Raw genomic sequence first — 259,622 nt, forward strand, 5'->3', positions numbered from 1 at the left:
TACATTCTTGTGGATTGCATTCGTCTTTCGAAGGATCTCGCCCGCCGTTTTGATCTTGTACTCATCTTTACTACTGATACCATGAACAAGAATCTCTTTAATCTTCAGGGATATTATGTCCCATGTGGGTACCACAAATCTCGTCCGGGTAACCATTATGCAAACCTGCGTTCATTTACCTTAGGCTTACGCCAAGTCTATCGATTGATAAATGAACACGAGATTTGTAGGAAGAGATACCTGGTAAGGAGATGACGTATAAAGCGAGGTGAGAAAGAAGGTGAAAAAGAAGGTGGGAAAGAAGGTGAGAAAGAAGGTGGGAAAGAAGGGGGGAAAGGAACGATATTTGTAGGGGTGGTGGTGGTGAGCGGAAACGCTCACGAGCGCCACCCACCCTAGGTACCTAGTCATTCGGAACAATGTACGTTCGAGCTTGGATGATTGAAGATATCACATTCCCCTCTAGGTTAGCAAAGGGAGTTTATTAATGACATACCTAGGTACCTAGACATCCTCAAAATGTATCTAAAAGGCCTAACGAAGCTGTCATAAGGGAAAAAAGGACAACTACTCCAAATATCAATTTCCTAAACATGGAAAACTTTTTCGTTGACACTCCTACTGTTGCGGTCGTTCCCGTACTACTCTCCGTCATGATGTGTATGCACATATTCGTTCTGTTCCAGGCCAATAGGCATAGGGAGCGGCAACCCACACATGCTGCATATTTACCAATTCCCTCTATACTGGGACTTCTTATTTTTGGGGGGCTATTCCATTATTCAACTACAAGGAAACGGTCATTCGAACATAGCATCGCCCTCGCAATTTCTATGAGCCTCGCTTATGAGGTATGTCGAAATCAAAAATCAGTTAATGAAGCTCTTGAACTAATTAACACACATAAGCGTCTCTGGTGGACTAGAGAATGGGTAGTTCCATCGCCAGCAAGTTTATCATCTTTGATTGCTGTGTTTTTCTTGTTTACTTTTGCGTGTCTTCAATTGAGCGCGGGATTAAACCAAGATATGCCGGTTTTGGTTCCAATTCTACTCAATAGAGACTGGTCATGGGCGGAATGTTTTGTTAGGTGGCATGATTCAGACATAAATACCCCTTTGGTAGACCGCAATAATCGACCTACTGGAAATCGTACGAGGAGAAAAGGGCGGGAAACGGTAATCATACTATCCGTCAATACCTTTTGTATGGTTACAATGTTCGGGTTCTGCGTTTCGAAGCAGAGTCTGTTGCCAACGGTTGGGGTGCGATTCTCGTTACCTATTCTATATTTTTTATGCCTTCCTGGTGAGGTGCTTTCCCTGTTGCGGGCTTCCCCGTGGCGGGTTTCCCTGCAATGGGTTCGAGAACACTGCTGTTCGTTCCGGAGAACGAGAAGCCCAAGAGAGAATTTGATAAACTCGTCACTTGGTATCCCAATTCCGTAAATGACTGTTGTTAGTGTGGGATCTAAGCTGAGTGGGTTGGAACAGGGGCGGCGTCGGCGTCATAAGGGGTGATCGGCTGGGTACTTGAGCAAATATTCAGGTAGGGTAGCATGTCGTATTCTATTTGAGCTGATAGTTGGATTTGTTTGGTGCCGGTAGAATACAATATTGAAGAACTATTCGTCAGAAGTCTGGTCGATTGGACTGTACATTGAGACATATGCCCATCTCTTGACAAAATAAACAACGAGAGTCTTTCTGTACCTATGTATACCTACCTCAACCGTAGCTAGTTAGGTTAGAGCTCCTTGCTAGTTGTTACCTATACTACATAGTCTGCCTCGTGACACTATCTAAAAAAAGCCTTGGAGCCAAATCATCGTTGAACACACGTAGACACTTTGATAGTGAAACAGTCTAGTACACAAATATGTGTGATGCTTTATTAATATGAGTATCGACATCTTATGGGCACTTGTACCCACGAATTATTAGCAGTTGACCTCAAGAATTCCCAAACACTTTTCAACATGACCTTCACCGGCCAACATCCTGACACACTTGCCTTGGTACCACTTTCTAGTACCGAGGAAAATTTTAATCATTAGAATAGCTGTTGACTTACCTATCACTAGGGAGGTACACCGATGGGAACTCATCCAAAAGTTTGGGAAAAGTTTCAGCGACCCAAGTCCTTCTAGAATCCCAATTGGATGCAAGAAGCAAGTGCGCGGTTTAACTATCGATGAATACTAACGGTAGCAGCCGTCTCTGTCCCCGAGAAGCGAACCTACTTGAGCATTACCCGCGGTCTGATCATACAACCCGCCTTCGCTGGGAGAATGGATGAAGCCCGAATCAATTGCCACTGTTAGTTGACTAGGGAGGAAGGTAGAAAGCTCGCTGATGGGCTGATTCGCCAAGCGTCTTTCCTCTTCCCTATTTCCTCTTTCCCCACTCATGTATGTTTGTGATAATCTACACTGCATACAAAAGGTGGGAAAGAAGGTGGGAAAACACTAGTACCTAATTCCTACCTATGTATGTGCCGAAGAGTCTTCAGCTAGAGAATGAAGATGATGTATCATATTTCCATTCAGAAATGGTCCGTTACTATACCCTTGTAGTAGTCAAGGACTGAAGGTCGGGGTTGACATGGCTGACTTATTACGACATCTTTCATCACACTGGAAGAATATGTACAGCTACTATGGCAAGGACTGGTCGGATCAATATGAATTCTGAGACAATAAGCTAGCTATATGATCCAGTACGCATATTGATTCTAGCCAAGGCAAATCTCGCCTGTGAGGTAAATCACAAGTACCTCATGAAAGAGTATCCCAACTTGAAGGCTATATCACAGATGACAGCTATCTTCTCTCATAATAAACCTAGTAGACGGGTCGGGTCTGTCTTCGAGATTTCAGGTGGTGAGACAAGAATAAGCCCAACCCGATCCGTGATGGCAAACATCCTTGCTCCCGTCGATCTCCTCTTCCTCGTCAAAGCTGCAGCGCAACCCACCAAACACGTAATATATGTACAATCAGGAAACCAACTGCGTAAACAAAAGACACGTTTCTTCATGTAAACCCCTGTCCATATCACGTCTGTAGGCTAAGGGCAAATGAACAATTAAATCGCTCGGAAACAAGTGAAGGAAGAAATGGAAAGCGCGGCAAATCCTCCTTTATGACTTGTCCGAACTATCGCCTTCTACTATTGTAACCTAACAATGTATGAAGCTATTGAAGGAAGATACGGCATGACTTTGTAAAACTGCCGGCATATGGCGTTAGACTCGACGCGTTGATATGCGGATCGGGATTTGATGCTAATCTGTAAAGTCGCCTCAGAGATACCTAGCATAAAACATACCTAGTACCTAGATATTTTACTTATATATATAGATAGCGAGACCAAGGGGAAGAGACAGACGGCGTATGAGTTTTCAGATTTCAGGGCATAAAACTACTTCAAATTCTTACAATGACGTCCAGAACAAAGTTCAACAAATTCGAACTACCTTTTAATAGGATTATAGATTACGACTTAGGCCTCTACGACCAAGAATTCAGGATAGTAGTGAGGAAATTTTTGGAGGCTTCGTATGAACAAGACCATGCTGAATATCGGAGCAGTCAGCTTGCGCAGGCGGCTGAGCAAGCTACTTTCTCAATGAGAGAAGGCTATTTTGTTTCATGCGAGCAACCGCCTGATGACACAAGAAGAAGGATGGACATCAAAATTGAGAGAATGGATCCAGATCAGCATACGATGATTACCACACGTGTCGGAGAAGTGAAGAGGGGTAAAGGTAGTGTTCGGGTCGTTGAAGACCAAGCATTGGATGCTGCAAAGAAGACCATCAGGCACGAGGGCTTACTTGGCACATATGCCGTAACGATCGTAGGAGTTTATTTTCGGGGGTGGCTTGTCGATAGATTGCGCAAGAAACTCGAGCCATTATGTGGACCCGACGACACGGCAGATAAGTCAAACTATTCACCAATAATCGTGTGGGATTGGGTGCTTGGGAGGTTTCGTTGGCATGATGTGTGGGTGAGTGAAGCCGACCTGATCAAGAGTGAATTCCCACGCCTTCAAGCGCCGCCTACTCTACCAAGCCAGGCACTCGATCAAAACGCGATGTCTATCCAATATCCCCAATCTTCCACGGTTCCGTCCCCGGGAGGAGGATATACATATGGTCTTCCAGATGAAATGGATATGGGAGACTATGAGGCCGGGACGTCGATGGCGGAGGGATATGCCAATCCTGGACAGCAGCAAGACGCGATGGATATTCAGGATGACACCATGGTTCAGACCGAAGCAGAATTTCCTGAGCAAAGTACTGGCCCGCCTGCAAACCGCTCGGGAAATCGGTGGAACGGTAAAGCCATGAAAGAGGTAAAGGTGAAAAGGATCACCCATTTGTTACAGGGTGATGAATTTGAGTTTGAAAATCGAAAAGGCACCACGACGAGAGTTCCATTGAGGGACTGGCATGAACACCAAATTGATGGTCATTCTGTAAAGGCGTACGAGACGGACAGTACATTTTATTGGTGTCGGAAGTCAAAATTTCCAAGATAGGTAGATCGGTGCCTAGCTGGACGAACGTGGAAGACGCGGATTTATGTAGTACCGAAGCACAAATACTTCCAACTAGGTACCTACTAGGTAGGAGGTACATACATCCAATGTATGTAGGTCAGGTACATGGAGGGTATCCACTCATTTAGTTACAGTTACATCCGAGGTAGGGGAGAATGCTTGGACCACCATCATCATGGATATCACGTTCATTAGTCAGCCCATTTATCCTTATCTGTGCTAAACCGTGATTGTGTTGAAATAGTCTTGGGCTTGGTGGTTTCAAATCATATTTCCATAACACACCTCAGTCATGATGGCTATCGTTTGTATACCTCCCCGGTGCAGTTTTTGCCGATTTGAATTTTGCATCGGTACGACTATTGTCACGAGTAAGCAATTGCTAGTCTTTCTGATTTCGAGTACTATGTAGCTGACAAACTGCGTTTAGTCCATAAAAATGATACTCTTTCTAGGCAATTTCCGTATGGGACAGACTCCACACATCTATCCATCACTTACACTCAGTGTCATCGCGCATGCAGACATCATGGAGAGAATGGAGGCCTAGCTGTGGCTTGTCATTCCGAGTGCATTAAATTTCTGCCCCATCAGTCGTGGAAATTTTCTCAAGCATTGCTTTATTCATTCGAGCCTCCCTTCTCCCAGGAAAAGCGGCGTGTCGCCTGGCTTCGCTCAAGCCTGATATCAAATTTAAAAATGCCATGTGACTTACCATATGAGATAAAGAGCAACATTGCTCAAAACCTGTTACGCGAATACGCTGTTGTGAAAGCGAGAAGCTGCTGGGTTGATGCTAGGGAATTCCAGAAATCCACCGATCTATGTATTAACCCGTCAAAGACAGTATGGGCTCGGTATATCGAGTTCGAGGGCGTTAAATACATCGCGTCGATAACAAATGAGCCTAGCGATGGTCATGAGACATTATTCAAGCCGAGTTCGTCCTCACGTGTCGATTACGTATATATTTCCGAGGATCATTTAGGCATCAGACAGATGGTGTTCTCCCCTTCTCAAGCTCCAACCGTTCCTCCATTACCGGGTATTTGGTGGAGGATCCTACCGATACCTCCTTCGGGATGCCAGCTTTGCGGCAAAACCGACGTGTGTCTCATCTATTCCGCTCCTGTCCGAAGGTGAACTGATCTTGCCTTAATAGGGAATCAAGCTTCGCAGCCTAGCTAGCACTGGCACGGACGATCTAGCGTCAACTTGCAATATCGCATGGGACATTCCTCCCACCACGCTAGAAGTTATGGCGTATGAGCGTACTCGATGGCTTGCCACGCTACCATATAGGATGGTTGGGTTTTGTGAGGCGCTAGGGCGTATTGACGGTATTAACTCGGCAATGCGGATGCGGATGGCCTCATTTCAATGTAATAGCCCAACAACGACTGGCTATTCGTTTTGCTGGAATGTCTCCCTCAGGTTCGTCCATGCTCACACGGCGGGCGAGGACTTATCGTTTTACGGGTCTATCGATAGACCCTTCGAAGAAAAGAACATATGGTTCTATGTGCCAATGCATCCTAGTGAGTATATTACCCACGTATGGAAGCGCCATCGCCAAAATGAGCGGGAGCTTGCTTTAATTGTAAGTTCGGTGATTATAAACTTTGCCCCTTTACGAGGAATAGGTCTAATTATCCAAAAGATCGAGACAAACGCCGGTCGTAAAGTTGTCGTAGGTCCTCACCTGCGGCCGAACTGGCCTTCGTGTCGTTGGACTCTTCTGAGTACGTTTCAGCCCAATCCTAGTCGAATATTCTTTGAGGACTCCCCTCACGGCATCCGTTGTCTGGCTTTCGAAACCCCTTCACCAAATCAATATAATCGACCTCTCATCCTCCCGTTCCCAATATCTCCTTTCCCGAAATCCACCTCTATCGAGGATTATTTCTATACGTCTGCTGTCCTTGATAATGTTGTTGAGGTCACACCCTGCCGAACAGTGCAGTCCGGCGTATGGGCTATAACGGGTATCCTTTTATCGTATGCCAACGGCTACCAAATCGCCGTGGGGCAGGTTAGGTTGGATCACCTTAGCCCTACCATGAGAGTTCTGCCGTCGCAAAAGATGACTTTTACATTCTCTGCAGTAAATGGCTACCCTTACTTAGCCAGTATACATTCAGCCCCACCAATGTGTAGTGAGACCGACATGGAAATATGTTGGCACGGGTCGTTGGAATGGTGGTTTTCGCGCCGCCAGTGCAAAATTTATCATAATGGGCAGGCAAGTCCGGTGACCAAATTTTAAGTTAGGAGATCCCCCGACGTACGAGCAACATTGAAGCTACAGTACAAAGAAACGGTTTAAGGAAGGCTGTACTTAATTTTAGCTAAGAATGGATCAGATAATTCCCTGAGTCCACGAAGGTTATTGTGTCGTGATGTTTTTTTTCTTTCCTTTGCGAAGTGGTTCGAAAAATTATTCAAATAGGCAGTTCTGAAAACCACTGTTCCTGCACTTGAAAAGTACCTAGTACCTACATATCCATTGCTATTCCTTGATATATCCGACTATCGAGGTCCCCACACGTATATATCCCTGTATCGTAGCTGCCCACGTTGCAGGGGAGACCGGGATGATAGGGTACCGGGCGGGCGATAAGCGTATTAGGTACTAGCCCGTACCTAAGCAGAATGACCGGGGATTTTAAATTGCAACCTCGGTTATCCCCGCTCTTCCATCTTACAACTAACTGCCTTGGTGTTTCATTTTCTCACGTACGTCCGTTGTTTCGAGTACCCGAGTACATGTGCACCTAGGTATCCATTTATACCTCAGCTACGAGTGGGAAACATTGGCACTATGCGGCTGGCCTGTGTCGACGGTGATGGGGAGATTGTAGATTTCGAGAACGCTTTGCAGCAACAACCGTATACTATTCGTGGATTGCTCGCGGATGCACTAGCTCACTGCTACCGCATTCTTCCCGACTCCTTGGAGTTTCTACGAGCCGAAGGGGAGGTCCGTGAAGCGCTCCGAACTTTTCAAGGTGACCAGGATAGATACGCAAGAGGTTACGTTCTTTCGCGGACGCTCGATAGTCGTGCCCAGCAGACACCTAGGGCTGACCTCATCCTGTTGGCGCTTCATCGTGGTGGTCCCCTTGCCTTAGTTGGCATGTTTTACGCTACTATCGACGCACACCGCAAGCCAAGTCACCGCGATACCCTAGACTACCTCCTGAATAGGGCGACTGATGAATCCAAGCTCCAACTGATCATGCGGTCAAGCACCTTTCCATGCAACCCGTCCATAAGCAGTTGGCTTGTCCGCATATTCGAAAGGCTACGACCCAATGCACAGAACTTAGCCTGTATCTTACGATGTCTCGGCACGTCAAACGTACCTCAAGCCCTGTTTCGCCGTCTGTGGATGTCTTCCCTGTCCTGGGGCGCTAACGGGGAACCTGTTGAAAGCAAAGCCCATATGATCAAATCCGTATCTGATGAGCGGAAGTTTACGGACGCTCTCCGTGATCTAGAATATGTTGGATTCATACGAATATCCCCCACCACTATTGACCTTGATATGCGCATTTCCGAATTCCTCCGGTTGGAATTTGAGGACCCCCGTTGGATCGCTGAAGCTGTACGTATCCTGGCGCATGCTTTTCCCAAGCACCGCCCCCTTGAGCCTACAAGGTATGTGCTTAGGCAGTCATAGGTATCATTTGCTTTTATTAATCTCGAATGTACTGACATTCCTTAGTTACATAGAAATGTGCAAAATCTTGCAGCCCCCGCTTGAGACTGTCTTTTCTTACTTGAAGCATGTGCCACTTGGGTCGCTTGCTGTCGAGAGGCAGTGCCTCGAGCAGTTCATCGAGGTATGCCTATCCGCTTCGTATTTCCGGGACAAGCCCTGGAAACTCAAAGCAATCTCTATCGTCATGGAAGCGTCTAGTGTCCTAAAACACTCTTTCTCTGAAAACTCATTTCTAACAGCAGCGATTGATGTAAGAAAGTCATCTCTATCTCTCATCTACCAGGAAAGGAGTCAAAAAGTGAGTCGTATTGTTATACCAACAGTAGATCATCGATCTCGCGCGCTTTCCGCGGATGTAGCTATCTTGAATGCTCGCGAATGCGTCAGTCTCTCTACGCTAGCATCAGCGTTGGAGTATCTTGCAGGTTTTGATCCTTCGTGGCAGGGCTGCGTGTCAACGTTGGGAGCAATACAGGGGAGGGAGGTGATATTAATGCGTGCCAGGATTTTGCGGTTCACAGGTCGTTTCCAAGAAGCTTATGCTCTCATCGAAACCATGCCACCGGATGATCGGACGTTGCCAATTATTGGCGCTCTCCTATGCGAGCTAGGCAGGTGTGATGAAACTATTCGTCTACTAAGCACGCAGGTGACGGGCAGAGGGGGCATTGTTCGAGTCAGGATCGCGTTGGCTCACGCTTATCTGCTAAAATGTATGCAGTGTCATGTCCAAGATCAACCGTTGGATTGGCGCTCGCTGCAAGTCACTCGCACAATGTTCCAGGAGCTACTCAGTGGGTTTAAAGCTGCTTCCTATTTCAGCCGAATGGATCATCTCTCGATCTTGATTGGTATAGCTACAATCCACCACATGGATGGACAGTTAGATTACGCTCTGGAAGGCTGGCAGAAAGCTCTCGCTGCTTCTCAACAATATCTCTCCCCAGGATATACAGATATGATAATTTACTACTCGATGAGTGAGTTGGAGAGCAGGCGGGCAGCTTCTGCTCGATCAGACATGCTTGAAAATCAAGCGAGAGATCTTTTCGCCAGAACGGGACGCCAATATCACTTTGTTGGCCTCGGATCAATGTGGCCAGAAATTATTGGCAAATCATTGGTCGCGCGCGGTCGGCGACCTGTAATTCCTTTAATGATACATCAAACCTAATTCATGTTGGATAGGTATATTATAATTATGATGGAGACATACTACCTGGTCTGGAAAGCCTTTCCGGGTTTCCTTCCGAGTCAATCCCGCAATCTATGCGAACAACAGTCCGTCTTTTTGATCCCGAGTGTAACCACTACGCATGACGGGAATAACCAACTTAGGCGTCAAAGTTGAATACAACTTCACCTTATTTCATAATACCGGATGATAGAGATTAAGTTGGACATTTGCAAGTCAACGAAGGAAATAATATTACCACATAAGTTGAACTATCGTCACACGCGCACCCCGGGTTCGTGCTACCCATTTTTCTATATAAAATCGCTAAAACACAATATTTATGATTAATTTAATAAAATAGCTTGTTATGTGAGCCTTGCCGTCGCCCACTGAACACATTATTTTGTCCTATTGATGCCGGGGCCGAAGTCTAAGAGACGTTTGTCCTTTTCGTGGGAGGATTGTGAGCCGTTTGAGTGGGAGCAAGATTATGCACCTGTAAGTTTTGCTATTCGTCCCTGAGTTCGTCTTCCAATTGGTGCTATTCCCATCCTTGCCGCTGCTACCCATCGTTGATCAGAATCTCTCAAGTAGCCCATCGCATCCCAGAATCATCCACTCACCCAGCCTCTATCCCCACCGCTTAATCGTTCCAGCCCTTCCTCGGGCACCAGCAACCCACAGCCATACTGCAACACTACCGCTCCGAACCGATCACGAGACCTCCTCGTGCGGCCTAACGATATGCCAGCGTAAACCTGAATCCCAGCCGAACTTAAGGAGTGGCAGACTCGAGCGCCAACCAGAGCAAAGATAACCGCAATCCAAACGAAATACGAGGAAAAACCGACACAACAACAGAAAACTTAAGCTTGAAAAAGTCCTGTTCATCGATATGTTTTTCCTTAGCAAGTCTAACGACTCAGGTCACCGTTGGCCAGGAGTACGATAATCAAAAGTCCCCTTCGCAGCCTTGTGCTTCGGCGGAACCTCTGCCACTTGGTGGTGGGATCCGAGCTCCAAAAGTGTGGATTGACACGAACGTAAAGGAGAGAACCGAAACCGGGATGGACAGAAACCAGCTCAGAGCGGGTATTGTAGCATTGCATTCTGTTTTGTTCCCTTTCCTCTACCCTTCCTGTTCCTCCGTTGCCCCTTGAGACACCTCGCCCTCCTTGAGCATCCCTGGCCACCGTTGGTCAGACCTGCCTTGCCTTCGGTGCCCCTGGCTGTCCCTTATCTGCAGGCCAGCCTGCTTATTCCCGGTCTCTTCGGTGTGGCATCCTCGTCATCTGGGCGCGTAAAGTACGGTCAACAACGCCTGATAAGATGGCCCATTAGGTGAGCACAAATCATTGATTGGCAGTCACGTTCCTTCACGTTGTTTTTGCTACCCTTGTAGGCTTTCTTGGCCAAACTCGAATTGGGCCAAGGAGTTCTATGCCGTGGACGCCACCCCCCTTTGCTGGTAACAGCTTGACTTGGAGAAACAGGCCTCAGCGAAGCCAAGCCCCCTGGCTTAAAACAACGAGCTGGCTTGGTAACCAGCTGTAGTGAGCGAATCATGGCTGACGCCGGCGTGCCCGGGGGCTGGTCAGTGGTAGTACACGTCTACCTCGTCGCGCGAAATCAGACGCCAAGCACCGAACGTGACGGAGCTCGAACGGGACCTAGCCCATTCTTTAAATGCTAACTAGCTTTGCCGCCCAGCTCATTCACTTGCGGCGCAGAACGAGAGCAAGATAGCAGAATTTCCTCTTCCCTTGTCCGCTTTACAACGATGGCCACTAGTGCTGGGCAGCAGGAGAATGTCGTCACTGTCAATGACGGTACTGTTCCGGACAAAGTAGACGATGGCGGCTGCCTAGACGGTTTCCGCGTACAGGAAGATATCGCCGCCATCCAGCAGCGCCTGGAAAGTCTAAAGAGAAGGCACAATGAGGATCTCGAGGGGTCCAGCGACGACGAGGGGTCCAAGTCTCAGAAGATGTCGACTCAAGACATGGATGCTTGGCTCGAAAGGCTTAAGGTTATGGAAATGCAATGCCATGATACGAACCATCGCACGAGGGTTGGGGTTGACATGGTTCCTATAGGTTCAATATAAAGGACAACTCGTACCAGATAGTCAAAGAAGACTCTAACAAGCGACGTCAGGCGCAGTCTGCATCTAAGCCCTTCTTCATTCGATCAAGAGCCGGTCCGTTCTCTCTTTTCGCGTCTTTGTTTGTCTGCCGGCTGACCTGACTTCTGGAAACAAGGCCGAGACCACCAGTCTCTCGCGCCACTCATCTTCTTGGACGTGAGGAGCCCAGCTGTGATAGCGGGCGTGGCAGACGCCTTCCGAGACGTTCCCGAGCTCGAAATCAAGCCACACCTGTCAAGAATCTTGGTAACTAAACCCAGACCCTTCCAATCCGCCCCGTCAGCCTCTGCTGGTACTTGTCGGTGCTGGCCCGAGACCGGAAATGACAGTTCGACATGAGAAAACTCTTCCGCCAGATACCGAAGCTAATAGAGTATGCGAAAACGGCCGAGAAAGTTCCGACAAGCCTCAACCTCCTCGTTTATTGGGCCGATATGTACCGCAAGCGGGTCATGCATGACTTTGAAGCACTTGTCGCTCAACGCAAGATTCGTTGGGAATTCCTTTGGCTGCTTTTCGAGCCCGGCACCCCCGTCTACTCCATTTGCACGGCGTTTACGCCAATCTTCGGACGACCTACATCAATTGCGACCCCGACGGCAAGGTCGGCTACTCCAACAAGGTGCTCGACATCTCCTTCTTTTCTGGGGAGAAAGATATCGATGCGCTCGAGGCCTATCCCTTGTCGTACCATCCCGACTCTGACAAGGCCCGTACGGCCGTCATCGATTCAGGACGCAGATTTGCTTCTTTTTGGAAGGACGGGCACGAGTTTTGCCAGAAACAATACCGCGGCAAGGCCTTCTACTTAGCCCGCAATGACTTTATTATTATTGACTTGGACACGATGCCAAACGAGCGGGCTCGGCGCATCGTGATCGACCCGTCCAGTTTCATGAAGTACCGACCTTCGGAATCCATTCCTGACGTGAAGGTCGGTACAGACGACTTGACATGGGAAGGGCTCAGCTATGACAACTATCTAGTTTGCTGTGGGACGACATATGCTTTCCTCGTCACTACCCAGAAATTCGGTACGTGTCCTATCTACTTTTCCTTCCCGTCCCACTCTTCTCGCTAACCAGAACCGTAGCCCATGTTGCCGTCAGCAATATCACCGACATCGAGTGGGACACGGAGGCTTCGCTCGAGAACGACGTCATCATCTCCGAGCAATCAAGAACCTTCATCTCGGCATTCGCAAGAGCTGCCCTCGTGCCGCGAGAGACCGAGCCCACCTCCGTGCTGGCCTCGTATGGCAACGGCCGCACCGTGGTGCTGTAGTAAGCAAAGCCAGCCCAAAAAGACCCCTTTCTTCCCCATTTCGCAGAGGCTAACAGAGAAACTCAAGCGGGCCCAGTGGTGTGGGCAAGACGTCTTCCGCAGTCACGCTGGCGGAGGAACACCGGGTGGTGCTCATCAAGGTAATCGATCCTGTCTTGCCCTGTCTTCTTATATCTATCGTTTCCTTGCTGGCTGCAGCCTGCTAACCCGACGGACGGCCCCCAGTTGGAGCCATCGCTCTACGGCGATCCTGAGGTCCTCAAGAGCTCTGTGCAGAGGCTCTGTTATCTGTCCAGCCGCTGGCGCGTCATCTTCCTCGATTCTATTTATATTGTTTGAGAGTATGTTGAAGGAAAGTTATTCGAGTGCGAACAGGCGGCATAGGTTGTATCCCGGTTTCCGGTGGTAGTGGCTTATCGATAAGCATTCCAGCCAGTCAGAGACCGCGCACCCGGACCTGAGCCACACTAGGTATTGAAATGCACTACTATTGAAACAGTAAATCTCTATAATTAAGATTCACATTACCTACTGTATCCCAATAGTACTGACCTTTCTCACTGCTTTTTGGTTCTCTTCATGCAGGATATAGTTTGTCTACCTAGCCAGAAGGTTACTCCCCCCAACTCTCCATTACATACTCTGCAGGTACCTGGGTAGGTACCTAGGTATTTTCGCATCCAATGTTGGCCATGAGAATAACACCCCCATGGACAAGTCTGTGCCACCTTTGCCAATTTCGAATCTCCCATGATGAGAACACCGTCACTGGTAAATAGCTATGTCTAACATTGAAGCTGCGGCATCTGATACAGCAACAGTAACCGAGGATGGGAAAGTTTCTGAGATATCCCAATATGAAACCGTATCGAGCGAAATACTGCGCGTCGTGTGCCATCCTGAATGTGTTGGAATCGCCGGTCAGGAGCGCTACAAGATCGCTTTGGCGACTTCTTACGCATATGAACCTCCCATGGGGGAAATAAAGCGACGTGTGGCATGGCTTAATTCCGACCTAAGCTCTCGCTTGGTTTTGTTCAAACCCCTCCCACCTGAATTGCACGAAGAGATCGCCAAGCTCCTACTTCGCGAGTATGCAGTGGCGAACGCAGCGAGATACTGGACTCCGCTTCCGCGACAATCTGCTGACATCTGTGTGGATGTTTCAGCGGAAGTGTGGGTTCGTTTTACAGAGTTCGAGGGTATAAAATATATCTCCGACCTAGCCAATAGTCCTAGTCCCGGATACGAGGTGATGTTCGTCCCAGACCTGACGAGGCGAGTCGATTGTATGTACGTGTCCGAGGATCACTTAGGGGTCAGGCAGATTTGCTTCTCTTCCTGTGAGGAAGTTCCTCCTGCCACTCCGTCGTTCGGCGTCTGGTGGACCATCTCACAGACCGCTTCCATAAAACCAAAGGTTCTTGGTAAATTCGACGTGCGTCTCGTTTTGCTTCTCTTCTCTTTGCATTGAGCTAATAACGTATCATGGTCCGCCAGGGTATCAAACTCCGCGACGTCGGCTGGGCCGAACCAGTACACGAGTTGTCCCCTGTCAGTAGATGTATGTGGGAGATTCCTCTCCCCCCGACGACACAGATCAGTTTTTCTACAATAAGGAAGCCCAGCCATGATTTGTTCTATGACCTTTTAAAGCCATTGTGCATCTCCAACAAAGCTAGGTCGAGGATGGCTTTACTTAGGTGTAACGAGTTACACATCACTGGCTACTCGGTCTTCTTAGACGGTAATATCAAGTATATCCACGCTCATATTCATGGAGAGAACCTATCATTCTATGACCATCCACCCTGCGCAGATGGAGTCTGGTTATATATGCCTCTACAACACGGCGAATTTCTCGAGGACATATGGATACGACGCCACAACTTCCTTGATGGGACTGGCTTGGTAGTGAGTGATCCCATATTCCCAATTTATCCTACGTCATCCACCTAACTCCCAGGAAGTTCCGAACCAACAGAGGACGGATCATGACGGCGGGGCCATACCTTCATGTTGGTCATCCAACATATTCTTGGGGACATGTACAAACACTGGAGCATGCACCTAGTCGGTTGTTCTTCCGATATTCTTCTGAGGGTATCTCCGAACTAGGCTTGGAAACATCTCCGCCGATTTTACGTAAGAATGCTGTCGGCCTAATCCCATTCTCACCTCCCCCAAACTCTCTATCATTTACATGTTACTTTTTTTCGAGAGCCTCTTTAGAAGATGTGGTTGAAGTTACGCCGTGTTGTATGAGCAGAGCAGATGTATCGGCCATAATCGGACTTCTATTCCGTTACGCTGATGGTCATCAATGGTCTGTTGGAGAGGTTCGACTTGACCTCCTCCAGGACAGCATTCAAGTCAATTCATCGGAAAAGATGACTCTGGGATTTTCGGCTCCTGACAAATATCCCTACGTAGCTAGCATCCATCATTGTCGTGTGGATAGGGGTCAATCAGATAGGAGTCGGTTAATGCTCCTAGATATTCATTGGACTGGATACTTGGAATGGTGGTTTAACTCTTGGCAGTGCAAAGTATATCACAACGGGCAAGCTAGCCCAGAAACCAGGCATTAGAGGGGTATCTGAACATCGAAGGAGAGCTCGTGGAGACATCTCAAGCTACCTTAACAAGTACGTACCCGATGTGGCGCGAGTTGGTGTCCAGGAAGAGGCGGTTTGTACCTAGTCATTAGATTTGTAAAGAACATACGCGATTTTTTCCGTCTTTAAGATATATCATACCATGTGATAGCTATACTCCGTTGGGGGCTGCCCGGATAACAACGCTCTTTAGATGAAATGTCCGAAAATGTCCACCTAGCATAATTTAAATGAAGTGACATTAGAACGTGGACTTGATCAATTTATACGGAAGTAATTTTTTCAATTATCTGGAACCTACACCACCAGAGATTCAAATGATTATTGGAATATACAATAGTCCCGAGAAATCAGAACCAGGAGACTAGAAGCCAGGATCAAGAAATAGATAGTGATCCTTCGCTACCTACTCATAGTTGCTAGTTAGCCGCAAGGTATGAAGAACGTCATCAAATCACTCGCCTCCGCCTTCTGGTAGACAATATATTGAATTGCGAGAGCGCAAGTAAAAAACGACTAATACATAGGTAGGTACTTATCAAGGGTTCCCTATCCCCTACAGCTGCGATTGTTTTCTTATCCTTGAATGGGCGGCGACGTCCGAGCTGACCCGGCGGCGTCTTGTAGCAAATTACCTTTTTCGCCACTCGGGAAGAGCCATTATCTTCCCGTCATCGCTGTAAGGGCACCTCTTGCGTTTCTTCGGAATCTGGGACCTGTTGACACTATGTACATCGCCGAGATGATGCCATAATTCCTCCTCTGTGAAAAGTGATGCGCTGCATGGTAGAGGACACGGTGTGACGCCTGCCGGCTGGACATTTTTCAGATATTGTGATATGCAGTGGGTGATATGCCTTTCCCAGGCTGGCTGATAGATAAACTGTTGTAACCTCTGAGATGCCGGCAAGTCCTTATTTCCAGGTGGACGGGACAGTATCCGGCACAAGCAGTGGCATACCGGAACACGACCGGATCACACCTAGACGGGGTGCTTTTGCTATCAATATGGCTCTGGAGGTGGCGTTCCCAGGCCTCCTCACCGGTAAACCACTCGCTACAGAGGAAGCAGAAATCGGCGCATCCGTAATCTCTCTTAAGGACGAAGCTCGCTGTTCGTGAGCGGTGGTCCCGGGGGCCTGATGATGAGAGAGCGCCGTTGGGGTTAGCCAAAGACCAACCAGGCTGCCAGGTACAGCTCTCTACTAGGTAGGTAGTTACCTACTAATCCAGGACTATTCCACGACGATTAAGAATAATAGGAGGACTCCGAGCCTCTTTAACCTGCTGTATCGCTGCAGCAGTAACGGGATAACAATCAATTTGCCAGGCCCCTAACTGCGCTAGGAAGCTGTTGCCCGGTCTCGATTTTGATCCATATCATATGGAGGCTACCTGATCGCCGGGTTCGCACAGTTTAGCTATCAGGTAGGTACCCAGCTGATTGCACATAGCTTAGAATGACTACGAGCGACGTAGAGGAAAGCATTCATACCATTATGTAGAAATACCTGACTATCGTGCCACCCGCATATACGCTAACACCGTCTCGTCTGTCACGGTGCAGACCTAAGGGGTAGGGAAATGACGATGTTGTTGCGCGAAGGGCTCTAAACTACTCCTTACTAGGGACGCGGTACCCACCTATACATACATGAAACTCTTCTTCGTCTGCTCCTTGTCTAAGAGCCAGCTATGCGGTCTCTGGCAAGACCGATCTCCGATACCAGACCCCGTGGGAAAGCTCGTGACGATTAAGTAGGTATACATTAGAAGGTGAAGTTACTAAGAGCAGGTAGAGGATAATAAATAGTACATGTATATCCCCCATGATACAGGACGTAAGCTTCCAGCCACCTTATAAATTCCATACAACACACCTGATAGGGATAGGTCAAAGACTTGCCGGGAGTGCGCTCAGGATAAGCCTCTAGATGATCACATTATTCATCTGCCACGACAAGTCTCATGACATGGTTGTGAATCAGTGCTGCATGGTTTCTGAATTGCAACTCATTCTCCAGCACTACTCCTTTTGCTTTGCAGCTAGGGTCGGGACAGGGTACGACGGTTGTGGTGCGTCTTTTGAGATGTCGGTCTTCGCAATTCCACATATTCGGATTCCTCGTAAAGCGATTCGAACAGAAGAAACACTTGTATGGCTTAGACGTAGATAGTTGTTCCACCAGGGATGAATCCATTCCACTCAAGTTGAACATGGGCACTCGTGTTATGCCAACTTCACTACGCGATGTCGTGGGATCTTGAACTATTCCTTGGCTCGAACTCGACTCGCTTGAGCTTATTGGAGTTTGTATCATTGATACATAGCGTGGCTTCGTTTTCATAGTCTGGCTATCCTTCGAATGCTCCAGCGCGACTTTGGATGATTCGGTTGGATTCGCGATCTCCGTCAGCGGCATTCGTAGGACCCCTTGGTTCTGCGAGATACCAGGCTCCCTTGGCTCGATTTTCCAGGCGTAGTTGATCCAAGCATTGATCGCATCGACCTTTCTCTGTACGATCCCAACTTCAGGGAGATCTTCGTCTAAGTCGCCGAGGATTGCAGCCAGGAGATTCCGTTCTGGCAGGCTAAAGATGATCTTCTGCAACCGCTGCTGGGGTTGATGGATGCCACACAACTGTCTGTCCAGCTCTGTGTTATTCCTCTTCCTGAAATAGCTCTTTCGAAGGAGATTTCCCACGTTTCTGCGATGCTTTTGTCTTGCTGTCTTCAGGATTCTCGCTTTCTGCTCGCGCATTTTCCGGTCATCGCCGGTAGCCTTGGTAGACTTTCCATATCGAGCTTGCAGCTCTGCTTCTAGGTCTGACCATTCTCTTTCTAGTTGGCGGGTCGTGCTGTCTGGCCCTATGATGCGCATTTCTTCATCGGACACCCCCATTGGCGCATTCTCATCATATTGCATGCCGAGATGATTGAGTATGTCCAGGTAGGGAGACTCAGTGCCGCGGCCCAAGCCGGCATCCTGAGACATAGCATTCCTCATGGCATTGGCATAGTGCCTCTGATACACAGCGCTATGGGGACGGTGGCGTGCTCCTTGATCCCGAATTGATTCACGGTAGTTCTCTGGTCCCACGTTAGAGGTTGTCGGATTATCGCAGGGGAAACTTACTATCCATGATTTCCAAATTTCCTCGCCGATAAATGTATGATTGAAACCGGTCAGGGAAGCCTGCTGCCTTCCCAAGTTGCTCTGAATTGTCATCAAACCTTTTCGCCTTAAGCGGCTCGTCTGACTTCACAGGGCCCTCAAAAGACTCGACAGTTGCCCGGAAGACAGGTTTGTGCCAAAACTGCTTCTTCCAAGGTATGTGTACGGCGGGCATACCAATCTTAGTATTAAAGTAAGGCTCGGCACGTGTGTCGTAGCCAGCCAAATCGACAACTCCCTCAGATATAGCCTTGGCGAGTAGCTTGGAGATTGGGCAGAGAAGGGGGAGCTTTTCTTCAACGAAAGGGAACCACGTAGGTACCATCTCCTTGTTGTGACCTTTATGGAAACGTAGAAGGATTTGCATCGCAAGACGATCTCGGCTACCATCACGCATCGGGTCGTGCAGGATCCAGAGATCAATGTCTTCCCAGCAAAGAACTTTGCGTTGCGCCTCTGCCCTCTCATCCACCCCGTCACACACCCAGCATTTCTTGATGCGTGGTGAAATGTAGGGGTCTGGTTCGTCCACATCGGTGTAAGCATCGGACTCTTCGTCATATTCCTTGATCTTCGTCTTCTTGTTCGGTGATTGGGCATACACCAACTCGTGCCGACGACAGCCCGTCCACATAAGAAAGTCGCGAATGAGGGAATCATCGAGCCGGTCGAGGCCGATCCTAAAGCTTGTCCTCCAATCTCGGACCCAACGGAAGTACGCGAGATATGTGAATCCGGAGGGATCGAGAACTTTTTTATGCTTCGGCTCTATACGAAGTCCAAATAAACGTGTATGTTCGAGCTTGACCACGGTAAGGAGGTGGTCTCGAAGCCTCTTGTCGAGATCTTTATCCGTGTATTTGCGGTAAATCATGTATAGCTGTCGCAAATATTGTCGAATCGTACTCAGCGCCATGATTCTGGATTTGTCTCTTCTCATCAAATACCGCGCGAATGCTTCAGGGAGACCCCTGTTCTCCCAACTCAGTGTCTTGAGAAGGGCCTTCCACTCGGGTTTGCCCGGCAATGCTTCGCAGAAGGCGATCCATCGTCGTGTACCATCAGCAATATTCACCTTGGTATTGTCAGCACGGTTTGGCGGAAGAGGACGTCTTCCATTGCCTCGGTCCCAGATATTTTGGAGTTCCTCCGACGTAAGTAACGGCTGAGCTCCCTGCCCCTCCCATCCCGCAAGCTCTTCTTGTACTCTTCCTAATAGATCGTAGTCTATTTGGGGGGGACCTCGACGGAGCTCCATGACTGATCTTGGGTGAGTGACACAGCGCGATATGGGTGCTTAAAATGCCAGCTATGCCGTAATTGGCGCTACAAAGATGACACTGTCTGCAGGAATAAAACATGACTCGACTTGGATTTGAAAACTACCTGATTGAAACACGAATGCAGCAGAGAAGCCACGTCTAAATGCATTTTGGTTTTTTCATTCTTCCAGCTTTTTTTGCGTCACGTTCTCTGGACTGTTGGTAGCAGAAGTCCCGGATCCAGTGCTGCGCCGCCCGCTGTGGTGATGCGCATCGCACGTAGTGAATATGTAGAGTAGACTTTAAAAAGTACATATACTCCGCAAAAAAGGTACTTATTATCGGGGGTGTCTTGGGTTCCAAAAATCATGGGCCTGGGATGCCATTTTCAGAAGGCCAAACACCGACACGGGAACTCTGCGTGTAATTATCTTGTTGGTTAAAGAATTTCACCATACTGTCTCTCTCCAGCGGCTCGCTCCATTTTTAAGTCATATGTACCTAGGTATACACGAACGTTGTTTGCATCCGCGAATTTTAGATAGAGCAGCCCTACGAAGGATCTCAGCAATGCAACCTCACCTCGCAGGGATCTAGGGGATCGGGTCTTACCGGTATCATTGTAAATGTATACAGTGACGCTCAAATTAAACAATGTCACAGGGCAATTAGGTAATCCATCCCTATAGGGATTAGCCCTTGATTACCTCAGCTGAGCGTGGGTATATCTAGCACGCCATTCTATAGGAGCAAAGCTCTCTTTTACTTAATAGATCATTCCGCTCACTATGCTAGAGATCTGGCACCCACAGACTGTGTGACAAACAACTACTCGGTCAGAATATTGCCAAGACAATTATCTTCATCTTAGTATTCCCAACTGCCCATAGACAACGACATGATTAGGAACCGAGCACAGGTTTTGGAATAAATACGAACATGTTTGGTATTAGGTAACATGGATAACTAATTCCAGTACTATACTCGATCTCAAAATCCGCATCTGAATGGTAAGTACCTGATAATTCGTATATCATCCAATAACAAGTCCGAGCTCCCTCGCAATAATATCGGCAGCTTTCTCGCCGATCATCAACGCCGTGTTGTTAGGATTCGCGGCGACGTTCTCCGGCGGGATGCTCAAGTCTGCCACCTTAAGTCCCCGCACCCCGTACACGTTGAGGTCTTTATCCACGACGCCCATCTCCTCGCGCGGTGCCATCTTAGCCGTGCCCAGGGAATGCCACGTAGTTTGGATATTCTCGCGAAGATACTGCTCGATGGCCGCGTCGTCTTCGGCCGAGTACTCCAGGTCCTGCATCTCGCAACCTTCAACTGGCGCGCTCCACTCTCTGAGAACACCCGCCTTGGAACCTTCCGGGAACCGGGGGTGACGACCCGGCACCTCGCCCCTATATATGCCTGTCCGCCGCAGAATCTCGCGGCCCTTCTTATACGCCCAGACCTGCTTCTTGAGGTCTATGTCGTTTGCGTCGCCGAAAAATCCGAGGTCGAAGTCTAGAGGGTCCTCGATGTCGGGCCCCGTGATGTGAAGATGCCCGCGCGAGAATGGGTATGCGGTATACGGCGCGAGGGAGATGTACTGTCCAGGATCCACGCCAGAAGTATCACCTAGTATGCTAAGAAAAATTGGGTCAGCGTCATGGACTCATTTCCCGAAAGGTTTGGTACCAACCCAGCACTCACGACCATCAGCATGAGTGGTCTATTAGGGTGGTCCTTGAAGTCCTTTTCCCACATGGCTTGGAACTCAGGTCCCATAGCCGCTACTTCAGCCTCCGTCGGTCGGAGTTTGGAGGAAAGATCTATGAAGTTCCACCTGAGATGTGGATGATTCTGAGCCACGGCATCTTCGTAAGAAAGCCGGCCCGAGATGATAGCATCAGCCGTTTCAATAGGATCCAGAGACGATTCGTATAGGTAAGCTATCAAGTTATGATCTTGATAGTTGTTACCGACGCCTGGGAGCTCTTCGACAATGGGAACCCCAGCACGATCAAGTACATCTTTAGGACCGACCCCAGATCGTTGTAATACGGACGGCGTACCACAAGCACCACATGATACCACAACGAGCTTCCGCGCTCTGACGGTCTGCTTTGGGTGAGGTGTCGCGAAGCTCATCTGGACCTGGAATTTAGGGTTGGGCGTGAACTCGACCCCACAAGCTCGCTTGTCCTCATCGAACAGCACTCGCACTACCTTTGACTCTACCAATACATGCAGGTTAGGGTGCTTCCCATCGCGTAGCTTGGGATGTATATATGCGTGGGCGGTATCTGAGCGTTTGCCTTCGGGGCTCATGTAACGAAGCCAACGCTGGAAGCCGTTGTTGGTATCCAAGTTCTGCAGGTCTGTTATCTCAGGGTACCCGAACTTCTCAGCGGCGCGGAGCCACTCATCTTCTACCCGCTTACTACGAAACGGGCCAGCGGAAACCTGGATTGGACCATCAAAGCCGTGATGTTCCGGGTCCCCTGGACCGTGATAGTTTTCAAACTTCAACGAGGAATGGCATTAGTAGTCCTCTAGGTTCCGTAAGTAGGGAAGCATAACCAATTACCTTTTTTAGATATGGCCATAACTCGTCTGCACTCCAACCAGGAGTTTTCCATGAGTCGTAATCATCGCGTTGAGCTCGCGTGTACCTTGTCAAGAATAGATTTGTTAACCTTGAAATATTGTTTTGACCTCTCTCGGCCTAGATACGTGTGTTCGTCTTACATCATGAAGTTGATAGATGAGCCCCCACCGAGTGTACCTCCCTGGGGGACGATCCTCTCTGCATTACCAGTATACTTAGATTTGGCCGCCTTGTAGAAAATTGTGTTATCAGAGTTTGGCTGGAGGTGTGAGTAGTAGAAACCCGGTGTTGTGATCATGGGATTATTGTAGTTATCTGGCCCGCCCTCGACCACAAGGATTGACAGTTCCGGATCAGCTTCGGCCAGGCGTCCGGCTATAATACACCCAGCGGTTCCCCCTTCATAAGATCACTAATCAATGTATGTTTGATGAAACGAGGTCGCTATTTCTTACCTCCCGCAATAATGACGTCCACCTCCTCAAGATCTGCAGCCAGCTTTTTATATAGGCCCATAATGATTTATGGGAATATCCGAAATGTCATAAGTGATAGAACGTAGGATATTGGATTATGTACACACGGTACATGTATTTGTTTATATACCCGACTCAAATCGCTATGTTCTAGTCGTCCCTTGTAATGTACTACCTATCACGGTGAAAGAAGCCGTATTTCCCCGCATGTATGACAGTGCCTCCCGGTTTGGCGACACAATGGCCATGATTAAGCACCCGTTGGGGTAACATCTTGGCTGAGTGGCGGACTTTTAGTATCATGCATGAGACAGGATGCTAGGCGATCTAATAAAACTAATCTCAATTGGAATGTCAAATACAACTAAACTATAGGTTCTGAAGCATAGGTGAGGCGTAGAACATAGCATTACCGCGGTAGTCATATGATTTTGACATTGTTCTAGGTTTGGCTTGTTGATGACGACTCGATAATTAAGGTAAAAATATGTGAAGCTCTGGGCATACTCCGGTGAGATTTGCCCCGAGACTCAGAGAGGAGTCCAAGTCAGCAGCTCGAATCCAGATATACCGGAAGGAGTTAGCAAAAGGGTCAAAAATCAACCCAGGTAAGCTTATCGACTACCTATACTACCTAGCGAACTGGGGTTTTCTCAGAGTCTCCCGAATCTTCATCGAGAATTGAGGGGAGAATAGTGAGCGCCACTATGCGAGTTATCATGAAAAGGGTATATACCTAACTTACACTAAGCGAGACCTACTATATTTTTGTCGACGGTGTGCTATTAATTAAACTATACTTGTGTAAGTGTGAACAATATAACGGGCTATTGGTTTATATTTTAACATACTGAAACGTCTTAATAATTTGAAAGGTGTTTTAGGTAGACCCGTGCTAGCAAGTTCGTGTTCTAGACTAGGTACTTTCAAATGAAATCTTATTAAAGAACTTCATTTGGTAACAACCATAGGAAGTTATGATAATGGCGATGATGCGCTCCAGCTCATGACTTGTTTTATATGAGATAGGTAATTAGTAATAAGCCATAATGGTGCACACACGTAATCAGAAATAAAAGAAGCGGTGGAATATAGCTCAAAGTCTGTTAATATTTTAATAGGGCAGAAGGCAGTATCCGTAGTAGGTAGTCGTTATATATATGTCCTGTCTCAGAATTTAATAATTTATATGGTGGTTACCTACCTACCTATGTACCTATCTATACACAAGTACGCAGTTAAGAGGTATGTAACACTGTTATTAGTCTTGCCTCACATATGGAATCTTACCTCTTCGCTATTGATTTCTTGGGAAGTACGAAAACGGTGGTACGTATAGCACAACATGAACTATTGGAGGTGGCTCCAAGAACAAAAAGGGTAGAAATGTGCTAGCGTCCAATATAAAGTCTTCTGGGCTACCTGCATGTGCGCCTCGTAGCTGTTCCGTGTCGAACAGCAAGCCACACGTAGTGATCTTACTGCAACAAAGAGGGTGATCTGGCGAGGTGATCAACATGTTCAATCTGGCAAACAGCGCTTGCTGGTCCCCTTTACCAATGTTTTCATTCCTCTCTTCTCATTCGAGGGATTTAAATAGTAGATATCAACGTGCTGCTTTTATTCGTTTCAATGATCGTCAGCTCGGTACGCTTAGTAAGCGTTAGATAAAAAGAGTGGATCTTCCTGGCACTAGGCACAGTACAAGTTAGGTAATAAATATCCTACATACGGCCGTACTTTTTCAGACGCCGTCCTGCTTACCGCATAGAAGTTTTACCATTTCAGGATTAGACAGACGTTAAGTGGGAAGTGATAATAAAAAAGGCGAAAAAGTAATGCATGAACGGGGAGTCGAACCCCGAGCTCAACCTTGGAAGGGTTGAATGTTACCGCTACACCATTCATGCTTCGGGACCATTCATCCCTATTGGATGAAAACCTGCTGCCATTAAACAGTCCTATAGATCCCTCACGCGTTTTCCAACTCTACTTCAGACCACGATTGTATTTGCTTGCAAAGTCGGAAGCGTTCATAATGTAAAGTCCTAGGAATAGGTTGATAAATTATCTCCTCGGAAAAATTATTGTCGAAATCCTGGACACAAATTCTGATGGTCACGTGTTTTCTCTTCCGAACCATCTAAGATTCTCTGAAATCACGTGATACGGCGTGGAACACATTGATAAAAGTACATGTAATACTAGAAACCTCTTCGATCTTTTAATCGCCTGCATTGGTTTTATCTGACAATTATCTCCTGTACCACGATTTTTATTGGACTAGCACTAGGCCAAAATTTCCAAGATCATCTACGATCATCGACGTCAACCTTGTCCTGATCGCTCTTTATTTCTCCTACTTGAAGGGGTAAAGTATCCAGGGCTGTCAGTTTGCTTACCTGGTACCTAGGTAGCCAGATGAAGCCGAGGACCTATACCAGTCCTTGCCCGCATATTATCGACTATATATTAATGATTATTCGTAGAATCCCTCCAATTTTCCAGCCTATCATAAACCCATACCATTTTTACCCATGCCTAGCATCTCACCTTGAGCTCCAACCCAGCCTTATTAAACCTCACGAACGCGAAGCATAAAAACCCGATAAAAGTCATCGAAGCTGCCCACGCTTGCGCACCTGTGAATTTTCCACCGCTGGCAGCCTGGATTGCCCCACCAATAGGTGGTCCGGTCAATGAGGCAAAAGAAGAAATGCTAAAAGCCATCCCCAGCCTCGTTCCAACCGTGTCCAGTCTCTTCGTGATGCTTGCAACCGTCGTTGCCGTGAGACATTGGAAGCTCCCCGAACAGATACCGTAGAAACACGTGAAGACGTACAAGCCTGGTACGCTGTGCACGCCCAACCAGCAAAACGCCACAAGAGCCCACGCGAAGGTCACGGGGAACATGACATTGATTGGTCCGATGCGATCAGCGATGATGGGAGGTATAACTCGGAATACGATTCCGGCTCCGTTGATAAGGATGACCATGATCGAGGCAGCCGAGTACGAGAGGCCCAATGATTCTCTGCCAAAAGATGCGATCTACATTAACAAGTTAGCGAAACCCTTACCGTCCTCGGTACGTTTGGTGCTACTTACATAATAGAAGGTGAAGTAGTTGGACATTGATGTCGCGAATATTCCGCCCACGACTCCCAAATATGGCAACTCGCGAAACGCGGACCAATCGATAATGGGGCCTGATTTCCTAGGCGGTAGGCGTGGGCGCATAAAGGCAAACACGATGGAAAGACATGTTAAGTTGATGAACGCTAGCACTCTCGTAGTCCATGCGAACCCTAATGTGGGGATCAACTGCCTAACAACGACCGGATAGATTATTCCGCCAGCTGAGTTACCCGTCGTCGCAAGCCCGACAGCGAGGCCACGTCTCTCGTTGAAGTAAGTCGCCACGAGGGCGAGAGACGGGGTGAAGAAGATTCCGGCTCCGATTCCCGTCAGGACGCCCTGGGTCAGCATCAGAGACCAGTATTGGTTTGAGATGCTCATCAAGAACATCCCGAGAACTTGAATGACCGCGCCGACCAGAAACGTCGGCAAAAACAGACCGGCGTCGAGCAGACGGCCAGATATGACGCTTATGACCTAATTATAAGGTTAGTAAAACGACTGAGCTATGTTCTATTAATGGAGATGCATACTAGGCAAAACCATATCTGCACAGACCCAATCCAAGATATCGCGGAGGGAGTCTGTGGCAGTACGGATGTGTAGTAGGTCTGAAAGCTACCAAACGAATTTACCCATCCCCATGTGGTGAAGATGACCAGCCAGCCCACTGTTGCGAGTTAGCGAACTTGGTCTCATTGTTTCTCAGAGCGTCTGAGACAGAAGACACTTCATGAGGAATGTTGCGAGGATTGCCTACTTGCGACTTGCGTCCAGGCATTGATACCTCCATCCGGCGGAGGCGGTGGTTCGGGCCATGTCCTGGTGGTGATGCGTGAGGCGACGTGTGCGATGACATTGCTGGTGGTTCTCCTTACTTCCTCTGAGACTGTCGAACGTACGTCTCTTGTGTCGGATCTCTGCGCAATGCCGTCCTCGTCCTTGGTTCCGTTTCGTCGGATAGGGATGTCATCGAAGGAAGAAGCGACGGATCCACCGTCGTCTTCATGGGGTTCGGCCATTGCCGAGCCTTGCTTTTCTTGGAATTGATCACCACGGTCTTGGCTCGCCATGATTGCAATTGTGACCGCCAAAAAGGTATGAAGAAGTTGAGTCGAAAGAAATTAACAAAAATTTAAGTACGATGGCCATTTCAAGCACATTAAAGTTGGAAAATCTCACCATAAGAACGATCAATCACAATAAGCACATGTCACGGTATACTTCGATTTGGCACTCCGCGTTCGGCGCCATTGAAAGGTTATTACCAAAAGAACTTAATAATATAGCCTATAGGGAACCCTTCGGCTCGATACGAACCCACCAACACGCCCCGAGTGCCGCTCCGACTGTTCTCTCAATGTGGAGGAGATGTGGAGCCGACGTGCAGGAATCCGGGGCGACGAAAGCGACCGGAGCGGCTCCAGGCGATCGTCACAGGGGAACCCACAAGTCCGCAACATTCTATTGGATACATGTTATCAATCGGCTGCTTTCCATCTTGATTACCCAGGGACAGAATTTTTCGATATTAGGGGCCATTTGTCTCCTTGCTTCCCAAAGGCCCCCCGACTTTTACTTTGGCACCTTCGATTACAAGATTCCACGTCAATTCCCACATTATGGAATTTTTCCATACTTGTTGATAAGTCTGAAGCCTTCACCGACTTTGGAAACCCAATATTTTTAGTCCGGCATCGCACGTGAATCGCGGTGAAGACGACCGACATCCAGCGGCCGGATCGTGCTGTTAACGGTTGAAGTAGACGTCGTGAATAAATGCCAACTAACCTCGGTCGATGCGGTTGATAGTGGTAACATTGAACACAACTTCGGCGGCATATTATCCTGCGCCATGCAACTCTATCCAACGGCATTCTGCTTAATATCCAATAGGAGGAAGTCCTACTTTTGGAGATGGCATAACAATGTCACTTCAATCTAAACATTTCTTAAACAGGAAGACGGCTTTACACCAATACCATGCGGAGAGCCAATTAGAACTTAAATCAAGTCTCATAAATCAATTTTCATATTAACTTAAGGATATCGCCTAAACAGGGACTCCGATCATCTACCCAACACTAGTTAGCAATTTAGGCCATACATTTGAGAATCATGAAGGGTGTCATGTTTGACTTTATTGAACCCTCGCGCCACTCACTACTAAATTCAAAGAAGATTCATTAGGTCAAGATACTAATAACAGTAGATGAAGCTTAATTACCTAAGATCTAGTATAAGCGAAGGTTTATATATCACACATTCTAACCCCATATTATTTGCTGTAGATGGTGGCGTATGGTTCGAGTGACTTTTTGCGGGTGATATAGGGGATTGTAAGCCCATGGAGAAGGAGGAAAACCCTCGAACTAACAAGATCTCAATAGCGAAGTTGCATAGCTGGAAACTAAACACTGGCGCATTCGGATACTATTTAAACCATAGGATATGGTTAACAGCTTACCGAGCCCAGGAAACCCGGATTCTGACTACCAATACTTCCAAGTTCTGTTGATTATTCAATTGCCCCAGGAAGCGATCAAACGACTGGGAGACGTCGCCTCGATATTTGCAACCATCACTAATTACATGGGAAATCATATTTTCTAAGAACCAATATATATCTAAATTTAGAAGGTATTCGACTCCTGCCTCATCAGATCATCTACTAAAACCATGTATATAGGTAGGTATTCCTTCTATACCTAGGTAACAGTCGATCGATACTGTCAACCAGCGAAATTCTCACGATGATCTATACCCCACCCGTCTCTCACATCGCACAAGAATGCACATGTTTCAGCCGTACTGAAGTCCGATGGAGGCGAGGCGGAACGGACTCAATATCAAGAAGTCGGCGCAGCTGAAAATCGAGAAAAGCAAGATGATAATGGTCCAAACGTCGGGACCGACCCATGCAACGTAACATACCTACCTCTCTGGGTCCATATTGTAGTATTGTATTGGGGTCCATTGCAATGTTCCCGGTGACGGTTTCCAGAGCGTTCAGCACATGACGGCTGGGGCTTGCTTCTGGCAGGTTGGCGGGTATCTCCTTAGTTGATGCAAGACTAATTCTCCACAGTACAGGTAGTGTACATGGTGATAATTGCTTCATGGAGCGACCTCGTGAGCGTTGAGGCTCTTAATACGACTATAAAGTGGATCTAGCACACCAGATTTAAGATGTTAAGAGTGCCGGTAGACCCCGGAGACTGTTCGCAATAACAATTACTAGTTCCGGTGGAGTTGCAGTCTTGTGCCAACTAATGGGATATAGTGCAAATGGCCAGTCGCCCCTTGTTAGAGCCTCTGTCTGCCTACCACGCATCGCCGTCGCTAAAGACAATAATAGAATGAGGGCTAAGCAATTGGTAAGAGATTGTTGAAAGTGGACAATCGGGCATTTGTACATTTCTGGGCAAATCCGATGTCATCAATCCCATCATTTCTACCTTACGCTGTACGCCACGCGTCCAAACGTGGGAAAGGGAAAAAAAAGAAATCCTAAGATTTTCTTCATCGGACCTATATTGCGAAGGTGGTAAGGCGCTTTTTGTAGTCATCACATTAGATCAGCGTGGGGTTGATAGCTATGGTGTTTCTTTTTATAGTCTGCGGCTGAAGTCAGCTCCTTATTCCTTATCAAGCAGCTGTTAAGGAATCCTACCTTGCACTTCTGTCAGCAGAAAAGCTTGCTGCTGCTCGAACCCCTGTACCTACCCAAGCTACAGCCCTAGGGACTGCTAGAGACTTTCGAGTGTTGGCAGGACTTCTGTTTGTGAAACATGCACAAGACAAAATCTATGCTCCCCTTAAGAGTGTCATATAGGGACTTCTGCTAGAATGCACGAGCTGGAATTTTTGTTTGTTGGTTTCTTATCATCCCAGCCTAATATCGATCCGGTTGGTAAGGGTTCGGGGTCGTGTCAGAAACAGTCGTTAGTCCCAAAACCCCTGATGAACGGTTTCGCAAGGTTTCATACCACTATTTCCGGCAAGCCCATTGTGCGCTCCACGCGAGGCTGGGGGAATCGATTCCTAGCTTCTAGCCCCCAAATGTAACCAATTTTTGTAAATGGGACTAAAAGCTCGGGCTCCGCCACGTTCACGCACATATGCAGGGAGCCTCATAAGTCACGGGTGTGTTTCTCCTCCTGGGTGCGCCAACGAAGTTGGGAAGCTGGAGCTTGAAGGAGCCGAATGGTTCGATATAGATATGAGTAGAGGATTTCCCGTGAGAATGTGTACGATTCTTTCTTAAATAATTAGCTAGGTAGACACGAGCTTCGTTACTGCCGCATGTTCAAGATCGTCGGCGATTCAATATCACAAAATGTTTCTCACAAATCCATTCCTCACATTAAGTTGGGCTCTGGCTCTGAGCTCCGTATCGGCAGCCACGCCATCACCAAATCTTGCAGTCGACGTGCGAAATGCCCCGGACTCATCAACCGCAGACACTCTTCTTGCGCTTCGACGCTCTCTTGCAGGTATCAAGAGAGACACGGTATTAAAAAACAGCACGACGCTGGACAAAAGCTGGAATGGCGCAACTTTGCTTAGCATCGCTGCTCAAGACAGCACGAAAAACAATGTATCGCTGAGCGCCGGCGTCGACATCACATGTACGACATGCTACATCAAAGGCAATGCGATAGCGCAGTTCTCAGTCGATGGTAGTTTCAATGCTTCCCAGGCGATCCAAAACTTCACAAGCGAAGTCATGACCGAGGTCCTAAACACTACCGACCAAGTCATCGACTCCATCGAGGACTACTTTCCAACGGTGCTCCACAACCTCGCCAACGGCATAGACCTAAACGACTTCGACTTCCCTCCCATCAACGTCACCTTTGACGTTGACATGCCGGATATCCCTGAATGTCATCTGCAATTCCAATTCGATGACCTAGAGCTGTACCTGCTCATCGACACCGTGCTATCTGCCGGGGCTACTTACAACCTGAACCTGTACTCCTCGAACACGCCCATCGGCATCTCCGCAGGCAATGACTTATTCCTCGGCGTCGTCTTCTCAGTCGACTTGATCCTAAGCGTCAACGCAGAGATCGACATCAGCAGCGGGATCCACATCAAGCTAGACGACGGCGTCGGCCTCGACATGTCCCTATTCGGACGCAACGTCTCCAGCATCACATTGTAAGCAACCATCCCCCCCCCCCCCTCCCCCTTTCTTCCCCATCCACCAGAGCCAAATCCCTGTACCTCGACACGCTAACACCAACTCCCGCGCTCTACAGCAACGGAGCGAACTTCGAATTCCTGCCCGTAACAATCGAAGGCGCAGGCGGCGTCCTCAACGCCGTGCTGCGCCTCGGCGTAAAAGCCGGGTTCGAGCTCTCGACGCCCGGCGTCGCGATCCCGAGCCTATCCTTCTCGACGAAAGCCAGCGCGGGCGTCGGCGTCAGCGTCTGGGCCGACATCGCCGAGTTCGCGACGAACGTGACGGCGGCGCCCGCCGGCTCCGACGACGCCGACGATGGCTGCGCGCTGAGGGTCGAGCAGACGTACCAGTTCGGGCTGGGCGCCGCGGCGGGCGCCACGCTCGCGATCGGCGCTGAGACCTGGGGCCCGAGCCCGAATACGAATATTCCGATTTTCTATACGACGATCGCGGATGTGTGCGCCGTCCAAGGTAAGACTACGACGACGACGACGGTTAGCGCGGCTACGGCGGGGGTTACTGCTAGGGCTGATGAGGGCTTGACAACTACGACACTTACTTCGGAGGTCACGTTTACGGGGACGGGGTGCCTGACTACCGGGTTGGTTAATTGTCCGGCGTCGTCGCAGACTACGACTAAGGTCACGAGTACCATGACTTACGTCACGTCGGTGGCTTCGGGTGTGGAGGCGACGTTCCCTGCGTCTACGGGAACTGGCGTTGCCACTCCGGTGCCCTTCGGCACCAATAAGAAGTCCATAGATGCTACGACAGGGACTCCCGTATCATACACGCCGCCGCCGCCGACGTCATCGGGGGATTCCACTGTTTCCGCCGAGCACCCGCTTGGCGAGGTCGACGGCGTGGATAAGAGGATCATAATCGGTGTCAGCGTCGGCGTTGGTGTTCCCGTGCTTATCGGAATTGCTGTTGGTATCTTGTAAGTCCCTATCCCCATCACCCCTGATTCGATGAGTTTGCTAACATCCAGCCGTAGTTTCTGCCAGAAGCGCAGGAGATATGCGTCGCTCCCCAAGGGCGATACAGTTTACTTCGGGGCACCCCAGCCATACGGAGGTAGCCAAATGGCAAAGAACAGGATGGTCGCGAACCATTAACCCAAGTACCTTGCGAACTATAGGATCATGTTCAGTTGGGTTACGAAATTTTTAGGGCGTTTTTGGATTTATTTCACGAGTTTTGATATCCAATGATGAATGATGTTTTAGGATCTTTATAGCGTAATTGTATATGTTCATGTTCATCATACTGAGCAGCGAACGTGACTGGGATCAAAATGGTACTTACTACTTTTCCTAGCATTCTGTTGCCCATATCGGCTTGACCCTCCGAAATATCGTCTCGCATCATAACACGCCCTGGAAAAGTGGTAATCCTGGAAAGAATCAATTGGCGACAAGGAGCCTGTCTTCCGGTCGGCTAGTTTGTGAAGGACTGAAACCAGTCTCGAGATCAAGGACTGTGCTTTGGCTGCCAAAATCATCTTGGTCGTGACGTGCTTGTAATTTATAGCGGTGATGCGTGTTCATTACTGGCGTCGAATCGCTACTAAATCTCCGCCGGATAGATCTATGTGCCAACCAGGCTAGCACTGGCCGAATTGAAGGTAGACAGCAACAAACGACCGCGCTTAGCATTTCCACGGCTGACCAAATCATGCCATGAACGAAAGAGACTAAAAATACTATGTTAGTAATTATACAGCTCAGCTTACGTTTAGAAATAGACATACATGAGAAATCTTCGAAATCCAGGTTTAGCATGAAATAGATGCGCATGCTGCTCGCGGCAACGACGAAAGCCCCTAGAGCAAAGACACCGCTGATGGTAAGTTTGCTATGCCAGGGTAGCCGAAGGCGCCATACATCGCGCATAGGGAGACATAGTAAGATGGCATCGGTAAGGATGTTAGAGATGGATATCCCGATGTAAAACCATTTCGAGTCGATGCACTTGGTGGGCACATTGTAGTCTGGCAGAACGGAATCCCAGAATCCTCGGATTGGATTGCAACTGAAGATAGAGACCAACACAACAGCAATACCCCACATAATGACTACAACAGCTAGGACCATGGTGCTGGCGAGCATAAACCGCGTGGGGAACAGCTGTCGATATAATGTAATGATGGATAGCTTGACTAATGTGAAGCTGATGCCGTAAGCCATCTCCCCGAAAAAAACATTGAGTAAGATCTGGCGGACGTCGCCTAATGGGACAGACTCGATATGCAAACCGAGGCCGAACGGAACTGCTCGGCAATATTGATCTCAGGTTAATTTTACCAAACCAGATAGAGGCGCCATGAAAGATGATTGGATAGGGATCTTACCACAAGCTATCATGAGCAGAGCCCCGAGCCACGAGAAGACTAGGCCACCAATAGCAAAGTAGTCAGACACGAGAAGCCTTGAATGTTTGATACGCCGAGATGAAAGACGCATGGCCAACGCGGCGAATGCGAGAATCATACAAGGAATTATGGTGCTGATGATTTGCCGGCGAGCGTCATCAGCCTGGTCGCGGGAGGGAGAGGTTTGAGATGGTTGAGAAGAACTCATTCCTGGTTAATGAATGTATTGAGATTAGGTCTGGTAGAATAAATGCTATATATGATCCGATAGTGAAGATTACCGATCCAAGGCCATCATGTAAACGAGATGGTTATGACTTGATGACCATTGTCTGATCTATAATGAGGCTCTAGCCTGAGCCATCAACCTTTTATTGATGCCATTAGAAGAACTCTTAGGTACTCAAGTACGGGATCGTGGAAGACAGCCTTGCGTTTCACAACAGGATAGAATAAAGTGATAGGCGTGGCCGAGGTGGCTCCGATTTGCTATAGTAAATATCTCCTACTTAATGCTATTAGCATTATACGATCAGATTGGCGCATCATTTAACCGGCAAGACAATATTGACACCAGTAGACCTTATACTGTTGTATTTTTGGGTTACAGGGAAATACATGTGGTACTATGAAGCAGGCTCGTAAGGTAGGCAACCATTCTGGTATACTATCTCAATATGTTGGATGTGGATGATGCGGTTGGATGCATTAGTCATTGGACAGGAACATGCTGGTGGTGCACACTGGAGAGGCGGGGTTAAGGGAGACTTTGTAAACATCGAGGGTGCGAGCTGAAGGGCTGCACTTAGCCGTTGTTGCCTGGGAATGGTCGATGTGCCATACTGGCGAACTTCAGATAGATGTCCTTCCTCATCTTGGATTCGCGATGCCTTTTCTATAGGCATGTAATTGGTCATGCTGTTCATGGAACCTCCTCAAAAAGCTTCGAGGTAGATATATGGAGAAAATAACATGAACTGCTGACTGCTTATATTCTTATACTTATGTCTCCATTGACTTTCTGTAAGCTTATCGTCCTGTATGTTGTGGCTTTGAACCATTTATGTAAGATCTGAGATTCTGATATTCGTTATTCCCCTATTTTGAGATTAGGTGATAATTGCGTTCCATGGTCGACGATCAAATTTTAAGGGACTGGAGAAATGCTTGGGTCTCGGAGCAATTTATGTACGGATTTGATGACATAAAAGCAAATGAGATGAACGAGATAGGCTTTTATTTCGTCGGCTTTACGTATTTTGTGATTGCCCTCCTTTTTCAATTCAGTGTTGAAGAGTTGAAAGTGAAAATGAGTAGCGAATTTCAACCGTTGAAGTCAAAGCAGGTTGTCAAGCCTCATTGAGGGGCACTCCAAGCCACAGTGCTATTTCAACCTGGTCGTGGCTTCAATCTGTCAATGCCTGAATCGGAGCTGACCTTGTGCTACATTAGGTGCCTGGCCTGCTGGCATGAGCCCTGAGCCCTGAGCTTGGGGCAGGCGCATACCGGTGTTCGCCTGACAGGGAGCATGTGCAGCAGGTGGTGGTTTCCCTTGTCGCCGAGACAACTTGGACGATCCACAAAATTTTAACCCGAAAGAGCGCCATTATTCTCTAGTCTCCACGGCTGACCGATACTTTTATCTCCTCCATCTCCATTCCTATCTTACTAGTAATAGAGGGGGTGTAATCAAACATCATTCGATCACCGTTGCTGCATCTGCTGCTCTTGCTAATACGATTTGCTCGATTTGCTCGATAGGAATCCGGACATTCGGATTGCCTTTCTATTGGCAGCTGAATTTTTCGAGACTTTCTTCGAACATCTTTTTGCAAGTCGTGCATAGCATCGGTATTATTAGCAACTATCAACCACCAATAAATCTATCTTCACCTCCGCTTGTTTTTCGCCCACGATGTCCGGCACAATGAGAGGTACGCCAAGTCGCAACCAAAATCGCGGCGGCCGAGATCCATTTGGGGGAGCTGCCAGTCCTGCCAATTCAAACATTCCTAGACCAGTTCTCGACGGTCATGGCCATTCTCACCAACCCTCGCCGAGCGATGCCGCCTCCGGAATTAGCGCAAGTAGACAGAAGCAGAGCAAACGAGATGAGGTATATGGCGCTATGTCTACTATACTACCTACGCTATTGGATGCTGACCTTAGTCGCTAGGCCATCCGAAAGAAACTGGAGAGCGATCTCTCCAAGAAGAAGCACCTCACCGGCCGAGCTCGACATTCGCGCAAAGCCCCACCCGGAACCGTCCTCGCTCTCAAGCCTAGCCCTGCCCTCCAGATCAAGCCGGGCACCACTGTCGCCGAGGCCGCTCAGCTAATGGCAGCCAAGAGGGAGGACTGTGTGCTAGTTACAGATGATGATGACAGAATCGCTGGTATCTTTACGGCGAAAGATCTCGCTTTTCGAGTAGTCGGCACTAACCAGAAGGCCAACAACGTCACTATTGCCGAGATCATGACTACGAACCCCCTTTGCGCCCGCACCGATACGAGCGCCACCGAGGCTCTCGACCTCATGGTTCGCCGAGGGTTTAGACATCTGCCTGTCATGGATGAGAACCAGGACATCTCGGGTATCCTCGATATCACGAAGTGTTTCTACGATGCCATGGAAAAGTTGGAGCGCGCATACGCATCTTCGACAAAGCTCTATGCCGCGTTGGAAGGTGTACAGTCCGAATTAGGTACTAGCCAACCCCAGCAGATCATCCAGTATGTCGAGGCTCTGCGCTCCAAAATGTCCGGGCCAACTCTAGAGAGTGTGCTGAACGGTACACCACCCACAACCGTCAACGTCAGAACCACTGTAAAAGAGGCAGCGACACTGATGAAGGAGAAACGCACCACTGCCGTGTTAGTTCAAGACCAAGGTCAAATTACGGGTATCTTCACGAGCAAGGATGTGGTATTGCGAGTTATCGCACCTGGTCTAGACCCTGCGACCTGCAGCGTCGTTCGCGTCATGACACCGCACCCCGATTTCGCCCCCATGGATATGAGCATCCAAGCTGCTCTCCGAAAGATGCATGGTCAGTCGCTAATCTACCCAATGTCGTAAAAGAAGCAGGGATGTTATTAACTAACATATTGTGCAGATGGTCATTACCTCAACCTCCCGGTTATGAATGACCAGGGTGAAATTGTTGGCATGGTTGACGTGCTTAAGTTGACCTATGCGACACTTGAGCAGATCAACACCATGGGAACGTCAGGTGACAGCGAAGGCCCCGCGTGGAACAAATTCTGGCTGTCTCTTGACAATGAGACTGAGTCGATGGTTTCCGGGGATGGCAGTCATCACCACGGTGGCACTATGGTATCCCGGTCTATATTGTCCCCCGATGCCCAGCGTGAACGTATGAATGACTTGGTAGCGCCCGGTGATAGCGCTTCCCATGTGGGCGCTGAATCATCGCCGGTACACTCCTCGCTTGCCCACCAACAGGCGGGAGATACGCCGTTTGCGTTCAAATTTAAGGCACCAAGTGGTCGTGTCCATCGATTGCAAATCGTCGCGAGCGATGGCATCGAAAATTTTGTTGAGAGCGTGTTAGGTAAGCTCGGCAGCGAAGTGGACGCCATCGGCGGTGCACCAGTAGTAGAAGATGGCAGGCTGAGCTCCGGCGGTTTTGCTATGAGCTACCTAGATGACGAGGGCGACACAGTCAGCATCACGACTGATCAAGATCTCCTGGAAGCGGTTCTGCTCGCGCGACACCATCACCGCGAGAAAGTTGATCTTTTTGTCCATGATCCGGAGAAGCCACCGGTTGCCGCTGCCCCTCAGCACGATAACTTTGCTACCCCGGCTCCAAGCTCGGCTCCCTCCGATGTTCGTCGCAGACGACATACGCACGATGACGATGAGGAGTACGAGAGCGACGAGGACTATGCGTCGGCCAGGCGTCGTAAGAGAAGCAGTGCCTACATCGAGCCCGAACAGGTTATCGCCGGCGTGCCTAACGAGTTACTACTCCCCGGTGCTATCGTCGCTCTAGCAGTGGTCATTGTAGGCGTTTTCACCATCTCGAGGGCAACCAGCCGGTAAGAAGTTTTGACAGTTGGAAGTGGAAGCATGGCTATCGGAGTTTGCGAGTGCAAGGGGGGAACATGGGGGAACAGGAATGCGAGATGGGGATGTAGATACTTGTTCTCAACCCTGATGGTGAAGAATAGATCACTTCGTAATAGCTAACTTATACCTGGCCTATTGAAATTACATTGAGTTTTCTACATTCACTATCTTTGTGAATTTGCACATGCAAAATACGAGTGACACGTCATTGAAGCATTTCGTGCCCACCAAATCAAAGGGGGGAAATCGCACTGCACATAATTACGTACAGAATTAAAGTTAAATCAAATTGTGGGTCGGCGCGGGATTACGTTGTCCCTAACCAGACCCCTGTCAATTGAATCTTGAACCTTGCATCGTTCAATTCAAGAAAAAAGAGTTGCGATATAGCTGAGCGAAACTACACAATACGCTAGCAATCGTCATAACCATGATTATAAGAGACCTGGGCGTTCGTCATGGTAAGCTACATATACTATACTTGATCAGGTACATATGGATGTCAGCTAACAAGACGTATCTAGCCCGCAGGGCATTGGCGACCCCTCTCCGCCAGGCCTGCCTCCGCTGCCTCTCTACGCAGACCCCAACCTCACCACCGACGAGAATCACAGACATATCCGACGCCGACCTCGCCGCGACCGCCGCAGCTCTCGAAACGCCATCGCAACCACAATCGGCATCCCCATCCCCGCAGCAGCACCCCTCCATCTTCACAGCGAACGCCCGCGCCCCCTCGTCGTCGCGGCGGAAGAAGCCGGCGGCCCCGGACACGACGGTGGCGGACTTCCAGCTGAAGACGCACCTGAAGTCGAAGATCGGCCGGCTGGGCGCCCGCGTGCAGCGCACGTACAGGCCGAACGACGTGTTCCGCAACCCGCCGGGCCCGAAGGACGTCACGCTGGAGCTGCTGATGGCGTCGCAGGCGCACATGGGCCACCACGCGTCGCTGTGGAACCCGGCGAACGCGCGGTACATCTTCGGCGTGCGCCAGGGCATCCACGTCATCTCGCTCGAGCAGACGGCGGCGCACCTGCGGCGCGCCGCGCGCGTCGTGGAAGAGGTCGCGTACCGCGGCGGCTTGATCCTGTTCGTTGGTACCCGGGCCGGACAGATGCAGATCGTCACGCAGGCGGCGCGGCTCGCGGGCGCGTGTCACCTGTTCACGAAGTGGACGCCCGGGTCTATTACGAATAGCGAGGTTATTCTTGATGGCATGCCCATGCAGATTCTGGACGAGAATGACGAGCCGGTTGTCGGCTTCGAAAAGCATCTCCAGGACCGCAGGCCGCTGATCCCGGATCTGGTGGTATGTTTGAATCCCATGGAGAATTACACGCTGCTGCACGAGTGCTCGCTGGTCAACGTGCCGACGATTGGTGTCATTGATACGAATGCGGAGCCTACGTGGGTTACGTACGCGATCCCGGCCAATGACGATAGGTATGTTTCTGCCCCTGATTTTTTTATCTAGTATAGGATTTGATATTCTGGGATATTTGAACTATATAAAAGGCTCATGCTAACTGCTCAAATAGTCTGCGGTGTCTGGCTGTCATCGGCAGCGTCCTCGGCAGAGCAGGTGAAATGGGTCAGAAGCGGCGCATGGATGATGCCAAGAAGGGCATCGTAGCGTGGGAGACGCCACTCGACGTTGCCAAGTTTATGCAGGTACAGCGAGCTATTCGGGAGAAGGAGGCCGAAAAGGCCGCTGCTGCGTCGGAAGAGGGCAGATCTGCCCCTTCTTGATCGGACGAGGTTGGATCTAGACTTGGAGGTAGGTAGAAACTACCTAGGCAAACATCAAATAAGGGGGAAGTACGTTGCTTCCCTATCTAAGATTATGTAAGGCTAGCATGAATGCCTTCTGTATAAAATGATCCACCCAATCAATATACTTGTCCGTGAAAGAAGACATGAACATTCCATACATATATTCATTATCTGAAGAATATCTAGTATCGTTGATTCTCTTTAAAGGCTTTGATTAATCCCGATATCCCGAAACCAGACCACGCTGACCAGCTAACCTATCCACCTCATTTTCCATAATGCGAAAAAAAAAAGATCTTGGGTATCCAATGCAAATATTTTTAAACGCGAAGTAGAAATAGGGATATATGTAAAGCGACGAGAACCCCAAGTCGTTACCCGGGCGTGTTGAATACGACGTTGTAGATGCTACTACGCTTGGTCGTACTCGACCCTCTCACCAGGCCCTCCTCGAGGCCAGCTTTACTGCCAGCTCCGCCTTCTTCATCTATCTGCCTGCCGTCGAGGTCGTGATCGTGATCATGTACTACCACGTCGTCGATGTCCATCTCCGAATCGATCAGCATGTCCAAATCGTCTTGGTCGTGGCCAGGCGGGTCGTCGGGGTGTCCGTGTAATGCGTGGTGGCTGTCGCCGTCGACGCTGTCGTCATCGTTGAGCAGAGCTTGGAAGGAGTCGGGTTCGTGGTGCGGGCTTGGGTGGTGAGTCTGGGTTTGTAAGAAGGGCATGGAGGCGTGGAGGGATGCGGGGTGAGGGCTGTAGGGTTCGTGGCCCGATAACGAGGCGTGCGAGGGGTGGGGGCTGGAGTGCGTTACTGTGTCACTGGGGTGAAAGGAGTTGAATGCGTGGGGATGGTGGTGGGTTGGTGGATGGTGTGCGGACTGGGATATTATCTGAGGGTCTATGGGATGGTACATGTCCACGGCTTCGTGCAACGAGGCTAGAGTGGCTGCGGAGTCGTGGTGGAGCTGGTTTTGCATTAAGGGGTGATGGGACGGCAAACTGTTATCTGACGGCGCCTGCATAGTAGGGTTCAACAAGGTCGTAATATCACCAGGATGGGCATATGGATTTGCTGAGCCGACTAAAGAAGGTAGATCATTGTGCGTAGGCGTCTGTAGCTCGGGGACCCTGCCGGTCGCGTCGACGCTTCCGGGTCCAGTCGCTTCGACAGGAGACATTCTCGGCGGCATAGTATTAAGGCCGACAACGGCGCAGTTGGAGTTTACGGTGAGGCGTCGGGAGCTAGTTTGATTCTGAACTGAAGGCGTCTTGCCCGCTTCCTTGCATTGGTCACACGTCCTAATTACATGCGAAACCGTCTCCTTAACGCGACTCCAGTGGTACTTCTCGGCGATCGTAGCCGTGGTCTTGTTGATGCCGGCGTGGCCGCCGGACTCGTGAAGGTGGCGCGAGATGTCCAGTTGGCGGACGGGATCGCTGATAACCTCCTTATCCTTAAGCATTAGGACGTCGTTTTCGAGCAATTTATAGTGCGTCGCGGCGCTCCGGAGCCTGCTTTTTTCGGCGCGGTCAGATCCATTCGGGTAGCGCCCGTATTTGAGGTAGAATTTGATTTTGTCGAAACGCTCTTCACTCACGAGAAGGGGTTCGCCGTTGCCCTCGCCGGCGCCGGGTCCTAGGTCCCGTCCGTAAATGATGGCGTCGATCAGCCGGTCGGGGTATGACTTAAGGCTGCCGCAACCCTTGACACGCCCGATGCGCTTGAAGCCGAGGGCATCCCAGATCTTACACGAAGCCACGTTCGTCTCATACACGAGGTTGAAAACCGAGTACGAGTACCCAAGCTTCGGCGCCCAGTCCAGGTAGCTCTCGCCCATAAGTCGGCCGACACCACGGTTACGGGTGGCTTCGGTGACGAGAAACCCGCCGTTACAGACGTGGCTACTGCGGCCGGGGTAGTTGGGCTTGATATAAAAACTGCCGAGACACTCTCGGGACCAATCCTTGCCCTCAACAACGTCGGCAGCACTCTCGATCTGGCCTAGAAGCATTATCCCGGCGAAATTCTGAAACCAGTACGCGGAGAACTTATCAAGGGGCATAGGATCTATCATAGGGTAGGTATCGCCGCCCTCGATCTCCTTTGCAAATTGGTCGGAGAGGTATGCCAGAAGGGAGACGGGCACTTGATCACGAGAGGCAAAGGGCACGACGGTAGCGATGGTTTGGCGGTCCCTTAAGGTCACCTGACGAGGAAGAACGTTCGGCGGCAGCTCCGGCTTATTTGGGTCCGGAAAAGGGGCCTGTCCGGTGACGCGGTAGATGGTCGGACTGGACGGGTCATCCAGAATTGCCGGCATCTTGCCTCGGAGTGTGACCTGACCTAGACATGTTACCTATCAACAATACGTACTTGATAAACATATCATATAACTCATCCCCTTATCCATATCTTGTCTTGTTCAGTCTTTCCTTTTCTTTTTCCTTTTCATATTGACAAAACACCACCAATTCCATATTTTAATAATCCTATTTTTCTGGCTCGAGGCAGCGAGGTATATAAAGGCAAAGGTCACGGAGTAAGTGATAACACTCTTACCAAATTTAAATAAGTCCGGCAATTGGTCCTTGATGTTGTGTTACCGTCGCCACGAGCTAAATTCCGTTACCCCTCGATTTGTTTTGCTGGAGGGTAGTCAGGGGTCCGGTTGGCGATGATGCGATGATGAACTGTGCGTCGGGAGGGGAAATTCGTAGATGTGAATATTTTAGAACGAGCCGCGAAATACTTACAAGCTACGGTAAAAGTTCGGAGCTAAACTAGTACACCAGATGAGATCTATGGAAGAAGATTACTAAGCGGATAACCCCCTAAGCCCCTTACATCGACTTACATGAGAAGAACATGAACCACCTCATCCTTTCAGATTTATCAAATTCCCATATATTCAGATGCTCAGATCTAATATGATCTAGGATTAAGTATTAACTACCTAGAAAGTACTAGCGTTGATTATTTCACCAATAAAGAATCCCTACGGTCTCAGGTCTCAATTGATACACCGATCAAGCAAGCCTCTCAATTCTACCCATTAATAATTCTTAACGCACATTTTGAATCGCATTTCAGATCCTAACCGCTCGGAAAGACTTTGCGGTGCGGGGTGAAGTTCATTTTAGGTCATGCTCCGTACGACCTCGGTCGGCCCGGTGGTAGGGGTTGGGTAACTCACACCAACACCAATTCGCTGTTGATCATTGAATCCTCCTTGCATGAACCCATACTTTCTTCACGGAGCCGAGTTTCCAAATCGATCCTAGATGCATATCTCCGCCGTGGAGTTCTCCCAATTCGGCCTTAGCTAAGAGTATAAGGTCTCACAGCTTTAGGGATAGATCTACAAAAAACATCATTCTGGTCTCTAGGACAGACATCATCTGGCAGCTTGATCAGCATCTGTATTTCAATCCCGCCATAGTATATACTATGTACAAGTATAGACCGAAGGATCAGAAGGGAGAAACCGACGCCGTTTCATCAGATATCTCTCCCAGTCTCATGTATAACCTAAGAGATTCACAGTCCGTCTTAGGTCACAACGAAGACGGCCATCTCCGAGCCAAAAAAGTACAACGCATCCCATGTCACATCAACACCAGCCGGGTTCGCTCGGTTATCTTCAGTCATCATATTCGTAACATTAAACCATGGTACACATATCCCCCCGTACACCAACCCAGTAACCCCATCCATCCATCCATCCATCCCATATTCCCTATCACGACCACGTAATCTTTTCCAAGTGAACCGTCATCCCTCCCCGGGGCCGCCACGTCACGGCCGGGTTCTGGACAGGCATCGGCGCGTCGCCCAACTGCTCGAGCCGCGGGCTGCGCGAGAAGCGGAAGTTGCGCAGCAGCTCGACCATCATCACCTTGAACGCGAGCAGCGAGTAGCTCTTGCCGATGCATATGCGCGGCCCGTTGCCGAACGTCTGCGTCGCGTACGGCGTCGCCGCGTCGCTCGCTAGCGCGTCCCACCGCTCGGGCACGAACTCCAGGACGTCCGGGCCCCATATCCGGGGTGACCGGTTCGTCACGGGCGGACTGAGCACGAGCTGTGTGCCCTTGGGTAGGAATTGTCCGCAGATGGTGACGTCTTTGACTGCTTCTCTCCAGGTGGCGGGGGCTATGACCGATAGTTTAGTATAAATGGACGGTTACCTAATTCCTTTTACGAAAGAAAGGACAGCTTACCTGGGCTGTATAAGCGTAATACTTCCTGCAGGAAGTTCTTCATATAGGGGAGTTTCTCGATTTCGTTGTAGTTGGGGATCCCAAATGTTCCCAGGTTCTGTATTACCTCGTCTCGTAGTTTATTTTGGATCTCTGGTCGTGTAGCTAAGACAAAGGAAGCCCATGTCAGAGCGCCGGAAGTTGTTTCGTGGCCAGCAGAAAGGAAGTTTTGCAACTGCGAATATTAGTTAACTTTGGTTGGTGGTTATGGCGGCTTATTTATAACTCACATGTCCACGAATATCCGCAATAGTGAGATCCTCCTTCTGTAATTCTCGTTCCTCTATCATGTAGGTCAAAAGGTCTCGTGACTCAGTCCCGCCGACCTTCTCTCGATCGGTTGACTTGAGATCTCGAATTCGTTCTTCGATGCACTGGTTAAGCATGCTATGAACTCCTCGCATCGCTCGCATGAAGCCCCAGTTAGCTTCTAATGGGAGGAATCGGCGAATCGGTATATGGACGTGGATGAAGCTGATTAACGCGCTTAATGGTGGTTGCGAGAGCATGCGGAAGTAGCATTGTAGGAAATCTAGTTTCAACTCCTCTGATCGTAGGTTCTCTAATTCAATGCCTAAGGCCGCAACTCCAATAGCGTCCAAGGTAGCTTTGCTGAATATCTTCTGAACTATTTATTGTTAATTCATTAGTCCGTGATTTCTATTCAATTTGGTTGGATATGCAAACCTTCGAGATTGCCGTTGCCATTCTCCTTCATCTTGCGCTCGATGAATGTTGTCATTTCCTCTGCCTTTTGCTGGAAGACCGGGATGAGCTTCTTCATGTTAGGGACGGAGAAGACATCTTAGTATTTGATATTAGCAAAGAACGTAGTAGATAAGATTAAGATATTCCCATACTCAGAATCATTCTTCGTTGTTTCTTATGTTCATGGCTCTCAGCAAATAGGAGGCCCGTCCCAACGATCTCGCCGAGCAGCCTTTCGAGGAACTTTGGTTTGACGAAGTCATAACACTTGGTCTGCAATATCTGCTTATGAGCCTCGATGGTGTTTATTAGGAGGATTTCTTTGTTGGCGAGAATGGGATAGCGGATGAATGGTGATTCGGGCCATGTCGCGGACCAGCTCATATATTGATCGATCGGAGTCGCGGCTCTATATAGATGTAGAAGTTGACCGATAAAGAAATGGTTATCCTAAGAAATCGTGAGTAGCTGCCACTATACATAAGTTGGTGTGATTAATACCTCTGGGCCGGGGATGTCTTTTAACGGAGAAACGAAATATGGATATATGAAGACGCGGTAGAATTTAATCACCAGCCATTGTACACTGAAGAATACTAGGAATACAAGTGCTTTACTCGTCGATAGATCCGATAATGCTTCGTGGGTTGGACTTAAGGCGGAGGTGATAAGTGTCTCAAGTAAGGCGAGACCAAAGCAAATTTGGAAGTCCATGGCCGTAGTTTCTAGAAGGCTATGTGAAAAGCCGAGTTTAAGATGAAATTGTCCGGGAATTGTTAAAACACTTATGAGATCCCCCCCAGGATATATCTATATCACTAGATATATTTCACTTAAGTACCCTTCCGATCCACCAACCGACGGATACGACCTAGTTGTGCGGGAAGGTCGCGCTACGCGGCTCCAGCTACACGGTTCAAGAGCTGAATACATGTTTTCTCATTGGATCTTTGCGATGCGAAGCATTCTGCGACACTGCGCCGGAACAAGGACCCGGGATCTAAAAAATAAATAAAAAAATCAGCCAAGGGTTTCAACATAAGCAAGACCATGTACGGTCCACAAAACTACGATGCAATTGCATGGAGGATTCATCCTTCTTCAGTTAAGGTTGCAAAGACTTACATACGTACTACCACGTCTGGACGTAATAACGGTGAACTAGCTATACTAGGCAGTTATCCACGGCCGGTAATGGTCGAAATCCTGGTCGGATACTGACCTTTTACATCTGCGTGCGCAATTCGCTGCTGAAGGCATTTGTCAGCCAAGCCACGATGATATCCATTGGAAATCATCACGATTCAACATGGCATTCGTAACGTACGAGACTTTAAAACGCATGAGAGATCTGAGGATTCGGGAAATTATCCTCTCTGACTAGTCCACGTTACCGAGTCGGCGGGTTTCGTAAATCCCCGGTGACCCCAGCGGTCCCAGTCGACCTAGACGTTCTTTGATATTCAAACACCATCAGTTGATTACTAGCGGCAGAAACGACGATAATCAGCCCGAGCTACATCGGTTTCCTAATTGGGGATGATCAACCCCGCAGCCGCACGTCGCCTGAACCGTTCTTTGGCTGTTCTATGGGATGATACACTTCGGGCGGATACACCCGGTGGACCGTGTCCATTCATGCGTGTACCCAGTCAAACGGAGGGCCATATATCGAATGCAGCTATTACTAGCTTTATCCAGGCCCTGGGTTCGAGTGTGACACGTGTAAACCAAGCAAGCTCCCTGTTAACCACCCTTCGAAGGAGCCGGGTTATTGGTCCACTCGAGCTGCCACCCACACCTCGGCTCCGGTGACGATCATGTCGAACAGTGCTCAACCCAGCCTGCCGGGTCGTGAACTCCTCAGCGATTACTTCCGAGGTTTCCGAGACATCCTAAAACCCATCTGCACCCATCGGATTGATATCATATTAAGCTCGATCGGTTTTCTGATGTAAGAATCATTATTGGAGCCTCATTGTCATTGGGTTACACTGCGGAGGCATTGTAGTGGTATATTTATATTTGCTGCTCACCGCTGTTAAACCGAATTCTTCGTGGCCGAACACGTTTTAGAGCCCGAAAATACCTTACGAAGCCGTTCAGAAAACTCACCAGTTCGATGCCCAAAACCCCGAGGTCGGTAGATTTGATTGGTGTTGGGTAATGTCAATCTTTTTGGTTTGTAAATAGTTTAACGTCGCCTTGCAGACCGTTTTTGTGTTATCTACACTAACGATGATGGCACGAAGCAAGAAACGTCTTAGTGCAAGGTTACTTGAAAAGGCACAGTAGACGCGGTTGTGCATAAACTATGATTCGATTGGGCGCCAACATGACGTTCGCTGCGACATTATAGATGAAGACACTTTATTCATATCATTTTCATTGGTCGTCCGTTCAGCTATCTGTGAGCTTCTCCGACTCGTGCATATATTGCAGTTATTCTAGTAGCTGCAGCAGTTACCTAAATGCAATGTGCCTATACTTGCCGACATAGCATGACTCGTGTACCATTCATCACACTTGTTGAATAAGGAAGGTTGAACGGATTTTAATTCGTAAACCGGTACCAACGAGAGAATCCAGGAGATAAGATGAATGGACGAACTAGTGTTCGATCCCTGACTTTGGCAAATCATTTCGATTGGCTTGCATGAACGAAGACTTGAAAAGGATATAGCTCCGCTCTTACCGCAAAGCTGGTATTCAAGAGCTCCTTTGGACTTAAAACCGACACCACGGGGTCAAGGCGGGGACGAAGATGATGTAAAATGAGGAGTAGGTTAGTCACAAGGAATGTCTTCGAGAAGATTGACAATGATACCTAGCAAAGCGACCACGACGAGTACTTTTACTTTGCCACCATGCTAATAACCCGTCCCTTAACAGTGCAATTGTGTTAGTGACCCCTCATAGTATTTACGTGGCTGAGATGATCTACCTGTCTATGTAATCCGGATGGCGAGCTGAGAAAAGGCAAACGAATTCCAATACGATGACTGAAAAAGACCTATGCCGCCACGTGGGGCTGATTTGGTTAGAGGAACGACGATCATGCTACTAAATCGGGCATACCGATATGTCAAAACGCAGAACCGGTCCATTGTTTAGTACATCTTAGAAGTTACTCACCGCTCTACCACCCGACTCTATGGTTTAAGTTGTGGGATTGCTGAGCCTCAAGCAGGGGCCAAAGAAGGAGCTTGGGACACCATGAGGTTCGTGAGAAAGTCATTTACCTAATAACTAGGCAGCTGAGTGACAAGGACTGCAAAGATTAAATGGTCATCGTACATATTCCGGATCTCTTAAGAACCGGTCTCATGGTTCAAAGATCGTCGATTCTATTACCCCTTTTATTTCCCGGTGAATGTCGGTGTTTAATTCTCCATTTAGGGTTCCTTTCCCGCTCCAATAATGGGTATGGAAAAGAGAAGGAAATCGAACAGCGTTTTAAGACTGTTAAGTCTGAACGAAGGGATGAAAATATTGGAGAAAGATGTCATTAATCACGAATGAAATATCATATATCATGGATTGATTTACGATGTCTGGGACTTTTTTCTGACATGAAACTATCTCGTACTTAAGACATAGTTCGTTAACTACTTTTTCTTCTGACTGTATGCCACCTGACGTATAATGGTTCCAAGCTCCTGCATATGAGCCACTCGGACCGCCAACGCCTCCTGTAAGCACGTTAGCTCTCCTGTTCGCATACCATGCCATGTCTCAGCCAAAATCCACACAATAGGCTTTAACATTTGTTATATCCACCTCTCATATTCTTACTAGGTAGTATCTACTTCACAAGTAGGCACCAAACATGTAAATCAGCTTCTCCGAGCCGAGACTCGGGCCGAGACTAGGCCCTACCATATGTGCTTTTGAAATCTATTAGTTCTGTCAAGAGTGAACATGCGCAGTAGCAGTTGGCCAGTCACTACTTGCATACAAAACTACGGCAGCTGTACGAGAACAACTTTAGAGACACGAAGCTTTATGGAGTTTGTTCGTTTATCTTATAAGTATTTACCTGTGTTATTATTACTCACTCAGTTCTCTCTTCTCACGAAACTCATACGAAAAAGGCTTATACACAGGTGATTAGTATCGTTGTCATTTATTAGGTATTTTAAAAAGGCTTTCATAGGTACTTTGCTGTATAAATTTTAATAATGTCTTGAGTTTGTTACCTATCACACGTAAATCTTTTTTTATATAGCGCGGTAGTTATATACCGCCTTTATATTCACAATACTCACAAGAAGAGTTGACCTTTCATACTAATACAGGTATTCGTGATTCCACCATAATAGAATTGAACGAGTTGTTGTGTTGATCTCGGTCAATTTACGACCAAATAGTCGAGTGGTATAACGACCTGGCCTATGTTACTGTCCCTTGAAACCCAACCACTCTACCATTGATGACTCTGTTGATAGAATTCTCGAACGATGACGGGTAACAAAACTGAATGTTGACACTGTGGGTAGCTTAGCAGCGGCGAGACAGATGTCGATGTGTAATAGGGGGCGGCGTGTTGAACATGGGCCTCAAAATCCCACCTAGAGAACGCAATACCTGATTTCCAGAGAGATTTACTGATGATATTCTTGACACATCGAAGAAATGCGCTGTACATGAACGCGCGAGGCATGAGCGAACATGATTTGAACGGCAATAGCACACCAACTTACCTAGAATCCGGGCCTTTCTTGCCGGTTCAAGTGGAACTGTTTGATCCATAGACATTGTCTCGGCAATCCTACATGTTCCCCGATTAGCGGACAATGTCTTTTGGAAACATCCGGTTGTTGCCGCTCAGAATGTTTAAACCGGAAATTGACTAGCCACCGTCGGGGTACGTGTACGCATTGGGCCCCGACCACTAATAGTACAACCACGTGTAAGCGCCGTACATATAACGAAATAAACGAATAACTCGTATGGTATGTCCCCGTAATGCAGGTGAGTTATCACCTTTGCTAGACTACATACCTAGGTAAGTACTTACTAAGGTATCAATAGTGTCTTGTAAGTGGTTGCGTCTTCTGGGGCAAAAAGCTGCTGGGTACGATATGCAAACCTGTTATAACTCACAATAGTCACCTTTCTGCTGGGAGGTAAGTAAGATGATTGGAAGATCTAGTAATGCACTTCGAACAAGTTATAGTCTCGTTCGGCGGGTTGTTCCGTAGGATTCCCTGTACCGGATTGTGGGAAAGAAGTGTGTTGTTGTCTTATGCTACCTAGGCGGATAGCCACTATTGCTAATACGTAAAAGCTAAACGAATGAGTTTACTATTACCTTTTACAATATGTTTGATGTTCATATCCTAAGTGGGTATTTCTTGAGTGTATCTAGTGTGTATGATCTTCTGTCGTTCGGTCTCGAACGATGTAGCAAGGGATTGACTGTCCTTCGACTATAAAATAACGAATACGATTCGATTATTTCGCGTTCATTATATCTAGCAAAACTGCAAGGTCCTCCGGCTAAGTAATATGTAAGGGGCTAGGGTTTGTAGTTAGGAAATGAGATGACTAAGGTTACATAGATAGCCTTCGGGATGAGAGACGAGAAAAAATGGCAGATTAACCCGCTGGGGAGAATGGCCGAAATATTTAATTCTTAGTGGCCGTCATACCTTACTTATATTGAATACCAAATCTTTAATCAGAACGATGACCTGGCTCATCCATACCAGTAAGACAGGGCTCAATCAGATAATAGGGGTAACTCTGAGTGTCCCCCCAACTCCTTACAACAGAACGTAGGTAGTCAAGCCAACACATCACCCAGCAAGTATTCAAAATTAATCGATTTGATTTTTTCCTTTTTTCATGTCATCTATACCTCGCACATTATACCCGACATGTAAGAATCGTGCGTAGCCTTTTAGGTATCATAGGTACATCACCGCGCGCCCTCTCGAATGCAACGTAGCCCCTAATGACCTTATCATATTCATCGCCTTGGCATACCTCTTCCCCGTCCCCTTAATGCCCTCTGGGCCGCTCCCGGCGGCAGCGGTTGACCGGGTGCCTGCGGCTGCGCACTCTCCTCATTGCGGATCGTCTCATCAACGCCTAGGATTAGGCAGCTGGCCTCGGTAGCCGCCTGTATGGCATTAATCTTGACTAGCGCGGGTTCCCAGACGAACCGCTCCATCATATCGGCGACACCCTCGTTGGTGAAGTCGACACCGGCCCAAACACGGCCTCTACGGTGCTCCACACGTAGTCTATTTAAGATGTCGGTAGCATCGAAACCTGCGTTATCGCATAGTTGGCGAGGGATGACCTCGAGGGCTTTGGCGAAGGACTTGATGACCCCCTGCTGCTTGTGCCGGATGTCCTTGTCGGCAAAGCGGTGTAGGTAAGCCGAAATCTCCATCTCGCATGCGCCACCACCACCTACGATCATGTGGTTCTTGATGGCACGCTTGACGATCATGATCGCGTCGTGTAGGGACCGCTCAACTTCGGCGATGAATTGCTCGGCACCACCGCGGAGTACTAGCGTACATGTCTTGGCCTCTGGGCAGTCTTCGAAGAAGTTGAATCGCTCACCACCGATCTGGCGCTCCTCGAAAGAACCACATGTGCCAAGGTGATGAGGCTGAATATCAGAACAAGTAGATTGTATAGTGGCGCCAGTAGCCTGAACGACCCGTTCCATATCTTCAGCCGAGACACGGCCAGCACAGAACACATCGCGATCGGCGAAGTACTGGGTTGCTAGATCTCCAATGGGTAGCTTCGAGAGTACTACCTTAGCGCCCGTCTGGTAAGCGGCCTCGAGCTTCTTGTAGATGATCTGCCACTCGGCATCGACGATCGCCTGGTACTCGGAAACCTGCTCGACGCGAACTTCGGCGTTGTCCTTCTCTGCCTTCAGCTCTAGCTCGACGTTCAGGCAGACGATCTTAGGCTTCTTGAAAGACTTGGGTTGTTGCTCAAAGCCGGCGTATGAGAATGTTTTCTTGAAGGCAACGCCGTTGACGAATAGGGAGTCGGTGAGGGAGCCGCCGGGAATCTTCTTGATACCTATAAGCTTCTCGTTTAAGTCATCTTGATCCAACGATAGGACAGCATCCACGACCACTACAATCCGTTAGCCTCCATCTTAATGATACGTCTGATTCTGAATATGCATACTCTTGGTGAAGAACGGCGTGTCTTTCTTGATCAACTTGCTGGTCATAGCCGTGCCGGCTAGCTTGGTTAGCGTTTCCCGTTTGTTTGCTTCGTCTGTCCTGACGGCGATTTCTTTGATCTTGTTTACCGCCATAGTCGAAGCTTTTCGTAGGCCCTTGATGATGATCTGAGAGCTGACACCTTGCTCGACATGTTCTCGAACCTCCTTGAGTATCTCGCCGGCTAAAACAACGACAGATGTTGTCCCATCTCCAACTTCAGCATCTTGTGATCTTGCAATGTCGACCAGGATTCGGGCGGCGGGGTGTACAATATCGAGTAGCTATAGTCTGGTTAATATAACAATCAAGGAAATTTGGCAGGGATATAGGTCTAACCTTCATTACCGTTGCGCCATCGTTGGTAATCGTCTGTTTTCCGTTCTCATCCACCATTAACAAATCACCACCGTAGGGTCCCAAGGTCGACTTGATGGTCGCCTGAACAGCCAAGCAGGCATTTATATTCGATATAATCTGACCCTTGCCTTGGGAAGTATCGGTTCCTATATGCACAGTCAGCCCAAGAGGGATTCTTAATTTATTAGACTGTGGGGTAGCTTCGTGTGTTCACCTTCTTTCAGGACGATGATGGTGGGGGTCTGGCCTCCGAAAGACATTTTGGCGGTCGGGTCGCGGCAGCGTCTAGACGAAGTATGAAGACGTGTAGTAATACCTGGAGGAAGAGAGGTAGGAGTTGCCCGCCTTAGAAAACGACCGATATTTTGACCTTATTGACTTTGTATCAAGTGGGCGAGCTTTGAATGGTGGAAGCTTCAAAAAATTAATGCAGCCTCGCATGGTGGGTCCTATCGTAAAAGCACAAGCCACTATCAGTTAGCCCCGCATTAGTAATCCCATCACTCCCTTATTCTTTTTGATGCATATTACCAGATGAGCATATATGATAATTAGGGGAATGCTGACGTAATTGGAGAAGATCATTAGATTCTTCGTGTTTTAGATTCCGAATTCTGAACTTAAGAAATACAACTCGATTACTCCCCAGCTTCAACTCCATCTACCGCAGTATCCGAATTTTCACTTTATCATGAGAAAATATCAGAAATGATCTGATTAATATCTATAAGCAGGTTGCCGGAGAATATAATATTGCCCATACAGCACACAGGGGTTTGCACAACTACTAACAGCTGGGCCTCCGTTTTGATATCGGTGCTTCAACCCCACTTAAACACAGATTGAAAAGAAAACGAAACCGTATCCGAATCCCAGGATGTCAATACTGTATATGTACATGTATGCTAGTAGTCACGTCGTTTCCGTTTAGGCCTGTTCTCTTCCACGTCCTCGTTCCACGGCCATAAATCTGACTTTTAGCTCAGGCTTGACCCAGTATCCCCATCCCTTAAGGTTCTTCTCTAGATCGACCCTCTGTCCCGGGATCATCTCCATATCCAACGACCATAGGACTTTCGTCAACACCAGTCTGGCCTGCCACCACGCAACCTCCTTTCCCGAGCACATTCTCGGGCCCTGACTAAACGGCATGTACGCATCTAGCTGGTCGCCAGAGTACCTTTTGTCGTAAAGGCTATGATCAGCAGGCAGCCAGCGCTGAGGCCGATACAGAAGGGGATCCCGGAAGTACGTCGGATTGCGTGCTACGGAGAAGCCGCTAAATTGACATGTAGTGCTACGAGGTATGTAATTACCGTCGACGACCGTGCCCGGGCTGTAGACAGGCATGCCGTTGATGACAGCGCTAGTAGGGAAGAGGCGGAGCGCCTCTTTCATGCAGACATTGAGATACGGCAACTGCTGCGCTGCGCTGGGCGTGATCTCCTCGTAGTTGGTGAAAGCAGCTCTTATCTCCTGCGTGAGGGTCTCGAGGGCCTCGCGGTTGTGCAACAGGTGGAAAAAAGTACCGTAGTACCAGTCCGACGGCGGCAGATACCCGGCAAACATGAGTTGCGTTGAGATCTTGGATAAATGGAGGATCTCGTCCGGATTATCACCCGCATGACCCACGGCGGGTGCAAGCTGGTCAAAATAATCGGCGTGCTCTGTGGCTCCTTGAAGCGACAGTCTCCGGTGCATTTCTTTCAGGCTCGCCTTCCTTAGTTGCATGAGCATGCCGACGAGCGAAACCGGGAAGACGGCAAATCGCAGGAAGCCGAGCCATGGAAACCGTCTCAAGACTTGCGTCATGGTCGCAAACTTGTTGAAACTGAGAACGGCGTTGAGGTAGGCCGAGTTCTTGGCTAGTAGAGCCATGTGGCATTAGTGTGTTAAGCTAGGAGATCGTTCGCGAGAGCGTGGCTCACCCTCTTTCATGCAATCCACCCGGTGACTATATGCCATGTCGGCTGCGATATCCATGGCTAGCCATTGAGTCCAATTTGAGAGACTAATACCACTCTGCGTGTCTCCTATTTCCTTCATTCTATTCACGAAGAGGTCTACATAGTGATGAATCACAGGGTCCGTCTCTCTGATTGCCTTCTGACTGAAGGCCGGAGCTACCTGTTTGGCAATTTGTCGGTGTCTGAGGGGGTCTTGCTGCCAAATGAGCCCGCCGTCATTGTCTTTCGCGAAGTCGTGAATATCTGTCTTGACGAAGGTTTCGAGGCTCTTGTCGTGAGAGGAGTAGATATCTAAGCTCATTCTATTGGCTTCTTGAATACCTAGCTTGCGAGCGAAGGCGGAACGAAGCGGGTCCGAAACTTACCTGCAGCGGCTCGAGGATGACCAAATGCAAGCTCATTCGGTGCAATTCGGACGACGTCGCCTACGGAGCTATCATTGGCACTGGGCGTAAAATCGATGAGGGTGTACATACCATACTGCTTTATTGCGGCTTCGACAGCCCATGGCCATCTCCCAGAAAGCCTCAGTCCTATTAGCAGGAACTACCATGAGTTGCTTGTTCCTCGGAAGCCTTACCAGTGATACGCGTACCAGACATTGGATACGGCTGCGAGTCTGGGGCCGGGAAACTTGGAAAGGGGATGAAAGTACAGAAGGTAAATGCACCGGGCTCCTACGTAAGCTAAGACCTGCAATCAAGACTGTGAGAAATCCAAAGAGCCAGGTGAAGTGGTGTGTTCATACGACGTTAAACACGATGATGCCGATAATGCCGACGTCTTGGCCTTGGGTAGTCTGCAGCGGCAGGCGGGGTACATTGAGGTGGAAGAACATCCTGGTACTTGACGTGAGTAGCAATCAGGGACGACCATACTGGTGGTTAAAGTTGTGAGGAATCTCAAGAACGGGAGGACCGCTTCTAAGAGGCTTTTCTAAGAGGTTTCTGAAAATTGCAGATGAAAATCAGACGGTGGGCGGAGATTTCGTCATTTGTCACACAAAGACCGCCCGTAGCGGCGTAGCGCGCGTTGCACAGAAATTGGGGGCTGAAGCTCACCGATCCTATTGAGCCACCCGCTCGCTGTACCATTTTGGTGGTTGTTTCATTTACCTTGCGATCAGGTTTTCAACTCTCCTATCGCACCAACAGGTTTCATCGAGTAATCTCAACGTCCCTCTGAACATGTATACCGTTCATGGGAAGACCGTTTGCGTCACCCACGGCCAAGTCGATGTTGTCCCCTTGCGTTACTGACCAGACCAGCCCTCGCGCGCTGCCATCACCTTGCTGCAGCCAATACTGTGGATGATCTTGCACAGTCGTATTCACATGAGCTTTCTGCCGCAGGCTCGAAAAACTAACTTTTGACCCCAGGCGCTTCCAAAACCCGGGCGCCGGAAGTATCGGCTTATAGACAGGAGCGCAGCAGCACACTATGCCCACACCCGCCTGGACGTTGGAATACAAGGCCACCATGGTGAATACGTCTCGCCGACCGAGTCAGATTAGCCGATATCCCTCGACTTAGGGTAGGTACATATAGAATTTGGCTAGGCTACAACTTACAGATCGCATCGTCGTTAAATGGTATGCCGATCTTGACAAAGCCGATAACGCCGGCTAGCACGCCCAATCCGAAAAGGACGATGAGTTTCCTTTTAGTAGCACTGGACACCTGAAGAGTTGGGACGACAGCCACGGCGAGTGCGACAAGGAGAAAGTCGCCTAATGAGTTGATTCCCTCCACCACTGCAATCAATGTGCCCTCTTGGATACAGTGGCCGGGGAGCCAGGGGTTCCAGAATTTGTCGAGAGGCTGGCAGTGGAAGCCTAACATAAAGCTGACCACCACAATCCATGCTACGTGGTAGACGATTAAGGCGTTGATGCACCATAAACACTTCGGCCTGACCCAGAAAAGTCGGCGGTATAGGGCTATGATACTGAATTTGGCGAATAGCTGCTGCCATAGGTAGGTCCAGAGCGCTGCATAGATGAGCTGAAGTCAATGATACAAGTCAGCGTTTTTGCTAGAATGTGCCCATGATTGATAGCACGCTAATCGTGTACCTTGCGTACGATGGTGAAGTCTTCTGGTGTGTTGATGAGGACTAACGCATTCCGGCCATTTGCGACCTTAGCATCTTGGATTTGCCATTAGATATTAGTCTCTGATGAGTTGTAATCCGCTGAAATCAATCGTAAGTGGACGTACCGACTAGGTTCACGCTGCCGAACACGAGGTAGATTGCCAACGAGAGTAGGGCAAGCCAGTCCTCGACGTGAGGCTTTCGGCCGGCACGATTGCTAGCCCAGAACCTCAATATGACGGCCAGGATTGATAGTGGAGTAAAAACAACTGCTACAACCAAGTAAGCCCTCTGCTGCTCGTTTTTCAATGCACCGCCAATGCCCATTGTGCGTAATTAACATAGGGGCTTCGAGCTCGCGGTTACTTGCACGTTTGGCAGAAGTTAGAATGTCATGAGAAGTTAGGAAGGAAACAGACGGGAGATGTTTGTCTAAATCGAACAAGGCTCTCCTATTACTAAGGAAGCTAGGTGGATGAGCACATTAAATAGAGAAGGTTGATATACATTTCAGCACGTGTAAACTGCGAAACGTCTTGTCTATTCCAAGCCTGCGAATGAGCGCATCAGGACCGAAGCTGGGCTAGACTGGTGTGGCTACACAACATACCTACCCAGCCAATCTTCTCCAATCGCTCACGAAACAAGGAGAGATATCGATGATGCCGCTCACCTATCCACTATCTATGTGGCCTATATCGGTTAAGTACCTATTCTCCAGTAACCGAAAAGCTTGTGGCACGACAGTCTGCGAGTCCCTAAATTCCATACAACATAAAATGACTATAAGAGAACGTAAAGATACCTGGGGAAACATCCTCGCTGGGACTTTAGAAGGAGCATGTCTCGGCATATTATCGCCACTCTACTGACCACGGTTGACCAAGGAGTTCCTCGAGCGAACGCGGCATCGCTGTTCCACTAGACGAGTCTTCCGACTTTAGCAACTAACGCTCGATTCGGACACATCTTGGGAACCGGTGCTACGGAAGGAAGAAAAGAAAAGAAGGAACGATGACGAGCGCGCGCACGACGAAGATGACGACCTAGTGCTGCAGGAGTTGTAAGTTCTACATCTTCTAGCAAGACAAGCCTCTGGCTGCTCATGGGCTTGATAACCCATTAGTGGTAGAGTTACGTGGGTGACTACGCGCACGTTCGAGTGTCGAACAATGGCTGAGAAGGCCATTGAAAGGTTTCTTTTACTTGTAATCGACGCGAAACGGGATACGGCGGTTTCATTTTACGTACCTAGGTAGGTTTCGAGTTGATAATGAACTCCCATTCTATTTACGACTTCCGGTAGTGATGCTGGTATCGCCGTTTTGAGTGGGATACTGGACATTTGCTGCGATGGTGTTGTTAGGTTCGCCATCGCTCCCCGAGTCTTTTTCATGAGAATTCTGTCTGTTAGTACCTACGATCAGAGTGAAGTTGGGCTGGTCAGTTGCCGATTTGAGGTAAGCGTTGCTCGAAAAACTTCTATGCTTAGAGGGAGGAGACCTAGAATCTGGGACTTCGAGGCCATCATACACTTGCCCTAGAGAAGGGTTGTTCCTTGGTGAGAGCCCGAGTGCTTTCAGGGTATCTCTCCAGACTCGCGGCCATTGACTGTCATCCTCACAAGGATTGCTCAATTCTACTGGCAGTTTCCCCTCTCCAATCTTGTTAAGATGGTACGATCTGTGCGTAGCATTCGAGAAGTCTTCCCAGTTTCACCCTAATTCCCGAGATTTGCGCACGCATCGATGTTCCCCTGAGAGGTGGTACTCGACGCGATTGCATTGGGATCGCTAGAACCTCCGACAAGACGGCCCTGAGAAGGTAAGGTTCAGATCGCGGTAGGCAGCAGGATTAGGTCACTATGCCAATCATGACAATATTCTCCCTTGATGCGTTGGGCCCTGGGAGATGGCATCGTATATGTTGCGGACGGGTCTGGGTTTAACGGAAAATAAAAGAAAATAGATAGAACTAAAGAAGGGCAAGTTGAAATAAAGCAACTGCTACCCACATCGGACCGGGCTGACGCTACGGTACGGTGATATCACCCAGCCTATCCCACCTAAGTACTCCGCAACTGCTCCGAATCTTCCAGATTGTTACCAAAGACCAAGGTGCACAGAATTGTAGTACAATGTACTAATTATACCAACGTCGTCGCATTGTAACAAGAACGCGTCTCTTAAAATTTTAAAATCCCATTAATTGTTGGAACAAGGATTTTTGCGAGTCGCCAAAAAGTCGCTTTTCAACATCGACATCCAATTCTAGCTCCACTGGCCAACCTGTCGGGATTCAATCGGGCTCGCTCCGTTTTCACCAAATCGGATTCGTACTCGACCTTGCACTTACGCGCGAGAACACGTCAAACTTCAACATCTCAAGCATGGAACCTTAGTTCATCTACCGCGGCATTTCGAAAATCTACGAATCAATTTTGACGCATTCCCGTACGAACAAATCAACATCGCAAGCCCATTTATTCGCTCACTCATCCTCGCTTTCCTCCGGTACCTAAACCCGCCGCGGGGCCTGTACCTACCTTTGCTTCTTCCCGTTATTTGTCTTTTTTTTGTCTCGGATAAAAATAAAAAATAAAAAGAAAGAAAAAACCCCCCACCCACTGTCGGGTACCTATCCATCGGTGAATCTACCGCAATGTACGAGTACCTCACGAACCCGGCGCTCATCTACGGCGGCCCGTCGGCGCGCCAGGCGGCGCTGCTGACGAAGCAGCGCGCCCCGCTGATCCTCGTCCACGACGGCGGCGGCACCAACTTCAGCTACCACCTGCTGGACCCCATCGACCGCCCGCTGTGGGGCATCGAGAACGCGCGCCTGCACGACGGCGGCTTCTGGGAGGGCGGCATCCCGCAGATGGCCGCGCACTACGTCGGGCTGCTCACCAAGATTCTGCCCGAGGGCGGCGATATCTTGCTCGGTGGTATGTATCTGTTTTTTTTTCTTTTTTCTTTTCTTACCTAGCTTGTGGACTTGGAGAGATGTGATATGGATGGGAAAGCGAGTGTTAACGAAAAGTCGCAGGCTGGTCTTTGGGCGGCCACCTCTCGCTGGAGATGGCGCATCAGATCGCGCTGGCGGGGCGCAAGAGCAGCAGCAGCGCCAGCAGCAGCGGGACGAGCACCCCTGCCGCGCCCAAGTTCCGGGTCATCGGCATGATCTTCATCGACACGGTGTTCCCTCTGCGCCTGGGCGAGCTGCGGGGTCCGCTACCCAGCGAGCCCGTGTTCCTCACGCCGGAGCAGTCCAAGGCGATGGTGCTGAAGGACAAGGTGGACCTGAACATGACGCACGCGCGCATGATGGTCCAGGAGTGGGAGGTGCCGCGCTGGGAGGGCCTCAAGGTGCCGCCGACGATCCTGATGCGCGCCAAGGAGTTCGTGAGCGACGACCCGACCAAGACTTTCGTCGACTACGTTCGCGAGTACAAGCTTCTGGGCTGGGACGAGTATAACGAGGAGCATGGCAAGTTCATCAAGGATATCGTGGAGGTGGAGGGTCACCATTTCTCCATCTTTCATATCAAGAATGTAAGTTTTGAGCTCGTTGATTTTGAGGAGTAGGGAGCTGGGGTGTGCTGATTTTCTTCGCAGCTGGATAGTATCACGTGTAAAGTCCGCAACGCGGCAGACGAACTTGACCCGCCCGAATTCTGATGGATAGGTGTCGTGTTGGGGTTAACGATGCTATGAATTTGGTTTCGATATGATTGGGCAATGTTTGACGAGGCGTTGATACATACTAAACGAGATTGGCGTTAGGTACTTGGGGATTGTACATTCGTGGATGCTCACTATCCATTTAGACACTAGACCATAGCACTGTCATTGTTGTCATATGTTGAGCTACGTACGTTACCTAGCTCAGCAATACATTTCTTGTCCGGGAAACCCATCACTTTTTACCTACTCTTGGTGCCTAAGTACACGACTATTGCTCCTTCACAAACTCCTTTAGCAAATTCTTAATAGCCAGTTGCCCCTGCTTAAACATCTTCATCCTCGTATTCTCAAACCCGCCCTCCTCAAGCCACGCCTGGCCCGGCCCAACAGCGAATTGATCATCGCCCTTCAGCAGGCCCGCATACATGCCGTCTATATACTGCGCAAGCGGCATGCCGATCTCGCCGCCGTTGACTAGATCCGCCTGGTGTTTCGTATCATGCAGCTCCGTCTGCACCGCCGGCGGGAAGACCTCCACCACTTTCACGCCAGGGTACCCGCCGTCCTCGAGCTGCTGCCTCAGCGTCGTAACGAAGCTATGCAGCGCCGCCTTGCTAGCGCAGTACCCAGGCGCGCGCACCAGCGTCGGCAGCAATCCCAGCGTCGAGCTGACGTACACCAAGCTCGTCGTCTTGCCGCCCCCTTCCTTACTACTACTCAGCTTCTGGAAGTGCGGCAGCAGCGCCGCGGTCAGGTGCACGAAGCTGACGTAGTTGGTCGTCAGCTCCTCGCCGAAGACGCGCAGGTCGGCGCCGCCGGGCCGGTCGAAGAAGAGCGGGCGCTGGATCCCCGCGTTCAGGATCGCCGCGTCGAGGTCCGGGTGCTGGGCGACGAGGTCGGCGGCGAAGGCGGGGATTGACTCGAGCTTGGTGATGTCCAGCGTTGCGGCGGCCGAGCCCGGGTGCTGCGCGACGAAGGCGTCGAGGGCTTCGCGGCGGCGGCCCGTGACGATCACCGATGTGCCTTCGGCGTGCAGGCGTGCGGCGAGGGCTTCACCTATGCCGGATGTGGCGCCGATGATTAGGGCTTTTTTGTAGAGGGGTGCCATTGTGGGATGCTTTTACTATGTGTTTAGGAGAGTGAGTAGTATGGTGACTACGTAACTTAGTAGGTATAAATAGTAAAAATTACTCGGTGCCGTGGTGGTGTTACGTTATCGTATCAATCAGGATCTTCGTCCGCCGTCCTTCGGCTTCGGCACATGGAGATAAAAGATGTCTCATAATATGTAGGGCTATTTATCCCCTCGTTACGTCAAACGGACTTTAGCGTCGGTCTGGCGCATGTCGAAAAAGTAACTTTTGTAGTTGCTCTAAAAGGGAAAAATGTAGGTCCCAATGATATCACCATATCCAAATGTCCATTTTTGCTGATTAGGTATTTATTTATTGGTAATATATAAAAAGAGGCTGTGATAGTGACCTCGCGCGGAGATAACTGTACCAGTAAGCGTAGGTTTTCCAATGGATGTTGTATTGACCATGGACAAGCATGAGCGGCAATCCATTGCCTATTAGATCCAACACCGATGCAAGCTTCGTTTATGATATTATAATGGTTCTGGCTCTGAGACATTTCGGTAGCCTTTCGCAATACTATGGGCAAATGGCACGAATCAACTCGATATATCGCATCTCCTGCTCGAGCAGCGCTGGGGACTAAAATAACATTCCTCCCGCTAATAGCAAACCGAAGTCCGTACTCAAGATACAAGTTTAGTGTGGTGAAGGCATCGTCCCAGACTTGAAATATAATATCCCTATTCGGACGCGTAACTCTCTTCGGCACAAGGCTTCTTTCATGCTCAAGATATGCCCTTGCCCAGGCTCGTACACGAAAAGAGCTAACAATGAGACCTCCAAGATGTCTCGACACTTCCTTCATGTACGAATTGCTCCCGGACCCTGTATTCATTCGTCGGCACAGGCGATGATGTGAACAAGAGCCACGGTTAGCTCTTTGTATTAAGCCGACCGCGACCCGGGAATTTCTGGGACAATAAGACGATGTAATTTGGTAGAAAACCAATCCATGGTCGCGACAGATTCTTCGCGTCCTGCATACAGGATTTGGGTTGTAGGATCAATCGACACATCGCTGACCAGGTAAACAAATCCAAGCAATTACCCTCAACCATGCAACCTGACCGAAGATGATGGTGCGCCGATTGGTACAAGATCGTGGCCGTCTCTAGAGACTTATAAGAGCGTAAACTTTATCTCGTGGAAAGGTTGCAAGAAAATGCTGGCTTCGAATCAGAGCTTGTGGTAGGGTCATCCGTAGGCCTCCCCGTCTCGCGTATGATTCCTGTGATCGAAATTCATGGACAGTAGAAATCGCAATGATGGAGTCTGGGTCGAAGCAGAAAGAGCCACACCTCGCATGCACAATTCGCGCCTTCGCTACCTCCTGTATGATCCATACTCGTTCCCAGTAAGATCTTGTCAGCAGATCATGTAGTCCGTGCAGTGATTTAGCGGGATGGTATGTATGTCTGAAGGCCCTTGCGAATTCGTCGTTTGACATAGAGCTCAGTTTGTCCACATTGCCCAGGTTGATCTCTTGAAGGAATGCGTGGGCATATCGAGTGTCTCGCTCCTCATTTCCCAGCCACACCACCATAGCGACTTGCGCTCTCGAGTAGAGAAGATCTATTAGCCGCACCTGATGGGCTTTTTCGTTGGCATCGTGCTAATTAACACAAACAGCATCTACTCAGACCAGGGACCTTGGCTCGAAGTTCGAGTGACGGAGGGCGGCGGCTAAACTTTCGTGACACACATCGTCTCTCCGTTAACTTTGATAGGTGATCTTTGCATAGCATCACCCCAGCTGTAGGATAGAGCAAGGTACTTCGGAGGCGGATGAGCGAGCATGTCATCACCTCGAACCTCGGGGGCTTGAGGTGGTCAGAGGGAACGTCCAGGATTCGTACGAGTCGTGCCTCGAATCTGGAGGTATCTAGTGCCTGATAGATCATGATGGTTTATAGATATATCGCCCTGCTTGAAGAAATTTCAGTGATAAGCAATCTCCTCACATTCGAAGCGATATCGTGCTAGATAGGGTTTCCAATGATTCTCGTTCGATGCGATACTTCTTAATGACAGTCTCCAGTTGTTCCTGAGAAACAAACGGGAATTCTCCCAGATGCAGTGTATTCGGCTTTCTATCTTTTCTTATCGCCTCATGCTAATACTAGAGAGTGATATAATCGTGTTTGGTGAATCACGAAGTATACGACACTCGAACCATCAAGATTGATGCCAGTCAGAGGCATCCGTACATCGGATCCTTTCGAAACCTGATATGTCCACTCGACGTCAACATAGAATATCGCTAGTTAGAACGAAGAAAAAAGTGAGAGTGATGAAGTCCATGAGTTTACGCGAAACTTGACCTAATTAGAACATTGATTACAATATTCTTACTGTGATTCCGGTTTGAACATCCGATGCCTGTCATGGTCGTTACATGGCGATATAATACCATCACTTAGATATTTCATCCATATTCGATCGTGATGAAAGTTAAGAATGGCTGCGCGCTTGCGCGACGGACGTGACGTTGGCATCAGAAAATTCAGCCATTTTTTCATACCAGACCACATGTATGCGAAGCGATTTCGAGACGAGCATGGTAACTAATTGTCGAATGGCCTTGAAGTTGGTGTGGTGGCCTGTTCGTACATCTATGCCAAAAAAAAATCAGAGCGCCGGAAAATAGTTTTGGCCATTCCTAATCTAGTAGTGGATATGCAGCCACTACTAGTAATTGTTAGATGAGTACATATGGAAGTAATGTAATGGGCTAGCGATTACTTACCTAGCAAATTCGACAGGTAGTACATAAGTTTATATATAGATTTACTTGCATAAGTAAGTACCTGCTGTCACTGGCAGTTGAAAAATCCACTGAGCTTCGGTTGGCTCTTAGATTATGTAAGTAATCAAAATATTTTGAAACCTGAAGCCTACTGAATAGGTAGGTAAGTATGTAGGTAGGTAATAAGTTAAGTCGTATATAACACGTTGGCTTAAAATTTACTTTGACAGCTCAACTGCTTGGTTCAACTGCTTGGTTCAACTGCTTGGTTCTCTAATATTACTTGTGTTACACCAGTAATAAAGTTGCAAGTACGGAGTAAGTAAGGTTGGGAATAGCTTCATACAATGTACCGCGCAGTCAATCGCTTACGTAACATTCTACCACCTATTCAATAGTTCAAACATTCAACCGACCAATCATTTAATCATTCAATTACTCAATCACTCAGTCACTTAATCATTCATTCATTCAATCAATAGCTTACTTCAAAATCAAATCATTAAAGTAACATGCCTTGCCACTTAATTTTGTATGAACGAGCTTGTACCGTATATGCTAAACCAAAATTCTAAAATCTGATATCCGAAGTACTGACCTATCGACGCTAAATCAGGGAAATTAGGGGCTAAGGTGTATTCTTTACCCCTTTGGGTAATATTCTTAGAAAAATATTTTTTTGGCATAGTTGAACGAACAGGCCGCCGTAGTTGGCTAAGGGTAATGCGACCAATTGGACTGAGCTGACTAACCAAAGCCACCAATGTTCCAATGACATCTGATCTCATGTGCCGTTCTCCAGGCTGGTGATGTTAACTATAAACTTCAGCACCAGCTACCTACCTAGTTAGGTTGACCATTTAAGAGTTGTCCTGGCGAATAACTGGTTAGACTAACCACCGAGGAAAGCACAGCCTCGAATCCCATGTTGTAAATGCGATATCTTTCCTAAGGTTGCTATCAGCCTAGGCGAGAGCCTGGTATAGTCCAGCACAAACTCGGATAACTTCAGGAAATCGACTGGAATGAAAATGCAATCAGCATTTAGAAACCATTCAGGTCACCCATCTCTTGCCTCAATCAACATTCGTTTAAAATGTACCTATGGGATATTCCCGTGTTTGAGGCGAGACGTTTAGTTAGCAACTGAAAAATGCCTTGCTTTTTCATCCCTAAAGCTAAGGAAAATAAGGGAAGAAAGGAGGCCTGGGTACGACGGAGAATTAGCGTATGATAGAAACCAAAAAGAGTCCCGAAATTTATCCACCTAGAGTTTTATGCTTATCTTAGCGCAGGTACTCGATGATAAGGGACGGCAGTTGTGACGGAGGAGGCGGATTTCTCGGACTAGGGTAGCCAAGCCGTTTAAACCAGCCTCTTTTAAACGGAAATTGTTTCAGGGTTATCGAGAAGCTTAAATTTAAATAGCTACACCTGACATCATGGTCCATATTTGTTTGTCTATCAATGTATCAACATATAGTCTTACAGGGCTGAACACATTCTCTAAAGGGGCTGAGTTTCCTTCGGCGCGTATCAGACGAACTGCGTACGCTCAACTTCATTCACTCTCAATGTCCCAAGGCCTAAAGGTCTCAATGTAATGACCATTTCAACGTTCATCACTAATTTCAGTCTCAACACTTACAATAGAGCCACCAGCGCAATATCACCCTCTGAAATAAAGAGACCGTCATTTAAACCCTTCCCATGAGTGTTTTTATAGCGCAATTGTTGACAAGACAGCATGTGGATCACATGTGGCCAATCATATAAGCTACGTTAAACATTAGAACAAGTTTAACCAGATTCTTTAATCGACATCCAATGGATGGCAACGAGAGGCTGAGAACGAACACCAATGAGAGGGTGATCGGCGATGATTAACTGGCCGATCCTGTCACAGTCGCCCCCCTTGGATTTCCGTACACCGTTGATCACCGGCCATCGTCTACCTAGAAATGTTTAGCGCTGTGGACCGGTCCGGTTTGATGTGCGAACCACCACAGCTACCACAGGCCAACGAGGTCCGTATTCGTATGATGAGAGGCCAGCGTCTAAGGGACGCGGTCGCGGCGGAGCGGACACCGGAAAGCCGCTCCTGTTTTTCTATCTGATCTTGTCAGTTGTCTCGAGCCAACCTCTATCCTGCCTGTTATGGCGTAGGCTCAAGATCCACGGAGTGTAGATCCGCCCATCAACATCCAGTCGCAGTGGTACACAAGGGCGAACTCGAGCGGTAACGTGTGGCGGCTGGAGCACCCTCCCCACGAGTTCGGTAGAGGATACTGTAGGATGGAGGATAAACGCTTCTCGAAACGCTTCGAAGTAGCCAAGTCTACGCGACCGGGAGACCCGATGTTTTGATAACCCGGACAACCTGGTGGTCTGTTCGGCCCTAGAGTCTATCCCAACAACCACTCACGGTGCTGCTGGGGGTTGGGTGATCCCAATATGTACTTCCTACTGAATTGGTGAACTTGTTTTTAGGAATGTTGTGTTGCTCAATGAAGTATATATTGTCATCCGCTGTCCCTTTCGGTCCAGTTTTGAACCACCAGTGTAGCACACACAAAAGTTGTTCAATTCTTGTACCCCATCTTCCGCTTGATTTCTCGCGTTGCATCGCTTGAGACTATACCTATGTAAGTCGTGGACGCCGGATTCCCCCAACCTGTATCACGAGCATTACGACTGACATGACGTTATAGCTTAATACAGCCGGACTACAAAGGAACCCCTATTCCCCCTGCCAGCAGTAGAATCAGAATCGGAACCAAACTACAAATCACCTTAGTCACTCGAAGTCGCTTTTGCAAAATCAACACAATGAAGAACGTTTTCGCCATCCTTTTCCTGGCCCTCGTCAGCTCTTTCGTGACGGGCTTGCCAGCGGTTGCTAACGAGAGGAGGGCCATCTCGACTAATGGTATGTTCCATATCGTGCCCGCCCTTTAAAAGGGGGTGAGTAATATTGAGGAGTTTGCTAACTGAAGACTACAGCATTTGAAATTGCAGCTCGAGCGTTGGAGTTGGGTATGAAGACTATTAGCTAGTGAACCTACCGAGTGACAACTCGCTAATGATATATAGTACCCCGAGTTAAGATGGGAAGCAGGGCTTCTAACTTCACCGAGAACATCCCCAGGTCTCTAGGTATGCCCTTGAGCATGAGATTAGTCACTCCAAAACTAGATAAAGCTAATCCCAGATATTAGGTGCGAGACAAGGAAACGGTACATCGTCGTTCGGAGGAAGCGGAAGCGGAAGCGGAAGCGGAAGCGGAATTGGGAACGGCGCTCGTTCTCTGGGTACGTAAAGTCTAGACAATTAGTTACTTGATAATGATCGCTAACCGGAAAAACCGTAGTCCCAAGAGCCCTTAACTCTTCGGATAGCAGTGATATCTCCTCGCTATGTATGTTTCGCCCAACATGTATGATTTTGAAATAAGTTAGCTGACAGAACATTGCAATAGTCGGACGTAAGGTCAACAACACCGATGCCGGAACCGAGAAGCGCACCCCTGGAGTCAAGCGAGTCCACGTTGGCGCTCGCGCTTTCAACGAGACCGGTGCCTAGATGCACTTAGCCCAGCATGCGCAGGTCATGCAATGGAAGTTATGGTGGAATTAATGGTACGCGACTAGCAGTCTGCACGTTGGAACGAAGACGAAAAGACGAAAGGACGAGATGAAGAAGCAGTGTCGCCCGGCTCGCGGCTTTAACTTGAGCTGGGCTTCAGGACAGATTTTACCCCGGGAGGGGATCTAGATAGATTTGATTTTTAGTTAGGTAACCCAAGTCAATCCTTTGGAACTATGGCGCAAAGCGTAGTTTTACCACGTTATCAAGATATTAGCCCCATTGTCATGCCTTTTGTGATATGTATCACCAGCTTCCAAGTGATGTGCGTTTCTATGAACCCAACATATCTAGCGTGAGCGGTACATTCGGCAGATCAGGCCTAGATCTGAGATCTAGATATTATGGTCCCTACTTATCTAGGCAGGTAGTTACGCGTAGCATGTGATCGTGACGAAATTCGAGAAATGGGATATAAAATGAATAATATTAAGATATATTGCCATCTAGCTCAAATTGGCATATTAAATTGTGAACGTCATTTCGAACTCGACTTCTATCCTAAAGCGTCGCAACCCGTCGATAGTCTTATAATTAGCCCACCATCAGATCTAGGTGGTGTTATAAAAGGGGTATAGTACCGTGAAACCTCCACATGTGGTAGATACAGCTTGGTAGGATTCGTCCCGAACCCCAATCGGGACGCATTTCAGCCCTCCCGCTCAGAGTCGCACCGTTGCAACAACTTATCGATCCGTCGATCTATGTAATACGCCGCGAAAAAACGTTCAACGTCACTTAGTCAGGCCTTCAAATTGGCTACTGAATATAAATCTCATGTGAAAACACTGGAGTGGCATGTAGAATATTGCTGGTCTTATACTGTACATAACTAAAATACGTATGCGAGTGCTTGGGTCACGAGACCTCAAGTCCAGGTAGAATGCTTCAGAATAACGTTCGATTTCTTCCTGTGTCATGAGAGAAATAATATATACAGTCGAAAAATCATACCGGAGCGCCACATCCCAAAGGGTTTCCGCACGATTGGGACCATGCACCATCGTGTTTTTATGATTTGATAACGACACAAAGAACGACCCGAACGATTGTCGTAAGAGCCCGTGAAGGCGAACGGAGAGAGTTGAAATCTCTCGTCAAAGTGGTATATCCAGAAGTCCCCAAAACAAGCCATGTACACCAGCCTAGAATTGTTTGTTTCGTTTTACGTTTTCCTCGATGGGCCATTGCCATGGGATATTGATGCTCAGCGCACCTCATTTACGTCGAAAGTGCTGGTCCTCCAATCCCGGGAGTTGCTGCTCTTTGTCGAAGAGCCGAATCCTGGCATCGATGAGAATCGGTTCAATCGCTTCTTTTGTTGCGGGGTTGGCTCCGTAAAGTGCCTGCTAGGCTCCTCGATCGCCACGCTACGACGTCTACTGGTCTCTTCCATCGGCGACGATGCGGTTGTAGATGAGCTGTTGGTAGACGAGCCGGTGTTGTTGGGGGTTTGGTAGACGTACTCGCCGTCGACGTAGATGGCATTGCTGATGAATGCGGAGCGACGGTGTCGGTTACGCGTATATCGCTGCTCGAGCCGGAACAGCTCGATCTTGGCTTGTATTTTCTCGAATATACTCGGCATTGTGATGATTTAGAAAGTTCCCAATCACCGTACCTCAAGTTATCCTTTACCCTGAATGATACGAGTCAATGACTTTTTTCCCGTCCGGTTGCTATTATGTGACCGAGACAAATTGGTGGACGAGTCAATCGTGTTCCCCGATTGTCTTTGATTGTATTGGTTCTCCGATGTCTACTGCCTTTCAAAGGGTATAGATGTGGGTGTGTTACGCCTTGTATACGAGAGTGAAAGCGTGTATACAGTAGCGATCGATGTGTTTGGTCACTTGTGATAAACGAGGGAACGGGAACAGGCCTGTGTTCTCCTATTATGTATGCCGAACGAATTACGACTAGCAAGGAATAGCAGTTGGTGGTTGGGAAGCGAGAAAAATGAGAAAGCGAGTGGATAGAAAAAGTGTTGGACAGGGGAAGAAGTTTACCTACATATTAAGAAATGAGACTGGAAAGGGACAAGGACTCGTATGAGGAGGGTACATTAGATGAGTATTCAGCTGCAATTAGCTAAGCCAAACTAGTAAACTTTAGGCCTTGGCCTCCCTAAGCGCGCAGGCTGTCTAAGCCTATTTAACGACTAAGCCAGCCACTAAAAACCACGCGAACGGGCGGGATACGGGGCAGTGGGGTGGCCAGTTCTAAGAAGTTCGGTAAGCTAGCTCGTTCCTGGCGTTAGTGCCAAACTAAGATCGCTAGCAGCACGTGTTACCCTCTCAATTGACCATCAATTGACCCCACAGCTTGCCTGATTCACTTGATAAGACCTGTAAAGACCTATCCAATGTGCATAAGGCTTTACCCGTCCAGGATTAGGCGACCGCATAACCAATGCAGGGGCGGACCACGTTTCAGGAAATCAGCAAATGTAGTCCATTAAATGGGAAATGTAACTCCATTTTGTTGAGGGGGGAACTGGGGGACAACTTGCGAACACGTCTACGCCGTATTATCGAACCAGAATCTGGGGTTCTCCATGATCGAGAAACATTTCGTGATGCGCTACTGTTCGACAGGACAGCACAATGCTTTGCATACAAGTTTAGGGACATCACGTTCGTAATATGAGGAAGCCACGTAATCCAGAAAATGCATTCAAGTGGAAGAATGGCCCAGGAAGTGGGAACATAGGTATACACGCATGTGACACCTAACCTTCTTGGGTGCACGAAGATAAGGGAACGAGAAAAGGGAAAGAGCCTCCGCCTCCGCCTCCTCTTGGAACTTGAATGATGCATAGCACTTGAGGTGGTACGGAAGAACTATGCATACTTTACTATGAACGGTACTGAAGGCCCGACGCGTATTCAAGCAACTGCCACATAAAGCTTAACCTAAATCCTCGCGTCACCTACTCTAATTTTTTAGGTTAGAAGGTTATTGCCTGCCCTGGAGGTGGTGATGTGAAAGAGTGATAAGTGATTCGTGGATATTTCGTCAGGCGCATTCTCAACGAATATGCGCATAAATCAACGTCATCGAATGGGGTATAACATTTGTCACTCTTCTGGAGTCTGTCGCTTCCGAACGTCGATACATGCAACAAACTATGGCAAAACACGTAAAGCCACCGCACAGATGGAGTATAATCAGTCGTCATCACCCCTCACTCCTCACCCCTCACCCGTCAATCATTTACACTTGGTTTAGTGTAATGAAGTGTTTAGGTAGGATAGAATATGTTTCTAGGTTTCTATATGCAAACGACGGTCACGCATTGTTTGCATAAACCATTGCTCGAATTACCTGGTTCTTGGAATATCGTCAACTATCGTCTGAACTCCCTCCCACAGCCCATAGCTTCTGGATTTGCTCAGCCAGCGAGATCGATGTCGTGTACGCTTTTCTCGTCTTGACATCATTCACGTGTTCCCTGTTCCATTCTAGTATCTCAAGCGTCATACCCTCGAGCGTCGTAAGCACGCCGGAGTACCCCAGGCCACCCTGAGAGACTGGTTTCCCGGCTTCGTTGTTCGATGCCACCAAATGCGTGCATATTGACATAATGCCTGGCTTCAGGTGTCTTATATCGCCTTGAAGCTTGGGTAATACCTTGCCCAGGAAGGGATACTTGTAAGGCAGATCACCGTACATCTCGATCGCATGAGCGAGCAGGAGAATCAAGATGGGAGGTACGTTTATCGTGTGGAATGGATGCACGGATAATGTCCCAATCGCGGTATACAGATCGCTATACGTGATTGGAGGGTTGGGATCCGTTACCACGAATGGTCGACCCGCGTGTTTCATGCTTTCTGGCCAGGGCCGAACGAGCACAGCCTCATGATGAAGATGAGCGATTGCGACATTTGCGCCGTGCACGAAACTCTGCACAATATGGGGAACCCAACTGTCGTCATTCATAAGCATATCCATTTAGGCAGACTGAAGAAGAATCAAGCAGCGGGGTGCTCACGTTGGTAAGACCGTTCTAGCTAAAGGGTCCCCGACAGTATTATCCGTCGGATTCCCATAGACACCGTTTGCAGGCCGTATACATCCAGTGCGGAAGTTTTCGCCGTTCTCACCGCAGACAAATCTCTCCGCGACCGCCTTCGACGCAGGATAATTGGCAAAGTACTGGTCGCGTTCCCTTAGAGGTAAAGAGAAATCTGTCACATCCAAGACCTGCCAGAAATGCCGCGGAGAACATTCCCATGGCGCTACAAACGGCTCAACAGGCTTGATAGAAATGGACCCGGATGACGTGGAGCTGAAGATATCCGCACCGGCTTTGCGAGCGGCTGCCAACACGTTTTTTGTCCCTGTCACGTTGACGGCTTCTGGGAAGGCGTACTGGAACTTGGATCGCTCCGAGGCCAAGATAACAGCTGCGGTGTGGAATACCGTCAGTGGAAGGTGGGCTACGCTCGGATGCCACGGAAGTGCAAAGGCAGCTTCAACTGAATCGGGTGATGTGATATCCGTCTTCACGAACTCAACGTCGGTGGCTGGGCTTATGCGCATATCATTCCGCTCCGTCTTCCGAATATCAACGATGCGGATACTTTCAGGTGGGTTGCCCCGGGCCAAAAGTTGCAGCACAATGAAGCCGCCAACGAGTCCTGGACCGGAAGTTTAAATCTATATTTAACAATACGAATAGGAAGTAGGTAAGTTTTGCATGGGTCTACTTACCCGAGCCGCCTATGACAACGTACCGACGCTCTAGTTTTGGGGGAAGCTTGTCAGTATAGTCAATTGGATTGTCTTGCAACCTCTTGTAAGTTGCCTCGAGTTGGTTCGGCGTCCAGCGCGAACCCGACAGCTTTCGGACCTCATCCGGCGTCTCGCTTAAAAGTTGATTCACTCGGAATAAGTACATAATAAGAGCCACCAGCGCGGTCCATAGGGCTACGGATACCCACCCCGCCCAGTCAGCCATGATTGTACCAATAAGTAAGTATTGATCATTGACAAGGAATTGCGATGTAGAAGTCGAAACCTTGAAATTCGAAACTGGACGATGTCACCGCTCGAAATAGTGGGCAATTTTCGGCTTTTAGGAATTTTTTCCTGCTTAACCGAGAAAAGAATTCCGATTTATGCAATGCTATCACTTTCGCCCTAAACGTGATAATGAATAATGAGAAACACCAGCATCCATACTGGTATACAAAGACCATCTTATAGAAAAAGATAAGGAAAATCACATAATTCATATTCTCCCATCAACCATGGCTTTCTGTATCCACTCGCATCTTCGCCCCTTTAAATCGTCCACCCTTTCCCTAAATCCATCGTACCCTAACTCCAGCACCCTGCCCTCGGCCCCGTAAACCGGGAACCGCACCGGCATAGTCGTATTATTCCTATTGTACCCGGCGTGTCCCAATCCCGCATTCGGATCCCCGTGCTTCACAAACCCCACGATGTAATCCTGCAGCTGCGCGGCCAGGGTTCCGTTGATGGGGTGCCCGTTATCGGGCGTCGAAGCGTCCCCGTCGAAGAACACGTACGGCACGTCCGTCTCGTGCCAGCCTGGCGGGTACGCGAATATGTAGGCATATGTCGCAGCGTTGGTATTGGTGTTGGTATCAATCTTAGCGTTGAGACTGGGATTGAATTTCGTGTTTGGATTCGAAACAGTCCCGTTCCGTCTCGCGGAAGCGAGGTACCGCGCCATGCACGCGAACCCGATGTCCGATGTGAAGCGTGCCGCGCGTCCGTACTCTGTCGTCCATGGGTAGAGCGCGCTGTTGTTCAGCACGTCCGGGTACAGGGCCGGGTCCGTGAGCAGGGTCTCGATGGTGGAGTTCGCGGCATGCCGGACGCTGGCGCTTATGTATGCTAGGACGTCGGCCGAGGTGTTGATTTCGGCCGGGAGGAAGGGGATGGATTCGTTGGATGTGTGGCTTGCGAGGATCTGAGATGCAGTGAGAATGTAAGTTTGGAGACGCTTAAGCTGACTTGTTGTTATGCATTAAGAAGAAGAGGGGAAGCGAGTAGGGAAGATTACTCACGTTGACGCTAGAGTCGAATTTGCCCTTGTAAAGGAGGACTTGCGGCACGTCTGTCACGTACGTACCATCGAGACCGGGTCCAAAGCCGAAAGTCCCGACTGGGGCTTGCATGACCGTCGCTTGGTTAATAGCGAATAGTGCTTCAGCCGGCAACTTGCGCAAATCCGCTACCCCCTCAACCGCAGTCCCCAGCTGCTTTGATGCTACGGCCAACGTCAAGTTGTAGCCTGCGGCTACGTCGATGTTATACTGAAAAGCCGGCGACTGCGGAATCGCCTTCTGGAACGGTGCGGGCAAGTTCCCGCCGTAGGCGGTGATGTGGTGGACGATGCTCGAAGCGCCCGCGCTTTCTCCCATGGCGGTTACTTTGCTCTTACTACCGCCGAATAAGCCGATATACTTCTGCACCCATTCCAGCGCGACTCGCTGGTCGTACAGCCCTAGGTTGGGCGTCACGTCGTCGCCGGCTAGCCACCCGTACATTCCTAGGCGGTAGTTGATCGAGACCACGATGATGCCGTCTTCCCCGTTAGCCCGCGATTGGGCGATCAGCCCCGAGGGGCTGCCGTAGAACGACTTGGAGCCGAATGTGAAGCCGCCTCCGTGGATCCATACTAGGACCGGGGCTAGAGAACTCAATGCTGTCAATTACGAGGACCGAGTTGAACTGGTAAGACGGGGAAGGGTTAAGAGGCACATACCTTCAGCGGCGACACCTTGCGCGAAAATGGCCTCCGGTACGTAGACGTCTAAGACTAGACACGCCTCTGTCTGGCCGGCTTGCCCATTAAGCGACACAGCTGCCGTGTCCCAGTCTATCTCCCGGCGCACCGCAGTGAGGTTGATGGCCCATTCCGGGTAGGCCTGCGGGCACGCTACCTTAATATTGTACCCATTATTTACGATTTTTGTTTCGTTTGTTTGAAGCCCTGTATCTTCTATAGGAACAGGCTTCTGGAAGCGCAACTCGCCGACTGGCTGCTCCGCGTATGGTATGTTACTGAATATGTAGTAGTTGCCAGTTGTCTGTCTCGAACTGTCAGCTTTCCTATAGGTTTGTTCATGTTTCCTCTCCCCTTTATGAGCAATAGAAATTACTTGACGTGGTGAAAGTGGACTGTTTAGAAATTGAGTGGTGGATCTGCGTAAGAGGAACGTACGTTGATAGAACCCTGATGGATTTCATATCCCAAGTCCACCATGGGCAGCGCGCTCGTCAAATTCGTCTCCAAAGGCCCGAGAGCCAAAGACAGGCTGGCGCAAGTGACCAAGAAAAACCAAGATGTCTTGACATTGGCCATTGTATGCAGGTGCGTTAGGCTACTTACGAGCCGTGAACGAGACCGAGTCCCGGGTGGGCAAGAGCAGGAAAAGGGGGAACATAAAACGGTCAAGCAGACACCAACAGCGGCGGCCCAGAATATAAGAAAATGCGCATCATAGGGTTTTCACGTTACTTTTAATTTAAACCGCGAACTACTTAGATAGTGCCCGTTTATCCGTTTTTTGTCATGACGATTTCTATGGCCAACCGTGCGCGCATTTATGCTGCGGATTAGGAACGAGCGCAAAGTCTCATCGCTCGAACTGTATATAGGTACATAGAAAAGGACGCATGGGCGCGCGGCCGAAGGAGTAAGCAGCGACGATACATTCTGAGGCGCAGCTCGAAATCTACGAGTAATTGAGCACCGAGGAAGGAAAGTTATTCGGCGCTCGTTTGCATATGCGGGCCAGGATAGGAAGGTTGTCTGAGTAAAATTTAAAAGCCAAGATCCGATATATCTTGGGCGCATGTCGTCACCGGCTGATGATTTAGAATGCGAGGTAGGAGTAAAAGAGCCTCGTAACCGTGGTGCAACTCTACACATTGTAGGTATATATGATGTGTAGGTATGTATAGGTAGACTCCCCGGAGAATGCTACGGAGCTAACGTCCCCGAAGATATAGGTTTATGCTTACAATTCTAGTGGTCATGCCATCATTGTATAAGTTTATTATCAGCCTCAGGTCTCACATTGGATTCAACTTTTATTCGAGCATTCCTACTAAGCAGATGCGGCGCGAGATTGCATTCGATCTCAACAGTTTGTCCACTAATCTACCTGCCATGGTAAATTATGTCCTTAGCGTACCCCTATCACCTCGCGAGACTTATATACAAGCACAGAGTTATAGTACAGAGTTGACAAGATGGTCGGCAGGTGGCTACCTCGCGATAAAGCCGGAATGGTGTCAACTTCACGTCCTAGGTCGCGCGTCGCTGGAGATTGCTTCGCCATTCTTAGAATCACCGACTTCTCTTTCTTTTTGCCCATCCGAATTGAACAAGGTCTCTTGGGCTATGAGAAGTGAGTTAGAAAGTTCAAACGAGATAATGTCACCATTAAGAATCAGACTTACCACTCCAGAGTTCCGAGTAAAGACCATCGCGGTCAATTAGTTCTTTGTGCGTCCCCTGCTCAGCAACTTTTCCCTCTTTCAATACGATGATCAGATCGGCATCGTATATAGTTCGTAATCGGTGGGCTACGAAAACGCTCGTTCTTGCCTTCTCTCGCAGGATGCTGTTAATGTTCTGCATGAGAGCCTGTTCTGTGTGGGTATCGAGTGCGCTTGTCGCCTCGTCGAAGAACAATAGAGGTGGGTCCTTCAGCAGCAACCTGGACACCGCAAGGCGCTGCTTCTCTCCACCACTGATCATCATACCTCTTTCGCCCACTTTCGTATGATACCCAGAAGGCCAACTTGATATTATGTCGTGAATGCGGGCACGTTTTGCGGCGGCAATAACTCGAGATTCAGGTGCTGATATGTCACCATACTTGATGTTATGTTCAACGGTATCGTTAAAGAGAGGCGTGTCTTGTGGGACAACTCCAATCGACTTTCGCAGCGACTCCAACGTAACATGGCGAACATCTTGGTCGTCAATGAGAATCCGTCCAGTCTCGACGTCATAGTATCGGAAGAGAAGTCTTAATAATGTAGACTTTCCACACCCGCTTGGCCCGACGATTGCGACTTTCTTACCTGCAGGGATTGTCATGGTTAGGTCTCGAAGGATAGGACGTTCCTTGTTGTAGCCGAAGTTTACGTGCTCAAACTTGATCTCGCCGCCTTTGACAAGAAGGAGCGGTTTCGCATCAGGGAGTTCCTTAATAGAGACATTCACCTTCTGCAAGTTGAAGAGCGTCTCCATATCAAGAAGGGATTGTCTCAGCTCTCGGTATACGGAGCCCAAGAAATTCAACGGGACGGAGAGTTGGAAGACGAGCTGGTTGACCATGACCAAGTCACCAACTGTCAATGTGCCATTTGCCACACCACTGGCGGCGAGGTACATCATGCCTGTGAGCGCGCTGGAAAAGATGATATTCTGACCACTGTTGAGGAATGCTAAAGATGTTTGAACTTTAATAGAGCTCTTCTCATAATCGTGCAACGCCTTATCGTATCGAGAAACTTCAAACTTTTCGTTATTGAAATACTTCACAGCCTCATAATTAATCAAAGAATCGACTGCTACTGTCGAAGCCTTGTTGTCGGCGGCGTTGGCCTGTCTTCGGAACTTTGTTCTCCAGGCCGTGGTCCAAATAGTAAACGCGGTATACGCCGTCATCGTAACGGCAGTGATGGCGGCATATTTCGCACCATATTGCCAAGTCAGGATCCCACAGACCATGCCAATTTCCAGCGCTGTCGGGAAGATGTGGAAGACCATGCTGGTAAGTAGGAAGCTAATACCCTTGGTACCTCTGTCAATCGCCCTTGTCAGACCGCCGGTTTGTTTGGTGAGATGGAAATTCAAATCCAGGCGCAACAGGTGATCAAAGACATTGCAAGCAACTCTCCGAATGGCCTTCTGCGCGACCGAAGCAAAGACGGCATTTCGAAGTTCCTGAAATACGGTAGCGCCTATCCTTGTCGCGCCGTATGCGACTATCATGCTCCCCGCGATCATAGCAGCCGTGCCACCCGTCGCCCCCACATCGATATTCATGGCATCAACAATGCTCTTGAAGTAAAACGGCACCTGGACATTCAACACCTTTGCGCCGACGAGAAGCACGACAGCTAATGAGACGCGCAACTTAGTGCTCACACTATCCTTAGGCCACAGGTAATGCGCCATCTCTTTCATGATTGCCCAGTCAGCCTTCCGTTGCTCGTGTGCGCTCTTGTCGATCGTGGCGAGGGGGTCTTTGTGTTCGGTTGGCGGCTTCTTCGGCTTCGGAGCATTGGGGGCCTTGGAACTAAAGCTGGCTGTATTCGACAATATCTTCAGGGTTGGACTTAAGCCTTGATGAGGGCTAGACTGAGGTCTTTGTTGCGACCATGGGGACGTCGCGAATGCACATGCGCCATTGCGCGGTGGTAAAGAGAGCCATGGACCTAAGTGAGGTCTGTTGTAGCCCAGACAGCTTTGGCGAGGGCCGGTAGCCCTAGAAGCTGTTCGGACGATCATGGCTACGGTGTCGTTGAGATATCAACCATCGTGGACCACGCGTATATGCCGGGTCGTGAAAGTCGTCGGCGCCGGGATTGTGGGAACTCGATGATGAATGCAAGGGAGAAGGGCGTAATCCGATCAAGGCGCTTTTCAATGAGAAGTCATAACCTTGTAATTATCCGGGACGAAGTGCAGGATAAGTAGGTGAGTTATAAAAGAGGAGGCAGGAACATGTAGAGCTTTACCATTTGAACTCGGTTCGCAGGATAGGTAGGTACATAAGTGGAGGGGCATTTGGAGCTTCCCTCGCTTCGCATTTTCTAACATGAAAGTCGCGCAATGATTGATCGATCTGACGTAGAGCCCCTTCCCTTAAGGTCATTACCTAACATAGTTAGCCTACCATATTTATAAACTCCTGGTTGCCGAATCGGCGGGGGTAAGGAGCAGGGTCCATATCCGAGATCCACTATCTCCGAATTGCTGGTGTAAATGGCAACTGCTAGGTCCCTACTTGGTTCTATTTCCTACAACTACCTACATTACCTAGTACACATATGACATTTGGTCGCTGCTAATTACCGGAACTCCGAAGTCTCAATAACATCCTGCTTCTTAGAAAGGCAATATCCCACCAACATCACTGGCTGACCAATCCTATGTTCCTGTGTATCTGGCTCCGTCCACTCCGAGAACTGGGCGAAACCAAGCTTTTCTAGGACCTTCCGGCTTCCGACATTGTTCACATCTGTGTAGGCGTAAACTTGTTCTGTAGTGTCCGATTCAGAATCCTTTGTTCTGTGGATGGACGAAGAGCACACCAGACGTTTGACATGGAACCTGGGTAAACTCCACCAAGCTTCAAGAAACGCCTTCAGAAACTCCGTCGCATATCCTTGTCTCCAAAATTCTTTTCTAAATTTGTATCCGATTTCCGGCCAGCCACAAGACGAAGACTCAAGGTTATGAACGCCACCTTCACCAATCAATTCCCCCGTGGACGTGAAGAAAACGCCGAACAGGAACCTCTTGTTGTCTTTTGGTGATAAGAAGTCACTCATAGCCGCTCGAGACTCGTCCATATTCCGATCAGGTGTCCCGCGTGTCGTGCCGGTCATTGCTTCTGGCTGTGAACGTAATTCGTGGTAAGACTGAAGGTCATTTTCTTGTATAGGTCGAATCACTAGTCGCTTTGTTTTGATTGGCTGACGTTGGGAATTTGGTGGAAGTGGTACGTATGGAAGCGTAGTCTCCACAAATGTCCACGAGCTTTCCATAACAAGAAGTTATTGTTTGAAATAACAGGAGCTTGATGCGATAGAGATTTTTGTTGAGGCCAAATATTGGATTGGGTTTAAGTCTTATATAATGTTCAATTCTCTTTGGACATTTGACATGACTCATCCGGCTAGAAAAATTGCTGTTAGTCTAATTTCATTTTAGCAAATATACCTAATGACAACCGTTGGACGAAACTAGGTACTAACATACCTAGGTAAGCATCACGAGATGGTAGTTGCTCTATTACCTAAACTCACGAACAGTTGTTTTAGCACTTAGTGTTTCTTCAATGACAATCTGTATAAACATTGCATTGTTTAGAGACAATAGGATAAAGCACATACAATGCAGTGTTCTAATTTGCTATAAAGGTACCTACTAGGTAGACTAAGAATACCTACATTTCAAAGAACCACCCAAGAATCACCTTGATAAATATTCAATATGGCGACCACAGTAACAGACAACACTAAGCCAGATGGCACGACTAAGTCAAATATCCCCGGAATCTTGGGTATCATATTTGGCAGTGTCGTCTTCCTTGTAGCTGTGATATTAATCATAATACGCTGCCTATCGGCGAGGGTTAGGGCGAATCAGCGAGTGCATGAGAACGAGTTTGATGCAGTGGAGTTAGGTGAAGTACCAAGCACATCCCCTTTCTCACAAGCAGGTGTTACATCATATGTACCTAACAGGAGGACAGATGAAATCAAGACTCGTGCCAATGCCTGGGAAGATGAACTGAAATTCTATCGGAGTATGCAGGCGCATAGGGAGACTCGCATCCCGAGAGACAATTCGCTTTCTCCACGTTCGAAATCGGTTCCCAACGTGTCCCATCCAAACTCTGAGATGGATATCACTAATGCAAGACGGAGGCTGGATCGTCAAGCCCCCAATTCCGGATTGCCCGTATTTGGCATTGGCCCTCTCGTAGATGAACCCGAAGAATACGATGAAAGCCCACGTTCATATGCTGGTCAAGTATCAGTAGCGGAAGCCATACCGATAGTAAAAGTGACTAGAAAGTCAAGGCCTGTTGAAGTGAGAGTGGGTATAGATCATATCCCTAGACATGCTACCATTTCATACTCTCACTAGGCTGTCCCAGACTGGAATATCACTAGTTCTTGGCGCGGAATGACATGAGTAAGAAGGAAGAATGAGTATATTTAGATGACTCAGTCTGAATAGGGGGTAGGTGAGTTCAACTAAATATGTAATACTTAGTAGTAAAGTAGTATACAATATGAAACAAACCTACATAGGTACCTAACATTTGTTATATGTGTGACTCAACTGATGATGTAAGTGCAGCTACTACTATTTGGTAATAATACTTATTAACAACGTTTCTTTCCCTTTTGAAGATCCGAAACTCTTACGATAGACATTTTGTAAGAAGTTGCAAGGGTGCAAGTGCCCATATGCCATCTATCCCTACAGTGCTAGGTAGGCACACGAAGTGAAATCATATACTTAGTTAGACCTTGGAAGCTACTCTATTTACTTATATGACAGGCGCACGATGAAACATATATATCTGATTGGTTAATCGAATAAGCACGGGTATGAACTCCCGTTCGTCGTTTCCTTCCCTGATATTTGCCGGCGCTCGCCGGACCGTCATGATGAGCAACTTCCTCCTTTCCATCAGTGCAGTTGCCAACTCTACCCACTTGTTCCGGATTGCGATTTCTATCTTGTGGAAGTCGCGGGTGCCTTTTGAATCGACCGAAGGATTTCTAAAAGTATTTAACAGCACCGTTCCCTCATCACTTTTTTTCCCTTTTCCTCACATCTTTCAACACATCGTCCAGTATCACTTATTGTCATACACACATTTCACGCCGAATCATACTTCTTCACTCTTTCATCTTACATTGACTGGACTACAGATATTCAATATCAAGAGTAGCAAGCACAAATAAGTCTAGTCACTTCTTCATCTTCCACGTCTAGAACTTAGATCACGCCTGTCTTTATTTGAGAATAGTGGTATATCTAAGATGGAACCACAGCATAGTAAGTCCTCCTAGCATCACAGAGCACCTACTTAGGTAGTAGGCATCCATTGACGATGATGATGTTATTTTTTTTTCCCATGCGATATCGCCGACGCTGACTTCAATGTAGCTACCAATGAGCGCCCTTTCCAGTGCGGTAAATGCTCATACAAGGCAAAATCTTCTGGTAACCTGCACAGCCATTTGCACTACATTCATATTGGCACACGATGTCTCTGGCCAGGTTGTTATATGCAGACCAGCACGGAAGCAGGGATGCGTGCGCATCTGAAGAACGCTCACTGTGAGCCGGATACGCGCCAGATAAGAGATGGTGATCGCATCAGAATGAAATTTGCTTGTACATGGCCAGGATGCAGCAAGACACACTTCTGCCATGGAAATGCAATACGTTGTTGTCATTTCCATGTCTATAACATGATCCAGGAGCAAAATGCTCAAAGGAATAGCCCGCCGGATGGTGCTCAGAATAGAGTTGAAGGTGAAACTGCCCATGAGACGCAACATGATGTTGACGTCGAGGAGACTGAGGAGATGGAAAGTGAGGTCGACGATCAGGTCGAGGTTAAGAGTGAGGATGCGAGCAGTGAGAGTAGCTCTCGCAGCGAATCCGATCATGAACCAGAACCCGAGCCCGACACGAACAAGAATGGAGATGAGAAAGGGTTACAGATGAGCAAGGCGATCCATATGCTTGAATCTATTTCCACCCGAATCGAGCGACACCACGACCAGTTTAAGGGAAGGCTCGACAACCTTAGCCGCCGGGTGGATGAACTTGAAGCCGCCATTGAATCGGTCATCCACGAAGGAGAAGAAGAAAAGAGAGCGCGAAAAAGGGCTAAGTTATAATGATCGACGAATGTTATCTCTACTTCAACCGAATAAGTCGACAGCTGATCTAAAAGGACGGAGGGGAGTTAAGGGAAGGTTGCATTTGAAATGGAATTAGTACCGTTGACTTTAACTTGCATTCACAACATGTCTTCGGCCTTTCATCTCAGGCATATCTCTAAATTCCAATGCTTGATATCAATCACATTTGCGCATTCTTCCTTAGTTGCTTAGTGTGAAGTTTTACCATGATTAATCCATCTTCCTAGCCCTTTTAGCTGGGGGGACCGTGCAAACCGGATGTCTTCTCAACAAAGACCCTTCCCGATTGTTTATACATGGTATCCTAAAACGATGGTGGGGATATGATAGCTTGAAATAAGGAATACGCTGGAAAAATATCATGTCAATTTCCCCCCTTTCTTTACTTACCTGGTTACCTACCGAAGACATAGGAGAACAGGTTGGCGATCTGGACACTGAGTAGGTCAATTTACTTAGGATATTGGAACTATCCCAAGGACAGTCATTCCATTCGTAAGCACCTGCTGTGCATATTTGTATAAGACCGTCTGAGCTAGAATGGCCTCGGGTGGTTCTTCGGATCCCGCTTCTCCCTTATCTTTATTCTCATCTTCATCTTCATCGTCGTATTCATCTTCTAGGCAGTTTTGGAGTTCCTCGCTGAGACGGAATAAGTATGTGAGGATCATGGATGGTTCATGGCTCTTGATCGCAGCATCGACAGCGTCCGGATATTGAGCCATCACGCGAAGGACCTCCGTCCAAGGATCTTCCTGCAAATACGTGTAGTCGACGTTGGCTAAGACTGCCTCTTCAGACTCCGATTCGCTGATCTTTGCGCGGAGTTTCGCGTAGCAGAGTTGTAGGCTTGGGCCTGTGTCTCCTTCGAATGAAGCGAGCCACTGCGTATTGATGGTGTAGGAGGTGGCCCGTTTGCCGAGACCACAAAATTGCGTGATCAGAGAGGTAACACTAAGGATATCGGCAGATTTCTCATTGCCATCAATCCCAGCGTGGTCATATGGGTTTGTTTCGAGTACCTTGAGCGTATCCTTGGCTGATTGATCCAGTATCTCTCCGAGTAAGTGAACTTCGCCCAACTGCTTCGGTAAGCCTTGAACTTTTCCAAAACTCACATGCTCAAGCTGTGCTGCTAGGTCTTCATGACCCATGTATCGAAGCGCTTGGAATACTTTTTGGAAGTGGATGTCTTGCTCAGCGGCGACGACATAGATCATTTTATCGAATGAGTACTTCTTATGGCGATCGAGAACGGCGGCAATGTCTCGAAGAAGATACGATGTGCTTCCCGTGCGACCCCTTAGGACCGAAACACCGAGGCTCTTAGGGCCATGCTTGCTGTAATCAATGATCCAAGAACCATCACTTTCTTCATAGATACCCCTTTCCTTGAGAACCGCCTCGACTTCTGCGATGGACTCCGGATTAACCTGTGACTCACCAGAAAACTCGTCAAAACTGATGGCGAGCCGTTCGTACGTATGCGTATAGTAGGCGATGCTGGCATCACGCACCCGCTTCCAGAAGCCGATTTCGTCGGACTCGCCGTCTTCCATCCTCTTCGAGAACCCATCTCGCTCCGCGAAGATTCCCTGTCCTTCTATTTCAGCAGTGTCATGGCCTTCATCACGAGCCTTGCGACTAGCCTCTTTCTCCGGCTTGAACTGCTCGTTGATCTTTTCATAGATGTCGTGAAGGTGGCCCATCGGGTTCTCCTGAAACGCCTCTTCTGAGCCAAACTTCTTCCACCCGACACCGAGCAGCCCGATTTCTTTTCCCCAATCCCCTAGAAAGTTTAACCTTACCACATCCCATCCCACGTATTCGTACAGATTAGCAATTTGTGCGCCGAGGACTGTGCTCCGGAGGTGATGGGAGTTGAACTTCGTGGCGAGGTTTGGGGACGAGAACTCAATGACTACCTTTTTGGTGACACCATCAGTGAGGGGTAATGGCTGACCATACAACAGTCTGCCTTGTCCATGGTTCTCCGTGCGATCATTGATGTATGAGAGTATCAACCGGGGTAGTGTTAAGGTTGAGAAAATGAAGCGTAAGTGTACGCCATCGGGAATTGGCATTTGGAATAGGGGGGTTAACGAAAACTGCGAATCGGAAATGGGTGAGTCTTAATGATTGAAATCGGGCTTGATACTCTGTTACCTTCATGAAAGCCTCCTTGGCAAGGTCCTTCGGCTTAGAATTGCCCCATTTTAGTTTCGGTAAGACAAGCGTTAGGTCAGTGTTGTCTTTGACATTTGCACTTTGGATAGCCTCATATGCCAGACCTGCATCGCAGCCCAGCGCCTTTGAGGCCATATCGGCTAAGTAGCTGCGGTATATGTCGATCGGTTTCCATAAGGCATCCGACCCAACATACGTAGGCATTGCTATACCTACGCCGAGCTCTCTCAAGAGACCCTCGAGGCCATCAATAGAGCGTGTCGCCATCTCGTAGAGATACACTACAGCCGCCCGGAATGTTAATTAACGGGACTCGCCTAAAGTGTCTTAGAGGGCTTGCGCGGCTTTACTATCAATATGAGGTTCATATAATTCCCAATTCAGCCGCACTCTCCCTAAGTATCGTTGGGCACGCATTTTCAATGATGCCCGATAAGCACGAATTTTGGATGAGATTAGGGTCGTTACATGTTATTTGTTCTACCGAGTTTGGGGAAATTAATGATATGATAGGGCGCCTCAGCCTACCTATATATACGCTGTGAAAGGTATAGGTAAGCATCGGAGCTTACTGTGACTGTCACGCGCGACTTTGCTGCCTACCGACTACCTGGGTATGCTGATATGTCGCCTGCTTTCTATGTGAGTAAACACCTATCAGTCTTGACGTCAAGGATAAAGATGCCTATTCAGGAGTTCCGCATACTACCCAAACAGCTACCTTGTCTAACTACACAGCATTGTCGTGGCTGTGTTCCGATTATCCTGCCCCTCGGCTAGGGCACCTTCTCATGATTCTCGACAATCTAACTCGATATCCTTTACATATATGTGCCAACGAAGCAGCCTCAGGTAAGACAACAGCATTCAAGCTCCTTTTGGTACAATGCTGCATGCAATATTCGAATTTCTCGGGCAATCGCGACCTCTTAGCAGTGTCTCATTCTTCACCGCCAGCTGATCGTGATTCGGATGGTAAGCACTTCATCATTGGGCCACGATAATGAACCCTAGATTTTAGGGGGAATGTGCATTTCGGCTAAGCAGAAGTCTGCCCGTTACTTCCCCTTTCGCTTTCATATTTCACGATGGCCTTCTACTCAACCAGGGGTCGATGCACGAGGCTCGTGGCAGTGGGGCCTACGGACAGCGTTTATGTGATATTCAACCAACATGGCCTCATCACGAGGAGATCACTTCTCACAACAGTCACTTTATTACTGGGACTCGACTTTTGATTCAGGACAGAAGTTAAGCGATAAATATGATGAACCTTTCGCCAAGGCGTTTAGCGAACACGACTCCGCCTCGGACTTTATCAGTTTTTTCATGCGAGAATGCGATGAAAATGAGGCCTGTAACTATGCGACAAGAGTGGTGAGGGGATTCTGTCAAGATGCAGACCTCGCGGGACTGCAACAAAATATACGTGCGACGACTGAGCCCGTTGCGTTGCTTGACGACGGCGTCGGCGCCACAGCATTGGATCTTTACGAGGCTTTATTAAAACCAAAGAAAAAAGTACGTAAGAGTCATATGTACATACGTAACGGGCGTATATATGTAAGTGGTACACTGAGCGAAATAAAATTCCGTACAAGCCAATGTGAATTAATGGAAAGGCAAATAGAATAGGAAGGGGAAGGGGGCCGAAACAACCGCACGCCAACAAATGATACGAACTACGGACCAGGATGGGGGGATAAAAAGAGTGTAAGGAAGGGATTCATGTCATTATACAAGTCGTCAGCTCATCCATCACAGATACATTCCAAATCTGACCTCCTGGGCGGTTATTGCTCTTGCAGCAAGCGCACCAAATTACCAAGCGGGTATTCTAGGCGAATTCATATTCAACCACCTTCGCTTCGACCATTTGATCCACGCAAATATCCAAGTACGATCTTGTGTCATCACCGTGCCATGTGGCGTATCGCTAATATGAAGTTTCTAGCGTGAACATATCCCATCTTTCGCACTCGAGTTTCAACTACCTTACTTCGTCCTGAGAGAACACAGGTTGCCACAGGAGGATGCTCGAAGATTAAGAGGATATCAAGACATTACATTCCTACGTAATATGGGCGACAAGCTTGATAATAGTCCGACTAGATACATCTACGATACTAAGTTATCTCTCTTAATTTCCGGTACAGGTAGCCACTCATGGACCGGATTCCTTCTTGACGATCGATACTTCGGAACGGATGATGAACCCGAGAGTATTGCAGAGTACCTTGACCAGGGAAGCGCAGGTCTTATGCCGGATCCCTTTGCTGCTGGTAAGAAGCCCATGGGAGACCTACCATGCGATCCTCGGGAGCACTTCCTCATAGCTTTTGAGACCTACTTAAGTCGAGTAAACAAGGAAATGTGGCATGTGTTTATGGCTCTAGATGAAGATATCCGGTCTTATGTGGGTAATATTTCTTAGAACACAATTATTCCCGATGGAGGTCATTTTGAGACGCACATATGCTAATAAGGTGATCAGGAGAAGAACTATTGGGACCAAAAGATTTGCAGAGTATCATATAATGCGAATGACCACCAGAGAAATCGTCTAGGTACGGATAAAAGTAGGTCACAACTACGGAAGGATCACCAGGAATGGATGAGGCGCGTTGTTGGAATTTTACGAAAGCACATCGGCATTTTGAACCAATACAGCGATGAAAGGAAGATGTTCAGCGATCATGGGCAAAATTACTTTATGCCAACTGATAATGTTGGTCGCTTGAATAGACTACGGAAATCGCTTGCGGCTGTGGACCAGCAGTTTACTCGCTTGGAGCGTCTTCTGAACAAGTATAAGCACACATTGGACTGCTGCGAAGACATATCCCGTGTCGTAAGTTACGAAGGCTTGCCTTTATATCAAGAATTGAAACTTAACTTAAGCAGTTTAATCATCGAATTGCTCTAGAAGATAACGAATCAGCGCTTTTCCAGCAAAAGACGGCGAGGGACGTGAAGGTGCTGACCTGGATCACATTTGTAAAGCAACTTAATTCCCAAGTCCCGTGTTGGCGTATGAGGCTAACAAGCGGTTGCGCCAGCTTTCCCTGCCAATTACATTAGCCGCGAGCCTCCTTAGTACACAGGCGGGCTATATTCCGATCAACCCGAGCCCCGGGGCACTTCTAGCATCAATTGCCGTCTTGGAGGTAGTAGTATGGCTTGTTCTTGGCTCGTTACTCGGCTGGGACTGGTTTAGAAAGAAAATGAAAATTTGGTTACCGTATCAATTCAGGTCCAGGAAAACGGGAATACAAGAAGCCGAGCTTCAGCAAGCGGAGGGGTTGACCTAATACTCGATTGGGGTTAGGAGACGTCAAGGGTTGTTCTGGGACTATGGACGGGACTTCTTGATGCCATATTTCGACGTATCGTGTTCGACGCGACGACCTAGTCTTGGAATGTCAAAGCTGTCAATTTAAACACCACAAATCGGTTCCAATGAATTTCCAATGCGCGCTGAAAACCCTCTAACATTGATCGGTGGCATCTCTCTGGCTGACCACCGAAGGATGCATTCCCTTTCCCCACATTATTATTTCCACGCCCACGCCGACGCTCTAATTCCGTACTTGTATCTTGTCGACCCTGCAATAGGCACATCTCGGTTCCCCACAACTCTCGCAATATTCAGTATGAATATTCATTCTCGGATGACCGCAAGAGCACTACCAGTGATTAGGAAACGCGAAGCATCTGCGAGAAAAGGATGTCGATGACTTACGCAGCTCCATATCCAGACCCATCGTTTTCTCGGCTTATATTATTATCTGGTTTAGTACGCTTATCTTCGCATCCCGAGTTCACCGAGCGTTTAGCGACTGACCATGGACGATTATGCTGGCTGGACAAGTTAGGTCAGGTGAGCGTCTGTGCTCTCCAATGCCTAGGCGGATTGATGATGAAAAGATATTAGGCGTTGCGGCTCTAATGTGGTCCTTGTCGTATCGGCCTTTTTTTCTGTCCCTCTCTTTTGGCGTAGGATGCCCGAAATTAACCACTACCCAGGTAAGGGGTCGTCATTCTTAAGTAATATGAGAAGGAATCTCAAGAGTACAATACTCTCAAACCTGACACTTGAACGCTCAAACATGTTGGGCATGCTATTACATATGATAAAAGGGGCCAGCGTTGTGTCAAGGAGTACTAATATTTGGACTCCGGTAAAGTACTACTTAGGTACTGCAGGGGGCCTAAAGACAGTGGGACAGTGGGGCTCTGGTGATACATCACAATACAACATTTGGAGGTACCTACCTACCTCCTAGGTATTATCAAACTTTCCCAAGATTGCCCCTTGGTACCTTAGCTGGGCAGGAATGGATTGATTCTTTCTGATTATGATAAGCCACAGAACAGGCCGTCCTCTCAATCAACAACATTCCCAACGATGTTTCTAGACCATCGCCATTAAATGCCCACGTAACACACATAAGATCCAGCGCTCTACACTCGAACCAATATAAACAAGACACGCCAAACAAAGGTCGCCATAAGCTTGGGCCCAACAAATCTGGCAGATATCAGATTTAGCATGCAAGCTGAGCCTCAATAGAGTTGTATCTATCAATTCCCACCGTAAGCACCGCCCCGTTACGGGAAGTAAATTACATCAAGTTTTATTTAGTAATTTGATCCAGATGTATATTTCAGTAGAGGATGCTGGAGTAAGCTTCCTTAGGTATTCCGATTCATTTTCTGGTAGTCTACCTACATGTACTCATCTCGTTATGACCGGTTTCTATATTTACGAGAAGGTTATGTATGAGACGGGACGGAATGGGATGGGGGAAAGACATTTCCCTCGTCCGTAGAGTACATTATATCCGCACCTGAAAACATTTCCGGTCGAATCAACCAATATTTAGCCATTGTTAATTTCCACATTCGTATTCATTCCGCTATCATTTTCGTCAATACCTACCAGGTAGGTATCGTTACTTTTCATGATCTACGCGACCTCCCGAAAGATGCTCTATGTTGTACCTACTAATTTAAACGCTAGATAAGTATGTATATTGACCATTTCTATGAGGGTCTCGGTTAGGTACTTACGTACGAAAGACATGATCACCAGACTATCAAATGCCACTATAAGCCCTTGCGCTACATTCTGTGCTTCATTTCCACCACTGGCTGAAATAGCACAGCAGTCCATGTGCAATGATACATGCTGCCAAGTGAATGATGGACTCCAGGATTAAGTGAAAAGCTTACTCGGCTTCAGTTTTTCTCCTCGATAATTCTGGGCACGAAGTCCACAGATGATTCCAGAAAAAAGCAAAAAAGAACACATAGAAATTTTGAGATAAAATAATTTACAATTCAGCAAGGTCAATAAAATCGCATGAGTAGATTTTGAGGTCAAATAGGGGTAAATGAGACGAAGCTTCACTATCGTATATACCAGAAAGGTACCCACTTCCCCAAGTATTGTTTACAACCTTTATCAAAAGAATCAACATTTTGACGTTTTAGATTCGTAGCTGTGGGAATTGTAATAATCAATAATTCTATGCGAGACGATAGAATGGCGCTAATAGACTTATGAATGCTATGTCCTGTTTAGCTACTAATGTAGTAGATACCTAATCTTATGGGGCGGAAGTGCATAGAATATAATAGGTAGAGCTAGTTAAGAATAACATAACAATGTTCTTTCATGATTATGTTTTACCTCAAATAGGCAATCCCGAGATAATATAGTCCATATAGATCATAAGTCTACTGACCTGAGGTACTCAATTCTTCAACGAATTCAAGCCTCGAAAGATAGAGTTACCTCGAAGATGCTTGTGATAGGTTGTTTGTTCACGACAGCTAGGTACATCGTGAAATACTTGATATACCTAGGTACCTATTGTAAGATGAAGTATATAGATTCCCCCTTTTCTACAAGCTAGGGATAAGACTATTCTTTCATTTAAAACAAAACCTGTTTGCAATGAACACATACCTAATTTCTCATATTTACCTAGGTACCTAATATTAATAGGCAAATAATCATTAAATCATTACAAACAAACGGAGACATTGCATTGAGTGCTCCTCGTTCAAAGGTCATCGTCTACTATGGCTACTAATACCAAGAGGTAGGTTACGATGTAAAATCTACATAGAGGCCATACTACTAGCAATGAAACTTTAAATGGCAAATCATAGCTACCTATCAATTTGTCACAATGTATTGCCGATGCTATTCGTTCATTTTATCAACAGATGGAATTTACCCAAACTTGTCTAAGTGATTGAAGTGTTAGTGGCTCATCAAGTGAGCCAAAATTCTCTAACACTGTCAACAAGATATTGCAAGAGATAGATAATATCCAAGAAACTCCCTATCCTCCTTCATAACTTTGCAAATTCTATTTAAACCAGGGAAACTTTCTTTCATAAAGGCACCTTTTCAAACTCGCAGCCAGTACATCTTGGAATTGAGCATTCCGGGCATGTGTCTTCGCTCCTGGATACTTTCCCAAATCCACAGGAACACTTCGAACCGTTAGTAAATCTCAGTGACTAAGTAATTAAGATATTGTTGGTTGAGCTACTCACGCAGGTCCAGACCCACATCCACGTTTTTCTAATCTATTGTTTTGCTATGATTAGCAGGATCTCGGTGTGTTGATTGCTTTAGCTGAAAAAGTAACTTACTCCGGGTGGCCACTGGTTACCCTCTGGCATAGATGGATAGGGTGAGGGTGGCATCATGGAAAATGATGCCTCGTATTTAAGGGCAAGACCAAAGCAACGTAATCCTCTCGAGTCAGTCGTGTCTTTTGAGTCTTCCAATAGTCTAATAAGAAAGAAAGATGCTAGGTAATGTCCTAGGTATTCAAATATCCAAAATAATTGACATTTAGCTGTAGGTATTTATAAGAATATTACGGAGAATATGACTATGGGACCAGATATTATCGATGTAATATCATGAATATGGAGAATGACTCTGATATTAGGTGGATAATACCTTGCATCAAGACCATATCCTCTCCGAATGTTACCTACTCGGCATTATTGCTGTTGATTACTTAGTGATAGATTTAACTGGAAGTTCAACAAAGTACCATGATGGGGTCTTATGATTATGTAGGGTTATTCAGATGGACACCGGCATGACAACTACTCAGTCATATGAGAGCGAGGATACCTATACAGGCAGTATTATTGAATAAGGGCATGTAGGGCTGTGAGCGGATATTTGCGACGGCAAGGTTCTTAAATTATGATTCATGCTATAGTTGTTCAGGGCATGACTTGTAAAGGAACCCGTTATGAACGTTTAAAGCTCCTGACCCGACTTGAATCCAGAATGAGAACATTCTTATGTCATGGGGCTTTGTTTTCCTAACCCTGTGTCATTGCTCGAGTCACTAAATATCCTATTCCCCGGTTGTTAATAACGCCAACTCGTCGGACATAAGCTCCTACTCGTTATCTTCATCATGAATTCGGATAAGAAGGGCAATACCAAGTGTCTTGATGCAGCCGTTTCTCTAAGTGAAGGGATGGAACGATAGAAAGAAGCATGATTGAGTGAATAGAGTGTGATCAAATGGGGATTCTTGATACAATTTGTGGCTCAGGCTGGCCAGACACGCATTGAGCACCTAATCCTGCGCATGAAACTTATTGATCGGATTTTCAGTTCTGCATTCTTCGATCTAAACCCCGACAGAAGACTTCCACCAGTTAAGGAAATATCTTACTACAGATAAGTTGGCCTCGGCAATTAATAGGTACCTAGGTAATGTATCAGGAGGCCGACTTGCGCAAAGAGATCCAAGCGACAAGATAGTGCCGTTTCGCAACTTAATAGACTTGCACAAACTCCCATGCGGTCCCCCTACCCTTGCCAGATATTTCAACTAATCTAGTTCCACTTTTGTTGGCTTCCATCTTCATCAAAGCGTCCCAGTGTTGCGACAAGAGGAGGTAGCCACCGTCTGGATGCCTTCTCGCACAGAAGCGTTCCCAGCCTCTGTGCTTCTTGACTTTGGCCATATAGCCACCTTTGTTATCGCGACCCATGTACATGCCATGTATAGGATCATAAAACCCAAGCCACCCGTCGTTCTCAATGCAGACCCAGTGGTATCCGCCTTGCTCGCCTGTAGAATGCTTGAGACAGAGCTCTCCTCCTTCGAGGGTGATCTGTCGTCTCGTGGTAGGGTCACGGATTATATATGTATTGCCTGGGCACGGTACTGTCTCCTTACGAGTAAAGGTCGAAGAGTAGTAGTCGTAGTCGGGTAGTGGATCCTCTGAGGGATCCTCTGAAGGGGGTGGCGTTAGGTCACCTGCTGTTGTCGAACTTTCTGTGTTGAGATCAATCGGATCAAACGCAGATGCCATCTTGATATTTATTTAATAAGAAGCCAGCTGCAGGTTTCTTGTTGAAGTTATGAAGCTGAAAGGATGGAAGAACAAGAAATAGACTGCTTCGAAGAGGGAGGGGTAATTGGCTGTCTTATGAGACAGTTGGTCGACGTTGGAAAAGCGATTGCGCCACGCCGGCGGCCTCGACCGCTGCGACCGTTTGTTACGGCCTCAGGCACTCTTTCATTGTCCAACCACAGCGTTGATTCCTTTTTTATCTACGCAGATAGTAGGTTGCACGGCTTCTTGCAGAAGGTTGGAGCCATTGACGTAAACAATGTAAGACATTCTACGCTACTTAGTGATTCTGCTTCATAGCGGCAAATACTCCTATGTAATATCCATGTAGGTACTAAGCACGTTGGCCTGTATTAAAAGGTACCAGAATATAGGGGCATACCTTGTAATGAAGCTAGCGAAGTTCGTTTTAAGGTAAGCGGGGTTGTAGGGCTGAGAGGTAGGGGTTGAAAATCCGAATCTCGGAGTTAACCTTGTTGACTCCAACTGTTCCGATAGGATTATGTAATACTCCCGCTGACTAAATCTGGAATCTGCCGCTGGCTTATCTCCCCCTTTTCCCCACCTTGGCCGTTTACGACCAACGCTGTTCGGACGGTCGTCCAGCTTACGTACTATTTGAGCGGAAACACTTCTGGAAAGATATATCATTTAAGAAATGCCATGCAGGAAATCTCATAGAAATTCTCATCATGGCTGTATTCAATGCAAATCAAAGAGAGTGAAGGTTCGTGAGACTCTGTATCCTAAGATTAAATACCTAGCAAACCCCCTGACTCTATTGACAGTGTGATCAAGAACAGCCTAGTTGCGCACGATGCAGGAAGAAAGGCCAAGATTGCACTTACAGGCATCTCATGTCATCGTACAATCCATTCGAGGACCGCAATCATATTGGATCAGCATCGACTTCTGTGACTAGCCCCTCCATTATTGACAAGCCGGTCTCACAACACGACCATGAAGCTCTCGATCTTACACCTCAACTTAATTCTATAAAGCAACCACCTTCAATAGGACCATCGTCAGCTATAACGGTCCCACTGTACAGAGGACCTTTGATGTTTGACCCAACTACCGAGCAACTTTTCTACCATTATGCTACAGAGGTCTCACCTGTCTTCACTTCGGTGGATGTCCCGGTTGAAGTCTTATCGAGCTTTCATAATGCCGTCATTCGGCATTCGTTTGAACATGCTTATGTCTATCATGCCATGTTGACGGTTTCGGCGCTTCATCTCGCCTCATTGACATCTGCTTCGACGCCTGCTTCTCAAATCCGCTCACCGCACGTCATTACAGCTTTGGCACATAAGGCGTCCGCTCTCGAAACACTTCGCTCAATCGTCAACTCGATCACCTCTTTAACATGTGAACCTGCATTGGCCGCCTCGGGCCTTCTTACAGTATGTGCCTTCGCTATGCTCCATGCCGGGGTCGCTATAGATGTTATTGATCTGCTAGCCCAAATCATGACCTTATACAGAGGCACCGTGTCTATCTTTCGGTTCGGTAGACAAGATTCTATCGCCGTCCTCAGTACCACAATCCCTACTATAAGACAGGCTATTTTGACTGCTATAATAGGCGAACGACCGTGGCCAAGCGCCGATGTAGCGGCTGATAAAATATTAACCAAGATCTTTGAGCTTAGCGAGGATAGTGATGACGCCAAGCAGAAAAAGAACGTCCTTCTTGATGCAGGACTTAAGCTAAAGGTCGCGTTGAGGCGCATCTCAGGAACGAGGGGCGTGTATAGTGTTGCTTGTATGTGGCTTGCTATGGTACATCCTGCAATCGTCGAGTATATAAAAGCCCGGGAACCCTTGAGCCTCGTTCTACTAGCTCATTGGGTAATCGCTCTGAGATATATCAAGCATATCTGGTGGGTCCAAGGTTGGCCTGAAAGGACTGTGCAAGCCGTGTGGCAAGAAGTTGGAGAGCGATACCCAGACTTGTTCGAATGGGTTTTTGAAGAGCTGAGGGACGAAGCTAAAAATGAATACCACTCGATGTTAGAAGCGCGATCAATACCGGCCGGTATTATAGCACCACCGGTCGACTAGGCTTTCACAGCAAATCAAGTATATTCTCGACCGATACGTTCATTATTGGCAAATTCTGCGAGACATGTTCATCCATCCTACTCGAACTGAGTCGACCTCATAAACACTAAAATACAAGACACGATGCGACATAATTATATACCGACTGGATCGTTTCTCTATGATAGAAGCGAAGTAGAATCTCCTAAGCTAAGGGTACTCAAGACAACTCCCGTGCCTGGTAGTAGCCGGTTCCGTATGCCTATATGCTGTCCAGTTGAAAGGCTCAGGGGTAATCCAGGAACAGGTTCCCAATTCAAGAACATCTTTAAGCAAATAGAGAAATACTAACATGTGATTTAGCAGCTTCTATTAGAATACCAACGCCTCGGCTGAGTACCCCTCTCTCTACATCCCAGCTAACATGCCCATTCACTCCACACCGCTAAACTACTTTGAATATCCTATAGCCGTATTAAGTCAAGCTGTCAGCCCTACGAACAGGGTCTAATTGTAGAATGGGGGGTTTATCAACTTTTGGTATGTCAAAATAAATGTAAGCCCTAGTAAGATTCTATTATCAATCGTCTACTGTGACGAGGGCTTATATAATAAAGGCTAGATTCAAGAAACAAATCAATATAATAATTATCTAAGGGTCCTATAGCCCATGCTTCCCTCCTTTCTCTTCTCGAGAGCTCGAGGAATTGGAGGTCCTATTTATGCCTGTAGGTCTATGTTATACTTAGGCACCAATATCCTTATTCATCAATCTAGTCCTAGGTCCGTTCATGACCTTGCGTAGCGGCTTAATCCTTCCTGACAACTTGTGACTAATCATCCCGTTATCTTGCCGCTCCAGTTCTCCTCACCGCCGTCCTTGGTCAGCATGTCAATCAGCGGTTTCGTAGCGCAGGTGGCCGTGTGACATCTACGACCTCTTCCTCTTTTCACATCTCGTTTCTCTCTTCGCGAGATAAATCAGTGACAAGGTTTCTTATAGGAGTACCACATCAACAGCTTCCCTGAAACAACAATAGTTGTGTCTTACATTACACTAACTCCTCCTCTACATTGACTTTATTGCATCTTATTTCCTACCTCGTCGAAAGTATCAAAGATGACCAATACTTCCGAGGAAACACAGGTCTACGACTCAACCACATTTTGGATTGCTCCGGCGCGGAACTTTAGAACCTCAGCACGGCTACATTTGCAACATCTCCTCTTCCAAAACACTCTAGACCACATCTTAGAGCCAAACATCCAAACCTTCGTCGCAGGCCGTAAGGAACTAAAAGTCGCCGACCTCGGTTGCGGAAACGGCGCCTGGTTGAACGACCTGTATGATGAACTCTCTAGCAAGGGCATATCGGCCCAGTTAGACGGCTACGATATCAACCCGATCAACTTCCCCGCATCCGCGTTCCTGCCGCCGTCGGTCACCTTGAAGAAGTTGGACATCCTTGCCAAGCCGCTGCCGGCGGATATGGTAGGCGCTTACGATATCGTCCACGCCCGCGCTCTGACCAGTATCATCGTGGGCTCGGACCTCTCCCCCGTGCTCTCCGCCGCGCTGGCCTTGTTAAAGCCCGGCGGCTGGCTGCAGTGGGAGGAGTCGCGCGCGGATACGTGGGTCGTCCAACCGCCCGCGCCTGACGTATCGACCACTGCATGTGACACGATCGCCCACATGCTGAAGGCGGCAGGTCAGGCGAGGGGCTCAGGTTTCGAGTTTTTGGGAGAGCTAGGGCGGCACGTCGAAGAGTTCGGCTTTAGCGACGTCCATTCGCTCTCGGTTAACCTCCGGCCGCGCGATCTCAAGGCTTGGACCGAAGATTATTTGATGGTCTGGGAGGAGCTCTACGTGTTCTTCCCTCCTAAAGCTGAGAAACCGGAGGCACCTATGACGAGAGAAGCATGGGTAGACTTGTTTGCCAAGGCCGTGGGGGAAACTGAAAAGGGGGTGGCGATTCATCAGGGCGCGATTGTGTCCGTGGTCGGACGTAAGGCTATATGATACTTTCTCCATAAAAGCAAATATGAATCCTGGGCCCCATCGTCTTCATCCTTGGCCGGAATGTCTAGATACTCCTAGTACATTGGCATCCCACGAGACATTCCTATCCAAGCCAAGTCCGGCTCTACCATAACCCTTTTCCTCGCATTGCGATGAACTTCCAGGGGCTCCCTCATAGGCAGAGCCATAGGTTTAGGGCGTGCTCATCCTACAGTCGCTCATTTAAGTAGGTCAGGGTGAGGATTTTGTTGTACTGATCGATGGCGTACGTAACAATACCCCTCGACAAGTTAGCACCAAGGTACGTACGTAGGTAGTGTATGCATATACAGGTGTCTGATATCTATATACCAAGCATTCATCTCAAAATAGAAGTTAAACACTTTTTGAAGTTTGCGAACCCTTATGAAAAAGATAGTTGGAAAATCCACGAATCACCTAGAACGGCAACTGGTGTCACAAGGAATAATGATAATTATGACAATGTCAACAGATGAACTAGGTCAAATTAATGTGATGAAATCAATAGAATTACCTACTTAAGAGAATATAGGAACAATTTACGGACCTTAAATGCCTTAGATATACTTACCTATGATGTACCTGGATGAAACTCAACTAAAGCCTGAATAAGAATCGAAGAAGCCGACGGATAGAACTTGCTAGCCGTTGGAAGAAGGGTTTTGAGTAATTGGAAGACATTCCTCCTTCCGCCTCATTCCGTGTATCTTCGGAGCTTCCAGGTCCCTTTTTCGTCGCAGTTCTCTCTCTACGTTGCCTACCCCATTCTGCTCCTGTGCTCTGTCGCTCTTGCTCTCTCTGTTCGCGTGCGCTCTTGACTTTCTCTTCAAATTCTCGTTCCCTTTTCGCCAGGCATTCCTCAGTATGTTTGATTCCACAACCAATGTCGAAGTCATAGGTGCAGCGATTCGAGTTATGGAGGAGAAAATCGAAAGACTGGTTAATTTTGACCATCCTCTCGGCTACTTGTGCTTTCTTGTCTCCCTCAACCTTGTCGGGATGATACTTCCGTGCTAATTGACGACGCGAGGCCTTTATATCCTCATCCGGCGAACAATTGGGAATCTCAAGAATTTCATAATGTGTTGGTTCCCGACCTGAAGATTGACTGAATTTCAAAGGATCCAGGAACTCCTTAGCCCAGGTATTCCAGGTTTCTTCAGTTTTAGGATGGACGGGCGGCAAGTCCATCGCATCCATGAGTAAAATGAAGTTGAAAATAATAGCGCCTAGTACAATACAGGCTAAGAAGGCACAGGTTGTGCCCAGGAAGCGAAGCATTTTGAAATGTAATGTCTTAACGTAGACCGGGCTACTAAGATGTTGAGGCTTGCTCAAGATACAAGAATAATATAATTGAAGTTTTTTGGGTCTCAAATTCCGAAGTATGTGTGTCTTAGTAGACGATATGGATGGGTGTGGTGAGCCTGAGAATGGATATTTGACGAAGGAAGCTACGTAGCAATCAAAGCCATTATATAGGTGTTTTTTCAAATGTTTGTTTGATTGTGTCCAAAAACAAAGGTTTCTAATACTGCTGATAATTAACAATACAGGATTCATATTTTAGAACAAGTATGACCGCTTTGTCTAGGTAAGCAAAATATTCTGCTAGGTACCCTATATCTCCTTACCTGCCTAATTACCACCTATGTTCACCCACAGATAAGTAACGGGCTCGGCTCTTGGCTACCTACCTACCTAGACATTTATAATTTTCCTTCTATTCCCTTCGGTCGGAAGCTAGCTCCTAAAAAGATCTTGTGGTCGAGAGTTGCGTCGTCCGATCGGCCAGGATATTCTCGCTGGCTTATATTGTTGGTCACTGCTTGAAACCCAACATATCTTGAAGCAATATGAGAAGCGATCTCGTCACCGTCTGTGCTAGCGTCGTATAGTAGAATGATGGCGCTACTAATCGTCTCTAGATAGCTTAGTAGATGTCTGCTTCGATATTCCAGCTCTTCAGGCGAAGCTCCTTGCACAAGCGCAACTAGCGCCTGCAGCTTCTTCTCGATGACTTCACACTCTACCTTAAAAGACCCTCGGCAGTGTTGAAGAACTCCTAAAGCCCAACGGCAAAATACTGCTTCAATAACATTCCCACCAGCGATACGTTTGTCCTTGATAACACGGCAGACATCTTCCGCCATAACGCTAGCAGTGCCCTCCCAGATTGTATTAGCGATACAGTCACGAAACAACTTAGCCAGGTTCATGGTGCCGCCATCCTCGTTATTTTCGCAGTACCCTACACCACCAAGACACTCCATAGTCTCGCGGAGTCCGCTTACACTAGCGACAGGAACCCGCGCTTTAACAACAGGCGTCAGGAGTCGCAGCAGGGCTGCTTGGTGAGCAGGATCTTGCGGTATAAGAGTCTCCGAGGATGTGTTTTTGGCAGTCGTTTCCCACCCCTGAGTGCTGCAGCCCAACAGGGCGACAGCAAAAAAAGTAAAATGAGTCGCCGCCCAATATTTTACAGTCTCGTCGGCCATCCAGAGGACATGTCGGGGATGGTCGTACAGAAACCTCCCTCTTGCTTTGCGCACCTTGGAGAAGGCCCTGCAGACAGCTAGACCACGGGACCAATACGATATACTTCCAGCCGCCGAGTAAACCCTTGTGATGTTGAGGATAGCAGATACCTCTTTGACTCCCTTGCCCTCCTGTCCTATAAGCCAGCCGCGTGCTCCCTTGAGCTCAACCTCGGCCGTAGGGAGACCCTTGGTTCCGAGCTTATCCTTCAGCCTTTGAATTCTAATGCCGTTCAGCTCGGTCGAATTGCTGTCAGATAAGCGACTGTGCGCTTTCCGTCGCATGGGGACGAGGAATGCGCTGATTCCCAAACAGGTTCGCGCCAGAAGCACTACCACATCCGAGTCGGTGGCGCTGCTAAACCACTTGAATCCATCGATGCTCCAGGGTCCTAATGGCTGACCTAAGCTGTCTTGGTTATGCCCTAGTCTCTCTTCGTTGGTGACCTCATCCCTGGTGAGCCTACGGGCGACGGTCTCTGTCCCACTTACGTCACTACCCCCTGTTCTCTCAGTCATCCATTGGCCACTCGTCCAGCTCTGCTTAGGATCCTGGGAAACCAGCCGGCGATATGTCTCATTTAAAACGGCCTGCCGGCCTGGTTGATCGCCGTCGGGATCATTCAAGTGTCTAGACAGAAGTGCCGCCGCCCCATCTGTCATAGACATGGGGCACATAGTCATCGCGGCTGTGTGGCCCCAAACGTGACCTATGCCGAACTGTGCAACTCTACGGTTATAATTTGGTTTATTCTTATCGTATGCTGTTGAAACAGCACCCTCTTCGACACCTATTGCCTTGAGGGCTTTCCATCCTTCACAGGTGTGGAGTGAATCTGTTTTGTTTTCCTTGCCGAAGGTCGTCAAGGGATGTAGAGTTGGGACATTTGTTTCGGCCTCGACAGAATGCCAGAGGACGGAAGGTTCAAGCACGCGACGCGACAACTTATGAATAGATGCGCCAACTTCATTCTGCGCTTCGGGGGGAAGATAGAGACGAAGGATCCGGGCGAGGACGGGATCATCTGAGAGTTGCTGGGATGATTTAGACGATTTATAATTCAAGAGTTTCTCGGATGTATACTGCGGTTCAAGGACGGGGAATGGCTGAAAGAAGCCATCCGAAGATGATGAAGCTCTAGCCATGGTGTGTTAGTGTAGATAGGCATCTATCTACTACTACCTCTTTGAACGAGCAAAAGTCACCAAAATGTCAACCATTAGTTAAAAATGAGTATTCATAAGATGTCATTTAGCTACCACGATGACTGGGCCGAGGTATAATAGGGGAACGTGGTTGGTCTAATGGACATGGAGCTCAAAAGGGGGACTGAGGGCGGGCCCCACATCCCCCGCAAACCCCATCCTTTAGTGCTACTACGTACCTAAAGGGGGCCTAGGCATCTGACGACGCTACAGCGGGGGAGGGCAGATATCAACTTAGAAGTCATATAGTTCATTTTGTGTACGCTCGAAGATCGGATAAGATCAAGCTCTCCCCAATAACTAGTTGCCTATATTTACTGTTAACATAAAATACCTAACCAAGTTCAAGCCACCGTTACTAGAGTTGCCAGCCAGTTAGTACAGCCCCTATTCCAGGGGTTCAGTGCACCATCTCTAGGATCGCCTCCTGAATCTCCTTCGGATGCGACACACTCAGAAAATGAACACCATCCTCAATGAAGCTAAGCTTGGCTTCTTTCGAGCCCGTGAAAAGCTTAATTTGCTCCTGCGGGACAGTCGTACCGAAGATCGGATCCGCCGTTCCCTACAAACAATATTAGCTCGGGCTGTGTCTCGAAAGCTGAGATATACGAAGAGAGAGGTAGAAAAGTTACCTGATACCAATGAACGGGGCACTTGATATCCCCGATCCGAAGAAGCAAGCCGTCCCTCTCCGCCACATTAATGGTAGCCATCCTCAGCTTTCGGCGCCCGTGGTCGCCCGCGTAGACGCGTTGGATTGATTTGGACCAGAATTCCGCGATGGCGGGCGTAGACGCGGACCCGAGCGCGAGCCCGAGTACGGGCTGGATCCAATCATCGCCGACAACAAAATCGTGGGTCGGCGTAGAGCTACTCCAACTCTGGACGAAGGGCGTAACAAACGCGGCCGGATCCCTGTTATAATAGGCAAACAGATATTGTCAGCGCTTGCTAGTCGACAGCATCATAGCTATGCCTTTTCATGTATGATGTCAAGTTCGAAGGAGGACTCTTCCTATCTCAAATCCCAAGGAAAATCATCAACTTACCAGCAGCCCTTCGTCCGCGAATCAGCAGACTCGCAATCCATCGACGTAGCAATCGTAACCAACCCCAGAATCTATTCACCTCGTCAGCCTCGCCTCACCTCCCTATAACCCCCCCTCTCCTCTCCCCCATCCCCTTTTCACCTAGTAGGATACCCAGATAAGTAAGTAAAGTAAATAAAGTAACCAACTCACCCTCTCAGGCGCCAAAAGCGCCATCCTAGCAACCACCCACCCGCCCTGGCTCACCCCCAGCGCATACGCCTTACTCACACCCAACGCCTGCATAGCCTGGAGCGCGACGAGCGCCGAGTCCCAGTACGTGAAGTGGTCCGCGGCGCACGCGGTGGCGCCGTGGCCGAGCGGCTCGATCGCGAGCAAGTTCATCCGCGCGCCCAGCGCCGCGTCGTCGAGCTGCGCGCGATAGTACTCGGCCGTCGCGCAAAACGGGTTGACGAGCACGAGCGTCGGCTTCGCCGCGTCCAGCTTGCCGTTGGATACCTCGTAGCCGACGGTCGCGTCGAGGTGCGGGACTTGGATTGTCTGCGTCGAAGCCATGATGGTTTTTTTTTTGTTCGGTTTTTGGGTAGGTTGTATTGGATTGGATTGAGTTGAGGAGGGGCTTGGAGGGTGAGGATTGATGTTGTAAGGTAGGTAGGTAAGGCTGTAGTGTAGGTACAAGGTAGCTCAGAGAACCATTACACAGCTGTGATTCCGAGGGCTAAGATGTCAGTGTTCTCTTTCATCCTAAATAACCACGTAAAATCAAAGGGCTTTGACCCCGTTAAATGCGCCTGCTTTGATGTATTTACGGTTCTTTCATCATGCATTCCAGCAGCAGCGTATGGATCCATATGGATAGCTCCTATTGTAGGTACTTAGCACAATGTACCAAAACGCAGTTACAAATTCGGGGTGTCATTGGCGGCAATCAAATGACCTAACTCATCATGACACCTATTTAATTTAATTTTCGATACCTACGGCATAGTACCGGCGCCTTCGGTTACAGGTAATAAAGTCGTAATGGTCGATAGGCTCAGGAATTTCTCACTACGATCAAGTCAAGTTATTGCATGTAGCACTAGCTTGGTGAAAGTGCTAGCATCATCCCATCCATCCCAGTTTTACTGGACTCCAGAAATTCGGAAGTAGTTTCGATTTGGTGGAAAGGTAAGCCGCATGAAACCTCAAAAGGCTACCATCTTCCTAGGTAGCTAGAACAAGCTGGCGAGCTATCATCGAGCTATGCGGTCCGAGACCGGGAGTTCTACCCACACTATCTTCCACCTTTCTCAGCCTTCATCTCTTTCTGAGCCTGGGCGTTTATTTGGATGGCTTCCTTCAGTTTAGCCACCACCTCAGGCTGACCGCCAAAGGCGGTCAAGAGCTTCTCGTCCAACTCCTTCTCAGTAGTCACGAGGCTCTTAGCGCCACGTTTACCACTCCTCGCTGCATTGATCAGTGTTCCCCACCGCTGTGTGAAAGCATAGATGCTCTGCCGGAGCAACTCGTCCAACTTATCATTCGCATCTTGCTCCGGCTGGGCCTGGCTTCTAGGTGGCACAGCTTTGCCGTTCGCCGGAGTGCCTGTTGCTGACGACCACAGACCAATCGATAGTGAGCCGCCAATAATACCACGGAACAGGCCTAGCCAGTTTTGGGGACTGAGAGCATCCCATATTTGGCCAAAATGCTGCATCGCCGTAGGATGAGGTCTGACATCACCAAACTCAAGCGACACCAATCCGTTCTTGAGGATGAGTAAATTCTTAATCATGAACAAGTCGGGATCAGGGTCGGGATTAGCTGCTTTGTTGGATTTCAGTCGAGACTCTACGCGTTGCATAGCAAGGATAGTCTCGTCTATGATTCGAAAGACAACAGGACTCGACTTTCAGGTGAAAAGTTAATTTTCTGTTCGTCACAATAAAAAGACCCAGGTTTCACTTACACTTCGTTCTTTTGGCATTGCTTGATCATACATGGCGAGGAGTTCGAGGGCACGTTTCGTAATCGGGTGGGCATTGGACGATGCGACACCATTTACAACCGGGGTAATCTTGAGAGAATCAGGAGAGATGGTAGCTCTCGAAATGGATTTAGTGACTTCGGCGTCGAAAGCGCCATCGGTGAAGGGCCAAAAGTGTTCAATGAGTAGCCGCGCAGTAAGATCGTGGCAGTGAACGGCATATTGTTGAGTTTCTTCCTCGTCATATTCCAATAGCAGGTATTCATTCGTAATCCATCCAAGAAGATTGCATACTGTCTGGAGCTCGCTCGTTTGTAAAGTTGGCTGTAATGTTGTCGCAATCGGAATAATGTTTGCAACAGAAACCAGTGCTTTCTGATGACCCTTTAAGGCAACATAAGCGGATTGGGGATCCGCGCTATACTGCGGCTCGATGGAAAATATCTTTGCGAATAGACTAGCTTCGTCATATGATCGTTCGTAACATTGCTTAATGAAGTTGCGGCAGGCAGTTTCTACATTAATATCTTTTATGTCTTTCCTAAAAACTTCGAGGTCGTGTTGGGTCATAGGGCGAAGATCACGATCCCTGACATCCGAGTAAGAGGAGAAAATGCTAAGGGCGGTATTCGAATAGTAATCAAAGCTCTTGCCAGGTATCGCGTTTCCCAGCTGATCAAAACAACTGCTAATAACGCGTTGGGCGTTCGTTACCAAGCCATCCGCCTCAAGTACCATCTCCTCAAACCGGCCATATGCAAGGGCATGTCTGGCAGAATCGGATTGGGTAGCTATAATGTGCTTCGATATCTCGGAGGAGACTCGATCAAGATGGCCGGTAAAGCCAACTTCAAGCAGATGAAGAGCTTTAGTAAGCAAAGATTGGTATCTTGCGAGATACGATTCAGCATCTCGGTAATCAGGCTAGTTCGGGTTAGCGACAGGATTCAAAGCTAAGGATGCGTCAAAACTAACATGCTCTATCATGAATTCTATGCATGCATCTAGATTCGTCAGAATTTCGCCGAAACTCTCATGGTTTACTAAACGGCTAGCCCCTGGAGCATTCAACCTCCTCGTAACACCGTCCAGATATGCATAGTAATGCAAGTCCGTGCCAACCTCATCGGCAAGCTTCTGCAGTCTCCTCTCTTCCGCTAATAAGTCGTCACACTGGGCCTGGAAAGATGAGGTTTGCGACTCGACCGCACGAAAGGAATGGGTCAAGGAGGTAAGAAGGTCGAGGGCACCATTGGCGTCGGTAATGAGGGTGTCTAGATGGCGCTCAGTCATCTCTAATTGGTCTCTGTAAAGTCTGGGTTACTGTTAGCGACCGTATCGTCGCTTATTTCAGGATAAGGCGCCATACAAGTATTGCTGTTGGCTAGCTTCGATCAATTCGTTATCAAAGGATTCCAACTGCGGTAATGCTCGGTGACGGTCGACCTTCTCAACTTTCTCAACCATCAACGCATCTAGGTTCCTCTCCTTGACCCTCCTCCGCTTCTTCTTTTCAGCTGCAGCATCTTTGGAGAGCTGCGCACAAACGACATGGTAGAAATCGGAGTATGACTTTGCTCTCCGGCTTAATGTTGCTTCGGGAGGACTTATTATCGTCTCGGGTTCTTCAAGTAAGCCTTCTAGAGGTTCGATTGGGTCGGTTTGTTTACTTCCCTAGAAGGCTTATTTATTATTATCACCATGCATATACATGTATGTAGAGGATCAAGGATGTTCGATCATGACAGTAGTTTAATACTAACATTCGGCTGTTGGAGGAGGGACTCTCGTCTCCTATGTGCGGTGGTCGAGGTTTGTGGTATGGAAGGGTTCCTCTTATGAGTGTGGTCTGGTACGAAGTTGTACCAGGAATCTTCATACATGATCTACGACGAGTGGTGATTGTGGGATGGTGGGAATTTTAACGTGAATGTGGAAATTGTGAAATTGTTTATTACTTATTCTTTGTCGCGGCAGCTTCCACGTACAAATAATACAAATAACGTCAGTGGGCAATTGAAAGTTGCTACTAGGTGCCTGCCTGCTACCAATGCGGGTCGGAACCTAAATTGAGCCGCGAACTCGAAGTCGATAAGATTAGATAAAGTATTAAGGTACGTACCCCTCTTCCTGTTCCTTGCTTCTGCTCTGCTTCTATTATAAAGCAACTTTACCAAATTATGACCAATTACCAATCAGCGTAGCTGGGTCCCATAGCTCAGTTGGTCAGAGCGTCGTACTAATATTCTCCTCTCTTAAGATGGAAATATCCTGTAATGCGAAGGCCGAGAGTTCAAGCCTCTCTGGGACCATCCTGATATTTTTGTCAATGGTCATGACAACTCTAACTACCTCTTGCGTACACGCCTTTTCGATTCTCATCTCTGTTTCAATTCAAAATCTATTATAAAAGAAACAATCCCTCTATTAAGGTTCATTAATTAATACTTCACAACAAATATTGTACTCACCTCCCCATATTTAGGAAACACTACACACAGATCTGATCATCCGCCTCCGCACTAACGATATCAACAAATACCTCCTCGACATACGACAGTTTCCCCAATACTATTCTCATATTTCCCCTTTTCTGTTTTACTTCTGTCCTAAAGCTTGAGGCTTTCAGTAGTACGATTCCATTTCACCAGCTACCTAGATGGACTGTATGCGTAGGTATATATAGATATGCTGGTACCATCATGACCTTCACACAGTTATGTCTGAGCCAAATACTCGACATTATAATCATCACAATAATATATAATATGTACCATAACAATTAACAACCTAGCCAATCTACAGTTAACCCCTTTTAATGTTTACGAGCCTGAAGTGGGTTTATTACCCATTAAAAATTATGAACACCTTTCTTCACCAGAGAAAAGTTACCTATCCAGGACTCAAGTCTGCTGTACTTACCTAGGTAAACTATCAGGATCATCTAACCTAAACACCCGATCCTGTAAGATAGCAAAGAGTTCAGTATATGGAACCATTATATTCGCGAAGCAAATAATCTTATCTAATTCTCATGTCTCCAACCGTAAAATCCATAATATCATCCCACGATCCAGTCCCTTGCCCCTTTATTTCTTCGTAGTGGGGGTATCTCGAGGAGCTGCAATCGAAAAACCGTACGAGCGCATGTCAGGATTAGTAAAAGATCGATTCTGGTAATAAGATCACTGTTAGACTGTGATCCGGGACCGCTAGCAGAGCCAGAACTAGCTGATGTTGACGCGTTCGAATCGGAAGGTGTAACTGATCGCTTCTCCAACCACTGCAGGGCAACGTTTAGAGAATTGTTCGAACTGCTACTACCAGAAGACATGATGTTACTGATATTATGAATCATTCAAATTTGATTTGCTCGATAGCAGAATAGGTAGGTAGAAAGTGTGTAAAGGTGACTAGTAAGGGGTGAAGTTTCTATAAGTCTGAAGGCTAGCATTTATACGATTCACCTTGAGGCATTTAGCAAGCTTCGCAAATGAACGCTCGTAATTATATTCGTGGAAGATAAGTACAATCTTCTTCCGCTATCTGAGTAGTTATGAAGTGGCTAGCTGTAGGATGAATAATCGCACTACTCCAACGCGAGGGGCAGAATGATGCTTCTCGTTGAAAGTCACGATACATCCCCCTTTGGAGCTGACTCTCGATCATGATTCACGTACACTCCCTCTTGATGGGATCAAATTTTGATGATTTGAACCATGACAAGTCGTCGGAAGAAGAGAGACTTGTTACAAGCCATTGATACACCGTCTTGGTCGATGATTCATACCTGAGAGTTTCGATTTGATATGACTGGAATAAACCAATCGGTGAATTAGTCAACTTGAATTGATTTCTAAGCCATTAAGTATAACCCCATTCATCACATCCTGGAATGTGTGATCGATGGTTCCATCAGTAGTCATCTACCTGAGAGGGTGGGGTGAATTAAACCAGACGTCCGTGCTGGCAAGGGAACACTCGTATTAGATGTCTGTGATTTGGAACCTTGCTTGTCGCCTGCCAATGGAGTTGTCGAAGTGTTAATAAACGAAGCAATTAATAAGAATATGGAGCGTAATTCGGACAAAGATCCAAAGACCAGGTAAGGACCGGCCTATGTCCTTAATCAAGTAAGTCAAGTGAGGCTAGATAAGAAATGCTAATGGGCAAGACCTTAGCAATTACTAGGTACTCTATATAAATAGATCCATACTACCTAGGTACATCAAGAAGAGAAGTGGAAGCAAAGTGGAATCCAGTTTAAACTTCTAATGTAAGGTTAATATTAAGGTTAGCGGCAGATGAACCACTACCTCGGGTCGCCTGTCAAGTTCTGAGGACCTTCCACGGACAGACCTAGACAGATTAATACGACGGTATACTAGGCGACAGCTTAGTTCACACGGTGCGGGGTAATTAGAGTCAAGAAGTTTGCAGGTACACTACGTTCGCAGCTGAACAATAGAAGTACCTTGGTACTGAATGTTCTTGAGATTCGATGATTACTACCAGGAAGGTACAATAGCCCTGCGCATCCATCACCTGCTTGTGACAAGTATTTGACATCGATGTTACAGCACTCTCCCTTTTTCTTTTTTTTGTCTCTTTAACCTGTAACTCTTCCCATACATGGAATCCAAAAACTCAAAAATCCAAAAATCCCGACATCTCCCAGTACACTGGGTTTTCGCCTAAATATAACACTCCGAAACTAATCCGTCGCCCCTTTTCACAATATCATTGAAACATCACAGATCCATCCGCCGGGTATGTATGGGAATGATCAGCCACCCTAGCAGCCCTAGTTTTGTATCTCGGTAGCTGCCATCCCCATAGGTACCTATATGTACCACGTGTATGTACGGGCAGACTGGCAGGTCATCCATTGTGTGCTACCTGAGACATCCACATGCATCCAATGATGACCCACATTCTGATTTAATTATCCCAATGCCCCTGCCCTCGTCGCCTCTCCCCAAACCCAGGTGAATGGCATTCGTCATTCTTCGAAGAAGCAGCTACACCACTTCTACTTAAAAGAAACCTTAGATCATATTGAACTATTTAATCTCAAATTTTTACTTCCTTTCCACACCAAACTTTTCGTCTACCGCTTGTATTCGCATCCAGCGCCATCGACCGTCTTCTTCCACACCACTTTTCTCTCCCCGTACCACTTTCGCGCCGACGACGTAAGGCCTAACCTAGCCTTGTCGTGCCCTGCCTCATTCCCGAGAACTGCGCAGCGGCTACCACGTGCCAATCATTTCGAGCTCGTGGCCAGCACCGCCTCTTCTGTTTTACGACTTTACCATTCCCATCACTCTATTTAATACGATACTTGGCCCTGGGCAACGCTACATACTTTTTCCATCCTCAAAGTACTGGCGCCCCGAATTTTACTCCACTCCGCTACCATACGATTCTCGTCTCGATCCTTGACTCCTCGTCCTAAACTTTTTCGATACTCTTCACTCTACCCGGCTACGATGGACCATATATCTTCGCGCTTTAGGCGCAGTAAGAGGGGTTCTCCTACGACTCCCCAGCTAGGGTCGCCAGCTGGCTCACCTCCGGACAAGTCGTCATCGGAACGCAAACTTGGTCCTACCCCTGATAACCAACGTGAACAACCTCCGTCTCTCACCATATCAACCGCCGAAATTCCTCGCGAGAGCATGCCACTCAAATCCCCCTTTCGACGGGGATTCCACTTTCGCACTTCTAACAAGCGTGCACGATCACCCGCCTCAGCTTTGCCGGCCCCCACTTCACCTGCCATCGTTAGTCAGGATGGCATAGTCGAGCCAGACAAGTTAACCCCGGCAAATGGCGACGATAAAGATGGAATGGAAGCAGTCACGGAAACGCCCAAGCCGAAAATTCCAGCTTTCCTCACTCTGTCGGATCAAGGTATATATGCTCTATATCGCACTAGTATTTTATTACTTAAGCTTTAGTTACATTGGTCTCTTGATATACAGTCGCTAACCTGTCGCTTTACTTAGAGATCGACGCTAAGTTCGTTGACTTGAACTGGGCAGAGCGCTTGCGCCTTCGAGAGAGTCAAGACAACCCGTCTCCCAACTTTCAATTCGCTCGCGTGACTGCGCCCGAGGCTAAGGTACTCGACCGATACGCCAACATCCAACCGTGGGCCAACAACCGCATCAAGCTGCAGGTGCCCGAGGGTCAGACCGATTACATCAACGCATCTCCTATCGTTCTTTGCTCTCCCCTGGACCCGGAAGGCAAACCGGCCCATCGCTACATCGCCATGCAAGGACCAAAGTCAGCGACGATGGCTCATACCTGGAGAATGGTGGTAGAACAGCTGGAAAACCCGGCTGTGATCGTTATGCTAACCGAGACCCACGAGAGTGGCATAGAGAAGTGCTACCAGTATTTCCCTCGTGATGTTAATGAAGCTCCGATGGTGATTGGAGAAGCCGACGAATTTGGCGACGGTTTCCAAGCGCAGATACAATGCGTCAAAGTCGAAGAGCACGCCGAGGGTGCTATCGAGGTGCGACAGCTCGAGATCCGTGTAGAGGGTCGGGAAGAGGTTATGACAGTATGGCACCTTTTATACTGCAGGTGGCCTGATTTTGGTGTTCCCGCCCTTGAAGATATCGACAGCTTCTTCGAGCTGATGCGCCTATCCCGAGAGAAGAACGCATGCGAGGACAATCCCCGAATTATTCATTGTTCAGCAGGTGTGGGGCGAAGCGGAACTTTCATCGCACTAGAACATCTCATGCGGGAGATCGAGTCGGGCGATGTCGATCGTCGCAAGGAGAGCGAAGACAAGGACGATGGGGATATCGTGTACGAGACTGTTGATGCCCTCCGGATACAGCGGAAGCAGATGGTTCAAGCCGAGTCGCAATATATCTTCATCTACCGCGTCCTTCGCAAGCTCTGGTTGGAGAAGCATGGACTTGCGGAGCAAGATATCGAGGACCAGGAGCCCGCAGCTAAGAGGTTGGAGGTTGACTGTGATGACCCCTTCCTTGACGATTAAGGGAACTAACGTTACCAAGATGAGAAAACCGGGCGATACATACATTATACCCATTTCATAAGCATTGCGCCGGTGTTCAAGGAGAAGCACATATCGGTCGCCGATACATTTCTTCCAGCCTGACGTTCCGCACACGAAGGCATAGCATAGATTAGGCATTGGAACCGTAGGAAATCACATGGTCGCATTGGAGGAAGCATAGGGAACGGCGTCTAAGGCATGATACAGAAACGATCGGAATCTCGCCAGTCTAACTTCGGGGTCACGACGAAGGCATGGAATAAAATCCCCGCAAGTCCTACGGTTGGGGTTCATAATCATTCGAGATACCCATTACATTTGGTGGCGTACAGTAGCTATAGCATTTTGTTTTTGTTTTTGACTTTCTTCCAGGGACGTCGTCGAGAATTTTCATCATTGATGAGGGTCCTGGTTATCGCCGACAGTTGTCTCTATCACTGAAGATTGTCCTCGTTGACAACTCGGTGTCTCGGAAATATGTGCGACGTCACGAGTACCGGGAGACATCACATAATGGATGGGCGGATGCACACAAGTATTTTGGCTGGAAAAACACATGGTCAGACCTCTGCCGGAGCTGGAGCTGCGGTTACCCCGCCATTCTTATTCACCCTGCATATCTCCATGTAAGGGCTGGATTAGGTTGAGGTAGATACGTTAATGTTTAGTATTAATGAATACCTTAACCATGAAAACCTAGTTCCTTTTGTGTGACGTCAAAGTGAAGACATGGATATAAATATGGGGTGATGTGTTCTCGTGTAACGATGGCTGACTAAACTAAACTAACCTTCCAATCTAGCTTTCACCACTTCTCATATTAGATTCATCCAGCTACCTCTATATTACTATTCAATGTCATAATCGAACATGGCAAGCCCGCATGTAAAACAGGATCTCCTTGAACTGGGCAAGAAGCTTGTGGAGGAAGGACCCGTCAAGACTCTCCCCACATCCCGCCGAATACGGATCCTGTTCGATGGCGAGTATATCGTTGATACGACGTCTGCGCTATACGTCTGGGAACATGAGTACTACCCGTACTACTACGTACCGCGGAACTCCATCCAGGCAAGCCTGCGCATACTACTTCCGCAGTCCCCGTCCCCGTTCTGGACGGCCAGGGTGTCCGGCGTGACGCGATCTACGGACCGCGTTCTCGTCTTCGGAGACGACGTCGGCCAACGCGCCAAGGTCTTGGAGAATATGGTGCGCGTCGAGTTCGGCGCGGCAGACGCCTGGTTCGAGGAGGACGTGCCCATCTACGTGCATCCGAAGGATCCGTTCCGGCGCGTGGACGTACTGCACTCCTTGCGACCGCTCGAAGTCCGTGTTGCGGGCCAGCTGGTTGCGAATACGAATTCTTCTTACCACTTATACGAGACGGGACTGCCGTGCCGGTACTATATACCCGCCACGGCGGTGGAGCGCAATTTACTGAGGGAGAGCGAAACGACGACAGCTTGTCCGTACAAGGGCGTGGCGAACTACTATAGTATCGAGCTTACGGATCGTGGTCTTGAAAAGTCGAAATTTGAGGATCTGGTGTGGTACTACAGGACTCCGACTCTCGAGTGTGCGAATATTGCCGGGTGTCTGTGTTTCTACCATGAGAAGGAAGGGGTTGAAATTAAGCTTGACGGAAAAATGTTGGAGCAACCAAAGACTCCTTGGTCTTGAGCGACGGCAATTTTTCTATTCGTTTCTGGAAAAAAAGGAGTCCTAAAGGGTCATGTATGGCTGCTAATGAGGATCTCACACGAATCAAGTTCTTCGTCTTGAGAGATCTGCTACCTCAACTTCATAAGGTCGTATTCCTTACCTAAAAGTGTTTTTCAAAAGGACGATGAGCACGCAAACTTTCAATATCAAATGAATATTATAGGTGGACTTTTACAGAACGGGATCTTTCTGCGTGCCGCATACTTGGAGACCTCATCGATTAGAATCGCGGATGTAAAAGTCTTCAAAAGATTATATAAATCGAAAAGGTACCTTACCTACCTACCTAAATATTAAACACGGACCCCTGTTCTAGGTTAGTGGAGCAATCATCAATCCGCGCGGTTACGTCGATCACGACGATGATCCTTACTAGTCTCATGCTCTTCCCCGTCCAAGATAAATTTACTCGAAACGGCTAACGGACAGTGAGTCCACCAGGGCATCTACGCTGTAGTGAAACACTATTTAGCGAGATATTCCACTAATGAGCTGGTATGGAACGTATAGTGGTCGGCGAAGTCCATCAGCCAAGGCTAAGCATTTAAGAAGTCAGATGTTCGACCGAACTTAGATAATATCAACTCAAGTCGACTTTCGGGAAGCATATTTTGATAGACAAAATTATAGAAATCCTCAGCCCAGTCAACCCTTTAGGCCGTCGAATCAGGATAGGAGTATCTCCACGTGGAGATCGACTACCGGGGTCTAGACTGAAGGAACTGCAAAATAGGTATATCTCTGGACGCCTTCATAATGGGTAAGTCTGAACTTGTTAAAACCTTGGAGAGAAGCTAAGTCAAAGGTCAAACAAACCAAGCGCAGACTTAACTTACCGAACATCCTATTTACCACGCTTGGCGTTTATGCCAATTTTCCAAAAGTTCATCTCGAATGCTTCCAGATGGACCATCGTAGATCATCGTCCCTTTCCGTTGTAGTATAGTCCTCGGAATTCACCATATCAGCCTGTTAGCCTCGAGATGGGATACAAGCGACGGGGAGGGAAAAGAAATCTATAGATCGCTTCACCTGACATACAAGATGAGATGATTCCATCAACGAGCATCTAGGAATAGAGTAAAGAGATAGGGAATGGTGCAGCAATATAGTGGATTCCATTACGTTGTCTCCTGGGGAAGCCGTGCACAGTTTCGACTATACAGACTAGGAATCCTAGAGATGGTTTCCCTTTGCAGCGACTATCCCGCCTTGGCAGGAGTATCGCCAAGATCATTTTCAGCTCAACATCAGACGAGATCTCATCAGCTGCGATGAGATACCGTGCCTTTGTTTAAGAGCATATTGTGTATAAAGGGGCAAAGATCTCAGCGCTGGGACTGAAGAGAAGATCCTCTATCCCCAAGGCCATCCTCCCCCCTAGCCCACCAGTGCCTCTCTTTCCAGCCTAACTTGGTCCTACGTTCTTTAACCCAGGTGGTTCATTCGTTATACCCATTCGATCATTCTCCTTGTAACCCAATAGCCCTTTAGCCTCCTTACCAGACCACCAGCTCCCAACAACCACAACTATGAAGTCCACCACCGTCCTCGCCCTATTCCTCTCCTCCGCCCTCGCCACACCCACCCTCCTCACCCCCAACACCCTCGCCGCGCTCTCCAAGCGCGCCACCTTCCCAATCCCCGCCTCTAAGGGCAGCGTCACCTTCTCCAAGCCGCAGCCGGTATCCGCGGACGCGCCCTTCGACGGCGGCAACCGGACGTACGGGCGCGGCGCGTCGTGCACGGAACAGTCCGAGGGCGGCGACGCCGACGCCGTGTTCCTGCTCGAGGACGGGGCGACGCTGCGGAACGCCATCATCGGAAAGGATCAGATCGAGGGGGTCCACTGCAAGGGCGCCTGCACGGTGGAGAATGTGTGGTGGGAGGCCGTGTGCGAGGATGCGTTGAGTTTGAAGGGGGATGGGGACGCTAGTGTTATCGGGGGGTAAGTAGGTATATGTTTTATTTTTGTGCTTGCGGTTATGGCTCTTGAAATTGTGTGTGTTTGCATGGGGTGGGGGGTTGGAGAGTGTGCGTTGTAGTTGCTTGCCTTAGTAGTCGGGGTCGGAAAAAGGGATAAGGGGCTAGGCTGACGAAGTGGATAGGGGCGCCGCGGGAGCGGAAGATAAGATCATCCAGCACAACGGTCTGGGAACCGTGACCATTGACGGGTTCACCGCGGTCGACTTCGGCAAGTTGTACCGCTCGTGCGGCAACTGTAAGACCATGGGAGAACGCAATGTCGTCGTGAAGAACGTCAAGGCCTACGACGGCTCCACGCTTGTGGGTATAAACTCCAACAAGGGCGACATTGCTACCATCGAGAGCTCCTGCGCTACTTCTGTCAAGGAGATCTGTGTTGTGAGTACTCATTCTCTACTATTCTTATGGTCGAGTTTTTTTGCTTGGTGTGCAATGAGAAGTGTATACTGACAAACTTTCAGGAATTCGAGGGGACCACACCCGGTAATGAGCCCGAGGAGATTGGCTCTGGCCCTAGCGACAACTGCCAGTACTCTACTGTTACAACTTGCTAAATACCTACGTACGTAGTTGATTGGAAGAAGTGTCGCCTCCCTACCTAGCCTTTGCTTGACCCTCAATTTAGTTTCAGAAGATTCGATGTTAGGATTGGAGGTTGTCTAGTCCTTGACTCACTGATGAATGACTATACCCTCCGATTCTATTGAAGTGAGCAAATATTTCGTGTATATATTGATCCTTTGAATCTCAACTACATACGTCTGATTGGTTCTGAAGCAATATTAGTAGTGCCAGTAAATTCCGCAACTGTCCATTCATAACACCCCCGATGATGAGAGTTCTGACACTTTACGATAACGTAGGCAGTTAGGAAAGCTCTTAGACTAGGAGATAACGCCTGGGAATTGCTCGGTTGTTTTTTTCCTAATCAAGAATACCCTTGTTTCTCTCACGTTCGCCAGCTGCGTCGACAGATTGGTTTCTTTTCCCTTTGCGTTTCATTCGTTAGCCGACCCTACAAGTCAATTATAAGTTGTAACCCCTTTATCCTCCTACACATACTCTGATAGCCTTCGTCTAACAGCGAAGTGGCTCGAACTCCTCTCCGTACCTCTTCAACTGGCAGTAGTCCCCAATTGGGGATTAGAAGGCAAGATATACCTATCTAAGTACAGTAAACCTTGGCCATAACGATACTCAAAAAACACCACTCTTATATCGTTATACAAAGTTATCGCTATGGAGGGGGTTATCCACCCGAAATGTAGGTCCTATACTTAGTAAGTATTTTTGAACCTAAATTATTAGCGAGAGTACTTTAAAGCTACTTAAAATACCTTTCGATTGTCTCCTGCCTCGAATTCAACTCTAAATCTCGTAATCTCTGCCCCTTAAGCTCCCATTCTTCAGTTTTCAAGCTCTTAATAAGCCCTGAATCTAATCGAGGATTTTGCTCGCACCATACTAGTAACTACTGGCAAGCTGCAAGTGCGGCTTTGTTAGATATTTCCTCGACTTGCTCCTCCTCCTCCTCCAGCTTTTGATCTCTCTCCTGAACTGTATAAGCAGCTACTAATTCGTCAATTACTGGTTACAAAAAAAAAAAAAATAATACAAACGCATGATTAGCTAATAAAGGCAATATTCCACTCTACTAGTGCTTTGTCTACTTGATCCATGGTATTGTTTAATTAAAATTTAACTTCCCCATAACGATTTTTTAAGTAAAATACCCAAAAGTTAACAATATTCGTTATAGGAAAAATATCGTTATTTTACATACAAAATCGCAAAATCCCCTTGAAAATATCGTTATATAAAAATATCGTTGTATAGTAGAATCGTTATGGCCAAGGTTTACTGTACCTACAAAAGCTTGGTTTAGGGCGCTGCTAGTACAAATAGTAAGGGGAAAATAGCAGTAAAATCATGTACCTTTCGTACTTTATATTCTGGGTCTAGTCTATCATATCATGTGAAGCTGTATTTTGCCTCCTAATCCCTGGCTGGGGACTAGGTACTGCCAGTTAAAGAGATAATCTCACCATTTGAAATATACTAGCTCTAGGTCATACAACACTAGCATACTTGTGTTGAGCGATAATTATTTTCCTCACTAGAATACGAGAGTCAATGAAAGGAATGGAAGGACTAAGAATAGGAAAGCGGGCCGAGAGGGAGTTACCGTTTTTTCCCCATTTTGCAAAAAAAGAAAAGGAGTAGACCACGATATCCAGCTAGATACTAAACTTGAAGTAATAAACTCAGATATTTACCACAGCATTGGGTTATCGAAAAGGAAAATTCAAGAAAAGCAGGTGGGCATTGGATCTATAGGTGAAAACTGGGAGTAGGTAGGTAGGTTACCATAGTTGAAGCCTACATATTTTTGCGTAGTTGACACGTGTCTCTAGTAATGATGCATAGACCAATACGCCATCGTAGTCAAATATTCCCAAACTTGATACATATTTCAGGACTGTTAAGTAAAGAAATATATGTAATCCTAGGCGATGCCTACCTAGGTAATCAATATTTGATGTTAGACATTAATGGTGTTTCATTCTTCTTATGAACTATCCAAGGAGTTGGCAGCCAGGTGAGGTAAACCCCTTCCGTTTGCCTTTCACATCGGCTGACAGCCAAATGTTAAATTTACTACCAAAGTACATTCTGAGTCTACTATCAAAGCCCAATGGAGATCCTGATGCCGTTCTTGGAAAGATAGGCTATATGGCAATTTCTCGATCACTTGGAATAACACATTTAACATTCCATGGAGGCGTAGGGCCATTGGAATATGACAAAAAATGAAACCAACACGTTGTAATTTCAACATGCGGTTGGGCTTCAAGTTACGATATTGCATAGCCATGTTACTTGGATATTTCAAGTAGACGGAGGTTAGAAGAGCGAAAGGAATGCATGAGACGCAACTTGACTATCAGAGCACCACAGGAAGTAGATAAATGGTTGCTAAGAAATCCCTACCAAGTTACTTGATTTGGGTTTAAAGTGAATTGAGTCTACATGACTGATACTCTAGGAGCCAGGTCTGTGAAAGAGAGACCGGCTGACATCTATAGTGGGTAGTTATATTCGACGTGCGTCAAGCATTCCCCGACAATTCTATCGCAACCCGAATTCGTCAAACCACAACTTGAAACGTACCCGATTTATCAAATAGTTTCCTAAAAGAGTGGTTAGTATATTGTCTTTCGTAATTTTATACGTAATGCCGGCCTTGATGGGCTCGCCTGATGCAATCGAAATCATATTTCATCGGACAAATCGGGGTCATGTCACATGGGTGTTTCCAAATCCGTCGCCCCATGCCACATGGTATGGTTTAGGCTAAATAGGAAAACATAGTAAGGTATTTTGGAGACGTTCGAAGCGTCCAATGGAGGCAACGTTGATGACGGGATGAGTCAAACTCACGCGGCGTCATTGGATGACAGGCGCCGCTAAATCTAATATGTGATTGTTGGTTCATCCGATCTTGATCTTGACCGAAGTCTGAGAACTATGGGTCCGATTTCAAAGTGGGCGGAGATTGCGGGATTAGAAACCGAACCGGCTGAGGTCGGTTGTTTAGGGTCCCTGAATTGACGGGCCGGAGAGAGAGGGAAACCCAAAGACCCGGAATAGAAGGTGCTTATTTTAATGAAGCTTGAAGATCATCCCATCTCTGGTAGGCGATTATGGGACCCTGGAGCACATGATGGGAACGGGCGGGAGATGTTCATAGGCGAATGCACCTTGCCGCGCCGCAGATTAGAGTTAAAACGTAGGTACGGGCGTAAGTGCGCACGCGATGGGAATGACCTCTGTCACTAGCCGCCATAGCTAGGGCGAACGAGAGAGTCAATTCGACCTACGCATCATAGCGGAACGGGACGGCTCGCTATGCAGAATAAGTCAGTCTTGCGCTACATGAAGCATATGATACAAAGCTAAATAGAGTACATACTCAAAAATAGACCTGGACGGAGAGAGACATGCATCTAGTCACTGAAACTCCCCTTCCGAACGCGATGGTTACATCCTATCCCGTGGGATGCGCACGTGTGCATTGCTTGATGCTTAATGCTTGATGTACCCCAGACTCGGTGAAGCCCTAGAGTTTACTCATTGGGCTTTTCAAAACGGCCGGGTTGACATGAGAGAATGCTTAGGCGAAATGATTAACGAATTAAACGAATTGACAATCACATATCCTACTTGCTACCTACCTAGGTAGTTGACAGCGTGACCTAAGAGACATATTATTAGTGATGACTCTTGGAGTTGAGACGAGTCGGTTATTTTGTAGTGGACGGTTATGATGCACTTCAGTGGTACGTCACTGCTACCTTGCAAGCATGCGACAATCGTCCCAAAATTCCAATACTCTGGGTTCGCTGGTTCGGGCTAACATGCAAGAAAGAGAGACGAGCGAGATTAGCATCCCGGATCCCTGAGGGACCATGCGCTGATCTGGGAATGCACGGGCACTCTCGTCCGGCGAAGTCGCATCGATCAACCATTTCTGGCGCACTGGGCTGAACGTTTTAGAAACCGGTGAGCGTTCAGCTGCGGAGAGGTGAGGGCAACACCTCGGACACTACTGCATGTTCCATTATGATAAAATGAGAAGGGCTCTGGAGGTGAAAAGAAAGCCGGCGCGGACCAATGAAAGCCGATCGTTTAAGATCGCCGGGAAGGTATGGATTACCCGCTTTGCAACAGTATGTTGGGATAGGGAAGAAACCGGGGAAATTCCCATGATCTTAAGACCCAGCACATCATCCTGTTATAGGTGGAGACGGTGAAAGCTAGGGCGGTAGTAAAAAGTTACACCGACGATAACTTGTGACCTGAAAAGAAAGCGAGAAGTTCAGCTGAATACCTATTAGTAGAATGTGCGATGTTCCCGAACATGCCGAGAACTGGGGTGAGCCGGGCCAATTCTGGCGGTGGAATATATTCCTAGCGCATAGAAACCAAGGGCCGAACAAAAGGCTAAGCGTGGAAATGAGGATTTCTTGTGTGGGTGTGTGGGTTTATGTGTTAGGGTTGCGCTGTCATTTTGAAAAAGGTCGACGGTTACTACTCGGTGCGACACCAGTAGCAGTAGTAACGGCACTTGAAGGCTCTCGATGCTGCACGGGTAATTAATGAATTAAAAGGCTTTGCTGCTGATTATAGAAAGCATGGGAAGCATGTGAAGAGTCTGACATGCACGGAAATATATGCATGTACGTGCATGTATGGCGAGGTAGCAGACTCGCCTAATAAATGAGTTGGAGTTTAGATGGAGTGATGTAATGGTTGCAGAGGTAACGAACCAAAGATGACGGCGAGTTTCTGTAATGATCCGTAAGAATATGATAAATCCAAAGCTCTATGCATGCTTACCGCCAGTGTATCGCGGTTCGGAAATTGTTACCAACTCTGCCAAGCTTCGCCCTCTCGTCGATATGCTGACATTTGCGGAGGTTGTAAGGGTCTCACGCTGAGGTCTAATGCTGTATTCCGATTTGCCGAGCAGGTTGAATTTATTGATTTGAGATATCAGAGAGGTGTTACGCACCTGACCACAAACGGCTAGCAAATATTGAACTTTTGCGGCATATTTTCTTCGTGATGGTGCCCCTGGAACAAACTCCGACGAGAATGAGTTTGGAAATGTCTAGTAGTCTTTGACCATGACCCGGAATCGCTCGGTTACTTTCCTGTTTGAGTGTTTTGATACTTGACCTTGACTCCGAGTTCCCTGTCGTGGATGGGGAGATGCTCCGACTTAACATTCCCCATTCCCCAGGGTTTACCATCAATTCAGGACCTGATATCTGGTATGCGAGGTACGCTCTCCCTGCACAGCGATGACGCTAGATGGTACCCAAAGTAAAGCAGGGGGATGATATCCGACGGCCAGGATGAATTGACCAATTACAATCAACGGTTATAATCGTGGTGGATATTCACGATGCGACACCCGACGATGTTCCCTGTGTCTGTTATATTGTCCGACGCTGGATACTTACAAAGTATAATCTGTTTTCGATCGAAGCCTCATTTTAGCTGTGCTTGGCTTTTCGTCAGTGTCTACGTCGGTGCAACTGGGCGTATGATATAATAAGTGTCTGTTCCGTCCAGTCGTGGACATTGCATGGCGTGTTTGTTAAGTCTTGACCTTGAAGTCGAGTTTGCCCTCTTCACATGCCCTTTCGAAATTTCCTCGAGTCAGGACCCCGAGTTTCAACTTGCCGACAAACTCCTCGAGTCTCCATATTATAAAAATATCTTTGTGCCAAGTACACCGAATTCGACCGAGATCTGTTCCGGCTTGCCCCAACACGGTCGGCAAACCTCTTCACACGCGGTAATTGGTACGCAAAATACGTAATAACTCAACAGCCTTAGACAACTGGGTCAACTGGGTCAATTTCGACCAACTAGTTTTTCAGACGACGACAACCTGGTTTCGAGACTCGGTTGATTCGTTTACACAAATCGACTGGCTCGGACGAATATCTGAGGGATGAACAAACTCTCTCTCTGGTCCCTATCCTCGTGTATCCAACGATTAGGATAGCGGGGACCCAAAGGGAATCCTGCCCAGACTGGCCTTCTGACTTAATTGTCGCAACCCTGGTCAGGACCGACACGCGACAAGTGGGCCGAAGAACCTGGCTAATAATAGGTGAGCACCGTCTCGTCGGTGTGGCAGTCCCACATCTGCATACTGCGACTAGGTGTTCCTAGCTAGCCCAGCACTGCATTGCGATTCTAGTGGTTCTTCTAGAAGACCACCCCTACCGGCTGGGGCATCCGGGAACGCGAAACTAAGACGATTGAGGTGGTATCGACCACCCAGCGAATCTTCCCTCCGCAACCAAAGACCCAGGACCCGGCAGTACCACGTCGTAGCGGTCCCTCCTATTCGGCTAGGTCTATTCTGGATCAGCGGGCAACGGTGGTAATACATGATTAAAAAGGCAGAGAACCCCATTGGCGATTAAATCCGAGTCGACCTTCACGATCCGGTTGTCGTCGGGAGAATAATATTTCCAAAATACCCTCAATTTCGACTATAGGCCAGTTTTGGTTAACCGAGAGGAAAGAAAGGAAGTTAAAGAAGAAGGAAAAAAATATTTTAACAAGAAGGGATATGTGCGACGTTCGGCGTTAGGGTGCAGTTGCCTTCGATTTCCCCAAAGTTGTGATCTTACCTGCCTCAAACCTGCCTCATCGTGGCATTCCTTAAGGTTCCAAGGGGTCAAGGAAAGAAAGAAGCAACTGCAGCTGCGACTGCAATAACTTGCAACAACACCACGCGAACTCTGTTAGTTGTATAATTGACATTAGGTAAGTACGTCGTACTTGTCACATTTCATACACAAGTTTCAAGTTTTGGAAGGTTAGCCCACGAGGATATTCAGTTACAACCTTGGTTGCCTTGGGTACGACATTGGATTACGACCTTGGAACTTACGACCTGCATGAGGAGTTATTCAACTTCAAGGTTCAAACGTTCTAGTGTTCCAATGTTCCAATGTTCCACTCATTCAATGTTCCTCATTAACGATATAGGTAATGTTTAACGTCTGAGGAATTCTAATAGCTAACAATATCGCCGTCTCTTCTCCAGTACCGGTCACACCAATTCTACGAGCACTCCGAATTTATGACAATCTGCTGTCGCGATCCTTTGCAACCTCCGGCATCCTTTCCGCGCATGGTCACCTACCCGTAACCTGCTTCTTCACTTGGATCCCCGCCATCACACAACAAGTTGGAGGTGAGCTTCGCAGCTGTTCTCTAGCGCTATTTCTTTTTCCTCCAATCCGCGAGGGGCTTCCTTTGCGACCGCCCTGAAAAATAGCGAGCCAACCAGGACGAAACACAAGGATCAATATTACAGGACTAAGAGCCGATTGGTGACATCTTTGCTGTCTCTTGTCATCCTGTTCCGCATTTGCTTGGATTGTGGCTCGTGATTGACCGCACAAGCCATTTCCCATTTCGCGTTTCGCATCGCTTTCCTGGAACTGGATAACGCCGACGCAGCGAGACGCAGACGCAGCCGCATAGGCAACCGTGGGCGCAGGGGGGGAACCGAGAGAGGAAGAGAGAGCCCGACCTTACCAGCTTGTCCGGGTTGGGTGTTGGTGCCCTATCGTTTCCGAGCTCGATTTCTAATGAGATTAAACCTTCGAGTACCTTCATACAAAAGGTCCCTGCTTTGACTTCCAAGGTTGGATAGAAGACGGGAGCAAGGAGCAAGGACCAGGACAAAACGCGGGACGCGCGTGGGAGGGAGATTGGAATATTTTGGGGGTCACTTCATTGGCCCTCTGTCCTCTGAATTGGTGCTGCTAGCTGCTGGGTTCTGGGTTCGCCTGGGCATTTTCACGCTCACTGGTTCGCTGCTGGACTGCTGGAAGTCGAACAACCCCGCGGTGCAACGCTCCACAAACAGCAGCTGTGCGCTGTAAGAAGCGTCATGACGTCCATAGTAAGTAACGTCGTCATCTTCTACCTTTCTCTCCCTCTTCGTTTTATGTTTTATTCCCTCTTACCCCCTTTTCCCCTGTCGCATCTTGGCCAGTCGGAACACCCAAACCATAGGTATCATATCTCTGATTCCACTGTCGCGTCACGCGTCTTGTCAGCTTGTCAGCTATCAGAAAACCCAATTTACTACCTTGCGCACGGAAACTGGATGAGCTTAGATGCTTAGATACAAAGCCCGTTGCCACTAGTCTGACCTGCATACCTTGGCTTTCAGGCCTTGGGTTTGCTTCTTTCCCTAAACACATGTGTCCCACACCTTCTGGCTCCCACCATTCCCATCCATTCATCTAATCCCTTCACCGCCTCGCCTTTCCAGACCATCCTAGAAGCCTCGTGTCCCCCACACTCTCCCATCTTCCATCTCCCATCAGCCCCCCCAAGCAGGCCAAGGCACCCCTAGTCCCCCCGGGTCTTACTTGCTTTGACTGCTTATGTTGGACGGTCCCCCTATTACCATCGCGACGGCACGGAGCGAAGCGATGCGTTGCTACGCCCCAAGTCAGCCAACTGTCGACTTTGATTGGTACGGGTGACATGATTGTCGCAGATGCCCAAGTTGCCAAAGTTGCCAACTTGAAATTACACTTACCTTATTTCCCCCCCTTGCGCGACGGTGACGTTTTCACTCATAAGCATTGCCTTGCGAAACTCCCGCCTCCTTCCTGTTTGTCTCTTAAAACTTACTCATCTCCTACCCTCCCTTGGCCCCTAGACCGACTCCTTCTAGTGAAGTTGACCCCCACTCTAGATCAACTTATTATGGCCATTCCAAACGTTGCGAGCGCTTCACCATAAATTCGATCGCGACTACGCTGTTTTCGCACGTTTTTACCAAGTCATTTGCGTTTGACTATCTTAGCCGACCATGACGGTGTCTCCAAAACCGGCGATATTGCCCTTACTAACCCATATCCAGCTATGTCTGGCGCATTACTGCGATCTACATGGACCGACGCCTTTAATGGTCACCGAAGGTTTACCGGTACCATGTGGGCAATGCTGCGATGAAACTACCGATCCAGCACGACCACAAACGAGCGCCGCGGCTCATGGCGTGCAGACTACTGTTACTGATTCTCTACGGAAAATGACACTCGGCTCCCCGCGTAGTTCATCGACCCCTGCTACCGAGTATGAAGCGCAGACGCACCGCGCATCGATACTTCGAGGGTCGAAACTCGGTCCCGGCAGCGCGGCTCACTCCGCATCTCTTACGACGGCGGCCGTTCAGACGCCTCCCCAAAGCCCCCGAAATGCACCCGAAGGGTTTCCTGAAGCGAATAGCAAAGGTAACCTACGGCGCGACTCGAGTTTTCGCCGAACTTATGACGACTACGTCACGAAGCGAGCAAATCCATGTCAGAACTGCGCTCTGACGCTCCCCAAGAGACAAGACCCCAAGAGTGGGAAGGACGAGAGCACAAGTACAACCGCAGATTCCAAGTCTGATCAACGAGGTCCTATATTGCGTACACGCGCCCCATATGCTCGTGTCTTCGGGGGAAACGGCGAGTTTAGTCCGCCAAGCTCGAACCCGCAATCTTCATATCCCTCTGATGTGGAAGAGGATATTTTACCTGGAGACGATGCTAGACGCCCCGCCTCGCGACGCCGGCCGACCACGTCGACCTCGCATTCGAGCGTCTCATCCAGGTCTAGCGTGGCGCAACATACACACTATCTAGATTACACATCAACCCATGAGCCGGTCGTTCCGACTACCTACTCTATAGTCCGTGCCTCATGTCTAAGGACCCTCTCGTTTGAGACGCTTCCCCGGCGACCGGAAACCTCACAGCAAGGCTCGTCACTCTCATCACCAATATCTAGCATTCCGCCACAGTTCCCATCCGCGCCATTCAACCATGGCCCAGGCTATATCACTGCAACGCCGAATCCTCAATCCGCAGCGAATGGCGGTCCGATCTTTTTTGGCGACCCTCTGGCAGGTTACACCACCGCTTACATATTCCGAATCCCGGATGTGCACGCTCGTGGCCGCAAGAGGGTGTACGCGTTTCTGGCGCTTAGTACGCACCGTGAACGCCTCGCCATGAAGACATTTAGTTTCATATCCGCCGCATTCCGAGATCTGGTAAACTGGATCCAAGAACTTGCCGAGGCGGAAGCCGAACGAGAGCGCGAACGCGAGGAGGCTAACAGCCCCGTCGCTGCGCTGAATGCGGCGTATAGCCAAACTGGATTTGGTGGCGATGGTCCACGTGATAGTGGTATTGGCCTGGGTCTTGGAGGTGGATTTGGTGGATCGAACCTAGACCGGGATCGAGGAAGAGAGAGGGCGAACGAGACAAGCAGCTTCCTTACTGGTGGTGGCCGTGGCGGCTTCGTGCAACGCATGGGTGGGTCTATGGGTCCCGGTGGATTTGCGCCTAAGGCACGCGGGCTTGCAGAGCTAGTGGGCCTCCCCGACTTCTTCATCGAGTTGCATTCGCGCTTTGTGCAGCTGTTGTTGGAGTTGGGCGTCGTTCTCTCCTCATGAACATGGTCGGCCTGTGGTTATATGACACGAACAGACCTGATCCACGGCAACATTCACATGAATTCTGCGAGATAGCACAACAGCTGATCAGCTTACTGCGTCCGAGTATGGAGACGGAGATGCATCGACGGAGGAAATACCTGATTTTTTTAATTTTTATGAGCGGAGGAGATACCCTAGCAAGTGTCCTTCGATCCCTTTGCAAATTTCTCAGTCGTTGGTCATGGTGGTTCCCCCCACGGAACGCTTGCCATACATGATACCCACACGTCGAGTTGATACTCCCTTTCCGTCCGTTGGCACTCGCGTGTGTTTTTGTCTTTTTTTTCCCCTTTTTTCTTCTCAAGCCTCGCTTAAGGAAGATACCCCTCGTGTATTATTATCGCTTCTCTGTGTTCCCTTGGTTTTTCTGTTTTTTTTTCCCCTTCATTTTATGTTTTGCTATTTGTTCCTCCCCATCCCTTGTTGTTTTCGATACGGGTCTACGCTTGAGGATATGCGTGTGCCACCCTAGCAGGGTCGTAGAAATGCATGGCGTATTTAAAAGGCGCACAAAAGACTAAATGGTTTCCAGGAGGGGGTGTGTGGGTAAATGCATTTACCGGAGGAAAAAGCAAAGGAGGGCTCATATAGAAAGGGAACGGTAGATGGGAATCGGCCCAAGGCTATATTCAAAGAGAGGAAAGGAAACGACTGGACGAAACGATGGGAACGGCGGGATTTTTTTCTTGGTAGATATTTTTCCCGCCGGAAGTGTACTATGTTATGAAACTATGAATCTTCGAGCCTCGCGGTGACTTACTATATCTTCTAACCCCATTTTCTAGGTGGAACAAGGAAAGGGACCATCATAGATAGAAATGGGTATATGGCTAGACTTATTCAATTTCATGACCGCAAATGCAAATTCGGTGACATCGCTGTAGGATTCAAAACAAAAGCAATGTGCAAAAGTAAATTCGTGATTAGTCCCTTTGTATTGATTGATAATGATGTTACAGTTATACACCTGGCCACCCCCTATCGTAATCGTAAGGGGATGACGCCTCTATTTCCACCGAACCCTTCCTACCAGAGCAAGATCGGAGCAAAGGGTACCCGAAGTGTATCCCGCAACGGCCTCCTTTTCTTCCTCTCCCGAGCCTCGAATCTAATCCAAGAGCCAGCCCCAAGGAGCCAAGTCGCGCGATATCTTCCGCCTATTTGTAGAAGTCGAACTTGTTCTCATCGCTGGTACCCTTGACCTGGCTGGAATAGGCGTCCTCGAGATCGACCTGTATGATGTTGTACCTGTTCTTACGAACGGCGCGGAGACCGGCTTCCTGCATGATGGCGGCGATAACAGCACCGGACAAGGGATCGTTGCGAACGATTAGACTGTCAAGGTCGACCTCGGGGGCCAGGCTCATCTTGCTAGCGATGGTCGAGAAGATAAGACGACGCTCGCGGCGGTCGCGCAGGCTGGGGAACTCGATCTTTCGGTCGAGACGGCCGGGACGTAGAAGAGCGGGGTCGAGGGTGTCGGCACGGTTCGTGGCCATGATGACCTTGACGTTGGAGGTCTGGTCGAAACCGTCCATCTGGTTGAGCAATTCTAGCAAGATACGCTGGACCTCGCGATCGGCACCGGTCTGGGCGTCGAAACGCTTGGTGGCGATGGCGTCAATCTCGTCGATGAAGATGATGGCGGGCGAGTTCTCGCGGGCCATGCGGAAGACGTCGCGGACCATGCGAGGACCCTCACCGAGGTACTTCTGTACGAATTCTGAGCCGACGACGCGGATGAAGTTGGCAGTCGTGGAGTTGGCGACAGCCTTGACAAGCATAGTCTTTCCCGTTCCGGGAGGGCCGTAGAGGAGCACACCGCGAGGAGGGTCGATACCGATCTGCTTGTACAGGTCGAAGTGTGTTAAGGGCAACTCGACAGCTTCACGGATTTCCTGTTTCTGCATATCCAGACCACCAACGTCGGCATATGTCACGTCGGGCTTCTCGTCGGCGCCGAGCATGGCGATGGAGGAGTCGGCCTCCGGGGGGAGGATGTCGACGAGGGCATTGGAGTGACGGTGCAGGGCGACGGAGGATGATGGCTTTAACTTCTCACGATCTAGGGTGGATAGGATTCGAACAACGTAGTTAGATCCTGTGCTAGATTGGACTATTCCGGTGCTATTGAAAAGACGTTAGCCGTTAGATCCTGGCGACAGAGTTGTACTAAGGTTGGTACTGCTGGTAAAACTTACTTTTGGTCAATAGCTTCCATAAACTGGCCGATGACCAACGGCACACTCTGAATTCTCTTGATTTCCTCTTGCGCTCGAACGAGTTCGCGTTTCAAACTCCTGTAAGATTCGACGGTTAGTCCCAACGGCCCACGAAAATAACGGTGTAACGGGTAAGGAAAATTTAATGCCATGTTTCATCGCCGCTTTCGTCAATCCGTACCTTTGCTCATCCTTGATGTACTCCTCCTGTAGTTGGATATATTCCAGGTGTCTCTGTAACTTTTTTAGTACCGCATATTCATCTCCACCCTGCGCTGGTAAACCCTCGATGGTCTCGACGTTTGGGATGTTTGACGGGATGGGTTTGTTATGCGGTGCAACGTTGTTGGCTGGGTTTTCTACGAGAACGTCACCCATATTCGCGACTCCGACGGTGGATTGGTTTTGTCGAAGAAATAAAACAAATACCCAGAGCGCGTAATCGTAAAAGACTCGAAAGATGAGGGAGAGTTATGGGATTGGTTAATGTGGATGGTGGTTGATGAAGGTTGAAAAGATTCAATGAATGATGTGATGTTGAGTGGAAGTTGACGGTTGTTACGTTTTCCCTTTGCAGCAGGCACAGCTAAGCTTGCTTACCTACAGCTTCCATGTCAACGCCAGCCTTGCAGCCTTGAGCATTCCAATTACGGGTCCTGCCAAGGCAACGTAATGAGCTAATCCAATGCTAAGTCAATTAGGGAAAGTACAGGATTAATAGTTTTCCCGTCTTCCTACAAGCTCAGACCCATTTTGAGCCCCACTGTTAGCGTTTAACAAGGCCGGCACCTGCATTGCCTTGGATGATATCAAAGGTTAGACTCCCAAGTTGCATGAACATTATCTGATTGGTCACTTATTCACAAGCAACGGCAAATCCAAGGCGACAAACCCCATATTATAGATCAAATCTTATCCAATCAATTCAGGGAATAATCAATCCCAGCCAGCAGCCTACTGAAGATCATCTTCCGGCATCGCCCGACTGGACTTTGTGTTTGGCCTAGATCTATCTTACAGTCCCATCGGCTTTTACTTATCTTGCCTCGTATGTACCTGAATGAGTAAGCCTTGAACTTTTCTCTCCTTCCTGGAAAGCCTCCAATGAGTTCCCTACTTGAAAGGAAGTTAGCTGAGCTGCCTGACTTAACTTAGGCATGAATTACGGTGTCCGAATAGGTAAGTAAGAGCATCGAAGCTATCATACTAATTCCTTTCGCATCCTTCACCGGGCACGAAGTACGCTATTGTTCTTGTCGTCCAAAGGAGGCTGTAGTTACCTACCTCAGCCTGTACATGTGGGGCTCCAATGCTGCAGGCAGATATAGTGGAGCCAGCACAGTGTAAACGCACTAACCCGATTAGAGCAGGCCGTCTTTTGTTCGAACCAATTAAGATCGATCACGCGTTAAAGGTCCGCAAGGGTGCCCCCTAGTTCAACACTCCCGATGTGTCATCATACCTCCGTCTTTCGCACTGGGTTTAATCGAGTCTTAGGTGGTGAATTCCAAGGTCGTTGGGAGAGCACTTACCTGCTGTACCTACACCTAACTGTATCTCACCTATCTTAGGTACGCCACCGTACCTCACATACAGTGGGTATCCTTGTCTCTACAATCCATAACTTGAGGCGTACTTCACTACATCTACCACTACCGAATTATTACGTACAGTGCCGCATCTGCGTATGTACAGCACATAACGCCCAAGGTACAGCACAGCACAGCACAACACAACACAGCATTACCCTGCCTAGCCTGTCCTATCCCGCATCGATGCAGGCGCCGTCCAACCTCTACTGTGCAGAGATACGCACGGAGTAGATTCCCTCCTAGGCTCCTAAGGTTCTTGTCCAGCAGCGTCTTAGCACCTGACTTCAACCTTGGAACTCAACTTTCTTCTTTCGTCCTTTTTTGCCTTGTGCATATCATCAATTCTCTCAACATCACATCTTTCTACCTTGTTGCTTCGTTGTTACTCATAGTAAGGAGTCACCGACGTGAAGCCCCAGATAACCTCCTCTTTCTTTCTTAGCTCTTTGACGTCGTCGTCACTTGTTATCTTCTGTTGGCGTTCAACCTGTCTATCTATTATCGCCCTGTTTAAATAGTTGTCCCTCGTCGCCTCACCGCTGCTGAATTAATTTTGAGGCCTTCACTAAAGAGGAGAGGCTCCGAATTTGTGTTTGTAACCATGTCGTCTAATACAATTGCAATCCCGGCGGCCCGCTCCTCCTCTACGGCCTATGATCAATCACCTAAGGCCGGCGGCAGCTCATCCTCCTCGTCGTATTCGAGCTCCCCACAAACCCCTAGTTCCAGTGTTGCGTCACCAGACCGATCCGCACGAAAGTTAGGGTCGGGACACCAACGTAGACAGAGTCTCTTGAGTATGTCGTAACCCCTCTTTGCGTGGCTGTCTACGGGGCCGAGGATGCCCTTAATTGTGTCTTGTCGCCCCTCGGATTAAACTGACATGTCATCCCCTAGGCTCTGCTTTCTGCAAGGACGAGTGCACAGTGATCAATATCGGGGACCCGGACGGAGCACCTCGATTGGTATGTTATTATCGACGCCACCGACCGATCGTTACTAAGGCCGTTGTTTTACTAATATTGCCTATCCTAGATCTCCTACCTTGCTTCGAGCCAGGGCTTTGCGTGGAACCCCGAACTCTTCGTCCCGTCTTACGTCGATTGCGACTACGTACCCTTAGAAAACCGTCGAGAGCCCGTACACGAGATCCGACTCAGTGACGAGGAGATCAAGGCGATGTTGCCGTAATGGCCAAGGGCAGATACCGTGGCAGGATCTTGAGTGGGCTTGCCCCTCGGCGATCAGCCGCGGTCGAAGCCGGCCTCGTCTTTTCTTCCTAGATACACATAACCCCATAACCCCTCGCGAGAATACCTTTGCCATTTTCACAACACTTCGGCGTCTGGATTCGGAATGACACTACCCTGGATGGATTGTGGATATTGATGTCGACATTTCCTATTGTGCGGCGTAGCTTGGAAGGGAGCAACATCATAGCATTGCAACGACTTTTAACGGAACATTGATATTATTACCTCGGGAGGTCGAGGGAAGACCTATACCACAAGAGGAGGGCCTGGGAGTTCTCGCTGGTTTCCGTGGGATTCTGTATGATTACATGAGTTTACATGAAAGCCTTTGATCCGGGGGTTGCGGCGTTGGTATTCATTTCGGTGTTCATGTTCTCTTCGAATCGACTCTTTACCCACCTTTGGCTTATTTCCACTCAGACAAGTGAGTTTTATTCGTTGGTAGACAGGGTGTGTTATTCCCTGGGAAGCTTTATACATAATAGAGACTGCACGCACCTTGTAGGCTACATTCTTCAAGTGACTCGACAATTCTGTGCGCCATCATACCCACCTCTGTGCCTACCGATATAGATATTCTAGTTCCTACGTTGCCTGGTGTGCCGACTTTAGATCTCAATTTCTATTCTACGGTACTAATTATACAGTTTTACCATTATTTAAATCAATAAAATGAAATTTGTGCCGAAGTAGGAATCACAAAGCTAGGCGCAGTGTAAGTGTAGTGAAACATTGCTCTCGAAACACACGTGGGATGCCGAGGTGGAAGTCTATTGCGAAGTCGACGGCGAATCAGGACTTGCCGCTTAATTGTCAGGAACGGATGAAACGGCTTAAACATTGGCCCAAGTTATTCAGTATGAAGTTTCTTGTTTGCTGCATAGCAACTTACATCGTAGTTTGGGCCGTTCATGAACCTTGGAAGGCGAGACTAGATAGAGTCAAACAACCCAACGGGATGGAGCGGGACCGGCATTATAAGAGATGTACTAAGGTACTGTCGATTTTTGCGTGCCATTGATGTACGTAGGGACGTACCTACATTCTACCTTGTCTCATTCCTTGAAGCTTGCACCAATGCGTTCCCACTGGGCACGCTTGCTGCGATACCGAAATATGCATAGTGGCATATCAGGATGTATGTATTTGATCCATTACTAGTATCCAGATTATGTAGGCTTGTTCCGATATTCGCACGGTGCCGCAGTCATAGAAGCACATCCCACCTTCAACGTTGAATGTAATCCCACTTTTTTACCCCACGAATTGCGTTATCGGATCCTCCCCGCCAGGTTGAGTTTGGCTGTTAGCGCTTGGAAATCCAATTGGGATTTAGTTGCTTGAAATAGGAAACTCAACCTTTTAGCGGCTAGTGCGCTTGCCGCGAACGGTCTTCGGGCTTCGATACTCTTATAGAGCTAATGTCTTTACGGAGAAACTAATGCTACAGGCTTTTAATGTTCTTTCTATACCTATGTATGTATGCAGTACACCTCATTGAGTGTTGATCATGCATATAGTTCGAGATAGTATGTACAAATAATATTAGATATATATTTTCAAGTTGTTTGATGTCAAGATGGAGGAGGAATATGGATTTCCTACCTGCCCGTTTCATCAACCGTTTTTTAGTAAATGGCAGCGGTGATTATGCGGAAATATTCACATGCATTCATACTATGTAGCGACCCTCCCAATAAATGGGAGATTAATATCGAGATGTTTCATAGCCACGTGTACATGTAGATGAAGTTCCCGTATGCAGATCGTGCATTTTCCCACCGCTCCTGAATCCTCCAGCAGTCTTGTCTCGAGATCACGACAACATGAATATCCCAAACCGGCATATGTCATGTTAGCGCCAGCCTAAGATTTGGGTATACAGTGCTTAGATGTAAGCATTCTACTATGTGCAGTTGTGTAGTAGTAGTTCGACAACTATCGTCTTGTTAGTGCACTCGAACACTAGCCGGGGTCTCGAGGCGAGTTCTCATTTGTGAACAAGATACATATCTATATGTAGGGAGAATGTTTGCTAGCGGGAGATCGTCCCGGTTGCTTGAATCAGTTACTATTCGGAATATTGGGGGAACTTCAGTTGAGACCTACGGCTAGCACACAATTGTGTAAGTATAGAGGTCAGGAGGTCAGGCAACGCACTATGAGGTAAGGCACACTTATTACGGTGTACGTAGGTGTAGGTATAGTATGTACCTAGGTATCTGGGTAGGTATATTGAACAATTCTAAACTCCGATAGGGTTACAGCCAACCCCCTAGATCCACCATCCCACTTCCCGACTTCAAATATTGAAATATCCGAGTATCCCAATATTTGAAAAGTACGCAAACACACACATTTGCGTGCCCAAGAGTCAGCCTCGACCCAACACAGAGGCCGGAGTGGATCGATCGATCCTACATACATGTACGTCGATGTTAGGTTAAAAGAGCAGCGCTGAGCGGTGAACCTTACAAGACTTCCCATTCGAAGGCGTTTTTCGGGATTGGGCAGGAAACACGGGAATGCGAGTTGCCAGCATGCACGTGGCCAGCCGCAGTTGACAAACAAATTTTTTGGGGTGTCTTGTCTTATGCATTTTTCTCTAATCAGCCTATCCAAGAGCCCGACCTTGTTTGTGTCACGATGCATTACATCCGCCTGCTGCGTCCGGCCAAGCTCGACGGGAGGAAGCCAATCGTCTCGCTCCTGATTACCATCACCACGGACTTGGGTGACTCATTCCTCTACCCGGACGAGCCTGTTGATCTGCTCGTCTCGGCCGACGACCCGCTCGGCCAGTCCGTCATATCGAAGGCGGACCAGGGCCAGCCGTTTCGATGGACCGCGGGCATGCGGGTCTTGGATATCAAGCTTCCCGTGCGTGCGCATATGAGGAGCGATGATGTCACGTGTACCATCAAAATACATCCGGCTACCCAGCCTCTACCGTCGGGGGCGTTGAGAAGTAAAGATGTACTTCCGTGGCGCATTGGCGAAAGCTCTTCCGCTGGCTGGGGGCTCATCATGCCGGTGTCCGTGGAGGTGGTAAGGGGTATTTGCTCGCCGGTTTCTTTGCGGACGCTTCAACTAGACACCGGTTCTCAGCCCGAGGATCAACTCAACCTAAACCTCGAACTAGAGGAAGATATTGGCGAGAGTATCGCGCGCCACATATGGGACGCGGGTGTAGTGACAGCCTCCTTTCTTGCAGACGCTTGCCGTACCAGGGAAGGTGTCCGCGATATCCTGCCTATACGACGTGGCGTTTTTAGCGTCTTGGAACTTGGCTGTGGCGTCGGTATTCTTGGGATTACGTTGGCGCTTATCATTGAGAAGGCTGCCGCTGCTCAGGGCCAGGTGCTGGGTAAGACTACCGTGTTACTAACGGACCTGGCAGAGGCAGAAGAGCGCGCGAGGTCGAATATTTCTAGAGCGGAAAAGGTGCTCTCTCGCCTACCTACTCCTTTCTCTACAGTGTCACTTCAATACGAGAATTTGGATTGGGATGACGGTAAACATGGGCAATTCGGACCCCTGGCATCTGCTCAGCCATGGGATCTAATTATCCTTAGCGACTGCACGTACAATGTCGATTCGTTGCCGGCGCTTGTCGGTACACTAAGCGCTCTTCACACGGCGAATCTCAGACACAACGAGAGCCAGGCAGATACCAAGACCTTGGTCATCCTAGCGACGAAACCTCGCCATTCTTCTGAGCAAGCCTTGTTTGGATTATTGAAAGCTGATGAATGGAGATATAGTGTTCTCAAATCTATTCCACTGCCGAAGCTAGGTGACGACGATGAGGTAGTCGATATATATTTGCTAGAAAAGGGTGACGAGAAGGTGTAGCCTTTCGCAAATTCCGACATCAGAATAATTAAAGGCAGTGTCATCGTCGGAGGCTCCAAGGTTGAGAACTAGGATGACTAGACCAATCTCAGCCTATTGTCTAAGCGCCATCATAAATAAGATACGAAGCACTTCTGTCTAGGCGCACATCTCAAGGTAGCTGAGATACATCACTTAACCTACCTAGGTTTATTGTGACTGGCAATCGCATGAGAACGATATGGGAACCAAATGTTCCACTTCTAAGGACAATATGAGGGCGACTGAAGAAGGGGGCGTTGTGGCAGATTCTATACCAGCATTCGAGTCCATCTTTATCATAGATGTTTCTAACACTATGTAATATTAGCCGTTGGCTGACTCAAAGGGTAGGGGATAATTAGGAAGCGACCTTGCCAAACAACACATATCCCTTATGAGCTGGGTTGGTCTAGGAACTGGCAACTTATATACACGTTAGTGAGTAGAACGGAACCGTACGACTCGAAGATGTCTTGGAAGATAGTTAAAGGTAAGATTTCTAGCACAGAGATTATACTGCGATCCACTTACCTAGGCAGGTAACTAGTTATTAAATATCAAAAACAAGCATCGAATGAAGTAGTATACGACGATGGGCTTATTGGTTTTGTACTTATATACGAACCGAACGTTACTACTTTTCTATATTTGACAAATTATTCAGTAGTTCAATAGTAAGGCGGGTATACGTTGCTATTCTCAGACTCTCTACAGATATAACAAGCAGAAATGTTTACATGGCGCAATGAGTTTGTCAGTCCTTGAGCAAAGTGAAGTTGTTATGTACTTATGTGGTAGAATATTTCGGATACAGCAGTAAAGTTCAGTTATGCGAAAAAGACACGAAAGCGAAATTGCCCCTCCAAGCGATAGCGATAAGTCAATAATCCAAAGTCAACATTCTCGATATCGAAGAAATTCCAAGTTTCTGCATCATAACCAATCAAACCAACCAGCCAACCAATCAACTTCGACGAGACGGACAAAACGAGGAATACTTCCAGAATCATTCAATTGTTGCATTACGCGCCAATTCCGCTCTTTAGCATTGGAACCTTTTCCGGCAGCGGGCACTATATACAATTGAAGTGCGCATACGGATCTGTATATCAGCACCCCCTTCCACTTTTTTGCTAGAGGTCTGCGAGCAACCTTGGGATTGGGATTGGGATTGCAGCTGGAATTGAAGCAAAGGCGATGGAGGGCCACCGCAAGATCGAGCTCCAAGCGCCCGAGGACCTCGCGTACCTGCTGGCCAACGTGCGACGCGCCGCGGCCGCGCGCCTGGACGAGGCTTTCCCGCCCGTGGACGGCGCGAACGCCGGCGGAGAGGGCGACGAGCTGCGGACGAGGATCGAGGAGCTCGTTAACGAGGTGTGTTTTATTGCTTTCTTCTTTTCTCTCATTTTCTTCAAACATAGCATTGGTTTGAATTGTGCCTTTTCGTTTGATGCTTGGAAGGACCCATACGGAATCGCATAAGCAAGCATATTTGCTTTGTTGCATACATGGCCTCCAAATCGGGTTTCTTGGCAATTTACCAGAAATGGACTACGCTTTGCGATGTTGGTATATAACCGACATTAGTCTGGCCAATAGTCACATACGACCATAAGAGCTTGAATACTCGGGATCCCGTCCGCTCTCCCATAGATAAGCTGGCTACTGCCGGATTAGTAGTTGGGTCGGTGACGACCAGCGAATCCCCGGTGTTGTATGTTTTGCTTTTTGTCTTCATTTCTATTTTCTGTTTTTTATCGGTTTTTTTTTACATCTCATTTTGGGTTTTATACATTTTCTCTTATACACACACTTCCCTTTTTGGACGACACGGTTATCTTATTACTTAGGTAAGCAGCAAAACTAACAAAAACCCACACAGTACATAACCAAAACCTTCGAGCTCGCCTCCCCGAACCTGAGCATCAATGGCATGCCCGTCAACGCATCGCACTTCCTCTCGGGCTCGGGTGACGGCTCCGCCGCCGCTCTCCGGCCGGAGGAAGTCTTCGAGCCCTTCGACGCCCGCAAGCGCGCGCGCGTCGAGGAGCTCAGCCGCGAGGAGGAGGACCTGCTCCGCGACATCGCCGCGCTGAAGAAATCCGTCCCCGGCGCCGCGGCACAGGCCTGGGCCGACGCCGCGCGGAAGTCCGTCGCCGACGACGAGCACGCCTTGGCCGCAGCTAACGAGCGCGCCTCTGCCTCTGCCCCTCCCACTGCTTCCGCGGACGGTGGTGATGATGGTGGTATTAGTGGTAGTGGTAGTAGTATTAGTAGTGGTAGTAAGCTGTTCGAGGAGGTGCGGAAGCCCCTCGAACGCCAGGACGAGGTCGAGGGCAGCTACGAGGACGCGGTGGCGGGGCTGGCCAAGCTGAAGCGCGAGATGCCGTCCGTCGTGGCTAGGATGGAGAGGGCGAGGAGCGCGGGGGAGTACGTTGTCACGGAGCGGTGAGCGGTGAGTGGCTGTGGGGGCCTTTTTTCGTCTGTGCGGCGCCAGTGTAAAGAAAAAAAAGGGGGAGGGGGAACGAAGGCAGGGGGTGTTTATGAAGTTGTCGAGGTTATCATACGTACATGGGCTAGAGGCTACACGTGCCTACCTAGTTGGCGACGATCTAAGGGGTTAAGGCCAGGAAGTTGCGACTTCGAAGAAGCGGTGGCTCGGTGATATCCCGCGAATATCGAGCGTACGTGCTGCGCCTTTCCAGGGGATGATTGCCATGATGCTTCATGTAAAATTAGGTGTTTGCCCCATAGCATAAGTATATTTATCGGTTAACGGCTACGTCTAGTGGATAAGGATGTATTGATGGATCCAGACTTCAAAGTTGAGAAAAAGTTGAGAAATAACAAGTTTGAATAACACCTCAGTAGACATCCATGGATTATGAAGACCTACGAGCGACTGTATAATCACTGGTGTTACATTTTTATATATCACGAGATAGAATGATGCATATAGGAAGATGTAAATGGGGGAAAATGCAAATATATCATATCAATGTCTGAATGCCTCTAACAATTTCGTAGAAAAGATGGCCACATAGTACCCGCGATGGGGTCACTTTGTCCACAGGTAAAAACTGGCGTTTATAAGATTTTGCCCGGGTATGAAAGATCGTCCGGATCAAATAAAAACGTCCGCGGCCCTCTCCCTCGAGGGGCTATGTTGCTCCTGTCTATCTGAATAGCCTGACTTGACTCCCCGCTTCACCTCATCTTATGCTTCCCCTTGTATACATTTAGAACTTAGCATTTCCTCTACGCAGCGGCAAGGGCTTTGGCTTCGGCGCCTTCCACAGCGACATCAGTACCTGTAGCAGCAGCAGCAGCACCCTCGCCACTGACGATCTCCGACGGCTTGTTCTCAATCGTATCGCCCTTCTTCTCCCACCAAGCAGGCTTGGCATACTCGGCATCGCACCAAGGACCCGCATTGCTGAGCGCGCAACCACCCTCGCACTGACAAGTACCGCCAAACTCCTTGGGGAGGTTCTCGGCGGGAATCTGGCTCAGGAGCTCCTTCTGGTAGTTACCACCTAGGACGTGAATCTTCTCGACGGTAACAGGGTCCAGAAGGGGACGGATCATGCGCCAGACACCGGTAAAGAGCCAATTGGTGTTGATGAGGTACATGCGACCCAGACGCTCTGGGTAGTAGTTTTGACTCATGCCAGAGGCTTCCTGAATGTAGCCGAAGACCTGGCGCGCGTTGCTAAAACCGACACCGTTGAAGTCCATGATGGTGCAAGATGTCTCGAGGAGCTGGCCGGCCTTGCGCGAACAAGCTGGCAATCGAGGGTCGGCCATCTTCTCATACTCGACGGCTAGGTTAACCAACATATGCTCGTACTCGAGGCCCTCGTTCTTCATGGCGGTAATATCGATCTTTCCGAGCTGTTCGATGTAGACCGGTCGCCCATCCTTTCGAGATACATACGTGAGCACGGGAATTAGTTCTCACTGCAATAGGAAGGATATTTCCATACCTTGTCCGTCTTATGGTAATACTGAGGGTAATACTTGGAAATCTTCCTCTTGAAGGAACCATCCTTGTCCCACTCGGCTATCTCCTCGTCGAGGTTGTAGGTTTTACCATCGATCTTCAGGGGCTGCCCGGCGTATAGGATGGTCTTCCGCCAGTTTTCGCAGTCGACGAACCTTTATAGCCAGGGTCAGTCGATCACTTTCAAACCAATATTCTTTCTACTTCCGGAATATTTTTCCAACCCCGGCGGAGGAGGCTCACATTTTCTTGGCCAAGTTAACATCGAACTTTCGAGCTCGCAGGAAACGTAGCTATATAACCCCAAAGGATATGTTAGTATATGATGTAATCTCCGCTTTTCTCTAGATGCTCTGATAGGGTTTGATAACAATTTCTCTTATCTGGCACGGATGCCTTGCAGGACACATACCAGCGTCAAAGTATCCAGTCGCTTAGTGTACCCTTCGGTCTCGAGCATCATACGCAGCTGATGAACCTGTGCTTGTTGGGCGTCGGTCAAGTGGCCGGGATGCCCTGGCTTGGCGACGGGAGCCTTGGTAGGGTAGTCATAGTTGTCATACTTGGGATCTAACTCCATTGCTGATGATGCTTGCGTCGATTTCTTTCGAAATCGAGCAGTTCAAAGAAATGTTGCGGTAGACGGTAGACAAGCGTAATTATCCAGACACACGAGTAATGGATGGATATGGGGGGCGGGAGGTTAGTTGACAAATTAGTTGACAAGACGGGGTCAAGAAATGTTGTACTAGGAATGTTTTAAGAAGTGTCGGTCGTAGATAGGAGTTTTTGTATTTGTAGGTTCTGTAGGTTGTAGGTGGGTAAGTCGATTCGTTGTCCTTAGCAAATAGTAATGAAAAAGTCGGGGCTTTCTTTGCTAAAGACTCGATAAGGTGGTAACGGGTTAGAGTTTCTTAGGTATTGATTGCCCATACGAAATAATAATAATAATAATAAAAGTGGCGGCGTTTGATTGCGGGCATGTCCAAGTGGGACATCGTCATTGGTGCGCAGCGGTGAGATCTGGGGACCCAAACTTTAATCACGCTTCCAAGCTTCCTGGTCGCTTCCCGGTCGCCTGCCAAAAACTTACGTAATCCAGGGGTCCCCTTGCCATCTCAGCCACTCACAATACGCATATCCGATGTTTGTACCCAAGTAGCCTATGACATCGACATCTGCGCTTCATAGAACCCAACTAAACCACTAAGATTCGAATAAAATTACGGGGTACACGTATATGGATTTATACATAAGTGTAGGTTTAGGAGAGTAATGCGAGTAATGAATTTTAAGGTTATCATTCTCCTAATTCACCTACGTACTACGTAACTTGGGGATATAATCTTTTAGACGAAGGGTTCAATATTGCGTCATCACCTGCACTGTGTAAGATCCAGAGGTTGGCTGGTTGGTGTTGGTAAACCAAGACACATGTGCCAATTTACGAATTCCGATACGGTAATTTCGCAGGCCTTTCGGTCACGGAAGGTGAATGCTGACCAAAAATCGTCTAGTCCTACTTTATCTGGCTGAGCTTGATCACCAAGGATTCGAGGACTTTATCCGTTTGGCTGGTCGACACCTTCAGTGCCCTTCCCTTTGCCTTCCTCTTCCGCCTTTTCTTTCCGTTTTTGCACCACGTCCCAATTGTACACTCGTGCTATTGCAACCTCCATAGTCTGGGAACAAAGTTAAATAACCAAACGAGTCTTGGACCGAGGGACAAGAGAATGGGGCACCTACCGTAATCTGTTCTCTAAGGAAATCCAAATCTTCCTCGCAATTAGTATAGCTTTGCTTCGCAGCGGATAATTTAGAGGTGAGGAGTGTCTCGGCCTCATCAATAGGATATGCCAGCATAACGTTCGCCTATGTATTGGTCCCCGTCAGTCAAAAATTGTCCCGATTGTTGGTCATTCGTGCTAGAAAGATGCTCTTCAAACATACACCAAGCCACAAATAGACCTCGTCCGTAGGTGGTATCGACGCTTTCGCGTACAAGGTGTCGTTTAGTTCGAACGTGGTTTCGATAGGATCTGATTCTCCCTGCAGAAAAGGCAGGGTCAGCTAACTGCTCTTTGTAGCCTGCTATCCGAGAAGCGTACCGTCCTCGTTTTTAAAAATTTGACTGTCTCCAAAGTCTTTTCTATATCAGGCATCTTATCCTTCAGGCCAGCTACTCTCCTCTGCAGATTTAACTCCATAAATTGGTATTTCCTACGCTCGATTTCCAGTATCAGCAAACATTCGATGCAATTTGAGTGAACGCATCGAAAACCATATCTCGGCGAATGGATTGCAGTAGGGCTTATGGTTCGATACCCCGCCAGCATCGTGTATCGTTCCTTAGGTAGTGAAGGCGAGTTGCAAATTTTGGACATACGAGATCATCTCCTGGAAGCTGCGGAGAGTCGACTGCACATCGTCTCTGGTGGTTACATAATCTTCGACTTTATCGACAAATGGTGCATAGGGAATGCCTCTCGGGTTCGTGGGCGCAGCATCCTTTCTAGATCACGAGTTCAATGTTAGTCATGTTTCGAGGGTGGAAGAACTGCTTTCGTATCGTACTGGGCAGCTGGCTCTTTGCCTTTAGCTGACATATTTTCTGTAGAATGCAAAGCTTCTTAGCGCATTGTGGAAGGAAGCAGCCGGGGTAAGGTTAACGAACGATGCCGATGCTTGTGTTGATGCGTAGACGCTGAGTGCAGCTCTAATCGAACAGCAAAATAAAATAAAACAAAAATAAATTCTAAAGTTCTACTAACTTAGGAGCATGGACCATCTAAAGGCGGGGGAGGCTGAAGCTCACCGGCTCACCGAGGTGAAGGAGGGGTATATCTGATATGGATGTACTTATGTACCTATGTATGCACGTACATACCTTCAACCTTGAACGGAAGCGGACATAGCGCTAGTTGAGGTTAATTACCTGCTAGACACAGCCTTCATCCGATGTGTAACTACGCAGGGGGCCGCAACTACCCGCTCACACATCTAATCTTTACATGTAAGCATCGAACTAAATGACAGGTCGAAGTTACTCATCTTCACCTTCGCAACATCGATGCGAGAAAGAACCACACAGCTACAGACGGGTAGAAGATACTTCGAGCATTGAAAGTGGCCCGTCCCATCGAAGTTAAAGGCATGAGACATTCTTACACCAGACCCACATATCTACATAGCTACGCCCCTAAACTCTCTCATAATTACTTCGTAAAACATATTATCTTATAAATATAATTGGAGTAAATCAACATGGGTCAAGGCACGTCTCACATGGAGGTTCGGCTCGAGACTAGAGTTGAAAATCCGACGAATGGCAAGGAACCACAAGGGCTCGCACTCATTGCCCACGGAAGACTCGGCGGAACATTTGACCAACCCCCAGTCCGTCTCCTCGCTGAATATCTAAGAGATAAAAGACAGATGAGGGTCGTGACCTGGAACGCTCGGGGAATGGGTCGGAGTGAAGGTGGGAATGAATGGACGGATTTTGGCACGTGGACAGGAGATGCCGGAATCAGTGATTATCACGTATTATATCCCCCTTCCTTCTCACTCTCTTACTTCGTTGACCTTTTACCCCTTTTCATTAGCTATGAACGAAAATGGCTTGGCTAACTAAATTCTGTAACCTCTATATAGCGGATGCTGCGGGAATCTATGACTACATACGTAAAAGATTTCCCAGATGCTCATAGCATCCCACTCTTTCTATGTGTATGCTTCTTCGGTATCCCCAGTCACAACTGCTTTATATAACTAACAAAGTCATAGGGTTATTCCGCGGGTGCTATATTCGCAGGCTGTACACGTCCAAGTCCATCTTTCCCCCAGTTTTCGCCCGCTCATTATATCCTAATATCGTACCCGGTGGACCTAAATCCTATTATCGGGCTACACAAGACGGGATCTTACTATCGCTCAGTGGAAGCACTAATACAGGGCTTCGGATGGGAGAATCTGCCGGCCGAGTTTCACGGCAAAGAACCGGAAGTGGCCGGGGTCTTCACAGTAACGGGCCAGTTTGAAGCATTATTCTATTATGTATGGACTGGCATTTTAAAGGGTAAGGACGCTCGAAATATATTAACACAGGTCGTCGTCCCGGGAGCTGAGCATGATTGGAAGGGCAAAGCACCGTGCATTGTTGCAGAGGTTGATAAGTGGCTTTCCAATCGTTGAGGGAGTTGTTGGTTAAGCAGACGTTGTATATTACTTGGCCGCACTAGCCACTTGACGAGATACCTGGTATGTTTCTTGGGATTTAGAACTCTTCATGGAGTGGCTTACTAAATAAACGCTTGAGGACTTTTAATATTCCTCAAGGTTCGTAAATAGGTATCTTTCAATTACGACCTTCCTTTCGTATCCAGCCTTCTTCAATAGATCTCCAAGGACCCCAGGTTCACGTCGTCTAGACCAGCCATGACCTTGCTAGAAAGACCCGTCGCGATATGCGAATTGATTATTCTTGTTAGATCCTTCTCTTGCTCTTGCGCTTATGATAACGCATGTCTCCAGGCCCCTTGCCTGGTTTACCTTTCCTCCTTGGTTTCGACTTGTCACGAAACCTATACCAAGTGAGATATGAGCTCGCCTAGGCATCGTTTTCACGAGCCCGCAACATACGTTTGTGGCCCTCGCGAAGACCCATCTCCACCAGCTCTTCAGGGAGCTCGCCATCCGTGCCGATGGCGTGCTCGGGGTCAGCAGCTCCGACGCCATCATAATGTCCTTCAGGGAACGGTACCCCTTAACATAATATTAGCTCTGCACTACATCTCGAAGGAAAGGGAGCATGAAATCAGTCAACTCTTACCGAGGTATGGGTGGACTAAGAGGCCAGGTTGCATGAGATCGACAGATCTTTCCTTCTGCCATTCATACAGTATGTCCCAGTTCGTGCACTCATGCACGTTTTGGAAGTCGGCGGCCGGGAACACGGAGGTTGGCTCCCACGTCATCGTGATCATGGACACATCGGCGTGGCACATGACGGATTGGCGGAGAATCTCGAGGCAGTGGTCTGAATTGGTTCAAGGTTAGTGAGACCTGGTGACTACATAATGAATTCTGAAATAGGAGTAACTACCATTATGAAGCCAGTTCAGTCGACGGTCCTCCTCTGTGATGTTGGGGAAATAATAGTCACTGAACCAGTACTGGCGAAGTCGTTTCTAATAATATAGGTTAGCCTTATCATCCGTATAGCGGGGGTGGTCAATAACGCGTCTCAAAAACTCACAATACAGTGTAGTTCATGAACAACACTAAGTTCGACCCAGTAGCTGTCCTCCTCACCGGGCATTGGGATCGAGGTCTTATTGACTTTCCTCAGGTCTTCACCTGATACGCGGATATTTGAGTATTGCAGAAGTTCCTTCCACGCCTTGTCGACCTCAGGGGATGGAGGACCTTGGTACGGCGATACTATTCTCAGCTGCCCTTGGTATTCCATGGGTTCTTTCACCACGGCTTCATAGGCAGGAGACCATACTGTATGCTTATATGATTTTGCAGCGATAATTCCCTGCTTGACCAAGACAGCATAGATGATCGTGTAAGTAGTTAAGATGAAGAGGTGAACAACGGGCCAAAGCCATCTTCTAGACTTCGGGCCTTCCTGGAAGGACTTCTGTTCATGACTGATGAAACCTTCAGTTGGTGAAGTGATGGAGTCGGAGTCTCGATATTGAGTCTCCTCTTCCTTCACTACCGGCTGATAGGAGGTAGTCTTCTTCGTGAACGATGAGAACAGGCCCGCCATAGTTGATGTTGCTCGGGGTCAGAACATGGCACGAACAGCGAGGGGCGTGGAATGTATAAACTTGCTTATATCGATCAAGATGTAGCTCTTTACTCGGACATCGCGCCTCCGAGCGGGGATATTACGTGGAGGAGCCCCCTTTCGGGAGTGTCTCGACTGATGCTCTCAGCTAGGATTTTGGATCGGCATGTGGAAATGTCATGGGTTCTCGGTGCCGGCCTATTATCTCTCGGCATCTGCGGTCGTGATTTGGCGGATGCCTGCATGGAAACCTTCGAATTGCGGAGCGATACTTTCGAAACGGGCGAACTCGTTAGCGCCGCAACCCTATGCTGACTGTATCTACGCGTGGTATTTTGGCGGATAACCAATCACGGAAACGGATCCAATGCTGCAATTCAGTTAAGCATTTACAGGCTGCTCAGCAGTGTAGCGGTAATGGAGTCTCCAGGCTCACGGTAGCCAATCAGGCCGGGTAGGTGTGTCAGATTGACATGTCGAATCTATGTCTCGGATAGGTGGATATTTTCAGGCGAGGTTCAATTGGTGGCCGATGTTGTCCGCTATCACACAATGTTGATATACTCTTTCTGTGACCTGTAAAGGATTATACGAGATACACTGCGATATATTAAGTTTACATCTAGTAGCCCGTATAAAACTCCATAAAATCTCCATGTACGTACGTAAGCGTCTAGAAACCCGTCCTATCATAGCAGGCATTAGAGAGACGTCGACAAACATCGTATTCTATACCTAGTGAAGCCGAAGTAACTCGCCGAACCCTCGGGGTTATGGAAAATGCTTGTAGATTGTAAAGGCCTTTGCATTGACATAAGCTCCATGCGGGGGATAGATTCCTATCAGACCACTGGTGTGAGATAGCACGAGGCTCTCACAGGACTACCTACCTATTGAATAAACAGTCCTAGTTGATCACCACTGCATCCAACCTAAGTGAGTTTTGGCGGCTATCTCGAAGTAAGATCTCCACAAGCGGGATTTTTCAACGCATCACGTTCTAGTCTCACTGCAGATATCGTGATGCATCCTTCGTCTAGCGGTAAGAGATGAGAGACGGCGAGGAGGGATAGACTCGGCAGATGGGATGAATTCACAACGACTTGACTTAGGTAATTTGACTTAGTTCACGAAGAAGGAAGAGTTTAATCCGAGTTGAACTATTATAAATATGCACATCGCTGCTTCAAAGACTAGAAGTCTGGTTTGACGCATAATCAAGCAAATACTAGTATTATATAGCTGCCATAAACAAGGCTAAAAAGGTTCAACATATTCAAGATGAAGACCTCAGTTATCCTCGCGCTTTGGACTACCTTGGTGGCTCAGGGGCTCACAGCACCAGTAGCTCGTGCCAGTAAGTTTTCTTTTGAGTACCTGCTTTGGACGCAAAGATATTGACTTGGATATAGACACTGGATCCCTCGTGGCGCGTGGCGACGATGCTGTAAGTTGAACCCTTTGGAGTTTTACCAGTGCTACTTATTAACTTGAATCTAGGATGATGCTTATCACACTATAACGCCGCATGAAAAGAGAGGGGATGATGCTGATGATGCCTACCACACCATTACTCCCCACGAAAGGCGGGGAGACGATGCGGATGACGCTTACCATACCATTACTCCTCATGAGAGACGTGGCGACGATGCTGTATGTGTACCCAGTGGGCCAACTTGTAAGGAAAATACTGATACAAATTAAGGATGATGCCTACCATACAATTACGCCACATGAGAAAAAGAAGCGCGGCGATGACGCTGTGAGCTCAGAAGATTCCATACCTAAGTAAATCAAGAAAAGTACTAACTTATGTGTAGGACGACGCTTACCACACAATCACACCGCATGAGAATAAGAAGCGTGGTGATGATGCTGTAAGTTGCGTGATGTTTGCCCATCCACTTAGCATTCTAACGAGGACATAGGATGACGCCTACCATACTATAACGCCGCATAACGAGAAGAGAGGAGATGACGCCGATGATGCTTACCACACCATCACCCCGCATGAGAAGAAAGAGTAAAGAGCTCGAGAAGTCATCTGCCATATATATAATGACTTGCTAGTATCATCAGGTTCAGCTTGTTTGTATTTGACCCAAAGGGTCACTTGAAGTAGACGTATCACTCACGAAGGCAAGATTGCCGAAGCGTGGAGGAGAATACATAGGAAATAACATAGCGCTACAAGCAGCTGCGTTCACTATAGCTTCTAGTTCATTGGGTTGATCTCGATGGTAGACTCGTGTGATCATTTATAACAGGTCATAGAGGGCCTAATACTGTAATAATGCTATATATTATCCGTATACTGTGCTCGACAATCTGCAGTGCTTATGTTACGAGAATTCCCCGATCCTGTTGCGATTTCGTTCTACGGAGGTCGTTACGAAGCTTATCTTTCACAGGAGTTAAGACTCAGAGTTTTCACCATTGTACTTTGTTAGCAATCTATGAGCGAATTTTCACGGTGCTAGTAGATATGAGAGAGAGACATGTGAATAGGAATGAATGCTACATCTTCTGTATCTTCCTAACATGTTAGCTTCGGCACTATCCCCTTGAGAAGTGGCCCTTGAGAGTCATGAGACAGAAGTATTGGGAAGTGCATTGGGCAATTTTCTAATGAGCAATTTTAACTAACTAGTGCTGCTTCACTGCTTCATATGCGGATAAATAATCTGCAAATTTTTCCTTCATGTGAACAAAAGGGAGGTCACCCGGCTTATTTCGGAAGTTGCACCTGTTGTTTAAAGTTGCCTTAGTCTCCGGGTTGCCCCACCCGGATCCGTAATACCCACAAATGCGGCCCCACTTCGGTTTTGGTGATGATTGCTCCCGAGTATTCTGTCCTTTCAACATCATCCTTAAAATATCGAGTCTAATGCTAAATGGGCCAATGGTAGTTAAATCAGGTAAAACGGGGCAATCTGATAGGTCAATAAGGGGAGCTTTTAGCTCCTTATAGAAACTAACCCCCTCAACTATCTTGACTCTACACACTCCTGCGTATGACTCACCTTATGTAATAGCTCTTCAGCATCTAAAGATTGAAGATGAAGTTTCCTCTGTTGGATCTCCTATGACATATGAGATGAGCTTGAATTCAAGTAAGTACTCTGTAGACTTGAACTGTGTGCCTGGCATTGAGGGACGTTCGAAACATATTTAATTCCCAGTTTTCTCTTTCCTGTACACAATCCCAGTTCCTCAACTTCACTAAATCAAGCCGTTGATAAATATCCTATGGTTACTTCACATAAGTTTCTTACATCACAATCCCACCCTACCTATACTTGTGTCGACTAGGAAAATGTCTTCTTCAGTCTCTTCGGGCTCTGCTCCGAGAAAGGTTTTCCAAGACACGAAAATCCTTGAGGGCATTCTTCTATATCTCAACAATCGTGATATCCTCGTCAACGCACACAGAGTATCAAGAAGATGGAAAGCAGTTATCGAGGGATCTGCTAAGATCCAGTGCAATCTATTTCTTCAGCCAATTCCGGCGTCATCCGCTCATCAAAGTAGAGACAAGAACCTCTTGATAGCATCCGTTGTCGATACCCTCTTCAACACTTTGTTCAGTAATGGGGTGTTACGCATTTCAGATACTGCTTTCAGTATCTTTTCTGCGTCGACTCTCGCCTTGTCTATGAGTCCTCACCTGAAGCAACGATGGCTTGAGCCGAATGCTTCATGGAAGAAGATGCAGATCGGCCGCCCACCGATCACGAAGATTCGCTGGCAAGTGAGAAGATCCGGGGTGCCATGCATCCCCGCGGAGTTACCATCAGCTGTAGCCCAGTTCGAGTTTCCGGACGGGTTAACGATGGGAGATTATTACAATCTCCTTCTGGGAACCGAAGGCACCCATTGTATCATCTGGCCTGAAGGATGGAAGCTGGAGTCCATGTCGAAGATTCGGCCTCGTCCAAACTTGGTCCATGCCTTCCTTACTCATGAAAAATGGGTGGCAAACCGCGACGATGCCTTGTTAGTTATGCAAACTATCAACGCCCAAGTTCCAAACACAAGTACTGGAACTCCAGCCAACCCTTTTCTACGTGAGAGTCTCTGGGACCCGATGGATATTTCAGATTATCATCAGAATCTCAAGGTTTTAGAGACCTTGAAGCTGACCACAAACACGGGTCATGGCACCAAGTCGTGGGAATACGTGGAGCCGTTCACGGATACAGAATTGGCTATGGAGTCGTTTCTCGACGAGGCACAGGGTCTAATTGAGGTCGAGGATTCGGACGACCCAGACTACACGGGCTAAGGTGTTGCCTCAATCGAATGAAGGAGAAATCGTGAGACGCGTAAAAGGGTTGGACGGATGGCAAATCAACGACGAGATACATGGCATGTGCCATTCGACGTATCTGACGTACAGGGCGGGATGATTTGACGTTATGTTTTATGCGAAATGCATTATGGTCAGAGCCAGGGATAATTCCTACTTAGATAGATTTATTCAATGCGATCGATTTACATTGCAAACAGCACATAACGAATGGGATATGGCTTGTAGATGACAGATACCTATCCAGCTCTATGGACATACTTTGACTTTAGGGTCACTGTTCTTCAGAAGGAACAAAGCTAACACTCTAGAATAAATGTCACCATCTCAATCGCCTGATCTACCTAACTACTAGTAGAAAACAGGGGAAGATTAGCCTGGCACACTGGTCCCGGCGAAGGCAACGTGTCTTCAAGGAAGTAGTCCCGAATGTACCCGTTCGTGCAATTTGACGGTTGTGTCAGAGACAGATGCTAAACGGTCATCGACAATTAGTACCCATTCCCAATACCTACCAAACTAAGTTCAAAAAAGGGGCGAAATATGAACGGTAGGCAAAGAGGTACAAGGAGAAGTACTCACACCATGACCATCACGCATCAACAATACACACACCTCAAACCCATCACCCGGATTTCTCGCCCACACAAGCGCCATGACGGGATCCCACATGTTCCCGACAAACAACATCGAAAACCCGGTTCTGACGCGGAAGTCGCTCTCGTACCGCTCCTTAGCCTCGCTCGACCTTCCACCGCGCGCACGGCATAACGTGCGGTAGTATCCCCACGCCCAATCCCAGAACCACCTGCTCGCCCTCTTATACGCGTCAAGGTCCGGGCGCCAGGTCGCCAGATCGCCCGTCCGTAAAACCTTGTCGCCGCACTGGATCCCCAGGATCGCCTGGTCCCGCCGCGGGACGGCGTTGCCGCCGGAGCCGTCGCGCACGAACGCCGCGAAGCGGTCGAGCGAGCCGCGCGCGACGATGTCGTTGGGCGCGTCGGCGAGCGCCGGGCCAAGAACGAGGGCCGGTACGAGGCGTTTGTAGATCCGGCTCGTGGAGAGCGTGTACTCGACTACGTTACGCGTCCCGGTACACTGGCGGGATATTGCGGAAGAAGGTGAAGAGCTATGCCATCACTGTCTTGTTGCGGCCCAGCGCGCAGTTTTCCGGCGCCGCGACGCAGGCCCGCATGAACTCTTCCTAAGTGGCGTCCCGTGGACGCGATCATCTCCGGCTCGCCGCTTGTGTTCGTTACTTACCTGATGAGCTGGCTCGGACTCTCGGATGTCGTGGTGGAGGGTGGGGAAAGGGGACGTACAAAGGAGTTGTAGTACGGGTGCGAGTTCATTACGCCACCGAGGACGATCCTCTCCACGCGATCGGGGAACATGGCGGCGAACGGTCGCCCCCCCCATCGCCGTGCCACCCGAGATCCCTCGACTGGTTCGTCAGCCAAACGTCGCGTAGGCGACTACCTAGGTACCTATCGGGTGCAATAGGGGACTTTACCCCGGTAATTCAGTTTGCCGCCCTCGCCTAGGGCGTCGACGACGGACAATCATGTCCCTGGCTGCGAATGCAATTCCGAGTTTATCGCCGGTGTCCTTGAGCTGCTTGTAGCATTGATCTGCTATGATCTGGCCCTCTGCCCGGAGCTTTCCTGCAGCCGTGTCGGCGGAGCCGGCTAGCGCGGTCCTCAGAGTGTCAAAATATCCTGTGGTATTGTTCGGCTAACGTGAGAACCGGAGAGTGTTGCCCGTTCCTCTGTGCTGGATGTTAGCTTGCTGAAACATAATGTGATACGTTAAAAAGTGGGTGATTATTGCCTTCCAGATCCCAACTGACAAGGTCATGATAACCTCCAGTAGTCCTATGCAGTATGAGTATTAGTGAACACATCTCTAAGCTACACTAGTTTAGGGGGTCGACATGTTTGAGCGGACCTTGTAACTTACAGGCCCTTCAACCCCGCATAAATGAGCAAGCTGTTCAATCCATCTTGACCTGGTCCGCCAAAATTGAAGATGATGCAGCCACGCTATCTTTGGTGGCAAGCAAGAAAAGCAACGAAGCAAGAGTTTTGGGAAGTACCATTTTGAACTTCAATATTGTTTAAAGAATGACTCAGTTCAGATACTTGTAAAGTCGATGCGTGATAGTCCCCGCTATTGAGGACCTCCATGAAACTTATCAAGGACATGGCGATACTAATAAACTAAGTAACGGTCCTGCATGAGCGCCTCATTAACGGCTGAAGGAGACTTGGAGCTGAAAACTTTGACTCTGGAATGCATGTTCCTTTTACGCCGAATTCTTTCGCCTTTAATTACGACAGCTAAACAGAGCAAGCCCTTGGCTTCGCTAGCTTTCTTTAGTCCTTTCTGCTTCTCTAATTTATTACTATGGAGAGCCCTTAACTAATTAGGTATACGCCATATCGGCGTCTGGTGTCCGTGCTATGTAGATCCTATACCTAAAAAGAGCTTGGTCTCAGCCCTACAGCCCTCGTTTAGCCTGCGAAGGCCTCGGCATTAGATCTTAGTGTCGCCCATGATTCGAAGTCCTCTAGCAACGTGATCCAGGAAAGAGGCTATTGTTGAGTAGCTGGTCTTCGACACGTGAGCGGAATGTGATGGCAGTCTGAGGGTAGGATTCTAGATGGAAGCGGTGGGTAAGATGATGGTACTAACACGCGCACCCGCAGTCAGCGACTAAGAATTTAAGAAATCAGCTTGGGACTTAATCGACTTATCAATCGCCTGTCTTCCTAATTTGCTCAGTATTTACGGGATCGGTAGCTTACTATTGTTGAAGCAGTCGTTATCGAAAATCATCCGTGGACCTGATGTGCAGAAGTCTGTAGTCAAATTTCTAGTCCTATTCATATCCTCTGGTACGTGATATTACTGCGGAATCACCAAAACCATGTAAAAGCAAGCTTCAATGGTATGAATCATGAATTGGAGTCTCATTGTTCCCCTGCTAATTCCACAGAATGCTAACGTAATGAGCCATTTAACCTGAGTCCCAGGTTTCTCTCCACACCTAATTCCCTCTGATCGCTACCTAACGTAAAGTACTCTGATATCATGGAAATAGAATCGCCCACCATTGCGCCGGCCAAATAAATGTGCAATGATGTAAATCAAAATAAATCTATTACAGGCATCGAGGCCACTCGGCGCTTGCCCAGAAAAGAGGTGAACACGCCAGCAAGAGTTAGCGGTACTTTTAAGTGTCTTCTTCCGTACTACTATTATAGCCACTTGGAGCCCCACCAGCAGTGGCTGCTGAGCTCCCGGTAGTCATTTTCGATATTTGCGAGATCTTTCCGCTACGACCTCGCTGAAACTCGCTAACATCAGGAAGTTCATCCATATTATCGGGCGAAATGCTGCCACTAGCATCGTAGCCTCGGCCATCGTCAGAATGCTCATCTTCTTCATCATTCCCAGATAGATCAACATCTGAACCCGGGTCGTCCTCTACTATGGCTCGCCTACTCATTAGACTTTCTGAGGAGGCATCGTCGGCGCTTTCATCATCATCGTCGAGGTCGGAATCGCCGGCGGGGAAGTAGAAGGCGGGAGGTGGCAGAGGTACAGGAGGTAGGCGACGAACCCTGCCGTTAAGGTAATCAATCCGAATCGGGTGCGCAACGATATCTGTGATATGATATGGCAATGGTGAACCGGTCGTCATGGTAGCTAACTTATTAATGATACACTCTGTCGTGACTTTTGAGTCGGTCGTCTCTTGGCTTGGGCGCTCGACAATCCTCGATCGCCTCGTCGGAGGTTCGCCATCGTCGTCATCGGAACCACTATCTTCGTCATAACGCGGCCGCTTCGGTCGTCGCGTTGATACGACAACGACAAAATGATCTTCGGGAGAGATACCACCTAAACCACTTGCCTCTAAATTCACTAGTGATGTATGCTGGCTGTATTCCGACCAGGGGAAATCGGCATCTATGTCATCGTCGGTCTCACCTGAGGTTAGATCTGGAAGATCATGTCCATCCAGATCCATCAATGCATCGCGAGAACCGGGTAGAGTACTGAGCGGTCTAAAAGGTAGCAACGATCCTGAGGTAGAACGGCTAAATTGTGGACGGCTGATGCCGAGGCTGACTGGACCCTGATTACTTTGGTTACCCCTGTCACCCGATGATGTCATATCGTACGTTGCGGGGGACTCTTCCCCCTCGCCAAAATCTCCCGAGAGGTCTGTGCAGAAGGGCGCCCCACTGTAATAGATGATTGCACCGTCGCGACGGCGCTTGCGTGGTGAGACCCCCGACATACCACTCTGTCCCCAACGAGAATTCATACCCAAATTACTCTCCTCGGGCGGTCCATAGGACGAGCCGGTCTCGTCGCCCGCGGATGGCTGTTCGTCGGAAGAAGATGTTTGCTGGTGGACGAATAAGGGTTTGTAGTGGAAACTCTCGGATGAATTGGAATCCTGCACGCCTAATCCGAATTTCGAAGGTTTGTGCGCGGTGACGTCATTTCCAGACCCTTGAGTTTTCTGTTTTTTCCTCTGCTCCTGATCGTTCGATCCGTCCGTGTCATCACTTGATTGGTTACGCTGGGAATTGCTCCCACTGTCGCTGCTAAATTTTGTACCTTCGACTCCACCTCTCCAGCGGATCTTGCGCCCGTCTGGCGAAAGTTGGAACTTGGTACTCTTCTCCGATACTGCATTGCGAATGAAAGCCGGGGTAACATTCAGGATGTGCAGCTGCGCTAAATTGCACAGCAGGTTCAGATATACCCAACCTTCCGCATCTGGCGATACATCCCTTGCAGAAAACTGCTGCTGCGATTCGGGCGCTACCAGCCCGAGATGACGTATATAATCCATGTTCTCTGATGGTACCTGTCTGCGATCAGGGTCCAAGTCGCGTGGCCTCGTCGGACGCTGCTCAGGGGGTGGCATGGCCATGTGAGGTGACGTGTTGTTACCACGCCCTGCACCGCTCGCATGCCCGCTACCGCTTCCGCTGCCGTTACCGTTGTCCCTGGGTTCGGTCTGATCGCCGTTCGAATGGGAATTGGAGTGCGAGTGTGAGTTTGATGCGGACCCGTTGTCGCGCGAGCTGCTTTCTTTCCGTCTCAGCTGGCGCGGTCGGATCTTGGCCTCTCTTGTAGTATCAGTAGTTGGAGGTGCTGGAGGCATAAACTTGTCGTCGGTTCCTTCCATTTGAACGTCTTCATCAATGAGCTCAGGTACCAGAGATAGTTGAACGTGTTGGGGCGGGTCACCCATCTTGCCTGTAAAAAGGTGTTCGAGCCGCTTGACTACAAGCTTCTTCTTCTCCTTCTCGGTCATGATAGTAGGTCGCGGCCATAGACCTTCCGGGATGTCCCGTAGATAATTTTCAATTTTCTGCTCGTTTCGTTGTCGCGCAGCTTTGGCCTGGCCGGGAAGCGAAGGGACGGACGAACTCGGGCCGGTTGACATAGATGCGTAAGCCGAATCGACGGGTTTCGAGTTCGACCCGGTGCCCGAAGATGAAGACGCATGTTTAGATAGCGATGAATGATTGTTCTTTGACTTGCTAGAGGTCTTCTTGCGGCCCGGAGAGGCTCCGGTACTCGAATCCTCAAGCCCGGTCGTAAAGTCGCGTAGTGCAGCCTCTAATTCTCGCTTCTTCCTGCTAGATAGACCGTGGACCTTGACCTCAAATAGTTTGTCTCTCCGCAACGAATCCGGTCCCATTTGTTTGTATTTCCTCAATTCTTCCTTTAGGCGTTTGTTCTCGACAGTGAGGTCGTCTATGACCGAACGGAACTCTTCGTTAGACGAGTCTACCCCAGGTCGAAAATCTGGCAGGCGACTCTGGATAAACTCGTATGCCGGACTGTGTGACGATACCCCAAACTTTACTCCATCTTCATTGGAGTCATCGGTTTCTTTCTGGTAAAAAGGAGGATCGAGGTCCATTGCTCTAGTGTCCATGTTGGCCATGGCGTTTTGATTCGAAGCTTCAAACCAGTTCTTAGCGCTCTGTTTTGTTTCGTTGCTGTCGCCCGATGAATTTCTTCTTGGGATCGAGTAAACAGCAGCAGGAGATACATGTCGTGCTCTAGCTAGGCGGTGCGCTTGTAGAGTGATTGAAGTTTCGGCCGAGGTTCGTCTCGGATTTTTGTATGTGATAGGTGGAGGCCTAGAAGCCGCCGGCACATTCTTGGAATCGGGCATCGTGCTCGCATCGACTTATACCTTCGTTTACTGGTAATATTTCGGAGAGTAAAAAATTCAATTTATCATATGAACAGGTGGAAGAGATTAGGCGACAACATAGTCGCTACGAAGTATATTCTATTTTCATAGAAAGTCAGTGGCTATTAAAATATGAAGGATTAATTGAAACGGAATCTTGTAAACGGGGAAATGATATTATTAGGCTTGGAAGTGAGGAGCAGGGTGGACGGCGCATGGTAGCTCGCTGGTACAGGCGCATGTACATAGGTATTTAGTTGTAGCGAACGGGCCGACGAAATTAACTATTAGGGGAGTAGAAGAATGCAGTAGAAGCATGCCTGCGAGGTGTCGTTGAGGTGCAGGGCTCGCCGTAAGCGAAACGGGGGCTGGATTCGTGAAAAGTCGACAATACAACGTCATACCTACGGTAAAGTCCCTTGGTCTAGTTTAGCTCTGTCTAGAGAGGCTAGGCAGTTAGGGTATAGTTCGTGTTGGTTGACTTGGGCGATGGATGGGTCCCGGCGAATGGAGTAAGGGTATTATCGAATGGGACCAGACGGGTGTATGGATGTATGGATGTATATGAAGGTGGGAGAGTCAAATGTCCAAGAGGTAAGGTAGCAAAGAATATGTAGGATTTGTAGACCGGTAGTATTAGTATGTATAATAGAAGGTTTGATGCGGGTGATGCGGTCGTGCTCCGTCAGGGAAATCGTTTTAACTCGTTCAATGAGTTTGATTTGGTTGGATCGTGGATCGTGGATCGTGGGAATCGTGAAATCGTAGAATCGTGTGAATGTGGGTTGAAAATGGTAGCAGTAAGAAAAACCTTCAGCTTCACTAACGTTTAAGGAATAGCAGTTTAAGAAAAATAAACGCGCGTTTAGTTACGGTAGATGCTGCTCTTGCCATTATATGGAGAAATTCCTAAATTTTGAGAAGGGGCGCATGAGAAAAATCGTATTTTGCATCGAGATTTACGGAAGGCAGATGGGGCCCAGGGTTGGGTCTTCGACCGCCCAGCGTCGCCTCTCTGCTTCACTCTCAGATTTGGGAGTTGCGTCCCCGATCGATGGCCCTAGTACACCCTCTGGAAATCGGCAGCAACGATTAACATCGTACAAATGTATCTTTGCCGATCTAGGGGTCTTCTTCTTATTTTGGTCGGGGCTAGACCTTCCCCTGCGCGTTACACTTCCAGGTGTGGATCTAAAGATAGACTTGACCAATTGCGGCCCTGTACCACCTCAGCTATGAGAGAGAGGGCGTGAATTGATAGCAAACCTTGCAGTTTTGATGGTCCCTGAATCTTCTACCCCTGTTAGCATTACCCAGCATCACCGTAGCTAGTCATACGATGCGCAGTCCAAAGAGGGTTAAGCGTATGTGTCTCACTGGGTTCACCCTCGGGGGTGCGAATCTCCTGATCTTAGATTTGCAGGTCATCGCGATCAATTGAAAGCTTAGGCCGGATTAATAAATCCCGGTTCACTCCCGGCTCTTTTCTGCTTTGGCCATTTTGGTTTTCGACTTTTCGACTTTTACGTTGTCGAGATGAAGGTGCTAGCTGTCAGATGATCAAGCACAACCTGCGCAAGCACCATGTCATCCTATTTATTGCTACCCATAGAATACAATGGCTATTCATGGATCCCGTATGAATCATGTCCAACTCTCCAACTGTCCAATTGTCCAACTGTCAAACCTCCGTACCCACGATAATTCCCAGAAGGGATATCCTAGCGGCGAGATCTGGCGATGATAAAAGACGCCCGTGTCCGCCGTGTCCGCGCATCTAGGACTTGGAGGGAATCGACGTTATCTACCACCTATAACTTTTCGTTAATTTAGCAATCATACATCCGTCGCCAGCCCTTGCTAGCCCGTGACGCACCTATCTTACGGATCAACCTCGCGGATCTACATCGGCCCATTCACGATAATCTCACCACATAGACTGATTGGCATCTTGGAACTCCTTATGTAACCAACGACGCTAAAAGCGGAAATCCTCACTTTTTCAAGTCTTGCGAATAAACACATCGAGCCGATACTGGCATATTTAATCTAATTACTTGCCTGTAGGTAGGTATATTTCCAATTATCAATGTCGACAATACCCGAATCAATCAAAACTTTTGGTAAATTCCCAAGCATGATGTTTCAATCCTAGTTAGTAAACCTCGTCGGCGCTGTACACTATATTTGAAACATCTACGACTCCTATCTTAATTCATGCAAACATAATAAACATCACTGCTATAACCATATTTCTGCATACGTACCTAGTCTCTTGTTTGTTTCCACTCGGTGATGGCGCCCTTGACGTTGAAGTGTTACATTGTCACGAGAGGGAGACGTGGGCCCACATGTGGCGATATTCAAGAATCAATTCCCACCCTCCACATATCGTGGGGAAATGGGAAATACGAATCGCACAACTCTCCTTAACCCCATCGCACATTGTCGCCCCCGTGATCGACAGGGACAAACACCTTGCTCGTCCTTATATTGCCATCGTAGACGATGCCGACATCTTGGAAATTACCACGAGTAACGAGTGGGAAAACCCCTATGCAATCATCGAGTTTCATATGTCATATATTTAGTATGTAGTACGAATCTTGCATATTTATATTAACGAGACCTTCCAGATCGAAGATCACCCACCCACTAGAAACTTACCCGCCCAGATTTTTGGATAATAGGATCATAATTTTATATCTAGCTGTATGCTCGCGTTACAGAGAAATGTCATGATGGTCTAATGTCAAATAGAATTACTAACGCCCATAAAGGAAACAGTGAATGCATGTCACTGCTATGAATAATGTACCTACACATATACAAGTTAAACGCTTGAACATAGTCCACCGTGTCTTATATATGAACATAATACCAACGAATACTCCATCTAGCAATCGTTACCTATACTACGCCAAGCTCATTGAGACTTATAAAGTTTGTTTGATTCTTTCTTTCAAAGAATTTCTCATATGTCCTCGTAATAACTGGCTGTTCGAATGGAAAACACTTCCTAACTTTAGGAATGTAGAGAAATAGGTACCTATCCACGTGTTCAACAAGATTCGCAACGAGGATTTATCAAATATTACTCCACGTTTCATATATGTTGTAACACTTAGAATCCTAATGGACGTGCTACCTCTTTGCTGTGAAAATAAGTATGGAGAAGTGTGAGAAGGTCCTTCTCAATATTGGGTTTTGTCCTATATTGCTCAACTTTTGGAATTGTTTTCTCCAACCTAGGTACTTAATAACTTCCTTCCCTACCTACTACCTAAATATACCTCTATATGCATCGCCTAAACCAATCCCTTTCCATAACATCCAAGTGATGTACTTTTCTCTTCTGCCCAATATGTTATATCCCCATTCCCGGGTTATCCATTCAATCAGCTGAAACTATCAAAGGGTGGAATGAGCACCAGTGATCTAAAGTATCTATTCGGTGATCGTGTAATACCTAGCCTGCTGAGTCTATGCATATTGGAGTGATTCTAAGTCGTATATATAGTATCAGGGCCTTTTCTAATTAGACGATTTGTTCTCGCATTCTACTCTTCTACGGCAAGTAGGCAGACAGTATTAGTCATGAAAAATTTGCCGTAAAACTAGGGTATAAAATTTATGATTAGGCAAGGAGTAACTCATCGTCCGGTTAGTCCAGAATCAGCCCGGTTAGCTCAATCGGTAGAGGTTAGGTAGTTCATCTTCATACTGCCTTTTCTCGAACAAACGATACTGACTGCCGAAAACAGCGTGAGACTCTTAATCTCAAGATTGCGGGTTCGACCCCCGCATCGGGCTCAATTCCCGATGCATCTTTGTTAAAGAGGCCCTTCGAATCTTTTCTTTTTTCTACTAGCAGGTGAGGATCCGGCTACGGTGCGTGTCGACGAGCATGAGTTGCTAGATTAGTCCCGACGGAGGGCCCATTGTGCTATATATAGCGGATCCTCGAAGTTAATACCAACTACTTCCCTTTCCGCTCATAGAACTTTGGAATTCTAGTCGTCTTTTATACGAACGTCGGACAATTAACATTAAGTCGTGAATTCAAGTATTCATATCAAATACAGGGCTTGATCATGCCCAAAAAGAATGGTCTAATTTCGTGCTTCTCTCGCTTTATGGGGAATACCTACACACCAGAATAAAGTCCAATAAAGTAACAACCCATTACTAGATTAAACACAATGGCTGAGATGAGGAGACGGCGGTCAAATTCGACGACATTGCTATAGCTAGCTTGCTTAGTGAGATCTCTCCTGAAAGCTCAAAATTTCCCCGTCAGCTAACTAGGTAATTAGATAACCTTAGGCGCTGGTCTCAGTGAGATATTGAGAATCGACCACAACATGCCAAACAATTTCCAACCCCTACTTTAAATATCGATAGGTTTTCCGTCTATTAATGATACATATAAGTAGGTAGGTGGATAAATACTACTCAACTTCCAGTCCTTAACTGTTCGATCCTTTCTATAACCTTGTTTCTTCGCAGCCGCTTCATCAGTTATGTGGGTCCTTTATCTTCGGTAGCCACTCGTGTGTATATAAGCTATCCGCAAATTCGAGAATCTCGTCTATTTCCGTACCCTCCTCGTTCATCGTTACAACCCAGAGGTATTCATTTTGGTACAGTCCGAGTGTCGTTTCGGAGTGTGACTTCAAGTGCAGCGTGACCTTCCTGGTAACTACGTCGACGGCTGGTACATAGCCCTCAACCATGGACAGGCGAAATGATGGCATCAGAGTCTGAAGTCGGCCCACCAGCTTCGCATACTCGTCGTTGCTTTGCGGTGGAGTCTCGAGTGACTCGGGTAGCAACAGCCAGCGGCAGGAGGGACTGCGATATTTCACCACCGACTCAGGTGTAAACTCATTGAATGCCTCTATGAAGAGGTTCACTAGTTTAAGGAGTTGTTCTCGAGACGGAGCCATGGTGCTTCAAATGAGTTTCTGATATTATAATATAGGTAGATGTGATTTCTTTTTCAGACTTTGTTGTGTTGGTCTTGTTTTGGTGAGCACAAATTTTCATCGACTGGAGAGTGTCCAGTCTTATATGCCTGTTCCCACAAAACACTCCTCTTCATTGTGCGTACCGGACTCGGAGAATGGATCATGATTTCCCCCCAGTTGTAAATCACGTATGGCGGTGTCGCGGGTGATATGTAAGCGACGATTTTAGCATATCATTGTCCTGTTGTAATTGGTTACATCGTACTGACCCACGAAGATGGGGTATATGTCTTGTGGTGGCACAGATGGGCTTAAAGGACTTAAGATGGAAAGGTGCGTAATTACAATATTTAACTCCTTCTTTAAGAAGCCATTCATCGGGATATCCCAAAATGTATCTCCTGAACTGGTAGGTGATCTGTTGTTATCAAGGCAGCGTGGCCCTGATGTCGCATGGCCACCCAAACCTGCTCTCCTACCTCCATATACACCTTAGCATTGGCATGGGAGTGCTCGGCGGTAATTTAACATTTATGTACGAGCTAGGAGAGTTTTCGTGGTCCTTAACAACCCAACCACCCTTAATTTCGGAACTATTTTAACGGAAGTCGAACGATTGTCGGACACCGAAATTTTCTACACCCTTTGCCGCTAGCCGCGTGAGCTACTATGCTTTTCCCTTCAACGCGGAATGGGAATTGCGGGGACTATATAAGGCGATCGCATTCCTGGAGTAAGCACTGTGGAAATATACGGCGAGCGTCATTTGGCTCTGGGACATATTGATTCCTGAACATATTCACAGATGGAATAGGGATTTGCAACCTGAGTCTCCCCTTATTTCAAAATACTGATGACTAATTACCACAAGTATCTAGATATCTATTATATATATTTTCTATAAAGATAGAATTATGAGACTAAGTTCAATATAAAAAAAGGCGTACAATCCCTCTGGCATAAGATTGCGGTCTAATTTAGTCAGTTGAACGTTAGACCCTTTAACATAGGTACCTAGGTTAACATTTCTTTTACGCACTTGGGCATAAGATGTCATAACTTGCCTAGGTATGAGCCCCCTATGTTGAATGGCGTCTGTGTATTAGATTGCTGATTCATCTTGCTAGGGAATAGTCTTATATCATGATGATAATATTGCGTACATAGTACGTGAATAAAGCTTCAAGCAGGGTTCTTATTAATCAGCCGAGGGTAGTGCGTCTTCAGTTGGTGATTAGTGATATCTACAAGCGCTGACACGCTCCTGAGATTATGGATGTGAGGTGGAGTCTATCTGGTTCCAGAGATCTGATTGGTCTCGAGTTACAACTTGGTTGTAAGGCGTTGACGTGGATATACACCCACTTTGTCAGTATATTTGCTTCAGAATCGTACTTACCTGCCTATATAATATCTATGGCTTTCCAGTTAACCCTCCTCCATTAGAACAGCTCCTTTCTCATGTACCAAGAAAATCGGCAAAATGTTCACGACAACCGAAAACCTTCTGCCCAATGTCATTAGACGGAAGAAGCGTAGGGTAAGGCCTTACGCTATTATCGTTGGTGTTGATGTTATACTCCGGAAATTGAGCTTCTTTGACATAGAGAATTCATCCAATAGAGCATCGTGGTTTCTGTCAAAAATCGAGGACGAGAAACTCCTCTATATGGGACCTAGCGATATCCGATACCTGATATGGGTCATTGCAGCAATCAAAACTGGAAAGTGTGTAAGTGACAAAGGTTCCCAGTTTTCAAGATTCATGATATTGCTTGAGTAAGATCGCTATTTATAAAATATAAATATGAAGAGAACGGCAACAAGACATGATAACTAATGTAGGTAAATATTAGGTTGTATTTCCATCACTGGCAAATCAAGTTCCAGCAAACCAACGGTTAATCGAAACTGTAGGAGCTAAGACTCTCCTTTATGCCCCTGAAGCGAGTGTTGTGTTGGATCCTCTCCTGGTGGCAACGCGGGAATATGTAGAACATGTTCCTACTCCGACATACGCGGAATTGTTGCATGAGGACATCTCACCGACTTACCAGTTTGAGAAGTCCTTCGATGATATCAAGTCCACCAACTTCATGGGACTTCACACTTCAGGGACATCGGGGAATCCGAAACCCATCTATTGGAATCATTCGGCGCTAGCCACACTGTCATCGTTCCTGGACACGTCTATCACAGATCAGCATGGCAGTGGGGAGAACTTGACGTTAGACCTTTACCAAGGCACCAACATATTTATTCCGTTCCCATTATCTCACGTAAGGCTTCATAGGTATAAATATCTGCAAATGGGCTACTACTGACCAGTAGCTTTAGTTTGGCGGCATTGCCTCCTCGCTGGCTTCTATCTACTGTGAGAACACGGTAGTTCTCCCAGCGCCTGGTACCCAGTTAACACCGGAGAATTGCACACTCATCCTCCAGCATGGCGAATGCACAGCCAGTGCCTCTCCACCGTCCATCCTAGAGTCTATGCTCAGCTATTCGCCTGGGGTGGACGCGCTAGCTAGACTAAAGCATGTTGCTTACGCAGGCGGGCCTCTAAACCCGATCCGTGGTGAGGCTTTAGCAAAGAAACTACCGCATCTGTTCTCTCTCTTAGCTAGCACCGAAGGCGGCATTGGTCGATTCGTATCTTCCGGGAATAGTTCTCGTTGGAATTCCTTCAAGTTCGTCGAGCTTGGTCAACGGATGGAGTAAGTTACACCAGGGATCTACGAGCTGGTTTACCCACGGACTGAGCTCATCAATCGGACCCACGCATTCTTCCATACGCATCCCCATATTGAAGAGGAATTTCGCACTTCTGATTTGTTCTCTCCCATTGACGACAAGAATGAGTGGTGGATATACAGAGGCCGAGCCGATAACTGGATTGCCATGTCGAATGGCCTCAAGATGGATCCAACCGAAATGGAGAACAAGATAGCTTCGCATCCGGATGTCACTGGTGTCATCGTGGCAGGTTCTCACCGCTTTAGACTATGTCTACTACTTGAGCTAAAGGAAGGAGCAGACGATCGGTCATTGGAGACAATCTGGCCAGTCATTGAGGATGCAAACATGGAGGTACCCAAGTTTGGACGAGTGCCAAAGGAGTTGGTTTTGGTTGCTACACCTGATAAGCCCTTTTTGAGAGCCGGCAAGGGTACTATTCAGCGCAGGTTAACTATCCAGGTTTATGAGGAAGAGATCAGCAGACGTTACGATGAAGTTGAAGACGGCCTGCTAACCAGTGGAATATCCCTTCCGCTGTCGATTGAGCCTCAAGACTTGACCCCCTTTTTAAGGGAGGTCTGTTCCCAATCTCTCCTTGATAATGACGAGGTTAGTACCATCAACGTCGATGAAAGTCTGTTTACATTTGGACTCGATTCCCTCTCCGCCTTCGTACTATTGGCCCGGTTAAAGGCTGCTCTGAGGAAATACGGCGTCGAAGAACAGAAATTGCAGCTCGTCAATAACAAATTACTATACACATCGCCAACAATCCGTCAACTAGCAGAAACCCTATCCAAGGTGCTAGCTATGTCAGAGCATTCGAGTGGGGCTGTTGAACACAATATCGACGACTTGACGATACATCTATTGGAAAAGTACGACGCTGAGCTCAAGGGGTTCGTCAAGCACAAGGTTGTGCAGATAGGAGAGAGCAACAATAACCCCAAGGTCGTCGTATTGACTGGATCGACAGGCTCTCTTGGATCGCATATCCTGTCTTCGCTGCTAGCCAGAAGTGACGTCAAGAAAGTGTTCTGTCTTAATCGAAATGGAGATACCAGAAAACAATCTGCCTCGTTGAAGTCCCAGGGGCTGCCAAGTTCGCTAGTCGACGACGAGCGGGTCGTCATCCTTCAAGCAAGACTCGCGGAGCCGAAGCTAGGGTTATCAAAAGAAGACTATAATTCGCTTTTAAGGGAGACAACGACCATCATCCACAACGCGTTTCCTGTTAACTTCTTGCTCGGTCTTCAGTCTTTTGAGCCACAATTCCAATCTCTACTCAACTTGCTCAGGTTGGCTACTGACAGCCAACATAGTTCGGCGGTACTGTTCATCTCAAGTATCACCGCTGCGATACCAGCCGTAGGTAACACACAAGAGCAAACAATCCCAGAAGCCGTACTCGATACAGAACAAGCCAGAGCACTGCTCCATCAAGGCTATGCTCGAGCGAAGTATGTATGTGAGCGCCTGTTGGCCAGTTATACGACAGCTGCAGGGCAAACGGCCGCCGTTCTCCGAGTAGGGCAGGTCTGTGGGCCTTCTTCAGGCAATGGTGTATGGAACATATCAGAATGGGTCCCTTCTCTTGTCCTAAGTTCCAAATTCCTCGGGGCCGCCCCAGACTCTCTCGGAAGCCTTGAGATCAACTGGGTCCCCATCGATAAGCTAGGCCGCATTGTCACCGAAATTGTGGGCATTACCCCAAGCCGCGACGACCCAACAGGATTCCAGGTGTACAATATCGTTAACCCGTCGATAACCTGCTGGGGAAAGCTATTGCCCACAATCGTCAAAGTTGGACCTCTGGCTATCGTCTCTGTTTCCGAGTGGGTCGAAAAGCTAGAGAAGAGCGAAGGAGGACATCATATGCTCCACCAGAACCCTGCCGTCAAACTCATTGACTTCTATAAGCAGACTATGCTGGCAGACGAGAGTGAACTAGCTAAAGTAGAGATGGGTAATTTATTGCGAGTAAGCGAGACGGCAGCCAACCTGCAGCCAATTGACGAAAGTGATATGGCACGTTGGATGAGGGGCTGGGGATTGTGACATGACATACTCAGCGTCGAGGGACGGAGTGGATATGGATAAGAGCCGCGCAAATAATTTCCTTAGCTTAGTTTATGACAATTTACTCTAGCACGACCTCAAACTCGAACTCCTCCGTTAACAAAGCATACTCATCTCTAGTCCTCGGCCCGCACGAGCCGCTCCCCAAGCCATGATGCGCAGCATCCAGCCTGAGCACCACGTTATCCGTCCTCTTCCTCTTCAGCTCGTGCGGGTGCTTCGCCGCCTCCACGTCGCGGACGCGGTAGTGCGAAGCATTGAAGTCGAACAACTTCCTCCCGCCGGTCTGCATGTCCCTAAACTGCGCCTTAACGGCCGTGCCTCCGACGTGCGCAAACCGAACCCACCGCGTATCTGTCCTATTGCCGCCCTCCTGCGGAAACTCGTACTCGGTCCAGAGCTCGTCCACGGCAGCGACTTCGTAGAGCCCCGCGCGCTGCGAGAGCTTCTTATCCCTATAACTCTCGCCGGGGCCGCGGCCGTACCAAGACACGGCAGGTGCCTCGTCTCCGTTCCCCTCCGCCCATGAACCGGGCAACTCCATCGCGAGCCCTATCCGCGGCAGCGTGCGCGGTAGGTTCTCTCCTTTCGGGATGCCTTCGACGCGGATCGCGAGCGCGCCCGAGGCCGCGAACGTGTACGTGATGTCTAGCGCGATCGACCAAGAGAGCGTGGGCGGCGCGAATCGCTGCTCCGTCCACACCACGAACACGTTTCCTTCTTCCGCGGGGCCCCAGGTGCAGCTGCGCGTGTGTGTCTTGGCGAGATGGAGCAACCTGTTCTTCCAGTCGGCGCCGTCTTGCGGGGCGTCGTTATCGGTGGGGGCGCGGTACGCGGTGAATTCGGGGCTCGAGGCGAGGAACTCGACTCCGTTCTTTGTCAAAGAGTGTAGCTTACCGAGGATGGGGGAGAAGGTCCATGTCGTGGTTGGAGACGTGATAGTTAGTAGCGTCGGGGTTTCGGTGGTGGATAGTTTTCTTGAGGGTTTAAGTTGGGTTGTGAGAGGTGATGAGATGTTTAGCGGGATCTCTTCGAAGGCGATTTCGAATCCGACTGGTATCGACGGGTCTTCAGACCGTTGGCGAAAGGACAGCTGTAGTATCAGTTCCCCAACCGATTTAGCGGGAGTTGAAGGAAGTCTCAATTTGCTCGTCTGTCCGGGTTCTATGCCAGAAGGAAGATCGATGGTGCCACAGAACACTGGTTGGCCTTCGTCCATGATAATGTAACTACATTCGAGATGATCGAGAGTATTGAAATCGTACCGATTCACAATTGTAGCGGTCTCGGACGTGTAGGAAATGACTTTGATCGGTTCCAACCCCTTTTTATACTCAATTAGTCCGGGGGTGGGTGTGTGATCGGAATGAAGCACTCCATCCATTATGAAGTTGCTATCGTTCGGGATATCGCCGAAATCCCCACCATACGCGTAGAATTCCTCTCCGGTTTCCTTATCCTTAGTCAGGAGGCCATGGTTTGCCCATTCCCAGACGAAGCCACCTTGGAGCTTAGAATGAGCGTAAAATGCATCGATGTACTCCTTAATGTTGCCAGGGCCATTTCCCATCGCGTGAATGAACTCGCATAGAACTAGGGGTTTGGTCTTGGAAGTGTCCTTGGCAAAATCAACAATGGTTTCTACCGGCGGGTACATCATCGAATACATATCCATGGTCTCGGCGTATATGTCGGCTTCGTAGTGGATGGGCCGGCTGTCATCATATGATTTGATCCAGTCATACATTGACTTGTGGTTCCGGCCAAAAAAGGCCTCGTTCCCGAGAGACCAGATGATGACGGAAGGATGAAGTTGGTCACGGTGGACTAGCTGCTTAGCGCGATCCACGTAAGCCTCTTCCCAAGCCGGATTGTCCGAAGTCCATTTGGCTGCATTATTCCGCGTCAGAAGCTGCCGTTCGCGGAAAGGAAGAGCTCTATCTGCGGGCGACAAAGCAGCATCGCCTGTATTCAGGTTAGAATACATAGTTATGTGAGAATTCGAAGGCGTCAAGCTTACAGATAGACTCAAAGCCGTGGCATTCAAGGTCGGCTTCATCCATAACCCAGAACTATTCTCGTTAGCGAAATGTGGGAGTGCGGGAGATTATAGAAACATACGCCTAATTCATCAGCGAGGTCATATAGCCGACTATCGCTTGGCTGATGACAAGTCCGTATGGCATTAATATTATGCGTCTTCATGAGTAGGAGGTCCTGTTTCATGAATTCATACGGAACGGCTCGTCCAAACTTAGGATGATGTTCATGTCGATTTGCCCCTTTAAGGACAATTCTTTGACCATTGACTTTAATTAGCCCGTCCTTCGTTTCGACCTGTCGGAAGCCCACTCGCTGGCTAACGTAGCTGGAATTCTCCAAGCAAACAACGAGGTGATACAATGTTGGTGATTCTGCCGTCCATTTGTATGGCTCATATAACTTGAGAGCAAACTCATTACTTTCCCGACCAGTAGTTTCTGCAAAGTCGGTACCATGAACTTCATTCTTTTCAGGGTTGAAAAGGTCAACTCGGACTATACCAGAACCAGTGGTATCTACTCGGACTTTGAGGATGGCGTCGACGTATTCGTCGTCGATGAAATTAGCCTGAACGAATAGATCTTCAACACGAAATTCGGCCGGAAACGCAACTAAATAAACATCTCGATAACTATTATGGAGGTTAGATTGATCAACGGCTCAAAGGGAAATGATGCTTACATTCCGCTCATTCTCCATTGATCCTGCGGATTGATGATTAATTTAGCTATGAACACTAGGGGTTCCATGGAAAAGGGGGAGAGGGCGGGGCCAAGGTCAACGCACCCCGGGAAACTTGAACGGGGGAAGTGAACAATGGTGTTACTGACCTGGTCTTCGATATAAGTACCATCGCAATACCGATAAACCCGAACTGCAAGGGTATTTTCGCCTTCCTTGTCGACTATGTCCGTGATGTCAAACTCGCTAGGGTTCCGTGACCCCTGGTGATATCCAATCTCTTTTCCATTCACCCAGACGTGAAAGGCAGAGTCTACACCTTCAAACCTCAGGCGAAGCTGTGATTCTCGTAGAGATTCAGGGACAGCGAACTTCCTGATATATGACCCGGTTTCATTATCTTCGAATGGGACGTTGGGAGGATCTACGGGTATGGGGAAGTTGACGTTGGTGTAATGGGGACCTTTTCCGTATCCATGAAGCTGCCACATGCTGGGCACAGGTATGTCGTCCCATCCTGCCGCATTGAAATCAGGGTTCTCGAAGCCTTCGGGAGCTTCGAATGGGTTGGCAGCAAGGTTGAACTTCCACTTGCCCGACAAGCAGTATGTATTAGACTTGGCAACATCATAGTTCAAAGCATCGTGCTGGGTGTCATATACATAGAAATTGGCTCGAGGGGGAAGGGTGTTTCTGTGGAGGACATTGAGGTTGTTCCAATCTGGCTGAGCTTTCGGATGTACATTAACTGAGGACATAATCGTAACAATAGTGACTATCAGACGTCGTTTTTTAGGTGAGAAGTTCCTTGAAATGCCAACGACTTGGAAATTGATGTATATATAGCAATATCCTATCTCGCTGCCTTGGACGATGGGGCGTGCTAGTGTACTAGGCAGATGCTCCCAGTTCAGTTAGGAGGTTAGCGATGTGGAGAAAGAGGCGGAGCTGTCGGGAAGAGATCCGATTCTAGGCGCGTAACGACTGAAACGTGGTGAATATGAAGCGCAGCACAATCTGTTCGACGTGAACAAACGGATAACATTCTAGGAAACCTTGGAAGTTAAGCGGACTGGTAAGCGATTGGATTTGACGAGTATCAAAACACCCTCCTTTGAGGGTTCGGAGGTTCGATGCGGGGAAGCGTCTGGCATGGCACGAATCATAGCACTGATTTAAGACTACAGTGACATTCGTTTAGCAGGAGCATCGCGACATATATGTATGATGACCTAGAGACGGAAAACACACCTAGAGATATTTCATAATAGTAGCGCATTCGGCCCAAGTTCAACCCGAGTGGTCAATCACACAGCACGCGGTTTTGGGAGAGTCAGACTCGGCGTAGCAATTTGTGCCGAGGAAGCTATACAATGGATGTTAGCTATGACTACACGTGCATTTATACAGTAGATTGAGAAGGGGGTATCTATATAGGTCCGAATGAGCGGAGGACCCTATGCTCTACTGAGCATCTTTAGTCCAAGACCCAAGCCCACCTCCCACTCTATCCGACCAGGCGTTGATATACATACAGCGGTAAATCCACAGAAATCCGTCCAAATAACTTTTATGTCCCGGAGTAAACGGCGGTTACGAAGCGACCGCACTCTACTCGCTGTTCTACACTGACTTTTCTTCCCTTGCCGCCCTCCCCGAGCCTTACTGTCGTCCTAGGCGTAATTTGAAACCGATGGTGCTCGCCTCTCCGTCCCTTCGCTTCGTCGCCTTCTCCGCCATCCAGAGGGTCAATATAGGTCGGTATGGGTATGTTATTCCGCTTGCCGGTGCCTAGTTGGTAGTGCTCGTTTCCACCCCAGAACAATATATCCGCACCCCAATTCGTCTCGTTATCCGTATTCGCGCTTGATATATCAACGGATGTCACATTGTCCATTACAGCTGCAGCATGAGAGCTTCCAACGCTTAACCGAGCTAGGCGTATTGGGATAACCGAATTCGTATTTTCATCCCACTCATATAACCCCGAGAGCGGCTTGATCTTCGTAGGGCCAAGGGAGACGTGCGTCCATTTGCCCGTCCCTAAGCTGCCCCAGATACCCGAGCCGCATGCCCAAGCATCTGCCGTTATTCGACCCAAGTCTTTAATAGAGTCGGCGTCCTCTTTCAAGCCTGCAATCCGTTTCGCATCTACTGTAAAGAATGAATTTGCACCACCAGCAGCGATCGATGTTACCCGCGGCTGCAGACCCGAGCCGCTATAGATCTTGTTAAAGGGTAGTGGTATCGGACCGTCAACGTATGGGATCTGAGGCTCTACTTCAAAGCCTAGTTGGCCTGAGGTGTTGTCACCAAATACGAAGACGCGCCCATCGGTATCGAGCGCTAGAGAATGATAGTCACCAGCAGCGACTTTCGCAATTTTGAATCCCTTTAATCCAAGAATTTCCTGGGGTTCGTCATACGGCCCTTTGGGTCGTGTGGTCCAGGTCAGACCGGGTATACCCATCTGGCCGAGAGAAGGGAAGTTTGATGTACTAGAAGCAGCGGAAAATACCCGCCCCCGTGATGTGAGAAGCAGAGCATGATCTAAGCCACTAGAGATATCTACGATTCTTTCATCCCATCCGAGGTTTCGCGGCTTGAGCTGTCGGTAGGTAATCCTCTCTGGCTGAGACCAGAATGAAAGCCAAGAGGATTGGTGAGTTTTCTCGCCGGCGCTCTGATCTGATTTCGCCACGGGTACCGAGTAAACAGACCCACTCCTTCCAAGGGCAATGATACGATCTCGTGATATTTCAAGTTTTATTAAGTCTTTCCCTTTCAATGTTTCGACTGGCTTCCGGTCCTCGGAGAATGCAGCGCCCCACTGAACCAGATCGCCTTTCTCGGTCACGGCGGCTCCAAAGTCACGATCCAGCTTCATGTCCCGTAAAAGTTGGCCGTCGAAATAAGGCATCCTCCGAGGTGTTTTCACAGATTGATCTGTTGAGTCGGGCGCTGCTACTCCGCCTGAGTTAGCACCCCAGGCATAGACACCCGGATGCTCCCAACTCTTCTTCACTTGGAGATGCTGACTGCTGATTATATCCCGGTTGTCTTCCTTGGACTCGGCAATTGGTCGGGCCTTCTCATACTCTATAGTTGCTTCACGCGGCTTCGGAGGTGGTTGGGTTAGGGAGTTGTATAATACAACTCCTCCTCCAGCCGCAAAGGCTACCAACAAACCAGCAAAGAATCTTCCAGCACCTCCACGTCTACGTCCGGCCACATCATCTCTCCCTGACGTACCAATAAATCTAGGCCATTGACGAAGGGCCGGTCTTGTGGAATTGAGAGAGCGGCATATGAGGGATGTCTGGTTCAACGCGACTCGACGACTGGCCATGATCTCAGGTATGCTGCAATGGATGCGACATATAAGGTAAGTAGGTATAGCTTATTTGAATGGGTCGAAATCGGGTGGGGTTCTCGTTTAGATTGGTCTTCGGGTCATTGTCGACATCCTTTCTTTAAAAGGATCGAAGGAGAATTGGTAATTAGAGAGAGAAAAGTGCAAAAAACAGAATAAAGTGAGAAGCGCAAAGTATAAAATGGGCGAAATGGAAATGGTGAGGTCATCCAATCAAAGCTCGGCTAAAATAATCCTACTACTTGGGCACGAGAGAATTGAAGCTTTATCTAATCGTTCCGCTTTAGACTTAGCGTATGGTGGCGCACTAATCAACCCCCAAAAACAATTGTATCGTGGCCCCACCCCCACACACTCTAATTTATTTCTACCTTCTACAAACATCTAACATCTAACATCTAATCTCTATAAACCTCTATTCTACAGTTCAACATCCTCCTTCCATTATTCCCGAACCTTGTTCTTGGTAGCGTCGTTTGGTCCCTCAACCTATACCGCAGAATGGACGAATTGTCGGCACCTTGTTCGCCGTTGGTTTCAAGTGTCAGTGCCATCTAGCACGTCTTCGTCACGTCCTGGATACATAATGTCTTGAATGACAACAGCCCGAACCAAGTTATACAGCACGATAAGGTATGTGAGTAGCAGACAGATCGATAACCCGGTCGCAAACCAGCGAATCCCTTCGTGCTGTATCTCGTTTCCGATGGAAATAGTAGCCAGAATGAATCCTGTGTTCGGAAACGCCAGCGCCCACCAGTTCAGATGGAAGTATTGAGGCGGCGAAAGGACAACGGATACCGTGGCGATGCTAAACCACCATAGTGATAAGGCCCAGAGAAATATAGCTGCCACTACCGCGATCGGTCTGATTACCTTCATATCCAGCACCATACCCATGTTGATATCCAAGTTATCGGGCAGTCCATTCGCCATACCGATGACCGCCAAAGCTGTGAATGCCGGTGGACCAACGTTCATGAACAGACCTGCTCGATGCTCACGGTTCGGCATGCCTAAGAGTGAATTAGTTAATAGCTTTTCAGTATGATTTATAATAGCAAGCTTACCTCTAGACATCAAACGTCCCACCATATGCGCATACATCATGAACGCCACAGACAACCCCAACCCCTGGCAGGTTAAGCCGACCACGATGATCGGAATTGCATTCATTTCGGGTTGAGTCTCTGCAATAACAGAGGCAATCGTGCCCGAAAGCATGATCGGAAAGATTGGCAAGATCCAAGTCGGCATCATTGTATGGAGACCAAGATCATGGGTTTTGAACACGTAACTGTACTGAGCAATTGCAACGAACAAAGACCCGGCCACGTATCCCCAAAAGAGAGCCGAGATGAGCCAGACCAGTGATGTGCTTTCTTCCGTGATTGCATAACGTTGAGTTCCCGTAATGATAGTCGCAATGGCAAGAAAGATGGTCGGGACGAAGAAGGCCTCGCGAGAATGGGTGATCGACGTTATAAATGTGCCTTTATGAAGTACGAATCTCATAGTCATTGCAGCAACGATGCATGCAAAGATTATGATATTGGCGACGTAGACGACAAATCCAATCTGTCGGAGCCCAGGGAACTGGTGAGGTTGGGCGTATATCAGAAGCGCTAACCCGCCAGTGCTCATTGACAGGGTGAACCAAGCCCAGGTAAAGTGCTTTCTGTATTATTCGATGTTAGAAACCCAGGAATCTATCTGCCTTATATAAACGAAGAAATGAGAGATATTAACTTACATGCGCCGAGAGAAATGAATTTTTGGCCGGTTCGGATCATAAATATCGGCACCAATCAGATCATCAACCTTTTCGACATCGTGACCTTCTTTGCCGTCATGAATTGAATCGACCGGCGAGTTGACCTGCGTTCCGCTCACACTCAAACTATGACGCTCATCATCTACCCCATATCCGGGGTGTACCTCCGGAGCACCTTGCCCTATTGACGTGGCCTGGGTTGACAGACCATTCGATTGGAACGGAATAGGAGAATCAGGGGTTAAAGGAACTCTCTGTTCCATCGCTTCTGTATATTCTAGGTAAGGATAAAGGAGAGTCAAGTCCAAGAAGAAATCAAGGGGAATAAGAATCGAATACACACACGAGTGAAGCTGGATTCAAAATAACATTGGCCTAGACCCAAGTCTTTATATAAAATCTGTACTACTGCAAGGAACGATCAATCCCCCATTTGACTCAACAACAATCTCAGAACATGCCCAATCTACCAACCAGGGCTTAGAGCAACTCCACGCTAATGTCTGTTGACCGCCAAGATTCCCGAGTTTGACGTAAAGCTTTCCCATCTTGAAGATCAGAAGAGGACGATGATACATGAGACGAACTCGGGTGCCTCTCACATATTCATCGACCTGAATAAAAAAATAGAATATCTGCCAATACCAAGAAGAAGGAAACTTCCCAACTGCGTAAGGGGCCCACGACAGCCAAGAGAATTCGCCGTCTTCGCCACGTTGAACATGACAAATAGACACGAGATAAAGGCTAGTCTAAGGTCAGTAGCGCTTCCTAGAAGCTAGAATGTAGGCGTATCTGCTGTGGAGGCTTTGATCACTTACGGACTAGCACCGTCTACGTGATCGACATAGACACCGATGCGAATGCTACGAAGATGAGCACGTCGTAGATAGACATTGTATGAAATGATAAGCGATACCCACTTCACATTCAACGATATGTTACTTTCTTGATTCCAAAGCTAAATTCCTCTCCACGTCAAGTTTTGAAGTAAAGAGGAACAGCTCAGCACGATGATGGGTAGAGAAGTATTCTCCGAAATTTATATATCTGAGCAGCACAAACGAGCCATCTGTGAGGAGTAGTCTAGTGATTATGAAGATGATACAAGCTATCTGATGGAAAACCAGGTACGGTCTTTGCTGGAATTCTTCTAAACATGAAACTGCGGCTCAACATACTTCGATGCACCATTGGATCTGCAATCTGAGCCTCGTGACGCGTCGCTTTCTTGCGAATCTACCTGCCTACCTTATCCCGTAGTCATGCGCCCATGATTGGGCTGTGGTACATACCTTCGCCTTTCCGTTGGGGTGGCACATCGGCCAAGGACCTAGGCAGATAGATAGGCTACAGTAAAAAGGGGTTACCTAGGTACGTATTGTTTTATACGACATATACTATATACCAATCGGAGTAACTTAACCAATGCCTTATACATTATACCAACATAGTCTTTAGCCAAGAAGTACAGTATTCTTTAGAAGAAACAAATTCGATAGATTTTGTGTGTTTCATGATGTTAGGACATTTTCCTGGTGTCGACCCAAGTGGCCGTCTGAATAGACCAGAGATGTCTAGAACATAGATACCTTGTTTACTTGGCTAGTAGATCGTGCGATCTACCATGAACAACAAAACAAAAATTAATCTAACAGCGAAGTTCATGAATACCAGCTAGGTAGGTAGTTAAATCATATCACCTTGGCAAAGTGGCTATGTATTTTAATGATACATCTGACGTCAAGTTTTGTTCCTGAGATCTTTTCAATAAGCCGATATAGAGACTCGTCTTATAAATATATCATTATAAACAAAGTCCACTGTAGAACTATAAGAGGGGCCCGCCACCTCAACGACTCGAGAGTAAATGTGGTAGGTAGGAGCACGCAAGGAGCACGCAAGATATCGCAGACCCCATAGCTGCTATATACGACGCCGAGATTCTCATCTAAATTTATCAAGACCAGTGGATCGCACTAGATGGGCTTGGGCCTACCAATCGATGACAAGATAAGCACCATGCCGGCGAGTTTATGCAGGGTCTTCGGTAGGGCCAAGGGGCAATAAAGTGGATTAGGAAGCTTAACTCATACACCAAGCGGACTAATCCGTATTCAGACACCAACTGCCGTGTGAGGCTTTCTTGATTCCTAGTTCTTCGTCGTCCTGATATGAGTGTGTTGGGAATCATTACTGTATATACCCACTTGGCAAGAATCTTCATTGTTGTATTTAGTAATTCATACACGGTACGGCTACTACCATCATTTCCGGCCGTAAGCCACCGCTTACCTCCCAGAATCTTGCCTATATGCGAGGTATTCGGACATATAGTAAGTCACATTTGTCAGGGTATGAAATATCTCCGTCACGGGCGCACTAGTAATCTCAATGCTACCCAATAGACGTTTGTGGGGATAGATCATATCCCGCACCAATTAGGCAGTTAGCCTTACTCCCCCTCTCAGCTCTTCTTCACTTACTAACTTGGACTACTACCACGGTTCTCTAAAATTTCCTTACTATGGCATTGGGCTTTGTCCAATATAATCCGAATTCTAGGGGTTATTCTCTCCATGTCGACAGACTGGTGCATCTTAGTCAGGGGCTGGTAACACTAATACCCCGCGTAACAGTCTGTTGGTGTGTCCGGGGTATTGACAAATTGGCATGAGGTTGGGGATAATGGCAAGCCAGATAGAAGGCACGAAGTGTATATATAGGATGCAAAATTCGAACATTTCTTGAAGTTCACTATCGATCAACACACCAACATCAATCGTGACTCGTCTTCGAATCGACAATCATCAACATGCACTTCACCAAGAACACTCTCATGCTTCTCGCCAGCTCGACGGGCCTCGCGTCCGGAGCCGCTGTTGGCCCGTTCTACCCACACAGCAAACCGGCTGCCGGCACTCCGGTTCTGGCAAATGCGCCTTACCCGAACACCACCATTGCCGGTATCACTGTTATCGACACCCCTATTGTCCGCTTGGCTCAGGAGTACACTCGCAACCACAGCACCGAAGCTGTCTACAAGCATCAAATGCGATCTTGGATCTTCGGATCTATCATCATCAACGCCAACGAGACCTTGAAGAACAGCGTCGACATCGAGGTGCAAGCTATTGGCGCCATCCTACACGACCTTGGCTGGGACACGTCGCCCAACTCCCCGGTCTACACCTACGACCACCGGTTCGAAGTTGACGGTGCCATCGCTGCCAGAAACTTCATCGAAAAGTACGGTGATGAGAACTGGGACGCTCGCCGCACGCAGCTTGTATGGGACGCCATCGCCCTCCACACCACTCGCACGATCTCCTACTACAAGGAGCCCGAGGTCCAGCTTGTCGGCATGGGTATCGCCGTTGACTACGACAAGGCGGGTGCTGGTATCACTCTCCAGAACTTCAACGACGTCATCTCGGTCTTCCCTGACGACGACCTGAAGAAGGCCACTAACGATACCTTCATCTACATCTGCGCGACGAAGCCGGCTGAGACATACGGTAAGTCTTATATGGCTCGAAGCTGAAGTGCCAAAGCTAACCATCTGCGTAGACAACCAGCTCCAGCCGTGGGGTGAGCGATACGTCGCGAACTACTCGACTGTCGGTAACTTGAGAATCGACAACATCTTCGCAAACCTATAAGGCTTTTATCCCGCTTGAGGTAGATTAGGAGTGGTCGGCGGAGCTGAGTTCGGTGGTGTTGGTTTGAGAGTGATAGACTAGGTATTCCATGATATGGTTGATAGGTATTTAAAGTGAAATTAAACAGTTGATCGTGGGATTCATGAGGTGAGGCTAAAGAAAAATAGTTCAGGGGGGAGCGGTTAACTCGAATCTTTCGCCTTCAAATATCAAACACCATGTTTACCTACCTAGTAGGTTAACTAGACCAATTTGAATATCTTGAACTTGTTTATTAATCTTGTTCAACCGTTTTTGCATAAATTGTACCATGATCAGGAGGTTGGCAAGTGGTATGTATCCAGTCGTTAGGCATGTCGTTCATGTTGAGTCCCTTACTGTGCAAGCTTAGTCCAACTGAACTACCATACTAGATACACGATCAGAGTCGACAGTGCTTGATGCGCGTGTTTATTAAGCATATCCATTTAGAATATCATTTTCCAAGTTCCTACTCTTCAAAAAGTGCACAAATGCTTTGACTGGATGGATATCAGTAAGTAAATCGACTTCGTCATACTCTGGTCGTAGACACGGCCTCAACTTACAGCTAAGTTTCCCTTCTCCATCTACATTGTTGATGAGTTTGTCAACCTCAGCATCAGTGACAGATTCTCCCAAGTCCGCCATTATTTGTCGAAATTGACTCTGTGTAATTGAGCCATTCAGCGACGGCTCAAATTGTTTCCAGGCTTTAACCCATTCTTCATCCGGAGGCGGGTATGGCTGACCAGTCATCATAGTGATGAACTCTGTCACCTATTAGTTCATAGGATCTAACGTGAAGCACCCGCTAGGGCCTAGGAGACTTTACCATCAAAGTTGATTTGCCCGTCTCCATCGAGGTCAACCTCTTTAATGATTTGCGCTACCTCTTCTTTTGTTGGTGCTTTGCCGGGACTCTGAGACATTACTTTCGTGAACTCCTCAACACTGATATTGCCTAGCGAGTTCGTCAGCTCTAAACGACAGTGCGCATACTGACTACAACGCTTGGATCCAGTATATCCAAAAGACAGTACTCACCACCCTTGTCTGCGTCCTACGAAAAGTCAGATTCGCGTGTCTTCCACTTGAAGAAAGATACTTACATATGAGTCGAAGAGGTCCTTGAAGACCTGAATCTCCTCCGGCGACAAGTGTCTGGCCTAGCCATTCAAGTTAGCTGAGTCCATTTAAGCCTCTTCTATATAGGGGTATTAAATATACCATGCTGTATTTCTATTGAAGTGTGTTAATAGATAAAGTTAATATAGTTCCGTAGTCAAGTTGACAAGTCAATTGAGTAAAAAACAATGAAGTGATGTGAGACCTGCAGGAAATCTCAGGGGCATATATAATTATCTACACACTAGACAGGGGTTGCCGCAGCGCTCGGACGTTGTCGATGGTACAATGCATGAAACAAACTCCTGTTCCAGGCTAGTAGATCGACACAGGCATGATTTGGCCCGAAAATTGCTTCGGTTATGGAAGATCCACAGCTGCTAGTCCCATTTCCCCAGTGAGTGGATGTATGTATGTAATATCTAGGCCCCTCGCATCACGATACATAAAATACCCACAAATAACGTGGGGTAAACATAACGTGAATTCCATAGCGGAACGATATTGGAACCCCTTGAAGTTTATTGCTACCGATGGAAATATTTCTCTCCTTTTCTATGAAGAGAGTTGAATATAACAGAAGCGCACGCATCAAAGGTACTTGTTTAGAGAGACTTCGGAAATTAAAAGTCTTCAAAACCTCTTTCGACGCCCGTAAAAGTTTCTCACGTTTCGCTTAAAGTCTGAGATAGTACAATTCAAGACAACTTTACATAGTACAGCGTGCTATAGTTGTTATCCATTGGATTTCAGCGAAGGCATCGCTATAATGTGTAAGTCTTAGCTTAAGCGTTAAAATGATTGAGAGACAGATCTATTTCCACCAAGACTAGGATTGCCGCTGGAACAAATGGTTCAAGGCAATATTTTGGGCCTGGTTCATCAGATCATATAAGGTTATCTTACCTCCTAATACCGTACTGGTAAAAACTACTTGCTAGAAAGGTATGCGGCTTTGTGATGCTTTGAACCAAGGACAACGACGCTATGGCGGAAAACTTAGTAACGAATGCCACATAGATCAGCGTTAAGAGCGGATAAGTCCTTTAAAATGGAGAGAACAATACCATTTTGTCCAAAGGCTTAGTTGTTGGTGACATTGTAAGACATCCATGTTAAGACCATCCGCTTAAATGAGTAGTGGCGGCAGATGTCAATTCTAGCTTTAAGTCCTTTACATATGCCTATGCTAATTATCTACCAACTGTTCAGCCCTCCTGCACCTGTTCCATCGATCCACCAGGTCACTGTCTAAAGAAATGCCTTCAATAAATATATGAGTCAGGAGTAGGCCCGTCGTTGAAGACTGTCACAGAGTGAGTGAGAGTAGCAGTTAGCTCGCCTTTGGCTAGCATGTATTATGTAGTAAAAGATTTTGATTAACGCCTATCCCTCTCCTAAAGCCCTTTGGGGCTTTCGGCCCTTTATATTTCGTCCCAGATAACATACAAGCTGCAGATAACTAGCTGTTATTTAGCTCTCTACTCATAGACCCTAACATTATGCGATTAGTAGGTAATTGGACCATGTCCGATGTTATTAATGCCGACGTTCTCATATTCTGTTAATATTAGTAGATACTGTGGAAAAATATTTAAAATTCTAAAAGCTCATACTCATGATCTTGTAACACCTAGATAGTGCAGTGCCATTGAGGAGCTTATATTTAACGACATGCCGTAACACTATCCTATTGATTAGCGGGTTTGGTGGTATCAAGCACCCGGCCAGCCATCCCGAGCTGTGTCCGAATGCGATGCCAAGATCTGTGAATGGAGACATGAATTTTTGGGGGCCATATGCGGCTGCAGGTACTGGGATTAATTGATAATCTATTTCCTCTTTGTCTTGAATATCGGCTGCCTACCAATATTCAATTTCAATATCATATGTTGTCAGCATGCATGTGCGTTTCTTGTACAACATAAGCATAAGGCTCTCATCCGTAATTGCACAGATAAAAACGGCCTCCATGAGAAAAAGGGGCGACTTAGAATTCCAACATCCATACATTTGTACATTACCTAATTTATATCATATGCGCGGAACCCTCCATTTCAATATTCAGCTGTCGCCAACCTGGAATTTAGAGGCAAAATTCACTTGAGCGTCTACATAATGCCGGTTTCTATTGACTGGGGGTACTACTTGTAGGTTAGAGCGTTGCTTCTACAACTGACGTAAGGTATGCAATCATGTAGGTACCGTTCATGGCTATGGCTTATTTAAAGTCGAAGGCATAGTTATCACTCGAGGAGATCTATGTACCTGTGAAAGACGGCCAAGTGAAAATATAGTCAGACCCCAAAAAATGTATATGGATGTGGCATTGCAGTAGATTGAGTGGTGGCATAGTTCGCTGCACGGGATGCAGATTGGACACCACCAAATGTGGCCCACCGGTTGCCACTATCATCTAGATGCATCACCAAGTCCAGCTAATCAATGAAACGAAGCCTTGCCGATTTGGAGAAGAAAAGTAGTTGAATCTCGCCTGGCTTGCCTGCTCTTACTTTCTTTCAAATACATACTTTAGGACCACTGTGCCCACTCTACAAAAGCCCCATACTCTATCATGGTTAGCTCACGAAAATTAGTTGCGCAAGTGCTCTCGTTATTCTCACGTGCTAGTGATGATGTTCCAGCAGCTTGCTATAACGCATGTAGTATGTGTCACTTAACTGGCAATGCGGAATTCTAGTAGATGGATATTGATCTTATATCTAGACAATGCATACTTGGAGGCACAAAGAATTGGGAAACAACCGGCCTTATGTGCTGCAGATTCGGATTTTAGCACCTACTTGCAATCCTGCTACAATTGTGTCGAGGAAAACGGAGGAAGCGAAACGTCTTTGAGCCAGCTTGATCAATTTGTGGATTACTGCAACGCAACTACTCCTATCCCGGTAAACCACACCTTGACCACATCTTACCCGGTTGTGACAGAAGTACTCCCTCGGTATGTCCAATCTTTATTCTCATGTTAGCAGCACGCTATACAATGATTAACGATTGGTCGAATGTCTTGGCTATGTTATTAACATATTTGCAGTATGTATTGAGCTCCGGCGCAGGTTCACTGGAGATCTACCTATACTATCACGTCTTTAAATATTAACGCTGACTTAGATACGGTGACGTCGGGCGGGAGTGTAGTTGGGACTTGGTTTTTTACAACCAATATTACAATACTTCCTTCTGTTTCAGTCGTTGAAATCACAAAAACACTTGGTGGAAAATTAACGACCTTTACCTTCACCACGACATACTCTAGTTTGCCTACTGGACAAGCACAGGCTCCAAATGGTAACTGTTATGTGTTCAAAGATCTGTACTTCGACTAACACTCTGAAGAAACAAGTATGAATTCTCCAGCACACGATCCAGGGCCAGCGACACCTGCGAATCGCGCTTGGATTGCTGGTCCTGTTGTCGGTGGTGTCGTCGGGGTATCAATTATTTTACTAGGAAGTTTTTTCCTATGGCGTCATAGAAGAAGTAAGCGGGAATCATCGACTGAACTTGAAGCACAGGAAACCTCTGGACCGAAATACGAACTAGATGCGCCAAATCGTCCACAAGAACTTGATACAGTTAGCTCGAGGGCAACACGTACGGATGGGCCACAGGAACTTGGAGTAAATGGATAATAACCAGCCTTGAAGATGAAATGATCATGCTAGAGATCTGGTGTGTTTGGAGGTTGGTAACTAGGAGTCTCGTGGGATTGGAGTTCGACCCCTAGGTTAGGAGATCCTAGGAGGGCAATCGATGATTAGTCCTAAAAAAGAGCGGACAAAACACTCTTCCTGTACGTAGGTAGGTAGATATCCGTGGCCCCAAGACAAGAGTAGTTTAGAACTCCTCGCACAACATTGATGTTTCCTCGATTGTCAATTCCGCGTCATGATACAAATCAAACATGCGGTTGATTTCCCGACTTTACTTATGTAGTAGGTACTCGACGGCTTTCGTATAGCGCACAAGTTCACTCTTCTCAGTGAAGTTCAATGTTCTAGCCAAGCCTTCCTGTGTCGCCCCTTTTAGTAACGATAGAAGTGTAGTGTTTGGTTCTTCGGCACACAGTTCAACCTCCAAGGCGAAAAAAAGTACCCTGGAAATCCGTATCAACTGTCTTTCTTTCTCGGGAGGATCGACTATTCGGCGAGCCTCTTCAAGTCGTTGGACGGCAATCTTTAGTAGTAGTTGGTATCGACGACCGTCTCTTGAGGAGAATCTCACATGATCAAGAATTTTCAAGGCCAGGCCTCTCAGGTAGTCAGGCCGCACCTCTTCACCGACCACAAACAAGTCGACAAAGGCATCAAATATGCGATTTAAGTCCCCATCTCGAACCTCCATTCTCCGTACTGCAAATTGTTCCGCAGTTATGAAACCATAACCGATATTTTTAGTAACTACCTATCTAACACCCGATTCGATGAATGATTGTAAGATAGCCGTCGCAGGGCCAACTCGTATTCGATGGCAGCATCGAACACTTCCATACCCACAATTGCAAGTCCGAACCCTTCATCATATTTGCCACCCATGAGGCATTCTTCATACTCTTTCCATCTTTCTTTGAGTAACTCCTCAGCCACATATCCCATATTTCTGTCTAGGACCAATCCCCATTGAATGATCCATTCCTTGCTTAACATGTTTAGCAGCTGCTTCTTCGAGCTTAATGCTGCTGATCTCATGAATTCGATACCAGCTTGTGCATATACTTTAACCTTCGCCTGATCGGATTCATAACTGCTTTAGAGAACCCGCCCGCCCACGAGTACACCGACTAACTCCTGTATATGTGTCGAAGTAGACACGGGTCATGTATGTCATATTAGTAGAATTAGAAGGTTACAACTCTAGGAAGTAGTGCCACGCAGGCTATACATATATGTCATAGGTATGGGGCGTAGATATTCAGCTAATTATCCATTATTCCAACAATATTTAATGGGATTATGGCAAATATAACTGATAAACAGAAGTCAACTAAGTAGCGCATTCATCCCTTTGTGATTTTCTTACAACTCGTTCACCCCATTGACCTTGGACAATCCATGGTACCTATTCCCAACTAATGTTATAGATATTAGATCTTACAGTACCAGGTCCACATAAATTGAAGTATCTTTTTGACATGAAGGAAGTCCTCGTTAACCCTGCTGCCCCCCCAACATAGTTATCACTGCCGCATCACAGCAGCCAGTTAATAGTCTTCTGTACTTGCCAGCGAACTCTCCAGGTACGTATGAAGACACAACATTGAAGAGAAAGAAAAAAACAGTTCACTAAATTTGGATCACATGGACCTCCCGCTGAAAACCCCAAATTGGACGCCCCAATCCGCCCCTAAGAACTTGGCGCACTTACAATACATACGGATGAACTAAAGGAACTAGTAGGTAACAATATGCATGGACATAATTATATTCTATACAACTTAAGTTTCGTGAAGTTTGTCAGCACATCAACCAATAATGAAGTGAAAGGGGGCAGCTAATAAAAGACATGGAATAAAAGAGAACCTTCGTAGGTAATTCTGTTTACAAGCCCCTTAACATAACAGCACCTTAAATGAGTAATACTTGCGAGGGACAGTGCAATAAAATCATCACTGAGGCTCCTCGTAAGCGGCTATTGATACCTATAGAATATAGGCGATTAATTGGACCGGTAAGTCATCATGATGCGATGGAACCATACACATGGGTCTGAGTTTGAATTGAAATTAGACGCTTCGAGTCGTCTTTATGGACCGGTTACATCGAATCCTTGGCTGCCCTGGGTACTAGGTAGATACCCAATTAGCCGACTCCAAACTCCGGCCCACCTAAATGGGCAAGCATAGATTCACACTGCTTCTGGTGCATCTTAGCCGGTATTCAATTTCGGCTTTGCACCTGTACCAGCAGATATCTACCTATATATATCTAAGTCTTGAATCCTATCTACCTAGGCTTTCTAGAAACTGATATTCCCTAACAAACGTACTCAACTCCTTGGTTCTTCATATTCTCGGATTAGACTCACCATGCGCGGAGTTGAAGTGACTAGTGCTCTAGCAACACTGCTGTCCCTTTCAACGACACACGCTGCGTTGACCCAGGTGACCGACTGGGGAGAGAACCCGACGAGTCTTGATATGCAAGTCTATCTTCCTGCCAAGTTAGCTGAAAAGCCTGCAATTGTTCTTGCTGTAAGACATTTACATGCGATATGTTTAGCCTAGGTGTTAATAAGGGAGACAGTTACACTACTGCGGTGGCACGGGGCCTGCATACTATCAAATGGCGAACTATGACACTTATGCCGATGCGCAAGGGTTTATCGTCGTGTATCCATCGACAAAAAAGGATAGCAATTGTTGGGTTAGTTTTATAAAAACCAGATGACTTTCTTTACAGTGGGTGATGGCTAAACATATGATATTACAGGACGTTGCGTCCGAGAAGACTCTGACGAACAATGGAGGAGGTGATAGTACGGGTCTGGTTAACATGGTCAAATACTTGATCGAGAAGTACAATGGAGACCCAACCAAAGTATATGCTACGGGCTCCTCATCGGGATGCATGATGACCAACGTGCTCTTGGCTGTTTATCCCGATGTATTCGCCGCTGGATCGTGCTATTCGGGCGTCGCCGCGGGCTGTCTCGCAGGTTCTCCTGGATCTAGCCCACAAAGCGCTGACCCTACTTGTGCCAGCGGGCAAAACGTCAAGACGGGTGAGCAGTGGGCGGAGCAAGCTAAGGCGATGTACCCGGGCTTTACTGGGTCCTATCCTCGCATGCAGACATTCCACGGCACTGCTGACCATTTTGTGGACTATAAGAACCTAGCTGAGCAACTGAAGGAATGGTCCGCTCTGCTTGGTGTTGAATTCACTAAGAACGTCACGAACACGCCTCAGTCAGGCTATACTCAGATGGTGTATGGGGATGGTACAAAGTTAGTGGGGTACTCAGCGGCCAACGTTGGTCACACCGTACCTGTCCATCCTCAGCTTGATGTGGCCTGGTTTGGCCTGGAGTAAGATTTTTTTGTTCGTGAGATGAATCACATAGTTGTATTGCGGATAACTTTGGATGTGGAATAAATATTGTTTTGATTCATGCTAAGATTCAAACCGGCAACAATCCCTTGTAGACCACCTCATTTTGTCAGCTACGTAATTATGGCATGTAAACAGTGTTATTAGCGTCTTCATAATAAGTCGGTTTCAAGACAATGTTCTGTAATTGTCAACTCGAATATCTTTGCTTAAATACGGCCGGATAAATAAGGCTTGCCAAAAGTAGATGCCTAATGACTTAGGTATAAATTCTGCGAAGGGAATTCGGAAGAAAAGGGGGTGGCTTGAGTGGCTTGATGACACAAGAGTGAAGTCGGGGATTAAGACACGCTAGGTACCAACAATCTATGCTCAGTGCTTACGTCAGCGAGACTTTGTCCCTATTATGCGCTTATCGGTTATCTGAATATCGCATATAGGAAACGCGTATTGTTCGCCGAATGACGAATGACGACAGCATCGTTTACATTCTCTCATCACTAATGAAAGCACGCACCAGACTCCTCAAAATCAAGTATAAGGCCCTCTCTAGACTTTTATACGCTAAGGAAATGATTGTTCAACGTCAGTTGACTTTCCGAGCTATACAGAATTCGCGATGCCTAGTCCGACGAAGAAGCGCAAGCTGAATACAGGGAGCTCTAAACCATCGGCTTTGCCTTCTAGGGGACTGGAATACTTTTTCTCGAAGCAAAAGGATAACAAAAGCTCTGAAAATGGGAAAAAGGATGTTGAAGAGATTGATAATCCCTCGTCGAAGCATGATCAAGCGCATTGCATGACAGATGAGGAACTGGCGCGAAAGCTCCAGTCTGAGTGGGACAAAGAGGCCGAGACTGCGGGACGTGCCTCCGGATCTCCGGCACCTTCTACGATTTCCAATTCCCGCGCTACCCCAGGTGTCACGGAAACTTCTCAGACGCCCCGGGAGTTTCCGAATCTCGTTCCGGATGTAAAGAAGGCCGAGAATAAAGGTAAAGGTACTTTGTCGCTGCAATCCGTCTCGGCTTCCGTGGATAGTATTTCGGAATCTATACCTTTTGATGAGAGCCCTCTAACATTTGATCCTGCGGAATATGCGCCAAAACTTCAGGAGCACTGGTCGAGTGATGGAGGTGATGCGTCGTATGCACTTTTAACGCGCTGCTTTGTACTCGTCAATGGCACGTCCAGTCGGATAAAAATAGTGGATACTCTAGTCAACTGCCTCCGTGTTCTCATAGAAGCAGATCCCGAGAGCCTACTTCCTGCGGCAAGCTATTCTCCTCTTCCTGTGAATTTGATCGTCGTGCTAATTGCGTTGCGTAGGTCTGGCTTGCGACAAACTCAATTTCACCACCGTATATCTCGCTAGAACTCGGATTAGGTGGTTCAGCTATTTCCAAAGCGCTCAAGAATGTCTGCGGCTTGGATGGTCGCTCTTTAAAGGCTATCTACGACAGACACGGCGACGCGGGCGATGTTGCATTCGAGGCGAAGAAAAAGCAGAGCTTCACGCTGCGGAAACCCCGACCCTTAACTGTCAAGGGTGTCTACCAATCTCTCGTCAAGATAGCCAACAGCCAAGGGCAAGGAAGTGGAGAAGTGAAGCAACGAATAGTGGATCGATTACTCCAGGATGCTCGGGGCGGCGAGGAGAGTCGTTATGTTGTTCGTACGCTGTGTCAACACCTTCGAATCGGCGCTGTAAAGACAACCATGCTGATAGCTCTGTCTCGCGCCTTTCTTCTCTCACGGCCACCTAGCGCAGATTTCCCTTTGAAATCTGTAAGCGATCTGAAGGCGTTGAAAAAGGAAGAGCTAGCCGAGGTATGGAGCAGAGCCGAGGAGATCGTTAAAGCTTGTTTTGCGAGGCGTCCCAATTACAACGATCTCATACCTACCATGCTTGAGATAGGAGTATGCGACGAGTTACTACTCAGATGCGACCTGACGTTGCATGTTCCCCTGAGGCCAATGTTGGGTAGCATTACGAGAGACTTATCTGAGATGCTCACGAAACTACAAGGGAGGGACTTCGCATGTGAATTTAAATACGACGGGCAACGGGCCCAAGTTCACTGTGATGATAAAGGCAAAGTATCGATCTTCTCGAGACATCTTGAAGTTATGACTGATAAGTATCCGGACTTGGTGGAGCTTGTATTGAAGATTCGCGGCGAAGGCGTCAGTAGCTTCATCATGGAGGGTGAAGTTGTTGCGGTGGACCAGAAGACTGGAGAACTGAAAAACTTTCAAACTCTTACAAACCGAGCGCGAAAAGACGTCGAAATCGGTAGTATAACTATTGAAGTATGTCTATTCGCGTTCGACCTTATGCACCTTAATGGCCAGCCCCTGCTAGATCGACCATTTCGTGAGCGAAGGTCGTTGTTACGATCTTTATTTATCGAAATACCACATCGCTTCACTTGGGTCAAAAGTCTCGACGCTACATCTCAAGATTCTGAAGTTGTACTAGACTTCTTCAAGCAAGCGACGGATACTAAATGCGAGGGCATCATGGTCAAAATCCTAGACAATCTTCCAGATTTGCCAGCGACAAGCCAGGCTGCGGAGGACCTGAACCAAACGGCTGAAGAGATACGAGAAAATGAGACTCTTAGTCTTCCCGCGAAATCTAAAGCGAAGAAAGGAACAGGGAAAGGGAAAGCCAAGGGTACTTCAGGTGATGGGGCCGGAGAAGAAAAGAAGTCATCCTCGCGACGGAAAGCATTGCTCGCTACATACGAGCCCGATAAGCGCCTTGACTCGTGGCTTAAGGTTAAGAAGGATTACAACAGCTCATTCGATACCCTAGATCTCGTGCCTGTCGCCGCATGGCATGGTCAGGGCCGAAAAGCCAAGTGGTGGTCTCCAATACTTATGGCAGTACGAAATGATGCGACGGGTTCTCTTGAGGCCGTGTGTAAATGCATATCTGGCTTTACAGACGTCTTCTACAAGGCTAACAAGAAATTTTACGATGATGGCTCTGGAGAAGATTTACCCGACGCGAATGCTGCCGAAAGGGGCGAGGAAGGGGATGGTATTGACAATAATTTAGAAGAGAGGAATAGTGAAAACTACAAGAACGTTCGCAGAAGTAAGCCAAGCTTCATCGAGTATTATGGGCCAGAGCCGGATGTTTGGTTTGAGCCCCAGGAAGTATGGGAGATGGCGTTCGCTGACATTACACTATCGCCGACTTACACGGCGGCTATCGGGCTAGTCAGCCAGGAACGCGGGCTCAGTCTCCGGTTCCCGCGCTTCCTAAAGAAGCGTGAGGACAAGGGAATCGAAGAAGCTAGCAGTAGTGAGTTTCTAGCTGGCCTTTACAGGAAACAAGAGGCCAAAGCGCCTATCGTACCAGCCGATCAAGAGATCGGGGATGGTGACGAAGAAGAACTGTGATGACTCGTTTCATGCAAGTAGTTAGATCATACCAAGTCAACGCATATGAGTACAATCGTCTTTTTGGCGATTTGCTACCTAGATATCTCTTCACTATGCGTTCGGTAGGTAGATTGACTATTCTTTCCAAGCCTTATACACGATACGAGCCCCATATTTCTCTCCCTTCTTGAGAACCACCTGGCTCCTCCAGTCATCAACGTTGATAGCATTTACAAACCGACTCGGCTCTACGCAGAAACCACTCCGTGGTCCACGAGCAGGGGCGCCACCTACAGCTGGCACATCAATCCACTTGCCAGTATAAAATTGGAATGCAGGCTCTGTGCTCAAAACATCCAGATGAATTTTGCTCTCCGGGTGCTGAGCTGAAACGAGCTTGGTGAGGGGAAGGGTTCGCGTGTCTATGGGCACGGAGCTAGGGGATTTTGAAGGGTCGACGATAAAGCAGTCATCAAAATCTGGACCCTCTGGCCCCAGGGTGAATGGAGTAGTGGTCGCAACCTTGGAGTATGCCGTTGGTCCGGACGTTGGAATCCCCCACTCGCTAAGAGGGAGATATGAGTTCGTTGAAAGTTGGACTATGGTCCCCTCAATACTCGGACCGCCCGAGAGATTAAAGTACCTATTCACGTCAGCGTCCTGATTCCCATGTCGATATTTATGGTCTCAAAGGGGCATACGAATGGTTAGTCATGTTTACTACTGTCTCCTCGGCACCTCCCACGAGCTCGGCGTCGTATTCTTGGCCGAGAACTATCACCTCCTTCCCGTTCTCAACGACCTTTCCGGTCGTATAGAACACCTTGACGACAACTTCGCCGGGAAACCCCTCATCTCCGTCCTCACTTGTCAAGGTGAACTCGACAGTCTCTCCTCCTTGAAGTCCCTCAATGCCGGGGATCTGACGTAAACCCACAGGATTCGGGCCCTTCCAAATACGCTTACCCCAGCCAACATTTCCGCCGTGCAAGGTATTGGGTCCGTTGTTAGCAACGAAGCTGTAGGATTTGCCTCCATTTAGAGAATCGATCTTAGCGTCCGAGATACGGTTTGCGACACGGCCAATAGTTGCGCCAAAGTGCGGACTGTTATGAGAGGCATAGAGCTCCTGAGTTGGGAAACCTTGCACGATGTTGACACCCCCGACCTTGAAGGATTGGATAACGGCGCCAAGTGGCAAGAAGGAGATCTCATCTGCCATTTTGATATATGATTCACAGCTGTTATAACAGATATTTTATTCCCAAGGAAGGACGGGAAGTTAGAAGCTTGAATGATAAATTAGGTAGATTTGGAGCTCAAGGGGGGAATGTAGCTGTATGAGAAAGAGAGATTGGAATGTACGTAAAGTCTGAGCTGCAAGAGCATTGGAAGATAAATGTATTCAGGCTATATGAAAAGCTCGGAAGTTCACGAGACACAGAGGTGACGTGTGGAGTGACTTTAAGTATTGTATTTGGTATGTATTTAGCAACTCTTAGTTACCCTTAAAGTACCTATTGGATCGCATCATGAGATCCATGGATACATAGTGGGGTAGCACCGATTGGCGGGGTAATTAGGTGGTACAAGGCGGATTATAGACTCCGTTTTACCTCATCATTCCACCGAGATCGTCCGCGATTCTACCAAGACTTCGGAATCGAAACATTAGGTAATCGACTAGCGGAACCTACAATTTAGATGTAAGAGCGAATGAGCTATTGAAGCAGCCACGATCCGAGTAACTGGATGTCTAGCAAGCCATCTACTTTGATTGGACCTAAATGGGTTAGTCCATTAGATGTGGCTGCGATAGTAGAACCTGATGTCCTAGCAACCTACCTAGCTAAATATGAGAGTTACAAAAGATAGAGGAAACTTAATACATTGAGTAAAAGTAACTTTACTCCTTTACCTGCCTGGTAACTTTGGAAATTTACTTTGGAATTCAAAATTAAAGTTGTGGGCAAGGCACAATGCCTCAATTCTCGGATAGCCCTCGTCCCGTAAACAATAGGTCGAGTTGATAAGAATAGTACAATGGATAACCTTATCAATCTCGAAGCTAGCAGCTAGCTGGGGTGAAGCTGCCACTCAAATAAAGAATATTCCGGGACCAATCACTGTTACAGCCCTATGAAACTCCATCTCCCATTTGGCAAGAGCCGTGGAGCCAGCATACCAAGGAACTCACACTTACATGCGTGGCTATTACCCACGTGGAAGTACCTGCCTATCTACTAGTCTACATACCTACACACGTACGCACATCTAAACAAATCTACACACGGTCGCAGGTGCCATCTCATCAAAGGGTAGCGGCATCGATAGGCCTCGCTAATTCTTCCAATTCAATACACATTCGTGCACCTACTAACCTTTTTTTATTCTAAGTCACTTCACGTTTTGAGGCAACACGACAACGCCCATCATCCAGCGCCTAACAACCAGGCTCGAATGGTTGAACGGAATCGATAATACATATAATCAAACACATTCCACCGATGGATAATCGACTTTAACTCTTTAGAGTTCCCTTTTTGAGCTCCAGTTGTCCAGTTGTCTAGTCGCCCAACTCGTCTAACTATCTCCTTTTGCTGTTTTTTTACCTCTGGCGACTAAAGTAGCGATGGCTGAATCATCACCGCTTAAGCAAACACCCAAGCGCAAGCGTGACGATGTACTCAACGAACAACGCACCCTTAACCCATCTCCTAACTCTTACGGTCTATCTAAGGCTGTATTCTCCTTCCAACCTCCGACCCTTAAACCGGTGGATGGATCTCGCAATGAAACCTTCGAGGACGGTAACAGTAGCCCTCGAAGCAAGGTTGCTCAGCAGTTCCGAGAACTCGCCCTTGAAAGTGGGGGCGGGGTAACTCACGACAAGGCCGATGGAACAGTCGTTAAGGGAAATAGATCGGGAACGGGAGCGGGAGCTGGAACAGATGAGGCTAGCCCCCAATCTGTGACCAATAGCCCAAGATTTTCACCAGAACTACCCATATTCGATTTTGATGGCGGTAGCAGCAGCAGCATGTCTGCTGAAGGCATGCAGCTCGATGATGCTTACGATGCATCACGAAAGCGTGTCAAATTACCCGACCAGCCCGACCATGCTTATCCTCCAAACGCGAGTGGAATGGGGCTAAGCAACGAGGCAAACATATCCGACTTTAATCCTACACAACAACGCAGCGAATCTCCGATCTTCACGCCGCAGACGGTTGTCGATCCTTCTATCGTGAGGTTAACGAAATGTGAAGGTCCCGGTCGCTTGCAAAAGTCATATCCATCTATCAACCGACTCTCGGAATCCAAGTCGCGTAGTCGAAAGCGAGCGGGTACCCCTCCTTTAACGAGGCGAAAGGCGACAGATCCATCCGTCGAAGAGGAGCCCGTTATTGTCGACCCGGTTCGTGCTTCTCTTACGTGGCATGAAGACGAAATTACTGTCTACGATCCCGAGGACAAGGATGACGACGGTACCGGTATCAACGGCATCGGTTTTAAGCCAACTCCAGCGATCGCCTATGCAAGGGCCCAAAAGCGAAGACAGCAGCTAGCTGATTATAGAAAACGCGAAGAGAGTGAAGCTCGAGCCAGGAGGAACCAGAGACGCCGACAACAACTCAGTAGTGTTGCGCAGTTGGAAAGACAGCATTCCATGGCACGCGTGCGTTTCTCGGATACGGAACCGACTACCGTTGTCACGACTTGATAGCAACGCCTGGTCTTCGTATTATTGCTTGAGGTTCGATTATATTATTTGTGGTGTTAGGTGAGCACGACCAGTTCCGATCGATGGACACGGCGTTGGGTGATTCCGGCGTAGATTATTGGTACGAGAAATAGTCGACGCGATGGCGACGCAACTTTTATATTTTTATTTATTTATTTTTTGTTTGGGTACTTTTCTTGGATGGATTGGTTTTTTATACGCGAAGAGCTATCCGAATTACATACTCTCCCACCTCCAAGTCTTGGAGTCCATATTCTGTCGGAGCCCAAGCTGGCTTCGGTACCAACTTCCGGGTAGAAAAGCATGGGTTTCAAGTATTGGCACCTGGGCAGGATCACATCTATATCTCACAGAGCAGTTATAAGATGTATAATAGCAACAAGTGCTATGAGCAATCGCATGGCTTGAATGGGTTCACCATAATTTATACCAACTTTTCTTTGCAGCCTCCTGCCTCCCTTCTTCTTCTTGCTTTAATCTTGCTGCTTCCTTAGCCTGTGCAGCCTCCTCGGCCGCTTTCTGATCCATGATTTTGACCATTCGTGCTACGGCGGCGTGCTGCTTTGCTCGTTGCGCCCTGCAGTATTCCCATTGGATTATCGAACTTATGAAAAATGCACCGAAGGCCCAATTCGCAGCTTTGGGTATTTGTCCTGAGGGGCATATGATTAGCCAAGATGCGCCCAAACGTTAAGATGTGGAAGCTTGGGCGCTATGCTGACGTACCTCCTATAATAAAGCGACCCGCGCCCACCACTGCACCAGCCCCAATACCTGTCATGAGGCCCTGGGGCGCGCATGGCATCTTATGTACGTTGAAGAAATCGTTCGACTTTATAGATTGGAACGCATCCGTTATCGTAGGCGAAGATATCTTCCTCCCCTCAGCTGCTTCGCCCGCGCCCGCTCTCGCTCGGCCCTCAGAATTTGGTTTCGGGCCGGGAAAGGTTTCGTAGGTTTGCGACTCTTTAACATGTTGGGCGGTTTCGGTTGACCCGGGCGGAGGGCCGCACATCCTAGGCGGTTCGTTGTCGTCTTGCACCATCGCAATGCGGGCTGGGGCTGCAGAATCACGAGCTTGAATTTCTATGGTTCGATTTTCGGTGGTACAGAAATCGCATTTTAGCAAGCTATGACGCCGATACGCAGTGACCCACTGTAAGATATTTAGTTATACGATTTTCCAGCTTAGCCAATTGGGCGGCATTATGCATAAATCGGATCAATTAAAGAACGCGACCCTTGTAGTTTTGGAAAGCGCGTCTAAGTGCAAAGACGCGTTCCGCGTTAATAGGCAGGGGTCTGTAGTCCACTCAATAATCGCGATTATCGATTCTTCCTGTTAACAAACACAATACCACCGATACCACACATGGCCACTGTTTCTTCCGGACAGTCTTTACCATTTTGATTGAATTGCATCACTCGAAATCAAACCGTTGTCAATTATGCGCGTTGGACTCTCCATCATAACGATCTATGATTTCTCTCTGGTTTAATTAATATTTTCTGAGAGGAACCCTCGACCCGGACCCTCTTCAGCCGAGTCCAACATGCCGAATACATCTCTACGACGCCCGCAAAAGGGCTATGCTCGTCGAGGTGGCAAGCAAGCTTACCACGGAGCGAACCGGACCCGAACGTTCGCTGCCTCGACTACTCGAACGGAAGGCACGTCGGCTGACGAGAGAATCGAGCGGACCCTCCTTGCGCAACAAATCGACGAGTCCATGGGCTTTGCCAGATATGAATCTGGTAGAAGAAAAGAAGGCTGGCTTGTCAACGTCCAACCAACCACCGTAGCTCTTGACGACGACCGATCCCCCGGCGGTAGAGCGGCGTTGGACTGCTATTTCATTGAGGAAGATGGCCAGACGTTCAAGGCCACCATCGAGTACGAACCATACTTCGTAATTGCATGCCGGAAAGGGCGGGAAGGCGAAGTCGAGGAATGGCTAAAACGAGTACCTGGAGGCGGTGTCGTGCGCACCGTGAAACGAGTCGAAAAGGAGGATCTGTCCATGCCAAATCACCTTCTTGGGTATAGAAGAACGTTCCTCGAGCTGCGGTTCAGAAACGTACAGGACTTAATGACTGCGAGGAGGGAGATTATGCCTATAGCGGAGAAAAATAAAAAGTCTATGGGCACGGTTGATGTATATGCGGAGGTTGCTGCGTGGGTCCCTCTATCCGAGAAGCGGCATTCTTCAATGGCTAAGCGCTAACCCTTTCGATAGCGAGCAAGCCGGCTTCGACCTTTTTGATGATTCACGAGATGATGATAGACGACATAATGCTTCATTTTCGGACGCTAGCGACTATATTGTTGACATTAGAGAGTACGACGTCCCGTACCATGTAAGAGTTATGATTGATATGGGTGAGTCTATGTCACGGGTGTGTCTCGCCGCCCCAGGCTAATAGATATACTAGACATCCGAGCAGGAAAATGGTATTTTGTGGAGGTAAAGCATGGCATCACCACTATTACGCTTAATGAAGAACACATCGTCCAAGCAGACCCTGTAGTAATGGCCTTCGATATCGAGACGACCAAAGCCCCCCTCAAATTCCCTGACGCCGCTATAGATCAAGTCATGATGATATCGTATATGATCGACGGGCAAGGTTTCCTTATCACCAACCGAGAGATTGTCTCCGAAGACATTTCCGATTTCGAATACACCCCAAAGCCTGAATACCCTGGGCCGTTCATGATTTTCAACGAGCCCAACGAGAAGGCCGTGCTCGAGCGGTTCTTTTCGCATATCAAAGAGGCGCGACCAACTGTCATTGCCACTTACAACGGTGACTTTTTCGATTGGCCATTCGTAGAGGCGAGAGCAAGCGTCAACGGTATTGATATGTATCGCGAGATCGGATGGAAGAAGGATAGTGAGGATATCTATAAGTGCACGTATGGTGTTCATATGGATTGCTTGGCATGGGTCAATCGTGACTCCTACTTGCCACAAGGAAGCCGAGGCTTGAAGGCCGTCACCGTTGCCAAGCTTGGCTACGATCCGGACGAACTCGATCCAGAACTCATGACACCATACGCAAACGAACGACCTCAGACATTAGCGGAGTACTCAGTCTCAGATGCCGTCGCCACCTATTACCTGTACATGAAGTACATCCACCCCTTTATCTTCTCTCTCTGTACAATTCTTCCTTTGGGAGGTGACGATGTACTGCGGAAAGGAACTGGTACACTGTGTGAGATGTTGTTGATGGTGCAGGCATACCAGCATGAAATTATATTGCCAAACAAGCACATGTCTCCAAAAGAGGCGTTTTGGGATGGCCATCTACTAGATGCGGAGACTTACGTTGGTGGTCACGTCGAAAGTATCGAAGCCGGAGTATTTCGAGCGGATATTCCAGTCAACTTCGCTGTCGATCCAGGGGCTGTCGATGAATTACTTGGTGATCTGGACAACGCCCTTAAGTTCGTCGTAGAGATCGAGGAAAAGAAATCACTGGACGATGTTACGAACTATGACGAGGTCAAACAACAGATTGCATCGCGACTGTTGCAGCTGAAAGAGACCCCCAACCGGAATGAGAGACCCTTGATTTATCATTTGGATGTCGCATCTATGTATCCGAACATTATGACTACGAATCGGTTACAGCCCGATTCGATGATTCAAGAATCGGACTGCGCTGCCTGTGATTTCAATCGCCCAGGGAAGACTTGCGACAGAAGATTGCCTTGGGCTTGGAGAGGCGAGTATTTACCAGCAAAGCGGGACGAATACAACATGATTCGACACGCGCTCGAGAATGAGAAATTCCCAGGAAAACGCCCCGGCGCTCCTATGAGAACGTTCCAGGAATTACCAGAAGATGAGCAAGCAGCACTCACGAGAAAGCGATTGCAACTGTACAGCCAGAAGGTCTACCACAAGATCCGCGACCAGACGACCATTGTTCGAGAAGCAATCATCTGTCAGCGAGAGAATCCATTTTACATTAACACTGTAAGGGATTTCAGAGATCGTCGATACGACTACAAGGGAAAGGCGAAGGTTTGGAAAGGGAAGACCGAGTCGCTCAAATCGTCTGGAGCAGCGGCTAATGAAGTCGAGTCTGCTAAGAAAATGATTGTCCTTTATGACTCTCTACAACTTGCGCACAAGGTCATTCTGAACTCTTTCTACGGTTATGTTATGCGAAAGGGATCTAGATGGTACTCCATGGAGATGGCAGGTGTTACCTGTTTGACAGGTGCAACGATCATTCAGTTGGCAAGGTCTCTCGTCGAACGCCTCGGACGACCCTTAGAGTTGGATACCGACGGTATCTGGTGTATGTTGCCAGCAACCTTCCCAGAAAACTTCTCCTTTAAGCTCAAGAATGGCAAGAAGGTCACCATCTCGTATCCTTGCGTCATGTTGAATCACTTGGTCCACGACAAGTTCACGAATCACCAGTACCAGACACTAGTAGATGAGAAGACGTTTAAGTATGAAACGCATAGCGACAACTCAATCTTCTTCGAGGTGGATGGTCCGTACAAGGCTATGATCTTACCAACGTCAAAGGAGGAGGACAAGAACTTGAAGAAGCGATATGCCGTCTTTAATGACGATGGTAGTCTGGCTGAACTCAAGGGATTCGAAGTCAAGCGAAGAGGTGAGCTGAAGCTCATCAAAATTTTCCAACAGCAAATCTTCAAGTTTTTCTTAGAAGGCGCTACGCTTACAGAATGCTACGCCGCTGTGGCGAAGGTCGCAAACAGGTGGCTCGATGTTCTATATAGCAAGGGCACAACGTTAGCTGACGAAGAGCTCATCGATCTTATTTGTGAGAACCGAAGCATGTCGAAAACACTCGAGGAATACGGAAGCCAGAAATCCACTTCTATCACGACCGCAAAGCGCTTGGCGGAGTTTTTAGGTGAGCAGATGGTAAAAGACAAAGGTCTTAACTGCAAGTACATCATCTGCGCCAAACCTCGAAGTGCTCCTGTCACCGAGCGAGCCGTGCCAGTCGCCATCTTCTCCGCTGCGACGGATATTAAGCGACATTATCTGACAAAGTGGCTTAAGGAAGAACCGTCTGATACAGATCCCAGGGCGTTGCTAGATTGGGATTATTATCTAGAACGTCTAGGTTCCGTCGTCCAAAAGTTGATCACAATCCCTGCTGCGCTGCAGAAAGTTCGCAACCCGGTACCGCGAGTGCCCCATCCAGACTGGCTCCAGCGGAGGATTAACATAAAGGACGACAAGATGAAGCAGAAGAAGTTGACAGACCTCTTCGCGAGTGCTAAGGGACCGTTGGAAGATATAACGAATCTTGCGGGCTCGAGACTTGACGATCTAGAGGATTTTGGGTCTAAGCTGCTCAAACCGAAGAGCACGACCGCAGCTATTAACGCGTCCCAGCAGCCAACGTCAACAGCAGCGAAGCGAAAATCTCCCGAACCGGAAAAGGAGAATGTCGACCCCTTTGCAGCACTCCCGAAAAAGATGCCAGATCCCTCAGATGACTATCCGGCATTTCTGGAATACCAGAAAAAGAAATGGAAAATCCAGAAGCAAGCTCGGATCCGTCGACGCCACCTTTTTGGAGACCGCCGCGGAAACCTAAGTGGTAATATTCAGCAGACGTTCCGCCAGCGGGCAGAAGTTACGTACAGGAACACATGGCAACTACTTCAGCTCCGCGACACAGATAATCCAGGTGTCGTAACCGCGTTCGTCTTAATCGATGCCAAAGTCCACCCGCTTAAGATCAAAGTCCCCCGTCAGGTATTCCTCAATCTCAAGGGTAAAGACTTACCGGACATAGAAGTCGAAGGATGCGAGGTCGAGCAAGTCAACCATACCTTGCCCAATGGGCATTCCTCGACCCACCTATTCAAGATCACCGTACCTGAAGATATCTATTTTGCCGAAGCAGCGAAGTTCTCGTTGCTCTTCAACCATCCAAGTGTAGAAGGAGTATATGAAAAGCAAGTTCCCTTGAACATGCGAGCAATGCTTCAGCTCGGGAATCTATGTACTATTGACGAAAGCCAGCCCGGTGTACTAGGAAAAGGCCTCGAGCAAGGTTTCGATCTTGATGGTTTGATCAAACCCACAAAACCACGAACATATCTGGATTCGAACCCACTCGCCTATCTCTATATATCACATATTACTGCTGGTGAGAGGCAAATTTTTGGTCTCTTCTCCTCAGCTGGCGATCAGGCCCATATTGTCATTCTTCAAAAGAACAAGGACTCCGGCCAAGACTTACCAAATGTCACCAAGATCTACAGCGACATGTTCTCAAGGAGACGGCAAGAGGCAGAAGGCACAAATTGGCAAGAATGTTTTTCGTACCAGGAAAAACTAACTTTCAAGGTGACCCAAGTGACGACACGGCGCAAAGCACACCTAGAGATCGGTGATCTAATTAAGAAGATGAAGAAGGACGAGTTGAAGCCTTTAATGCTCGTTATTCAGTCCTCCCAACAAAATTTACTCGTTCATGACGTCCCTATCCTCGCAGAATTTCCCATCCTTCCTCTTCGGTACGATCAAGCAGATAGCTCTCTCCCACCTCTCGGCTGGCAATCTGTCGTCGCAAAGCGCCTTGTATCGCATTATCTCAACCTTGGGTCCTGGATCCTACATCTGACCGCCCTAGCAAGATATGGTAACATACCACTATGTAACCTGGAGCGTGACGATCCCAGGTTCCTAATCGACGTTGCATATGCTCGCCGCCTTCAGCTGAATAATGTCGTATTGTGGTGGTCGCCCGGTCCCAGGCCAGATCATGCTGGCTATGAGCAGGATGATGTCACAGGTCCCCTCGATACTGTCTCGATGCCATCAGCGAATAACCCTGGCACCTATGCATCAGTGTGCATCGACCTCGAAGTCCGAAATCTTGCTATCAACACCATTCTCACGTCCTCTCTGATCAACGAGCTCGAGGGCGCTGACTCAATTTCCTTCAACCCCGCAACGGATTCGGCACCATCCGACGGCACAGAAGTTCTTCATTCCGAAGGGGCATTCGCCAATGCCGGTGTACTTGTGCTACGCGAAATGGTCAAGTCCTGGTGGGCGGAAGCATGCAAAGGCAGTCCTATGGCTGACATTCTGGTTCAACATCTAGTGCGATGGGTCGAGTCTCCTGACTCGTTCATGTACGACCGGGCGCTTCACTACTATGTACAGATGATGAGTCGAAAAGCTCTGCTGCAGCTCATGGCGGACTTCCGCCGAGTTGGCTCGCAAGTTGTATTTGCAAACTCGAATCGACTTCTCTTGCAGACCACGAAGTCCGAGGTGGGCAACGCATATGCATATAGTCAGTATATCCTAAAGAGTATCAAGAGCAAGCCGCTGTTTCACTTTATCGATCTAGAAATCAAGGAATACTGGGATTACCTAGTATGGTATGATGAATTCAACTATGGTGGTAAGGCCTGCCAAGAGGTTGTTGAGGCGGAACAACAGAGTCTTCAGACCATCATGAATTGGCAAATGAAGACTTTCCTTCCTCTTCGTCTACAAGACACCTTCCAACATTGGGTCGTGGAGTTCATACAGCTCATGCATGGAATCAAGCGTCCACTGCTTGCAAACGGAGATCCCGACGCAACACCTCGACTTACTCAGCTACCACTACGCAACGGCTCTCAAGGAGATGACAATAATAAAACGCAGATCATTCTCACTAATGATTTTGAGAAGAAGCTAAAAAAGGAAATCCGATCCCTCGTCTCGACTCAGGCTCGCGAGCTTTTGCACCCGGAACTCGCGTCCGATTGGTCATTCCCGTCTCTTCCAGGTAGTCACATCAAGAATATGCACAACCGCAACGCCGTGCTCGAGCTCGTCAAGTCCCTCATGCAAGTCCTCTCATTAGATAAGAACATTACGATGGAAGCACGGCTCCTAAGGAAAGATTTACTTGCGCTATTCGAGGTGCGCGAGTTTAGCAAAGAAGGCGCATTTGTGAACCCAAGTGAGAGCCTGAAGATCCCGCAATGGAGTTGCCCTGAGTGCACGCTCGCGCGCGACTGGGACTTATGCCGCGACGAGTCCCTACTCCCAGATCTGGGGGATAGCGAGGCAGAGATTAGGAAGGCGGCGGCAGCCAAGGTGTGGCGATGCCAATTCTGCAACGCGGAGCTCGAGAGACTTCGCATCGAGGAGAAGTTGCTAGCAGACGTACAGGCAATGGTCGTGGAGTGGACCACCCAGGATCTGAAGTGCGAACGGTGCGGTAGCGTCAGGCTCAATGACCTTATGGAGCATTGCACGTGCAGCGGCCCTTGGATCGAGAGCATCAAGAGGAACGAAGTGGTCAGGAAACTAGGCGTTCATCAAGGTATCGCTAAATGGTACGGGTTGAGGATGCTGGAGAGCCTGGTTGCGGAGGTGCTAGGGGGGCTGTAGGACAGTCATTAGTGCCTCATGATTAGGCAAGGGTGGGATATGAGGAAAGCATCTTCGTGGCGTTGCGGCTCGGCACGTTGAAAATGGTAATACGTATTATATGATATAGCAATTATGAAAGGGTGAATTCTGTTGATGACTAAGCATTCGGCCCCTTTTCCTTCGCGTGGTAGTGAAAGCACGGATAGTTCAACTGCTCGCATCAATTGATGCTTACTATGTGCTATCAATTAGAAATATGTGTCTGTTTGGTGGTCTTTATATTATGATTACACATAGCGCTGAGGAGCATGTGTGACGTTCCGTACCTGAGAAGTACGTCGTTACTTATGCGAAGCGGATTGCCCGCTCGCATGCCGATGTATCTGCAATAACTAGCCAACAAGTATGCAAACACCCTCCCGAGCCAACCAACGTCTTTTACTTTCGCTGCCACATCATCCCCAAAAGCGGGGTCGTTTTCATAGCCTGGGGATCTCCATGGCGAAAGTGTGCACCCTTCTAATATATTATCTATAGACATATCAATACCAGGCCTAGGCAATTCATCTTTACTCTAGCGTCACCTCGAATAATGACTATCACCGAGAGTGCAGAAATTCCGGATCTACAGGCTCTCCAGGAAGGGCTAGCAGAGTGCGAGTCTACAGGAAATAGCGGCTTCGAATTCATTGCTACTCATGTATGCCGTGGTCTCCCCGCCTTACGTAGGTAGTGATTATATTAACGAGTGACTAGATGGGATGGAATCCATCCTCGGGCTATACGCAAACCCCTAGCGGAGCTAAGACGCAATTTCCTTTATACAACGATTGCACCGTTGTCATACCTAAGGGGAGAGTAATGTTCGACGATGACGAACGGATCTTCTCTGTTACCAACACTGCTGTGCGGGTGCAAGGGTCCAAGACACTAGTTGTGTATGGAGACAGTACAGTGGCGTGGAATCCCTCACCATGTTGCTGGGACGAAAGCATCTGCAGTTTGTGCAGTTTGGCGCCGCAGGGGCAATGTAGAAGACTTGGGATCGGCAATGTCAGGGAAAGGAAAGAAGAGAATCCAAGCTGGTGGAGAAAGCTTGGTAAGCGAGCAGGGTTCTTGAAGACTTCAAAAGACGAAGAGGCCTTGATCAAATTTGATTACCATCAGTCCCTCTTTGACAGATTACCTAAAGGCCAGGTATTTCTGGCTGATGGCATGGTAGTCCAATACTGATTATCCCAACTCAGGTTAAGTAGGTAGGTAGTCTTATAGATACCTCATCTTATAGTATAATACCTATAAAAATCTAAAGTACCTTTTCGACTTTAGTGGTGTTGCTGTAAAATTCTTTCCTCTATTTATTACCTATTCACATTAATGTCGCCATGGATACCGTCCCTTAACTTAATTATTTCTAACGTAGTAAAATGAAATACTAACTCGTAGATAGCTTTTATAATGCAATAGCCAAGGAGTTTTCTAAGTAGGAACTCATCGACAAGGAAGACATTGCAAATTTCGAACAGAGGGAAACGTAAGTTGGGGGGCATATATGTTCTACCCATAGGAATGCTTACTTCAAGTATCAGTAAACCACGTGAGTTGAAGGCTCAAGAGCTCAGGGGCTCAATCCAGCTTTTGGCTGATTACCTCATTGATCAAATAATTCTTAGAATTCCTTGTGAGTCAGTTGGACTGGGGTTGGGGCGCGGATTATAGAATTGGTCAGTGATTGCCGCTGGCTGTAGGACAGGAAATTATTTTATTAGCAGAAATATATTGGATATAGATTTGTCACACCTGTTTATGGTTCTAACAGTCACACTAACCTCAATGTTGACATTGACCTTGGAGGGGTTCATGATAGTTATAGATAGGTGGCTGCCTTGAATACAATGCCAAGTAGCAAAACGGGAGAGTGGTGAGCTCCTCTTGCTGCTCAAGACCTCCTGTCTAGGTTATCCTCACGTATCAAATAAGCCCCTTTCTCCGCAATGGCATATACTGTGGCTTGAAGATGCGCACTGATCTGAAGTGGCATTATACTTGCGTCAATAACTCTCAGTCTTTTCACGCCATAAACCCGAAGTCGGTCGTCAACTACCCCTGAGTCAATGCCACCCCTACCCCCCATGCCGCAGGTTCCTATTGGGTGCCAATCGGTTGTCGTATTCTTGGAAGCCCAGTCCCTTAGTTCATCATCACTCTCTATCGAAGATGGTGGAAATACCCTCGAGCGGACAACCTCGGACAGGGGTGTCGACCGAGAAATTCTATTGGAAAATTGTATGCACTCTGCCATGATATCCCGATCTATCTCTCCGTGAGGACCAGAGTAATACCCAGGATCAATGACTGGTTTGTCTGCAATAGTTGATCTGTTGATGTCGCTACTTGCGTTTTCAGGCCGCTTCCGAATATGGATACTTCCCCGTGAGAAAGGGTATTGGAGTATTTGCAGAATACTTAAATATTTCTTCCCATTCTCTGCTGCTGACCGGAAATCTGAACTCCAGTTTGCAAGGTCAAATATATACTCGAATTGACCGAGATTGGCAAAAGGATCAAACCTGCCTTGCAAAATTCTCGATTTCTCTGGAGGATGCTGATCTAGCGCCCTGACCTTCGAAGCAAGTTGCTCAAACTTCTGCTTTGATGTTACGGCTGAAATCGGAAGGTAACAATAAGGGGTACCCGGAGGTTCCAAGTCGGCCTTCTGTAAGGATGGGTCGACTTCAAAGATAGATAAGGACACTACCTAGAAGTTAGTGTACGATCGACAGGACTAGGTAGGTAGACACGCACGCAGATGGTCCTGTAGGTTCTCGCCAACATTCAGATTGGAGATTTTGACCTCTATACCCGCATCCTTGAGAACTTGAGGGTTTCCTACGCCAGAAAGCTCCAGCAACTGTGGCGACTGGACACTTCCTGCACTAATAACGACCTCTCTCAATGCCGATGCGGTGTAAGAGTTGCTGCCATGCGTGAATCGAGCACCTGTTGCGGTCCATTCCCCATTGCATTGAATAAGGATGACCTCTTGAACAAGAGCCTCAGTCAAGATGAATAGATTTTTTCTCGACGAGTTAGGTACATAATATGCCGATGAAGCGTATGACCTAGTATTATCGTCGGGGTTCACGGAGTTTAGATTCGTCCAAATGCCAACGTTAGACCCGGCATGGTGTGCTCTATTTTCTGGGACCCCTAAGTTTATCATAGTTTCATAACAGAGTTGGTGCGTCTTTGAATACTGTTTAGCGTATGATGCGTGAATTGGCCCGTCAGTACCGACAGCTTGCGGATCAAAGTACAATCGATGGGCTGTTTGAGCTTCTTCGTCAGGCACATGGAATTTCTCAGATTTCTTGAAGAATGGTCTATTATTATCGCTCAGTTTATGTTTTCTGAGATTCAAAGACAAACTCACAGGAGATCATTCCAGCCCCACCCCTTATTCCCTAGATTCTCCCAAGCATCATAATCTTCTCTATTACCGCGATTCCAAGTCATTAAGTTCAACGCACTCGTTCCTCCCAAGACCTTCCCTCTTGGCCATGCGAGAGTTCTTCCGCTTAATCCCGGCTGAGGAACTGTTTCAAATTGCCAGTCATACTTCGTCCCTAGCGTCTGGAGAACCGGTTTGGGTGCATTAATATCATCCTCTCCCAGAGCTGCTGGTCCAGCTTCAAGGATGCCAACAACTATGTTGGGATCTTCGGATAAACGTGTTGCTACCGCAATACCAGCCGTCCCACCACCTATGACGAGGTAATCGAAATCGCGAGCCGCAAAGTCTACGGGATTGGTTGAAGCAGGGGCAGCCATATTAGCTGCAAGAGGACGCATATTGGTGGTATCAAGAATGATTAGAAGACAGGAAACCTTGAATCACATCGGAAGTCATCTACATATAGATATCATTTTTGGTTACACGAGATAACCCCCTAAATATTTCATCTATGATCCTGACCTATTAAATGATTCGGAGATATCTCGTATTTACTCCGTTCTACTCCGCACTTTATGCAGTCAGATTCATCCGGATACCGGTGGCTAGACCTATTTTAAACCAGGTAATTTAATGTACCTAGCCATGAGTTTACGCAAACGGAGACTAGGTAAGCTTAAGCAGTAACAGTAGTCATATTTCTTCTTACTTTAGACTTATGTGCACAATGAGAATAGGAGATGGAGCTTTGCTCATGCTGCGTCTCACTTCGAGCAACTGCCTTCAGTGAGGCAGCAGAGAATATTGCATATAACACAGGTCGATATCCACACCAACCTAGTTGCACAGAGCTGTCGGAATCCGCTTCCCAGGGTTGCGCCCTCTGTCGGCTTATCTTAGACTCACTGTCTATACAATGCGGAGAATCCGGGCTTGTAGACGATGATAAAAAGCCGATATATCCACAAGGAGAGATTTCAATAGGGGGTGTGGTTGGCCCATCTGGCGAGAGGTGGATTTGGATTGACCACTCCCCTAGGGAGTCTGGCATTCTCAAGGCGATTGGCATTCCCCGCGGTTGGAAGGATGTCTGGGACGATGGCAATGTAGATATTCACAATACCGCTCTTGCTATGTTAAGGGAGTGGCCATGGACGTGTTATCGAGACCATCCAGGTTGTCCACGCCCTGATGGAGAATTCTTGCTGAAAAGGCTTGTGAAAGTTGGTCTCGAAGGAGATGGTAAAGTGCGCTTGGTTTCCACGTCAGTACTGAATTCGCAAGATCGCCGGTATAATGCCTTGAGTCATTGTTGGGGTCTGAACATGCCTCACTGCGCCTAGACTTCCAAGGAGACATTGAGCGATCACGAAAAGGGAATAAACATGGCAGACCTGACGAAAACATTTGTGGATACTATTACGATAGCCAGAAAACTTCAAGTTCCATTTGTATGGATTGACTCACTTTGCATTTTGCAAGACTCGAGAGGATTGGGAAACTGAAGCTGCTCAAATGTCCGATGTGTATTCAAATTCAGACGTTACACTCGCCGCTTCTGCATCTTCAAATGGAACGCAGGGATGCCGTATACACAGCGATAGAGAAGAACCCTTCTGGCCTAACATCGACATCCCAGTTACTGGTAGTCGGGAACAAAAGACTTATCGAGTATCTGGTTGGCCATGGTTAGGAGCTGGGACACCGGAAAACGACGTGCTGCAAACTCGTGGCTGGACATTACAAGAACGTGATCTTTCACCTAGGATTGCGCACTTCCCAAAAGACACAGTAATATGGGAGTGTTGGACATCCAGGGCATCTCTTAATTTCTCATGGACGGACTCTTTCGGTGTCTCTGGGCACAGGCGCGTTTTTGATACTGATAGTTACGGGCGCAGATTACCGGATATCTCCCAAAGAGCCATAGACTTAACCGAGGAACAAAGACTTTTGGTGGTAGCAGATTGGGTTCGCCCTGCAAAATTGTACAGTCGTCGCTGTCTTACGAAGCATGCTGTTGTTCTTCCTGTCATTTCAGGTGGAGCCCGGTTATTCGCGAGGTTCGGTTCAGGGTCTTATGGTGTTGGATGTTTTCGAGTCGCATGGGATCATTAGCCTCTTATGGGTGGCCGACACGTCCCATACAGAGAAGGAAGTAACCAACATGTCCTGTAGACCTGCCCAATACACAGCCCCCCCATGGTCCTGGGCTTCCGTCATAGGCGCTGTTAGTTGGAGTTGGTATCCGCCTCATGACAAGATAGAAAGTCTCGCTACGATACAAATCATTACGACACTTATCGGGAAAGATAATTTCGGCCAGGTGAAATCCGGTTTCCTACGAATAAATGGCAAGCTGCGCAAACTCCGTACCGGGCGCATCCACATGGTTACGGGTCTACAGGGGACCTAGCCGGACGTGCACTCTTCGGAAACATCAACGGCAATGAGAGGAAAGTTGGTTGGATAGCCTTTGATGTATCAAACGAGATTTGTGATTATGTTTATTGCCTGGCATGCGCAAGAGTAGGATTTCCGTGGCCCCAAGTTTATGGCGTTGTGCTACTCCCTGTTAGGGACAAGTCATCTCGGTCGCCATATGGGAGAGTCGGTCGTGTAAGGACGACGGAGAAAGTGTGGCCAAATGACTTCTCAGCGGAAGTAGATGTTGTTTGACTCGGTCCATTTTAGAGTTGCGACTCATCAAGCCACATAGAAGTCATAGAAAAAGAGTGTCGTTAACCTCCGAGCTATGGACAACCACAAGCGGCAATAATTCCTGCATTGAAGGTTTCCTGTCAAGCCTCCTCAGAGTGTAATATTTATGAAGGTTTATGTGTCTAGTTGACAAAAAGCACGATTTACATAGGTAACTAGAGATTATTCAACACGGTAAAAAGATAGTTCAACTTACGTACCAATTTAACCAGCTCGCTTATCCTTTCTTCTTATTATGAACGTCAATGACGCACAATATCCAAAAATCGTTCGTCTGGTCCGGGTAAACCGAATAGATCCAACAGGGAGGTAATATTTTGGATGATCAAGACTCTTTCTGCCGGCTCGATATTAACACGTCGTCCGTCGCAGAAATTTGAACTGTGCGCCTTTATGGAAATGGAATACGACATCTGTCAGACCTTCTCGTATATTATCGCTTGTATCTGTTTTTCCCTATAAGATTGACCTTACTATGCACTTCGGAGGTTTTTGCGGCTTCATAGCCCTCATCGGGACAGCTGCTGGGTCAACAACATCAAAGGGAGTTTGTTTACTTTTGAATCCATTACAAAAGTTCGATGACGAGATATGTGCTAGTTCGGATCTAGTGCGAGATTCTAGGCCGGACGGGTCTCCGGAGGTCCTTCGAGGGACTCACCATTCTGCCCCGCCAAAAGCCGCATGGGAGGGACCAGAGGATTGTGTGAATGAGACGTGTATCTTCTCAAACAAGGCGCTAGGGGATGGTAGTATACTTATCACGACGGAAAGAAACGCGCGCATTGCAGCCAACTTCCCAATAGTAGCTGGCACTACGGCGGCCGCTCTGCCTTTCCACATAGAAAAAGTCAAGGGAAAAGGAATTGGTATCTTTGCCGATAGGAAAATACGTAAAGGAGAGGTCATTCTAGTGCGGCCTCCGACACTAATGGTTCAGACTTCTCCGCACGTGGAAATGGAACGGGCAACTCTGGATGCACTCTACAGCCTAGCGGTGGAGAAGCTCCCTAGAAAAGGACAAGAACTTTTCATGGGTCAGATGGGCCGAGATATCTATGATAAAATTGAGACGAACTGCTTTCAGTTATATGTTGACGGTTCAAGGGAGTCCGGTAGTCACCTGGGATGCTACCCAGAGGTATCCCGGTTTAATCATGACTGTAGACCAAAGTAAGTATAGATTTTGACCTTAAATATTCGCGAAATAAGGAGGCTAATTGAGAACTTAATCGTATAGTATCCACTACCGCATAACTAACATGACTCATACCACGGTTGCCGCCCGTGATATCCTGCCGGGCGAAGAGCTGAGCGTCAGTTACATCGACTTAATGCTTCCTCGAGAAGAACGTCGCTCTCGCTTAAGGGGGTGGGGATTCGACTGTTCTTGCTCACACTGCAGTATGAGCGACGACGAGGCCGCGGCCTCAGACGCGAGACTCTTGAAAATCGAGGAGCTGGAGACCGCTCTTGAGAACTTCAACGAGACAGTCGTGACTGCAGAGACAGGGGCGCAATTGGTAGAACTCTATGAGAAGGAGAGGCTAGACATATACCTTGGTCAAGTTTACACACGAGCGGCATTAAACTTTGCTCTTTTCGGGGAGGAGGAAAAGGCGCGGAAGTATGCGCTCGCTGCGGTGGAAGCAGTCGAAAGAGAGTCGGGCCAGAACGCCAGCGACGCAAAGGCTATGAGAACCCTAGCGGAAAACCCGACAGCACATTGGACTTGGGGAAGACGGAGGAAAGGGATATCTAGCAAAAGACACTGACACTATTATATCATACGGGGGGGCTGGAACTCTTACTTATAGCCATTACATCATCTTGACTCCAGATACACTCGTTAAGCAACTCGTCGTTCACAGAAAATGTCTTTACAATACCATTTTAGAACCGTACACGTGGTGGCAACGAACGCACCGAATGTCCTTCATGCTAAGGTAGAGTAACACCATATATTTCAATATTTATTTCAATGGCCACCAAGTAGCATGAATCCATTGGTATTTTCGAGCCAACAAGGAGGTATTCTGATGGAACGCTAGGGGTTAGCGCTGGCTGATGGTTCCGAAAGGGGTAATCCGATTTTGACTAAACCAAAAGAAAGATATTATCTTGGTTTCATCTTGTAGATGGAGGGGCCAAGGCGACTTATTGAGATAAGTAACTAGGTACTTATGCAAGGAGTAACGAGGTTACGAGAACAAATGAATTTCCTGAATGAATCATTTTAGTCGCAACTGAATTCCTTGTGGAAAACACCAGTACCTTACCTACTAGGTATTCAAACGTACTTTAAAGTGGTAAGCGATACAGTTTCCCCTTGGAACATACAGGTGGTACCGATAAGTAGTGAATACTTATAATGCATACCTAAGCATGTAGTTTATTCATATTTTGATTCATGTTCTATTTGCCACCCTATTCCTCATCTGGATCGTCTTAACGTAGATTCTGCTATGTTTCATCCCCCATCTGTTTTGTAGGTAAAAAAGCCCGGGTATCCTATAGAAGATATACTACTGATTTTCATAACGGCAAAACGGGAAGTTCACAAGAATGAAAAAAATGAAAGAAACACTTTTCTTGATATTACAATATAAGGCATATATAGTAGGTAAGAGTTCAAGTGATTCCTAAATCTAGTGAAAGCGATGTTAAATTTAACCTTTCGACATTACCAACTATACACTTAATATCTACGCCTGTTACTTGCAGCGTAGAGAACCCGGTACGCGTATTACAAAATTTGGATCTAATATGACGGACCTGGTATATCTTAATAGAGATCCTATCCGCCCGTTCCCGCGGCGGGGACATGGAGATATGCGGATCTGCGGAGGATATACTCCTGCGTAGGTAGTATAATTAGTACGTTCTTTGTCTTAAAGCAGCAGTGCCTTTGGCCTGTGCGGCCGGACTTAGGGAAATAGGATAAGCGGAGGTTGAGTAGAAGTGTATGCTTTATATTAAAGTTCAAACCAATCGATTGTAGTGTATGTTTTCATCATGACACTTGATGTAGGCTAGGATATTGCTTGCACTTTCAGTGGTTGCGTCCTAAACCTGTATGGGCCTACTTAGTCGTTCGCCTCGTTCCTAAATTCAAATTAACCATCCTTACGCAAAGCTAGAACCTAAATACTGGTTCAGCCTACGGCAAAGCGAAAGGAGTCGAGTGACCTTCAGACACTCCCTGGCGAGAAAATGTAGATACCCTCCATACCTACAGCGTTTCCCTAACATATAATCCCTCCGATTAATTTTGGTCTCTCCTGTTTCAAATTCAGCATCTCCAATCAAGCCTTCTTCATACCAAACCTCGACTCCCCGAAGGCATCTATCACTATGGGTGGGGTCTTTCAGCCACCCTGGTTTGTAGCGGTGAGGCCTAATAAGGTTGAGATGAATCTCAGCTCTATTGTTGCTGGCATCTCTATTTGCACCGCCATCTTCTCTTTCGCAAAAGGAGTCCTCCAGACAAGGTCAATATGTTCAAAGAGGAACGGGAGGCCGAATGCTTACGTTGTGATGATATGGATGGAATGGTCAGTCTCCCTTACCATGGGTGTTATCTGCTGGCTATACCTTTGGGGGACGATACCACCATCGTAAGACCGAGCCCGGGGAGTGTGAAGATATCAAGGTTGATGTGGCTAACGTGGGAAATTTCATAGGTTTCAATTCTTTTTCCTCCTTGTCACTTTATGGGTATTTCAAACGCAATGCATGATACAGATCATTATCAACCGAACCGCCCTCCTTGTTACCGATCAAACTCAAATCAGAAGGACGAGATGGGCCACCGGGATTATATTCGGCCTGATAAATCTCTCCGTATATCTCATTTGGATCCCGGCGCGGCTAGAGATCAACGAAACATATATTAGAATAAACGACATCTGGGACCGAATCGAGAAGGGCATTTTCTGTATGATCGATGTTAGCCTCAATATCTATTTCATCTACCTCGTGCGATCGGGACTCATTAGCAACGGACTCACCAAGTATATGCCACTTTTCATCTTCAACATCCTCATGCTTACCTTTTCTCTATCATTAGATGTAAGTTTCACCAATTATAAATATACCGCTAATTCCCATATCCGCTGGTTTTCACTAACAGTTCCAGATTATCTTAATCGGCGTCATGTCCCTTGGGCAGATATACTTCCAGTTTCATCCGTTTGTGTACCTGCTTAAACTTTACATCGAGATGAACATAACGGATCTTATCGCGAAAATCGTCCGTGAAGACAACCGCGTGTCCTACGTATCGAAGACGTTTGCCACGAGGGCGGGTGCTGCCCAGGCTGCGAAATTCAACGGCACGGGCACTCTAATTTGCTCGAGTGAAACCAGACTCGCTACATCCAGCAACAACATAAGAAGCAGTCAGGAGACGCATGAGTTGGAGAATCAAGATAAGAATATTTCTAAGGTTCATCCAGCTGTCGGTATCCAAAATCCTGTGGTAACGGAGGTTCAACGTTACGACGATCTCGAACGGCAGGGAAGCAGGATAGGTCCATGGACCTCCAATACACCACCTCCTCCACCCCCGTGTCTAGTCAGACATTCATCTATACCCTGATAGACACAGCAGTTTACATTAGAGATATAGATGTAAGGTAATCATGTCTTGGGAGTTTACGAATATGAGAAGGGGACCGACCCTCTAAGTACATACGTACGGCAAGATGACTGATGAGATAATTGTTATTTCCCGATAATGATCACTGTGTTGCAAAATAAAGATGTTTCATAATGACGGTCAAAAACGACGAGTTGTGAATTTTGAGCTTTGCGCAATTGTGGTCATGCTGCATGGCAGTATGTATGAGAGGTATGTTCACTCTTAGATCCATTCGCAACTTGATTTCCATCATTAACTCCGAATTATCCAATGACTAAACAGACCTCCCTAGTACTACGCGCTCCATTTGAAAGTTGGTACTTCACTGCACATGCGGCGTACCACCGCATGATTCTGACTACCAAGGTACTCAAATATTTACCAATACCAGGGTGGTTGGTGTTTAGGTAAAGAACATGAACAATTATCGAATACTAAACTCCTATCCCCAACATAAAGCGCAATTATCGTCTAAATATGTTGGGCTAGATGATAGCAACCCGTTGCTGGCTCCACTTGCCTCGGCTCTATCTCCGAATCGATTTGGTGCTCCGTGCTGTCCATCCAGCTCTGCCAGTCCTGTCGCGTTAATTGGACGACACCGCCACCGACACCTATTACCCTAGCGCGTCAACCCTGTTAGGTATCACTAATTGCCTGTCTCTGGCTCAACTCTTTCCTTTTTTTTTTCTTCCCATCACAAATACCACGATATGCACAATAATCCCAAATAGACCTGTTCTTTTTTTTTTTAATCCTAATCGTACTTAGACACATTTCTTCTTTATTTTATAGTGATGGTCGTGAAAATCTCTCCTGTCCCGGGGTTTACGCCAATATCCGACCGGATCTTCATCCGCAACGAAGATTCCGATTCGTCCGAGACCCCTGAAAAGCCAGCCATTGAGCAACCCACCACCATCATCGTCTTCGGCTGGGGCGACGGCACCCCTAAGAACGTCGCTAAATATGCAGATGGTTATCACAAGCTATTTCCCAAGGCTCGGATTCTGATGGTGATCTCGTCGACATGGGAAGCCATATATCAGTCTCTCGAGCAGCGCATAGGGGCCATGCTACCACTCGTCGACGCTGTATTCCCAACGTCGGAAGATCTCTCGGAGAAGAGGATTATCCTGCACGCGATGTCAAACACGGGAGGCATATACGCAGCAGCGGCACTGCACGCCTTCCAGCACCGGCACGGGGAAGACAAGGCGCTCCCGCACCACCTATGCGTATCGGACTCTACGCCGGGCAGCATTGTCTTCGCTTCTGAGGTAGGGCGCTGGTCTAGGGCAGTAGCACTCGGAACAGCTAAATGGTTTCCGTGGCCGTTCATAGTGACGCAGAAGATATGGTGGGCGGTCTTGTATGCGGTTCACCTGCTGGAGAGGGCCATCGGGAGGGAGGCTTCCGGAGTCGCTAGTTGCAGGGCTTTCTTGGAGCACGGGACGGCGACGCCTAGGGCTCCTAGGCTATACATGTATTCCAAGACGGACGACCTCATCTGGTGGGAGGATGTCGAGGCGCAGGCGGCGGTGGCAAAGAGCAAAGGCTACACCACTATCATGGAGATGTTCGATAACTCTCCGCATGTTGGTCATATGAGGATGCATCCTGATCAGTACTGGGGCGCGATAGAGAATAATTGGAGGGCATCTGTGGCGTTAGAGGGAAATTCGAGGACGTAAAGTAGCATTTTAGCAGTGGCCTGTATTATCGTGTCCTGGAATCACCTTAAACACTTATAATGAGAATTCAAAGACTTCAATACCTATGCTTATGATTTCTAATACGCGATCAGCGGAAAAGAGGAGGCGTGAACACACGCGCAGATCCCCCTACTAGCTCCTCGTAAACCAGAAGGTGATAATGCCAGCTGCGAGACAGAACCTATTCTCATACTCGACTCTATCTAGGCAGCTTTTTGGCGATTGATACGTAGGTAGGTATTGGAGTAATATGATGAATTGGTGTTCTTCAACAGTTCGTATAAAATACTAGGTCGTTTAGCTTCGCATACTTTATTAGAGAATAGGAATGAACCTATTCACGGCGATCCTAAGCCGGATTAAGGTTAGGTGCCGGGATAGCTTGGCGCTGATGTCGCGGCGCAGGTCCTTGATCACGCAATTTTAAGACTTTCCCTGGTCGTTCAAACGGTCCGTCACCGAAATTTTTGTGCCGCTAGAGTTTGAAAAGAAGACAACCTCGTCGAGACTCGTATAAAAAATCGACGACGCGATGTTGGTCGCTCTAAGATATTGGATCTAATTGGAAGTTGATCCATTCATTACTATCGTGTTCGGTACATCTTTCGGGGGAGAACGCGCTGTTGATTAACCATCGATTTACTTCCCGAATGAGACTTCTTCGCCATGTACAGTCCCAAGAGCTCTGACGCCGACCGGCCAATCGCACAACCTGACGAAGATGCCGATCAGGGCGATTTCCATTCCATTGACCCCGAATCGGGTGTTAAACGCGGATTGAAGACCCGTCATCTAAGCATGATGGCTCTGGCCGGGATCATAGGGCCCGGGCTTTTAGTCGGAAGCGGAGGTGCTTTATCCAGCGGTGGCCCGGCGTCGCTGTTGATTGGTTTTGGCGTCATCGGCATCATTGCTTTCAGGTAACATCGCACCATCCCGTAGTGCTGTGCATATGTACTGATTGACCTATGAATGATAGTATTATGCAGAGCTTGGGGGAGCTAACAACTCTTTACCCTTCAGGGGGTGCCTTTACGCAGCTTGCATCTCGCATGGTAGATCCCGCATTTGGTGTCGCTGTGGGATGGAATTACTTCATCATCTGGTTCGCTGTACTCGCAAACGAATACAACGCAACCACAAGCATTCTCGTCTTTTGGAGCGATAAAGTGCCTGTTTGGGGATACTTCCTTCTCCTTTGGGTTCGTAACACTCTTTTGTAGTTGTCTTTGATGGTCTTACTGACGTTTCCTAAGACAGCATTCTTGCTCTTCCAATTTTGCGGCGTTAGCACGTTTGGAGAAGCCGAGTTTTGGCTAGCACTCCTCAAACTCGTAGGATTGGTCGCGTTTTACATATTCTCCATAGTGTGAGTTCCAATTTCCATGTATTACGCTCAATTGCTATGCTGATAATGTGTAGTTATGTATCGGGCGGGATTAAGGGAGTCGACGCCATAGGATTCCGATATTGGCATGATCCAGGTCCCTTCGTCGATGGGTTCCGAGGCGTCGCTAAGGTCTTCGTCTTCTGTTCAACTTTCTACGCCGGTTGCGAATCTGTCGCCGTAGCTGCGACAGAAACGAAGAACCCCCGAGTTGCTGTTCCATTAGCCATTCGTCAGGTGTTCTGGCGTATCATATTCGTCTACATGGGCGCCGCATTCTTCTTCGGCCTCACTTGCCCGGCGAATGATGACCAGCTTGTCAATGGCAGCAGTCGTGCCTTGCTGAGTCCCATGACAATCGCAATTCAGAATGCGGGATGGGAAGGTGGCGTGCATCTCATTAACGCCTTCATCCTGATCACTTGTATCTCCGCCATTAACAGCTCGATTTATATCTCATCCAGGACCATATTGTATATGGCTCAGCAAAGAATGGCTCCGTCCTTCCTTGGGTGGACGGATAAGCGAGGAGTACCGATCCCTGCTATCACCTTGGCAAATGCTTTTGGCGCCATATCCATGATGAACGTCTCGACCGGCGCTTCCAAAGCTTATAGCTATATTGTTAACTTGAGCGGTGTCTCGACTTTCCTAGTCTGGGGTTCCATTTCTCTTACTCATATTCGCTTCCGCCAGGCTTGGGAAGCCCAGGGGTACCAGGTAGAGGATCTTCCATATATCTCTTTCGGATACCCCTGGAATGCGTATTTCGGTCTAGCAGCGAACGTATTTCTCGCACTGGTCCAAGGCTGGGCCAACTTTTCTCCCTGGGATGCTGGCGGCTTCGTTGATGCTTATATCCTGCTGCCCCTATTTTTTATCATATATTTTGGATACAAAATAGCTTTTAAGACCCTTATATGGGACACACATGAGATTGATTTACAATCGGGGAGGCGGCGTGACTTGGAGGAGGCGAAGGAGAGAGCACAGGGTGAAATAGGGGCACCTCAACCCTGGTGGCATCGGCTTTTGAGGAATTTCTAGCGAATACATTAAATATATCTACTTAGGTCAGTAATAGCTGTTCCTTGGTATGTGATAAAGCTATAAGAAAGTCAGGTACCTACCGCATCTTACTCTTACCACTATAGTCATAACGAGAAGAGAACTCAATCATGACTTGACGCGTCCTACCATGATGAACACCTGTGTTCATCACATAAATCCCCAATTTTTGATACCCTCAGAGTCGATGAGTGCTATTCTATTCGTGACTCTGTGTTTTATGGCCTCTGAAATCAGCCTGCACCTGGATAGTCACCTATGACGATGCGTGCGAATGTCAAGATCCAACCGCGTTCCCTCGTGATAATAATATCTGACAAACGCCTGACAGTATCTTGAAGTCGATGGTGAGAGAGTCTATCATTATTAACAATCTTACTAGGTATGTACCTATTCAAAGAGAGCAAATATTTAAAACAAAGCCAAACTGTCGTATCTACCTACCATAATTCTTAGCCACTCCACCATTTAAATCAAAGGCGAAACCATAAACGCGAAAAGAAACACAACACGACAAATAGCCCAGAACAGAGAAACCATGTGTACGCAAAACTGGTGCAACGTCAAATGTCCGAGCTGCAGGAAAAGTGTGAGGAGAATAATTGCCAACGTCGACTATTGCAGTCGACTCGGCACCTCCGCATGCCGTACCGTTAGGAAGACCACGAACGTGAGGTATGAAACCTGCAAGAAGTGCAACGACAAACATCAAAAGGAATATGAGAAGCTGTGTAGTGCTGGAGGGAAAAGCTAATGTCAAATGACATTGAGGATGATAGGAGAAAGCAGAGAGGCCTAGGGCTAGGGTTAGGATTGGCCATGCTGGGATATTATTACCATGGCTAGCATGGAGTTATATGGATCATAGTACCTACTATGATCCATATAACTCCATGCTATTAAGTAGTACTTAATCAAGATATTGTACTATTTGACTGAATTGACATAGTGCCAGGCCGCATCAACGTCTAATAGGTAGGTACTTCAGTAGGTTGGTCCTACAACCACCAAGATATAAGTGTCGCAACTATCAAATCATGAGTGGCTGGCGGCAAGACAAGAAATGCAAGGAACTTAAGATAGAATTTCCTATCTAGTTTCTGGTACGTAGGAAGACAGAATATAACGACATGCCATCAAGGAGGCTAAACTTCAAAGAATAATCACCGGGTCGAAGCAGAGGTTGGGTTGGGGCCCTGCTTTCCTCTTATTTAACACTGACCTAGTAATAGCCTTTTATTTATTTTTGTTTTTCTTCACTTCGCCGTTGCTTTCTTTTTCGGGCGATTCTCCATGCGCTGAAGTCGGGATGGAAATAGAAACCCCTTGGTATTGTGTAAGATATTCTAGGAGTATTGAATTTGATCTGTCCCTTTTAGGAATGCATGGACGGTTGATCAGAGCGCTGGCTTGATTTCTGGGGTCGTCAGCCCTACCACGTTCAGCTCAACGACCGTAAGACGAACTCCTACGCCGGAATAGTCTAAATACCTGCACGCTGTCTCCATCTTAAGGAGCTCACCCCACTTATCCTGGCTTAAAATAACTACACAGTGGGTTCACTACCAATTTCCCGCGGTGTTGATGTTCGATTAAACTTTTCACGTTCTTTTTGCCGTTGACAGCTCACAATTATGCTGCTGACATCAGTGATGCAAGAGTAAGCCCATTGTTTAAAGATGTGGAAATCCCGAAGCAACGAAATCATGGCCCGGAAGGCTTAGGTCCGATAAGCTCTAAATAAAACTAGGTACCTAGATATCCAGTAGAGTGGGTCTGATGGAGCCAGGTATGAGAGCGACAGCAAGGTGTGTGATAATTCGAGAAGGGTTTAGGCAAGGTACGGGGGCACTTAGACCACTAAGGTCTGATAAGTGGGCTAGCGTCCTTTAAGCCAAAGGCACCGTCAATCCGCTCGAAGGACCTGGTATTTAAACGATGCGCTTCGAAGGCAAGGAATGTTTACAGAATATTAATACGTGCAATTGCCTAAGTTAAGTCATATGGAAACTGCAACATATCCGCGCAACTCCTAGGTTCATCAATACATTGTCGCATGGCTGAATCAATGTGCTCAGATGTATGGGGTTAAACTACCCTGGTTTATGCGAACCGACGGCGTGCTGTATTATCTGACAGATCTTTCTTCCCAATTAGGAACTGTAAGATTCCAAAGCGTGTGGCATCTTGTTCCTCGGGTACTGTTGCTTCACTAGCTGATCCTCCGCAGGGCCCCTTAAACCCCCGTTTCACCTGCTATTGGGTGTATCACGATGAGATCAGCCAATCGTCATCGACCTCAAAGTGATCCTAGCTCCTTGCTGGCTCTTTGAGCTAACATTTCTGATCTGTCACCAAGAATCGCTGCGTTAGAAATTGCCCAATTTGCGGATGCGGATCTTCTAACAATGATTTCCGGAACGAGAAGTCTGGATTCCAGCTTTCACTGCACGAAACGTGATGTAAGATTCGGCATAACAGTAGAAGCTGCGATATTGTCCACAGCCAGAATGTATATAACAAAGATGTTACCTCAGCTCATGAAGATGGCTTCAGTCTCAATCAGAATTTCCAAAAGCAAGCCTCTCGTTAGCATCACAATTCCGCTCTTCCGATAACACGTCCCGAACGACTAAGACGAACATACTGTCAATTTAGCGTATCATAAGCCGTCTTCATCATCACTTCATCATGAAGTCTACTATCGCCCTTCTGGCGTTGGCCCAAGGCATTGCCGGCCATGTCATCCGACAGCCTGACGACTGCAAGTCTACTGGAAAGGCCGTATACCTTATCACCAACGATCAAGTCAACTCGGTCGTTGCTTTGCCCATCAAAGCTGATGGCACTCTCGGCGTAGGCACCGTCACACCGTCCGGTGGCAATGGAGCTAGCTCGATAAATGGCATGACGAACCAAACAGCAGGACCTGACTCACTCGCAAGTCAATCCGCACTCACTGTGGCCGGAGGTGTAAGTTTAGCTCGTAGAGCGCATCCTGATTCGGTAATGACTGGTAGCTAACCATGCACAGTATGTATTCGCCGTCAACCCCGGAAGCAACTCGCTTAGTATGCTGTCCATCTCGAAGAACGACCCGACAAAGTTGACCTTAGTCGGCAAACCAGCGCCAATCCCAGGCGACTTCCCGACTACAGTCGCGGCGTCGGCTAAGAACCAGCTAGTGTGTGTTGGTGCCACAGGTTCGACCGCCGGAATCACCTGCGCCCCTTTCACCCACAAGGGCCTCGGAGCCATGGACACACTCCGGTCTATCGACCTCGGGCAGACCACACCACCAGTCGGCCCCACGAACACCGTCTCACAGGTCTTCTTCTCCGAAGACGAGTCCACGCTCTTCACCATCGTCAAAGGCGACCCGACCACGAACAAGACGGGATTCGTCTCCTCCCTCGCCGTGCAGCAGAGCCCATCGTGCGGGAGCTCCTCTATTGCATCCGTTGCGCATCAAGACGAGCGCACCTCGCCAAACGGCACCGCCGTGCTCTTCGGTTCGCAGATGATCCCGGGCACGAACACCATCTTCTCCACGGACGCCTCCTTCGGCGCGGTCGTCATGTCCGTTGATGAGAAGACGGGCCAAGCCAGCGTTGCCGCCAAGCAGGTGATCGCCGACCAGCAAGCCACCTGCTGGTCCGCCTTCTCCAAGGCCACAGGCAGCGTCTACGTGACCGACGTCTTGATTCCGCGAGTGCTGGAGATGAGCGCCAAAAATGCGAGTATCATATCGGACATCAACTTGTCTGCCGGCGGTGACACTGGGTTCATTGATCTGAAGGCGTCTGGAGATTACTTATACGTTTTATCTCCCGGGAACGGGACGAGCACTGCGGCGATCAATGTTTTGGACCTCTCGGGTGGACAGGGCAAGGCGAAGGCTATCCAGAGATTTGCCCTTGGTGGACAGGCTGGGAAGAGCGCGCAGGGAATTGCGACTCTTGATTAAAAATGGTTCATGTTTGGCGTTGTTATCGTCATTTTTCGATGGTTCATGTATATAACTAGTTTATTATTTAGATAATTATGTACTCGTCTCAATAAGGGAGCTTACCTACTTTCGAGCCCGTGGTATCTTATAGATCGTTCCACAACCGTGTCTGTTTGTATTTTGAATTCTCCTCGCAGCGATGTGTCTAAACTAACGTGGTGTCTCTTGCTCTAGTCTCCAAAAGTCGACGCTTTAATTCCAGGAACTTCATGCATAGATACTTCTTGTCCAATTGGATTCTTACCGCTTTCGTCTCACCCTTCGAAACATCTACCTTCGAAAATCCCTCAAGTGCCTTCACTGGTCGCTGCATCGTGGCATTCTGATGCGTGATAAAGCTGGGCCATCTCCAATCCTTCGTCACATCCAGCATTCTCATTATCGTAGCCTCATCCGACAAGTCTTCAGGAGTATCGCCGATGGCAGGATTCTTCAGCCTAAACTGTGGGTTGGACGGGCCATGGTCACTTTCCACCCGGATTAGTCACGCCGAATAAGTCATTCTCAATCACATTACCTGTCTCATTACCTCTGTACCAGGCACGTAAAATAGCCGACAGCTTCGACAAACGTGTCGGATACCGGCGGGAGGTCCATGAACGCTCAGTCCCAACTTTCAGACTCCCGTCCAAAATTTAACCCTACGCAAGGAGTAACCTAATCAAAGCTCCTCGCGACCGCGACAGCTTCTTCGAGAAGCGTGACAAGGTCAGTTTTAGTGCATCCGCCAATCTGTAAACCTCTAACATCCATTTGCGGGGTACCGAATTGCATAAGCTTCCGGTCCACGGACAAGCTGGAGGGGTTTGCTACCAATTCCTTCGGCCGTGCCGGTGCCTAAGAACGAGTCGCCCGGCTGTTAGGGTGTCCATAGTGGTTCAGAAAGCAGCTAGAAATATCGATGTTGAACTTCTCAATGGGAACTCGGTCGTGCACCAAGTGGGGCTCCACGTAGGCGTATATTTACGTTCCGGGTGATTTGTCAAGGGGTTTCGTAATGGAGGTGAGCATCGGTAAATTATTGTATGCGGTTGCGCCTAATGCATTGCGCCTAATGCATATTTTACTGCTTTTGAACGCCCCCCTCAAAGCAATTACAGCGTATTCTAATTAGAAGCTTTTTTGATAGAGGGACAACTGAAAGGCGCGGTAAATTACGCAAGTTGGGGACTAAGGGTAACTAAATATCTCATTGAGCATAAATTATGAGAGCCCGTTAAATTGGTTAAATCGTCCTAGGATTATCATCTTAACAGAGAAGGCTCTCTTATCGGGCCCACCAAGCCACGCACTGGCCGCCACATTGCTGCCACAAGGGTGGAGAATAGGGGTTAGGGGTAGAGTAGGAAGGAGATCGCTCATGTATCCTAATACGTCGTGATTGATTTATTCGGTGTTGATGTTCATCCTAGTAGTCTTTATTAACTCGTCCTTTAGTTGCCTCAGCCCTTCTGTGTTCCGGCTGGGTGGATGATCGGGGTCCTAGTCCTATACATGCAGCTTGCAGAGCAGATGTCACGAAAGGCCGACTACAAGGAATATCGGAACTCATCTGTGTTCCCTCAGAGGACATGTATGGAGGTGTCGTATCTTGTTGTGGCTCGTTAGTACATCGGGATGAATCGGCCACAGGGCTTTGACTATCGCGCACATCGCCAGAGTCGCCACCTCTAGAGAGTATAGATATCGACGGCCGCCGTCTTGAATTTGCCAATATATCGCCCGAATTGCCTTGCGCATAGTGCACCAACTTATCGACCTGTGACATATTGAGATCCATTAGAGGTTGTCATTCACTAGGAATCTAAAGAACAAATTAATTCACGTCTCCAACAATGTATCATTATCCCCGCGGTATCGAGAAGTGTTGATAGTTAGGTAAAAGATACATTTTGGACTCCTGTAACGACCTGGTGGAGTATTCAATCATCAATTAATAACGCGCCAACTGGCTACCAACCTCCTGACGCACTGCCAATCTCCTGTTAGGCATCTTCCTAATTCCCTTTGCGTGGTTAATTAGGTACTCATTTTCCTCTCAACTTGTCCGATACGGCAACAACGGGCCTGTTCGTTTTCCCATACCTGGCGCTCACGAGATTAATTTACATTTGTAACACTCAGGGAATAGGTCGTTCTTACATATGAAGCATCCAGAGCCTCGTAGCTGTTACCACGACCGCGAGTGTCCAAGTCTCGCCTAGCCCGACAGCCATCCCGTCAACCTTAAGCTCAAGCGTAAACGGGTGTTTCAAATTAGAAATCGTTTTTGTCCACGCGAACAAAGCGAAAATCTCGCTGCCGCTCTCTGTTGTCGCTGTTGTTGTGGTTGCCAACGATGCTGAGGACAACACGGCCCTGCTGCTATTCCCCTTGCTAGAGCTGGATGAGACACGCAAGAGTTTGAACCCCCCTTGCTTAGCTTCTTCATCTTTCTCGGCCTTCATTATCTTCCTCCACTCGAAAGTTTCACGGCGCTTCTTCTCCTCACTTAATCCTACATCGAGGGAAAATTGGAATGCCACCCCATTCCCGGTGCCTCGTGCATGCATCATCTCCCTAACCATGAATTTTGAACCGGGTACTCGGGGTGGAAGCAAGACGATACTATTTGGGTTGAATGTGTATGCACGGCAACCCATTTGTGACTCCTAGTGTTTCAAAGCATGCCATGTCAGAAATGAAAGTTGATTTCTGTGAAATGGCTTGGGTGTCTTCATCTCATTATATTTATAAGATGCGCTCCTTTAGGAATGATATGGTAGACGTGTATAACTTACTATCAAGTATTAGTGAGGTCTACCAAGAAATGTGATTTTACACATACCATCTCCAGACGCGGCAAGGATGCGATCCTTAGTCGATATTCCATCATATCTAGTGTATTATAACATGCCTTGTTGGTATTCGAGGTCAACCTCCTCAAGCACTGGACATGTCCTTGGTCCAAGTATACCTCCTTAGCGAGGCACGATACCTGAGAAAAAGACATGGTAGAATTGTATCACTTACTGCTCACGGTAAGCATAATTCTTGGAGAAGTGGAAAAGCTTAGGTACATACCAGAATCATGCCCGGACGAATCCCTAAAGGACCGCTAAGACTGTAGCCAGTGTGTTGTTCAACAGCGAATAGGCGATCATCCTCACCGCCCGGTCCACAGAGGTAGAACACTTTGACAAGAGAAAGGTTCCATTCTGTTCCCGTAAGCCTCTTCCCGTCTAGGGACACAAATGCCTTCTTGAGACACAGCAATGTTTACATACGATAAAATGCTTTCATGACGGGAGGGAACGGGCGATAAGGAGTTGCGGTTGTAGATACGTCTCGTGTTATTTTTGCATGGTGATCATAGAGTTCTTGTTCCGTCTTAAAAGAATCAGCCACGGATGCTGCATCGAGGTTGTCTGAATAATGATGCTCCTTGTTGGCGAAGCTCCGAGGGCTGGTTCTGTTCTCGTCGCTCATTTTGAGATATGTTATCAACTAGTTTCTAGTGTGATTTGGATTCTTTGATGAGTGATGAATGTGATAAGAAATATTATCAAAAAGGATGTTTAGACCAAAGAAAAGGATGAACCTAATGGAAATGACACCCATGCAAAGAAATGAATGAGGGGAATTAATGATTTAATCGTGATACAGCTGTATTACCAACGGATGTTCCCATAGAATACCACATCAGAGAGCTTCCAATCTCTACATAGGTATTACCACATATGTCTCATAGGTTACTCACCGGATTCGTTTCAGTCTCTTGTATAATGTGAGTTACGCGATCTTTTAGTTAGCATACGTAGAGCTTTCTCGCTTATATTAATTAAAACTTCAATATGTTGCGGCTGGATGATGCATGTTGGTAGTAGGTGCATATAATCCTGACATATTCGTTACCAATCAATCATTTCCCATTAGCATCTAAGTACCTAGTTCAAGTCTATGTGTTAGTAGTTACGTATCACGAGGTAAGTAGGTATGACAGCTGATTGAGCGTCATATGACGTGACATCAATCCCACGGGAAACCATCGCTCGAAACTTGAAAGGATTTCCATTCAAAATGGGCTAACGAAAGAGTCCTTTGTAGTTCCCTTGCGGAATACAATTATGAAGTCGTGGTAGCCTAGCTCATGCGTTGAAATCAATTACTTTTGATTGAACTAAGCTAGCCTTAGTCAGTTAGTTTGATCGCTTTTGTTTCTTTTAACTCAGTGATGCTATTTATAGATTGGATTTATGGTAGTCAGTGGCCTCCATTCCGGACCATTGGCCTACAGATTACTCAACCCCTGAACCATACGGCTATTGCACTCACGTCTGGTGACGGAATTAAGGAATCGAATGAAGGGAAATACTTTAAAGTTATAATATATAATGAATTCGAAAAGCTGGAATTAGGAGATTGTATTGTGTTCTAGATAAAAACATAAGTCGTCGTGTATAAATGGGGTAATTAGAAAAATGCTTTCCATGTCAACTGGTCACGCCTATTGAAGGCAGGAAATGTTATATACCTAGGTACGTAGACGAGTACCTGCTTACCTAAGTATTATTGACAAGAATAGCTTTGCACCCTTTAGACCTGAGACATTGATATTATGCGTCTATGAATTGACGGATAAAGCCAGGCTGGAACCAGGCAAAAGAAAACAGTGAACACCCAACCATATCCAAATAGCCGTGTCTGTGTGCTATGTCTTGCAACTTGCTGACATTTTCTCCTTATCATAGGTTCAAGAATAGTCTCCAAGAAACATAAAACGTAATTTAAAAGAAAGAATCTGAATTCTTCTCTAGCATTGCCCTTTCCCACTGTAACGAAATTCACAAGAATGTGACATGTACCAGATAGTAAGAAGATCCAGAAGGCTCTTAGTGCCTTGATCATGTTGCTGGCCATTCTTCTTTCAGCATATGAATTAGCTAAAAGCACTTGTGGTGTTCGAAGTTTATGCAAGTATGAAGGCATGAGAATTGTAAAGGGTGCAACATGAAGCCGATGCCAGAAGACTCCCCAGAAACGCCGTAAAGAGTATGCCTCAGTTATATTACCAAACAATGGCGGCCACTCCTGAGGCATGTCCCAATGCATAAGGCATACGAAAAATAATGCAAAAAGGTCGTGCGAGATTGTAAGGATCGTGTATGTATCCCAAATCCAGTATATGGAGAAGAAAGCCCTCAAACACAAGTCCTTTTCTATCATAGAGGGCCATATGGCTTGTTTGGGCGGTGCGAAGTCTTGGAGATTGACTTCTAGACTAAGCAGAAAATGGCGTGTTATATATCCAGTAGCATTGTGTTTCAGTAGCCATAAAGCTAGTACGCGAGTGCACCTTTTTAAGGCGAATTGATGTCTCCCAATGCCATTATCTGTGCTACCGCGTACGGCGGTACTGGTATCTTCTCCTTGAAGGGGTAGTCTTCGAATGTTACTCCAAACCCGGAAAATGGCCTTCAGCCTTTGAGTAAACAGCGTTGAACTTGATGCTTGGTGAATGACTTTATTTTCGACGAAGAGGACTAAAAAGGTATGTATGGCGGCCCAAACAACAAATTGGGCCCACATACGACTGTAAGGGGTCGGCAGAAGGTCTGCTCCGAGTAGGGAATTCACCATGCTCAAGACGTGGAAAAGACACAAAGCCCACCGGTTAAAGCCTATCGAATGTTGCACAGCAAGGTAAAAGAAGAAAGTTCCAAATGTGAACCAATAGATGGTACAGGAAAGAATTATTCCACCCATAATGTCGGAAGGTACAAAGATTTGATAGAGCATGAACAATTCGCCATGAAATTTGACTGCTTATTCTTATATATTCCAGTAAAGGAGCTATGAAATGCACGTAGGCTTATTTTAGACATGGGCTAATACTGTCATATATAAACTGTCGTTGAATGATTTAACGAAACACTTTGTTGGAATGTTAGGTGGCTGGAAGCCTACGCCTTATTTCTCAGGGGTATATATGTACTATTGATCTCCACCTACTCCTAGTAGCTTAACCATCTAATACAACACGCATGACATACATAAACTGTGTCTATCTCAACAAATCCCTTAATGATTAGGGGCTTAAGCCTTATATAATCTTAGTTTTCCGCAAAATAGTAATTAAGGAAACCTTGTCTTAACATAATCCCTACCTGTTCAAATCTACTGATGTATCTAGCTTAAGTATGTATCATAATCGAAACTATCGCACGTAAAGGAATCTAACCGGTGTTTAAAAGGGATAACATAATCTAAGAGGATAAGTACGAATAGGGTTTTACGTACATAAAGCTCTTGTCAAGGTTCTGATGGTTAAGGGTATGATGAGGAGATGGGAGTTAGTTCTCCCCCTGGAAGCCGTGAGACGTCCTATGAAGACCTGTTGGTGGCTGACGTTAGAGCAGAGTGGGCGAAGGCCGGTACCTATAGGTAATTATACCAGTCCCTAGAAGAGAGCTCAGAGCTGCCTGTGCAATAACGTCGTTTTTTCCTTGCCTTTAGTTCTACCCCGTAGGTAATAATTCTAATAAGATAAGGTTTTACTTGACAAATCAACAGTATTAGCATGTGTTAAGAACAGTCACGCGACTATATTGATACTTGAAGCAACAATACAATTAACACGGAAGCAGATACGTCAGGTTTTATTATCCAAATCTGTTGTTCTTAGGGTTGGTGTTAATTGACGACATTTCCACGACGCTTCCCTACTTCTCTAAGGAGGTTGATAAAGTAAACTTTTCTCGACGTGATCCCAGTTTCTCTTATGTGCTTAGGCTAGGAGTAATGTTGCAAGGTGAGAAACACCAGAGCGACCTATAACGGGATAGAGGTATCCTTTCGTTCAGGCTATCTTTAGCAGAGCCACCAACAGACACCTATATGAGTAAATGGGTTAAATTCCCAACAAACCTAACTTCAATATGAATGGACTCATGTGCAACTTCACCTCCAACAATGATGAACATACTACCTATATTAAATTTCTCGGCATAACATGATTAGAGTAGTATCAGCAGATAAACGACCTCAGGGGTGTTTCCAAGGTTCTGAGATCATTCCTTAGCTTTGAGATTTTGAGTATTAATTATATAAATACCTAGGTGCGTGGATTCGAAAACTTAGATTATATTCCTCGAATTGTTAACAACACATAATCCGTCCCAACTATTATCATACATTCGATAGGCGCAATACAGCTTCATTCTCACAACTCTCTGAAGATGCCTGTTGCCGTCATAGCTGAAGTCGTTAGCTACACAATCCTTGCTAGTTCTGTTGGAGGCTCCATTGGATCCTATTGCGCCGACAATCCGGGGGTTAACGGGTGCGTTAACAAGCGTGATATTCTCAACACGGAATCTATTCCACCCATAATGGCGAGCACCAGAAAGCGACAGGACGTGGGTCCTTGTGGTGTACCAAAATATGTTTTCGATCTTTGCCACGACGAAGGCGTTTCTGCAGGCATAAATAGTTCCATTCCATCCCCTGGTGGTAGGTTTACTTAGCTCCATAACGCAAGCAATACAATACATATAGATACTAACGAATGATTGCTACAGAGGCAAGGTTTGACCACGTACCACCCACCTGTATGACCTTGAGCGGAGCTTTGCTAGGAGGCTGCACTAACAGCGGTCCTCGTGTCGAGGCTTGTGGCACTGACTGCCTTCACTATACCGGACTAACAGATGAAGACTTTGCCCACTTGTCCAACGCACTCAACGGCAAATAAGTTGAGAGTGGTGGGTTTATAGCTCACTCTGGAAGTTTCCCACAACGTTGGGATTACATGATGGTCTTGGTGAATACGTCGAGAAAATGGCCTCCTCGGCGTGTTCATCAAAAGGGTATATCTGAGTTGTTCTCTATTACTTTCTCGCTGGCTGAGATATGTATCTACATTACACGTTCGCTATTTCCGTAAAATAAAAATAAACACGGTGCCTTAAACCTTTATTTCTCTTTGGAATACATCCAATAATTCTTTATCTAATATATATTCCGAGACCACTGTCTCTTCAACTAGTAGTTTATAACTCGGAGTTGGGAGGCAAAATACACTTGAACATCCACGAAAGCCCTGTCCAAAGTAACTACCTGTTACGTATCATATACCGTTCATCTCTTATATCCTAGGCCTCGTCCACTAGATTACGTGACGGTATATTTTAGCTCTTAATCTCTGGCTTGTAGAGAAACAGAGGTACCAGTCAGAGAGATAACTTCGTCAATCTGAGACATAAGTCACTAAAAACAAGATGATGGTTTCTCAGAGAGGGTATATCGGTAGAGTTTATTACGCTAAGGATGGCATCCTATATATTGCTAGAGAAGGGCTTCCATTAAGACAATGCCTATGGATCTTTCATTAACGACGCTGTGTAACATAACATTTAGTAATTAAAAAGAGTAGGTAATCAATTAATCGTGGGTGGGTTCAATGCACCACTGTACCCAAGACAAGCGGACAGCATCTTTGCTAACAATATGAGATTGATGCGGAAGATATGTGTCGCCCAATATAATGGCTTTGAGTTTTGCGGGACTGCCTGAGTATTATAACTGATGTAAGGTAAACCCCGTGGTTGGTGTAGGATCAGTGACCGGGCCCTTCGATGTAATGCCTACCCATCAAGAGACTGAGAAGAGAAGATGGCAGTTTAAATACCTATATTTACCTCGCAACTAAGCTACACACTTTATGTGCAATTCAGGATTTAGGTATTGATAATTATAAGTAGCAACCCTATGGACTAGGTACATAGGTAGGTACGCATCCGACTCAGAGAGTTGTTGTCGCTGATAAGAATTGCAATGATATCAGAAGTCCCAATTTCTGCCTGCTGCCCGTGATACTGGTAATATGTTTGCTACACCAGCTATTTATTTCCGTATTTTCACCACGTGGTCCATTTCTTAGAAGGTTAATTATATTTCTTCACAGCCTGACCTTCTGTCTCCTGATCATCAACGTAGTAAATCTCTTTTTAGAGTAGAATCCTAGCAGACATCGCTAAGCTTTAGCTTCCGTAGCCCCTTGTGCTTTTATCGCGTGTTCTTTGTGGACTAGGTGATGGGTTGGTTTCCATTTCTTGAAAAGCTCGCATCCCGGAAGTCCCATCAGATGTCCTAGGAACTTCTCGGGCTCATATGGATCGTCAAAGTAATCAAGGTCAAAGGTCAAATCCGGATCTACATGTCGGCAGGTCTCGACTTCGCTAAATACCATTTCTTTGTACGCGTGCCCAACGAACTTATCCACCACAAGGATTCCGTCGACAATTTCCTCACCGCCGACCCAGTACTCCACTATAAATTGTCAATTAGAAGTCATTTCTGTCGTTAAGGAGGAGTGTGAACTAGCATATGAAACGAGCTGCTAGGGGAAATAGGTATGTATGGAAATGACGGAGAGCTATTTTAACTTACTAAGATGTTTTACAAGTTTGCACTGCCCCAGATCTAGAGCCAGGGTCTTGTATTTATAAATATTTTCAATTTGCGTCTTGTACAAGGAATCAAAAAGTCGGTTGAAACCAGTCATGGCAAATATGTCTCGGTCGAAGTTGACATATACGCAACCGTGTGGCTCTCCACGAGTGCCGGTTGCGTAATCATCGTCATATAGTTCGTCTAGTGTGCCGTCTCGGATGAATTCAATGTTGTTTGCGAGAAACAGTTGTAGGCGGGTTTTATGGACGGGAATCTGGACCGGGTAAAGGTTCAAGAAGACTTGACGACTTAAGAGGTTGACGCAGAAAGTCGAGCACTCGAGGAAAGGGGTTGGCAGAATTTCCCTGCTGATTTCATCGAGGATGATAACGCGGTCCTTGTTGGCGTCGAGAATGAATTCTCTCCATACCATTATCTGAATCTCTTGTGCTAGTTCGGGGAACTGGTGGAAGGTTTTGGGGGCGCCCAGAAGCGACAAGGCTTCCTGAGGCGCCATAACGTAGCAATACACAAAGGGATAACTGTTCGAGTGAGGTGCAAATGATTAAAAACTTGGGATGGGTTCTAGAAAAAATGATTTAGAAGTCCAAGTTGATAGAATAAATTGTGTGGGCAGGCAGCCATCTTAGGTGCCAAAGTTACTTGCTCATCCATGATTTATAATCTAGAATGCGGCTTCTCTATGTCTTGGAATATCTAAGCACTTGTCACCAAATCGACTTCAAATCGGAAGGCGCAATCAAACAATAGAGAGATTTATGACGCAAGATATTTCCTACATAGTTAGACAGCATACACAGTCCTTGCCCAGGCAACTATTTTACTTCGAAATATTTGTATACATGTACTCACTCAGTAGGTATCGAACATATGTACCTACCTAGGTAAGATAGGCTGCTTCAATGTTGATTTGGAGATAATTGCTATCAGATTAGGTAGTCATTCACCTATAGCCTTTAGTACCTGTAGTACGTAGAAGTGAATTGCAATGTGCAGCGGAACCAATTTTGGCCCCAAAGCGGGTGTGTATGAGATGACGTTCACCTAACTAGAATGAATGTTCGACCGTGAGGCGGGTCGACTTGATTTGTCATATGATGGCCAACGGCAAAAGGGGGCGAAATTATATTGGTAATTCTATGTCCTACATATACAAGGTGCTGATTAATTATTAAGTAAAGAGTAAGAATTGAATTCAAGAGGAATGTTCAAAAGCGTTGTCACAGATAATATGTTATTGTCGTGTCAAACGCTCATATTATGACCATCGCCGATGAACAGGACGTATACCTGTGGCGATATATCGTATTTGCTATGCACATACGATACGAGACTGGTAAAGCTTATCAAGCGTGCAACGGAACCGAATGCATGTGGCTCATACGATCGTGATGACGCCAGCAGGTAACTTAGAGGTTGAGATGCACTTACAATTTCGCGCGACATCCTCAATACTCAGCCCTATATGGCTTGACAAGATGCATAAGCGAAACTATCGTACCTGAAACAGTTCGTATTTGGGCATCGGTCCCGGAACGATGCTCGGAATATATGCACGTCAGAACTCAATATCATTCAGACTTCAGCTATCTTTTACCTGTATTATAACCGGAAAACCTTCGTTGAAATTTTCGCTTCTTCTATGAAGTGCATTGGCTTCCTTTAGAGTCTTCGGGGTATTAGTAATAGAAAAGGGGTTCTGGTAACACAGCATGAATAGCGAGAATTATCCACAGAATGATTGCCGGAGAATAATGTTTTGATAAATGATGTCTTATATGCGACAAATCATCTCATGATGATAGATATAGGAATGATAGAATATCACTAGATTCAATGAAAATCCAATAGGTACGATACGGACGTATCATTTTTAGGTGCTGACATTGACTGCGCCTGATGGAAGTTATGACCTCGGCTAAACTACCCGAGACCTTAAAACATATCACAATACTCGAAACTTCAGGCACGCGTAGAATTTGGCAAAATATCGACTTTTTTAACGAGCGTGTGTGATATGCGCGGCTTATATGTACATGATACCCAGATCCCCAGAAATGCTATCGACAGAAAATATATACATGGAAAAGGCGTTATATACAATGCGTATTCATAGCCGCAGCCATGATTCTAGGGACCAATATCTATGTCAAGATACCGCCCCTATTCTTCCAATCTCGTCGACTAAGAATGAGCCCCCTTAAGAGGCAAATCCACCGACGGCGAGTTGAAGAGTGTCCGGGCTAACACCCGACACGACGCCGGCCGAGTTCTGGCCGTCGGGGTTGACGTCGTCGTATGAGAAGGCGTAACCCTTGTTGTCGGTCTCGTACTTGTGTACGATGCGGCCGTAGTGGCTCGTAGGGCTCGTGGTGTAGTAGCTGTCCTGGCCGACGCCCGGCTGGACGTTGCCGCCGTCGATCAGTAGCGTGCTGCGGAAGAAGGCGGCGCAGAGTCGGGGGACGACGGCATGGTGGACGTCGTTGTCGCTGTCCTCGATGGAGAACGGGCCCGAGTTGCAACCCCAGATGTCGATCACGGTTGGCTTGGGGTAAGCGCGGTTGTCGCCGTTGCAGGTCATCTGGTTGCCGCTGGCACGGCACGTGACGTTGCCGGCGGCGGCCTGTGTGTTGATAGTCAAGTCTTCGTTGGTGTATTTCTCCCAGACTTGGTCGATATAGTCGTCGTAGTAGGTCGACATGGCGCTGGGGTCGATGGACAGGTACAGGTTAGGCGCGAGGACGCGCAGAGGGTTCCCGCTCGAGTCCGTGACGCACAACTTGTCCCACGGCTGGCCGTCAGCGGCCGCCTGCGCCTTCAGATCCGAGCAGATGGAGGAGATGGCGTTCCCCTGGAGACCTTTCACGGTTTGGGTCTCGCCGCTGCCGAGAGTTAAGGTCATGCCCATGATCAGACCAACGAAATCGACGAACGAGATGTTGGCGTAGATACCGCCCTCCTCCGTGTTAGTGAGCTCGACGAATCCCCAGTTGACAGCCGCTGAAGGGTCGCTAGGGTTGGCGGCCGACGGCTCGACCAACTGAACTGCTCCGGTTCCATCGACGACGGCAAAGAACTGAAGGTTACCTTCGGCAACCCATATGCGGCCGGAGCTGATGTAATCGGGCAGGGTGAACTCGGTGGTCTGACCTTGAGCATTCATCGGGAGAGCGACGTTGGCGTTGACCGCCACTGGAGTCGTACTGCCGGCAGGGTCGGGGTAATACCAAGATCCATTCGTCGAGAGCATGATATTAGCACCATTGGTGTCTTTCCCCGTCACGTATACATTTAGTTGTCCGCCACCAAAGTTGTTGAGAAGAGATATCTTGAGCGGGTTGGACTGGACCGTCTGTCCAGACTTGACCACAGGAACATGTGTGCCATTAAGGGTATTTTTATCAGTGATAACCAGGTCTGTCTTAGATCCCGGTGTTGCAACAATCGGCGCAGCGAAGGTTTCGGCGACGAAAGCCGTAGCAACAGCTACAGCTAAGTTAACAAAAGCACGCATGATGTATTGTGCGTATACTCCGAAGTCTCGCAGGGAGGGGGCAGAGTTATTCTCAAAATGACTGAACGATAATAAGGAGTGTGTGTATGTATGTACCTAATCTAAGGAATGGACGCCTGCGGCCTGCGGCTTCAGAGCGGGAAAGGGAGTGGACAGTTCCAAAAGAGAACCGGTATATCCGTGTTGTACACCTAGGAGAACATCCTGCAAGAGAACGATACGAGGAGCCGGACGTAGAAGTTATATACGTAACGATGCTCTAATATACAGTGAGACTCGACTTACAAGAAACGTTACGAACCTCTTCGTTTAGTTGCATCGAAGTCTATGTGGTTCACACAGGCCAATAGGTGGGCAGAGCGTAACGATGACCTTCCCTTTGGGGCCAAAGGATCGATCATAGTCTGAAACTAAACCTCATGGAGGTGTTGCTGCAAGTAAGGCGAATGAGCTTTGTCCTACAACGTAGTAAGGTTTATTTCATCCCATGTGTGCACTAGACAAGGACTTTATTTCCGAAGGATCTGACGGGAGCAGGGGGGTTTGATCTGGCAGTCTGGGAGCTCTGTTCCAAAGTTGGAGAAGAGAGTAATGCCACGGAGCCGGGATCTGTACTTTTAGCCCGCAGAACCTCCGTAGAAGCGCCTCTCTCTAACACTTTACCTTCCCTTAATTACCGTTTCCAATTTCCTAGGCCGTTAGTCGACCAATGAGAGGCCAGAATCGGTTTCGACGCCACAGCTACACATACGCATAAACTACCTACCCTACCCCAGGCATACTAAGCTCGCCGTAGACTTAAACCATCCGATTGGGACATGTGATATGATCGTGAGTATCTTCATTGGGCAAGCTTGCTAATAGCCTCAGACATGATTTTTCAAGGCTCTCTTCACCTACCGACTGTTGGAAGGGAAATTTACGGAGCCTCAATCTACGGCGTAACGACCTTGCCCACAAATGTATTGACACGGGACTTATATAGATATCCAAGGTCCCGACTGGCTGTGGCTCTCTAAAACTCCAGCCAGATCCTTCTCATCTCTAGGTACCTAATGGATCTCATAATTCAACGCGGGGTACGTTCTTCCCCGGCCTATGACTCTGTACGCCTTGACGCTCACAGCTGGAGCCGCTTACCTTCCTCTATCGAAACTTCGCGGTGGTATGTAGGACCGAGCTGAGCCGTCTCGTGACAAAAACACCGATGTGGCGGTATTCTTAGTGCACCAACAGAGGTCTCGACTGCTCGACTTCCTATATTGAATTCATTCCGACGAAAGGGATAACGTGCCTTTCTGCGGGAAAACGCCTCGTGCTTCCTGTTTGGCGGCTTTGTTGGAGAAAGCCGGGCACACACATGGCCGAACGGATGTAGCCTACTACGTAGTGCGTGGTATTCCTAGGTAGAGATTTGTCACGGAGACTTCGGTAGCGACCAGAACGGCAGCCAGGCCTGCAGAGACCTATAGACACCGAAACCCAGGCACATGACAATTCGTTTGATGTCTTAGTTGCAGCTGACACCAACAAACATCACCGGCGAGATGATAACTGTAACATAGCGGTAACATCTTATAGTCTGGAAAGGGTTACCGCTTTGCTGATCTGATAGACTGAATTGTCCCCCTCCCACAGCGTCGGCATAATTATCAGAACTACCTAGCCCCTGATCCCGAGTGGGGAGCTAGTAGCAGCAGCGGTACCTAGATTCCGTGCGACTCTTGCTATTTTTAGACACCGAGGAACAAGTCGGCCCCGGACCCACATCATATATATCCTCTGCAGGGCGCCGCTGTAGAAAATTGCGTGTTCAGCGATTTTTCAACCGGTCATGTTGGGTCAGCGTTATGGTTGAAACATCAAGGCGCCCAACAGCAAGAGCTGACGTTGACAACAAAGTTCATTCGTCGGAGCAAGCACGGCTAGGTACAGAAATTTCCGTTAATACTAACATACAGCCATACGCGTAAGACGATTAGTCGAATTATGTCTGGGAGGCATTGAACGAGTAGAGGGGCCGAAGCCACAGCACGTGATAGGGATCGTCCACGATTGTGAGTGTTCAGGAAGGAGAAAAAGAATATGAATGGATGAATCGTCGTTAGAACTTTAGAAGAGTGCCTCGCCAAACAATCTATATGCTTGCAATTTTGCTTTTCCCCCCTGTGCCCTGGCCCCCGAGGATGTCTTATTCTTCCGTCCCCGCTCCCAATGCGACGCTGTTCCTGCAGGCCCCGACTTGTCACCTACCTAATCGAGCCTATCAAAGTCCAAAACGACCCTTTCACAACCCGAACATTCTACAGTCGTCCGACGAGCGATGAGACATACTTTAATTAAGGTTAAGTGAGCCTTCGCCTCTCACAGTCTTCCTACGCACCTCCACTGGCCTCCATTCGCTTATGCGTGTCTGGCATATCTGCTCGGCTGTCGCACATACATAGTACACCATAGTACGTAGATTGGCGATCCGGGGCACGGTAGTGGTGGAAACATGGTCCGGGGTACGGAGCATTTAATGAGAGCTTAGTTTGGCACACGCTACCAGCGGGTGGGCTGCGCCAATCAATGATCTGCGCACATCACTCAGCTGCCATCTTGAAACGGATTCGTTTCAACCGGGTCAGGGTCGGAATCGGCCGAGGCAAAACAATAGCTATAATTCTTCAGCTAAGACTCAGCTTATTTAATACCTACATATGCTACAAACAACCACAACATCACCAACGTCAACATCAACGTAAAGGACAAAGGATGCGAACATCGATCGCCGTCCTCTTTTATACATACCTACCTACCCACGCGTAAATTTTTTTTTCTACTTTCATATCGTGAAATTAAAGCCATGTACCTATGTAAAAGGCTTCTTAGTCCACTTGGAGTCTTAGGTTTATTACAGGATCAATCCTCTGGCTATCTACCTACCTAATTCAGCGTCTAGTTAGCCTGGTAGAACTAGAAATAATTTCGCCCAGCAACTTCTATAACCAAAATCCCAAATTGCCCAAAAGAAACTAACAAGAGGATCCAGTCCGCTGAGGACTAAGCAATCACTGCAGGGCTATCCTTCGAGAGACTCATAATATTCCTACGATGCAGTGTCACATCCCCACGCGATGAATATTTATAGCTACCTCTACCAACATTTTGGACGACGATCTTGATTCACCTCATTAAACTTATAGATCTAGGTATGGTTCATCCTGCTGAAGACTGTTCAGCTCCGTGCCTCTGTGCTGCTTCGCTGCAATTTCGCGATTTATAACCATGACCACAGCGAGAAGATTTGTGTATTCGGGGTCTAGATCATGTATCCCGAAAGACTCAGGCGTCCCGATTTTCCACATCCGAAGTAAGACGTCGATGTTCTAGAGGGTGAAACGATATTATCTCAATTATCATAATCTCAATTAGTTCCAATATCACTTCAGATTACTTAAGTGTCTATAAAATTGATGCGGGCCGCATGAACTTGGGATACACCAACACAATAGACTTTCAGCCTCAAATCAACATTACTACAAAATTACTGACTTAAATATGTTGGTCTCATATCTCATATTGTTAAATGTTCTCGGTGAATTTATGTTTCACGGCTTGGATAACCGCTGCGGGTTTGATGGAAGTATGATAGATCAGCAATGCAGTATCGTGGGCAATTTCGGGGAGGCCGTGATCCCCTCCCTATCCCTTGCCGACCTAGAGATGTCTTCTAGCTGGGGTAATCCGTGAGCGTGGCTGATGTTCCTAGGTAGACACGTGCTCGATATAAACTCATGGGGTACCAGTGATAACATCTGAAATTCTATATGAACTGAAACCTCGGCTGTTAAACATCAAGATTGTAGTCATGAGGAAGATACAATACATAGGTAGTCAAGTAGGTACCTAGTTTAATATCAACGTATTCAGGATTATTCGGAGAAAGATGTCTAACAACTTCCTTATTAAAGCATTCTATGAGGAATGTTTGTAATCTAATCTGTATGGCTTCGAGTTCGTGCGCTGACCTTGTCGCCCTCGTGCTTATGGATTGAACCCCCTTTTGCCTCGTCGCTGGCTTTAGTCTTCTGATTTGTGCTGTTTTCGCCATTTTTGGTTGTCTCGGAACCTTTGAAAACAACATGCTTGTCGTTATTGTCACTAGATCGTTTTGCTTCTTCTCCCTCATTTTCATCGCTATCAGGAACATCGACCGCCTCATCTTCGACGTACTCATCATCCTTTAGCTCAGGTTCATCCTCTTCATCCTCGTTCTCCCGTTCTCGCTTCTGTTTCTTATTAGCCTCCTTCCCACCCTTCTTCACTTCCTTGCCCTGCTTATTCTTGGTGTGAGGTTCTTCATCATCTCCGTCCACATCAATGCCACCATGATCTTTCTGTCCTGCCTCCTCTTCACTATTCCCCTCATTCCAGTTATCCTTCTTACCATCTTCCTCGGGGTTCTGTCCCTTCGCCTTACGCTTCGTACCCGCTTTGCCGCTCTCGCTAGCCTTTTCCTCTACAGTAAGTTCGGACGACCGTTTAACCACGTCATTGCCCGACCTTTCTACGCGGACGGCGGGATTTCCTGGATCGGCTTTTCTCTTCACCATATTCCCGCGCTGCGTCTCGATCTCGATTGCGCCATGCTCTTTGGTCTCCGCAACTGTACCAGCTGGGGCACCACCTCCCCAGGACCAGGAAACTATATAAGATCATTAATTAGTGGAAGGCGCAATTAATAAGTTAATGTAGAAAAAAAGAGAATTTGGAGTCCAATGTTTTTTAAGCTACTAGCTTGATATACTTGAGGAATTGAGAGGTGTACCTTTGTCTCCCTCCTCCGGCTTCTCGCTTTTGCCCATGATGTCAATTCTTGAGAATTAAATGCCCCTAGTTTAGGAGGCTGAGGTTGTATTCAATACTTGACGCCTACACGTGTGTTAAGTACCAGCGAAAAGCACTCGCATGATAATGTCTTCAAGAATCCAATGGATGATGTTGAGTTGTATTATATGGATAATTCTTTGTCAACTTCCTAACCTCATTGCGTCACGTTGATCATGATTCATCATCACCCTAGTGCCAAGAGCCCCGAGAATCAGATCGATTGACGCACCCTGGCACCCTGATCTGCGGAACCTAGAGCTGCACTAGATTCAGAAATATGCGCCACTTACATGCCTTTGCTCAGACACCTTGTAAGGCTGAAGCAGGCAGCGGTGAAGTGACGATCCGCACAAACGCATAAAAAGCAGCTTCAATACCAATGATTGTGCATTGAGCTTTATTCACCAGCATCGTCGTAGTAATTTGAGATAACTCAGACATCCCTCATAATGTTTTACCAGGCCTTAGTGTCGAAATATCTCATGCACCAAAGGCCTAGACATCGCACCATGAGCTAGAAAGCGGTATATACGTCATATGCCAATTGGCACAGATGACATCAAAACCTAGCAAATATGGCCTATGCGTCCAAATCCAGCTCTGACAACATTATCATATGACAAACGTCCCAAAGGTCTCAACACCATTGATTCACTCACCGCCCCTTAAAAATCGGCTTCCTCTTCTCCTTAAACGCCTCGAGCGCCTCATCCCTATCCTCGGTCTTAACCACCTTCTCGTACGCCGCATTCTCCACCTCCTCCCTCGCCCAGCTAACCGCCTCCAGCGCAGCCCTTACGGCCACGGGTCCGCCCTCGCAAATCTCGCTCGCCAGCCTCACGGCCTCCATCAGCGCCGCGTTCCTCGCGCGCGCCGGCAGCCCCTCCTCTCCCCTCCCCCCTCCCCTCGCACCGTTCTCCTGCGCGACGCCGTCCCGCTCGTCCTCGGGCAGCACCTCCACCAACCGGTCGGCGAGCCCCAGGAAATACGCCTCCGGGGCGGAGACGCGGCGTCCGGTGAGGATGAGGTCGCGCGCGCGAGGCAGGCCGATGAGCGCGGGGAGCCGGTAGGTGCCGCCGGCGCCGGGGATGATGCCGAGCCGGGTTTCGGGCAGCCCGACAATGGCGGTGGAGGCCAGGACGCGGAAGTGCGTGCATAGCGCGAGCTCGAGGCCCCCGCCCAGGGCGAGAGATGATATGGCGGAAATGGTGGGGATAGGGAGGGCGGAGAGGGATGTAAACGTGCCGCGGAGGTTGGAGAGGAATTGTTGCGTCCTAGAGGGATCGGCGAGCTACTGTTAGCTGGGAACCATGTAGTGATGTGATGTAAAAGTGCAGAAGTGCCAAGTATAAGGTCATATGAAGACGGACTCTTGTTCTGTAAAGCCGCGCCTTTCTTTCAGGTCTGCGCCAGCGCAGAAGCTCGCGTCGACGGCGCTGGCTAATATCAAGGCCCGAGTTGGTCCTTTCTCATCTATGCCCGCGGCTCCTCCGAATCGTGGTACAGGCGGTATCTCATTGCCTTCTAGTGTGTACTGCGATTGGATATCTTCGACTTCGGCTCGTAAGGAGGCTAGGAGAGCTTTCGATATGGCGTTGCGTGCTGATGGCCGATTGAGCTCGAGGATGCGAATATGGCCGGTGTTAGAAGTTGGAAGGTTCGTAATTCTGATTAATGGACCGGCGTCGCTAGAATACAGACGGAAAAAGCGAATGGTTGGAGAGACTAAGCGACTGCTCAATCGTGGTGGCATTGTGCTGACGCGGAAGCTCGGTTTGTACCCGCAAGGTACCTGGATATGATGTGCTGACTTGAATTGTTTCCAATATATAATGAGATAGATTCAACCATATAAATGTGTCGACAGGACCGCTGAATGAAAATTGAGTTGGTATAATTGAAGACTTGTATATGAACGGAGGAATGTGAAGAAATCCATGTGTGGGAGCTTCGACGTCAGAGTTAAAGCTACTAGGTACCTAGGTACTCAGACCACGGATTATAGCGGCTATTGGCGGGGAAGGTGGGATAGTTGGTACAGCATATCGCTATATCGGCGTAGAATGATATATGGATCTAATCCATGGATGAGTATCTCGCTTTCACCATTTGAATCCTTACTCGTAAATACCTAGTTAAGTCGACTGTGCTAAGACCGGAAATAAAAAAAAAAATGAAGTTGCTCACAGAACAGAGGAGCGCATCGCGTGAATTAAGAGAGGTATTTCGTCCGGAGGGCCAATTAAAGGAAGCTAAAATCACCTTACGTGATTTCCTCTTTGGAGGTAGCACCGACGATGTCATCGCACCCTCCCCACCTAATCCCGGAGCTTACTCGGCTTGCATCATCTAGGAAGGAAACAACAACCTTATAGCGACAACCAACCTTGGTTCTCTTCTCGCCTTTCTCTTCTTCTGAATACTCTTGTGACTCTAGTCTTTACTCTCGATTGTAATCCATTTCTCCACAATGGCCTCCACCGATCCGGCAACCATCCCCCCCGAAGTCATCGAGTTTGCGTCTCGGATGTATAATGCAGCACGCGCCGGCGACAAAGATGTATTCGAACAGGCATTACCAAGAGGACTTCCACCTAACATGACCAACGAGAAGGGTGATACTCTTGTAGGCAATAGTCGATTATCAATCAATTATTCCGCGCTCATTGCTGATGAATGAACACGTACTCAAAGCTCATGCTTGCGGCATATCATGGACATGCCGATCTTGTCAAGCTGCTTATTCAACACGGCGCCGACCCAAATAGGATAAACGACAGAGGTCAAAGCCCCCTAGCCGGCGCTGTTTTCAAGAAGGAGGATGCTGTGATTGAAGTGCGATATCTCTCACCAAGAGCCTCGCAAACACTAACCATCTAGTAGACATTGCTAGAAGGCGGCGCCGACCCAGATCACGGCTCGCCTTCTGCGCTAGCGTGCCTGGCCATGTTCCAACAGCAGGATAAATGGGGAGCTAAATTTGAAGGGGCGCCCGGGAAAGGAAAGGCTGGGAAACCAACTTCTGAATAAATCATAAGAATCAGGTGTTGGAGGGCTGTCAAGTTTCTTTCCAAGCACTCCGGTCCGTCTACTAATTACCTAGGTACTCAGATCTGACAGCGATCTGGCTAGTAAATTTTAGTGGATAACCGCTATATCACAGGGAGCCCAGCCACTGAAGAAAAGCGCCACACAATGCCATCTCCAGCTTAGTCAGTTGACAAATATCTGATACTCTATGGTCACGTGCTCTAAGCCAACTCTTATCCAAGATTAAGTGGTCTGTGTGTTGGGGATATCTTCAATCTTTGGTACTTCGCGTGATTTCCTCTGAGATAAGATTGCTGTTGTAAAAGCATCTGTCGTTTATATGCAGAGATCTCAGGCAATGAACAAGTTGAATCCTTTATTAAGAAGAATCTAATGATTAGTCTGACAGCTGCTCACCTACTCTAATGGACCAGGTCCGAAATATAAACCATGGACGGTATATGATTTTATAATATCCACCGTAAATGCTCTGACCTAAAAATAGTACTCCCGGCCGATCAGAATCGCCCTTCTAACCCTCGATTGGAGATTTGTGCAGGTTAAGGAGGTAGTTCAACTTGCCATCGTCCTACACTTTCCTTCAAGGCTACAACGAGCTTCTGGAAGTTGCTTCGAAGCTCAGTGACAGAACTTTCAGGCATCGCACCAGATGTGTCGAAATTCTACCTGTCAGCAACGCCGTTGATGGCGAAAAGCGATAACTAGCTCCAGCATTCCAAGGAGTCAAAAGGATATTTAGATTTACATGGCGAATTCTACTCTAGATAAGGTACCTAAACGACTGATCTACGTTCAGGATAGTTGGGTGGAGAGTTTATCTAATTTGACGACCTGCTTCTTTCTATTGCGTGAAGGAAATAGTCAATGGGTGTCGTATAGAGTTTGAATTGCCCATGGGAGTAGGCACCTAGTAGTTGACTGCCTAGGTAGGTACCTATTTCCCATCGCATTCTCACCATTGACCAGTCTGGAAAAGAATATCCCTAGAAGACATCTCATTCCCTCCACTATACCCCGGCATTCATATATGCGCACATCCACCGCCCGTTGATAGGTCTGAGAGTTCAGATTTCAAGGTTCGTGAGGATTAGGGTTCGAAGTCGGTTTCTCAACCTTCTTTTCCATTTGTGTCTCTTCTCCCGTCAAAACCCATCGCCGAAGACCTATATATCTTGACGTTCAAGATCGGCATGTGTTGATCGTCACTCTCCTTGGCGCGTTTCTTAATGGTTTCTTGATCGGTGCTAGGACGGGGAATTGTTGGGTATCGGCAACGTGAGCGGATTCGAATCCCGCTATGGGCGACTTAGCCAACGGTTTGACGTCGGGATGTTCCCCCAGACCTCACTGGGCGCTTAAGCGTGGTTCTGAAACGTTGTGAAGTCAGCTTGGGGGTTTCTATCTATGGTCGTACTGAAGGTCAGAGTGGAGGATAAAGATTTCTGGTCTCAGGAGATACTCTACCTGCACCCTCCATACCTACGTCAGGCATACAGGCGAGATATGTTCACAGTGCATACTGTAATGTATAGTTCCTCCGGCCACAGGCAAGTTCATCATGATCACTTAGGCTCTTTCATCCGATGAAGCCTTCTAGCTTCTCATGATGCTCCTTGTCAGAAGCCTCCCCCGCGAGAGCTGGTAGTCAGAGGTCTCGCCAGGATTGGCTAGTAGCCCAGATAGATCGGAAGTCGACCTGTACAAGGCCGCCCTGATGGCAGTTGGCTCTTGGGTGTAGACAAAGGAAGGTTCATGTGTGTATACCGCATCCCCTGGAAGGGATTAGTTAGAGCTCTTCGCGCAACAACGTCGTCCTTCCCTAGCCTCTTGGTTCCGCCTTGTGACACACCTAATGTTCTGCCGTTGATGTGATGACCTTTAATGTGGCGACTAGAATGACTAGTCGCATCCATGTGATAGTACCTTGATGTCGTTCAAGTAAAGCTCGCTATACCCTAGCATCATCTGGCAGAAACATTACTGGGTGGGCCCAGCCGGTTTATTCATCTTCTTTTTCGTATGCTGGAAAGTTTACAGAACGTTGATGGAGAACAGTCCGCCATTAGTACCTAGTTAGGCTTAACTTCGCAAGAACCTGTACGCAGCATCGCGTTAGTAATGATGATAGTTCCCTTAGGAAGCTTTCTGCCGACCTAAGCAATAGGGTAGGGGAAATCTTACGATACTTTCGCTTTCGCCTTTACTACTCAAGCAGATACTGCGTCCGAAACATAACTTGAAAGCCATTGGTCACAGTATGGCGATGAAACACAATAGCCTTCGAAGACATTGACAGTCACATCGTTCGCGATAACCTCGCCGGCGGCAGCATGTCGTGCAAACGTCAGTATATGTGGGGTCGTAGCTTTACACCTCGCACATGCAGTTCTTGGTGTTAAAATCCTAGACTGGTATCTGACCAGCTCGTAAAACTGGTTCCAGTAGCTGAGACTCTTCTAAGAAAAGTTATAATAGCAGGTAGCCTTGGGGTAGCTCGGACTAGATGGATGGTCCAAATAGCCAATAATGCTCGGTGGATAATGACCAGTCTTTGCGTTTCGCCACATAAAGACACTCTTCCTATCCAGGTCACATCATGACCTGGGTTATAAGAAAAGTTTCCGATTATTCACTCGCTTCATGTAAACCGCCAAGTGAGGATATAGCGAAACTCTGATACTGGGGTAAGACTTATGAGAGTTGCTACCTACCTACCTGCCTACCTAGGTATTCAGAGATAACCCCCTTGGTCCGCACAAGACAAGGGTACTACTCTACTTGAGACGTTACCAACCTCCCGCTTTAAGGTCATATGTCACTGATTAGAGTTGAGTGTATATGTGTACCAGTAGGCGTTAGGGGGCTACTGGCAGCATTGCCGCAGTTTCTAAACTGAGGGGTCGGCTTGTGTTAGTTAAAGGGGGCCGACAGATATTCCAGGTACTAAGCATGTTCTTTTTTGGAATACCTCTTCTGAAGTTGGTTAGATACCTACCTAGACAGATGTAACATGCACAGAAATTGGGCATGTATGCCAAGGTCCGGATCATGCTAATAAAAGGTGGACGCTCAGACGCTATATTTCAGAAGAAGATACCGAAGCATTGGTATATGTGTGGCGCGTATGTTGTTAGCATGATGATGATGAATATGATTCTCCAACTGACTGAACCGGCACTCTAGCTGAACGATATGCTATTTACTTAGAAAATCCTCATCTTTCATCTACTCACCTTGAGGTTTCTTCGTTCGGGTATGTATGCATATAGGAGCATTACTTTACGTGACGGATCATTGGAGGGAATTCCATTCGGGTACATGCTCGCTTCACTGTTTAAACCATCTTTAAGCCTATTTCTAGGTATTGAACTGGATCTACTTGACTGCCTAGTGACGTGGCGTCCAACAACGTAATGATGTCCTTCTCGCAGCCTTACTTCTATTTCCATCCTCCTCTTTTCCAAATCCATCCACTATCACAAGGTTCCCATAAGAAAAGACGCAAACCTTGCTCAGCATCGTATTGCCTACTAGATGATATTGCGTATCGCATATACACATACTTATCTATACGTTCGCCATCAAGAGCTTACCATTGCAAAAGTTATCACCATGTGTGTATTTTCTGTATTTTCCTGTACATGCATGGTCCCATTACTAATAGTTCCGCCCTAGGTGCACCTGGGAGAATATCAGCATTGTCGAAACCGAGCCTAATGGCGGACAAACAGAAACTATAAAGGCTGTGCGACGAGATTGCGTTAATGTCATGTGCACTACATCTGCTTCATATTGTCAGCTACTAGCAAATCTTGCGCTTCTACAACAATACAACCACGGCGCCTCTTTAGTGGTAGTTCACTATCAAGGGCCGAGACGAACGACCTCGAGGCGGAGGACGACAAGGTGGTGGCGTTGAAGCGGAAGAAGAACGGGCTCAGGGGCTGGATTGACGAACTGCAGACCGAGGCCGATAAGCTGACGTCGCGAGTGCACTCACTAATCTCGCACCTAGCGAGAACGGCGATCGAGCGGCTTTGGGGGAGGTGGCTAAGTTGTCGAGTTTTACAATCATTTGAACTTCGTAACTGTACCTAGGTAATTAATCAACCACTCGCTCCCGCAGTCGCTCCTTAGACAAGGTGGCTGAAGCCGGTGGAAAGGTACGCATCCATGATGGAAAGATCTACTTACGCTTGGTAGGAGGATATTCGCACCATCCTTTTGGTACTGCAGATGGTCGAAGAGTTGTTAGATAGAATACCTTCTGGTTAGCAGCACTGGGTGACTTCAGTGATCTGTGCGGTTAGATGCACGGTATGAGCGGGCTGGCATGTCATATGGATGGGATGGATGGTGGTTTATCACACTCTCTTGGTTTGCGCGCGTTATCGGTCTACCTACCTAGATACTCATATTTACTACGTAATAAGTCACGTTCCAAAGACTTAGTAATATTGATATGAGAAATATTTGTTTACATATGAATTCTCTTAACCAACGCAAAATTCGACAAGATGACGGGATATAGACATATACTAGCACTACCACAGGGTTGTGACGATTCTGCCTTCGACACTATGGTCTCATGGTAGGGAGGAATAAGAACCATGATTAAAATAGTACCCCATGATGTATGAGACTTCTCATAGAAACGGAAGTATCTTGAAACAACCTAGGTAAACATAAAGCATAGACATAGGTAGGTATCGAAAACGCGTAAGGCTGTGCATGCAATAGGTTACATCAAAATGAATGTATTGGCTAACATTGCCCCTTTTCCCAATCACAACGCGGTGCCGACGGTCGTTACGACCCAATGCTAGTGATCATATTAAAGATATTCATGTGATCGACTCTAGGGCGCTTACCGGCACGCATATATATTGTCTATCCGTGTAAGTCGGAGACATGAGTTCAAACCAGGGTCTGGCATCCCTATATTCGTTGTTATTATTGGCATATGAAATGAGGGTGAAAAAGGAGGGTGAACATAGAGAAGTACCTAGGTAGGCTCGTACGGGGAATGCGCAAAAATTCTGAAGTACCTATCTAACGGAGAGGCAAACCTAGGTAGGTAGGGTATTGCTTGAGATATCGCTTGAGAAGACAAGTCAGCCATCCTTAACTATACACTATCTTAGCTAGGTAGTTGGCGACGTGAACTGCCTAGATGGCCAATTCTTTCCAGGAGAAAATCCGAGGAACTTTTCCTCGTGTCGATTCGAAACCTCTCTTCATAGCCGCCAAAGAAAAAGAAGGAAAACTAGAGCCGGACCTTCTCAGCTAAGCAATGCCCACCCCTCACCGAACTTGATTTCGTCTACGACGGATGGGGGCGATGAGCCTCAACCTATCGGAGGCTTTAAGAGTGATTCAAATGCGGTCAAGCACGACACCATTCACGGTTCGTGTCGCCTCATTCAAGCATGAAGGTGGGTAGGTACCTACCTACCTCAACACGCCAACATATTAGATTGAATTCGATTACCGTACTGGAGCCCCTGTACATGACATTATCATCGTTTTGAAATACACCCCTTCCAGATTTTAGTATTTACCTAGGTTAAGTTCTATCAATAAATCCCTCTTAGCTTCAACGGCTATTAGAACGATTATTAGTCTATGTTTTTCTCCTTTCGTTCTCTTCTTGATACCATGTCAATGCACACGCTGTTGAAATAGACGCAGGGTGTGAGTGTCAGATTGTACCTATATATTAATTAGGGTTGGGTACTGGAAGTAGGTACAGGCTGGTAGATGATACCTTATACAGGTATCTGCGAGCACAGGGCGTAGGCCTCCAGCCACCTAATATTCCAGCACACGTCTACGCGAGTACTCGCTTACTCGCCTACTTGCCTACACGTCTACACGTTTAAGCGTTTGCGCGACTACGAGTATACGCGTCTACGTGTCCGCTGGTCTAGGATGATTGGAGGTCAGCCCGTGGGAGGCCCTGTCAAACCAATTGGTGGTCGGACCTAGAGCAAGGTGTAAATAGGGCTCTTCCTGTATGTACCTTGTTCCTTAGAAGAATTCCTCGGGGTTCCACGCGCCACAATTGCGTCGTTTCTTCGTACCTCAGTTCCGCCTGGTCTATTGGTTTATCGTTTCACTAAGCCTGGTGCAACGGTGACTTGAACCAACATATCAATAAATATTCTAAAGTATCTCGAGGTCAGTACGCCAATGAAAAAGTGAAAGTGAAAATTACTTACAGGTATTATTTATTATTGCTATTACAGGCGCCGATGTACGTAAGGGGTAGGGAGCAAAGGTACTCCAAGACTGGTGAAGTTATTAAAGTCTAAGCGTTTTAAGTTGGTTGATGGGTTGTACTGTTGCGATAAATATCGTTGACCCTGTTGTCGCATTGTGCCATCTGACAGCCAGCTGTAGGCTGCACAGTTCTTGGCTAGGTACCTTGGTACTTAACCAGAATCATTCATCATTCAAGTTGTCCGTCAATATTTCAAACTCCACCATACTGTTTCTACAGCCCACAATGAGTATCACCCATCTAATAAGGACTTTCTAATAAGGACTTGAAAATGTCAGCTTGCAAGTCAAGCTTTTGCTCGCTACAGCTCTCACGATGGTATTTTCTCAGGTGATGAATGCCACGTCTTGTCTACCCGGGTTCTCCGCGCCCAGCGCATCGTCGCACGCTTTATCTTCGCCAAGTATAATAGCCCATGTTTACCTACCCAATCCAGTAGGTAGCAAGAGCAATGATAAGCGCCATAGCTGATTCCGTCATATTTACCTAGAAAAACTGAATACGGGAATGTAGAAAGGCTACAATGCCGCCCAAAAACCAGGACGACATGTCTTTTCGACGAGCGAGCCAAGACTTTTTACGATCGGCAACACAACCACTGTCGTGTTCAGGGTCACATAAAATCCCCTCGACCCCGTAGCGGGTGTCTAACCTTCTCGTTCTTTTCCTTCACGCCCTTTGAGGTCGAGGGCGAAGGGATAAATTTTGGCCCTGCACAATTTGGACGATGCATTTCATGGATACAGGCAAAACCCGCCAAGTGGTCCTAACGGCCGTCTTGGCCGGCTCAGTGCTAGTGAGACACGCCTATGCCGGTCCAATTGCGCCACGGAGTGAACCGTTCAAAGTTCTCGATCCGCAGAATTGGGTAAATCCCGATAACATGACCTGGGCAGACTACAAGAAACCTCCGGGCACGTCCTGGAATGACCCGAACCTCAAGGGTTCCAACCGGAACTTCAACATTGCGCTCGTCGCCGTCGACTACCCGGACATGCCCTTCGTTATCACGCAGGCGGCGAACTCGACCGTATTCGGCAACCCGCAGCCGATTGTTTCCGGGCTGGACCGCTCGGAGGTGCCAGCTTTCTATCGCGATTTCCTGAACAAGCCCCAGGACCTCAATCATAATCGTACTCTGCACGAGTACTGGATGGAAGATTCGGGAGGTCGTTTTGGCGTGGATCTGACAGCCTTCGGCGCGTACCAGCTCCCCAGCCGCTCGTATCAATACGGCATAGACGACGAGCGAGGAGGATTCAACGAGGGAGCTTGTCCTACGGCAGGTCCATGCTCAATCGACCTACGAACAGACGCCCTGGGAGCCTGGCGCGCCGACGTAGGAAACGAGACTGCCGATTCGTTCGAGCTAGTCTTCATCCTTTCCGCGGGCCAGGACGAGTCCTCCACGTGGCAAGAATTCGGAGAGATCAAGTTCCAAACTCCGCAAGACGTCCCCGACTCGTTCGGACCCCCGGACGACGATACGCTGCCGAATTACGCCGAGACGCGGTATATAAATTGGACTTCCTGGGCAGCCGCAAGCGCCATCTGGCCGAATGCCGGGGGCGGCTCATCGACGCAGGCGGAAAGCTCGGGAATGTCGACTTACGCCCACGAGCTGACCCATCTCCTCGGCATCGGCGACAACTACAACAACCCGTACGGCGACCCGCCGCGCCGCGCGTACACGGGACCGTGGTCCATGCTATCGCGAGGCAGCTTCAACGGACCGGGGGGCCCGCACACGCGGTGGCAGATCCCCGCAACGCAGGGCGGTTCGCTGGGCTCGCTGCACACCATGGGCGACAAGCTGCGCATCGGCCTCGTTGCCAACTCGAGCGTCCTTATGATATCCCGCACTGCGCTCCCCAGCTCCGGACCCGTCGTCGCCGAGATCACCGCGCGCTGCGTGAACCCAGGCGAAGACGAGCTGATGGGCCTGCGCGTCGTCATGGGAACGGATCTTTCGCCCACTTGCGACCCGAGCGCGGACCCGCTGTGCGACGGCGGCGGGTACAACAACTACGATGTCGAAGTGATTGACCGCATGGGTGCTGATTCCTTCACACCGGACTCAGGGGTGATGATTAGTAAGACCAAGGACGTGGACGACGCACCCTTCCAGTGGACCATTGACGCGAACCCGCAAGATATCAACGTGACTAATTTCTTCCGGCCGGACGGAACCCCTTCCCCGCTGAGTATCGGCGATTATCGCCAACTTGCCGATGCGCTGTTTCACGCGGGCACGAACTCCGGGAGCGAATACGAGTACGTCGACGAGGGCAACAGACTACACTTCTACATTGTGGATATCCGCCGCGACGATGCGGGCGTCTTGCATTATACAGTGGGCGTGCGGTCTCTCGACGGCAGCGGCGCTAGTACCTACGGCGTCCAGCTAGAAAAAGGCTCAGTTGCGGAGGGACCGTTAGCGAGGGCTAGTGTTAACGGGGTGACTTGCACGTTTCAACTAACAAATTCCGGCACTTTTGCGATCGCGGATGACGAAGTGGTACATCCACAAGATCTATCGGCGTACTTGAGCTCGGACATCTATCGGCTTAGGGCTGAAGTGGATAGCGAGGGATGGAGTATCGGAGTGGTGAATGCGCTGGCTACGGCGAAGTTCGGCGCGGCGACTACGGTGAATGTGGCTGTTGGTGCGGGAGCTGATGCCGTAAGCACGGCGGTTGTCAGGTTGACTGCTACGTCTGAATCTGATCCGACGGTTTTTATTTCGCAGGAGTGCCAGGTTAAAAAATGAGTTGATAAAATAGTATAAAAAATCCAGGATCTTCATGAATTATTCGCAGATGTAGGAAATATAGGTTCTCACCAATCATTAGATTGGCACGAATGTATCGAGGCCGCCACCATAACACACTCGACCATCATGTTTATACAAAATACAACGAAGCATGGCGCTTGCCTAATAGGGCCATAGAAGTTTGAATAAGCTTGTTTCATGGTCTCCTATTGGTTAATCTCTGGAATAGGGGGGGCACTAGCGTAAAACTAGGTAGGTAACCTACCACAGAAATGGCATCTCAGGAAGAAAAAGGACTGCGAGCAGAAACATCCATGCATTTCAATTGCTATGATCTTAAGCAATATAGAAGGAAACAATGAAGTCGAAATTTAAAGATATCTCGACTTTTATTAAACTGATAATTCATAGTACAACTATATCTAGGTAGGTACGAAGCTAGGTACCTATGAGTTTACGCCCGCGAATTCCATAAGTCAAAACAAAGCTTCAGATGCGATGGGGAGGTCACCTCATTCTTTACCTTCAGTATATCATAGTAAACCTCAAGCCATTTTAATTTTGCTCATCGAGTGACACGTAGGCGAATTAAGCTACGAACAGGTCGGCGGTAGGCTCGAAGAAAAAGCGAGGCCCAAACATTTAGAACACAACACATTACTGACTGATGCATCGAAACCAGTATCAACTGGCGGGTCTTGAAAAGTCGAATTCATATTATTCGAAACTGAAGCTAAATACTCTACGTCATAAGCAAATAAAATTAAAAGATCGCTACTTAAGAAAATTCGTAACCCTTTTTTATATAGACCAGTCTAACCAGACCAATAAATCCTCAAACCGCCCCTCCATATATATGCGAGAACCCCAAGCTTTCCTATCCTCCGAATCGAACACCATGAATCTCTCCCTTTCCTTTCCCTTCCTTTCATTCATCTTATACATGAACAAGAAGGGATTCGTCAGCACCAACGCCTAGTCATTACCCTTATAGAAGGGCGGCAACGACGACGGCAGCAGCCACACCAGCGAAGCCACGCTCAAGACGGCCGGCAGCAGCGGTGGGGATGGTAGGGTAGCCGGAAGTCGTGGAAGGCGTGGAAGAAGTGACAGCCGGGGGAACAGGGCTGCCAGTACCAGCGGGAGCGCTGGGGGTAGATCCAGAGCTGCCGGTAGGGTAAGGAGGGATGACCGAGGTCGAGAGGGTGTAAGAACCGCCGGTAGGGTAGCCGCCAGTGGGGTACACTGGGTACGAGGCCGGGGGAGCAACCGGGGACGACGCAGGGTACGAAGCAACCGGAGAGGAAGCGGGGTACGAAGCGACGGGAGAAGAGGCCGGGTAGGAAGCAGCGGGAGGAACCGCAACGGAAGTCGGGTAAGAGGGGGGAGCGGCAGGAGAGCTGGGGGAGCCGGCAGGCAGAGTGGAGCTCGCGCCAGGGACCTCAGTGGAGGTAACCGGGCAGACCGTGGTACCGACGGAGATAGTCTCAGTGGTCACGTGGGGGTAACCAGGGGCACCAGGGCAGTTGGTGACTGAAGGAGCGCAAGAAGTGATAGTGCGCACGGTCGTCGAGTACAGAGTCGAGGTGGTGTACTGGCTAACCGGGACAGACGGGGTAGCGGCCGGGGTAGTCGTGGGAGCGACAGGAGAGGACGCAGGGTAGGTCTGAACGGTGGTAGCGGAAGAAACACCAGTCGAAACGGCAGGAGTGGTCTCAGTCACGGGGCAGACGGTGGTGCCAACGGTGATGACATCGGTGGTCACATGGGGCTTGCCAGGAGTGCCGGGGCAGTTAGTAACCTCAGGGCCGCAAGAGGTAATGGTGCGGACAGTCGTGGAGTACATAGTCGAGGTCGTGTACACGGGCTTGGTAGCGGTGGAGGTCAGGTACTTGGTGATGGTGGTGGAGCTAGAGACCGGGTATCCAGTAGGGCCAGTGGGAACACCGGGGACGCTCGTGGAAGGTAGCTCAGTTCCAGTGCTGGACGAAGGAACAGCAGTGCTGGGAGAAGAGACAGGGTATCCAGGAGCGCTGGTGGTGGGCTGCTGCTCGCTAGTGCTAGAGATAACAACGCTAGAGCTGGACGCCGGGTATCCAGTTGGGACAGTAGCGGGAGTAGTCTCAGTCTCAGTCACAGGGCAGACAGTGGTAGTAAGAGGAATAGTCTCGGTTGTGACATGAGGAACACCAGGGCAGTTGGTCACCGTAGGAGCGCAGGAGGTAACAGTGCGCTCAGTGGTCGTGTAAATAGTAGAGGTGGTGAGCTGGGCAGTGGTCGAGCTCGAGGCCTCAGGGACGGGACCAGTGGGATAACCGGGAACGCTAGTAGAGGGAGTAGGAGCCTCAGTCGATTGGCTGGACACGATAGTAGAAACAGTGGCAGGTCCAGTAGGGTATCCAGGTACGCTAACGCTGCTGGAGCTCACGGGGAGAGTAGCAGAGCTGGAGACGACAGTGCTAGAGCTGACAGACGGGACAGAGGCAGGGCCGGTAGGGTATCCGGGCACGCTGGCAGTGCTAGAGCTGACGGGAACGGTAGCAGAGCTAGAGATGACAGTGCTGGAGCTAATCGAAGGGATAGAAGCGGGACCAGTGGGGTAACCGGGAACACTAGCAGTGCTGGAGCTCACGGGCAGAGTAGCAGAGCTAGAGATAACGGTGCTGGAGCTGACTGAGGGGATGGAGGCAGGGCCAGTGGGGTACCCAGGGACACTGGTAGAGCCAGTAGCAAGCGTGGAGCTGGAACCAACGGGGAGGGAGGTAGAGGCAGTAGGAACAGACACAGAACTAGGACCAGAAGGGATCGAAGCTGAGTAGCTGGGCACACCAGGGACAGACTTGGTGTGAGAGGGCTTAGTAGGAGCAGACGTCGACGCCGTCTCGGTTTCGGTCACAGGGCATACAGTCGTAGTGAGAGGAACCGTCACAGTGGTAACGTGGGGAGTACCAGGGCAGTTTGTCACGGTAGGGTGGCAAGAGGTGACGGTAATCTCAGACGTGGTGTAGATAGTCGAGGTCGTGAACGCCGTAGTAGAGGCAGATGAGAAGGAGCTGACAGGGCCAGTAGGGTATCCTGGCACGGAGAACGAGCTGCTCTCAATAGCGGACGAGACCGAAGTAGCAGAAGAAACCGAAGGGGTTCCAACTGAGTAGCTCGGTGCGGAGCTGCTGGGGACGACCGGCTTCGAGGAAGTCGAAGAAACAGCGAGAGTGCTGCTGGTTCCGAAGCTAGAAGATCCGGCCGGGTACGTGGGGTACGACGGGACAGAGAATGTAGCCGAGCTGGAGCTCAATGCAGATGAAGACGAGGCGACGCTGCTGGAGCTCTCAGAGTAAGACGGGTAACCGGGAACGGTCGAGCTAGAGCTAACGGCAGCAGTGGTTGAAGTTGAGAAGATGCTGCTGCTGGACTCAGAGCTCGCGGGGTACGACGAGTGAGGGTGAGGGTGGCTTGAGGTAGCAGCGGAAGTCGAAGCTGAGCTAGAACCACCGACAGGGTAGGTCGGGTAACCCGGGACACTGGCGGTGCTGGAGCTGACAGCGGCACTGGTGGAAGTGCTGATGATAATGGTGCTGCTAGATTCGCCGCCCGCGGGGTACGTCGGGTACGACGGGATGGAGACGGTGCTGGAGCTCACAGCCAAAGTAGAGCTGGTAGACTCGGAGCTAGAGCCGCCAACCGGGTAAGTAGGGTAAGACGGAACACTCGCGGTCTCGGAAGAGACGGGAAGAGTGCTGGAGCTGGCGACGAAGGTAGACGAGCTCTCGGCTTGCGTAGGGTACGCCGGAGGAGTGCTCGCCTGAGCGGTTGAGGTCGATTGCTCCGGCTGAGAAGGATACGACGGATACTCGGGGTAGGTCGGGTAAGACCCTTCGGATACGGGGTAGTTACGCTTCTCCTCTGCACTGGCAGCGCCAGCGAGAGTGAGAGCCCCCAGGCTCAGGAATAATCCACGCATTTTCGACGACCGGTACGATCCAAGGAAATAATTATTAAATTAGAAATTTATGTTAGCGAACGACGAGAAGCGATCGAGAATCAGGGCGAGCTGATGCTGCACAAGCGAAACGAGTGACTTGAGCAACTGTTTATACGGTTAAGCTGCCTAGAAGCTGATGAAGTAGAAAAGCATTTCGGCTGGGAGCGTCTCTTTATGTACAGACTTAGGGCAGAGTGACATCGCGCTGCGGTGGACCGTAAGGGGTACATCTCAGCTGGGGCGTCGATACCAGTCAATCTCAACGTTCCATGGGCATAGCCAGCCCCGTAAATTCCGTTAAGCTCGATCCATCACCTATCGACTCCACACGGACGGTGAAGTAGGCTGACGTTGAGGCTGGCGCAAGGTTCTTAGTTCTCATGAATCCAATACGACAGGGACACGAGGTACCGAACGCTACCGAAGACCGATGCTCTAATGCTCGACTAGCATTGGTGCAGATCATGCGAGGGGTTGCATGCCAACTTGCAGACTTTGCCGTCTACCAATTGTCCCAACCGCTGGTAAGTTGGTCGTAACGCCGAATGTACTGTTACCCAACTGCCCAAGTCGGAATGGTGTTGAGAATGATTGGCTATTAGAGAAGCCCATGCAGACTTTCCAGAACGGCGTTAGCGCAGTAAAAGTGACCAAAATTAGAACCCCCTAATTTCCCTTGGAATACGATATTAGGATATACTATGTACACATTAGTACACATAATACGGGGTTCATTAGAAATTTCAATAGCCAAACAGCGGTGATATTCTTTTAAAAGTGTGGAACTCACAAAGAGAACCCAGCCGATAGCGTTCACGGTCTTCCATGCGACCCGTACAGTAGTTCCCGTGACAGTCCCGAGAATCTTATTCTGTTGAACAATCTCCTTACAGTCCTCGAGATGCTACGTAGCAGATGAAGCGAGATCTCGGTTGGCCAGCCGATCCCGGATATTCTGTAGATGTTCGTCCCATCTTGGAATAAAGATAAAAAGCCACCAGAATCCTCTAGAACAAGTGGTGTTGTGTTTTTCTTCTCGTAAAGAGACGGCACTAATGGTTAGCTCTCTTGCCATCATACACACCTACACATCTTCTCGGACTATATCCCACCGGTTGAGTCTTTGGAAAACTTGTTCTATACAGTCGCAGTACCGTAGCCTGGCTGCTTGGCTGGCCAAGATCGCGGTGGCTGTACATGCCATGTTTGCTTACTTGCATCATACATAAAATTGACGCAGGTCGAACTGCTGGTTACTCCAGGGGAGTCTCGAATCCTAAGACTCGTTGTACGTATTTTAGAAGCCAACAAGTCCTCGGATAAATCTGAACCTTCTTTTTTTGTTTATTCTGTTTGATTGCCGAATCCTTATAGTCTCCTTCCAAGTTGTTAGTGAAAGGTCTTCTAAACGTATGCCAAAAGAGTGGTTGGGAAGGACGGGAAGTTGGTTGTCGTGATATGTACCATAGCGGCAAAAGGCATAACCAAACAATCATTCTTGAAGTTTAGAATGCCCCGGACCGATAACTAACGTTGAATAAAATCTATATCATTTTAAAATTAAAAATCATTTTGTGACTTAAGAATCATTTTCGGGGTGTAGGCAGCAATGTTTTTTTATTTCTTTTAGTACTCTACTCGTCCCCTGCCATGCTACTTACTAAGTAGCATAGCAAGAGACAAGCTACATCTACAATTCTACAGTCTACAGTCTACAGTCTACAGATTTGCGGGTCTATAGTTCTACTAATCTACGTGTCTACGCATCTACGCATCTCCGCGCCTACTAGCAGTCTACTAGCCTACTACTACTGCTCAAAGTATCAGTATAGCAAGTATTTCACAATCGATATTAGCGTTAATGTATGTATGTGTATGTATGTGTGTAAAGAGGAAAAAAACCCTAAGTTTTTTAGGTATAGTAGGTATTAATGTTGATGCGTAGGTGGTGTGCGTGTGATTGTAAATAAAATAAAAAAAAAAAACCTGGAAATTTTTTCTAAAATTTTAAGAAGTGATAAAAGTGATGGAGAGGGGGAAAAAATCTTCTAAGTTAAAAGTGGTGTTGCTATAGCCTGGTGTGTACAAAATCCTAGCAAGGTCGCCAGGAACGTTAAAAATAATGTAGGAAAGCTGCCTTTAAAGCCCTTATAACCTCAAAATACGTACCTTTTAGCTATAAAGGTATATAATGGTTCTAAGATTTAAAATAATTCTTAACTTATAAAATCGTTTAAGCCTGTATATATACCTTCCCAAATAAATTAATAGGGAAAGATACATCGAATTATCAAAATCATTCTAAAACTAAAATAATTCTTAAAATAGAATGATTTCTTCGAAACACATTTTGCCGCTATGGTAGGTAATATCAAGCCACTACATGCAACCAGTATAACGACGCGTGTAAAATGCCTCGCCGCTTTTCCCCTACTTCCTTTTGTTTCTTCTTTTTTTTTCTCTCTTCTTTACCTGTGCTACATAGTGTATATTATGATAGTTACTGTAGCCAAGTGAATAGGTCGTGCTAAGCAATGCTCGTACAGCTGGGAATAGTGGTGAATAGGCTATTACGAAGTACTTATTTACCATCGAAACGAGGAAAAAGATGAAAATGTGGCTCAGTAAGGATATGCGTGAGTAATATTGGCTCGATCATCCTCCATCGGCCATCGATTCCGCTAAACGTCGGAAATTATACCTTGCTATGGTAAGCAAGTAATTGACGAATAACCATCGCTGGAGAAGATGTCCAGCAAGGTGGACTTGTCTTTGTGTCTTTGGCTGCTTTGTCAGGCTGTGTATGTATCTGTACATTTAGCAATTGGAAGAAGTAAGGAAATGCGAAGGGTGAAGCTTAAAAGAACAACGACGATCGAATGACGATTGTGTCGGACTAGCAGCTCCCTAATACTGCTTTAGCAATTATTTCCGAGTTCTTTCCTGTAATATTTACTTTCGTGACGTCACAATTTTGGGTATCGTGTTTCGCCTTTTAGTTTGCATTAGCCGTAGTTATGCGGGATTAGGGCCTCTTTATTCCAATTTTTATTCTTAAGCCACCAATTATCAAAAACTCCTAAAGTGAATTCGGTCCATCTTGAAAAATCTTCTCGTGAAGGCAACAAAGAACACCAAGTAAAATAACCACATTAAATCGGCATCCCTTACAACCCGATCGTATTTCTTTAGTTACACAATCCGGGATAGCGCAAGTGTCATACGAGCCGCACGTCCCTTCAATAGAAAGAACTATGGCATCTAGCCCTCTGAATGGTACGGGAAGCCAGAACACCCGCATATTACAACAGTACAGCGCATCTAGCCTCCCCACAATTACGAGGCTAGGTACAGTAGTGCTTATTACACAGTCGCACTCAAAGAATGATACTAACTTGCAAAATATGGTGTAATCTAGTCTTCAAGCAACCCCTTAGGCTATTCTCTCGCCAGCCCGTGACCGGCTTCTTCCGCGACGGCTACTGTCGTACCGGAGGCGGTATCGATCCGGGGAACCACGCCGTGGCCGGGGTGGTCACGGACGAGTTCCTCGACTATTCGGCCTCCCGGGGCAACGACCTGAGGTCTGTCGGCCTCAAGGGCGGCTGCAAGTGGTGTCTGTGCACGGCCCGGTGGCTCGAGGCCTACCAGGCATACCGCACCGGCAAGGTCACCGCGTTGGGCGTTCCGCGGGTCGACCTGGACGCCACCGAAGATAGCGCGTTGAGTATGGTTGATTTGGACACCTTCAGGCAGTTTGCTGTTGGACATGACCAGTCGAACGCAATTGGTGGTAATAGTAGCGGTGGTAATCCCACTTCGTAAATGTCGATTCAAGGGATACGTAGGTCATTCTAGTGTTCAAATCTCAACATATCACAGACGGCTTTAACCCGCCGTTTATATTACATACGTCAGTGGCGGAGAACACTATCATCTCGATCTCCTTCTGAATTTCTACTGTAACGTGGACTGTGACTCCAGACTAAATATGGCCATATCACTCGAATAACTCAACTAGATTTTGCCTACGTAGGTATTTTTTTCTAAGACATGATACGATATGTATGTAAGCATGCACTTAAGCTTCTTCGTTATAGCACAATAGTACCTGAACAGGATACATGGGCAATCCGCGTAAGCTCATTACTTATCCCTTCAAAGAACATAAGCACGGCAACCAGCGTCATTCATCATGTCTACTTCGATCCCTCTAGACGGTAAGATCAGCAATGAAGGAAGAGCTTATGTTTCGGCTGATCCCGTTAATTTCCCATACGTCCTACCGGAGCATCATCGGAATAGTTACCGAGACATCGTCACACAAGCTTACGGGTTGCCGTTCTGGCCGCTCATCAGGTTGGCTTTCCGGTCTTGCTGGGCCACTCAGGTCGCCAGGTCGTTAAACTGATCGATAAATCAGACGAGATTAGCGAAGGTGGCCTTAGTTTGCCGTCTACGTACAAATATCTGCAAGTGCTACATGTACGGTTGCTTTTACGTCACATGCAAACAACTCATTCAAGAACGGATCTACATCGACACGCGATACGCTCGAATTGTGAGTGGTGACGTTTTAAGCGGCTAGGTCGGTGCTAGACCGGTCAATCTATCTTAGCCGCCGACATCACGCATCTAAGCGCAATATTGAAATCTCAACACAGAGCGCGCGGCTGGATGTAGTAGTCTGCGCGGCAAATAACATGGTGCCTAATTCCCAGCTGCAATCTAGAGCAAAATCGGAAAATGAAAAATAGGGGTTGCGATTCTACAAAACGTAGGTCAGAATCATCCGATTGCGTTTAGCTATATATATATATAGGTATATATTAACCGTGATCAAAGTTGGAGAAGCTCCGTGGCGCCCGGTGTACCTAAGTCTTTGCGCCTAGTGGCCGAATCTACGAGTTGAGTCGACTTGGCGTATTGGCTGGCGTATCGGCATTCACTACATCTGCAGATAACGGCCACGCATGGAAGGCGCCTTAGGTTGTGCGACACATACCCGACGTATCCGTCGGTCGATTGGGCACGATGCTCTTCTTACCACGACACTTGTCAACTATTAAGTGACAAAAATTAATGATTGATGGGGATGTGACAATTCTCGTTATTACTGTTCATCCCCTGCCATCGAGTTGTCATCGTTTCTGGGTGCTGATCAAGAGGAAGCGCATTGGAAGTGACGATGGTGCGTTTTGCGTGTTTTCTTGTCATGATATTTGAGGCCCCTGATATTTTTAATGGTGCACAGGTGTCGATAGTATGCTATCCAAGTTTATTCCACTCTTCTAAGTGCATGATACGGGTGGAAGCACTCAACTTGGCAGGTGAAACTATTCGATCACCCGGGATTGGCTAAAAACAATCTTCTCCTTTAACGGGCATATGTTAGTAAAGAGCAAGTAGCAAGTTCATCAACAAGAACAAGAAAGTGATAACTCTTGGCCAGTCTCGTGGTATAATCATGGTACAATGGGAATATAAGTGAAGCGTTCAGATATTTAATAGGAAAATAGAGTAGGAAAATAGAGGAGTTGGAAATGTGCCGACATCAAGAACGTGCAGATTCGAAGTTTCAAATCGAAGGACAAGACAAGATTCGAGTGACGAACTCGCGATTGGATTCTGGCCACGCGGGTGCAGGGATTAGGGGGATGGATGGCATCGTGGCGCGCGTAGGCTTAGGTTGAACACATTCCAACGTCTTGACAAGTTTCATGACTCCGAAGTCTTCTCGGCACGAAGTAAGCATCTTGCTAGCCATGGACGTGCTTCGCTGTAGTCTTACAGGATAATTGTAAGTTATCCGACCTGCCCGACGACGTCAATGCACTGTAAGTATCGTGTATCGTAGCCTTGCTTCAACTACTAGAGTTAACATCGATTACGAATATTACGGAACCATCCCTGGACCGAAATTGAATCTTCATATGAACAGCACTGCTAAATTATCAATCTTATGTGTTATTAGGTATTGCTCTCAAGCGTCAAATAAATGATCTAAAGACACACTATCTGTCTTAGCTGCAGCTTTCAGAGAAGGGAGATCACCAAGTGGATGCGGCTCATTGGATTTAAGACAATCCAAGACACGAACGTGTTTAATCGATGAAACAACGTAAAAAGTGATTGATTCATTATACCCTATACCTGCATATATAAGGTCGAAATAATAGCATCGAATATGGAACATTCTTAAGATAGGTATGCCATATCGAACAATTATCAAGTATTAGGTAGTAGGTACCTAAGTAATATGAACTTCTTTAACTTTATCTAGAAAAGTGCCGAGCTTCTTTGATAGCATGTGCTTATTTAAGTTTTTATTAGTATAATAGATTATTTTATATTTCGTATAGAAATTGCGTGTATGATTTGTAGGGTTAATATGTGTTACATGACGTCGTATTTTAATACATGTACCTTAATATATTATTAACATTAAATAACGCTTTATTAAATTTTAAATATTTTTAAAACTTAAAAAAAGCATTATTAATTTATATATATTATATTATATAATAATAATAATATTTTTTTATTAATAAAAAATTTTTTTTTTTTATTTTATCGGATTATTTTTATTTATAAAATTTTAATTTAAAAATTAAAAAACTTATAAAAAAAAAATATTTATAATAAAATTATAACGTATTTAATATAAAAACATTATATAATTATTAATTAAATTTAATAATAAAACGTTTTTTATTAATATTATTATTAATATATAAATAAAAAATATAATAATTAACGCGTTAATAAATAACATTATTAATTTAATCGAAATAAATTCGAACCGTAATAATAACGCGTTTAATAATAAATAAACCATTAAAATAAATAAAAAAAAAATATATTAAAATAATAAAAATATAATTAAAATATTATTTTAATAAATAATAAAAATAATAA

The 259,622-nt window shown here is 47.7% G+C and overlaps 86 protein-coding genes, 2 non-coding genes and 1 pseudogene across 89 annotated transcripts in view; 44 read left to right on the forward strand and 45 right to left on the reverse strand.

Annotated features, from left to right (window-relative positions):
• Positions 1–591, reverse strand: part of F4807DRAFT_434082 (uncharacterized protein) — a 1,906-nt gene extending 1,315 nt beyond the window's left edge. Inside the window, exon 1 of the mRNA XM_047998761.1 lies at positions 1–591. This exon is cut by the window's left edge and continues 507 nt beyond it. Coding sequence (XP_047852181.1) covers positions 1–156 — 156 coding nt within the window. The 5' untranslated portion in view covers positions 157–591.
• Positions 592–2,924: 2,333 nt separating this feature from the next.
• Positions 2,925–4,692, forward strand: F4807DRAFT_434087 (uncharacterized protein). Its single transcript, XM_047998762.1, has one exon. It carries the CDS (start codon positions 3,441–3,443, stop codon positions 4,548–4,550), a length of 1,110 nt encoding a protein of 369 aa, XP_047852182.1. The 5' UTR covers positions 2,925–3,440; the 3' UTR covers positions 4,551–4,692.
• A 142-nt stretch (positions 4,693–4,834) lies between these two features.
• F4807DRAFT_434089 (uncharacterized protein) lies at positions 4,835–7,055 on the forward strand. Its single transcript, XM_047998763.1, has 4 exons — positions 4,835–4,942; positions 5,002–5,678; positions 5,734–6,171; positions 6,232–7,055. Exons 1-4 carry the CDS (start codon positions 4,864–4,866, stop codon positions 6,835–6,837), a joined length of 1,800 nt encoding a protein of 599 aa, XP_047852183.1. The 5' UTR covers positions 4,835–4,863; the 3' UTR covers positions 6,838–7,055.
• Positions 7,056–7,271: 216 nt separating this feature from the next.
• On the forward strand, positions 7,272–9,675 carry F4807DRAFT_173722 (uncharacterized protein). The gene is made up of 2 exons (XM_047993495.1): positions 7,272–8,231; positions 8,299–9,675. Exons 1-2 carry the CDS (start codon positions 7,393–7,395, stop codon positions 9,467–9,469), a joined length of 2,010 nt encoding a protein of 669 aa, XP_047852184.1. The 5' UTR covers positions 7,272–7,392; the 3' UTR covers positions 9,470–9,675.
• A 1,577-nt stretch (positions 9,676–11,252) lies between these two features.
• Positions 11,253–13,241, forward strand: F4807DRAFT_462468 (uncharacterized protein; the record flags this gene model as incomplete). The annotated part of the gene is made up of 7 exons (XM_048001829.1): positions 11,253–11,501; positions 11,582–11,672; positions 11,734–11,946; positions 12,107–12,652; positions 12,712–12,901; positions 12,970–13,042; positions 13,101–13,241. 7 exons carry the CDS (start codon positions 11,253–11,255, stop codon positions 13,239–13,241), a joined length of 1,503 nt encoding a protein of 500 aa, XP_047852185.1.
• A 198-nt stretch (positions 13,242–13,439) lies between these two features.
• Positions 13,440–15,651, forward strand: F4807DRAFT_434099 (uncharacterized protein). The gene is made up of 4 exons (XM_047998764.1): positions 13,440–13,673; positions 13,724–14,340; positions 14,403–14,816; positions 14,873–15,651. Exons 1-4 carry the CDS (start codon positions 13,586–13,588, stop codon positions 15,491–15,493), a joined length of 1,740 nt encoding a protein of 579 aa, XP_047852186.1. The 5' UTR covers positions 13,440–13,585; the 3' UTR covers positions 15,494–15,651.
• Positions 15,652–17,278: 1,627 nt separating this feature from the next.
• F4807DRAFT_173788 (uncharacterized protein) lies at positions 17,279–20,057 on the reverse strand. The gene is made up of 2 exons (XM_047993496.1): positions 18,658–20,057; positions 17,279–18,611 (listed from the first exon to the last, which is right to left on the reverse strand). Exons 1-2 carry the CDS (start codon positions 19,952–19,954, stop codon positions 17,464–17,466), a joined length of 2,445 nt encoding a protein of 814 aa, XP_047852187.1. The 5' UTR covers positions 19,955–20,057; the 3' UTR covers positions 17,279–17,463.
• Positions 20,058–20,786: 729 nt separating this feature from the next.
• Positions 20,787–23,376, reverse strand: F4807DRAFT_434107 (GMC oxidoreductase). The gene is made up of 5 exons (XM_047998765.1): positions 23,019–23,376; positions 22,704–22,962; positions 22,543–22,627; positions 21,655–22,478; positions 20,787–21,598 (listed from the first exon to the last, which is right to left on the reverse strand). Exons 1-5 carry the CDS (start codon positions 23,077–23,079, stop codon positions 20,992–20,994), a joined length of 1,836 nt encoding a protein of 611 aa, XP_047852188.1. The 5' UTR covers positions 23,080–23,376; the 3' UTR covers positions 20,787–20,991.
• A 1,502-nt stretch (positions 23,377–24,878) lies between these two features.
• On the reverse strand, positions 24,879–24,949 carry F4807DRAFT_t109. The gene has a single exon. It is a non-coding gene; the product is annotated as a tRNA-Gly (tRNA).
• A 486-nt stretch (positions 24,950–25,435) lies between these two features.
• On the reverse strand, positions 25,436–27,250 carry F4807DRAFT_469180 (MFS general substrate transporter; the record flags this gene model as incomplete). Its single annotated transcript, XM_048002684.1, has 4 exons — positions 25,436–26,090; positions 26,148–26,654; positions 26,711–26,847; positions 26,938–27,250. The coding sequence occupies 4 exons, from the start codon at positions 27,248–27,250 to the stop codon at positions 25,581–25,583; spliced, it is 1,467 nt and encodes a 488-aa protein (XP_047852189.1). The 3' UTR covers positions 25,436–25,580.
• Positions 27,251–30,131: 2,881 nt separating this feature from the next.
• Positions 30,132–32,551, forward strand: F4807DRAFT_173895 (uncharacterized protein). The gene is made up of 3 exons (XM_047993497.1): positions 30,132–31,343; positions 31,445–32,308; positions 32,366–32,551. The coding sequence occupies exons 1-3, from the start codon at positions 30,517–30,519 to the stop codon at positions 32,484–32,486; spliced, it is 1,812 nt and encodes a 603-aa protein (XP_047852190.1). The 5' UTR covers positions 30,132–30,516; the 3' UTR covers positions 32,487–32,551.
• Positions 32,552–32,774: 223 nt separating this feature from the next.
• On the reverse strand, positions 32,775–33,950 carry F4807DRAFT_462474 (uncharacterized protein; the record flags this gene model as incomplete). The annotated part of the gene is made up of 3 exons (XM_048001830.1): positions 32,775–33,064; positions 33,122–33,640; positions 33,722–33,950. 3 exons carry the CDS (start codon positions 33,948–33,950, stop codon positions 32,775–32,777), a joined length of 1,038 nt encoding a protein of 345 aa, XP_047852191.1.
• A 1,289-nt stretch (positions 33,951–35,239) lies between these two features.
• On the forward strand, positions 35,240–37,998 carry F4807DRAFT_434122 (CBS and PB1 domain-containing protein). The gene is made up of 3 exons (XM_047998766.1): positions 35,240–35,858; positions 35,919–36,792; positions 36,859–37,998. Exons 1-3 carry the CDS (start codon positions 35,658–35,660, stop codon positions 37,809–37,811), a joined length of 2,028 nt encoding a protein of 675 aa, XP_047852192.1. The 5' UTR covers positions 35,240–35,657; the 3' UTR covers positions 37,812–37,998.
• Positions 37,999–38,206: 208 nt separating this feature from the next.
• Positions 38,207–39,768, forward strand: F4807DRAFT_434124 (37S ribosomal protein MRP4). Its single transcript, XM_047998767.1, has 3 exons — positions 38,207–38,299; positions 38,363–39,281; positions 39,377–39,768. Exons 1-3 carry the CDS (start codon positions 38,269–38,271, stop codon positions 39,585–39,587), a joined length of 1,161 nt encoding a protein of 386 aa, XP_047852193.1. The 5' UTR covers positions 38,207–38,268; the 3' UTR covers positions 39,588–39,768.
• On the reverse strand, positions 39,769–42,479 carry F4807DRAFT_434126 (uncharacterized protein). The gene is made up of 2 exons (XM_047998768.1): positions 42,175–42,479; positions 39,769–41,958 (listed from the first exon to the last, which is right to left on the reverse strand). Exon 2 carries the CDS (start codon positions 41,933–41,935, stop codon positions 39,986–39,988), a length of 1,950 nt encoding a protein of 649 aa, XP_047852194.1. The 5' UTR covers positions 41,936–41,958; positions 42,175–42,479; the 3' UTR covers positions 39,769–39,985.
• Positions 42,480–43,354: 875 nt separating this feature from the next.
• On the reverse strand, positions 43,355–45,293 carry F4807DRAFT_462478 (cytochrome P450; the record flags this gene model as incomplete). Its single annotated transcript, XM_048001831.1, has 6 exons — positions 43,355–43,764; positions 43,833–44,046; positions 44,102–44,499; positions 44,559–44,675; positions 44,732–45,029; positions 45,081–45,293. The coding sequence occupies 6 exons, from the start codon at positions 45,291–45,293 to the stop codon at positions 43,355–43,357; spliced, it is 1,650 nt and encodes a 549-aa protein (XP_047852195.1).
• A 4,596-nt stretch (positions 45,294–49,889) lies between these two features.
• F4807DRAFT_434138 (chaperonin Cpn60/TCP-1 family) lies at positions 49,890–52,569 on the reverse strand. The gene is made up of 4 exons (XM_047998769.1): positions 52,359–52,569; positions 52,124–52,290; positions 51,747–52,068; positions 49,890–51,692 (listed from the first exon to the last, which is right to left on the reverse strand). The coding sequence occupies exons 1-4, from the start codon at positions 52,402–52,404 to the stop codon at positions 50,554–50,556; spliced, it is 1,674 nt and encodes a 557-aa protein (XP_047852196.1). The 5' UTR covers positions 52,405–52,569; the 3' UTR covers positions 49,890–50,553.
• A 197-nt stretch (positions 52,570–52,766) lies between these two features.
• Positions 52,767–55,603, reverse strand: F4807DRAFT_434143 (cytochrome P450). Its single transcript, XM_047998770.1, has 7 exons — positions 55,173–55,603; positions 54,860–55,058; positions 54,692–54,804; positions 54,588–54,637; positions 54,477–54,536; positions 54,073–54,402; positions 52,767–54,009 (listed from the first exon to the last, which is right to left on the reverse strand). Exons 2-7 carry the CDS (start codon positions 54,947–54,949, stop codon positions 53,072–53,074), a joined length of 1,581 nt encoding a protein of 526 aa, XP_047852197.1. The 5' UTR covers positions 54,950–55,058; positions 55,173–55,603; the 3' UTR covers positions 52,767–53,071.
• F4807DRAFT_174222 (uncharacterized protein) lies at positions 55,179–56,722 on the reverse strand. The gene is made up of 4 exons (XM_047993498.1): positions 56,332–56,722; positions 56,187–56,260; positions 55,683–56,115; positions 55,179–55,603 (listed from the first exon to the last, which is right to left on the reverse strand). Exons 1-4 carry the CDS (start codon positions 56,531–56,533, stop codon positions 55,269–55,271), a joined length of 1,044 nt encoding a protein of 347 aa, XP_047852198.1. The 5' UTR covers positions 56,534–56,722; the 3' UTR covers positions 55,179–55,268.
• Positions 56,723–58,289: 1,567 nt separating this feature from the next.
• F4807DRAFT_434201 (alpha/beta-hydrolase) lies at positions 58,290–60,081 on the forward strand. Its single transcript, XM_047998771.1, has 3 exons — positions 58,290–59,153; positions 59,255–59,760; positions 59,824–60,081. Exons 1-3 carry the CDS (start codon positions 58,868–58,870, stop codon positions 59,884–59,886), a joined length of 855 nt encoding a protein of 284 aa, XP_047852199.1. The 5' UTR covers positions 58,290–58,867; the 3' UTR covers positions 59,887–60,081.
• On the reverse strand, positions 60,082–61,335 carry F4807DRAFT_434202 (uncharacterized protein). Its single transcript, XM_047998772.1, has one exon. It carries the CDS (start codon positions 60,998–61,000, stop codon positions 60,161–60,163), a length of 840 nt encoding a protein of 279 aa, XP_047852200.1. The 5' UTR covers positions 61,001–61,335; the 3' UTR covers positions 60,082–60,160.
• On the reverse strand, positions 61,104–62,004 carry F4807DRAFT_174394 (uncharacterized protein). Its single transcript, XM_047993499.1, has one exon. It carries the CDS (start codon positions 61,864–61,866, stop codon positions 61,207–61,209), a length of 660 nt encoding a protein of 219 aa, XP_047852201.1. The 5' UTR covers positions 61,867–62,004; the 3' UTR covers positions 61,104–61,206.
• A 4,213-nt stretch (positions 62,005–66,217) lies between these two features.
• F4807DRAFT_174424 (uncharacterized protein) lies at positions 66,218–67,857 on the forward strand. Its single transcript, XM_047993500.1, has 7 exons — positions 66,218–66,422; positions 66,489–66,706; positions 66,781–66,813; positions 66,871–66,933; positions 66,996–67,088; positions 67,148–67,195; positions 67,256–67,857. The coding sequence occupies exons 2-7, from the start codon at positions 66,607–66,609 to the stop codon at positions 67,357–67,359; spliced, it is 441 nt and encodes a 146-aa protein (XP_047852202.1). The 5' UTR covers positions 66,218–66,422; positions 66,489–66,606; the 3' UTR covers positions 67,360–67,857.
• Positions 67,858–68,214: 357 nt separating this feature from the next.
• F4807DRAFT_434212 (uncharacterized protein) lies at positions 68,215–69,577 on the reverse strand. Its single transcript, XM_047998773.1, has one exon. The coding sequence runs from the start codon at positions 69,008–69,010 to the stop codon at positions 68,630–68,632; it is 381 nt and encodes a 126-aa protein (XP_047852203.1). The 5' UTR covers positions 69,011–69,577; the 3' UTR covers positions 68,215–68,629.
• Positions 69,578–70,685: 1,108 nt separating this feature from the next.
• Positions 70,686–72,524, reverse strand: F4807DRAFT_174499 (NAD(P)-binding protein). Its single transcript, XM_047993501.1, has 3 exons — positions 72,142–72,524; positions 71,420–72,068; positions 70,686–71,353 (listed from the first exon to the last, which is right to left on the reverse strand). Exons 1-3 carry the CDS (start codon positions 72,386–72,388, stop codon positions 70,768–70,770), a joined length of 1,482 nt encoding a protein of 493 aa, XP_047852204.1. The 5' UTR covers positions 72,389–72,524; the 3' UTR covers positions 70,686–70,767.
• On the reverse strand, positions 72,487–75,286 carry F4807DRAFT_434218 (alpha/beta-hydrolase). The gene is made up of 4 exons (XM_047998774.1): positions 74,627–75,286; positions 74,168–74,492; positions 73,467–74,092; positions 72,487–73,369 (listed from the first exon to the last, which is right to left on the reverse strand). Exons 1-4 carry the CDS (start codon positions 74,765–74,767, stop codon positions 72,662–72,664), a joined length of 1,800 nt encoding a protein of 599 aa, XP_047852205.1. The 5' UTR covers positions 74,768–75,286; the 3' UTR covers positions 72,487–72,661.
• A 125-nt stretch (positions 75,287–75,411) lies between these two features.
• Positions 75,412–78,284, reverse strand: F4807DRAFT_434221 (P-loop containing nucleoside triphosphate hydrolase protein). Its single transcript, XM_047998775.1, has 2 exons — positions 75,872–78,284; positions 75,412–75,810 (listed from the first exon to the last, which is right to left on the reverse strand). The coding sequence occupies exons 1-2, from the start codon at positions 77,933–77,935 to the stop codon at positions 75,709–75,711; spliced, it is 2,166 nt and encodes a 721-aa protein (XP_047852206.1). The 5' UTR covers positions 77,936–78,284; the 3' UTR covers positions 75,412–75,708.
• Positions 78,285–78,423: 139 nt separating this feature from the next.
• Positions 78,424–79,654, reverse strand: F4807DRAFT_434226 (acyl-CoA N-acyltransferase). The gene is made up of 2 exons (XM_047998776.1): positions 79,416–79,654; positions 78,424–79,342 (listed from the first exon to the last, which is right to left on the reverse strand). The coding sequence occupies exon 2, from the start codon at positions 79,195–79,197 to the stop codon at positions 78,499–78,501; it is 699 nt and encodes a 232-aa protein (XP_047852207.1). The 5' UTR covers positions 79,198–79,342; positions 79,416–79,654; the 3' UTR covers positions 78,424–78,498.
• Positions 79,655–82,562: 2,908 nt separating this feature from the next.
• On the reverse strand, positions 82,563–84,561 carry F4807DRAFT_462491 (arginyl-tRNA synthetase; the record flags this gene model as incomplete). Its single annotated transcript, XM_048001832.1, has 2 exons — positions 82,563–84,215; positions 84,274–84,561. The coding sequence occupies 2 exons, from the start codon at positions 84,559–84,561 to the stop codon at positions 82,563–82,565; spliced, it is 1,941 nt and encodes a 646-aa protein (XP_047852208.1).
• Positions 84,562–85,467: 906 nt separating this feature from the next.
• F4807DRAFT_469206 (uncharacterized protein) lies at positions 85,468–88,163 on the forward strand (the record flags this gene model as incomplete). Its single annotated transcript, XM_048002685.1, has 7 exons — positions 85,468–85,815; positions 85,925–86,007; positions 86,059–86,191; positions 86,249–86,710; positions 86,789–87,145; positions 87,199–87,291; positions 87,354–88,163. 7 exons carry the CDS (start codon positions 85,468–85,470, stop codon positions 87,603–87,605), a joined length of 1,728 nt encoding a protein of 575 aa, XP_047852209.1. The 3' UTR covers positions 87,606–88,163.
• A 3,349-nt stretch (positions 88,164–91,512) lies between these two features.
• F4807DRAFT_434243 (uncharacterized protein) lies at positions 91,513–93,075 on the reverse strand. The gene has a single exon (XM_047998777.1). The coding sequence runs from the start codon at positions 92,665–92,667 to the stop codon at positions 92,125–92,127; it is 543 nt and encodes a 180-aa protein (XP_047852210.1). The 5' UTR covers positions 92,668–93,075; the 3' UTR covers positions 91,513–92,124.
• Positions 93,076–93,285: 210 nt separating this feature from the next.
• On the forward strand, positions 93,286–94,824 carry F4807DRAFT_174747 (uncharacterized protein). The gene is made up of 2 exons (XM_047993502.1): positions 93,286–93,436; positions 93,498–94,824. Exons 1-2 carry the CDS (start codon positions 93,368–93,370, stop codon positions 94,773–94,775), a joined length of 1,347 nt encoding a protein of 448 aa, XP_047852211.1. The 5' UTR covers positions 93,286–93,367; the 3' UTR covers positions 94,776–94,824.
• A 538-nt stretch (positions 94,825–95,362) lies between these two features.
• On the forward strand, positions 95,363–97,198 carry F4807DRAFT_434246 (uncharacterized protein). Its single transcript, XM_047998778.1, has one exon. The coding sequence runs from the start codon at positions 95,875–95,877 to the stop codon at positions 96,772–96,774; it is 900 nt and encodes a 299-aa protein (XP_047852212.1). The 5' UTR covers positions 95,363–95,874; the 3' UTR covers positions 96,775–97,198.
• Positions 97,199–97,392: 194 nt separating this feature from the next.
• Positions 97,393–98,076, reverse strand: F4807DRAFT_462496 (uncharacterized protein; the record flags this gene model as incomplete). Its single annotated transcript, XM_048001833.1, has 1 exon — positions 97,393–98,076. One exon carries the CDS (start codon positions 98,074–98,076, stop codon positions 97,393–97,395), a length of 684 nt encoding a protein of 227 aa, XP_047852213.1.
• A 204-nt stretch (positions 98,077–98,280) lies between these two features.
• Positions 98,281–100,630, reverse strand: F4807DRAFT_434248 (acyl-CoA dehydrogenase/oxidase). Its single transcript, XM_047998779.1, has one exon. The coding sequence runs from the start codon at positions 100,476–100,478 to the stop codon at positions 98,505–98,507; it is 1,974 nt and encodes a 657-aa protein (XP_047852214.1). The 5' UTR covers positions 100,479–100,630; the 3' UTR covers positions 98,281–98,504.
• A 145-nt stretch (positions 100,631–100,775) lies between these two features.
• On the reverse strand, positions 100,776–102,612 carry F4807DRAFT_174803 (putative alpha/beta hydrolase). The gene is made up of 4 exons (XM_047993504.1): positions 101,783–102,612; positions 101,591–101,661; positions 101,174–101,456; positions 100,776–101,103 (listed from the first exon to the last, which is right to left on the reverse strand). The coding sequence occupies exons 1-4, from the start codon at positions 102,143–102,145 to the stop codon at positions 100,939–100,941; spliced, it is 882 nt and encodes a 293-aa protein (XP_047852215.1). The 5' UTR covers positions 102,146–102,612; the 3' UTR covers positions 100,776–100,938.
• On the reverse strand, positions 102,506–105,582 carry F4807DRAFT_174774 (Sec34-like family protein). Its single transcript, XM_047993503.1, has 5 exons — positions 105,323–105,582; positions 104,929–105,233; positions 104,535–104,874; positions 103,542–104,483; positions 102,506–103,481 (listed from the first exon to the last, which is right to left on the reverse strand). The coding sequence occupies exons 1-5, from the start codon at positions 105,440–105,442 to the stop codon at positions 102,867–102,869; spliced, it is 2,322 nt and encodes a 773-aa protein (XP_047852216.1). The 5' UTR covers positions 105,443–105,582; the 3' UTR covers positions 102,506–102,866.
• A 184-nt stretch (positions 105,583–105,766) lies between these two features.
• On the forward strand, positions 105,767–105,871 carry F4807DRAFT_t107. The gene has a single exon. It is a non-coding gene; the product is annotated as a tRNA-Ile (tRNA).
• Positions 105,872–109,051: 3,180 nt separating this feature from the next.
• F4807DRAFT_462500 (phosphatases II) lies at positions 109,052–110,586 on the forward strand (the record flags this gene model as incomplete). Its single annotated transcript, XM_048001834.1, has 2 exons — positions 109,052–109,475; positions 109,571–110,586. The coding sequence occupies 2 exons, from the start codon at positions 109,052–109,054 to the stop codon at positions 110,584–110,586; spliced, it is 1,440 nt and encodes a 479-aa protein (XP_047852217.1).
• Positions 110,587–111,270: 684 nt separating this feature from the next.
• On the forward strand, positions 111,271–112,909 carry F4807DRAFT_174871 (DUF427-domain-containing protein). Its single transcript, XM_047993505.1, has 2 exons — positions 111,271–112,598; positions 112,771–112,909. Exon 1 carries the CDS (start codon positions 111,478–111,480, stop codon positions 112,285–112,287), a length of 810 nt encoding a protein of 269 aa, XP_047852218.1. The 5' UTR covers positions 111,271–111,477; the 3' UTR covers positions 112,288–112,598; positions 112,771–112,909.
• A 952-nt stretch (positions 112,910–113,861) lies between these two features.
• Positions 113,862–115,237, forward strand: F4807DRAFT_469217 (polysaccharide lyase family 3 protein; the record flags this gene model as incomplete). The annotated part of the gene is made up of 3 exons (XM_048002686.1): positions 113,862–114,277; positions 114,438–114,693; positions 114,777–115,237. 3 exons carry the CDS (start codon positions 113,862–113,864, stop codon positions 114,867–114,869), a joined length of 765 nt encoding a protein of 254 aa, XP_047852219.1. The 3' UTR covers positions 114,870–115,237.
• A 7,569-nt stretch (positions 115,238–122,806) lies between these two features.
• Positions 122,807–125,377, forward strand: F4807DRAFT_452771 (vesicle coat protein; the record flags this gene model as incomplete). The annotated part of the gene is made up of 2 exons (XM_048000369.1): positions 122,807–122,818; positions 123,794–125,377. The coding sequence occupies 2 exons, from the start codon at positions 122,807–122,809 to the stop codon at positions 125,375–125,377; spliced, it is 1,596 nt and encodes a 531-aa protein (XP_047852220.1).
• A 922-nt stretch (positions 125,378–126,299) lies between these two features.
• On the reverse strand, positions 126,300–128,190 carry F4807DRAFT_434288 (26S protease regulatory subunit 6B). Its single transcript, XM_047998780.1, has 3 exons — positions 127,823–128,190; positions 127,621–127,719; positions 126,300–127,546 (listed from the first exon to the last, which is right to left on the reverse strand). The coding sequence occupies exons 1-3, from the start codon at positions 128,017–128,019 to the stop codon at positions 126,577–126,579; spliced, it is 1,266 nt and encodes a 421-aa protein (XP_047852221.1). The 5' UTR covers positions 128,020–128,190; the 3' UTR covers positions 126,300–126,576.
• Positions 128,191–129,834: 1,644 nt separating this feature from the next.
• Positions 129,835–130,424, forward strand: F4807DRAFT_462505 (uncharacterized protein; the record flags this gene model as incomplete). The annotated part of the gene is made up of 3 exons (XM_048001835.1): positions 129,835–130,030; positions 130,131–130,198; positions 130,269–130,424. 3 exons carry the CDS (start codon positions 129,835–129,837, stop codon positions 130,422–130,424), a joined length of 420 nt encoding a protein of 139 aa, XP_047852222.1.
• Positions 130,425–133,132: 2,708 nt separating this feature from the next.
• F4807DRAFT_452773 (putative methyltransferase-domain-containing protein) lies at positions 133,133–134,341 on the forward strand (the record flags this gene model as incomplete). The annotated part of the gene is made up of 1 exon (XM_048000370.1): positions 133,133–134,341. One exon carries the CDS (start codon positions 133,133–133,135, stop codon positions 134,339–134,341), a length of 1,209 nt encoding a protein of 402 aa, XP_047852223.1.
• A 1,125-nt stretch (positions 134,342–135,466) lies between these two features.
• F4807DRAFT_175158 (uncharacterized protein) lies at positions 135,467–136,880 on the forward strand. Its single transcript, XM_047993506.1, has 2 exons — positions 135,467–135,736; positions 136,245–136,880. Exons 1-2 carry the CDS (start codon positions 135,560–135,562, stop codon positions 136,812–136,814), a joined length of 747 nt encoding a protein of 248 aa, XP_047852224.1. The 5' UTR covers positions 135,467–135,559; the 3' UTR covers positions 136,815–136,880.
• A 452-nt stretch (positions 136,881–137,332) lies between these two features.
• F4807DRAFT_434303 (CRAL-TRIO domain-containing protein) lies at positions 137,333–139,374 on the reverse strand. Its single transcript, XM_047998781.1, has 4 exons — positions 138,778–139,374; positions 138,609–138,658; positions 138,349–138,520; positions 137,333–138,283 (listed from the first exon to the last, which is right to left on the reverse strand). Exons 1-4 carry the CDS (start codon positions 138,943–138,945, stop codon positions 137,621–137,623), a joined length of 1,053 nt encoding a protein of 350 aa, XP_047852225.1. The 5' UTR covers positions 138,946–139,374; the 3' UTR covers positions 137,333–137,620.
• Positions 139,375–139,530: 156 nt separating this feature from the next.
• F4807DRAFT_434315 (Prefoldin, subunit 3) lies at positions 139,531–141,119 on the reverse strand. The gene is made up of 6 exons (XM_047998782.1): positions 140,940–141,119; positions 140,752–140,877; positions 140,474–140,585; positions 140,316–140,414; positions 140,112–140,237; positions 139,531–140,047 (listed from the first exon to the last, which is right to left on the reverse strand). The coding sequence occupies exons 1-6, from the start codon at positions 140,969–140,971 to the stop codon at positions 139,928–139,930; spliced, it is 615 nt and encodes a 204-aa protein (XP_047852226.1). The 5' UTR covers positions 140,972–141,119; the 3' UTR covers positions 139,531–139,927.
• Positions 141,120–141,265: 146 nt separating this feature from the next.
• On the forward strand, positions 141,266–143,130 carry F4807DRAFT_434318 (uncharacterized protein). Its single transcript, XM_047998783.1, has 5 exons — positions 141,266–141,908; positions 142,020–142,094; positions 142,152–142,625; positions 142,684–142,703; positions 142,856–143,130. The coding sequence occupies exons 1-3, from the start codon at positions 141,630–141,632 to the stop codon at positions 142,557–142,559; spliced, it is 762 nt and encodes a 253-aa protein (XP_047852227.1). The 5' UTR covers positions 141,266–141,629; the 3' UTR covers positions 142,560–142,625; positions 142,684–142,703; positions 142,856–143,130.
• F4807DRAFT_175294 (uncharacterized protein) lies at positions 142,609–144,237 on the reverse strand. The gene is made up of 5 exons (XM_047993507.1): positions 143,623–144,237; positions 143,470–143,554; positions 143,197–143,403; positions 143,007–143,129; positions 142,609–142,948 (listed from the first exon to the last, which is right to left on the reverse strand). Exons 1-5 carry the CDS (start codon positions 144,142–144,144, stop codon positions 142,812–142,814), a joined length of 1,074 nt encoding a protein of 357 aa, XP_047852228.1. The 5' UTR covers positions 144,145–144,237; the 3' UTR covers positions 142,609–142,811.
• Positions 144,238–145,446: 1,209 nt separating this feature from the next.
• F4807DRAFT_462512 (uncharacterized protein) lies at positions 145,447–146,192 on the forward strand (the record flags this gene model as incomplete). The annotated part of the gene is made up of 6 exons (XM_048001836.1): positions 145,447–145,522; positions 145,578–145,612; positions 145,666–145,818; positions 145,871–145,927; positions 145,986–146,042; positions 146,094–146,192. The coding sequence occupies 6 exons, from the start codon at positions 145,447–145,449 to the stop codon at positions 146,190–146,192; spliced, it is 477 nt and encodes a 158-aa protein (XP_047852229.1).
• Positions 146,193–147,481: 1,289 nt separating this feature from the next.
• Positions 147,482–148,450, forward strand: F4807DRAFT_462513 (uncharacterized protein; the record flags this gene model as incomplete). The annotated part of the gene is made up of 1 exon (XM_048001837.1): positions 147,482–148,450. The coding sequence occupies one exon, from the start codon at positions 147,482–147,484 to the stop codon at positions 148,448–148,450; it is 969 nt and encodes a 322-aa protein (XP_047852230.1).
• A 368-nt stretch (positions 148,451–148,818) lies between these two features.
• F4807DRAFT_462514 (uncharacterized protein) lies at positions 148,819–149,868 on the reverse strand (the record flags this gene model as incomplete). The annotated part of the gene is made up of 3 exons (XM_048001838.1): positions 148,819–148,947; positions 149,090–149,603; positions 149,738–149,868. The coding sequence occupies 3 exons, from the start codon at positions 149,866–149,868 to the stop codon at positions 148,819–148,821; spliced, it is 774 nt and encodes a 257-aa protein (XP_047852231.1).
• A 1,453-nt stretch (positions 149,869–151,321) lies between these two features.
• On the reverse strand, positions 151,322–154,788 carry F4807DRAFT_175369 (frequency clock protein). Its single transcript, XM_047993508.1, has one exon. The coding sequence runs from the start codon at positions 154,686–154,688 to the stop codon at positions 151,710–151,712; it is 2,979 nt and encodes a 992-aa protein (XP_047852232.1). The 5' UTR covers positions 154,689–154,788; the 3' UTR covers positions 151,322–151,709.
• A 3,599-nt stretch (positions 154,789–158,387) lies between these two features.
• On the forward strand, positions 158,388–158,522 carry F4807DRAFT_t108 (annotated as a pseudogene). Its single transcript has one exon. The product of its transcript is annotated as a tRNA-OTHER (tRNA).
• Positions 158,523–161,132: 2,610 nt separating this feature from the next.
• F4807DRAFT_469221 (uncharacterized protein) lies at positions 161,133–164,476 on the forward strand (the record flags this gene model as incomplete). Its single annotated transcript, XM_048002687.1, has 4 exons — positions 161,133–161,411; positions 161,536–161,958; positions 162,017–162,373; positions 162,422–164,476. Exons 1-4 carry the CDS (start codon positions 161,163–161,165, stop codon positions 164,474–164,476), a joined length of 3,084 nt encoding a protein of 1,027 aa, XP_047852233.1. The 5' UTR covers positions 161,133–161,162.
• A 41-nt stretch (positions 164,477–164,517) lies between these two features.
• On the reverse strand, positions 164,518–168,385 carry F4807DRAFT_175425 (glycoside hydrolase family 2 protein). Its single transcript, XM_047993510.1, has 5 exons — positions 167,371–168,385; positions 167,222–167,244; positions 166,619–167,171; positions 166,518–166,569; positions 164,518–166,462 (listed from the first exon to the last, which is right to left on the reverse strand). The coding sequence occupies exons 1-5, from the start codon at positions 167,977–167,979 to the stop codon at positions 164,559–164,561; spliced, it is 3,141 nt and encodes a 1,046-aa protein (XP_047852234.1). The 5' UTR covers positions 167,980–168,385; the 3' UTR covers positions 164,518–164,558.
• Positions 168,386–170,779, reverse strand: F4807DRAFT_175424 (RCC1/BLIP-II). Its single transcript, XM_047993509.1, has one exon. The coding sequence runs from the start codon at positions 170,568–170,570 to the stop codon at positions 168,792–168,794; it is 1,779 nt and encodes a 592-aa protein (XP_047852235.1). The 5' UTR covers positions 170,571–170,779; the 3' UTR covers positions 168,386–168,791.
• Positions 170,780–170,922: 143 nt separating this feature from the next.
• F4807DRAFT_434345 (voltage-dependent anion channel-domain-containing protein) lies at positions 170,923–172,893 on the reverse strand. The gene is made up of 2 exons (XM_047998784.1): positions 172,360–172,893; positions 170,923–172,260 (listed from the first exon to the last, which is right to left on the reverse strand). The coding sequence occupies exons 1-2, from the start codon at positions 172,629–172,631 to the stop codon at positions 171,132–171,134; spliced, it is 1,401 nt and encodes a 466-aa protein (XP_047852236.1). The 5' UTR covers positions 172,632–172,893; the 3' UTR covers positions 170,923–171,131.
• A 2,290-nt stretch (positions 172,894–175,183) lies between these two features.
• Positions 175,184–176,030, forward strand: F4807DRAFT_462520 (uncharacterized protein; the record flags this gene model as incomplete). Its single annotated transcript, XM_048001839.1, has 2 exons — positions 175,184–175,886; positions 175,939–176,030. 2 exons carry the CDS (start codon positions 175,184–175,186, stop codon positions 176,028–176,030), a joined length of 795 nt encoding a protein of 264 aa, XP_047852237.1.
• Positions 176,031–176,483: 453 nt separating this feature from the next.
• Positions 176,484–178,276, reverse strand: F4807DRAFT_462521 (EF-hand; the record flags this gene model as incomplete). Its single annotated transcript, XM_048001840.1, has 7 exons — positions 176,484–176,551; positions 176,618–176,821; positions 176,884–177,012; positions 177,096–177,111; positions 177,161–177,217; positions 177,279–177,290; positions 178,244–178,276. The coding sequence occupies 7 exons, from the start codon at positions 178,274–178,276 to the stop codon at positions 176,484–176,486; spliced, it is 519 nt and encodes a 172-aa protein (XP_047852238.1).
• A 911-nt stretch (positions 178,277–179,187) lies between these two features.
• Positions 179,188–181,219, forward strand: F4807DRAFT_434362 (uncharacterized protein). Its single transcript, XM_047998785.1, has 4 exons — positions 179,188–179,842; positions 179,904–180,137; positions 180,309–180,485; positions 180,534–181,219. The coding sequence occupies exons 1-4, from the start codon at positions 179,752–179,754 to the stop codon at positions 180,827–180,829; spliced, it is 798 nt and encodes a 265-aa protein (XP_047852239.1). The 5' UTR covers positions 179,188–179,751; the 3' UTR covers positions 180,830–181,219.
• On the forward strand, positions 181,066–181,484 carry F4807DRAFT_434363 (uncharacterized protein). The gene is made up of 2 exons (XM_047998786.1): positions 181,066–181,132; positions 181,244–181,484. The coding sequence occupies exons 1-2, from the start codon at positions 181,102–181,104 to the stop codon at positions 181,423–181,425; spliced, it is 213 nt and encodes a 70-aa protein (XP_047852240.1). The 5' UTR covers positions 181,066–181,101; the 3' UTR covers positions 181,426–181,484.
• A 1,599-nt stretch (positions 181,485–183,083) lies between these two features.
• F4807DRAFT_434364 (carbohydrate esterase family 1 protein) lies at positions 183,084–184,318 on the forward strand. The gene is made up of 3 exons (XM_047998787.1): positions 183,084–183,387; positions 183,440–183,559; positions 183,626–184,318. Exons 1-3 carry the CDS (start codon positions 183,223–183,225, stop codon positions 184,223–184,225), a joined length of 885 nt encoding a protein of 294 aa, XP_047852241.1. The 5' UTR covers positions 183,084–183,222; the 3' UTR covers positions 184,226–184,318.
• Positions 184,319–184,544: 226 nt separating this feature from the next.
• On the forward strand, positions 184,545–187,972 carry F4807DRAFT_175601 (ATP-dependent DNA ligase). The gene is made up of 2 exons (XM_047993512.1): positions 184,545–185,516; positions 185,573–187,972. The coding sequence occupies exons 1-2, from the start codon at positions 184,863–184,865 to the stop codon at positions 187,655–187,657; spliced, it is 2,739 nt and encodes a 912-aa protein (XP_047852242.1). The 5' UTR covers positions 184,545–184,862; the 3' UTR covers positions 187,658–187,972.
• F4807DRAFT_175588 (aldose 1-epimerase) lies at positions 187,716–189,124 on the reverse strand. The gene is made up of 2 exons (XM_047993511.1): positions 188,341–189,124; positions 187,716–188,282 (listed from the first exon to the last, which is right to left on the reverse strand). Exons 1-2 carry the CDS (start codon positions 188,859–188,861, stop codon positions 187,775–187,777), a joined length of 1,029 nt encoding a protein of 342 aa, XP_047852243.1. The 5' UTR covers positions 188,862–189,124; the 3' UTR covers positions 187,716–187,774.
• Positions 189,125–189,906: 782 nt separating this feature from the next.
• F4807DRAFT_434367 (uncharacterized protein) lies at positions 189,907–191,813 on the forward strand. The gene has a single exon (XM_047998788.1). The coding sequence runs from the start codon at positions 190,272–190,274 to the stop codon at positions 191,361–191,363; it is 1,092 nt and encodes a 363-aa protein (XP_047852244.1). The 5' UTR covers positions 189,907–190,271; the 3' UTR covers positions 191,364–191,813.
• F4807DRAFT_175641 (uncharacterized protein) lies at positions 191,581–192,598 on the reverse strand. The gene is made up of 2 exons (XM_047993513.1): positions 192,111–192,598; positions 191,581–192,037 (listed from the first exon to the last, which is right to left on the reverse strand). The coding sequence occupies exons 1-2, from the start codon at positions 192,427–192,429 to the stop codon at positions 191,799–191,801; spliced, it is 558 nt and encodes a 185-aa protein (XP_047852245.1). The 5' UTR covers positions 192,430–192,598; the 3' UTR covers positions 191,581–191,798.
• Positions 192,599–192,738: 140 nt separating this feature from the next.
• F4807DRAFT_434369 (DUF1744-domain-containing protein) lies at positions 192,739–200,081 on the forward strand. Its single transcript, XM_047998789.1, has 3 exons — positions 192,739–193,560; positions 193,622–193,764; positions 193,818–200,081. The coding sequence occupies exons 1-3, from the start codon at positions 192,938–192,940 to the stop codon at positions 199,793–199,795; spliced, it is 6,744 nt and encodes a 2,247-aa protein (XP_047852246.1). The 5' UTR covers positions 192,739–192,937; the 3' UTR covers positions 199,796–200,081.
• A 98-nt stretch (positions 200,082–200,179) lies between these two features.
• F4807DRAFT_434371 (uncharacterized protein) lies at positions 200,180–201,100 on the forward strand. The gene is made up of 2 exons (XM_047998790.1): positions 200,180–200,477; positions 200,534–201,100. Exons 1-2 carry the CDS (start codon positions 200,370–200,372, stop codon positions 201,008–201,010), a joined length of 585 nt encoding a protein of 194 aa, XP_047852247.1. The 5' UTR covers positions 200,180–200,369; the 3' UTR covers positions 201,011–201,100.
• A 445-nt stretch (positions 201,101–201,545) lies between these two features.
• Positions 201,546–203,695, reverse strand: F4807DRAFT_434375 (GMC oxidoreductase). The gene is made up of 3 exons (XM_047998791.1): positions 203,211–203,695; positions 202,583–203,160; positions 201,546–202,531 (listed from the first exon to the last, which is right to left on the reverse strand). The coding sequence occupies exons 1-3, from the start codon at positions 203,627–203,629 to the stop codon at positions 201,717–201,719; spliced, it is 1,812 nt and encodes a 603-aa protein (XP_047852248.1). The 5' UTR covers positions 203,630–203,695; the 3' UTR covers positions 201,546–201,716.
• A 173-nt stretch (positions 203,696–203,868) lies between these two features.
• Positions 203,869–204,664, forward strand: F4807DRAFT_175669 (uncharacterized protein). The gene has a single exon (XM_047993514.1). It carries the CDS (start codon positions 203,972–203,974, stop codon positions 204,572–204,574), a length of 603 nt encoding a protein of 200 aa, XP_047852249.1. The 5' UTR covers positions 203,869–203,971; the 3' UTR covers positions 204,575–204,664.
• Positions 204,665–206,037: 1,373 nt separating this feature from the next.
• On the forward strand, positions 206,038–207,909 carry F4807DRAFT_175672 (SET domain-containing protein). Its single transcript, XM_047993515.1, has 2 exons — positions 206,038–207,125; positions 207,193–207,909. Exons 1-2 carry the CDS (start codon positions 206,428–206,430, stop codon positions 207,725–207,727), a joined length of 1,233 nt encoding a protein of 410 aa, XP_047852250.1. The 5' UTR covers positions 206,038–206,427; the 3' UTR covers positions 207,728–207,909.
• A 1,613-nt stretch (positions 207,910–209,522) lies between these two features.
• F4807DRAFT_469228 (uncharacterized protein) lies at positions 209,523–210,972 on the forward strand (the record flags this gene model as incomplete). The annotated part of the gene is made up of 3 exons (XM_048002688.1): positions 209,523–209,569; positions 209,636–210,023; positions 210,091–210,972. 3 exons carry the CDS (start codon positions 209,523–209,525, stop codon positions 210,550–210,552), a joined length of 897 nt encoding a protein of 298 aa, XP_047852251.1. The 3' UTR covers positions 210,553–210,972.
• On the forward strand, positions 210,973–212,392 carry F4807DRAFT_175682 (DUF829-domain-containing protein). The gene has a single exon (XM_047993516.1). It carries the CDS (start codon positions 211,392–211,394, stop codon positions 212,286–212,288), a length of 897 nt encoding a protein of 298 aa, XP_047852252.1. The 5' UTR covers positions 210,973–211,391; the 3' UTR covers positions 212,289–212,392.
• A 1-nt stretch (position 212,393) lies between these two features.
• F4807DRAFT_175683 (putative amino acid transporter) lies at positions 212,394–215,062 on the forward strand. The gene is made up of 4 exons (XM_047993517.1): positions 212,394–213,229; positions 213,289–213,511; positions 213,566–213,678; positions 213,732–215,062. The coding sequence occupies exons 1-4, from the start codon at positions 212,976–212,978 to the stop codon at positions 214,741–214,743; spliced, it is 1,602 nt and encodes a 533-aa protein (XP_047852253.1). The 5' UTR covers positions 212,394–212,975; the 3' UTR covers positions 214,744–215,062.
• A 2,393-nt stretch (positions 215,063–217,455) lies between these two features.
• F4807DRAFT_462534 (uncharacterized protein) lies at positions 217,456–218,731 on the forward strand (the record flags this gene model as incomplete). The annotated part of the gene is made up of 2 exons (XM_048001841.1): positions 217,456–217,737; positions 217,799–218,731. The coding sequence occupies 2 exons, from the start codon at positions 217,456–217,458 to the stop codon at positions 218,729–218,731; spliced, it is 1,215 nt and encodes a 404-aa protein (XP_047852254.1).
• A 187-nt stretch (positions 218,732–218,918) lies between these two features.
• Positions 218,919–219,370, reverse strand: F4807DRAFT_462535 (uncharacterized protein; the record flags this gene model as incomplete). The annotated part of the gene is made up of 2 exons (XM_048001842.1): positions 218,919–219,240; positions 219,303–219,370. 2 exons carry the CDS (start codon positions 219,368–219,370, stop codon positions 218,919–218,921), a joined length of 390 nt encoding a protein of 129 aa, XP_047852255.1.
• Positions 219,371–220,593: 1,223 nt separating this feature from the next.
• Positions 220,594–222,535, reverse strand: F4807DRAFT_434392 (uncharacterized protein). Its single transcript, XM_047998792.1, has 5 exons — positions 222,040–222,535; positions 221,838–221,970; positions 221,602–221,650; positions 220,916–221,424; positions 220,594–220,858 (listed from the first exon to the last, which is right to left on the reverse strand). The coding sequence occupies exons 1-5, from the start codon at positions 222,239–222,241 to the stop codon at positions 220,801–220,803; spliced, it is 951 nt and encodes a 316-aa protein (XP_047852256.1). The 5' UTR covers positions 222,242–222,535; the 3' UTR covers positions 220,594–220,800.
• A 3,455-nt stretch (positions 222,536–225,990) lies between these two features.
• Positions 225,991–226,505, forward strand: F4807DRAFT_462537 (uncharacterized protein; the record flags this gene model as incomplete). The annotated part of the gene is made up of 2 exons (XM_048001843.1): positions 225,991–226,264; positions 226,333–226,505. The coding sequence occupies 2 exons, from the start codon at positions 225,991–225,993 to the stop codon at positions 226,503–226,505; spliced, it is 447 nt and encodes a 148-aa protein (XP_047852257.1).
• Positions 226,506–227,786: 1,281 nt separating this feature from the next.
• Positions 227,787–228,722, reverse strand: F4807DRAFT_462538 (uncharacterized protein; the record flags this gene model as incomplete). The annotated part of the gene is made up of 2 exons (XM_048001844.1): positions 227,787–228,082; positions 228,203–228,722. The coding sequence occupies 2 exons, from the start codon at positions 228,720–228,722 to the stop codon at positions 227,787–227,789; spliced, it is 816 nt and encodes a 271-aa protein (XP_047852258.1).
• A 1,495-nt stretch (positions 228,723–230,217) lies between these two features.
• Positions 230,218–232,021, reverse strand: F4807DRAFT_434396 (glycoside hydrolase family 64 protein). The gene has a single exon (XM_047998793.1). It carries the CDS (start codon positions 231,738–231,740, stop codon positions 230,427–230,429), a length of 1,314 nt encoding a protein of 437 aa, XP_047852259.1. The 5' UTR covers positions 231,741–232,021; the 3' UTR covers positions 230,218–230,426.
• A 3,699-nt stretch (positions 232,022–235,720) lies between these two features.
• On the reverse strand, positions 235,721–236,930 carry F4807DRAFT_469232 (uncharacterized protein; the record flags this gene model as incomplete). The annotated part of the gene is made up of 2 exons (XM_048002689.1): positions 236,554–236,930; positions 235,721–236,430 (listed from the first exon to the last, which is right to left on the reverse strand). The coding sequence occupies exons 1-2, from the start codon at positions 236,588–236,590 to the stop codon at positions 235,721–235,723; spliced, it is 747 nt and encodes a 248-aa protein (XP_047852260.1). The 5' UTR covers positions 236,591–236,930.
• F4807DRAFT_175873 (ClpP/crotonase) lies at positions 236,931–238,526 on the reverse strand. Its single transcript, XM_047993518.1, has 2 exons — positions 237,986–238,526; positions 236,931–237,889 (listed from the first exon to the last, which is right to left on the reverse strand). Exons 1-2 carry the CDS (start codon positions 238,366–238,368, stop codon positions 237,271–237,273), a joined length of 1,002 nt encoding a protein of 333 aa, XP_047852261.1. The 5' UTR covers positions 238,369–238,526; the 3' UTR covers positions 236,931–237,270.
• Positions 238,527–239,085: 559 nt separating this feature from the next.
• Positions 239,086–239,645, forward strand: F4807DRAFT_462542 (ankyrin; the record flags this gene model as incomplete). The annotated part of the gene is made up of 3 exons (XM_048001845.1): positions 239,086–239,241; positions 239,310–239,441; positions 239,499–239,645. The coding sequence occupies 3 exons, from the start codon at positions 239,086–239,088 to the stop codon at positions 239,643–239,645; spliced, it is 435 nt and encodes a 144-aa protein (XP_047852262.1).
• Positions 239,646–246,441: 6,796 nt separating this feature from the next.
• Positions 246,442–248,844, forward strand: F4807DRAFT_175934 (M6 metalloprotease). Its single transcript, XM_047993519.1, has one exon. The coding sequence runs from the start codon at positions 246,677–246,679 to the stop codon at positions 248,717–248,719; it is 2,043 nt and encodes a 680-aa protein (XP_047852263.1). The 5' UTR covers positions 246,442–246,676; the 3' UTR covers positions 248,720–248,844.
• Positions 248,845–249,411: 567 nt separating this feature from the next.
• F4807DRAFT_434408 (uncharacterized protein) lies at positions 249,412–253,071 on the reverse strand. The gene has a single exon (XM_047998794.1). The coding sequence runs from the start codon at positions 252,681–252,683 to the stop codon at positions 249,711–249,713; it is 2,973 nt and encodes a 990-aa protein (XP_047852264.1). The 5' UTR covers positions 252,684–253,071; the 3' UTR covers positions 249,412–249,710.
• A 39-nt stretch (positions 253,072–253,110) lies between these two features.
• Positions 253,111–254,411, reverse strand: F4807DRAFT_434409 (uncharacterized protein). The gene is made up of 2 exons (XM_047998795.1): positions 253,495–254,411; positions 253,111–253,403 (listed from the first exon to the last, which is right to left on the reverse strand). The coding sequence occupies exon 1, from the start codon at positions 254,198–254,200 to the stop codon at positions 253,958–253,960; it is 243 nt and encodes an 80-aa protein (XP_047852265.1). The 5' UTR covers positions 254,201–254,411; the 3' UTR covers positions 253,111–253,403; positions 253,495–253,957.
• Positions 254,412–255,635: 1,224 nt separating this feature from the next.
• F4807DRAFT_434412 (uncharacterized protein) lies at positions 255,636–256,645 on the forward strand. Its single transcript, XM_047998796.1, has 2 exons — positions 255,636–255,980; positions 256,123–256,645. The coding sequence occupies exons 1-2, from the start codon at positions 255,959–255,961 to the stop codon at positions 256,527–256,529; spliced, it is 429 nt and encodes a 142-aa protein (XP_047852266.1). The 5' UTR covers positions 255,636–255,958; the 3' UTR covers positions 256,530–256,645.
• Positions 256,646–259,622: the final 2,977 nt, after the last annotated feature.

This window comes from Annulohypoxylon truncatum (assembly GCF_022578515.1).
Source record: "Annulohypoxylon truncatum strain CBS 140777 unplaced genomic scaffold F4807scaffold_26, whole genome shotgun sequence".
Classification (NCBI taxonomy): Eukaryota; Fungi; Ascomycota; class Sordariomycetes; order Xylariales; family Hypoxylaceae; genus Annulohypoxylon; species Annulohypoxylon truncatum.

Bases quoted from the DNA above. Each gene is read 5' to 3' on its own strand.
- F4807DRAFT_434087 (XM_047998762.1), top strand. From the start codon at position 3,441: ATGACGTCCAGAACAAAGTTCAACAAATTCGAACTACCTTTTAATAGG.
- F4807DRAFT_434089 (XM_047998763.1), top strand. From the start codon at position 4,864: ATGATGGCTATCGTTTGTATACCTCCCCGGTGCAGTTTTTGCCGATTT. The intron at 4,943-5,001 runs GTAAGCAATTGC...AACTGCGTTTAG, and splicing joins CGGTACGACTATTGTCACGA to TCCATAAAAATGATACTCTT. The intron at 6,172-6,231 runs GTAAGTTCGGTG...ATTATCCAAAAG, and splicing joins AGCGGGAGCTTGCTTTAATT to ATCGAGACAAACGCCGGTCG.
- F4807DRAFT_173722 (XM_047993495.1), top strand. From the start codon at position 7,393: ATGCGGCTGGCCTGTGTCGACGGTGATGGGGAGATTGTAGATTTCGAG. The intron at 8,232-8,298 runs GTATGTGCTTAG...GACATTCCTTAG, and splicing joins CGCCCCCTTGAGCCTACAAG to TTACATAGAAATGTGCAAAA.
- F4807DRAFT_434099 (XM_047998764.1), top strand. From the start codon at position 13,586: ATGTTGGCCATGAGAATAACACCCCCATGGACAAGTCTGTGCCACCTT. The intron at 14,341-14,402 runs GTGCGTCTCGTT...ATGGTCCGCCAG, and splicing joins AGGTTCTTGGTAAATTCGAC to GGTATCAAACTCCGCGACGT. The intron at 14,817-14,872 runs GTGAGTGATCCC...ACTCCCAGGAAG, and splicing joins TTGATGGGACTGGCTTGGTA to TTCCGAACCAACAGAGGACG.
- F4807DRAFT_173788 (XM_047993496.1), bottom strand. From the start codon at position 19,954: ATGGAGCTCCGTCGAGGTCCCCCCCAAATAGACTACGATCTATTAGGA. The intron at 18,612-18,657 runs GTAAGTTTCCCC...ACGTGGGACCAG, and splicing joins AAATTTGGAAATCATGGATA to AGAACTACCGTGAATCAATT.
- F4807DRAFT_434107 (XM_047998765.1), bottom strand. From the start codon at position 23,079: ATGGGCCTATATAAAAAGCTGGCTGCAGATCTTGAGGAGGTGGACGTC. The intron at 22,628-22,703 runs GTAAGACGAACA...ATTCTTGACAAG, and splicing joins TCATCTATCAACTTCATGAT to GTACACGCGAGCTCAACGCG. The intron at 22,479-22,542 runs GTAATTGGTTAT...TCCTCGTTGAAG, and splicing joins TATGGCCATATCTAAAAAAG to TTTGAAAACTATCACGGTCC.
- F4807DRAFT_173895 (XM_047993497.1), top strand. From the start codon at position 30,517: ATGTTTCTCACAAATCCATTCCTCACATTAAGTTGGGCTCTGGCTCTG. The intron at 31,344-31,444 runs GTAAGCAACCAT...CGCGCTCTACAG, and splicing joins AACGTCTCCAGCATCACATT to CAACGGAGCGAACTTCGAAT. The intron at 32,309-32,365 runs GTAAGTCCCTAT...ATCCAGCCGTAG, and splicing joins GGAATTGCTGTTGGTATCTT to TTTCTGCCAGAAGCGCAGGA.
- F4807DRAFT_434122 (XM_047998766.1), top strand. From the start codon at position 35,658: ATGTCCGGCACAATGAGAGGTACGCCAAGTCGCAACCAAAATCGCGGC. The intron at 35,859-35,918 runs GTATATGGCGCT...CTTAGTCGCTAG, and splicing joins AGCAGAGCAAACGAGATGAG to GCCATCCGAAAGAAACTGGA. The intron at 36,793-36,858 runs GTCAGTCGCTAA...CATATTGTGCAG, and splicing joins TGCTCTCCGAAAGATGCATG to ATGGTCATTACCTCAACCTC.
- F4807DRAFT_434124 (XM_047998767.1), top strand. From the start codon at position 38,269: ATGATTATAAGAGACCTGGGCGTTCGTCATG. The intron at 38,300-38,362 runs GTAAGCTACATA...AGACGTATCTAG, and splicing joins AGACCTGGGCGTTCGTCATG to CCCGCAGGGCATTGGCGACC. The intron at 39,282-39,376 runs GTATGTTTCTGC...CTGCTCAAATAG, and splicing joins ATCCCGGCCAATGACGATAG to TCTGCGGTGTCTGGCTGTCA.
- F4807DRAFT_434126 (XM_047998768.1), bottom strand. From the start codon at position 41,935: ATGCCGGCAATTCTGGATGACCCGTCCAGTCCGACCATCTACCGCGTC.
- F4807DRAFT_434138 (XM_047998769.1), bottom strand. From the start codon at position 52,404: ATGTCTTTCGGAGGCCAGACCCCCACCATCATCGTCCTGAAAGAAG. The intron at 52,291-52,358 runs GTGAACACACGA...CTGTGCATATAG, and splicing joins CATCATCGTCCTGAAAGAAG to GAACCGATACTTCCCAAGGC. The intron at 52,069-52,123 runs GTTAGACCTATA...ACCAGACTATAG, and splicing joins ATGGCGCAACGGTAATGAAG to CTACTCGATATTGTACACCC.
- F4807DRAFT_434143 (XM_047998770.1), bottom strand. From the start codon at position 54,949: ATGTTCTTCCACCTCAATGTACCCCGCCTGCCGCTGCAGACTACCCAA. The intron at 54,403-54,476 runs GTAAGTTTCGGA...GAATGAGCTTAG, and splicing joins TCATCCTCGAGCCGCTGCAG to ATATCTACTCCTCTCACGAC. The intron at 54,010-54,072 runs GTGAGCCACGCT...TGGCTCTACTAG, and splicing joins GGTGGATTGCATGAAAGAGG to CCAAGAACTCGGCCTACCTC.
- F4807DRAFT_174222 (XM_047993498.1), bottom strand. From the start codon at position 56,533: ATGGGCATTGGCGGTGCATTGAAAAACGAGCAGCAGAGGGCTTACTTG. The intron at 56,116-56,186 runs GTACACGATTAG...CATTGACTTCAG, and splicing joins ACTTCACCATCGTACGCAAG to CTCATCTATGCAGCGCTCTG. The intron at 55,604-55,682 runs GTAAGTTGTAGC...TCGGTCGGCGAG, and splicing joins ATTTAACGACGATGCGATCT to ACGTATTCACCATGGTGGCC.
- F4807DRAFT_434201 (XM_047998771.1), top strand. From the start codon at position 58,868: ATGTACGAGTACCTCACGAACCCGGCGCTCATCTACGGCGGCCCGTCG. The intron at 59,154-59,254 runs GTATGTATCTGT...GAAAAGTCGCAG, and splicing joins CGGCGATATCTTGCTCGGTG to GCTGGTCTTTGGGCGGCCAC. The intron at 59,761-59,823 runs GTAAGTTTTGAG...TTTTCTTCGCAG, and splicing joins CCATCTTTCATATCAAGAAT to CTGGATAGTATCACGTGTAA.
- F4807DRAFT_434202 (XM_047998772.1), bottom strand. From the start codon at position 61,000: ATGGCACCCCTCTACAAAAAAGCCCTAATCATCGGCGCCACATCCGGC.
- F4807DRAFT_174394 (XM_047993499.1), bottom strand. From the start codon at position 61,866: ATGAATACAGGGTCCGGGAGCAATTCGTACATGAAGGAAGTGTCGAGA.
- F4807DRAFT_174424 (XM_047993500.1), top strand. From the start codon at position 66,607: ATGAAGAACGTTTTCGCCATCCTTTTCCTGGCCCTCGTCAGCTCTTTC. The intron at 66,707-66,780 runs GTATGTTCCATA...TGAAGACTACAG, and splicing joins GAGGGCCATCTCGACTAATG to CATTTGAAATTGCAGCTCGA. The intron at 67,196-67,255 runs GTATGTTTCGCC...ACATTGCAATAG, and splicing joins CAGTGATATCTCCTCGCTAT to TCGGACGTAAGGTCAACAAC.
- F4807DRAFT_434212 (XM_047998773.1), bottom strand. From the start codon at position 69,010: ATGCCGAGTATATTCGAGAAAATACAAGCCAAGATCGAGCTGTTCCGG.
- F4807DRAFT_174499 (XM_047993501.1), bottom strand. From the start codon at position 72,388: ATGGCTGACTGGGCGGGGTGGGTATCCGTAGCCCTATGGACCGCGCTG. The intron at 72,069-72,141 runs GTAAGTAGACCC...CTTCCGGTCCAG, and splicing joins CGTTGTCATAGGCGGCTCGG to GACTCGTTGGCGGCTTCATT. The intron at 71,354-71,419 runs GTGAGCACCCCG...GAATGACGACAG, and splicing joins GCTAGAACGGTCTTACCAAC to TTGGGTTCCCCATATTGTGC.
- F4807DRAFT_434218 (XM_047998774.1), bottom strand. From the start codon at position 74,767: ATGGCCAATGTCAAGACATCTTGGTTTTTCTTGGTCACTTGCGCCAGC. The intron at 74,493-74,626 runs GTACGTTCCTCT...AGTTCGAGACAG, and splicing joins TCCATCAGGGTTCTATCAAC to ACAACTGGCAACTACTACAT. The intron at 74,093-74,167 runs GTATGTGCCTCT...TGAGTTCTCTAG, and splicing joins GCAAGGTGTCGCCGCTGAAG to CCCCGGTCCTAGTATGGATC.
- F4807DRAFT_434221 (XM_047998775.1), bottom strand. From the start codon at position 77,935: ATGATCGTCCGAACAGCTTCTAGGGCTACCGGCCCTCGCCAAAGCTGT. The intron at 75,811-75,871 runs GGTAAGTCTGAT...TCACTTCTCATA, and splicing joins TTTACTCGGAACTCTGGAGT to GCCCAAGAGACCTTGTTCAA.
- F4807DRAFT_434226 (XM_047998776.1), bottom strand. From the start codon at position 79,197: ATGGAAAGCTCGTGGACATTTGTGGAGACTACGCTTCCATACGTACCA.
- F4807DRAFT_434243 (XM_047998777.1), bottom strand. From the start codon at position 92,667: ATGGCATCTGCGTTTGATCCGATTGATCTCAACACAGAAAGTTCGACA.
- F4807DRAFT_174747 (XM_047993502.1), top strand. From the start codon at position 93,368: ATGCCATGCAGGAAATCTCATAGAAATTCTCATCATGGCTGTATTCAA. The intron at 93,437-93,497 runs GTTCGTGAGACT...CTCTATTGACAG, and splicing joins GCAAATCAAAGAGAGTGAAG to TGTGATCAAGAACAGCCTAG.
- F4807DRAFT_434246 (XM_047998778.1), top strand. From the start codon at position 95,875: ATGACCAATACTTCCGAGGAAACACAGGTCTACGACTCAACCACATTT.
- F4807DRAFT_434248 (XM_047998779.1), bottom strand. From the start codon at position 100,478: ATGGCTAGAGCTTCATCATCTTCGGATGGCTTCTTTCAGCCATTCCCC.
- F4807DRAFT_174803 (XM_047993504.1), bottom strand. From the start codon at position 102,145: ATGGCTTCGACGCAGACAATCCAAGTCCCGCACCTCGACGCGACCGTC. The intron at 101,662-101,782 runs GTGAGTTGGTTA...CGAGGTGAATAG, and splicing joins CGCTTTTGGCGCCTGAGAGG to ATTCTGGGGTTGGTTACGAT. The intron at 101,104-101,173 runs GTAACTTTTCTA...TATTGTTTGTAG, and splicing joins GCCCCGTTCATTGGTATCAG to GGAACGGCGGATCCGATCTT.
- F4807DRAFT_174774 (XM_047993503.1), bottom strand. From the start codon at position 105,442: ATGTATGAAGATTCCTGGTACAACTTCGTACCAGACCACACTCATAAG. The intron at 105,234-105,322 runs GTTAGTATTAAA...TAAGCCTTCTAG, and splicing joins CCCTCCTCCAACAGCCGAAT to GGAAGTAAACAAACCGACCC. The intron at 104,484-104,534 runs GTTAGTTTTGAC...AACCCGAACTAG, and splicing joins TAGAATTCATGATAGAGCAT to CCTGATTACCGAGATGCTGA.
- F4807DRAFT_174871 (XM_047993505.1), top strand. From the start codon at position 111,478: ATGGCAAGCCCGCATGTAAAACAGGATCTCCTTGAACTGGGCAAGAAG.
- F4807DRAFT_434288 (XM_047998780.1), bottom strand. From the start codon at position 128,019: ATGGGTGACGTTCTCGTAGAAAACCCAGCCAACAACGTTGCACCGCAT. The intron at 127,720-127,822 runs GTACGGATTGAC...CGAATCTTACAG, and splicing joins TACATCAAGGATGAGCAAAG to GAGTTTGAAACGCGAACTCG. The intron at 127,547-127,620 runs GTAAGTTTTACC...TCTTTTCAATAG, and splicing joins ATGGAAGCTATTGACCAAAA to CACCGGAATAGTCCAATCTA.
- F4807DRAFT_175158 (XM_047993506.1), top strand. From the start codon at position 135,560: ATGGAGGGCCACCGCAAGATCGAGCTCCAAGCGCCCGAGGACCTCGCG. The intron at 135,737-136,244 runs GTGTGTTTTATT...AAACCCACACAG, and splicing joins TCGAGGAGCTCGTTAACGAG to TACATAACCAAAACCTTCGA.
- F4807DRAFT_434303 (XM_047998781.1), bottom strand. From the start codon at position 138,945: ATGGAGTTAGATCCCAAGTATGACAACTATGACTACCCTACCAAGGCT. The intron at 138,521-138,608 runs GTGAGCCTCCTC...CTGGCTATAAAG, and splicing joins GTTAACTTGGCCAAGAAAAT to GTTCGTCGACTGCGAAAACT. The intron at 138,284-138,348 runs GTATGGAAATAT...GTATCTCGAAAG, and splicing joins ATTACCATAAGACGGACAAG to GATGGGCGACCGGTCTACAT.
- F4807DRAFT_434315 (XM_047998782.1), bottom strand. From the start codon at position 140,971: ATGTCAGCTAAAGGCAAAGAGCCAGCTGCCCA. The intron at 140,586-140,751 runs GTATGTCCAAAA...AATCGAGCGTAG, and splicing joins AGCTTCCAGGAGATGATCTC to GAAATACCAATTTATGGAGT. The intron at 140,415-140,473 runs GTACGCTTCTCG...CCTTTTCTGCAG, and splicing joins AATTTTTAAAAACGAGGACG to GGAGAATCAGATCCTATCGA.
- F4807DRAFT_434318 (XM_047998783.1), top strand. From the start codon at position 141,630: ATGGGTCAAGGCACGTCTCACATGGAGGTTCGGCTCGAGACTAGAGTT. The intron at 141,909-142,019 runs GTATTATATCCC...ACCTCTATATAG, and splicing joins CCGGAATCAGTGATTATCAC to CGGATGCTGCGGGAATCTAT. The intron at 142,095-142,151 runs GTATGCTTCTTC...ACAAAGTCATAG, and splicing joins GCATCCCACTCTTTCTATGT to GGTTATTCCGCGGGTGCTAT.
- F4807DRAFT_175294 (XM_047993507.1), bottom strand. From the start codon at position 144,144: ATGGCGGGCCTGTTCTCATCGTTCACGAAGAAGACTACCTCCTATCAG. The intron at 143,555-143,622 runs GTGAGTTTTTGA...CTATATTATTAG, and splicing joins TTCATGAACTACACTGTATT to AAACGACTTCGCCAGTACTG. The intron at 143,404-143,469 runs GTAGTTACTCCT...GAACCAATTCAG, and splicing joins ACTGAACTGGCTTCATAATG to ACCACTGCCTCGAGATTCTC.
- F4807DRAFT_175369 (XM_047993508.1), bottom strand. From the start codon at position 154,688: ATGCCCGATTCCAAGAATGTGCCGGCGGCTTCTAGGCCTCCACCTATC.
- F4807DRAFT_175425 (XM_047993510.1), bottom strand. From the start codon at position 167,979: ATGTCCTCAGTTAATGTACATCCGAAAGCTCAGCCAGATTGGAACAAC. The intron at 167,172-167,221 runs GTAAGCATCATT...CCTCCATAATAG, and splicing joins CAATGGAGAATGAGCGGAAT to TTATCGAGATGTTTATTTAG. The intron at 166,463-166,517 runs GTAAGCTTGACG...ACCTGAATACAG, and splicing joins CCACGGCTTTGAGTCTATCT to GCGATGCTGCTTTGTCGCCC.
- F4807DRAFT_175424 (XM_047993509.1), bottom strand. From the start codon at position 170,570: ATGGCCAGTCGTCGAGTCGCGTTGAACCAGACATCCCTCATATGCCGC.
- F4807DRAFT_434345 (XM_047998784.1), bottom strand. From the start codon at position 172,631: ATGGAACAGAGAGTTCCTTTAACCCCTGATTCTCCTATTCCGTTCCAA. The intron at 172,261-172,359 runs CTCTCGGCGCAT...AAAGCACTTTAC, and splicing joins AACCGGCCAAAAATTCATTT to CTGGGCTTGGTTCACCCTGT.
- F4807DRAFT_434362 (XM_047998785.1), top strand. From the start codon at position 179,752: ATGGTTAGCTCACGAAAATTAGTTGCGCAAGTGCTCTCGTTATTCTCA. The intron at 179,843-179,903 runs GTATGTGTCACT...TCTTATATCTAG, and splicing joins AGCTTGCTATAACGCATGTA to ACAATGCATACTTGGAGGCA. The intron at 180,486-180,533 runs GTAACTGTTATG...AACACTCTGAAG, and splicing joins ACAAGCACAGGCTCCAAATG to AAACAAGTATGAATTCTCCA.
- F4807DRAFT_434363 (XM_047998786.1), top strand. From the start codon at position 181,102: ATGCGGTTGATTTCCCGACTTTACTTATGTA. The intron at 181,133-181,243 runs GTAGGTACTCGA...ATAGAAGTGTAG, and splicing joins TTCCCGACTTTACTTATGTA to TGTTTGGTTCTTCGGCACAC.
- F4807DRAFT_434364 (XM_047998787.1), top strand. From the start codon at position 183,223: ATGCGCGGAGTTGAAGTGACTAGTGCTCTAGCAACACTGCTGTCCCTT. The intron at 183,388-183,439 runs GTAAGACATTTA...TAAGGGAGACAG, and splicing joins AGCCTGCAATTGTTCTTGCT to TTACACTACTGCGGTGGCAC. The intron at 183,560-183,625 runs GTTAGTTTTATA...ATGATATTACAG, and splicing joins AAAAGGATAGCAATTGTTGG to GACGTTGCGTCCGAGAAGAC.
- F4807DRAFT_175601 (XM_047993512.1), top strand. From the start codon at position 184,863: ATGCCTAGTCCGACGAAGAAGCGCAAGCTGAATACAGGGAGCTCTAAA. The intron at 185,517-185,572 runs GCAAGCTATTCT...TGCGTTGCGTAG, and splicing joins CCGAGAGCCTACTTCCTGCG to GTCTGGCTTGCGACAAACTC.
- F4807DRAFT_175588 (XM_047993511.1), bottom strand. From the start codon at position 188,861: ATGGCAGATGAGATCTCCTTCTTGCCACTTGGCGCCGTTATCCAATCC. The intron at 188,283-188,340 runs GTATGCCCCTTT...TGACGTGAATAG, and splicing joins GTAAACATGACTAACCATTC to GTACTTTAATCTCTCGGGCG.
- F4807DRAFT_434367 (XM_047998788.1), top strand. From the start codon at position 190,272: ATGGCTGAATCATCACCGCTTAAGCAAACACCCAAGCGCAAGCGTGAC.
- F4807DRAFT_175641 (XM_047993513.1), bottom strand. From the start codon at position 192,429: ATGGTGCAAGACGACAACGAACCGCCTAGGATGTGCGGCCCTCCGCCC. The intron at 192,038-192,110 runs GTACGTCAGCAT...TATGCCCCTCAG, and splicing joins GGGTCGCTTTATTATAGGAG to GACAAATACCCAAAGCTGCG.
- F4807DRAFT_434369 (XM_047998789.1), top strand. From the start codon at position 192,938: ATGCCGAATACATCTCTACGACGCCCGCAAAAGGGCTATGCTCGTCGA. The intron at 193,561-193,621 runs GTGGGTCCCTCT...CCCTTTCGATAG, and splicing joins GTATATGCGGAGGTTGCTGC to CGAGCAAGCCGGCTTCGACC. The intron at 193,765-193,817 runs GTGAGTCTATGT...TAGATATACTAG, and splicing joins AAGAGTTATGATTGATATGG to ACATCCGAGCAGGAAAATGG.
- F4807DRAFT_434371 (XM_047998790.1), top strand. From the start codon at position 200,370: ATGACTATCACCGAGAGTGCAGAAATTCCGGATCTACAGGCTCTCCAG. The intron at 200,478-200,533 runs GTATGCCGTGGT...ACGAGTGACTAG, and splicing joins TCGAATTCATTGCTACTCAT to ATGGGATGGAATCCATCCTC.
- F4807DRAFT_434375 (XM_047998791.1), bottom strand. From the start codon at position 203,629: ATGCGTCCTCTTGCAGCTAATATGGCTGCCCCTGCTTCAACCAATCCC. The intron at 203,161-203,210 runs GTGAGTTTGTCT...CGATAATAATAG, and splicing joins TGGGGCTGGAATGATCTCCT to ACCATTCTTCAAGAAATCTG. The intron at 202,532-202,582 runs GTGCGTGTCTAC...ACTTCTAGGTAG, and splicing joins GAACCTACAGGACCATCTGC to TGTCCTTATCTATCTTTGAA.
- F4807DRAFT_175669 (XM_047993514.1), top strand. From the start codon at position 203,972: ATGGAGCTTTGCTCATGCTGCGTCTCACTTCGAGCAACTGCCTTCAGT.
- F4807DRAFT_175672 (XM_047993515.1), top strand. From the start codon at position 206,428: ATGCACTTCGGAGGTTTTTGCGGCTTCATAGCCCTCATCGGGACAGCT. The intron at 207,126-207,192 runs GTAAGTATAGAT...TTAATCGTATAG, and splicing joins AATCATGACTGTAGACCAAA to TATCCACTACCGCATAACTA.
- F4807DRAFT_175682 (XM_047993516.1), top strand. From the start codon at position 211,392: ATGGTCGTGAAAATCTCTCCTGTCCCGGGGTTTACGCCAATATCCGAC.
- F4807DRAFT_175683 (XM_047993517.1), top strand. From the start codon at position 212,976: ATGTACAGTCCCAAGAGCTCTGACGCCGACCGGCCAATCGCACAACCT. The intron at 213,230-213,288 runs GTAACATCGCAC...TATGAATGATAG, and splicing joins ATCGGCATCATTGCTTTCAG to TATTATGCAGAGCTTGGGGG. The intron at 213,679-213,731 runs GTGAGTTCCAAT...GATAATGTGTAG, and splicing joins TTTTACATATTCTCCATAGT to TTATGTATCGGGCGGGATTA.
- F4807DRAFT_434392 (XM_047998792.1), bottom strand. From the start codon at position 222,241: ATGAGCGACGAGAACAGAACCAGCCCTCGGAGCTTCGCCAACAAGGAG. The intron at 221,651-221,837 runs GGTATGTACCTA...ATAATACACTAG, and splicing joins ATTCGTCCGGGCATGATTCT to ATATGATGGAATATCGACTA. The intron at 221,425-221,601 runs GGTATGTGTAAA...TTGAAACACTAG, and splicing joins TCCTTGCCGCGTCTGGAGAT to GAGTCACAAATGGGTTGCCG.
- F4807DRAFT_434396 (XM_047998793.1), bottom strand. From the start codon at position 231,740: ATGCGTGCTTTTGTTAACTTAGCTGTAGCTGTTGCTACGGCTTTCGTC.
- F4807DRAFT_175873 (XM_047993518.1), bottom strand. From the start codon at position 238,368: ATGCCACCACGATTGAGCAGTCGCTTAGTCTCTCCAACCATTCGCTTT. The intron at 237,890-237,985 runs GTCCGTCTTCAT...CGATCCCTCTAG, and splicing joins CGCGGCTTTACAGAACAAGA to GACGCAACAATTCCTCTCCA.
- F4807DRAFT_175934 (XM_047993519.1), top strand. From the start codon at position 246,677: ATGCATTTCATGGATACAGGCAAAACCCGCCAAGTGGTCCTAACGGCC.
- F4807DRAFT_434408 (XM_047998794.1), bottom strand. From the start codon at position 252,683: ATGCGTGGATTATTCCTGAGCCTGGGGGCTCTCACTCTCGCTGGCGCT.
- F4807DRAFT_434409 (XM_047998795.1), bottom strand. From the start codon at position 254,200: ATGATTGTTTGGTTATGCCTTTTGCCGCTATGGTACATATCACGACAA.
- F4807DRAFT_434412 (XM_047998796.1), top strand. From the start codon at position 255,959: ATGGCATCTAGCCCTCTGAATG. The intron at 255,981-256,122 runs GTACGGGAAGCC...GGTGTAATCTAG, and splicing joins GGCATCTAGCCCTCTGAATG to TCTTCAAGCAACCCCTTAGG.